This window comes from Cuculus canorus, chromosome 21, assembly GCF_017976375.1.
Source record: "Cuculus canorus isolate bCucCan1 chromosome 21, bCucCan1.pri, whole genome shotgun sequence".
NCBI classification, from domain to species: Eukaryota; Metazoa; Chordata; class Aves; order Cuculiformes; family Cuculidae; genus Cuculus; species Cuculus canorus.
The window spans coordinates 8550634-8799093 of NC_071421.1; the positions used below are offsets into that span (position 1 = coordinate 8550634).

General features: G+C 52.3%; 4 protein-coding genes and 1 long non-coding RNA gene across 13 annotated transcripts; 1 reads left to right on the forward strand and 4 right to left on the reverse strand.

The window, feature by feature from the left end:
• Positions 1-17950: 17950 nt before the first annotated feature.
• Positions 17951-160551, reverse strand: EPHB2 (EPH receptor B2). 4 transcript variants are annotated; one of them, XM_054085703.1, is made up of 16 exons: positions 160331-160551; positions 117595-117659; positions 113181-113865; positions 72162-72317; positions 70655-70990; positions 44602-44726; positions 37300-37462; positions 36240-36348; positions 35989-36053; positions 32777-32899; positions 32127-32374; positions 31231-31446; positions 27348-27497; positions 23060-23253; positions 22221-22376; positions 17951-19269 (listed from the first exon to the last, which is right to left on the reverse strand). In XM_054085703.1, the coding sequence occupies exons 1-16, from the start codon at positions 160392-160394 to the stop codon at positions 19161-19163; spliced, it is 2964 nt and encodes a 987-aa protein (XP_053941678.1). In that variant the 5' UTR covers positions 160395-160551; the 3' UTR covers positions 17951-19160. The 4 variants fall into 4 exon arrangements, with proteins under 4 accessions (XP_053941678.1, XP_053941676.1, XP_053941677.1 ...); XM_054085701.1 differs by having other exon boundaries at positions 35941-36053; XM_054085702.1 differs by having other exon boundaries at positions 35989-36056.
• A 1883-nt stretch (positions 160552-162434) lies between these two features.
• On the forward strand, positions 162435-175187 carry LOC128854269 (uncharacterized). 2 transcript variants are annotated; one of them, XR_008453266.1, is made up of 5 exons: positions 162435-169190; positions 169353-169623; positions 169736-169910; positions 171324-171448; positions 174825-175187. It is a non-coding gene; the product is annotated as an uncharacterized LOC128854269 (long non-coding RNA). The 2 variants fall into 2 exon arrangements; XR_008453265.1 differs by having other exon boundaries at positions 162435-169623.
• Positions 175188-189647: 14460 nt separating this feature from the next.
• Positions 189648-193223, reverse strand: C1QB (complement C1q B chain). 3 transcript variants are annotated; one of them, XM_054085904.1, is made up of 3 exons: positions 193098-193223; positions 191573-191732; positions 189648-190519 (listed from the first exon to the last, which is right to left on the reverse strand). In XM_054085904.1, exons 1-3 carry the CDS (start codon positions 193104-193106, stop codon positions 189945-189947), a joined length of 744 nt encoding a protein of 247 aa, XP_053941879.1. In that variant the 5' UTR covers positions 193107-193223; the 3' UTR covers positions 189648-189944. The 3 variants fall into 3 exon arrangements, with proteins under 3 accessions (XP_053941879.1, XP_053941878.1, XP_009560899.2); XM_054085903.1 differs by having other exon boundaries at positions 191573-191735; positions 193098-193208; XM_009562604.2 differs by having other exon boundaries at positions 193051-193144.
• A 1094-nt stretch (positions 193224-194317) lies between these two features.
• On the reverse strand, positions 194318-196264 carry C1QC (complement C1q C chain). Of its 2 annotated transcripts, XM_054085897.1 has the most exons (3): positions 196023-196264; positions 195369-195567; positions 194318-195133 (listed from the first exon to the last, which is right to left on the reverse strand). In XM_054085897.1, exons 2-3 carry the CDS (start codon positions 195556-195558, stop codon positions 194577-194579), a joined length of 747 nt encoding a protein of 248 aa, XP_053941872.1. In that variant the 5' UTR covers positions 195559-195567; positions 196023-196264; the 3' UTR covers positions 194318-194576. The 2 variants fall into 2 exon arrangements, with proteins under 2 accessions (XP_053941872.1, XP_009560900.2); XM_009562605.2 differs by lacking the exon at positions 196023-196264 and having other exon boundaries at positions 195369-195576.
• Positions 196265-197641: 1377 nt separating this feature from the next.
• Positions 197642-200638, reverse strand: C1QA (complement C1q A chain). 2 transcript variants are annotated; one of them, XM_009562606.2, is made up of 3 exons: positions 200481-200638; positions 198739-198910; positions 197642-198601 (listed from the first exon to the last, which is right to left on the reverse strand). In XM_009562606.2, exons 2-3 carry the CDS (start codon positions 198899-198901, stop codon positions 198033-198035), a joined length of 732 nt encoding a protein of 243 aa, XP_009560901.2. In that variant the 5' UTR covers positions 198902-198910; positions 200481-200638; the 3' UTR covers positions 197642-198032. The 2 variants fall into 2 exon arrangements, with proteins under 2 accessions (XP_009560901.2, XP_053941867.1); XM_054085892.1 differs by having other exon boundaries at positions 198739-198932; positions 200481-200594.
• Positions 200639-248460: the final 47822 nt, after the last annotated feature.

The window sequence follows — 248460 nt, forward strand, 5'->3', positions numbered from 1 at the left end:
GACTCCCTCTGACAGCCACTGACAGTTGCTCACTGTTGGATGTGCACTTACTGAGTTCTGCTTGGCAGCGGAACTGAACAATTATCCACGCACAAGCACGCATGTACCCATCTGGGGGTATGTTTGTTGCTATTAACAATATGCAATGAAGAAAGAGTTCAGAAAGGATGGAAAATAGGGAGTGCAATGATAAGATGAAACGGAACGGTCTTAAGATGAAAGAAGGATCTCAGGAAGAAATGTTTTGCTGTTCAGGTGGGGAGGCCCTGGCCCAGGTTGCCCAGAGCAGTGGTGGCTGCCCCATCCCTGGAGGGGTTCAAGGTCAGGTTGGATGAAGCTTTGAGAACCCCGATCCAGTGGGAGGTGTCCCTGCCCGTGGCAGGGGGGTGGAACTGGATGGGCTTTGAGGTCCCTTCCAACCCAACCCATTCCATGATTCTATGAAATGAGTAAAAAATCTTGCTGAGTTTGGCAAATCTTTTCAACCAGAAAGAATGAGATTTTTCTGAAGCCCATATATTTCTCCTTAGCTTCTTGCATAGATGATTGTCTGTCTGACCATTTTCTGTACACTTGTGACGTTTTCAGAAGGAAACAGAATGACGTCATGTAAACATTTAAGTTTGTAAAAGAGGAAGAAGGAAAAACATTTGGAGAGTTTGTGGAACCAAAGAAGAAGAAGAAAGTATAATTTCCAGTCTCATGAAAGTCCCCAGGGAACTCGTGTGTATGAGTATGTGTGGGTTTTGTTTTATATATTGAAAACAACAAAACACAACAGAAATAATTTCATTTTGGCTTGAGTATACTGCCTTCTTCTCCCGATTTGGTTCATTAACGATTGATTATTCATCTCCTGCTGTAAGACTCCTGACACTGCATTTATTTACCTCTCTGCAAATCTTCCCATTCAGAGCACTCAGAGCTCCATAACTTCTCATGAATAATGTACTAACCAGCACAAATGTGACATTTTCATATACATGTCCTGATCTGATTAATTGAGACCCACACCGTCCCAATGATCTATGTTCTCTCATCCTGGCAGTTTATATATATTAGATTGACCTGAAATAGCCTTTTAATTGATTTTTACTAACAAATCCAAAGAGCCACAGCTTGATATTTTACTGTGCTTTGTAGTCAGACTGGATCTTCACTCATTGCACTGCCTTCAGTACGTTGACGAATTTCTCTATCAAGACTGCAACAAAGCACATTATCTATTTATTAAAACGTCAACCGAGATACAGAATAAAGGAATAAGAGAGCAAAGTGCAAAACCACACTACTTAGAGTCTTATTAAAGTAGATGTAGGCCAACAATGGCAAAAAGAATTTTGATACACCTCAATAAAATTAATAATCATAGAATCATAGAATCATAGAATCACCAGGTTGGAAAGGACCCACTGGATCATCGAGTCCAATCATTCCTAACACTCCCTTAAACCATGTCCCTCAGCACTTCATCCACCCGTTCCTTAAACACCTCCAGGGAAGGCGACTCGACCCCCTCCCTGGGCAGCTGTTCCAGTGCCCGATGACTCTTACTGTGAAGAATTTTTTTCTCATGTCCAGCCTGAACCTTCCCTGGAGGAGCTTGAGGCCATTCCCCCTTGTCCTGTCCCCTGTCACTTGGGAGAAGAGCCCAGCGCCCTCCTCTCCACAACCTCCTTTCAGGAGCATTTAGAACTGAGAAGTGCTTAGATATGAAGAACTCCTTTGCTCTGAGGGAGGTGCAGCCTGGGCAAAGGCCACCAAGGAGGTGGGGCACCTAGCCAAAGCCATGGTCACCCTGATCTAATGTTGGGGACAGTTCTGCTGTGAGTGGAAGGTTGGACTAGAGTCACCAGAGGTTCCTTCCACCATCCCCACCGAGATTTCTAAATAACAGGATGACATGGAAAGCAGAGCAAAGATCCACCTCACTGCTGTACGGCTCTCCACTGAAGATTTCTTCTGCTCATCCATTAGCCCAGGCAGACCAAGGCATTTTCTGGCATTGATTTATGCACAGAAAGCACCACTTCCAGGGTCCTTGCAGAATTCCCCCAGAATTCTCCAGTCCCCTCAGGTGACTTTGGGGTGCTTGATAGCATCTCCATTGGAGGAACACCCCTCCAGTATCAATTCAGTCCTTGGTCCTCATTCCCATTCCTGCATGATGCTTGGGAACATATAGGGATCTGCATTCAAAATGTGCCTGGAAAGACCTAAAGAGACAAAGCTTTCATCACATTTTGCTACTAAAAGTGCATTGGAAAGGAATAACAGATCCCAAAGATATTGCAGGGTGTAAAATAGGAAATGAGGCATGTGCTTGATCCCGTCCCCGAGCAGACGAATGCAAAACCAGTGAAAATGGGTGAGCTCGCAGTGGAACCGGCCCAGCAACAAGCTGGGATGCTCATTGCATTTGGTTTGGCTACTAAATGCCCGTGCAACTGTTCTGTGAAGGATAAAAGAGCCTCGGTGAGAACAACCAAGGCCCTCACTTATTTCTCTCAGTGGCAGAGGGATGGACAGAGCAGTAAGCACAAGGTAAACAACGTGGAGCAGACCTAGAGATAAGTGGAGAAAACATGGAAATATGAGGCAAAGTGAGGCAAAACTGTGAAAAGCAAATTAAGACTCAGGGAAGATGGGAGATAAATATGCAAAGGAGGAACAGTGCAAACAATGGATAAAATACCTCAAGAAAAATGCCTCACAGTGGGCTTGTGTGGAATAATTACGGGAAGATCAACCATGACACAGGAGTCTGCAGAACGGAAAAAGTAAAGGAAAGAAAGTGGGATACCCGGCATACAAACAGTGTCCCAAAATATCAGATTTTACACATTTATGACACTCTCAATTTCCAAAACAGCAGATTATTTTTTTTTTTAGAGCCCTGACATGATATAGATATGGGAAAATCCTGGCAGAGGCACCCAAACCAACAGGAAATTGAATGGGAAGTCGACATCAATGCCTCTGTGAGTGAGCAGAGCTACAAAGACTTCCCCTGCGTTGTGCCAAGGGAGAATGCAAACTCAGAGTGAAGCAGAGAAATTAAAATTTCATGCATGCTCTAAGGCAATGTAAGACACAAATACACCAGAAAACATATTCATCGGCCAAACAACCCAGGAATTGTTGCTTACAGCAGTAAATCGAAGGAATCCTGACATGAAATCAGAGAAATAATCCATACAAAACCACAGCGGCGGAATGGGAGAGCAGACATAAAATATTCAGAGCGGATAGTACAACACATATGTGAGCAAGATTGAAATCCTTGCTGATATCCCAGGTATTGTTGCATCTTCAGAGCCAGCTCTTTCGATGTGTGTGAAGCTTCAGACCCAGCTGACTTCCCAACGTGCTTTCTTTTGCACAGACAAAACACGACCCTGCATGGTGGTGTGGAGACCTCGACCTGATAGAAACTGCTACCTCAGAAAGCGTCAATGGTCTCAGCCGTGGCCTGGGTGTAAGGAGGTGTTGGGTATCCCACTAAGCACCGTGATCTTTCCGGGGACTGTGCTTACAATATCACAAATATTAAGACATCTGAGGGTTCATTACAAGCATTGGAGATGAGAATAGACAGATCATCAGATCCTGATGTCTGGGAAGAGAAACTCAGCTGGAAGTACTGGAAAAGCGTTCAGAAGCTGAAGGCTGTTCTTCCATGTGGCTTTGATTATGAATGGTACAACTGACTCCCCAAATGGGTTCCCGGCCATTATAGAATGATAGAATGTCTTGAAGGACCCTTCCCTGAAGGATGTGGAAGAGACCCATAAGGATCGTTGAGTCCAGCTCCTGTTCCTGCACAGGACACCCCAACATTCGCACCGTGGAGCTGAGGGCACTGGCCAAACGCTTCTGGAATATTTTCAGCCTTGGCACCATGACTGCTTCCCCAGGGAGCTGTTCCAGTGCTCCACCACCCTCTGGTGGAAGAACCTTCTCCAAATGTCCAATCTAACCCTCCTTGGGCATCTTCCTTCCATTCCCTTGGGCCCTGTCTTTGGTCGCCAGTGAGAAGACCTCAGCACCTGCTCCTCCTCCTTCTCGTGTGAGGAAGCTGCAGAGCGTGATGGGGTCTCCTCTCAGTCTTCTCTTCTCAAGACTGGACAAACCAACTTTATTTGGCCACTCCTCATCCAGCTTCCCCTCTAAGCCCTCCCCAACTCCATGCCCTCTTCTAGACTCTCTCCAGCACCTTTAGATCCTTTTTATCCTCTGGCGCCCAAGCTGCCCCCAGAGCTCGAGGTGGGGCCCCTCAGTGCAGAGTGGAGTAGGACAATCCCCACCCTTGCCCGGCTGGCGATGCCATGCTGGATGCACCCAGGACACGGATGTTGCATGACTGCCAGGGCACTCTGGGCTTGTGTTCCGCTTGCCATCAGGCAGAACCCCCAGATCCCTTTCTGCAGGGCTGCTCTCCAGCCTCTTGCTCCTCGAGCTCTGTGGAACACCTCAGGTTGCTGTGTCCCAGGTGCAAAACCCAGCACTTGGCCGCCTTAAACATCACGTGACTGGTGATTGCTCAGCTCTCTAATTTTCTGATCAGGCTTCAAGCTTGGTGGAGAAGCTGAAGCCAAGTCTTCCTTCCAGCTGAGACAGGAGAGAACTTGAGGCTTTGTATCTTGAGATACCATCTAGGATGAAGGCATTTAGCGCATGCATAGTGTTGCTGCCATCCTGCCCTCCGAAGTAAGCAGACAAAGTTTGTTTGCTGTTTGTTTACCACCTAGCTTTCAAAGCAGTAAGCAGAACGGTCACTTGAGGAATGGCTGATAGAGGACAGAAACAGCATTATGCAGTAGACTCCCCTTCCCGCGTCAGGAAAGGAAAAGCTTATAGCCTGGGTAGATCAAGTTTTCACACGAGACCAATCCAACTGAGATTCCTTCTGAATGGTTTGCTCTGAAAGCAAGGAAGAAGGCTGGAAGCAGCCCAGGTTAAGCCCAGTTTGGTGTCTGGATAGCAGCATCATTCCCCTCCCCAGTGTTCCCCTACGATATTTCGCCTGTTGCTATATGAAAGACACATTGCTCTCATTTATTACTGGCTTCTTGTACATTCTACCAGATGGCACCTCTGTCCTGGTCATCAAGTAGTTATGGGCTTGAGAGCTTCTCTGAACTGTTTTCAGGTTCTTTATGGATGCAGTGCAGATGGAAGAACCCAGGTAACTAGGACCTCGCAGCACTGGGTGTTACAAAGACACTTTGGGAGAGTGGATAACCTGATCCAGAAAGTAGGGCTGGGAGGAGAAATGGGTTGCTAAGAAGCCTTTTGTTACAGTAATTGGTCATGGGAGAGCCAGGAGCAGATTGTCTGGCCCAGACTAAAGCACCAATCCGGCACCAATATTGCTGAAAACTTGGCTTACTTGGGAAGAACTGAAGGCATGCCCAAAGGAGTTTTGGGGAGCCGATGCTGGCCCCATCATTTCTTTAATAAGTTTCCAACAGAATTTGGGTCTTGCCCCAGATGGAGACATCAGTCTTCCCAAGTAAACTGAAATGACCAGGGGATGTGAGCTTTCCAGACTGCTCCTGCCCTGCTGAGACCCTGCTCTGCGCTTGGTCTGCCTGTGGGCCGAGGGTCAGTGTCTGGGTGGGTGAGCATCACCTGCACCCACTTCCATATGACTCAGAGTTATTTGATCACTCAAGGTTCCCATTTTTTAAAGTCATCCTTCTCATGTGGCTTGTGCCCCTTGCTGCTCATCGGTCCCAGACTCTCGGGAAGAGCTGTCACTGCAGGAAACAAGGCTCTTCCCCCGATCACCTTTAGGGTCTTCCAGATACTCAGTGCCAGAAGGAACGATACTGCCAAAGAAAAGACTCACCAGGCTCATTGGTTTCAGTCTGACACTTCCCATCAGTATTTCTCCTTGGCAAGACATCTCAGAACAGGGATGTGCCAATGGATTTGGCTTAACCCAAAGCTTCAGCTACACGTCCACCTCCTGCTTTCTAGATGCAGCTATACCAAAGGACATTATGACTACAAAAATATTCAGCTCAGTCACAAACAAGCAAACTTAAGATTCTCCTGGCAAATGCATGCAGAAAAGTCTTTTTCATTTGGAAAGAAAGTAGGAGAGTGTCAGAATCAGACATCATAGATCTGTGATTATGAACTAAATTATTGATATTCTTATTATGAGTCAAACTCTTCATTGCAGATGAATGTTAGATTATGACAGCTAACGGCCTATACAGTCTATTTGCTATATTATTTATATCAATCACCTAAAATACATCTCGTTCTCAACGTGCATGACTTAAAAGTCTGAAAAACCACTACAGAGAAGAATTTGTGGATAGTCATTAAAATAAGTGCATTGAGTTAATTTCCATACAACTTGCTTCTTTCCACTGATTTACAATGACGATTTCCATATGTGATTATTTTACACGTCGGGTTATCGAGGCAGTAGGATTCTCAGAGGATCAGCGTACAGTCATGGAATGGTTTATGTTGGAACGGACTTTCAAGCCTATCCAGTTCCACTCCCTGCCATAGGCTTGGACACCTCCCACTGGATCAGGGGCTCCAAGCCCCATCCAACCTGGCCTCAAACACCTCCAGGGATGGGGCAGCCTCCATTCCTCTGGGAAACCTTGTCCAGGGCCTCCCCACCCTCACAGAAAAACATTTCTTCCTAAGATCTTATCTCAATGTCCTCTCTTGCAGGTCAAAATGGTTCCCCTCGTCCTCTCCCTGCACTCCCTGATCCAGAGCCCCTCCCCAGCTTTCTTGGAGCCCCTTTCAGTACTGCAAGTGGTTCTAAGGTCTCCTCACAGCCTTCTCTTGTCCAGACTGAACAACCCCAACTCTCTCAGCCTGACCTCATACAGGAGGTCCTCCAGCCCTCAGATCATCTCCATGGCCTCCTCTGGACTCGCTCCAACAGATCCATGTTCTTCCTGTACTGAGGACTCCAGAACAGAATGCAGAGCTCCAGGTGAGGTCTCATAAGGGAGGAACAGAGGGGCAGAATCATGAGTAGATTCTCATGGTAACAGCTATGGTTTACTTCCAGCATGGGCTTCAAGCTGGGAGGCGGTTGCTCAGACACTGAATTGCCTTAAGTTTCCTTCTCCTGTTCACAATTGTTTGTCAACGCAGCAGGCAGCTGTAATGCCACGGGACTAAGAGAGCCCCTCTTGGTCCATCAGTAATGAAGAAAGAGCAGAATCATCACTGAGGTCATAAGTTCAAATGCTTTAACTTGGGCACATAAAAGTGTAGCATCTTTTTAACTAAGGAACAAGTTAATGGCAAACGGAGATATTTTGTATAATTTCCAAGTGGAGCAAATGGTTACATTTGTCAACTAATTATTCAGTCTTAAGGGGGGTTAAGTGGAGTAGCAGTCGTATCTGTTTATTGTGAAGTCCCAGGTGCTAAACAAGTTCTGAGCACGTTTTCCTCTGTCTAAGAGATCCGTATCCCCAATGTTTGCCTACCATAACATTTACACCCCGTCAGGGTTATTGGGAAGGACAAAAGCTGGCTAAAGCCTGCAGAAAAGAAAGCCAGAAGCAACTGCTTTAAATTTTACAATTCACATTTATTTTGAAAAAATGTTTTGTTAAAAATACTCCTACAAAGGCATCGGAGCAGTGGGTTTCTGTTTCCTTTATAAATACATCTGATTTATTTCTTTCTTTATTTTTCTCAGTAACATTGAAAGACATTGGACAAAGCCAGGGGAAGCCCTGGTCTGAATGGAAGACACATCCCTGTGTAACAAGGACCTGCACACGATCTCCCCATTCAAGATTAAAAAAATACGAATACTGTCATGAAAAGTGTTAACATTGTCCACAGGGCTACGGCCAGGAGCAGGAAACCAGGGCTGGGGAAGCCCCTGGAGCCCAGTTAATGTATCCTTGGGCTGATGTTAGGGGTATGACGAGATGTAGCATGGGGTGGACGCACTTGTCTTTGGGCAGTTGAAGGACGCACATCATCTCCCTATCCTATCCTATCCTCCCAGCATCTTCCAAAGCCAAGACGAGGAGGTCAAAGCACAGCAAAATCTCCTCTCCATACAAACATCCCCTATGACATAGAGAGCTCCTCCACAAACCTTCAGTGAAGGCTGACTGCTTCACACCTTGTCCTGGTGAAAAATTCCTGTGAGCAAACCACAGTAACACAGTGCCCTGACAGCAGTTTTTCCCACAGTTCTCAACCATCCTCTTCCTCACTACATTCCTGCCACCTCCCCATCTCACCTTTCAGACCTCAGCAGAAGGGTTTCTTCCCTCCAGGACCTTTTTGCTTTCTCCCTTCCATTGCTGACCTGGGCTTTAGTCTCCAAGTGAGGAAAAGCTATTCCCTGAATTCTTTTAAAATGGAAGCACAGACGGCTCTGTTTGCTCTTCAGTTCCTCAGAAGTCCATTGAGATATGGCATCTGGGGTTGCAGCACACAGCTTAACAATCTGTGCCCAGCTTACTCTGGAGCTCTTTGAGCAGAGGTGCAAGTCACCCATGTCCAACACCCCACCACCCCTCAGAGCACAGCGAGGCAAAGCAAGTGGGGATCACAGCTCTACTCAGGCCACCAGGCTCGTTTCTCCAGCAGGAACGGCTACTGCTCAGCTCTGGCTTCAACCACTTGAACACTGCCACAAGATTTAAAACAGGTCCTCAAAGCATGCCCTGGATAGACTGATTTCACAGCAGAGCAAGGAGTGACACAAAGCCTTTCCAAAGCAGTCCTAGGAATAGAAATCGTGTCCTCAGACTGATGGATATACTCATTTATCTGTGGGCAAGATGCAGGATTGGACCCTCTTCCCTGAACCATTCCATGGGAATATTGACCAAGGATCCCGACACACCTGCTCCAGTTCCATACAACTTTCTATTTCTTTATCCAGGAAGATCTGGCATGCGAGGTGGCTGATGTTTCCAGGGAGTTCCAAGAAAGGGAACCCTTTCCAAGAAAGGGAATCCTTGGTCGTGTCCAAACCATCCAGCCCTCCAATATATGGGAGGGGATGGAGAGCAAAGAAACGATGCAGACAACAGACAGCTCATGATGGAGGGCAATAAAAAAGAAAAGGGTGCAAAGTGTCTCCGACTGAGTGAAAAGTAGATGGAGAAGTCACTGGCAGAGGGCATCCAACAGAATGCTCCCTGATGCAGGGTTTGTGCTTGGACCCATGAGCGAAGGGACAGACGCAAACCCCTAGTCCCTGATTTCTGCTCCTCCAGCTCCAGCAGGAGGGTGAGGGATGTGCTGTATTGTCTGGGTTCAGGAGGGCTGTTACGAAAAGGAGAGAAGCCAAGCCACGACCTCAGCAGGAGAATCTGGATGATCCAGGAGAAGGGCCACAGCCCGGCACACTGGAGATGTGTGCACTCAGGTATTGTTCTTGCTGAAGGGGTGCTTGTCAGGCCACCCACAAACTGCACTTTTCTGATAGCCCAAACTCATGCTGCATCTCTCCAACTCCCTCCCCCTCCAGGGAGTTTTTCCTTCCACCCCTGCTCAAGGCAGGTTTTTCACTGCCCAGATCTTCTCGGTATTCGATGGGACGGGGTTGACCAGAATGGTCTGTCCACTCTGCACGCTCTCCTCAGGCTGATCCTGGGGAGGATGAGCTGAGGTGTCTCACTTCCTTTCACTGTTGAACAGCTTGGAAGAAAACTCTGGAGCCTGAAGGTCAGTACTTCTGCTCTGAGGGACCCAGCCACAACCTTACTGTGGGACTCTGAGCAAGTTTTTCCTCCAGAAGAACCATAGTATTTTGGGAACTCAGCTGCAATTCGAACTCAGCTGCTTAAGTGGGAATTGTATTCTGACTTCTTTGTGGCTGTCAGTCTTTATTCCTCTGTGCCTCAGCCCTGTGGAAAGCCTTGGCTTTCCTCGAGGACACGCGCTTCCCAGACTGTGAGGGGCTCAGATATGGTGAGAACAGACAAAGTGGTCGCTAGAACCTGGCCAAGGTGAAACCCATAGCTCTGCAACTTGGTTTCTTCACATGAGGGTTGGGTTGTGATTCTCATCAACCTAAACGGTCAGGGATCATAAACAATGGTATCAGGGATCATAAACACAGGAGCCGGGATTTTCAGCTGGAATTTTTCAAAAAAAAAAAGAGCTTATAAAGCCATCAGCTAGAAAAACATTGGTCCTCTCCCTTCCAGCTCCATCTGGAGATCAGAGCCTGGAGGGGGTGATGCAAGAAGCACAAATAGATCAAGCATTGTGTCCTTTCCCTGGTCTCCTACAGCTTATATGGGTCTGCGAGCGGCCAGGATATCACAGCCAGGAACTCCTTTTGCACCAGACAGACCATTCTTCCACATTCCAGGGCTGCTTTGCAGAGGGAAATGAATCCTTACCTGTGACAACCAGCTTTTCATTTCTGCCATCAAGGCAGCCTGAGGGAACAGGAGGATTTGGGGCTATTTTGTCTAGGTAAGTTGCCCCAGGACACAAAGAACAAATTCAGCTTCAGAACCGGGCAGCACTCACAACTGAATACCTGCCCGCGTCTTGCCCTGGAGGGCCCACACTCGGTGACTGCTTTGGGTGTCTCTAGAATTTCACTGCATGCACCCAGACCAGCCCTGAGACTTCTTTGCCCATTTTAGAAGCTTGTCCCAGGCTCCTTTCCTGCATTTTCATCCTTGAGGTATCTCTCTTGGGTCCATACGTAACCACGGACTCATCATCGTTGGTTACCCAAAGGACCAGCAGGGACTGCTCAAGCAGCTGAACCAACCTCCAATGAGGAGGGACAACAGCCTCCCTGTCAGGAATCCAACCACAGCAGATGAAGGAAAGAAGGGAAGGGCCCCCTCCTTACCCCAGCAGCCCTTTCCGTGCATCAGATTCTCTGAATCGTAAAAAAGATTTGAGGCAAGGATGCTTCCATAGAGAGCTTCCACATCCAGAGCACCACGCGCCACCGAGACAGTCTCCCTTTTTGTACCATACCTGGTGTTTGAGGCGCTGGAGACACCCTGAAGGTCTGAGCCTCTGAGATGTCATGTGTTGTGCAAGGAACTGGGGGAAGGAAGCAAGTGTTTTCCTCTGGCACAGGAAGACTTCTGGCTCCACACAGGAATCCTTCGCCAGAAAGAGGGACAAATGGAAAATCAATGGTGCTCAATAGAGTAGATTGTTTGGGCTTTAAAGAGATGTAAGATGTGTCAGTCCCAAGAATACGACAGTATAAAGGAATTGCTGCAGGAATGCTATTACACACCTCCCTCAGGAATTTGTGACCTAGAAAAAAAACTGGAAGAGGACTTTTTGTGTTGAGGAGATTATTCTTTCACAAATTTGTCCAGTCATCTTTTTAACCCATCTAGTGCTTGGTACCACCATCCTCCAGCAACGCGTCCCACCTTTCCTCTGTTGTGCTTTGTGCCAAAGGAGAATCCGCTTCACCTGCCCTAGGACTTCCACTCTGGGAAATGGTGACTGCTGCTTGGTCACCTCACTCGTGTCTTTCCTGATTTGATGGCATAAAATTTTTATCATTATGATTTACCTCTGCCAGACCAAGCATCAAAATCTATTTTTCTTTTATACATCCCATACACTTGTGGTTGTTCCTGAGGCCCATATCTATGTATCTCTTAGTTTCTGTGAATCCCTTTGAGCTGAGGAGATCTACTGGCTCACAACAACATCCTTGTGTGAAGGCTACTGAATGCTAATATTTCTTAGCTATCAGAGGCTTCTAAATAGAGAATTTCATTCTCCACCAGCAAAAACCAACCAAGGCCGTGGATTTCATAGGTTCATGGAATGGTTTGGGTTTGAAAGGACCTCAAAACCTACCCAGTTCCACCCCCTTGCCATGGCCAGTGACACCTCCCACTGGCTCAGGGGCTCCAAGCCCCATCCAACCTGGCCTGGAACCCCTCCAGGGATGGGGCAGCCACCACTGCTCTGGGCAACCTGGGTCAGGGCCTCCCCACCTGAACAGCAAAACATTTCTCCCTAAGATCTCATCTCAATCTCCTCTCTTTCAGCTGAAAACCATTCCCCCTCGTCCTATCCCTGCATTTCCTGATCAAGAACCCCTCCCCAGCTTTCCTGGAGCTTCTTTCAGTACTGGAAGCCGCTCGAAGGTCTCTCTGGAGCCTTCTCTTCTCAGCCATCTGTCTCAGGTCCATCAGGCCCTGCTCAGCTGGAGTCCAGTGCTTTTGTCAACCTCCACCTCCCAGTCTCAAAAACCCAGCTCCCCGACCACAAACTGGAGTCACCGAGTCGGGAGTGCAGGAGAAAGGTAATTTAGACAAAAAGGAGTGATTCGACTGTCTAGAAGCTTAAACCTCAGGCTGGAATCCCGGGTTTCCCCCTTGTCTCCTTGAACTCCTTCCATTGGTTTTTGCTGACACAGCTGTTTGCCTATTAAAGACTCAACAAAGTTTAATCCTTTCCTCCTAAACTTAGTAGGAATGATCAAAGAATACAGGATGACATCTGTGCATGAACTGGACCGCCCTTAGAAGGAGCAGCAGAAGCCACAGTCGAGGTAATTGAGAAATTCCTGAAATTTACTGGAATGAAAGAAGTGGAAAAGGATCAACCAAAGATTTGTTGTTCTTTTCACATGAAGGCAAAATGGATTTCCTGAAAGTAAATGAGGCATGTGAGATCCGGTCATGTGGGTGGTTTGTAAGAATGGCAATCCCGGGTCCTATGGATATCTACCAGCCCGTGGTGGAGCGAGCAGCCCAGGATCAGATGGTGGGACCGATGATGGGCTGCTGCCGCATCCCTACCAAGCACAGGGGCTGCAAAGAAATCTCTGATAGAACTGAAAAACCCCAAGAGTAACCACTGAATCAGTTGAGAATGCAGATTAAGACAAACAAAGATTTGTAGGAAAAGAGGACTTCTTGCTTCCAGGTCCAAATTTCTGCAGATCCCATCTGTCAGTGGAGCTGGTAGGAATGACAGAGGGAGAGCAATGAGGTTAATGCCAGGGAATATTGGCACAGCACAGTGAGATTTCTAGAACTACGGAAAATTGAAGCACATATGGAAGCAAACACAGACTGAAGTTGTGTCCTGGCTTTGGGAAGGGCTCGATGGTTATTAGAATCAAGGTCATCCTGGAGAAGACTAAAGACAAGGCCCAAGTGTGACTGAAGATTAAAACCCCACATGTATTCTGCACAGTAGGAAGACTCCAGTGGCTCTCAGTGATGCCAAGATGACATTGCCAATGCAGAAGAGAATGTTTTGGTGTGAACTGCTCGTGAGACAGCCAGTGGCAGAACTGCCACCAACCATGAACATGGGGCCACCAGCATCACGGGCAGATGGGACCAGTGCTCAGGTCCCAGACTAGAGCTCCAGGACAGAACGTGGTTGTGCTGGCTGCAAGCAGGTCCAACCCTGCAGCTCTGAGGGCACGGTGTTTGGCACAATTCATTGATGTAAAGGAGCGTTGATCCTAAAGCTGAAAGCACGTCAAACACCAGCTCAGTAAGAGATTGCAAAGGAAAAGGAGAGGAACACAGCAAAGAAGATAATTTTTGGGATGCCTTTAATGGCATTGGGTAACTGCCAGCAGAATAAGTTGGTACATCAGTTAGTACATCAGTTCATAGAATTTTGAAGGAAATCCTGAACCCGGTATGTGAAGAACTTGGGAGCATAGAAAATTTTTGCAGCTGGACAAGCCCTACATTAAATCAGACACACACAGAGGAAGATGAAATACCATAAAACAATAGACTATGCTAAAACAAAGGAGACAATAGTGACACTTCCAGACACTTTGGATCCAAATATTCAAGGCAGCTGCAGATTTATTATATTACCAGAGGATACAACTGTTAATGATGCAGCATAGTTCAAGCCCCGACTCCAGATTTCGTGTAAATCAGTTTGGAAAACAGAACAAGAGGTTTTCTCTACAGGGCACTGCTGATCTGCAGCCTGTGATGATCACCGGGAAAGAACCTTTCCTTTAACACCAATTCAAAGAACAGCTTGAAGGGGGCTGGAAAAAAACACTGTTAGTACAGCTAGTGCCTAATCCTGACAAGACATCCTCTCTCCTTAGCTCACGAAATGCCAGCCCAGGAGGCAACTCGTCTTAAGAAGTGGGAGAAGAGAGCAGAGTCCTGCTGCTGTGGTTGGCCAGTAGCTCCTTTGTGGCAGATCTTCCAAGCCAGAGCTACCTGAAGGTGCAGCACTGCTTCCTCCCAAGCCTGGCACAGCCTGGCACAACTTCATACGCTTCCCTGCAGTTCGTTCTCTTCTCTTTGCTGGTCCAGCGATGCTAACAAGATGACTCTGCTGTAATGACTGGCATGGAATTGTGGGGTAAAACTCTCCACATTTGAATTATAACACTAAATTACTATTGCATAACCAGCAAAGCCACATTTACCCAGGTCCCATGGAAGCCCCATGCAGGGATTACTTGGTCATGAGGATACTTTGGAGAGGAGAAGCCAGGCTGTAGTAAGCAGATTCCTGGCTGCTGAAAACCACAAATCACCATGAAGTTCATGGAAGGTAATTCTATGATTTTCTTGGGGAGGGTGTAAGATACTTTGGGAGGGGGATGCAGTTCAGAGTACTCTGTTTCTGTGTCTCCACAGCTGACAATGGTAAGTTATTCTCCACGGCAGTGCTGCATCTCCCAAGTTTGTTTTTTAATTCTACCCGGCACATCCCTGTGCTGTTAATTCCAGGTAAAGGGCTGGTGGTAACAGCTGAAAATCATAGAATCTTATCACAGAACCATAGAATCACAGAATCATGGAATGGTTTAGGTTGGAAGAGACCTCAAAGCCATCCAGTTCTACTCCACTGCCATAGGCAGGGACCCCTCCCAGTGGATCAGGGGCTCCGAGCCCCATCCAACCTGGCCTGGAACCCCTCCAGGGATGGGGCAGCCACCACTGCTCTGGGCAACCTGGGCCAGAGCCTCCCCACCTGAACAGGAAAACATTTCTCCACAAGATTTCATCTCAGTCTTCCCTCTTCCACCTGAAAACCATCCCTATCATCCTGTCCTTGCACTCCTTGATCAAGAGACCCACCCCAGCTTTCCTGCAGCCCCTTTCCATACTGGCACCTGCTCTAAGATGACTCTTTGTATTTGTTACTTTCCACTCTACCCAAGGATATTGTGCACAACTTTCAGCCGAGCATTCTGCCCAGCAATCCTACCGGCTGCCACCCCCAAACAGGGGTGACCCTCAGCAGCAGAAGGCAATGGGGATGGACGAGGAGAAGAGTGGATTTAGGAGGGAGCTCGAAAAGAGGGGAAGTATGAAATATGTTACAAGCTGCCTCAGAATCTCATTGCAATAGGTTTTCGTAAGCATTCCCACATGCACACATGCACATGCACACCAGCATATGAGTGTCAGTGTCAGTGAGTGCCTTTCCCCCTTGTTAAGGGTTCTCCCCATGGGGCCGATTTTTGCCTTTTGACTGGTATTTCTGAGCAGTACATTTGATCCCCATGAAATAAACATGCTAAAGTCACTTCAGGGACTCTGCCCTCCATTGGAGCATGCTCCAGAGGCATTTCCAACCAGCACACTTTACAGGAACTCGGTTCCTCCTGCTCCCCGGAGAGCTCGAGGGATACAGAAAATTGCAGTGTTTTATGGATCATTTCTATTTTAGGTTCCGTTCTCCATTAGTCCAACACAGTCGAATGTCACAGAGATGCCTGGTATAAACAGATGGGAACGCGCTACTTTTAGTACCAACACCATGAGATTATTCGTCAGAAGAGGAGAAAAGGATGTGTTTTCTCTGTTCTGGTTTTGGTGAGTTGTGGCACTGGGCTCGGCGTGGTCCCACCCTTCACAGTGGGTTGGGTCTGTAGGTAGATGGGTGTAAGACCAGCCGGCAAGGGAATCCAGTGCACGGAGACAAAACGCTTCCAAACGAAGAAGACCCGAAATGCCCTTCCAAGCCCTGCCTAATGACCGGCTCTGGTCATTGCTCCTCCTCGGTGACTGCCAGAACGTAAGCAATGGCAGACAACAGTCAAGAATTGTTCGAGAAGGAGAACTGAAGGGCATCGTGTGCTCCTTCCACATGGCCGCCCCACAGGAATCTTCTGGGGAGTTTTCCAGACAGACAGTTCTCCTCACAGAGCTCCCTTGTACATGAAGGAGCCGGTTGGCTGTGGCTACACAACGTGGCCCAGCACCACGCTTCCCTCACCCTGTACCGCCACCCAACAGCTACAGACATGCCTTTGGGAAAGACCGACAACAATTCCTTGTTTAAACACAGCAGCTACAAAGTGAGACGGAGAAACAGAGTGTGAGCTGCTTTCACCGCTGCTCTGCACTGCTCCAGGACATGAAGAAGCTTCTTGTTTCTCTGCGTACCCTCTGCAAGCACTTTGCCCCGTTTAGTTGACACCATTGATCTTTGCACGCTGCTCTTAAAAAGATGAGACCGTTTACTGAGCAGTAGTAGTGCTTTTTAAATGCAAGGACACTGAAAGCACCCCTTTGCCAGACAGACAGGTGAAATGGATAACAGAGCCGGTTATATCCAGGCACTGCCTGCGTGCACGAAGCCTACTGACCACTCAGCCCTCACTCGACACCGTATTCTGCCACGTAGAAGAGCCTCAGGGTGAATGTATGCGTCCGAGCGGATGCACTGTAGACGCTGAGCGTGGAATATATCTTATATATATGTTTCCGTATCCAGAACACAGCAGCTACTGATGTTCACGTGCCTACAGCTGCACGTTTGGATGCAAGAACATAGAAGTAGCGTATAAAAAAAAAAAGAAAACACAATCCTGCATGAGAGATTTCAGATCAATAGGGGCTGGAGGGAAAATTCCTCCAGTTAAGGTCCCTGCGGCTGAAGCTGTGCACCAAACACAGGGAGAGGGCAAGAGCGAAGCAGAGAAGGAACTCACTTGTAGGGAATGGTCTGCTGCCACTCCTCAGATCTGGTATGAAAGCAGAAAACACTAATCATTTTATAAATGGCCTCCTATTTTACAAGCAGTCTGGGGAGAAGATGTTGAGCCACAGAGGTCTAGACAGCTTGGGATTTTTATCCACAGCAGACACACTTCCTTGTGGATTCAGCTCCTGGAAAATACAGCAAACCAGCTCCCAACGAACATAACTTCAACACTCCACACTGCTGAAAACCAGCAGAGGACCCTACAGATGACACGGCAACAACAGAGAGGGCTTGTAAACACAAGCTATGCCAGCCATGGCCAGGAAATGCTTCACCTGCGGCCAGAGGTTGGTGGTGGGAGGCATGTTTAGAAGGATCCAGGGTGATGTGAGAACAAGTCCAGTTCTCATTTGTATCCCCCCTGCACTTGGTTGGTGGTATTTACACATAGCAAAGACCTGGGCAGGAACTAAAGTATTTATTTCAATTATTTATAAATCCACCATTCAGCTTCAACCACAACATTTTGCTTACGGAGATCTGGGCTACTCCATCAGAGTTTTTGCCTTTGCTGTCCCAGGCTCTCCTTGAGGCACCTGGCTGAGATTGAAGCTATCTCAGCACCCCCAGCGCATGGTCTGCTGACGGGACTGCGTGCCGGAAGGTCCCTTTGGTGACCCATCCCCACCCTGGCAGCTAACAAGAGTTCAGACTCTAAGAAACCCCGTGCTGCGAGCTCCTCTCAGAGCACTGGGCTCACCCTGCCTCTCTGCGGTATGTGCACAAATCTGACACTTTTGAAGCAGTCAGACACTGCCAAAGAGCTCTGCCAGCCCGCCGTGGACTCATTGTTCCTTCCCACAACCCATCCACCCTCATCCCTGCATCCCTCTAATCCCTCTGTGACGCTGCCCCCTCTGCACCAGCACCCCGAATCGAGTGAGCGGTCACTTCACCCTGGTGAACAACTGGAAATCCATCAGTGAGACATCCATTGGGCCACGGCGAGCGGCAAAATAAAAAAACCAGCAAACGGGAGGAAATGTGCATATCAAAACTTTTTCTCCTGGCATATTGTCAATAAGCTGCAATTTTTCCTTCCACAGGGAAGGGATTGAAGTTCTTGAATGATATGATGCTTGGAGATGTCATTCATCATTTCGCTTTCATTAAAAAAAAAACAAACAAAAACCAAACCCAACCAAAGAAAAATTTCCAACCCCAAACTCACAAAGTGATGGTAACAAAACAAGGGAAAAGGACAAATCTCCCAACAATGACAACCAAAAATAAAAGTACACGTCAGCATTTGTAATCAAAAACTACTACATACTGTACTCGGGAAGTCTTCTGGGCAAAGACCATTGGCATCTAGTGAGGACATCACTAAAGTCTTGTGCATATGATATGTATGAGACAATGATGCCACTGGAGGGTGGACGGACGGACCCTTAGGAAAGTGTCACTCACAAAAGTGTTCCATGACAAAAGAAAAGAAGAGATGTAAAAAGGATTGGTTCTCCCCATCCCCACCCCCCCAAGCATTACAGATTCCTTCTTATTTGTCGGAAACAGCCTCTTCTAGTCTCAGTTTATTGGGGTTTGTTTTTTTTTTTAAAAAAAAAAGTCTTCAGTTTTTGAAGAAGTCCATGGATTTCTGAGATGCACTTGGTTCCACAGCACCAAAGAGCTTCTGCTCTCTCTCCCCTTTGATTTGCTAACAGGGGCTTTCAGGAAGGACTGCTGGCTGTTCCCAGAGCTGTCACGCCGTGTGAGAGAAGTGCTTCTCGGGACCTTTCTTTGCATTCATCTTCTTGAAAAAGTCCCATTGCTCCCGAGGTGCCTGGGCCCAGCTGCCGCAGCCTTGTGCAAGAGGAGATGGAGGAAGCTGCTCTTTTCTCTTCCTTTGGAGACTCCCATTGGTCCTGGAGCCCTTTTGAAGAACGCAATTGCTTTATTAATATTTAAAAATATTTCATAGTTTGTTTTTTTGTTGTTTCTTTTTTTTTCAAAATAGTTGTCTTTTTTTTTTTTTTTTTTTTTTGTTCCCTTTTTCCATTGCTTAAATTCCAGAAGCTCTTGGCAACTTCTCATGACTGGTAACAGGACATTTCTTCCTGGTTCCATGGTCCTCAGAGCACCTGCCTGTCTGTCTGCTGTGCAGAACACACAGGAACCGGAGCTTGGACATACACAACAAAGGGGAGCAGGGCCTCGAGGAAGAGGAGGAGGAGGAGAAGACGCAGTTATCAAACCTCCACAGACTGGATTTGGTTCATCTGTGCTCTCATCACCTGGATACTGTTCAGGATTTTCTTCTGGTGTCCTGCTAAAGTGACCCCAACTCGCAGAATGTCCCTTTAGGAAGAAAAGATACAAACACTGCATAAATATCAGAAGACACTTTCTTCCAGCAGAATAAGCCCAAACAGGACCACCCCCGGAGGATGGTGTGCGGGGACCCCAGGGCTCCAAAGATCTAATCCATAAATGGAACTAATGCATGCAAACCCAGTGACACCTCTACTCTTTCTCTTTGAGTCTTCCTCTCTTATCCTCTCAACATTTGCATTTGATACCCACCTGCAGCACCCCAGAACATCGGAAGCTTCAACAGAAAGCGGGAAACCAAATACCTTGTGCTCTGCTCACTGCCTGTAAGTGAATTTGCCTCAGGATTTCCACCCTTGTACTGTTCTATTTCTCTCTATGCATGTCTGGATTCTCTTTCTCATTTTGTGACACAGTAACCTGTTTTTTCCACCCCTGGAGACATAGGAACAGGATGTATTACATCCTTGGCAGCATAAACATCCCTCCCTCTGTGCAGATGGCTGGTCTTGCTGCTTTTGCTTTGATCCGAAGAGGCCATGAACTGATAAACTTTTGCTACTTCTCCTCTTTCCTAAATCAATCTAATCTGTGCGTTGCTTCTGTTTTTCATAGGTATTAGGCAACTGGGAAAAACAAAGGTCATGTCAAGAGCTCGAGCATGGACTCTCCGTTGGTCCTATTTGTGTTCACTCCAGTTGAGTTTGCTCCTCATCTCCCCCTTGATGGACAAATCTTAGTCATGAATTCTTCTGATCAGGGAACGGATGGCACTCACGAGACTCAACCATATCCGACTATAAGGATTTTCAGCTGCCTTTGTTCTTTCCTTGAGTGTTGGGAACAGATGAAATTTTAAGAGGAAATGTGGCAAAACCCTTGGAGGTTTAGAGTGGAAGTCAATGGGCAAAGAAGGGTAAACAGGAGCGCCAAGGAAAGGTGGAGAAAATTAACATAAGAAGCACCTGAGCCGGTATTTCTGCTTTTGAGCTTACATTGGGTCTTGTCTCTTTGTTAGAACAAAAGGAGAATGAAGAAGGAAAGCAGGGCGTGGGGCTATGTCATAGAGTGACGTGTTCTGGCTGGTAGTACCTGGTTGGAGACCATCACTGGACCACGTTACAGCGCATGTCCACTGGGATCAGTGTGAGAGTGAACATTCAAGCCACGGCTTTGCTGCTGCCCAGCAAAGCAACTGGAAACCTGATAGCACACTACACAACTCCGGCACCCAGGATGGCCTCCTTCCCAGTAACTGCTTTTGTTGCTACCAGAGCTTTCCACTCCCTTCTCTGCCCCAGCCAGATGGACTGAGCTAGGGAATTTTCCTCCTAAGATGAGTTTGGCGCTTGGACTTTTGCTTTTATTCTGACCGAGGATGAAGTCGAAAGTCTTCACTTACGTCTATAAACCAGAATATGACTCTGGCTCTGTACAGCCTCATGCTTCCTAAGGTTTCTGGCCTGACTGTAGATCCTTTGGTGGCTCAAGTGGCCCAGCCAAACCAGTGAGATGCCTTTCAGGCAGGTCAGTGTTGAAACCATCCGGTTTTAGGGAAATGAAGCAGCTTTCAGTAAACATTTACATTTTGCTGGCTATGCAAATTTGAAGAAAACAATTACTTATGGCCATTCAGCTCCACTGACACAATTATCTACTTCTGCAAAGGCCAGCGAACATTAGAAGGTGGTTTCAAGGGATGTTGCAGTGTGATTTGCCAAGGAAAAAGGACTTGGAGCATCATCATCTCTATGTCCAACCAAGCACATGAGAAACATGGAAGGGAGTTTTGTCAAAATTTTGGCAAGGCTTTATTTGTCAAAACTCCCTTGGGGACATGAGCTGAGGACACCCTCATGATTGGCATGAAGCCACTCAAAGAGGGCTTGGAAAATATTGTGAGGGACATGGTAAAGAAATGGCATTTAAGGGACACTGAGAACGGCCATGAAAAATCAGACTTCATTTGCTGGGCTGCCTGGAGCACTGTTTGCTGTAATATACAACACAGCCTCAGCACCGTTGACTGGTGAAATATCCGAGTTTGGATCAAGTTCTTCTTCCATACTCTTTGGATTTTATGAACTCTCTTCCTGCTGTGTGACCACAGCCCACAGTGTGCCAAAATCATCCCCAGAGCCAGGGATTCTACCACAGATACCCTAAACCAGAACGGCCTTAGGGATGTCCTGGCAGTAGACAAGAACAAAGAGCCAGACAAAGTTGGTTTGGTTTTTTTATGTGAATGGACGCTGATCTATTGATAGAATTAAAGTCTGGAATTCAGCACCAAATCCAAAACCTCTCCTGGTTAGCAGGCACAGAGGCATGGTAGTACTCATATGTGTGGCTCTAATGTTTGGTGCTTTCCTAGGGGTTTCTAACGCAACCAACTACAGATCTTTCACTAGAGGCATCAAACCCCCAGCTACCACCAAGGGATTTCAAAACCCACTACGAATGGATTTCATCTGCCTGTTTTCTCTGAAGAACTTGCTAAGATATTTCCCCTGAGGATCATTTTGAGTGGATGCAGGATAATTCAGAACAAACTTGAAGCCACCTGGGCTTCTGGAGGGTTTTCTTAGGTAGAAAGCTCTTTGCAGGATACTTATCTCCAACACCAATAAGCCATGCATCCAAGAGGACTGTGGAGTCTAATACTGCTCTTGAGTGGCTGCAGACTTGCACGATGCCAGTCTGAAATCTTTATTTGTTTCATGTTGGGGCTGTGGGGATGGGCAGCATAGATAGCATGGAAATGAACTCTGCGTACAGAGCAACAGAGAGACACACAATCTGGAACAAGACAAGTTCTACAGAAACTGAGTAGACAAAATGTAACTCCATAAGGCAACAAATTCAATAAAAGTAAAACTCCATCACGTGAACATAAAAGCTTGTTCACTAACAACCAATTGTTGTTAAACTACTGAGACTTTTCCTTGTGCTTTGGGACCAGAAGTCTGGGCACTTACTCTACAGTCATCTGAGATACAACATCAAAGGTGGTGAAGCCAGCACTGGCAAAGCTCTCCTTGTACTGGCTCATCTTGATGGCATCCAGCCATTCATCCACAGTGTTGAAGCTGGTATAATCCGGGATTGTGCGGTCAAGTAGGGGGAGGTTCATCCTGAAACAAAGAGACGGGGAATGAGTAGAACAAACAGTGGCAAGCATGATTACTCCTGCTCCTTCCATCAGCTGGAGGGACCTGGACCAGCATGACTCATGGTGCCTGCGCTGCACCGTGTTAAGAACCACCCAGAAAGCACTCCACTCAACTGAAAGGGTTGCGTAGAGCATAGAAGTCTTTCTGGATCAGGTCATATAGGAGAGGTAGGAGTCATAAAAGACAATGGGATGCAGCTCTAAAATCCTGGCTGCGCACGGGGAAGAAGGACATTCTTATAATGAGGCCAGGGCTTTTCACAAGTTGGTGCATCCCCACCCAGGCCAGGGAAACGTCAGGCTGCTTGACAAGGCTTTATTTGCTTTCACTGTGTGTGTGATTGCACTGCAAAGGCAACCAAACCATCCAGGACCATGGGTACATGATACCAAGATGCCAGTCTAACTTTGTAGGGTTCATTGTCCAAGTCAACGAGCTGTCTCTGCTCACCAGAGATAGTCCAAGGAGAGCAGCCAGAGCGGCCCAGGTATCTTTTAATGACCTTCCTATAAAGGTCCAAGCAACACAAGCCAAGCCGCCTCTTCAGTAGCTGGCTTAGAGAAAGGATGATATCCACCAGGACACAAAGAACTGCAGATCTACAAAAAGAAGCCAAAGGACAAGAAGAAGACAGAGATACACACCCAGAGGAGAGAGGTGCCATGGCTTTCAGGCTGTTAGGATTTCGGATCATTTTATCTAAGGTGTTAACAATTTGCCCGAATTTGGGTCTGTGGTTTCGGTCCTTCTGCCAACAGTCAAGCATGAGCTGGTGCAGGGCATTAGGGCAATCCATAGGCGGTGGCAACCGATAGTCCTGCTCGATAGCATTTATCACCTGCGAGAGGAGAAAAAAAGAGATCAATATAATGGCAATAAAACTTGTTTAATTCATAATGTTCCTTTTCTTGGATCCCGAGGGTGACTGGCACGGCCAACCACACTGCAGTGGAGCCACTCTGCCGGCACTTACTGCTGCCTCTCATATCAGCCACCAATTCTTGTAGCCATGCACTCCTCCCTAATCCCAGCCCTTTGCATGTCATAGAATCATAGAATGGTTTGATTTGCAAAGAATCTTAAAGATCATCAAATTCCACCCTCCCTGCCACTTCCCACTGGATCAGGTTGCTCAAGGCTCCATCCAACCTGGCCTTGAACGCCTCCAGGGATGGGGCAGTCACAACTTCCCTGGGCAACCTGGGCCAGTGCCTCCCCACTCTAATCATGAAGAGTTTCTTCCTAATGCCCAGCGTAAATCTTCCCCTCTCCAATTTAAAACCATTCCCCCTTGTCCTATCACTCCATGCCTTTGTAAAAAGTCCCTCCCCAGCTTTCTTGTATGTCTCCTTCGGGTACTGTCTGTCACGTCCTCCTGTAAGGTGATGCCAGGTTTGCTCAGTCAATGTGCAGCTTTGCTGATGACTTCTGATGATTCACGGCCATCAATCTCCTCATCTGGGAAAAGAGAGCATCCCTGCTACCTTGACAAGCATGTATGAGCCTGCAGGTCCAGGAATGAGGAAGGTGAGTCAGAGAGATGGGTTCGCATTTTCAGATGGGTACATGGCTCAACGTAACAGCTCACTGGGAGGAGAACATCTCCTGAATTATAGACAGAGGAAAGTGCCTCTGTGTTTTCCTTCCTCCAGCAGTGCTTTCTACTCATGCCAACAACTCAACCCTTCCAGGCAACAGCAACAGTGTGCTGAGACAGCAGTCCTCTCTATGTGCAAACTGAAGCATGCAGTGAGGACCAAGACCTCGGTCAGCAGAGCCAGGCACAGGAGAACTTTGCTCCAGCACACAGAGCAGGGCTGTAGCACTCCTTCACTAAGCCACACTGCAGCTCTGTGGGCTTTGGTCTCTCCTTACTGCACCACATGACCTGGGAAAATGCCTGGTCCTGCAATGCTCAGTGGGAACAGCACATAGACAAGGGTGAGCGGATCTTCTCCCAGGCAAACACCATCTCCCTGTCACTCTGCGCCTACAGGTCCTCTCCTGGGGAATCAAGGAAGATGGAGCTGCACAGCTTCTTCCAGGGGCAGACGTTCTTTTGACAGATGATTGTGACAGGCAGGCGTCTCCCACCTTCTTGGCCTGATGGACATAGACAAGCACAGGCAATGAAAGGTGAGCAGAAAGAACGTCAGGCACGAGAAACAGCCTTGTGCATAGTAACGAAAACCGAAGTGAAGATAAAAAAAAACCAACTTGAAGATATTGCAGTAACTGAAAGCAGGGTTGGCAGCTGGAAATGACCAACTCTCCGCAGAGATGATAAAAAAGGTGAGGGAGATGGACAGAACACCCCTGAGGGATGCAGAGGAGGGACCTCGGTGTCTCTTGCTGTTCTCATCATGGCTTTGTCCAGCTATCTTGTATACTCCCAAGGACAGAAAAACTGTTTGGTGGGCTACTGCAGGGCTGTACCACTCTCCTGGGCAGGACTAGTCAGCGCGATGAATGTGTTGTGGAACAGGAAGACTGCATAGAGAAAATTGAGGCTACTGCAGTTGGGATTGGAAGAGCAGCAGGGAAGGGGCAGTAGAGATGTGACACTGGAGGCGCTGGGGGAGTAGAATGCTGCTGCTCCAAGGAAGACTAGGAGGCAGATCAATGGCAAGCAAGCCAAGGTGTGAGGTGGGGCATCTGGCAGGGTTTAGTGCTGACTGTGGCTTCAGGCAGAGGATGGATTGGGAGGGGGCTCCAGACACTCATGTGCACGGCCAAGGTGCTGGGCAGGCTGACTCAAGACTGGCACTGCTGCTGCCAAAACGTGCCGGATGGAAGAAGCCCTCCCTCCCCTTGCCCCCCTGGCTGGACATGACGGTACCTCACTGGGCCTGTGAAGGTCCAACCTGCAGCATCGCTTGTATGCTTTGTGCAGCTCTTGTCTCCCATTAAGGATCTCTCCAAAGAGGTGCATCCTGTCCTCTCTCCCAGTTCTCCGTTCCAGACGGAGGGGAGGAGACACACACGGTAAGCATGGCTAAGGAGGGTCATCAGACAAGCATCAAGAGCTTGTCTATGGCATGGTCTGAGTGGCTTCCCAACAAGCTGCTCGCCTTGCTGCCAGCAGATGCATTCCACAAGGGTGCACAGGCTGCACGCTGTCTCCTGTCCGCCCCAGGCGCTCACACCCCTGGGTCAGGAGGCTAATCTGCAGCGGATATTCCCCACACACTCATTTGCAGAGAGGACCAGCTGCAATTAAGTGGTGACAGCTTCTGGGGCACAATGCGCTACAGCATAAGGGGCGGGGGGGGGAAGAAGAGGCTGGGGAGAGGTGCCCTGCGGCCAGGCAGACGAGCGTGGTCTCTGCCATCCCCACGAGCTGAACTGGTGCTGCTGCAGCGCAGGAGTTGCAGCAGGAGAAAACACTGAGCGAAGAGGTCCAAGGAGGATGACAAGGGAGAGGAGCGCCAGCAGGCTGTGTGTACAGAGTGCCCAGGCAGCGAGAAGGGCAGGGACACCTGCCTGCAGGAAACGCTTGAAACTGCAGGGGTTAATGAAGCCTTTACAGGAAGGGAATTGTCCCTTCTGAGAGGGCCGTGCCCCTACCTCCCTTACCTTAGGCTCCAAGAACTGAAGTAATGGTTTTTCTGGGATGCCAGGGGCTGGGACAAGGCTGCAAACAGCCAAAGGTGCTGAGATATCTGCTCCAAGCATTAGTGACTCACTTGAGTAACTTTCCCACCAGGTACTAGGGAGGCAATTGTCCCACTCCGGAGAAACCTGACATGGCACATGCAGAGTTAAATTGATGTTAAAAAAAAAAAGGTCTGATTTGTAGTCTGGGAGGGAGGAGTTGCAGGAGTCAGGTGGGAGCTTGGGAGCTCCCCCTAAGGCAAAGTTTTTTCAGGATGATGGTGTTGGAGGTGGCAGTCTGAAGGCTTCCAATGGACTGCCAAGAGGCAGCTCTGAAACCAGCTAGAAGCTAGTCGCATGCAGGTTTGCAAGAGCCGGGCTTGCACCACAGGCAAAGGAGAGCCTTCTGCACACCAAGGGTCAACCCAGGAGTTTGGTGTCAGATCCTGAGTGTTTGCAAGGCCAAGATCGCATGAAGAAGGGGAGCTCTCCAGAGAGACAGTGTTAAAAGACACCTGGGACCCTTACACCAACGGAGTTTTCTGGACACCCACATGCAGCTGTAGCACCCTGCATGGCACTCATTGCCTCTGGACAGACGGACCTTAACCATCCAGATATCAGGCCAAGAGAAACAAGGAGAATGGCATTGCTATGATGAAGGTGTGGGCTGCATGGAAGCAAAGATTCATGGAAACTGCCTGAGCCCCAGGGAGTGAGGAGTGCATTGTTCCACCTGAATTAGAGAAGAGGCATAAAGTATTGTTAGGTGTGTTCTGAAATACTTTGTGATTTTGGCTTTGAGTTGTGTAAAAGTTGTGTACAAGGACATATCACAGTCCAGGCTTGCCATGGGGAAATTTGATGACCACCTAGTGGAAGATGTCCTTGACCATGGCAGAGGGGTTGGACTAGATGATCTTTGAAGGTCCCTTCCAACTCAAACCATACTATGACTCCATGACTCTATAACAGACTTTCACCGAATGCAGATGAAGATCTGCTTGCTGCTCCAGGAGCTCTCAGGTCAGTGACAACATTTAATTTTCCACTGCCTGCTCCTTTTCCTTCCGGGCATTCTCTACCACCCCTGGACATGCTCACATGCCCGACTGCAGTCAGTGTTGTGCAGTCCCAAATCTCTGCCACAACAGCATAATGGCACTAGAACAAAAGCCAAAGTTATCCTCATTACTTCTTCCAAAGCTGCTGACGTTGGACATGTCTCCCACGACAAAGAAGGCTCGGACACGCTGCATGGCTCTGGCTGTAGCCATGTTTTGGCCTTGCAATACTCCCAATTTCAATGTTTCTGCTCCTTGTTTCTTAACAACTCACATCTTGGTTGGTCATATCCCAGTAGGGCCGCTCGCCGTATGACATCACCTCCCACATGACTATTCCATAGCTCCACACATCACTGGCTGAGGTGAATTTTCGGTACTGAATTGCCTCAGGTGCCGTCCACCGTATTGGGATCTTTCCACCCTGCAGGGAACAAACAGAGAGGACAGTGACAGCGAGAGCAAGGGCAATGGAAAAAGATGAGTGTCGAAAAGATCTACTCATGATACGCTCACAAAATTATAGAAAGAAGGGACCACAGGACTGTCTTGAACATCGGATTAGGATGGCTGTGGCTTGGCCAAGTCTGGGAAACCTTCAAGGATGGGGGTTGCTCCCTTTTTCCTGGTGATTGGTCCCAGGGCTGCACCACTCGCCCAGAGAAGAAACTTATCCCGTTGTTCACCTTGAACCTCCCAATCCATGTTTTTGTCTCTTTCCCCTTATTCCATCATCTGGTACCACTGCAAAGAGTTTGGCTGTGTCTTCCTCCTGACTATCCTTCAAGTACTGCAGGTCATTTCTAGGTGTCCCCTCAGCTTCATCTTCATCACAATAAAGAACCCAGCTCCTTCATCTTCTACTGTGACCGCAACCTGCAGCAGGACTAAAGGCCCACTGTGCTAGTAAGGTCTTTTGTAGGAAAATGAATGGCTATGAATGTAGAAAAATCCAAACTGATCCCCGCTGAATCTCCCTCCATCCCCTTGCTGTCACCCAGCTATGTCCAGAGTAGAATAAAAGGAATTAGAATGCCATCCTCTTCAGCTTTCTACATCTGTACATACCTTGAAATCAGTAATATCTCATCCTCTTGAAAGTCAGAATCGGAAAATAGAATCATGGAATGGTTTGGGTTGGAACAGACCTCAAAGCCCATCCTGTTCCAACCCCTCTGCCATGGGCAGGGACACCTCCCACTGGATCAGGGGGCTCAAAGCTCCATCCAACCTGGCCTTGAACCCCTCCAGGGATGGGGCAGCCACCACTGCTCTGGGCAACCTGGGCCAGGGCTTCACCATCCTCATAGGAAAACATTTCTCTCTAAGATCTCATCTCAATTTCCCCTCTCGCAGCTGAAAGCTGTTTCCCTCATCCTCTCCCTGATTAAGACCCCCTCCCCAGGTTTTCCAGAGCCCCTTTCAGTAATGAAAGCTGCTCCAAAGTCTCCTGGGAGCTTCCTCTTCTCCAGGTTGAAAAATCCCAACTCTTCAGCCCTTGGATCATCTCCGTGGCCTCCTCTCACTCCAACAGCTCCATGTCCTTCCTGTGATGAGGACTCCAGAACTGGACACAGGGCTCCAGGTGGGGTCTCACCAGAGCAGAGCAGAGGGGCAGAATCCCCTCCCTGGTCCTGCTGGTCCCACTGCTTTGGATGCAGGCCGAGACATGGTTGGTTTTTGGGCTGTGAGCACACATTGCTGGCTAATGTGGAGCTTCTTATCCCCCAGCACCCCAAGTCGTCCTCCCAAGGGCTGCTCCCACTCCATTCTCTGCCCAGCCTGTGTTTGTGTCTGGGATTGCCCCGACCCAAGTCCTCATGTGTCAGTCTGGTTGTTGATGTACACGTGATCCGGAAGTTTTTGACCCTGCCTGTTTGTAGGGACAGACAGAGTCAACATCTTCTTTAGTACAGTGTGCTTGGTCACTGGTGGGAAATGGTGTGGACTAGACAGGCACCGGAGTCTCTGCTGGGCAATAGCAGCTTTAGAGAAGTCAAAAGGACTCTCCATATGCACAGAAGTACACAGGAGTGGTGTCCACAACACGGAGCCGTGGGGTTGGCAATGCTCTGCTTAAGCCATTGCAACCTCTCGATTTTCCACCAGGGTCTTTGGACTTGAGCCATTCACTACTCAAGGGACCTTCTGAAGGGAAAAATCTTCCCCTGTGCTGGAAAATAAGCAAAATTGTCTGTATTTTGTGGCTTTGAGATGATTAAGGAACATTATATTTTGTCAATAAATAACTACCAGGTTATTAAGGGTCTCCTAGGGCTTAATAGGACTCAGTCCCTATACATGCTACAATAATGAAAAAAAAAGAAAATGTTCCTTAATCTCTCACAGCCACAAACTGCAGACAAATGATTTTGTTTTCCACAAGAGGGGGAGACCAAGCTTTCCATACCAAACACAATGTCCTTTCCATCAGGCATACTCTTAACAGAGCTCCTGCAAACACCGGATTTAAAAAGTGGCTAAAACGAAGAAGTCGTAAAGCAGGATTTACAGACTGGGTGTCTCTCCTTGTAGGAGGTCACTTCAGTGAGACCTCCAAGCTCTCTGGTGAGCTGACCCAAAGCTTTGCTACTCTGTTGGAGAAGGAGATTTTCCTAAGGTCCAGCATGAACCTCCCAAGCCATAGCTTGTGGCTGCTGCTCACCCATGGACACAAAGTCTCAGCAATAATTACACTAAAACCCAACCACGGATCTTGCGACATATGAGGATGGTGTATTTGGAAGAGGAAGATACTGTTATTTCCAGTACTCTGTGGATGCACATATTCCATCCTTACAGATAACAGATGTGCCACTACAGTGTCCACAGTTCAAGAAGAATAAATTAGAGATAACAATGAGTAAAGTTCCAGGCACAATAAAAGCAATAGAAAACAGCAGCGAACACTGGAAGCTCCCATGTATTAAGCTTAACAAAGTTGTGGCTGCCCCATCCCTGGAGGTGCTCAAGGTCGGGCTGGATGGGGGCTTTGAGCCCCCGGATGCAGTGTGAGGTCCCTTCAAGTCCAAATGATTCCATGATTCTTTGTCTGCAAAGATAACCCTGTCCCTGATAAAGCCCTTAGTTCGGAAGCCCATGGCTTCGGACGGGCTTTGAGCTCACTTCCAACCCATATCATTCCACGAGTCTATGATTCTATGATCATGTTGTGAAAAATAAATGTTGATACTGTTTCTAAAAGCCATAGGGTGACTGAGTAAGATCAAATGGTTCATGTTTGAAGCTACACAAGTTCAGATTAGTATAAAAGTGCACAGTTTTAGGCATTTGTTAGGTATTCAGCTACTGTTGCCATCCACTAAAAGCTATACCAGACAGAATCACTGGCAGCTACTTCCGACAGATCATGCCCCATCTCTATCAACACTTACTTCCAGGAAAAAAAATTTTAGGCTATTTCTGGGGCTGAGCCTGGGGCATAACATGAAAAAGGATCACAACCTCCCAGAGAGCAGGGCAGTGGGACTGGACAGTGATGGTGAGAATCCTCAGACTGGCAGCCCTAGCAACAAATCTGTCAGTGTCAGGGCAGCATCTTGGAGGACTCACACTGTGCAGGCATCAGCCCAACTAAGGGATTTATCCGGGACAGGGTTATCTTTGCAGACAAAGAATCATGGAATCATTTGGGCTTGAAGGGACCTCAAAGCCCATCCTGTTCCACCTCCTTGCCATGAGCATGGACACCTCCCACTGGATCAGGGGCTCAAAGCCCCATCCACCTTGGCCTTGAACCCCTCCAGGGATGGGGCAGCCACCACTGCTCTGGGCAACCTGAGCCAGCACCTCCCTATCCTCACAGAAAGACATTTCTTTCGAAGATCTCATCTCAATCTGCCGTCTTTCAGCTGAAAACTGTTCCCCCTCACCCTATCCCTTTGCTTCTTGACAAACAGCCCCTCAGGTTTAGTTATCCACAGGAATGACTGCTGGGCCCACCAACACCTACTGGACTACCGGACAGGACCTTGCAAGAGAAAATCTTTGGTTCATTTCTCTGGTCTTTCCCATCTGGACCCTTCTTTCCATTGCTGACACCCTGAAAAAGTGCTCGCCACATCAAAGGCAGAAATTCCCCTTTTCCCATCTCTCTTTCTACACCCATCCCACCTCCTCCAGAGAAGCAGCTTTACCAGAGCACTGGTGTAGGTGGGATCAGAGGTGTCGTCCTCCAGAAATCGGGAGAGGCCGAAGTCGGACACTTTGCAGACCAGGTTGCTGTTCACCAGGATGTTGCGGGCTGCCAGGTCCCGGTGGACGTAGTTCATGTCAGCCAGGTACTTCATGCCTGCCGCGATGCCCCGCAGCATGCCCACCAGCTGGATCACCGTGAACTGCCCATCATTTTGCTTAGCAGAAGAGAGAGGAAGAGACCAAATGAGAGAAGCAAATTCCCAGCCTGCCATCATGAGGCAAACAGCCAGGAACCTCTTCCTATGCTGCATGTCAAGTCATAGCTATGCTACAAGGACATCAAACCAAGAAGGTGGACAGTGAAGAGCTCCCAGGGTCTGGAGGTCACCCTCACACACCCTGGGCAATATTATGACTACTGCTCTCATCCAAAGGTGGCTGATTTGCCACACCATGAACAGGAGGTTTCAAAAGGGACAATCTATTCCTGTTGAGGAAGTTACCTGCCTTCAGTGAAATATCCATTCCAAACTCAGACCTATACGTATTTAGATGGAGCAGTTTGAGGTGACATCCTGCTATGTTAAAGCAATGTCAGACTAATTCCAACCTTCCTGCCATGAGCAGAGACACCTCCCACAGAGGAAGTTCGTAAATGCCTACAGGAAGGAACAGCCTTTCACAAGCATGAGTGGGCACACACACACCAGATGACAGCCTTGGTGCCATCTCCAGCTCATTTCCTGAGCTCTGGGCTATGCAGCAGTTGTCCCAGTGGCAAGGGATGCTAGGCAGCAAAGTGCACTCTGCTACCGGCTCAGGGAAGGGAATTTCCCCCTCCAGTCCTCCTGTGGCCAACACAATCTCTGGGCTGCACGCTCCTGGGATCTCATACCCGCAAGAAGGAGTCCAGTGAGCCATTCTCCATGAACTCCGTAATGATCATGACTGGTGAACTCTTGGTCACCACTCCTTCCAGGTGGATGACATTGGGGTGGTCAAACTGCCCCATGATGCTGGCTTCGCTCAAGAAGTCCCGTCTCTGCTTCTCCGTGTAACCGGACTTCAGGGTCTTGATGGCCACGAAAATCTCCCTTTTGCCAGGCAGCTTGAGATGCCCGCTGCACACCTCACCAAACTCCCCTGTGAACAGAGGGGACAAGTACAGCTTGTTGGCCTCCCAGATCTCTGCCTTGCTCCCCAAGGAACCCTGCTCACAAGGGCTCCAGTCGTATCTGCCTACACGCCCTAAGCTGACCACCCACCATCTGCTCTGTGCTTCTTCCCTCCCTCCACACCAAAGACCTCCTTTAAGGTGGACGCATCATCGGTGAGGAGCAATGGACACTATCGGAACTCCTTGTCTCTGGCACCAGATGGGCTTGCTCCTCAAGCACTGCCCCACCTTGCTCCTCCTAGTCCAGGCTGGGTTGAGTGTAAGACCCTCCTGACACCAGTCTTCCCAGTAAAAGAAACCCTCACCAAAACCTGAGACCACAAAGGAGACCACACAGGTGTGGCCAGGCAGACGTTTGGTTCACCTACCTGCCCCAATCACCTGCTCGATTTTAACACAAGAAATATCGATTTCTTTTGCAAATTCCCTGACAGCCTCATTGGGATCTTCGTAGGTGAACGGATCAATGTAGATCTTCATCCCTGGAGTCACTGCATAAAGGTGAGGGAGAGAGTCAGGCAGGTACAAATGAAATGACCTGAGGACAGGCACCAGGAAAAGAGAAACCTGTTTGTGTGGGGGTCTTTTTGACCTCGGGTAAGTCACATTATCAAGGGATGGAGCAGACACAGCAAAGCAGTTTGAGAAAGAACATGCAGAGCCATGTTTGCACAGAACTATTAAAGCTGGATTCTAATGAATATTGGCACACAAGTCATTGCTGGGGCAGTGGAGGGCTGCAAACTGACCACAGTGGCCCACACGTCCTCTGCAGCAGGACTCAGCCTTAGCAGATCCAGTGGAAAAGGGAGAGAAGCATTTGCTCTCAGGAGATGGGGCACGGGCGCGTTACTGCCACACCGTACTCATTGTGCTGCAACACTGCAAGAGGACCACATGCAGAGACTGCAGCTCTGCCCCACTGGCCTCTTCTGCATGCTGCTTCCACTTCAACATGCCATCCCATCATAGGCGTGGAAAATGGAGGAGGAGACCTGGGCTCAGCACTCAAGACAAGGAGGTGGTGATAAACTGAGGCACACCATAGAATCATAGAGTAGTTTGGGTTGGAAGAGACCAACCCCTCTGCCATGGGCAGGGACACCTCCCACTGGATCAGGTTGCTCAAAGCCTCATCCAATCCGGCCTTGAACACCTCCACATGCTGCTCTTGGTTGTCTACATGGAGATGTAATGCACCTCTAGGTGCGTGGTCCTATGGATACAGCCACCACACCGGCTTCACTCCTGCACGGGGGTGGCTGTGACCCTTCCAGGGGCAGTGCAAGTAGGATGGACAGTCCAGCCTGCCTCCTGCTCTCCTGGATGAGGCTGGGTTCCCTCTTGGTAGCTTGAGCACTGCTGAGACAACTGTAGGGAACACTGCGGACATGGCAAAAGCTGAGCTCTTCCTGCCAGGCAGAACAGGAAACACAATAATACATGAAAGGCAGTGGCCAAGGGACCTGGTGAGGCTGATGCAACATTGCACACTACAATGGGTGGGACTACATGGGCAGGTGGGACAGCTCTTGCCTGCAGTCCTGCAGTTCTCCCTTTCCTACACTCATTTTGCTGGCTGCTGGAATGCCCCAGATTGGGTGTATGGGGAGAGTAGAGCTCACAGCTCACTAGATAAAGAGCTCAACCCGGAACCAGAGGCATGACTCACAGCTCCACATCTTGGATAGTGGTAGGATTCAGGGCAATTGTTCAATGCTCACAGGGCTCCTGGGCTTCCTGCACCGTGGCAATTTGCTCACCATAAACTGGAGCCTCTCTCCAGCAATCACTAAGCAGGGACCGTGCCTGGGATTGGCGTCTGGAGTGATAACGTGGCTAAAAGGCACCCAGGGCACAGCTCATCTGCATCCAGTGGCATCGAAGCCTGTTTTGACAGTTGTGAAGGCACAGCTATTAATGCCAGCTCAGCCTGAAGCTGTCACGTTCTGCACCAGCCCCCAGGAGAAAGTGTGAATGTGTGTTTGCACATGCAGCACGTGCTGAGAAACAACTGAGAGCTGCATTTACATAATTGTTCTGCAAGAGCATCGTTTGTCCTGGTGAGTTATAGCAACACAGCCAGCGCAGAGCTGCTGTTCAGGGCCCTGCCTGTCGGGAAAGGTTTCCCAGGTAAAAGCAATAGAGAGGCGTGTGCTGAAACATCGCTATTTTCCATTTTCTAAACATTTATTCCATTTTCTAAACAAGAGCCAAATCTGTCCAGGAAGGAGGTACAAGAAGGGCAGAAATCCTGAAGCTGCAAGTATAACTCAAGGTAAATCGCAGCTGAGATTGGAACAAGGCAGGAGTATGGGGACAGGTCTCTAGAGAGGGAGGAGAAAAGCATTTCGGAGAGCATGCAGCAAGCGGTTAGCGAGGGGAAGGAAGAGGCAGAGTGGAGCGAGGCAGAGTGTGCAGCGACCGCTGGATGCGAGGGAGGGCTTTGCAACACACGGGGATGTGGGAACAGGGAGGCTGCAAGAGAGGAGATGGTATGGATTGTATTATACACCGATATAGACAGATACAGCTGATATCCAGTAGGATTTGGGGAGCACTGGGATGGGCTTTAGCAAAGCCACCACAAGGTGTGCAGGTTCCTGCACGAGGAAAGCACTCCACAGGCTGTGGGTGTGATACAATACGTCGAATATTTTGAAACTTCACCAAGTGGAATATTTTGATTTAAGCTAAAGTACAGTTAAGTTTTGTCTAAGCAGTTGTGGGTTTTTTTTTAAAGTCAGACGAAATGTCCCTCTGACAGCATGTTTTCTTCAAAACGTTGGTTTCCAGTCCTTATTTGTTCTTTGATGACGATAACGTCCTGTGTTCAATACGATCTGTGTGGAACAGAGGTGTCTGCTTCTGTAATTGCCTCTGTTTGCAGTATTTTCTATCTTAAAGTCAAGGTCAAGCAGAAAGCTGTACCCAGCTCCAAATGAGGAGGAGTTTTGACTGTTGCAAAGTTTCGTAACATAAAATTAGACCTTGAGAAGTAACAGAATATACATTAGATTTCTGGGAAAATTTACACACATGGATGTAAGTGGGAAAAATATTCTCTAACCTGCCTTTGTCTCGTTGCATGTGATTGATGGAGATCAGTCCCTCGTGTTGCCCAGGCCTGGCAAAGGATGCTTTGCTTTCCAAAACTCCAAAACGAGTCTTAGAGAGTTCTATTTGCTGGCATTTTCAGTATCAGGTGCATCTGGACAGGGGTCTCACTGCTGCCCACAAGCTCAGGAATCAGGGTAGCAAGACACGGTGCGGTGGCACCTAGTGCACTGCAGCAGGGGGTGAAGCATGCAGAGGCGCAGTGTTGGATGTCACAGGGATTTCTAGAGCATGCACAGGCCCTGCATGGCTCGCACCAACACGAACGCTGCGAGGTAGGACAGGGCTGGAGGTCGTGGGGCAGGGATCAAGGCAGCACCAAGGTCCTCCTGCCTACACATGCCCATGCCTGCCTGGCTGGGTGGCCTGAGCCCTCCCCACACGCCACAAGGAATGAGTGAACAGAAACACAAACCGAAGAGCGAGCGGACCCCCAGGCCTGGCGGGAGGCCGCGGTACGTACTGTGGCCACTGGTATAATGCTGCAGCTTGTCGGTGTACTCGGAGTCAGCACGCTCAAAGCCCCGTCTTCTGGAAAGAAAGGGAGTCCTGAACACCTGCACAGCTCCATCAGGGCTGAGAGACCCACTACAAAAGCATCTCTTCCTCCCATCACCTCGTCATCTCCATCCTCCCTTACCCGCCACCCTCTGTCTCCAGTTGCCATCCCCTTGCACAGCTCCAGCCCTGGGTCGCGCACTCGCACCGCCCTACCTGTTGCACACAATAACGATGACGACTACAGCAATGAGGAACACCAATCCTGCTGCAGAGGAGCCAATAATGAGCGGCAGCTTCTCCTGCACACTGGTCTGGTACTCAGCTGGCATGCAAGGAAGAGGGAATGGGTTACTATGGTACGGAATGGGTCGCACTACCAAGTTCATCAAGGTCAGAGCACGGCCCTGAGTACTGACCTACGGTTCATGGCGACTGATAATGGGCTTCCTGCCATGGTTCTGGTCCAGGACACCTAGTGCTGCCCCAGGCATGGCTCAGGCTGGATGTGCCCCAGTAGGAAGGTTGGATGGAGCTATCATAGAATCACAGAATGGTTTCGGTAGGAAGGGACCTCAAAGCCCATCCAGTTCTAACCCCCTGCCATGGGCAGGGACACCTCCCACTGGATCAGGGTGCTCAAAGCCCCATCCAACCTGGCCTTGGACACCTCCAGGGATGGGGCAGCCACCACTGCTCTGGGCAATCTGGGCCAGGGACTCCCCACCGTTTCAAGGAAAACATCTCATCTCAGTGTCTCCTCTTTCAGCTGGAAACCATTCCCCCTACTCCATCCCTGCACTCCCTGATCAGGAGCCCCTCCCCAGCTTTCCTGGAGCCCCTTTCAGGACTGGAAGGCTGCTCTAAGGCATTCTTTTTGAATGTCACACAGATGCACGTTGTGCCTTGCTCCTTGGCCTCAGGGCCAGCAAACTGGCTTGGGCTGTCTTATTTAGCAGCACAGTTTCAGAAAATAGGGACCCAGGTCTGCATTTGTTGTCAGCAGCTGCGAAAATCATAGTTTTGTTCCTTCTAAATCCAAATGAGTGAACACGTCCCTGTGCCAGAAAAGCTTGGCAGAAATTGGTCTGATTATGTGATGCCCTGCATGGACCACCAAGCACCCATGCCTCTCTAAGTCTTGCCAGGTTGAATAAACACACGTGAGTTCTCAAAGCACTCTCGAGGGACTAACAGCGCTGCTGCCCCCACATATCCGTCTTGTCCAAGTTTCTCTAGATCCTGTGTCACCTTTATGCAGAAGTTGAAGACTCACCTTCTGTCATGGTCTGGAAATACATCTTGCCACTATACCGGCCGTACCCAGCCACGGTACGTGCCCGCACCTGGAAGACGTAGATGGTGCCAGCTTTGAGGTTTTGCACTGCCACAGTATTGGTGGGGCTCTTCACCGTTGTTGAATTTAATTCGCTCAGATCCTGCCAAGAAAATACAAACCTAGCATGAGAAAACAGAGTCAAGAATCAGACACTGCATTCCTGGGAGGAGGAAGCACAGGAGAGCTTGGTGGTGTGGGTGGAAGACCCCCATGGGGAGATCATGAACAAACAGGTCCTTCTTCCAAGCCTGTCTTCTGGCAGGGAGACAAAGAATGGGAGTATGGGTATCCCTGGGCTGCCCATCACCTCTCAGGAAAGGGTTCTGATGAAGGTATCATCTAGAAATGTCAAGTTGTTTCTCCAAGCCTTGGGGATGGGGATCACTACTTCCCTTGTTTGTGCCCACTTTCTCCTAGCACCATCCTCCTTCCTCACCCCTGTACCTGATTCAGTCTCAACACCTCTCTATTCGCTCTTCTCTGTCTCCCTTTGCCAGTGCTGAAGGCAAAATCCACCTGAACACAGGGTTTTGGACCTCAGGAGAAGTACTGACACCACCTCCCTGCCCAGGACCTGCCTCACAAAGGACCACAGTGAGGTTTTCCAAGCTGGGAAACTGAAGAGCAAACTTAAAACCAAGTAGGAGACTACTTTCAATTTTTTCTCCTGCCCCTTCAGTGCAGTTTTTGTAGCTGAGGACTTGGACATTCCTATCATAATGGTATAAATGGTATTGCATTTGTTTAGGTGATGGATCTACCACTGCCCTTAGTAATTATGCCCGTGGCTGAGCATCCCGAAGCACCAGCAGATGGGCCAGCATGCATACGGAAAAGCTGAGGAGGGGCTCTTCATCAGAGAGAGAGGGAATCATAGCATGAGAGGGAATGGTTTTGAGCTGAAAGAAGGGAGATCGAGATGAGATCTTAGGGAGAAATGTTCTCCTGTGAGGGTGGGGAGGCCCTGGCCCAGGTTGCCCAGAGCAGTGGTGGCTGCCCCATCCCTGGAGGGGTTCCAGGCCAGGTTGGATGGGGCTTGGAGCCCCTGATCCAGTGGGAGGTGTCCCTGCCCATGGCAGGGGTGGGACTGGATGGGCTTTAAGGCACATTCTGACCCACTCATTCCATGATTCTGTGATTAGATGATCTCTTTGCTGGTCACCGTGCAAGCGCAAGAAAACAGACTACCCCTGCACCGCTAGGGCAGCAGAGGAGTCGGAAAAGACGGTCCTGAATGTGGTGCTCCCTAGGATCAGGGCAAGGTGGCCAGGAAGTCCTGCAAGTCCATGGAAAGCAGCAATCTATGTAAATAGACAATGTTTCTGTGAAAGAGAAAGATCTTTTGAAAGCCAAGCTGTGAGGATGAGCCCCTGTAAAAGGAGACATGGGCACCAGTTTTTGAATCAGATTTTTGTGGCTCTGTTGAAAGTGCTCATCCTTTCTGGTAACTGCCTCGATCTGCAAGCCAGGCTGCCTTGCCAGGGTGGCTGGTTGGAGCAGAGCAGCAGTTGACAGCTCAAAACTTGAGTTGGCAAGTTGGCAAGGAAGGCCCTGAAGCTGTGCTTACTGCAAGCCCAGGAACTCCCACCCCACAGCCTCACCAGAAAAGTGCGATAACTTCAGGAGCAGAGGCAGGGACTGGCAGAAAGCTGTCGTCAGACACACAGTTTGTGCAATCTCATCAAGTGGGACTGAGCCTGATCAAGAGATTGGGCTTTTGTCTCAGCTGTGGTCGCTTCTCGTACCGTGTTACCACAAGATCAGATGGAAACTCTCAGTGAAGAGCCTGCTTCTTCTGCTGGGGACTCCTGAGCGACAGAGGGGATCAAAGATCAATCAGGTAGGAGGTCCCATCTTGTAATGAACCAAGGTTTCCTCACATAGAGGTGCACACTGTTGCTCTCTTGAGCTCCTCTGGTCGCCTGTAGGCACCAGTGAAACAGAGATTAATGGAGAGTCCTGCAAACCCTTTGCCTAGAGGGGGCTGTGTCCTCAGCTGGTGGATCACAGGCTGAGTCAGAGGTCGTTTTACCCACCAATAAACGATGGCGTTTGCCTTTGGAAGCTGCTGGTCTCCTTCTTTTCCTCTCTCCACATTGCTAGCAATTTCACTTTTGTGTTCATTCACTTCTGAGAGCAGCACTGGTGCCTCACTCAGTGGATCCTCTGCACGGCCAGAAGCTGTGGCACAAGCAAACATTAGAAGTCCACAAAAACCATTCACCATGAGGCTCCATAAAGTTGAATCAATGTTCTCCTCGTGTTCCTAGGACACACTGATGTTTACTCATTCAGTCATTACACTAGAGCAGAATGCCGAACGCCCTGTCATCTGCAAGGTTGATCGTTCTCATGACCTGGGTTCATTCTGTATTGCTGCTGCACGGCAGCTGGAAGATGATATCCATGGAGTTCATTTCTTCCTGTATGGAGGTTTCAATGAAGCAGGCTGCCTCACTACTGCAAAGCAGCTGAAAGACAATATTCATGGAGTTCATTTCTTCTTGTATGAAGGTTTTGATGAAGCAATGCTCTGGTCGAGGCAGCTGATGAGAGAGGGGTCTGGCAGGAATGTGTTTCTCCAAGTGTGCAGTCAAACTCAGAGGCTTGGAAACGCTGGTGGCACGTCGCTCTGCAGGGTAACGCAGAGCAGCTCTGCAAACACCTGGGAGACCTCCACTGTAAGCAGCTCTCAGGAACAGCTTTCTCTTCTAAAATCTACAACATCAGTTTTATTGATCTGGACCTGGCACTGAAGGTACCTGGGTATTGCCAGGGTGTTTGGGAATTAGACTGACAGCCGTTCAAGTCTTGAGTGCAGGTACACAGACAAGAAAGATCAAGCAAAGATAAGCACACAGCAAACTGATTGCCTTGTTTGTCTTGTCAGGCTTCAGCACTCCCTTGGACCTTTCCCAGGCAGGCTAGGAGAGAAATAGGTCAGGAAATGTTCACAGTTTTAGTGCTCAAGGGCTTGGATGAATCCTCTGAGGCCTTTGGATGGCACTGAGAACACTTTTTTTTTTAAACATCATTTGTCCAGCTGTTTGAGGGAACCTCATCCCTGCTCCTGGAGGACTTTAAATTGAATGCAATGGGCATGCTTCCAAGTTGGTATGTAGCCCAGGAAATCTGTCGCAGTCCATCTGAGGAACGTGTGCTCATGACTGAACACTCCTTTAATCCCAGACCGCAAGGAAAGAGCATTTACACATCTCCACCTTCCCTCATCAAACCTATTCTTGGCACATTGCTCAGCCACCAGCTCTCCAGCAACAGTACCTTCACTTCAAGCGCTTCTCCCCATCTGGGCTTCTCCTGCAGGTCCAGGGCACCCCAGGTGGTTTAAATTCCCAATCCAAGCCATTGCTTTTTCTCACAGGTTTGTGGATTTGTTTTTTTTTTTTCCTGCTGATTTTGGTTTCAGTTTGGAAATCCTAATTCAAAATGACGCCCTTCTTTCCTCATTGGTTTGATTTTGAATCCTCAGCTGATTCCCCTTCCCAAGAGCCAAACTTCAGTTAAACCAGAGTCTGACCAACAAAGAAAGACTTTCTTGAAACAGAGAGAGTCTGCAAAACATCCAAAGGATCTGAAAAATTACGTAGAAAACCTCAAGTTTTATCAGCCAAAAAAAAAAGCCAAAGAAAAATGTCAACACTGGCGAAGAGCTGCTCTGTGTGTCCACACCGAGGCAATCTGCTGAGGGTCCTGAAGCAAACAAAGCCACACGTACAAAACAAGTGCCAAATCATCAAGCGCAGCTGAATTCTGGCCCACATGGGATCTAGTGCAGCAGAAGGGATGCTTACATGTAGTGAAAGGGTCCTGCCAACCACCCTGAGCATGGATTTTGGGGGTCCATAGCTCCTAGCCTTTCCTGGGGAACACCACTTGTGAGAAGGATCGAGTGTGGTGGGGTAAGAGCATCTGGATGCCTCTCACAGCAAACTGAACCCCGGGCAGAAGCAGTGTGGATCTCAGGCACAGCAAGAAAAGCTATTGTAGGGCTTCCTGCAAGGTTTTCACTTAATCTTCTTATCTCACAGTTTTCCCCAGAGCTCCCTCCAAGGCTTTGGACAGCACAGGGGGAAGAGGTACCCCAACTCTTGCTCTGTCCTGGGGACAGGGGAGAAACATCAGGCAGCAGCTGTGGCTCCACACTCGGGGATGCTGGTGTCCCACACTATGGGCTGGAGAGCAGGAAAGTTCTCTGAATCAGATGAGAAGCAGTGCCTCCAGCTGTCCTTGGCATGAGCCCTGGTGACGTCCGTTTCTGGAGATGCTTTGCTCTTGTCAGAAGCTCCTGGGCACCATAAAGGCTGCATCCAGCTCTTCTCTCACCTCCACCACCAGCGGCCACAAGATGCCTCTCCTCCACCCTTTAGCTCCACCAACCAACCCATGCCCTTTCCCCAGCGTTAGTGGGAGACATCAAAGGGCTCTTGTGCCTCCTAAAACGTTTGCATCAGTGAACAAAACAGGCACAACTGATGGGCTGAACATCTTCAAACAATCACCAAATGGAGACAGTAGGGCACATCCTAAGCTGAATTATTTTGCTTAACAAGGATAGCTGGTTATTCTTCAGGTGCTGGACACTAGAGTGGGTCTCCAGTTCCCACACTCCAGGATGAATTTACTACTGAATCCTTTCCAAATAAAGACCACACTGATTTCTTCAATAAAACAAACATTGCCAGGCACCTCTTGAAGGTAGAAAAACCTGCATTAAGGAGAGGATCGCAATGAGCAGCTGATTGGCTCTAACGATATGAAAGAAAACCATGGTGTTCCCTCTGTACAGGCATTTTTAACACCACTAAGAATAGCAATGTCATAAATAAACTGTCACATGAAAACAAAAATACACCTTTGTTTCAGATATTGCGAACAGCTCTTTCTTATTAACACTGAAAGACGTATTCCAGGTTTTCTTATTTAATTTATGTCTTAATACAGAGGAGAATCCAACCAAAATGAAGAGACAAACCATTTTTTATACACAACGCACACAATGTTGTTCTTACATTTGAACTGTTTTCATGCTAATAAGATATAGTTTTCTACTGAGAAACAAAATTCCACTCAAAATAATTTAACCAGCTCCAGAGAGATTTGCTGAGCACATGGGATAGTTGGCAATGAAACTTTTAGGGAGCAAACCCTCTCCGTGCCAACTGGCAGTCGAGGGAGGACACACAGGGATGTGTCTCACACCCCATTCAAACTGCAGAGCTGATGAGAAGTGTGAGAAAAGTACAGCACATCTAAAGCTGGGCAGTTTGGGACTGTTCCCAGGGAGGAACTAAATGGCTTTCAATTGCAAAACTCAGCAAAGCAATGGAAGGACTGACATGGGATTCGGGTCTGCCAGGCCAGCGGAAGAAGGATGCGATGCCACGGCATTGCTAAGAATGCAGAGAGCTCGTGACCAAACAGTTGAAGAGTATGAAGACCTTGGCCAGTCATGGCCCCGGATGGATCAGACCTTGAATGTACAAGTGGAACTGTGCAGTAAAGGCTGCCACCAAAACCCAGAGGAGTTTGGGGAAGAGACAAATCCAGTGCCTGTAGCTCTTAGCTGTTACACTTCCTCCTTAACCTCTTTCCAAATCCTCTGAGGTTTGCTTGTTGTGGGACCAAGCTTTCACCAATGATCCAGAGATAGAGCTGCCCAGAGGGGTGGGAGATGCTCCATCTCTGGGGGTGTTCACAGCCAGGTTGGTTTGAGCTCTGAGCAACCTGATCCAGAAGAAGGTGTCCCTGCCCATGGCAGGGGGTGGAACTGGATGGGCTTTAAGGTCCCTTCCAAACCAAACCATTCTATGATTCCATGATCCCTCCCTGAGAACAACATACATCATGGTTAAGGAGGAAATAAAGACTTGCTTTTCTTCTTCGACCAATGTACCAGCAAAAAAAAATACACCAAGAGTTTTAAATACAAGGACAGAGAGTGCCTCAGCACCAGCACGTGGGGTTGCTGGCACTGTCCTCTCTGCCTGAGGAAGAGCTCCACCCGAGAGCCTGCTGCCATGGAAAGTGTTGTTGCAGTGTTGTCTGGGCAACTTCTCTCCACAAGCAGTGACAGGCAGTGTCCTAAGATTGGACAATGGGGCGAGCAGATGCTCACCTTGCAGCTGGCTGTGATGATCAGCACAACCAGCAGCTTTGCCTCTAGACAAAACTTTCCTTCATTTACAGCCTCCCCCAGAAAACAGAGGGGAGGGGGAAGAAAAAAAGACATGAAGAGAAATTAAGAAGAGAACGAACTCCCTGAGATCTTCTGCCTCTGCTTCAAGGATCCCCAGGGAAAGGAACCCTCTCGGCTTTCCAGATATGTCTTGTTACCTACTCATCCACCTCACCATGTATTCTGGGATCATTTCCAAGGGTCAAATAAATGGCTCTGATTTATGCAATATAGGTCAGGACCTATTTAACAGCTGACAAAGAAGCTCCCCCTCTCCATTCTCCCCCTGGCTCTTGGTGATGAGAAAATAGGTCACAGGCAAGCAGTGGGGGGGATTAATCATTTCTTCCAGCAACTGCTGGGAAAAATATTTTCAGTTCCATTTAATCATAAAGCTTTTTAATTAGTTAGTTTGCAATTTTTAATGTATAGTTCATATGGTCTTACGTAAGGGGGCACATTCCTGGAAGGAGAAACCTCTTGCTCCCCACATCCCCTGCGGAGCACGGATGAAGTTCATCAGCCAAGCAGAGCCTGGCAGGTCCTGAGACCAACATCAATGTTGTCCTCAGGTCTTTCAGCAGCCACCCAGCTCCAGCCCCTTGGGATGGATGTGCTGGCACAGCCCTGGATTGCAGTCCTTCCACTCATTTGGGCACGGAGGAGGTGGAAGGGGCATGTTCCTCAGGGATGAAAGAGCCAAAGCTGCAGGACCCCTTCACTTCAGCCTCCCCTGACTTCATAGTGCAATCAGCATCCTCCAGGGAAGTCTGGGACAGCTTCTCCCTGATACCACACCCGGGGAAAGGACTTCAGGCTGCTGCATACAGATGCCAAACTCGCCTGAGGTGTAAATCCTCTGAGGAACAGAATCATACAAAATCTCAAGGAGTGGACACTCAGCTAGCACGGGCCACCCTGGGACTATGTGCTTGGAGACATTCCTTCCACCCCATTCCCTACTAATACCCCAGTAAAGGGAGGTGAAAAATTAGACCCTGGAGTATGGCTACACAGCTCTCGCTGCCAAAGTCCCACAGTACCTTCTCATAGTATTGCAGCTCATAATCCAGGATGACTCCATTGGGTTGGTCAGGCTGAGACCATGAGAGGGTAATGCTGTCCACGGTGCGGCTGACCTGGTGCATGATGGACACAGCTGAAGGAGCTGGAAGAGAAAGTGAGAGAGAGGCCTCAGTCAGATGCTTGCATGGGCAGGACCCACATCTGCTGCAGGCAGGTGGGTGCATTAGTGCTTTTGATGCTACTGAATTTGCTTCCAGGACTGTAGAAGCAAATCTCTAATGGTCAGAAGATCCTGCCTTTTGCTATGTGTAGAGAGCAGTTAGGGGAGAACAAAAGATTTCCATTGTTCACTATCAGTTTGCAAGCAGAAACGGTGCAGGGTAGTGTCTCAGGCAGGAAAACTGATCATTCCCAGGCAAAATGAGCCCAAGGGTGGAGCAAACATAGCATTGTTCACTTGGAAAAAGCCCTACCAGCCCAGCAACAAGCAATTCTGCCCACTTGCCAGGGGAAATCGAGGACTCTGTGTGTGCGTGTGCATGCGCGCACGCTTGTGTGTTGTATTTTGACATTTGCATAGAGAAGCTTTATAAGGCACAGGCAGACGTAGAAAGCAAGCAGCTCCTCTCCGCCTCTCTGTGCTGGGTCTGCAAGTTGCCCACGCCAGCACAGGGAGGTGCGTGCAGCAGCCTGAGCATGCAACGCAAACCTGACCTGACATGCTGACAATGGTGAGTCTCCCGCCTTGTCTGCGTGCCCTGCAAATAGTACACCCACAGACGCCGCTTGTCCCACAGAGCACAATGGGACCTTCCAGCAGCTCCTCCGACAGCCCAGCTGTCCACCCCTTGCATTGCCTACGTGGCCTGACACACGGCCAGGTGGGAACCAAGCAGCCTCGGCTGGTGCCACGCCGTGGGAAAACTGTCTGCCAGGCACCTGTGCTGACAAGCCCACGGGGCAGGGACCGCAGTGTGGAGCTGCCACCTTTCTTAGGAAACTCGGACTGGCTCTGATCCTGCTTGCTGTAGACCAGGGCAGGTGAATAAGCAGCCTGGACTGCTTTTAATCTGTTTGGCTCAAGTACTGATAACACAGCTGCCACAGCATCGCAGGTCACAGCTGACAGCACTGTATCCTTCTGGAGGGGCCAGCACGCAGCGATGCCCGTGCTGCCTCCTCTTGGCTGCATTTGAACTCAGTGAGCCAAGCACGTGTCCTCGCCCACCCTGCACCCAGCCTGCTGACGGCACTGCCAACGCAGCCTCCACGGATGCCAGTCTGGAGGCCATCCCAGACCTCACCCAGCGGCAGCCCAGCACTGCAGAGTGCAATCTCCAGCACAGTGTTTGCCCTGGCACGCCTGCCAGTGTCAACTCCCTGCTTCAGCAGCTCCAGGGCAGGGGGGAACCCTCAGGAGTGGGAGACAATTGGAAAGTGGTAGCTAGAAAGCGTCCCCATCACTTGCATGCCAGGCCTGGTTACAAATGGATGCAGAGAGGCTTGTGCTCAGAAAGGTTTTTCCAAGGTCCAACCCTTTTAATATTCCGTGGAAAAACTCATTTGACAGCTCTGAGAAACAGCTTGGAGGAATAGCACACAAAGCAAAGCACCTCTTGCCCATCTCCAGTCTGGTTTTCTTTGGCTGGAGCAGCAACAGACACAGTTCCAGCAGACACTGTGCTACTTGGACCAGCGTGGCTGCGATGTGTTCTTCTTGCACATCACTCATGAATCACAGCTGAGCAGCTCCTCTCGAAGCACACCACTAAAAGCCAATTTCCTGATCCGTCGTCTTTGCCTCTTCACTACTGTTTTTCTGGATCCCAAGCACTGTAGCTCCCAGGAGTTCCAACATCCACGTGCCAAGAGAAGTAGGGGCGAGGTACAGGCAAAGCCAAACCTGTCACCACAAGGCTGCATCATTTCTTTTCATCTCCCTGGGCTTCCCTACCCTTGAGGGAATGTGCAATGTAGGACAAAGTGTTGACAATCCCTGGTTTTGCCCAGCATTTACTAAAACTAAAGGAGGACAAAGAATTTGCAGCCCTGGAAGTGTTCAAGGCCAGGTTGGATGGGGCTCTGAGCATCCTGATTCAGTGGGACGTGTCCCTACCTATGTCAGGGGGTTGGAACTAGATGGGCATTGAGGTCCTTTCCAACACAAACCATTCCATGATCCTAACAGTTCTAATACTAAAGCCTCACTTCATCCCAAATACGAACCCCTCCATCGTTTCTGGTTAAGCCAACCTTCACTACCCACCAGTCTGAAACTGTCTGTACCATTTCAGCCCTTCCCTTGTTCTGTGGCACACAGTGCTGCTCCCCTCCCACCTTAAAGTCCCAGTCCTACTGCTTCAGGGCCCACATTTACAACCCCCTGGGATCAATTTCTCATGCTGATGTTAAGGCACAGGTATCATTTCAGGAGCCTGTTAGCTCTTGCCACAGCTTGCTGCTTCCTCATTGACATGGATTTCACAGGACATCTGCAACCTCCAAGACAAACATTTCTCTCTCTGTAGAGAAATGCCTTGGAAGGAAGATGTGATAAAATTACTGATGGCTCTGCAGCAGGGATTAGGACTGGAGGGAGATGAATTTGCAGCCCGTGTTCTCTCTGGCATATCTGAGCTGCACACACTCTGAGAACTGACCCAGCCTATTCCAAGACAGAAGCCACACGCACCTGTCCCACCACAAAACCAGGATGTGGCAACATCCCACAATTCAGACACAGGTTCAATGGGCAGCGTTGCAGCTGGAGAAGCTCCTCAACTCCAGCCCCTTCTGGGTATGAGCAGGGACCCTGGAATGCCCTACTTCCACTTCCATTCGCTGCATGCCAACCTGGGAGCGCACAGCTTCTACAAGGCATCTCCTAGAATCCTAGAACCATTGAGGTTGAAAAGACCTCTAACCTCATTCAGTCCAACTGTCAGCCCAACCCCATCACACCAATGAAACCGTGTCCCCGAGTGCCATGGCCACACCATTTTTGAACCCTCCAGGGTTAGAGACTCCACCAGTGCCCTGGGCAGCCTCCGCCAGGGCTTCACCACTCGTTCAGTGAAGAAACACTTCCTGATGTCTAATCTAAACCTCTCCTGGCTCAACTTGAGGCCATTCCCTCTCATCCCATCCATTGTTACTTAGGAGAAGAGAGCAGCACCCACTTCACCACAACCTTTCCGGGAGCTACAGAGAGCGCTGAGGTTCCCCGCTCCTGCTCTCCAGCCCACATTGGAGAAGCTACAAAAGACAACGGCTGGAGCGGTGTGTGTGAATAATTGGTGCTCAGCCACGGCTGAGGCAGCTGCATGCTTGGTGAACCTGCCCTCATCCGGCTAAGAGAAAAGAACCAAACGTATGAGGTGGGGATCATCTGATGAGCCTTAATGAGGCAACTACCTGCACGTTGAGTAGGAGGCAGATGAGATGAATGACTACAGCAACCTCAGCACCTCTCCTAGACCTGGGGCAAAGGAGTGTCTCTGGATGGGCAGGAACTTCTGCTGTCGTGTCTTCTCAAGAGCTGCTCTGATTATCACACACATCAGAGAAACGCATGGTAAAAAAAAGGGGAGGATCAGAAGTGATCTCTGGAGGTTTCTAGTCCAACTGGCCTGCAGTCCGATGCCTTTCCTCAGGACTTCATCCAGTTAAGAGGTGAATATGGCCAAGGATGGAGCTCCCCCCAGGCCCTCTGAGCACCTGTCCTCAGCTGCTGCTCTTGGAGGGAAGAAGTTTTTCCTCAAGTCTGATTAGAACTTCCCTCATTGTACCTTGTGGCCATCACTGCTGTCCTCTTAATGTGCACCTCTGAGAAGAATGTGGCTTTGTCTTTTCCTTGAACTCCATTTTGAAGTGGAAAACTGTAGCTAGATGACTCCTCCTCTCCAGGCTGGCTCAATCCAGCTCTCTCAGATATCCTCTTATATCTTGTGCTCCAGCCCCCGGTCCATCCTAGTGCTCCTCCTGCTGGATCTGCTCCAGTTTGCTGATGTTTCTGTAGCACTGCGGAGCCCCAAAGCAGACACAGGATCTCAGATTCTGCCTCGCGAGTGCCGAGAAGATGGGAACAATCATTATCCTCAAGTTTTTGCCAGTGCTCTTGATAATGGAGTACAACACACTCTGAGGCTACAAAACATGATCCTGGTCACACACCTTCAACACAGGTGAGGGCAGAGAGAGACTCTTAACTCTGAATCAGGGATGGGCTGGGACTGGATGACTTAGTCTGAAACCGGTTTAGTGGAGGAAGCCAGACCTCAGAGTGACTTTCTGAAGCCTAAGCAGAAGCAAAAGCTTAGAGCTCAATAGAATCACAAATGCTAAGGCAGGTGGAATCTGTGTCTTAGCAGAGGAAGGACATGGATCTGCTGGAGCAAGTTTGGAGGAGGACACGGAGATGATCCTGGAGCACCTCCCATATGAGGACAGGCTGTGGGAGTTGGGTTGTTCAGCCTGGAGAAGAGAAGGCTGTGGGGAGACCTTAGAGCAGCTTCCAGGGCTGAAAGGGGCTCCAGGAAAGCTGGGGAAGGGCTCTGGATCAGAGAGTGCAGGGATAGGATGAGGGGAAATGGGTCTTGGGTGAAAGAGGGGAGATTGAGATGAGCTCTTAAGGAAAATCGTTTTCCTGCAAGGGTGGGGAGGCCCTGGCCCAGGTTGCCCAGAGCAGTGGTGGCTGCCCCATACCTGGAGGTGTTCAAGGCCAGGTTGGATGGGGCTTTGAGACCCTTGATCCAGTGGGACGTGTTCCTGCCCATGGCAAGCGTGTTGGAATTGGATGGGCTTTGAGGTCCCTTCCCATCCAAACCATTCCATAACTGTATGAAACAGGTCTTTCACAGTCAGCTGCAAAGGTAGTAAAGACCCATGAGTTTCTGACTCTTCACCACTTCTAAGGCAGGAAGGTCCAGTTTGCAGTGATCACATGGAAGAACTCATCCAAATGCACTTTATCCCTCTGCACTGCCATTTTCAACCTGGAAAACAAGGCTTGTTGTCCTGTTTCATTTTCACCCCCTGCCTGTCTTTGTCAAACCATGCTGAGTGCTCGCAGGGGCAGAGGCTGTGTGCGTGGTCCCCCCGCAGCGTTTAAAGGATGTAACCTACCAGCTAAAAAGGAAGGAAATGAAAACAGTTGAAGTGAACACAAAGAGCGTCCAACCTGGGACAGTGCTGCTCGGTGATGCCCTCATCACGAGGTGATCTTCAGTGCTGACAGGAGAATCAAACGCTTTGTGACCAGATGGAATTAGGATGCAGAAAGAGCTTTTCTGCCACAGGACACAGTGAAGCGACAAACACAACAGAAAAGACTGGGAGAGATGGATGCTCTCTGCCACGTGATGGGCTCAGCTGAGCAATGATGGGAAGAGTCTCCAAATATCTAAGCTGACTTTCCTGCACTGTTTTTTCTGAAGAAGCCATGCATGGGTTCCCTCTATTGAGCTTCAAAGTATTTCAAGGCAAAGATTTAATGAAGTGAAAATATGACCAAAATAATAACAATTTTAAAGGTCCTTGTTCTTCCAGGCTGCTTTGTGCCAAGCCCTTTTCAGGACCATCCAGAGCTGAGCTGTTAACATTCAAGATCAACCCAAAGCATTGAGCCCTGTGGGATCGCTCACCTCATTCCATGAACTGTGACTCCTCTTTATTCCCTTGTGATCCAAGAAACGGAGCTTTAGGGATCACTTACACATTAGAAAAAAAAAAAACCCCAATATTTTTGTCATTTCCAGGTTGGAAATGGTCACTTGAATCAGTGAGAATCACCCAAAGGCACAAACTGCCCAGTGGCAGACCCACTCCTGGCTGTTGGCTGGTCTGGTTGTCCCTCAGTCATGGAAGGCATTTGAATTACTCTACATGGGGCCAGGGGGGAGGGATCTGCCCTGTGACACAGAAAGAAGATCGGATTCAGAGCTTTCCAGCTCTCAGACACCTTGAGATGTGACCCCCAGGAGCGCGTAAGCAGAATGCGTATCCTGATGCCATCTCCAGGTGCAGCAATGATGCACCAAATAAATGCAGCTTCATTTCTACAAACATACTTTTCATAACAGAAGCCCTTAAGCCCCACGTCACTGGAAGCAAAATGAATCATTTGAGTCCCTGAGAGGCACTTTTCTCCATCCTTTTTATCTGGGATGGCCTCAGATTCTTCAAATTCCTCTTAGTGGAGTCCTGTGGCTTTTTCAAATTGCTGGAGAAACAAGCCAAGCCAAACCCACCACTGGAGTATAAAACAAGCTTAATGAAAAGCCAGCGATGTAAAAGGCTGATGACCTGTCCCCTGCTGCAAAAAAAAATCTGCAGCGCTCATGGAGGGGAGGCAGCCAGCAGCTAACGTGTGGTGATGACTCTGGGGCAGAAGCGCGGGAGGGATGCAAAGGATGCTTCCATGGTCATCATCCCAAGCCTCCACTGAGCCACACAACACTGACCACAGCCAGACCGTTGTCTGGGCTGAGGCCTGGGGCTTCGGCACTTTGCCTCAACCCCCCAGAGGCTGAGCAGGCTCCCCTGGCTCAGGGACAGATCGACACTGCTGGAGCTCAACTACTGGAAACACATGGAAAGTATGGGACTCAAGATGTGTCCCATACTCCGGTCTTGCCAGCAGAGCTGCGTACCCGTAATACCCCTGAAGGACACAGCTACAACCACCAAGTTTTGCCAAGGCTGTAATGACAGCTAAAACAACAGTGTCCTCCCAACCACGCTGACTCAATGTCCAAAGGTGAACAGAGCCAGGAAAGAAGTTCCCAAATCCCAGTACACAATGTATTACAGGGTCGGATCTGGATGATCTTTATGGTCCTTTCCAACCCAAACCATTCTATGATTCTATGATCTTACATCCTGCTTCACTGACTGTCTCCCAGGAAAACTCAACACCTACTGGAGTGGAAACATAATGTCACAATGGGGTTTGGCAAGAGAAGCACCAGAGCCCCAAGGCTTTTCAGCAACACAGAGGAGAAGACTTCACACATCCTTCAAAGTTTAACTTCCCAGTGTCAAGGTGGATCTGAAAGACACCCTGAACAAATGCTCCAATTTAGCAAAAGGACAACGGGTAAGGAAAGGCATCCTGTTGTCTTCTGGCTGCGCTTTGTACCATGCCGTGGACTAAATCTATAACCATGGTGCTTCGGCCTCTCCCAGGTCAATGTTTCTGGCCCAGGGAATCAGCTTAGGTCCCTTATTCATGTGCAACTGAAGCTTAAGGGAGGGTAATGGGAAAGGGATGAACCAAGAGGCTCAGGTGCCTCCACACCAAGCACAGAGCAGAGCTGTGAAGGCTGACAGGTGAGAAACTGATCTGCTGATTGAGCCCTCTTCTCCCACTGTACAATTCAGTTCCAAACAGCACCAAATTCCAGAAGTGCTGGTGGGATGGGACCCCTGGATATTCTGGTCCAACCCATCTGTCACACAGTGATCCACAACACTGGATTGGGGAGCTTTGTTAGCTGAATCTTTAAACCTCCAAGGCTGAGGCTACTCTGGTCATTTAGTGCCCTTTAGACTTTTTTTTTAATCAGATCAAGAAATAAAATGACAATTTTCGTTCATAAAGCACAGTCTTTCTCTGCCGGATTACTGTAAATGAGCCCCATGACATCCTGCCTCCCAGTCACTCCACATTCAGCATTCTAAAAAGCAGATTTTCCAAAGAGAAAAAGTAAAAAAAACCAAAATCCAAACAACCAAAACACCAAAAAGAGACCAAATGGTTTGAACACTGATTATGAAACTGAAGTCATAGAATCAGAAAATCATGGAATGGTTTGGGTTGGAAGGGACCTCAAAGCCAACCCAGTCCCACCCCCTGCCATGTGCAGGGACACCTCCCACTGGATCAGGGGCTCCAAGCCCCATCCAACCTGGCCTGGAACCCCTCCAGGGATGGGGCAGCCACCACTGCTCTGGGCAACCTGGGCCAGGGCCTCCCCACCTGAACAGCAAAACATTTCTCCCTAAGATCTCATCTCAATCTCCCTTCTTTTCAGCTGAAAACCGTTCCCTCCATCCTATCCCTGCATTCCCTGATCCAGAGCCCCTCCCCAGCTTTCCTGGAGCCCCTTTCCATACTGGAAGCTGCTCTAAGGTCTCCCCACCACCTTCTCTTCTCCAGGCTGAACAACCCAAACTCTCTCAACCTGTCCTCATACGGGAAGTGCTTCAGCCCTTGGATCATCTCCGTGGCCTCCTCTGGACTCGCTCCAACACATCTATGTCCTTCTTGTGTTGAGGACTCCAGAACTAAACATGATTTGTTTAGGAAAATGATCCTACTTTAACCTACTTGTGACTGTGAATATCTCTTTAAGGTTTGAATCGTTGCCTGAACACGTGTCCAGGTTTTCCTTTGATGGAACTGCTCCATGAAGGTGCTGTGACAAGAACGGCAAGGAACCAGCGTGCTCCATGCTCACCATTCTCAAGGAGTGGTTAAGCAGTCTCTGCAAAGAGAAATTGAAACCCCAGGTGCCTCAGATCCATCACAGCAAAGGCAACTTAACCACTGCTGATCCCTCCACAAGAGCTTTTGGATTCTTTCACTAAAGGTTTCCGTGATCCTAGATATGGACAAAGGGGAACGTTGGTAGCACTGCTCAGCCCCAGGCTTGTTGCAGTCGGTATTTTACTTCCATATTGATCAGTTCTTTCTTTTTGCCTTGGCTGCTGAAAATGATAAAAAAGATTGAGGGGAAGAAGAAAAGAAAGAAAGAATTTGGAGTTTTCCAGGAGAAACAGGCACTTTGTAGTGGCAGCGATCCCTGCATGAAGGTCACTCCAACCACAGAATTCAGCGCGGGCACAGGTTGGTTGTGCAGAAAATTGGGAAAAGCTCCTGTAACAGGCAGGTATGCACATCTGCACGCTTTTGGCGACAGAACCTGGCAGGTTCTGATAGGTTTGTGATTGACCAATAGCCGATAGGTTTGTGATTGACCCTGTGCATGTGTTACACCAGACACGTCCCGTTTTCTTTGAGGGCTGCACAATTTACAATGAGTCCAACACTCCTCTCAGGAGGTTTCCTCATGGTTCCTTACTCTGCTCTAAAATGCATGTTTTATTTTTCAGGTTGAAACTTAATGGATGGCAGATTCCCACTGCTGGACGCTCCTTGGTTTTGCAGTGGAATTAAGGAGGAGTCTGGAAACAGAGTTTCATCTTCCTGAAAGAACTAGAAATCAAGAAAATATTTCCTTTTCATCTTCTTTTCAATTATCTACGTACACTGAGTTTCTTGAGTGCTTCACAGAACCACCAGCCCACAGATCAATCTGATGACCCCATTCTGAACCTTTTCCAATTTTTCGTTAACCTACTTTTCAAATAAAAACCTCAAACCTGACCTCAGTAGCCAGTGTCACTCTTAACTACAGAAGCAGCATCCACCTCCTCGCTCAGGCTGGATATTTCTTAGAATCACAGAATCATTGAGGTTGTAAAAGCCCTCTCAGCTCATCCAGTCCAACCTTCAGCCTAACCCTACTGTGCATGCCAAACCACGTCCCCAACTGCTACAGCCACGTGTGCTTTGAACCCCTCCAGGTATGGAGACACCACTCCAACCGGGAGTGGGATGAGAGATCCTCAATGCATCCAAAATTAGTGTAATTGATGAAACTGCTCTGCAAAGCTTAGGGCAACACATCATGATAAAATCAACAAAAAGCAAGATTGCCTTGACTAATTAGAAGTGTTCTTGGGAAGCTCACATGCTTCCCTCTGCAGGCAAGCTCCACAACACCAGCTTTTCCCAATATGGCTGAACAAGACCAAATGTCCTCAGGACATCTGCAGGCACTTTTTTATTAAAGAAGCAAGAGCTTCTCTCAGTGAGCTGTTACCTTTCTCTCAACCCTGATTTTTCAGTTTCAGGGTCAACTCCCTCCTCTCCCACCTCTACATTTTCATTACTCAGAAATGAAGAACGAAGACATTCGAATGTGTCAGTTCAACAAGGCCAAGTACGAGGTCCTGCACCTGGGTCAGAGCAATTCCAAGTACAAAACCAGTCTAGATGGAGAATGGATTGGGAGCAGCCCTGAGAAGAAGGACTTGGGGTGCTGGACGATCAGAAGATCAATATGAGACAGCAACATGTGCTTGCACCCCAGAAACCAACCGTGTCCTGGGCTGCATCTGAAGCAGCATGACCAGCACGGCCAGGGAGGGGATTCTGCTCCTCTGCTCCACTTTGATGAGACCCCACCTGCAGCCCTGCGTCCATTTCTAGAGTCCTCAGCACAGGAAGGACATGGAGCTGTTGGACTAAGTCCAGAGGAGACCACGGAGATGATCCGAGGGCTGGAGCACCTCCCATATGAGGACAGGCTGAGAGAGCTGGGAGTTGCCCAGCCTGGAGAAGGCTATGCAGAGACCATAGAACAGTTTCCATTACTAAAAGGGGCTCCAGGAAAGCTGAGGAGGAGCTCTTGGTCAGAGAGAGCAGGGACAGCATGAGAGGGAATGGTTTTCAGCTGAAAGAGGGGAGATTGAGATGAGATCTTAGGGAGAAATGTTTTGCTGTGAGGGTGGGGAGGCCCTGGCCCAGGGTGCCCAGAGCAGTGGGGGCTGCCCCATCCCTGAAGGTGTTTAAGGCCAGGTTGGATGGGGCTTGGAGCCCCTGATCCAGTGGGCAGTGTCCCTACCCCATGGCACGGAGTGGAACTGGATGGCTTTTTGAGGTCCCTTCCAATCCAAACCATTCCATAATTCCATGATTCTATGACTCAGTCAACAGGAGAACACACAGGCATCTTCCTTTTAAATACTGAGCACCATAACCTGTTATCCTGTGACCCAGCCTGGTCCCTCACACGTGCTGGTTCACCCCATCCCATGGGGCCCAGCAGGGCTACAAGCATTATATTTCTAAAAAGCTTTGAGAGCAGAGGCCAATTTTCTGCGTGAAGTCCTGACTCTTGGACCAGCACAACTGACAGGGGCTGCTGCCCACTGATGTGATGCCATGAAACAAGTCCACCTCCGCCAAACAATATCCACACCACTTCAGGGCCACCTCAGAGCCTCCAGAGCCGCAGTGCTGCTGTGAGGCTATGGAAGGCCACACTACACAGGATGGGAAGCTTGACTGCTGCTCTAAAGGGAATAAAATCAGACAAGACACTACTAGCAGCCAGAGCAGTACTCCAGGGAGCAGCTCAGGGTCTCAGACTCCCAAGGCAGCATCTTGGAATCATAGAATGGTTTGAGTTGGAAGGCACCTTAAAGATCATCTAATTCCAATCCCCTGCCATGGGCAGGGACACCTCCCACTGGATCAGGTTGCTCAAAGCCCCATCCAACCTGGCCTGGAACACCACTAGGGATGGGGCAGCCACAACTTCTCTGGGCAACCTGGGCCAGGGCCTCCCCACCCTCATTGTGAAGAATTTCCTCTTTACGCCTAGTCTAAATCTTCCCCTCTCAGATTTTTGGCCATTCCCCCTTATCCTATCCCTCCAAGCTTTTGTAAAAAGATCTTCCTCCAGACTCCGTGGTCATTCCAGGAGCGTGTTTGGTAGGGCTGTGCAGCTCCAGCTTCTGGAGCACCTGCTGGGGAACACAGGGATCTTTCCACAGCTTCTCTTTCAAGATCTTTACACCGATTCGAAACGCCACCGGTCGCAATCTCTTCCCATTTTGCAGTTTGCCCCCTGTCTCCTTCACCTGCAGGTCTCAGCCTGCCAGTGGAGCAGCCTATGTGATCCTGGTGTAATCAAAGCATCTCCATGCCTCTGCTGGCTTAGCTGCCAGGGTCAGGTTACAGGCAGCAAACCCTCTATCTCTGATCACTCTAATGCCACTAACCCATGTCATGTCAGACAGAGTCAACATTTGCTCTGGAAAACACTCACGGCCAAGCGAGAGCAAAGCCAGCCCAGCGCTGGCCTCTCCTCAGCCGCTCTTTGAAATCACTCAGGGGAAAAAAGGAGTCGAACAGCTGGGACTTTTCCAGCATCTCCTTGGAGCCCTCCTGACAGATCTCAGTCCCCGAAGTGTCAGGTTACGGGACGGGAACTGCTTTTATTATAGAAGGGTCAGCAGGGAATTCTGGCATTTTCAATTACCCGCACACCGAAGCAGCCGTGATCCAGGGTCAGGATTAACCGTGTGACCCCTGGCTGAAGACAGAGTAGCAGGGAAATGCACCATGATGCTACAAGGCACCAGCTAGTCCAGAGGCCACGGGACAGGGCAGTAAATCGGGAGATGGAGGGGGGGAAACTGCTGACAAAGAATCTGTCAGACAATACTCGAACTTTGCCCTGCAAAACAAGAGACTTGGGAAACCTCAAGGTACGTAGGCAAGCTTCTCTCCCAGGGATTTAACCTCACTGGAAGATCCAGGTAGCTCCAACACCTGGGAATTAGGTGGGGAACAGGATGCACTGTGGGACCACAGTGGCGGCATTCCCCAGCACAGGGCTCCCAGGAGGTTCCAGGGCTCCTTCTGTGCTTCGCATCCTGCCCGCCACCAGCAGCTCCCTCCAGCACGGCTGAAGGGTGAAGCCGTGCAGCGATGAGGATGGCACTGCGATCAGTCACAGAGCAAGGGCTTCCCCAACCTCGAAGCCACAGGGCCTGGAGGCATCTAAGTTGGGATCAAACAGTGTCTGAAATGGCAGGAGCACTCTGTGCCTCCATGCAAGGCTGCAGCCGGTGAAACAGGCACATGATGCTCCAGGAGCTCTGGATTTCATGCGTGGGCAGAGCGCAAAGCCAGGAGGACTCACCCTGCACTTCCCACAGCCCTGGAGGCTTTGTGCCAGCATCTCACTCAAGGGATGCTTGATCCACACCCGCCCTCCCTCTGCGCCCCACGGCATCCCTGTCCCACTCAGTCCCCAGCAGATGACTGTCACTGTGCAATGGTCCAGCTCTCCCCACTCCAGGTTCCATCTCTGACATGAAGGCCCCAGTTCTTCATTCTCCTACTAATCCTCGAAGTCCAAAGGCATGTATGGATCTAAATGAAAATTGGTTTCTTTGCTTAAAATCTCATTTTTTTTGCAGCTAACACTCTCTCCTGCCATTTAAGCATCCCAGGCATTCATGCCCCCTCCAGAGGCCCTCCTGGATGAAGGATTTGAACTTGGGATGCCTTCCACCTACTTGAGCACTGAAAGCCTTGCAGTAAGGAATACATGGATGAGGAAGTAAGGGAAGCTTTTTCTGACCTGTTCTCAATGGCGACCCTGGTGACCCCCTGCTCTGCATGGAAGGTTGGGTTGAAGCCCTCCAGAAACCCCTCCACCAGCATTTCTCTCTGTGGGACTCTCTCCCGGTAAAAGGGTTCACTAGTGCCTGGACTATTAAATTCACCCAGTTTCTCTTCCAGTGCCCACCCCTGTCCACCCCTAAAAGAACAGGATGAGAGAGCTGGGGTTGTTCAGCCTGGAGAAACCTTAGAGCAGCTTCCAGGAAAGAAAGGGGCTCCGGGAAAGAAAGGGACAGTCTTTTTAGCAGACCCTGTTGTGACAAAACAAGTAGTAATGGTTTTAAACTAAGGGAGGGGAGATTTAGACTGGATACTAGGAAGAATTTTTTTTACCATGAGGTTGCCCAGGGAGGCAGTGGAGGCTCCATCCCTCGAATATTTCAATGCCAGGTCGGAAGGGGCTCGGATCAGGTTGGAGCAACCTGATCCGGTTAAAGACGTCCCTGCCCATGACAGGAGGGTTGGACTGGATGACCTGTAAAGGTCCCTTCCAATCCAAAGCACTCTGTGATTCTCTGATGGCATGTTCAGCAGCCATATGCTTTTGAAATCCATTACCTCCAGCGGGAGCAGAGGGAAGCAATGCAACATTACAGGGATGACAGTCTGAAGGCTCTTTTAAAAACCCCAAAAGCTGCAGGGCTGGGATGCTCACTGGACTCACTACAGGTCGAGAAGAGTGGTACTGCGCAGTCTGGGAGGCTTTTGTTCCTGAGGTTTCTGGCAAGGTGGCCCCAGCAGGCTGGTACCCACACTGTTTGTCTGTGTCGAGTGCCTGGAAAGCTTCCCAGCGGGCCCAGTCTCCGGCCCCTTGAGTTTGTAACTACAAACACTGGAAAATCTCAAAACACAGTAATGCAGTCCAAAGCGGCCCTGGCTCCAGCCCCGCTGGAATCAACGACGGCTTTGGTGTAGGTTACAGCCTTTAAAACAGTTCCTAATGCCACAAGCCCAGCGCCCGGGCCAAGGCAGATGAAGGCTTTCAGCTGCCTTTATGCTCTTTGTTTCATTGATTTTCAGCCTTCATTTGCAGGCGGCCTCCCTGCCCGCCTCTGCTGAGGGCAGCACTTTGTTCTCAGCAATGAGAGGAGGTGCTCCAGAGGATTCTGGCTTCCCATCACGCTGCCCGCTGGAGCGTGGTTGGGGGTTCTCAGTTCCAAGGTTATCCCTGGACAACCCCATCTCCTGGTCCCCTCTCTACACAAAACCCTCCTCTACTCCAGATCAAGGGAATGCCATCAGCACAAGAATGGCAGAAAGCAGGGACCCAGGCAGGAGCCACCCCTCCTTCCCACCAATCTACCCCTAGATTTTCAATAAACTTGTAATTTCACAGACACTGCGCATTCACTGCAAACAGAGCTGTTCTTGGGTACGTTCTGATTTGGAAAAGTCAAACACGGAAAGCTTAGACAGGAGAAATATTTCTTGTGAGAATGGTGCCTGCTGCAGAGCAGCCCTTGGACCAACTGAGTCGGGCAAATTCGAGACTCAGCTCGGTCCCTTGCTCTTCCATGGCACATCAATTGTATCGGAGTTACATCAAAAGAAGCATGACCAGTATGGCAAGGGAAGGGATTCTGCCCCTCTGCTCCACTCTGCTGAGACCCCACCTGGAGCCCTGCATCCAGTTCTGGAGTCTCCAGCAAAGAAAGGACGTGAATCTCCAGAGGACTGTATGAGGACAGGCTAAGACAGTTGGGGTTGTTCAGCCTGGAGAAGAGGACACTCCAAAGAGACCTTACTGTGATCTTTCACCACTGGAAGGAGGCTTATAAGAAAGATGGCTTTGAAAAAAAAATTTAGCCTGCAGCAATAGAACAAGGGGAAACGGTTTTAAACTAAAAGAGGGGAGATCAAGATGAAATCCTAGGGAGAACTGGTTTGCTGTGAGGGTGGGGAGGCTCTGGCCCAGGTTGCCCTGAGAAATGGAGGCTGCCCCATCCCTGGAGGTGTTCAAGACCAGGTCAGATGGGGCTTTGAGCCCTTGATTCAGCAGGAGGTGTCCCTGCCCGTGGCAGGGGGGTTGGACTGATCCCTTCCAACCAAAACCATTTGATGATTCTATGACTCTACAGGCTGGCCTCCCTAGGAATCTTGGAAATATCAAGAGTTATTCTTGGAAAAAAAAAATTCTGGGCATTTACTGCACATTTACAATGCAGTGACCTCCATGCTGTGGTGAGACAGGCACGGTGAGGATCCTCCTGTCTGAACCGAGTCAGCCACAGACTTCTCATTTTAGAGACAGATAGAAGGGACTACTACATCATGGAGACTCTGAGCTGGACCAAAGGACAACCGGCCAGCCAGCTGCATTAACCCGATTTCCTACAACCATCTATTATGGTCCACATCAATGCACCACTGAGCAGCATCAGTGTCTGCTCAGCTGTTCAAGCACCGCAACCCTGAACTGGCTTCCCCTGTGCCGGCAGCCTTGCCTACCTGTCTCCAGCATCTCCACCTGCTTGAGTGATGGCACTCAGCACCTTGCGCACAAGCAGGGCAATTAGCACTGTGGGCTGTGTTTGCCAAGTACAGCATGAAAGATAAATCACCCCTCCTGAACACGTAAGCAAAAGGTGAACTCCTGAGCCACTCTGCCAGCTCCCAGCACTCACACACGGCGGGGACGGCAGCATTGTTGGGAGAGGGGGAGGTACTGGTTCACCAGAAGGGACTTTCCACCCCATCCATCATGGATGGGCTTTTGTTTGCTGCCCAAAGGCAGCTCCAGATGCTTTGGAACAGGTTTCTGAAGCCCCAGGCAGGTGCAGAAAAATGATTCTTAGACTCACGGAGTAATTTATGCAACAGGGAAGCCTGGGAGCCAGCAGGTGGAGAAACCCATAGAGCTGGTAGTGGGCAGAGAAGAGCATCTGCTAGGAGAGCTCTAGCAGCGCAGCCCATACCTTGCCCTGCCAACATCCCCCCAGCTGCCCACCATAGGAGTGGGAAGAGGAGTCCTGAAGAGCCAGCAGCTGGCAAAGCTCCTGCCATCTGGGAGCCCTGGCTGCGGATGGTCTCGCGTGGGCAGAGGAGAAGGGCATGGAAGGGTCCCTCCTGGGCACTCACCAGCGGCTGCTGCAAGCTGGGGATATGCAGTGAAGGTAATTGGCTGGGCCACCAAGTAGGAGGAGGAGAGCAGCATATGTCAAGCTGCATCAGGTTTTGGTGGACATGACCCTGTGTCCTGGGCAGTCAAGGTGAAGGGGGGAGCTAAGGATGAAGGAAAGAGGAGAAAGGCTGCAGGGCCAGGATAGTTGTGGGGGCTGCTGCAGATGATTCTGTGGATCTGTGGAGAGTAAGCTCTGGCTCTTAATGCTGGATAACAGAAGCAGCCATGGGGATGTCAAGGTTTCAGGAGGTTTTGGAGCCCCGGAGCAGGCCAAATTGTCACAGAAACACATCCAATGAAGACCTCAAAGAAGAAACCTTGAATTTATGGGTCCTTCATAGCAGTCCTACAGTAGGTCACCTGTACTGCTGCTTGCATTAGCACACAGGCACAGAGGCTTCTATCTCAGCTCCTCCACGTGGGAGATCGCTCCAAGGGCTCAGAAAATTTCTGATTTTCCACCTAATGCTATCACCAGCCACTCTGTTCCATCTGCTCTGGTCCTTCTGCTTTAATAGCTCTTCTCCCTTCCTGGTGCATCTCCAGTCCAGCACGTCATTACAGGCAGCAAATAAATCCCCTTCCTCAAGGCTGAACACACAGAGCCTTTTTGGTCTCCTCTCTGTAACATGAGTTCTCCTGTGTCCTGCTCACCCTATCAGCCCTTCTCTCTACCTGCTACCAGCACAGTTCAGCTCTCTTGAATGCGGGTAACTAGGTGTGCCCGTTATGACTGTCCAAAGGTCCACCCAAGCTTTGTTCCATGGCAGTGAGACTTCTCTGCAGCTAGTGAACATACTTGGCCTGATTACAGCCTCATCTTCCATGTGTGGGTTTTCCACAAGGTTTTATACTGGAGGGTTGTTCCCTCCCCATGGTCTGCCACCAGGTCCTCAGCTGCCTCCAACCTCCTCAGCTGTGGTTTCGTTGCTCGGCCCCCAACGCACAGCCTCACTGTTTCCATTTTTGATTTTCACCCTGATTCTATTAGTCCATCTCTCAGGTGGAAGTATCACAGTCCTCCTCTGCCCTATTAATGTTTGTGTCAGTTCTTTGCACAAGAAATACCCTACCAGATTTCGAAAGACCAAGAAGTATGAGAGCACTTCTCATGGATCTCAGCGAGCCACCTCAGCTAAGCCTATTCCATTCCATTCCATTGGTCATGCTCTTCCATTCAGGCAGTTCCTGGACAGACTTTCAGCTTCACTATTAGTTTTCCAAATCAAATGGCTCTCCAGACTGTCACAGTCTATTGCATTTCCTTAGAAAATCAGTGATCTCATTCAAAAAAAAAAAAAAGCAAGAACTAGCTACACAGTCTCGTGTGCAAGGACATGACGGGGCCTCTGTCTCTTAATGTCTCAAGTCAAGGCTGGTTGCCTTTCTGAAAGATGCTTCAGCCAAAGACAAGAGTGAACATGAGCATAAATGATATGCAGGATGATCTAAGACATCTCTTGGCTTAAACCTTTGAATCTTGGTATAAGAAAGAGCAACAACCATGAATTGTAGCCTGGAGGTTAATGTTGGACATTGGGAAAAGTTTCCTCACAACAGTTTTGTACGGCAGTACTGCAAAGGGCTCCAGGAGAGCTGGGGAGGGGCTCCTGATCAGGGAGTGCAGGGATAGGATGAGGGGGAATGGTTTTCAGCTGAAAGAGGGGAGACTGAGATGAGATCTTAGGGAGAAATGTTTTGCTGTTCAGGTGGGGAGGCCCTGGCCCAGGTTGCCCAGAGCAGTGGTGGCTGCCCCATCCCTGGAGGGGTTCCAGGCCAGGTTGGATGGGGCTCGGAGCACCCTGATCCAGTGGGAGGGGTCCCTGCCCATGGCAGGGGGTTAGAACTGGATGGGCTTTGAGGTCCCTTCCAACCCACATCATTCCATGATTCTATGATAAAAGTTTGCTGGTACTTGGAATGTGAGGAGACCTCTACCTTTGGGCGTTACCAATTATTATCTCCCCAAAGCCATGGGTGCCCTGCTGTAGAGCTGTCCTGCTATGGATGGGAAGCTGAATGAGGGATCCCAGATGCTGGGATGTTCCAGTCTCCCGCCTTTTATTTTTATACTGGTAGGCAACAAGAAACAGACTTATTCATAGCCTTCAAGGGCTGGAAAGATCACTTCAGTTCTTTGAGGTGATTTCTGCGCACATTTTTCCAGGTTGTTATTTCATGGTCAGGGAAATCTCTTCCAAATATTTCTTGACTGTGGCCAGCTCAGGGCCAGGCTGGGAGCAGCACAAGAGACAAGAGGAGATGCCATGACTCACATTGCTTGTGTCCAGAGGAGTGCAGGACACTGCTGAGCATCCCTCTGAAGAAGGAAGCCAGCCAGATCTTCTGATTCAAAATGAAAATCAGAAGATAAAAGCAAAAAAAAAAAAAGCAAAGTCTGATGTGCCCCAGGCCATACAGTTCTCCTTGCCTTGTCTGCAAACAGCAGACTGGATGGCCCAGAAATGCCACCCCCTACAACCTTAGATCTTCACAACTCCGCTACCCTGGCTGCTCTCCTCTCTCTCCTCCTCTGGCCTCTCCATGCTCCCTGCTGCAATTAGCAGTGAAGCTCATGGACCACAGCTACAAGGGATATTGTTTTGGTTGAAGGTGAGGGAAAAATTCTCCCTTCTGATGCTTAACAGTTCCCGGGATCTGTCTTGCTTGTGCTTCATCAATCCTAGCCGAATTCCCCAGACTTTGCCGAAGGACCAGACTAGCCTCAGCCCAGCCACACGACACTCAGGGCAGAGCAGAGCCACAGCCACCATACTTTGGTCCACTGAAACCTTCAGCTGTCCTTGAGCCCACTCTGAGGCACTTTGGAGTCTTGCCAGGAGAGCCCTGTCCAGAAGACACAGCCTAGCGAAGATGCAAGCACACAGGCTGTGACAACCACCATGAAGCAGAAGCTCAAACCCTGATGACATCTGGCGTAAACCTGGTGCCGAGGTGTGAGCTGCACATATCCTCAGCCAAAGGAGCCACACCACGAAATACTGCTGTCAAATGGCACTCAGAATGCAAGGTCCTATACTTAGGTCAGGACAACCCTCAGTTTCAACACACGTTGGGGGACAACGTGATTAAGAGCAGCCCTGAGGAGAAGGACTTGGGGTGCTGGGGGAGGTGAAGCTCAACATGAGCTGGCAAAGAGGGCTCACAGCCCAGAAACCAACCGTGTCCTGGGCTGCATCCAAAGCAGTGGGACCAGCAGGGCCAGGGAGGGGATTCTGCCCCTCTGCTTCACTCTGGTGAGACCACACCTGGAGCCCTGCATCCAGTTCTGGAGTTCTCAGCACAGGAAGGACATGGAGCTGTTGGAGTGAGTCCAGAGGAGGCCACAGAGACGATCCGAGGGCTGGAGGACCTCCCGTGTGAGGACAGGCTGAGAGAACTTGGGTTGTCGAGCCTGGAGATGAGAAGGCTCCAGGGAGACCTTAGAGCAGCTTCCAGCGCTGAAAGTGGCTCCAGGAAAGACAAGGACAGACTTTTTAACAAGGCCTGTTGTGACAGGACAAGGAGTAACGGTTTTAAACTAAGGGAGGGAGATTTAGATTGGATACTAAGAAGAAATACTTCCCAATGAGGGTGGTGAGGTCCTGGCCCGAGTTGCTCAGCGAGGCAGTGGATGCTCCATCCCTGGAAACATCCAAGGCCAGGTTGAATGGAGCCCTGAGCAACCTGGTCTGGTTAAAGATGTCCCTTCTCCTGCAGTGGAGTTGGACTGGATGGCCTATAAAGGTCCCTTCCAACCCAAAGCATTCTGTGGTTCTCTGATGGCACATTCAGCAGCCACTCGCTTTTGAAATCCACCACCTTGAGCAGGAGCTGAGGGAAGCAGTGCGACATCACAGCACCAGGGCATCAACCTATAATTCTAGGAAATAATCCTAACAGATTATCTGAATCCATAGGGAGGGGAAAAAAAAAACGTGCCGGAAAAGTGGGCTGCTGTGAATGCTGCTCCTGATGGGTTTATCAGGGAAGTTTCCCCTGTCACACGCTGGCCGACATCCACACAGCATTAGCTGTTCATGGCTCGTTTTGGCTCTGTTTGCAGTCAAGAGCCTCTGACATCAGAGTTAATCCTCCCTTCTTATCCTGTGTGGCATGAGAGTACCTGAAAAAAGGGACACATTCCTAAAAATCTGGAAGTTCTCTTTCTCCCGTCACTGGGAGGTCTTGAACTTGCCTCTGGATGCTTCAGACTCCAGGGCTTTTTCCTCCTTCCTCAGATCACAGAAGCCCCAGTCTGTTACTATAGAATCATAGAATGGTCTGAGTTGAAAGGCACCTTAAAGATCATCTAATTCCAAGCCCCTGCCATGGGCACGAACGTGTCCCACTGGATCCAGTTGCTCAAAGCCCCATCCAGCCTGGTCTTGAACACCTCCAGGGATGGGGCAGGCATCACTTCTCAGAGAAACTTGGGCCTGGGCCACCGCCCTTACGGTGAAGAATTTCTTCCTAATGTCTAGTCTAAATCTTCTCCTCTCCAATTTAAAGCCATTCCTCCTTGTCCTATCACTCCATGCCTTCGTAAAAAGTCCCTCCCCAGCTTTCCTGGAGCTTCTTTCAGCACTGGAAGCTGCTCTAAGGTCTTCCAGCAGCCTTCTCTTCTCCAGGCTGAACAACCCCAACTCTCTCATCCTGCCCTCACACGGGAGGTGCTCCAGCCCTCAGATCATCTTTGTCGCACTAGTTACAAGGGGTTACCCTTCCCATGGCCGTCATCTACGCCATCCCTGCCCCAGGAACTACTTCCCTCAGCACCCTTCCCTGGGCACTCACTTGCAAATCCATGCAGCACTAAGACTCCTCACCCTTGCTTGATCCCACCCAAAGAATGTCACAAATCAGCAAGCAAGGGCTGTATGTTGTCACCAACAAGAGGGTTGAGACCTGGCGCGGCTTTCAGTTAGTCAAATGTCATTATCCTGAGTGCTGGGCCACGCTCAGCTCCTAGATTCCTAGCTTCCCTCCTGCACCTTTGCTCTTGGGATGCTGGCATAGCTCTTGACCACCCTCTTGGCACCAACCTTTTGCTGTGGTACTGCTGAGAAAAGGCTTTTGGTGGCACCCGGTCTCTGTGTGATGGGGCTTCTTTCCCTTGGCCACATCATGGTCTCTTAAGACAGGAGTGGCTGTCTCGGGTGGGGAGGCCTGGATATTCCTCTTTGCAGACCTGCTGAGCTCTGGGAGACAGGAGCCGCTCAGCTGCTCAACTTGATCTTGTTGTACTCCATCCCATCGGCCTCAGCCCACGGATTCAGCCTGCCTAGGTCCCTCTGCAGAGCCTTCCTGCTCTCCAGCCGATCAACACTTCCACCCAGCTTAGTGTCATTTGCAAACGGACTGAGGATACGGTGAATCCCTTTGCTCTGATAATTGACACAAAGACGGGAAAACAGTACTGGCCCCAACATTGAGCCTTGGGGACCACCATGCAACAAGGGGCACAAGCCATAATTGGGGTGAAATGAAGAAATAGCTTTCACAGGAGAGTGAGGAACCTGTCCTGAGACAGGTTCGCAGAGGTGTTTTCCGAGGCTTGTCTAGAAAAAGCCACAGCAGGCCTACTCAGGGCTGGAGCACCTCTATTATGAGGACAGGCTGAGAGAGTTGGGGCTGTTCAGCCTGGAGAAGAGAAGGCTCCAGCAAGACCTTAGAGCAACTTCCAGTACTGAAAGGAGCTCCAGGAAGGCTGGGGAGGGGCTCTGGAACAGGGAGTGCAGGGAGAGCATGAGAGGGAAGGGTTTTGAGCTGAAAGAGGGGAGACTGAGATGAGATCTTAGGGAGAAATGTTTTGCTGTGCGGGTGGGGAGGCCCTCAGGTTGCCCAGAGCAGTGGTGGCTGCCCCATCCCTGGAGGGGTTCAAGGCCAGGTTGGATGGGGCTTGGAGCAACCTGATCCAGTGGGAAATGCCCCTGCCCATGGCAGGGGGTTGGAACTGGATGGGCTTTGAGGTCCCTTCCAACCAAAACCATCCCATGATTCTGTGATTCTCCTTGTGCTGACAGAACCGCTGCAACTGGGAGGAGGAATCAGAGACACCAGATGCCCCTTCCACAAATCCAGATGGGACCCTTGGTCCACATCAGGCTCAGCAGCAGGACTTGTGGAAGCAGCTCTTGTCAAACTGTCCTGATTTTGTTCCTGAACTCAGGAGTTCAACAGAGTGCGCAGAGTTAGAGCGTGTGAGACACTGAGCTCAGCATCATAATCATCTGTAACACATAAAGTTAGTTTTAAAAAGGCTGGGGGACCCACACTTCATCCAGCAGAGTGGAGACAGCACCTCTCCTTAAAACTGTAAGAGATCTAGGAGATCTCTGGCCAATCGTTCCTAAAGTGTCAAAAATGGCAGTGCTGGGAATGACAGCTTCTGTGCAGAGTGATGATCACGGCCTGATGGCTGAGCCCACGAAAGCACTTATATGGTTGTGCTTGGGTCTGGAAACCAAAATCATAGCATCACAGAATCATGGAACGGTTTGAGCCCACTGGATCAGGGGCTCCAAGCCCCATCCAACCTGGCTTGGAACCCCTCCAGAGATGGGGCAGCCACCACTGCTCTGGGCAGCCTGGGCCAGGGCCTCCCCACCTGAACAGCAAAACATTTCTCCCTAAGATCTCATCTCAATCACCCTTCTTTCGGCTCAAAACCTTTCCCCCTCATCCCGTCCCTGCACTCCCTGATCAAGGGCCCCTCCCCATGTTTTCTGGTGCCCCTTTCAGTACTGGAAGCTGCTCTAAGGTCTCCCTGGAGACTTCTCTTCTCCAGACTGGACAAACCCAACCCTCTCAGCATGTCCTCGTACAGGAGGTGCTTCAGCCCTCTGAAAATTCAGGTCTTGCTTGCAGAACAGGAGACTGCATGGAGGGGGATGGCATCCAAAGGGACCAAGACAGAAGTCAGCAGGGAGCTAAGAGCTGTCCACATGGCTGTGAGGGAGCACTTCACCCTTGGATGTGTAATGGGAAGAGCGAGACCGGCGAGGAAAGCAGCAGCAGATCTGCCCTTAGGTACAATATCTAGCTCAAAGAACTATGATGAAAAACATAGTTCCCCAAAAAAGAGCTGAGGGAAGATCCACATTCTGGAAAGCCACCTCTTAGCAAGAAAGAATGATCCAGCTTGGCTTAGTTACTTCTTGTTTTATCTTGAGAGGTGCTACCCACCACGGGTGCCAACATGAGGAGCAATGTCCTGCTACTACAATGCGACAGCAAAATAAGTTATGTTTGTGTAAAGGCCAATGTTAGTGAAATCCAGACCTCAATGGAGCTGGATAATAACCGCAGCCATCTTACTCTGGGAGAAAAAGGTGGTGAATAGCACGTCATCTTCTTGGATGTCAGATTTGCTGTTGGGACAATGGTCACCATATCACCACAAACCACAGTGCCACCGCTCCAGCCACATTCAGCCCCTGCCCTCTGGCTGCACTATGGTGAGCATTCCCTTGTTCTCTCACAGCAGCTTTTTCCCAGGGTGCTGAAGAATTTGAAGGCTAAAGATGCTGCTGGTGATGTGGCATCATCTCTCCTCAGTCCCTAAGGCACCAAACACAGGTGGTCCCACAACAGTGTGGGTGAACCAGGGTGATTTTGCCTGAGGTTCCTGAAGGGCAGCATAGCGGGCGCTTTGCAGGAAGGACAGGAGCACAAGCCCATCATGCACTTGGTCCTCTGCTCTGCCTGAGATGGAGCCCCAGCTGGCAGCTCAGATCAGAGCTTATCTCTTCCCTCCCTCCCCACACTCTCTTCTCCCTACAACACCTTCCATTCTTGTGTCCCAGCTCTGCATTTGTGCCTGCAGCTTCTGTTACCAAGTGCTAATGATCTACATCAAGGCTGCCAGGCGGTGCTGACTGTAAGCAGAAGAATTCAGAGTCTCTAATTACAGAAGAATTAGCAAGCAGACAGTTACTGTTTAGCGCTAATGAATAGATACATTAAGAGAGACATCACACAGGCTGAGAAGTGTGAGCCCTGATAATAAAGGAGCATCAAACAAAGCAAACACAAGGAGGAGGATCCAGGGTGCTGAAAAGGATTTGCCTGCAACTCAGGTCTCTGCTTTTGCTAAGGCGCAAGTAGCAACATGAAGGTAACGAGTGCTTCATATAACTGCAAAGTGCAAAATCTGAGCATTAAATAACTCATCTATAGCTCAGGACCGTGGTCAGGATGGGGAGAGCCCCTTCCCAGCCCCAGGTAGCATCACACCCACCTTGGATGTGGTTCACAGCCACAGAATCATAGAATAGGTTGGGTTGGAAGGGATCTTAATGATCATCCAGTTCTAACCTCCTGCAACAGGTCACTGTCCCATACCAGTTCCTCTCTCCTTATCATGTGCAGATGTGTTCCTGCTCACAGTCAAACCACGGTCCAATGCTACATTAAATCTGTCTTCAGTGCTTCTGATACATCAAATGCCGTAACCCCCCAGTTCCTGAGCTAACTTAAGATCAGAGGTCGCTCCGCTGGTTTGTGTGCAATCCAGACATGTTTGAAGGTGACCTCTGTCTTGGTGCTCTGCATACCCAGCCAAGCGATGTCCACCTGTATCCCTGCTGCTTTGCCCTGGGTCAAACCCTCCGTGGCCCCTGCAGCCACCACACAACACAGGCTCCAGGCACTTCAGGGGAAATGCAATCATCCGTGACTGCCAAATTCAGTCTTGAAGGTCAAATAGTGCCCAGGGCAGCACAGGGGTTGTTCACACAACCCCACACATTTGCACTCAGAGGGACCACAGAAACTCGCTTGCTCCCACACGTTTGTGCCTTATTGGCGTGTTTCCACTGTGCAATCAGATTAAGCAAAGCCCCAGCCTGTGCTCCAGCTCCAGATGGCTTCCAGGTGGGCTGGGGAGAGCAGGCTCTGCCTGGCAGCTCTGCGGGGCATCCTGCCACCAGCACGGCTGCTGCTGGGGGGCCACCCTAACCAGTCCCTTCCCTGGACAAAGCCACCCTGCATAGTGGCGCAACCCTCTAGGCCAGTGCCGAGCTGGAGAATCCCAATGAAATCCATCCAGCTCTGTTGCTTGGTCTTCTTCACCAAGATGACTCTGCAGAGGCACAGGACCTGGGCCAGACTGCAGACAGTCATCTCATCTATTCATCTCCCAGTTGCTCTTCTGTGCAGCTTTCCTTTGCTTTCACAGTCCAGCCTGGCTTCCTCTGCAATGGGAGCTGAGATTGTAACTCATGTCGTAATGCTGGAGTTGATCTTCCCCTCCCTGCTCAGGATGCAGAGCTGCAGCCAATGGCATGGGCAACCAGAGCTCTGGGGCAAGAACCTCAGGAACGGTGCCAAGGTGACCAGAGAGGAAGGCTGAGATACCAGGACATGTGACATGAGCTGTTCAACTATGGTGACAAGATGGGCAGCTCTACCGCGGGGCATGCACGAGCTTTGCACTTCGCTTTGCGCCTTGACACTTCAACACCCGAGGCTTGGGATTCATGGAGGAATGACCAGGCCCATGCACTCTGGTCATCACCAGTGTAATGGAGCAAAGGACACCAAGGCCACATCACCCCACCTCTTCTCCCCTTCATGCCCTGCTCACCACACAGGGTTTTGTCCAGGTCAAGCAGTCCTGCTTGATCAGGAGATCTCTGCCCACCACCTCCCCTTCCCGGAGAGACACCGATCCGCATCTTACCAGCCTGGTTGGTGGTGATGTTCACCGATGCAAACTGCGGAGAGAAGGGGCTCTGGTCGGTGACACCATTCACCGCCTGGATCTCGAAGGTGTACTGGGTGTGGGCCAGCAGGTCGCTGATGTAGATGCGAGGCTCTGTCAGGCCCAGCTGGCGCGGGGCGAACTGCACGTTGTCCCCGCAGCGTGTGCACGCCCCACGGCCAGAGCCGCAGCTCTTGCAGATGATGTTGTACACCAGGTCCTCCCGACCCCCTGAGTCTCGTGGTGGGGTCCACTCCAGCATCAGAGAGGTCTCGTTCACACTGGATATGACAGCCTGGGGAGCAGATGGGATGGCTGTAAAGGGAATAGACAGAAAGGTGTAAGAGCCAGACCCCTGCTCATCGCTCCAGGACCAGCTGTCTGTCCTGCACCCAGCCTTTTCTCCATCCCCAACAGCACCCAGCAGCAGGGCAGAGAAACATGGCAGCCAAAGGCTGGAATCACAGGGTCTCAGAATCATGGAATTGTTTGGGCTGGAAGGGACCTCAAAGCCGATCCAGTTCCACACCCCTGACAGGGACACCTCCCACTGGATCAGGGGCTCAAAGCCCCATCCAACCTGGCCTTGAACACCTCCAGGGATGGTGCAGCCACCACTGCTCTGGGCAACCTGGGCCAGGGCCTCCCCACCCTCACAGCAAAACATTTCTCCCTAAGATCTCAATCTCCCCTCTTGCAGCTCAAAATCATTCCCCTCATCCTCTCCCTGCACTCCCTGATCCAGAGCCTCTCCCCAGCTTTCCTGGAGCCCCTTTCAGTACTGGAAGCTGCTCTAAGGTTTCCCTGGAGCCTTCTCTTCTCCAGGATGAACAACCGCAAGTGTCTCAGCGTGTCGTTGTACAAGAGATGCTCCAGCCCTCGGATCATCTCTGTGGCCTCCTCTGGACTCATTCCAACAGCTCCATGTCCTTCCTGTGCTGAGGACTCCAGAACTGGATGCAGGGCTCCAGGTGGGGTCTCACCAGAGCAGAGCAGAGGGCCAGAATCCCTTCCCTGGCCTGTCCGGTCTCACTGCTCTGGATGCAGACCAGGACATGGTTAGCTTTCTGGGCTGCAAAAAAAGCTGTCTTCTTAACCTTGGCGAATTTGAATACATGCTATCCCGGGTAAAGTTGACCAATTATTTTTTGTAGCCCTCCTGATTCCAGGCCTTTGCACTAATCTCCTGTGTGCCAACACCGAAGTACAGCCCAGGGTGAAGACATCCCTCTGCACAGAACAGCACAAAGCAACCCAAACTTCCGCTGTATTGCATATGCCATGTTTGCAAGTGCAGACAGGCACAAAGTAAGAAAGCCCTGGGCCTGCAAAGCTCCTCTGAACGAGGTGCTCTGAGCCCCCACAACTCCTCCAAAATCCCACTGAGGCAGATGCCTTCATTCAGCACCTGTGGGAGCTTGGACTGATGCGTGTCTCCTTTCCCAGTCACTTGTGGCCCCTCCCCAGTTGCCCTGACCCCACATACTGGTGCATGGCATGTTGACAGGATCAGCATCTGCCCGGTAATATCCATTTCGGCACACGCAGTTCGTGGCCCCTTCGGAAGTTGTCCGGCTGTTAATAGGGCAGTGGACACATCCTTCATCCCCTTGGCTTGCCTTGAACGTCCCCAGTGGGCAGCCTGAAAGAGAACCAAGAGCAGTGGTAAGCGGTGAGCACGGGGATGGGGTTGCCAGAAAACCCTGTGGGGCTTTGCAAGGTCTAAAGCCAAAATCTGACAATTGGAAGTAAAGAAAGTGGAGAACTATCTGCTTTGAAGGCACTGTGAAGGCAGGCGCTGACGGGATGGGGGACGCGCAGGCATTTCTTCCCCCAGTACCAGCCAAGAGTGCAGAAGTGGGTCCACTCAGGGCATCTCAGGACTTCATCCACCACTGCGTAACAAGTGAGTGGCTTTACCGGGTGAGCACAAAGGTCTATGGCCATCTGACTCCTTCCCCCCATGGTGAACACCCAAGGAGCAGCACACGAGCCAAGCACGCGCATTTCCCACAGCACCTTCTAACTCCTCAAAAACACACAACTCAGAGAGTTTCCAAGAGGCTGAGTCCCTGCAGTGAACATACCTTGCGAGATGTGTCTTCCACCAAGTTACCCAGTCATTTTTTTAGAAGAAGCAAATGTTCCGCATCCATTTTATAGTATTATAGACTGTCCTGAGTGGGAAGAGAATCTTTGTGTCAGCCACAGCCATGACATCGGCTCTGGAAGTGGATAACCCTGAGAAAAGCAGTACAGGGCTCTGCAGAAAGGCTTTGGAGAGCTCTTACAGCCAAACAAGCTCAGTTGTTGGGCTGTCTGTGCAGCCAGTTCTAGATCATAGAACCATAGAAGGTCCTGAGCTGGAAGGGACCCACAAGGCTCATCGAATCCAACTCCTGTCCCTGCTCAGGACACCCCAATATTCACGCCGTGGGGCTGAGGGCACTGGCCAAACACTTTTAGAATATTGTCAGGCTTGGTGCCATGAAGGCTTCCTTGGGGAGCTGTTCCAGTGCTCCACCACCCTCTATGGGAAGAAGCTTCTCCAAACGTCCAACCTAACCCTTCCCTGGCATCTTCCTTCCATTCTCTCCCGTCAGAGAGAAGAGCTCAGCACCTACTCCTCCCCGTGTGAGGAAGCTGCAGAGCGAGATGACCTTGGTGTGGAACACAGCATTAACAGATACAGCACAGGTGACTAAAAACACCACTGCAAAACTTGAAACGCCAGAAAATCCTTGCCAAGCCAGGGGATCACCAAAGCAAAAGCTCAGCTGGACACATTTACTGGTATGGCTCTCAGAGGTTTCCCCTCTCCGCTGCTGGTGACTCCTTGTGCAGCACCAAGAAGCCAGGGGTTGCAGGTGGGATCTGCCCTGCAATGAGTTAAACAAAGTTCTCCTTCAGTTTGCTGCCAAGGCTTTCAGGAATGAGGCAGATCAGAGAAACAGCCTGGAAGAAACATATGCTCGGGGCTGCTGCAAGCGTGAGTTGAGAAGTGTCTGTTTTCTCCTTTGAAAAAAAAGGAAAAGAGTGGGTTGGGGGTTTTTTGTTGTTTTTTCTTTTTTTCCTCCAGTTTTTATCTCCCTTCCTTCATAATTATCTTGAGTTTTCAATGAAAAAATTTCAACTGAAAAATACGATCAGCCTTCCTGCTTGTCCCTCCTGCCTCCTACAGTCAAAGGAACCGCTGAAAAACTGGCTTTTCTCCTCATGTTCCCAGATCTTTCCACCCTCTCCGATCACCCACGCATTTGACTCCAGTTCTGACCCTGTTCCCAGAACGTGCCTGGGTACAAACCCCTCACAGGGGGTGTGAAGCTGTTGCGAGAGGTGATGGTTGTGTCGTTACAACTCACTTCTCTGTCACAGAGAAGCGATGATGGCTCTGTAGCTGAAATGATAACAAGGTCATAGAATCATGGAATGGTTTTGGATGGAAGGGACCTCAAAGCCCATCCAGTTCCACCCCCTGCCATGGGCAGGGACCCCTCCCACTGGATCAGGGGCTCCAAGCCCCATCCAACCTGGCCTGGAACCCCTCCAGGGATGGGGCAGCCACCACTGCTCTGGGCACCCTGGGCCAGGGCCTCCCCACCTGAACAGGAGAACATTTCTCCCTAAGATCTCATCTCAATCTCCCGTCTTTCAGCTCAAAAGTGTTCCCCTCATCCTCTCCCTGCACTCCCTGATCAAGAGCCCCTCTCCAGCTTTCCTGGAGCCCCTTTCAGCCCTGGAAGCTGCTCTAAGGTTTCCCTGGAGCCTTCTCTTCTCCAGGCTGAACAACCCCAACCCCAATTTCTCCCTAAGATCTCATCTCAATCTCCCTTCTTTCAGCTCAAAACTCTTCTCTCTCGTTCTCTCCCTGCACTGAAACCCAGTAAGACCAACACACAAAACTGCTCTTGTCTGACATCCAGGTGAAATACAGGATGGTTTGATCAGAACCATTTTGAGATATGGGCTTCCTTCACCTTCTCAAAGCTTATTTTAAACACCACAACTTTCCTATAAGGCTTTTTCTCCATCAAGTTAGAGATCCATCCAAAAATGTGCCTATGCTGCTGAGATTTAGTGATTTGGCCCCCGGAGACACAAACCAGCCCCCCGGTTTGGCGTGGCCCTGGCTGGCGGCTGCAGGGAACCCGTCTGTGTGCTTTGCTCTTAGAGCAGCGCAAGAACTGCGGGGTGAATGATTGTTCACCAACAATCCCAAGCCAGGATGCTACAATTCTTCACAGGTGATGTCAAAACATGGCCAGAAGTTTGGGCATCCTTCTTCTTCCTTAGGAGGTCCCCTACACCGTTGTGGGATAAAACAGTCCTGGAAAATCTGAACTTCTCCAAAGAGAAATGCTCTGAAATCACGCTGAAAGACAGGAAAGACTGAAATTTGATGCAAGCCCTGTTTTATTGAGGTTTTTTTTTTCTCAAGTAATGACAACCTCCAGAAATAAAATAAACTGACATTGTGTTCTGAACTGGTTTTTTTCCCTCTGGGTCTTCCTCTGGTTGAGAAAACAGCTTTCCTCTGGAATCCACCCAATTTCTTGTTTCTAGAGTAAACAGCAAAGCAAAACTGCGATCTTCGCACACAGTTAAACCCCTCCTGTTTGCACAGCGGGGATGTCCTCACCTCTTGCTGGAATACAGGATGACACCCCAGATTTTCACCCTGGGTGGTGATAGCAGCTTTGGGACACGCTGCTTCCCCCCAGGCTCGCAACGAGGGCAGGGGCAGAACATCCCTGGGAAGTCCCGCTTGGAAAGAGGGAATCGAAACAGTGAATGCCCAGAAATCTCTACTTTATCTGAGCATACATAAGGAAGAATTTCTTCACCATGAGGGTGGTGAGGCACCGGAACAGGTTGCCCAGGGAAGTTGTGGCTGCCCCATCCCTGGAGGTGTTCAAGGCCAGGTTGGATGGGCTTTGGGCAGCCTGAGCCAGTGGGGAGGTGTCCCTGCCCATGGCAGAGGGGTTGGAACTGGATGATCTTTAAGGTCCCTTCCAATCCAAACTTTTCTATGATACTATTAGGATTCTATGATCCCAGGAGGGCAATCACTGCGGCAGCAGCTGTGGCCCCACCGCTGAAGCAGGGGCGGTTCACAGCTTCCCACGCAGTAGGTTCCTGTAGCTCCAGCACCAACCGGAGGATGCTAATAGGGGTTAGCAAGAAACACGTGGACTTTTAATTGCCTCACTGGTGCACATAGGCATGGATGGCTGCCTTGCTAGGGTACAGCTCGGAGACAGCAGCACTCTTTGAGTACAGGCTGTAGCTCTCCCAAACAAGAGTGGAAACACTTGAGCAGTGCTGGGTGTCTTTGTTTCCCATTCACCCATCCCCAGGGCATGGGTCGTGCCCGGGAATGCACATGCTTTGTCCACGGAGGGGTCTTGCCCTCCCCTGCAGGAGGACCACACCACGGAGCTGGGAAGGACGGCCACTTCTGCAGCATCTGCTCCTGGAGGCAGCGTAGGCAGGAGGCTTTCAGCCCTCCTTCCCCGGGGCAGCTCAGCAAAGAAAAGCATCCCTGAAGGACAATTCTTTGGTCAAACACACAGGGGGAATGCCACCGGGCACCAGCGCCTGCTGTGCAGAAGAACCAACCAGCTCTGAATTTATCCCTTATTCCTTTCATCAACCATGCCTTTCTTCTTATGAGAAGAGGTGGGTGCTGAAATGACATTGTTATTCTTCCTCATTCCATCCCTTGTGTCCTGAACATTCATTCTTGCTCTGCATGCAGATGGATCTCTCTTTGTCTCACCTGCAAAAGCTTCCCATTCTCTACTTGTTGCTGTTCCCAAGCCCTCACACGATGGTGTCTGTCACCTTAGTGAAAGACTCACCTCGGGATGACCCAAAGGAGCAGTGGTGCCACTGCCTTTGGGTCTGCTTACACTTCCATCTTGGCCTTTCCAGCCTGGGAATTTTAGTACTGGAAGGAAGAGCACTCAGCCCTGGCTTGCGAAGTTGTGTTGCAGGAGGTGGTGGTAACACCCAAGCCTCTTGGACTCGGCATTGGAGCTGGCTGTAAGAGAGAATTTTGGACCTCTGGGTGCCAGCTCTCTGCACTCAGCCTTCCTGGGGCTGCACAGGTTCTCCAGTTTGCCTCCTGATAAATTTAATTAGCAGCCTATACTGCCTACACTTGAGATAAGCAATTAATCCCATTGTCAGGTGCTGTCACTGCCACCGACTCTGACAGCATTTGGAGAGTAGGGATGGAAACACAGACAGGAAAACAGGGTTAAATGAGATTAACTGAAGGGGAACGTGGAGCTCAGCTGCCTTCGGAGATGTGGATTAAAGAGTTGTCAATAAAGGAAGAAGAAGTTGCAACGCACATGTTCCTGCTTAACTCAGAAGCAGACAGCACGAGCTTCCAAAAGCATTCTCTGGTTGCAGCAGCATTCTGACAGGTCCCTGTGCCACTGACTGGACCAATGTCCTTCACCTCATCAGCAACACAGAGATCAACTGGGGCACAACAGCTCCCTGTCACTCAGACACCACTGCTCCAGCTTCATAGCTCGAGGCACCAGAGCTCCAAAGCCACAGACCCATCACCAGCGCTCCCCGGAGGTGCTCCTCAAGCCACCTCACCTGCCTTCCAGCTTCAGCCTAGAGCTCCTTCAGACACAGCTCTCCTGGAAGTGCCCCAGCAAGGGCACCCACGCTGCACTCTGCCTGTATGCACCTCCACGCTTTCTGCTTACTTTAAGAGGTTACATCTTAGCCGCGCCATCAGCTGCCATCTCACTTGGTCCACGGGCAGGAGCAGAGAGGCAGCACAGTGGGGTGACTGGTCCTTGGCATTGCGGTGTCACAGAGGATTGGAGAAGGCAGGGCAGAGTGATGCCCACTTTCGGGAGCTCCCAAAAAGAACAAACTGGAAAATCCTGCAAGGGACAAATTGTCCCTGACCGTCTAGTGTCCTTCCAGTACCTGAAGAGGCCACAAGAAAGCTGGAGAGGGTCTTTTTACAAGGGCCTGGAGTGATGGGATGAGGAGGAATGGCTTTAAATTGGAAGGGGAAAGATTTAGACATTAGGAAGAAATTCTTCATGATGAGGGTGGGCAGGCCATGGCTCAGGTTGCCCAGAGAAATGATATCTGCCCCATCCCTGGAGGTGTTCAAAGCCAGGTTGGATGGAGCTTGGAGCACCCTGATCCAGTAGGAGGTCTCCCTGCCCCGGAGCACCGTGATCTGGTGGGAGGGCTCCCTGCCCATGGCAGGGGGGTAGATCTGGATGGGCTTTAAGGTCCCTTCCAACTCAACCCATTCCATGATTCTGGCCAGGCTGTCCTCAGCCCAGCCCAAACAAGCTCTGAATACAACCGCCCGGGCCAGGTGTTCAGCCCTTTGGAAATCATGGGACAAACCAATAGTGGTCATCACACAGCGACTCTGCAGCACAGCCTGAGCCAATGTGGGGCAGTTACAGCCTCACACTCTCCTGCAAGAGCATCACCAGGACAACCTCAGCATCCTCACCCAGGCCCTCACAGCAATCTCCCGGTGCTCACACACCAGCAGCCGGGCTAAGCCCTCACCTGGGAGAGGCTTCATGCCGGGGGCTGCTGAAGGTCATTCCCCCGCCAGCGCTGCTCAGGAGCTCCAGCATCTGCTAAGGCCGCAGCACCTGCAGGCATGCACACCTGCGAATCCCCCCCTGCGCCGCCTGCTCTGGGCGGCACATCCATCAGCAGCGATGGGATTCGGCTGTCAGGGAGAAACGCCTGGAATTCCTTACCTGCCTAGCCAGCCTGGTTCAGCCTCCCTAAGAAATCAGGGGCTCTTAAAGAGAAATGGAAAGTTTTCTGTACGTGCCTGAGCACGGAGGCTGGGGTGCTGCCAGCATTCTCAGAGTATGGACAGCAAGGAGCCATGATCATTGAATCACAGAATCACTGAGGTTGAGAAGACCTCTCAGCTCATCCAGTCCAACCATCAGCCCATGCCCACCATGCCTGCTATACCATGTCCCCAGGTGCCACGGCCACATGCTTTATGAACCCCTCCAGGGATGGACACTCCACCACTGCCCTGGGCAACCTCTGCCACAGCTTCACCACTCTCTCAGTGAAGAAATTTTCTCTAATATCCAATCTAAACCTGCCCTGGCACAACTTGAGGCCATTCCTCTCGTCCCATCCCTTGTTACTTCAGAGGGGACCAGCACCCACCTCACCACAACCTGCTTTCTGGGAGCTGCCAGCTCCAGAAAGGCTCCTCTCAGCCTCCTTTTCTCCAAACTAAACAGCCCCAAGTCTCTCAGCCACTCCCAGAACCCCTGGGCTCCAGACCCTGCTCCAGCTCTGTTCCCTTCTCTGGATGCACTCCAGGACCTCAATGTCCTTCTTGAAGTGAGGGGCCAAAAACTGAACCCAGGATTCAAGTGTGGCATCACCAGTGCTGAGTCCAGGGGGACGATCCCTTTCCTGCTCCTGCTGGCCACCCCATGGCTGATCCGAGTCAGGATGCTGTTGGGTGTTCTTGGCCACCTGGGCCATTGCTGGCTCACGTTCAGCTGCTATCAACCAGTACCCCCTAGTTCTTCTCCTTCAAAAGGACCGTTTATCCGCAAAAGGAACCCCAGGTCTTTTTCCTAATCCAGCATTTCTCCTGCTAGAACCTTTGAGTGGACGGCTGAAGGGAGAGGACTTCCCTGTCCAACGGGGACCCAGACCCGTATGCTCACCACACAATGTAGACCACAGGTGACTGCAGCCCTGAAGGCACAGCTCCCAGCTCACTTCCAGAGGGCAGCACCCCAGGATGAAAACAGATGGTGAGTTTACAGGTCAGGGGTCCAGCTCCGGTGGCAGCAGATACTTTGGACCTCTGTGCTCCTGCAGACCCCTGAGGAGCACTTTAAACTCCAAGACCAAGCTCAACAGCCCGGTGCTCTCCTGAAGGATGACATCCACCGGTCTAGGAGCAATCTCAGTCCGAGCTCACCAGTGATGGGGACGCTGCCAGCACCCGTGCAGTTTCAGCCGTCAACCCTTGTCTCCGTGGCTCGGCACGCACAGAAGGACTTAGAGCTTCAGAAGGTGGAAAAGGCCATTGCCCCAGAGCCCTGGGAGGCTTGCGTGGAGTAATGCCAGCCTGTCGGCCGAGCCATGAGGTTATTGCCGTGTGGTTATGTGCAAGCAGATACCAACCATCATGCACTCCTCATTCATCCTCTTGTTTTCTGCTGGTGTAGAGGACAGACTGATGGGTTTTCCAGCCTCAACTGAAACACTGCAGGGTTGTTTTTTTTTTTGCCTTTGCTTCAGATTCCTTACAATATAGTATTTTATTTTATTTTGATATTTAAAACGTTCTCCCCCAGCCGCAGCACAGCCTGTCCTAACTGCTGTAAACACTGCGTCTTGAAAGAGCTCGCATTTAAACCCCAAGCCAGCTTTCTCCAAGTGGTCTCCAGAAGAATTTAGGACTCTCACATTTTCTTACTTTGTTTGGTCTTGTTTAAATGTTTCCCAAAGCTTCTGCCTGGGAGAGCTTTGCCTCTGGAGCGCAGTATGTTAACCATTACGGGCACGGCTCCCAGCCTTTTAACACAGGGCAGGACACAAACCAAGCAAGCAGGGACATCAAAGTTGTACTGATGGAAACCCCCTAATCCTATAAACCCTTCCTGCTTTAATTGGTGTTAAAACAAAGATAATCTTATCACAGCCCTATAAAAGAAGGGATAGGATGTACTCTCTAAAAGCCTCTCTAAAAGCCCTCATAAACTCGACAAACATTCCATGTTTCGAGCTGGAGGAGAACAACTTTAATCCTAAAGGGAAGATGAAAGTAAAAAGAGAGCTTTTCCTGGACAAGGGCCCTTCAAGTGGATGATCTCCCAAGCCCTCTTAGTCCCGGTGCAAATCCAGTGTCACTTCTCCAGCACCATGGGACTGCTGGAGGCAGGAATGCACATGCATCCAACAATAGCTCAGAGCCATGGGGGACCAGAGCAGCCAGGGACCTCGGTGTCTGCACATCTCCAGGTGTCAGCAGAGCCAGGGTCAGGCGCCCAAGTGGACTTGTGCCTCCACTTCCAGAAACTCCAAGTGCATTTGTGGCTGCTCAATGTTTTCGTTTGTGAGTCGCCTCTCTCTGCCCACCTCCCTTATCCCAGAAGTCAGAAAAGCAAGTTTCAGGGCCGGGGGTGTAGAGTGAGATCGAGTCCCTGAAAGACATTCCTGTCTGACCCAGGAGTCCCAGCTCCACAGTTAGCAAGTAGACGTGTGGGCTGCATTATTCCCACGTTCCTCTGCCTTGACTTCCCACAGGATGAGGACCAGCATGTGGACCACTGCCCTCCCACCCCATAGTCTCCTCTCCATCTCCCCGAGGCACCTACAGACCCTCTCTAGGTGCAGCTCCCAGGGGAGCCTTTCCCAGGGCAGAAGCTGCTTTTCCAGGTGAAGGTTGGGATGGCCAGGAAAACTTGGAATGGGCATGCTTAATCATCACATTTTAATGCTGCTTAGAACCCAGTTTAGACAAGTTTAAAGCACTCCAGCTGGTGAAGTGCCAGCAGCCGCTTTCCAGATGACAGCATTGTTCTTTGTCAGTGCTGGGTGCTGAGTGGAGCTGGCATGAGGGCTGATTAAAAACAGTTTGTTACGGTGGTTTAAATCACTGGGGCTGTAGCTGCACAGTAACTCTCCTGCTCAGCCTGCAACGAGCAAAGAAGCTCCATGTGGGCAGGGAGATTACACACTGCCCAGGGCAGCTGCACACTGTCCACCTCCACTTTCCAAACTGCCCTGCAGTCTGCTTACATAGGAAGGGAAAAGCCAAGGAGAACCAGCCTGCCTCCAAAACAAGCTCTCAAGTCCTCTGGCATTTGTGAGATCTCCATGGAGCACAGTTTGGGGCTCAGAAGATGCTGGAAGAACCCCAAGGGATGGGGCCACAGGGACGGCAGGGGGCTGGAACACATGGTGGGTGAGGAGAGGCTGAGGGTCAGAAGTGAGCCTGGAGAAAAGAAGGCAAAGGGGAGACTTTAGTGCTGCCTTCAGCAACTGAACAAGAGGGTGTAAAGAAGATGGAGCCAGGCTCTCAGATGCAGAAAAAGGTTTAAGGTGGCACAGGGAGAAGTCCAGCATGACACAAGGAGAACATCTCTCACCACGAGGAAGGTCAAATACTGGAAGAAGGGCTCAGAAATGCTGAAGGATCTACACCCTTGGAGACAGCCAAATCCTCTGCCAAGGGACTGAATCATTCTGATCACCCTAGTAGCCCTTGCCAACAGAGCTACACCTTCTCAAGTTTCTGGATGCCCAGCCTGACCCCTGCGTGATGGACCACTGCTTCCTGGCTGTGGGGTACAAGCACAGCAAAGAGGGTAGCAGGGTTACACAAACACAATGCTATCCTGAAGGCAAAACAGAGCCATTTGCCCCAGAAAGACAAAGGTCAAGTAGTTGTTTATAGGAAAAACCTCACTTTTTTACTTAGCTTAAATTAATGAACTTGGCTAAATCACAGAAGAAAGCGACAGTTCCCTTCCCCAAAGCAGAGTCTCCTGGAGCTGTCACCATGCACACCTCACAGAGCACAGTGCCAGGCTGTGACTCCAGCTCCCTTCCCGAAGTCCATCTGTTCCTGCCACCTCTGATTCCCTCACGTCTGAACAGGTACACTTTAGGCCACCAAATGTCTTCGAGACATTGTCTTCGTGGAGCGATGGGCTTTGAAACGCTGGGTTTTGAGCCTGCAAAGGCAATGGCAAGAAGAAACCAAAATTGCTGCGCCTCCAGGCAGCTGTGCGCCAAAAAGCCAGGCTCCTGTGAAACTCCCTGTTCCAGAGGAGAGCAGGATAGAGTCACAGAATCATGGAATGGTTTCAGTTGGAAGGGACCTTAATGCCCATCTAGTTCCAACCCCCTGCCCTGGGCATGGACACCTCCCACTGGATCAGGTTGATAGAATCAGAATGGTTTGGGATGTACAGAGAGCCTCTGAGAATTCCATCACTGCAGCAGCAATATCAGCTTTAAGCTGAGGATTGAGAAGGAAAGATTTAGACCTGCACAGCTGACCATGAGCCACGCATCACCCCCTGAGACAGAGCCAGAACTTCAGCGTCTGCCACCACACCCATCCTCATCCATATGATCCGTCTGTCTGTCTGCAGCATTACTCAGGAGCAGTCAGTGTGCTATCCCAGCACTGCTGAGGAAATCAAACACACAAAGTATTAGAATCAGACAGACTCATGATGGAGAGATAAGAAGTTTTTTTAAGCACAGAACCATAGAATCATGAAATGGTTTCGGTTGGAAGGGACCTCAAAGCCTATCCAGTTCCACCCTCTGCCATGGGCAGGGACACCTCCCACCTCCCACTGGATCAGGGGCTCCAAGCCCCATCCAACCTGGCCTTGAACCCCTCCAGGGATGGGGCGGCCACCACTGCTCTGGGCAACCTGGGCCAGGACCTCCTCATCCTCACAGTAAAATATTTCTCCCTAAGATCTCATCTCAATCTCCCCTCTTCCAGCTCAAAATTGTTCTCCCTCCTCTTATTTCTGCACTCCTTCACCAAGAGCCCCTCCTCAGCTTTCCTGGAGCCCCTTTCAGTACTGGAAGCTGCTCTAAGGTCTTCCCAGACCCTTTTCTTCTCCAGGCTCAACAACCTCAACCCTCTCAGCCTGTCCTCGTACGGCAGGAGCTCCAGCCCTTAGATCATCTCCATGGCCTCCTCTGGACTCGCTCCAACAGATCCATGTCCTGCCTGTGGAAGTATGACAACCTGAATGCTAGTGATTTTGGAAATGGCTGCACTAAAAACATTTGAACAACTCCCTCTCCACCCTCCCCAGCCCCTAAGCTCTCGTGTGTGTGCACATGTGCTCTGGATATTTCCAAGTACATATTCACATGCCAGTTTTCCCCCCCAAGAAGGACAGCTAGGATGTGGGAGTGTGCTGTGCTGCGTGTGCTGTGCGCACATGGGCAATCACTGAGGGAATCCTCAGCAGGGGAGAGGGAAGCAGGAAGAGCAACAAAAGCAAGGCATTAAAACCGCTCTAGAAGAGCTCATCTTTCCCATATTTGCTAGATTTTTTTGGAAAATGTGGATAGTTGTGTGGTATGGTCATCACTTGCTGGCTTTCCCACCACGTTCAGAGGTCCTGCATGCCCAGGATCTGGATTTGGCTGCTGCACATTCACAGCCTCCTCTGGGGTAAACATGTCCTGCGACATCACCAAGCCAGAGGTACCAAGGTGCATCACCAAGGGTACGGTAAGACCTTAACCTGACTCTGCTACGGCTTCACTGCAGACATGGTCAGCCTTTCTTTCTAGTGACACAAGCCAGGAGAGCAGTCAAAGCACAAAGGTATAAGGAAGGAAACCCCAGCTCTGTATGGAGCACATATATTCTGCAGAGAGATCAGGGAACACAATGTAGGGTGGTAAAATAACGTATGAGTAAAGAAAACTACCAAACTCTCTCCAAGCACAGGTCTGACCACCCTGACACTGAGAAACAGCCGCGTGGCCACGCCAAGATGATGATGTGATGGGGATGGGCATGGAAGGAGAGTTACAGTCAGGATTTTATATGTTATTTCCAGGAAATCTTTTGTAAAGTCTCTGTATTTTGCGCAATTGTAATGACTTCTGCAATGTGTGGATGAATAAACACCCAGGAGCAATTCCAGCAGCAGCATTCCCTCTCCAGTCACGGCATCAGTTTGGCAGTGGTGTTTGTAAAGTGTCAAAGGCTGTGAGGGATCACTCTCAGAAGGAGAAGGTTGAACCTTGGGTCCCCTGACTCTCATTTCCCTGATAACTTTCTCTGAAAAGATGATCTGCTGAGGAAAAGGCAGAAGCAAAGAATTATCCGTCCAGATCCATCCAGAGCTGTGCGGTATGACAGGACCTGAGAGCCAGGCACTGTCAGAAAACGGAGGGGAAGAGGGAACTTGCAGCAGCTCATAATTCCCCTTGTCTGGGCAGGGTTTGCCTGCATCCATCAAACTGCACCTTCTACACCTGAAAGCTTTCTTCCACTGGGTTTCGTTCTTCCATACTCCCAGACTGTCATACTCCCACTGGAAAGTAGAGAGGCTTTGGAAAGGTGTCGCAAGTGACCTGAGACAGGACAAATGTGAGGTTACTCAGACACAAGGTTGGAGAAGTTTGGCAGGTTTCAGCTGCATGAAAGTTCAACTCAGTTCCTGCCTGCGTGCATTTAAAATGAACTCTCAGTAAATCAGGGGTCATCACCAGCTTCCAGGACCTAATGGGGGCTCCAGGAAAGCCGGGGAGGAGCTCTTAATCAGGGAGTGCAGTGACAGGACAAGAGGGGGATGGTTTTCAGCTGAAAGAGGGGAGATTGAGATGACATCTTAGGGAGAAATGTTTTGCTGTTCAGGTGGGGAGGCCCTGGCCCAGGTTGCCCAGAGCAGTGGTGGCTGCCCCATCCCTGGAGGGGTTCAAGGCCAGGTTGGATGGGGCTTGGAGCCCCTGATCCAGTGGGAGGGGTCCCTGCCCATGGCAGGGGGTGGGACTGGATGGCCTTTGAGGTCCCTTCCAACCGAAACCATTCCATGATTCTGTGATTCTATGACTCATTCAACAGGAGAACACACAGACATCTTCCTTTTAGATACTGAGCAAGATAACCTGTCACCCTGTGACCCAGCCCAGTCCTTCACACGTGCTGGTTCATCCCATCCCACGGAATCCAGCAGGGCTACAGAGAGGTTGGAACTGGATGGGCTTTACTGTCCATTCTGACCCAATCCATTCCATGATTCTGTGATTACCAGCAATAGGATTGAAACCACAAATGCAAGAGAAGAGAAGCTGTAGTGAAGACAAGTGCCTGTCCCCAAAATATGGTAAAACTCTCCATTTTAACACAGAAGGAAAGGAGTGTGTAACACACAGTGATGTGATGCACGCACGGAGGATTGTTTCATAACCAACACTTCCTTAAAATTTTCCATTCTCCCCAAAAGTAGGAAGAAAACAAGCCATCAACTCCCAGCGCCAGGCTGTGTTAGATAACTTGTACCCAAGAGCTTTCAGAGGCAGCCAAAGCAAATTGCGACGCAAGTGCTGGTGTTTGTGAAGTGAGACGCTGTGGGACCATGCCAGGGGACACACTGATAACACTGCGGCATGTGAGCTGCAAAGGGAAGAGATGCTTGGCTTTCTTGGCCATAATGATGGCACCACTGCCATGGGTGAAGAACGGAACAAGTGACATCAGAAAAAGTCCCCTGACATATTTTCGTTGTGTTGTGGGGTTTCATTGGGTCACTGATCACTTTGCAGAGTGGGATGAGAGATCCTTGGCGTGCTGGGGAGGTTTAGCATCCTCCCAGCCCCGTCCTGCAAAAAGTGCTCCTCAGCAGCGTTTGTCACATGGAAGAAAACAGGTCGAACAGGAGAAGTTACTGCAAAGATCAGGCTGAGTGGGATGGGCCGGCATGAAGATGCAGAAACGGATCAGTGAGATACTCAGATGGAGAAGGCAGAAAGTGCCGAACACACTGGGTCAGAATTGGATGGGGTATGCGAACAGTGCACAGACAGCAGAGTACAACAACCAACATCCTTGTTGCTCAGCAGCCGTATAAAAAACAGTGTGTTCTGGTAGCCAGGAGGGCAACCACGTCCTGGGTGCACCCAGCACGGCATCGCCAGCCAGGTGAGAGAGGGGATTGTCCTTCTCTGCTCCGCACTGGGATGGCCCCACTTGGAGCATTGGGGGCAGCTTTGGGCACCACAGGATAAAAGGAATCTAAAGGTGCTGGAGAGCATCCAGAGGAGGGCACAGAGTTGGGGAAGGGTTTAGAGGGGAGATGTGTGAGGAGCGTCTGAATTCACTAGGTCTGTCCAGCCTGGAGAAGAGGAGACTGAGGAGAGACCTCATCGTGCTCTGCAGCTTCCTCATATGGGGAGGAGGAGGAGTAGGTGCTGAGCTCTTCTCTCTGATGGGAGAGAATGGAAGGAAGATGCCAATGGGAGGGTTAGGTTGGATGTTTGGAGAAGCTTCTTCCCATAGAGGGTGGTGGAGCACTGGAACAGCTCCCCAAGGAAGCCTTCATGGCACCAAGCCCGACAATATTCTAGAAGTGTTTGGCCAGTGCCCTCAGCCCCACGGCGTGAATATTGGGGTGTCCTGAGCAGAGACAGGAGTTGGATTCGATGAGCCTTGTGGGTCCCTTCCAGCTCAGGACCTTCTATGGTTCTATGATCTAGAATTGGCCGCACAGACAGCCCAACAACTGAGCTCATTTGGCTGCAAGAGCTCTCCAAAGCCCTTCTGCAGGGCTCTTCACTGCGTTTTTCAAGGTTATACGTTCCCGAAGCCGACGGCACGGCTGTGGTTGACACAAGGATTCCCTCCACCTGCTGAGGAAATGCAGAAAGCAGCCACGCATGCCTAGGTGGGGAGCAGCTGCGTTATTGGGAGCAGGGGCCACAGTCAGAGAAACGTTTTCTTCAAAGCATGAGGCGCCTGGAGCAGTTTCAGCCAGGGCTGGGAGTGGGACAGATGGCAGAGCCCCGCTAATCCAGACCGGCCAGCCAAGCCCAGGACTGCACAGCTCCCTGGGACTCTGCCAAGCCGAACTCCCACTTTAAAGGCTCCACTTGCTCTTACAGATTAACACAGCCTCCAAGAAGGTCCCGCTGGGAGACTCTTGGGTTTGAGAAGATTTGTGCCCTGCCTGATGAAGGATACATATAGGGGAAAGCAGAGCAGGGAGCCTGGGGTGCGCATCCCAGCCCGCTCTGGTGGTAATCCTTACTCATGGAGAGCAAAACCCCAACCATCCCTACCCTGACAGCTCCACCCTTCATCCTAGCAGGGCACAGCCTGCAGCATTAACAAGGAATTCGTACTGAGGCCACATGAGCAAAACTCCAGCTGCCATCCTCCTCAAGGGGGGCTCTATGTCTTCTCCTCTTTCCCACTCCCTTTTTGCTCTATCTGTGATACACAACCCATCGAAGGGCAAGGGCACACTCGCTGAGGCTTGGAAGACAGAGCTCTGCTTGGCAGGAGAAGGACCAGAAGATCCTCTTATGCAAACAGCAGCTCTGTCAGGACTAAATGTCCTCCTCACAGCTCCTCTAGGACACAGGCTCTTCCTGCCTGGGGATTTCTCCTCCTCCTCTCTCGCTGAGGTACCTCTCCCAGATGGTTTTGCTCCTGCGATGTCATTTGCTCCCATGAGAAACCATTGTTAATTATCCCTCTCCAGCTTGTTCTCCATCCAGCCTCCCACGTAAGGGTCTCAGCAGCTCTCACACTCCTCACAGCAGGATGTGCAGCCCGTTCTTCGCCCAGGCCAGTCCCCAGCTCTCTGGATCCTGGCTGGTCCAACAAATGGAGCAGGGGATGCCCCTGCGGGAAGGAGAGACCAGAAAGGGAATGAGGAGGGAAGTGTTCAGTAGCTGCTCTGCAACAGGAGCTCCTGGTACAGAAAGGACATCTGTTGGAGCAAGTCCAGAGGAGACCACGGAGGGCCGGAGCACCTCCCACAGAGGACAGGCTGAGACAGTTGGGGTTGTTCAGCCTGGAGAAGAGAAGGCTGCGGCGAGAACTTAGAGCAGCTTCCAGTACTGAAAGGGGCTCCAGGAAAGCTGCGGAGGGGCTCTGGATCAGGGGTGTAATAAGGACAGGATGAGGGGGAATGGCTTTCAGCTGAAAGAGTGGAGATTGAGATGAGAGATTAGGGAGAAATGTTTTCCTGTGCGGGTGGGGAGGCCCTGGCCCAGGTTGCCCAGAGCAGTGGTGGCTGCCCTATTCCTGGAGGGGTTCAAGGCCAGGTTGGATGGGGCTTGGCGCCCCTGAGCCAGTGGAGCATGTCCTTGCCCATCGCAGGGGTGTGGAACTGGATGGGCTTTGAGGTCCCTTCCAACCCAAACCATTCCATGATTCTATGACTCTATGCTAAATGCCCAAAGCCAAATGAACAGGTATCCAGTAGCACAAGGGCCATGGGCCCTCCAAACCTGTTGCCCAAGCAAGGAGCACTCCCCAGTTTTTTCCGTTCCTGTCTCCAGAAGACCTTGCACAAAGCAGCCCTTCCCCACCAGAGCAGGTGCATAGATTCATAGAATGGTTTGAGTTGGAGGGGACCTTCACCTAATTCCTATGCCCCTGCCACATGCAGGGGCACCTCCCACTGGATTAGGCGGCTCAAGGCCCCATCCAACCTGGCCTTGGAACACTTCCAGGGATGGGGCAGCCACAACTTCCCTGGGCAACCTGGGCCAGGGCCTCACCACCCTCACTGCGAAGAATTTCCTCCTTATGTCTAGTCTAAATCTTTCCATCTCCAATTTAAAGCCATTCCCCCTCATCCTGTCACTCCATGCCTTTGTAAAACGTTCCTCCCCAGCTTTCTTGTAGGCCTCACTCAGGTACTGGAAGGTCGCTATAAGATCTCCTCGGATCCTTTTCTTCTCCAGGCTCAACAATCCCAACTCTTTCATCCTGGCCTCATACAGGAGGTTCTCCAGCCCTCACATCAGCTCCGTGGCCTCCTCTGGACCCATTCCAACAGTTCTAAGTTCTTCTTATGTTGAGGATCCCAGAAATGGACACGCGACTCCAGGTGGGGTCTCACCAGAGTGGAGCAGAGGGGGAGAATCTCCTCCCTCACCCTGCCGGCCACGCTGCTTCGGATGCAGCCCAGGACATGGTTGGCTTCTGGGCTGTGAACAGGTGTTGCCGGCTCATGTTGAGCTTCTCGTCCATCAGCACCTCAAGTCCTTCTCTGCAGGGCTGCTCTCAATCACGTCATCCTATTTTGAAACCATGGGCAGCGTCATGTGTTCCTTCCACATCAGAAGAGGGACGGGATGGCAGCTCACAGGCTGCAAAGTGTGGCTGATGCAGTTGAAGCAGCAGCTTGGAAGAGCATGGGGACAGCACCCGACCTGACCCTCAGCTTGTCCGGGGCCTCATGTCCAGCCAACACAGCCTGTCCGGGTGGTGGGAATGAGCCTGGTGCTGTGCAGGGGTGGTTCTTCACCTCCGAGAAAAGAACAAGCAGCCGGTGCAGAGCAGCCATGGCTTCTTGCCTGTGCTGGGGAGCCTGGTTAGGGTCCCACTGCCCCACCAGTCCATCCCAGTACAGACAGTGTGGTGGTACTGGAGTGCGGATGTGCACAGAATGGCTCTCGGTGGTCTAGAGCCGAAAATTAAATTAAAACCGCAACAGGGACAGTTAATTAAAGCAGATTAGTGCGAGACTAATTAGGGACACTGACACCGCAACCATCAAGCCCTGTGATGTTAATTAGCTGTTCATTAATGTCAGCTCCCTGTTCAGCACAGAAATAAGAACTGCCTATCTCCTGGGCTTCATGTGCAGAAAAGCACACAGCACCACCCATCTGCCTCCTCCAAGGGCACCCCCACCAGCCTTGGCACCGCCCAGAAGAGACACTGGCACCACCACTGCCAGCAAGATCCTCGCCACCACCACCAGCAAGAACATCATCACCATCATCAAGACCCTTACCGCCACCACCACCAGCGAGAACCTCATCACTACCAACAGCAAGACCCTCACCACCACCAACAGCAAGAACCTCACCACCACCATCAAAACCCTTACCACCACCACCAGTGAGAACCTCATCACTACCAACAGCAAGACCCTCACCACCACCAACAGTAAGAACCTCACCACCACCACCACCACCAGTGAGAGACGCTCATCACCACCAGGGAGCCCACAGAGGCTACAGGGAGCATTTATGGAGGCTGTAGGGAGCATAAAATAATTGTATGGAGACAAACGGGCTGTAGGGTCACACAGACTGTAGGGAGCACACAGGGGGCTGTGCGGAGCACATATGGGTTGTATGGAGTACACACCGGCTGCAGAGACTACACACGGGGCTGTGTGTAGAAGCACACAGCAGCTGTGAGGAGCACACACCGGCTCTACCGACTGTGCGTGGGGCTGTGGGTGTCACACACGGTGCTCTAGGGAGCACATATGCATTGCAATGAGCACACACACAAGCTGTAGGGAGCACACACGGGTTGTAGGGAGAACACACGGGTTGTAGGGAGCACACACAGGTTGCAGGGAGCACACACGGGTTACGGGGAGCACACGGGTTGTAGGGAGCACACACAGGTTGTAGGGAGCACACACGGGTTGCAGGGAGCACATAGAGGTTACAGGGAGCACACACGGGTTACGGGGAGCACACACGGGTTGTAGGGAGCACACGCGGGTTGCAGGGAGAACACACGGGTTACGGGGAGAACACACGGGCTGCAAGGAGTACACACGGGTTGTAGGGAGCACACATGGGTTACGGGGAGCACACACTGGCTGTATGAACCCCACACAGGGTTATATGAGCACATGGGCTGTGGGAAGCACAGAGGGGGCTGCAGGGCACACAAGGGCTGCAGGGACACCCACCAGGTAGAGGGAGAGGTCGTAGGAAGCACACGGGAGCTGTAGGAAACAGGCAGGGGCTGTATATTCCACAGACAGAGCTGTAAGGAGCACAGACAAGTGTGTGGAGAGCACACATGGGGAATATGGAGCACACACAAGGGTACAGGGCAAAGAAAAGAGGTGCAGGGTACACTCAGATGCTACAGGGAGCACACATAGAATGGTTTGGGTTGGAATGGACCTCAAAGCCTATACAGTTCCATCCCTCTGCCATGGGCAGGGACACCTCCCACGGGATCAGGGGCTCCAAGCCCCATCCAAACTGGCCTTGAACACCTCCAGGGATGGGGCAGCCACCACTGCTCTGGGCAACCTGGGCCAGGGCCTCCCCACTATCACTGGAGAACATTTCTCCCTAAGATCTCATCTCAATCTCCCCTCTTCCAGGGGGAACTGCTGGGCTGCAGGGAGCACACTAAGGCTGTCTGGAGCACAAATGGACTGCACGGAGGAAACGCCAGTCGTAGGGAGAACAGATGGGGGCTACAGGGATTCCCATCTGCAGCTCTCGGCTGGTCCCACTCAGGATTGTGGTCTGAGACGCTGGTGTGGTTCACAGCCCCACCTTGATCCTCAGACACCGCTGACACACAGCCCACTGCAAGCCCTGCCACCATGTGGGTCCAGCCAACCACAGGACCTGCCCACCCCACACATCTGCCAGTGGGGCCCTGGGAATAGACAGCCCTGTGTTCTGTGATGGACATGGTGGCAAGTGCTGAGCCCTCACCCAAAGGAAATGCTCCTGCCACAGAGCATCTCCCAAATGCATCACAGCTGCTTGGCTGAACTAGCCAAAAAAAATCCATGCACGCTCCTTAAACACAGCCACACCTTCCAACACACCAGCCTGCACCAGTTCCCTCCAGGACCAAACTGCATTGTCACAACCAACCCTGGAAAACCAGCACGGATGCTCACACCTTCTCCTCTATCCTGTATCCTCCTCCAGCGCTGCACAAGCCTCTTTGTACGGACACATCCATCGCCTTTAGCCACCTCTGAAGAAAAAAAGTGTTTTGTGTCTGTTGCAAACTGGTGACGGGTGGGAGCTAAGCAAGGACATCCTAATGGGAAGCAATCACACGCCATCGCTTCTCCTCCCCCAGAGCATATTTAGAGCTTTCAGAAGGAAACAAAACTTGTTTATCTTAATGCTAATCAATTTATAGCAATCAAAATAAAACCCATTAGGAGCCATTCCCCATCCGAGTTTCAAAGAGGCTGCTGACCCCAGGAGGCTGTGAGCTGATTGATTAGAAATTTCTGACACTAATGTGTGTCTTCGAAGGGTCCAGTGTGGCTTTAATTTCTCTCTCCTGAGACACTGATCATGTGTTAACATCTGTCAGCCCCTTCCTGCACTTAGGGGAGGGGAAATTCATGAGCGTACAGAGTTGCAAGGCACAGCTGGGGAGAAAGCAGCATTTACTGGCTTAAACAGCTTCCAGGAATCCCTTGGGGCAAATCATTTGCATGATCTTTTTCTCCTTGGGCAAAAAAAAAAAGCTGGAGTGCACCAAGAAATACAAAGCACTGACGACGAATGGAGGCAGCAGGTGGGGCGGTCAGAGCTCAGGGCTGGGATTTCAGCCTTCACATCCCACCACCCCTGACTCCTCTCATCCCTGGGAAGCACCCTCCCTCCTCCACGCCAGGGTAACAGCAGAGAACAAATGGCAAAGAAATAGAGAGGAAAGATGATTTTTATTTGCAGTTGGAGACAGATGGAGGGAGGAGCCTTCATCCTTCAAGATGGAGCACGCTTGGTCCATCAGTCTTTTGTAACACAGTGAAGACTACAGCTGCCTCCAGCTGAGAAACCACAAGTCCCTGCACAAGGTCTTGCGCGGGGACAGGAGCTGCACATGCAGACCCAGCAGGAAACGCTGCCCTGAGGACATCCCCCTGGTCAGCACACACCCATGGGCTGGAGCAGGACAAACACCAGGCAAGAAAGTGAATTTTTTGGCAGAGAGGTTGAAAGGATTGACCCAGTGATGGGGGGATTCTACCCATCTGCTGCCTCACTTCTTTGTCGGACACAAGGGTGGCCACGCGTGTACGCAAATGTGGTTACACTAAGGGTGTACGCGTGGTCCCAGGCGTCTGCATGGGGGCAATCAATGAGAAAGCACCACGGGAGCAGCGCAATCCCTCGTGTGCTCCACTGTACAAAGAAAAGGAGCGGAGAAGGGGTGGGAGGAGAGAGGGGGAATCTGTGCAAGGAGGGTGCAGCAAAGAGCAGCAGGCAGCAGGCATCCAGCTGCCTCTACCACCCCCTGCAGCTTGCCCTCCCTCTGCCCACTTCCCAAGCGGGATCAATCAACTCTTACTTTCAGCAGATTAAAACAACTAATCTAGTTAATGAAAGCAAATCAGCCAAAACGAGCGGCTCTCCCCTGCAGCAGGGTAGGGGGTCACCAGGAGCGCAGGTCTCCACCCCTGCCCACCGCCTGAAGCTCCCAACGAGGATGCTGAGCTGCTGTTGCTGCAGCAGCCCGGCATGCAAGGCTGGACCTTTCACCTCCCCAGTGGGCGTGCACGGGGAACAAGAGCGTGAGGATGCACCTGGGACTCGGCAGGAGCCTTTGGCCTCTGCCTCCACCTCATCCAGGAGGCAATAAGCCAGGTTCATCCCACCAGCTCCAGGGCTGGCTGGTGCACAGCAACTTGGGAGGGAATGGGAAGCAGACTGCAGCTCGAGGGGGACGCTAAGGATGTTTCAGGGTGCTTCAGGGGATGTTGTGGCCTTGTCTTGGGGCAATGCATTATGGACAGCACATCCAAAGGATGCTGCACCGAAGACTTGCTCTCTATCCTTCAGGCCCTGCTGCAACTCGGGAAGCAGAGGAAAAGAAGCTACTGACACAGGAGGGACAAACCACTGCCTACCAAACTGCTGGACTCAGCCATTGCACAGTTTTCACATCCCTTTGAAGAGCTCCCTTCTTCTCTACCAGTATCCCCACCTCAGCAGCCCAGTGCCCACAGCTCCGGCATCCAATGCCTGCGGTGTTGGCTGCAGGAGGGACGGGAAGGGAGGCATGGGAAGAGCTGCTGGCAACACCTGCACAACAGTTCCCTGGTGGTGCTGGGCTGATGCTGCCCAGTGCTCTCCTGGCCTCTGCTGGGTCTGCTCAGACCACCTATCCCGGCTGCTCCGACTGCAGCCTTGCTCAGGTTTGGGGGCTCTGGACCCAGGGTCCGGTGCTCCATCCAGGTGACCTGTCCAAGCCCAATGGCTGGTCCTCGGCTGAAGCCCAATGCCCAGCAACGAACCATCTTGGTTTATGTACTCCAAAACGTAAAGCAGCCCCTCTGTCTCACCAGTTAATCACTTAAAAACCCATGTCTGGTTGTTTTTAACTCGTCTACCTTCAGTTTCAACCTATTATTTTTTCTGTCAGATAAAAAAGTCTTTTAGAGGTTGATGTTTCCTCTTAGTAATCATCTCGTCTCTTCATTTTCTTTTTGAGAAGCCATTGAACTCCTCCAGTCCCTCTGGAAGGGCATTTGCCAACCACCTGGTTGGTGTAGCTCTGCAGGACTCTCCAGATTGATTTTTCATATCCTTCTCAAACCATGGAGATGGAGGGGGGTGACTGTCACAGCCTATACCAGCTGGGTGTCCTCACACAGGACCCCACTTCTCTTGCCTAGGTCTGCTCATGTGGAGGCATTTTTCTGACCTCAGTATATGGGACAGACAAATTTTTCTCCACATGGGATGTGGCTTAGCACGACGTCCCAGACCTCCTCGCTTCCCACTCATGGTTTCTCAGACTTTCTCAGCAGAGATTTTCAGCTCCCTGCATTGCAGCAGGTTTGGCTCTGAGCTCTGCTGACCCACAGCAGGGTCTCCTGTCCCCTCGCATGCCACACCACCACCTGAATGACGCATTTAGACCTCAAGCTGACTTCAGCACCAAACAAAGGTTTCTCTTTCCATCTCCAGCGCAGAGGTGGTGCTCAGGTCAAGCTGGCTGCATGGTCCTGGCACATGATTTTTCCTGGCATCTCAAGAGGGCTGGTGAGAAGAGACCTCTGGGGTTTCCAAGCCAGTGTTTGGCTCTCCGGCTGGCTCTGCCCAGCACCAAAATAAGGGCAGTCCCAGCTGTGTGCAGCCAAGCCTTGGAAAGCCCCAAGGATGGTGATAATCAGTCTCTCTCAAGAACTGTGTCAGCTTTACTGAAGTTTCTGAGTCTCTCAAGGTGCAGCTTGTGGCTGCTGTCCCTTAGGATCACAGAATTGTTGAGGTTAGAAAAGACCTCTAAGCTCATCCAGTCCAACCATCAGGTCAACACCACGGCACCTACTAAACCATGTCCCTACATGACTAAACCATGTCACCAAGTCATGTCCCTTCCTACATGACCTGGCACCGCTGATGGGGGCTTGGCTCCACCTCTTTAATTGCCCGGTCCAGCGCTGTAGCTGTGCTCACATCTCTTATTGGGTTCTTCTCACCAAGTTCTCCCCATCTCACTGAAATCTCTTCGTGCCACACTCCAGTCAAGGGCTGGCATCCCAGTGAGTCAAAGCTCCACTCCTCCACCATTCTGCACAGCACATGGTACAATCCTCCTCCACTGGCTGCTCAGACATTGGGAAAGACCCTCCTGAGACAAGACGTAAAGTGGCTCTGTTACCTAACTGAGGTTGGAGAAACCACAGTGAGATCAGGAACGCAGCTAGGCACGTCCGAAAAACCACCATGCAGACAGAAAATCCCAGCAATGTGACCTGATTCCTAGTGGCATCCAGAATCCAGGCCCACCGAGGGTGACCAAGTGCTGCATAATGCAGGAGTAACATCCCTGCGAACGCACATAATCATGCAGATGCTGAGGATGTCGATCATCACGGTGCCACCCTGAGCACCCACCTGCAGGCTGGAGGCAGGGGGGATGAGTGACATGGTGTGGCCTCCTGACGTCCCCAGATTAGCCGGGTTTACTAGCACGAACGCCACTTGCCAAGAGTGACAGGAAGATCTCAGGGTGCTGAGTGACTGCTCGATACCACGCTAAATGAAATTCAGTGGCGACAAAAGGAAACCTAATGCACTTGGGGGGAAAAGAGCCCTAATTATACAAACACAATGACGGGCACTAAATTAGCTATTAACATGCAGGGAGGAGATCTCAGCAGTGCTAGAGATAATTCTCTGAAAACAGCAGTTCAAAGCTCATCCATCATCAAAAAACAGAGGAAATGTAAGGAATTATTAAGGAAGAAACTCAGCACAGAACAGGAATGAATACCTCTGCATGGAGCTTGGTTGGAACGGTGTTGGCAGTGATGGTTACTCAGCCAAGGTCAGGAGGGAGATGATAAAAATGATTAGGGATACAGAGCAGCTTCCACACAATCAACTTTGGACCTTCCATTTGCAAAGAGACCCCTTAAAGCCACCAGGAACATAGGAGAGGAATGGGAATAGATTGCCTGCAATTCCTTACGGCACACAAGGACATATTTTTTTAGCATGGTGCTTAATAAATGGAATAATAATGGAATAATAACAGGATACTACTCTATAAGGCACAGTGGCACTGAAAATATGAGCACCACATCAGAGGAGAGGAGGAACTAGCGCTCGATCCATCCCTCTTTTCTACTGCTGTCTGACCAGTACAGACACTTGCAAACCAGTAAGGAGCAGAGTGGTTCTGGAAAGGTAATGTTTTCCATCACACAAGTACTCATGTTCAGCACATGGGAAACTCTTGGATGCCTTCTGAATGTATTTCTGCGTCTGCCTGGACCAGCTACCATGAGCTGCAGATGGCAAGTTCTCAGGGGACATCACTTGGAAGATGTCTGCTTCTCAAGCACATTCCAACCCCAATAGCTTTTGCTGAGCCAAGTGGGCACCACCAAAAGATGAAAGAGAAGCTGGAGAGGCTGGGAGCACCTTGATCTACTGAGCTGTCTGCGGGCTTGGGCTGAGGACAGTCACCATCTCCCGTGAGAGCAGAAGGATCCACAACATGATGTTGCACTAAGAACTCTGGGCGTGTCCCTGCAGCTCCAGCATCCCATGTTGTTGCGCTGAGAAGCATGGGCTGTATTCCTGCAGCTCCAGCATTCCCAGACGTGAATGCTGCAGCCCCAGGATCTCTGAAGCCCTGCTCTTCGTCCTTGCCATTGGTGTCTGAGCCTTCCCAGCCACCATTTGTGCTGAATCTGCAACACAGCGCCTGCGTGTGCATTTAAACCTGTTCTCAGAGGCTGCTCCAACTCTTCCGCTGACCTCCAAGAGCCTTCTGTGGAATAAGAAACCATCCCAAAACAAATCACAGATGTCCACAGGGAGGCTGTTTGAAGGGAAAGAGCTTCTGGGCTTCCCATTTGAGGGGTACGTTACCCTTCATGCTCAGCCCAGTGATTAGTGCTCGCCAGTGAATTGAAGCTGCAAAATGAATTTAAGAAGACAGAGTAGTGTCAGGCTGTGAGTAGCTCAAAAAGTATCTCAGCTCCCCTGAGCCTGAAGTCTGAGCACTTATCATTCCAATTTAACAACCAAACGCTTCCAAGGCAGGTGGTGGCGTGCCCGCTCGCCTCTCCCGGCCTGACCCCTCCCCGAGGAGACCATTAGCACCTGAAAATGGAGAAGCCATGGCCTTGGCCGCAGCATCTGGAGTTGGCTGTGGCGCTGCAGAGCAAGGCTGGATCCATCCGAGAGCCAGGGCTACGAGACAGCTTCACGGGCCTCCGCTACGCCAGGGCTTGTATTTTTGGAAACAGCATCCCAGAGGGCTGCAGTGGATGCTGCTTGTTCTCGCGCCAGCCCTGACTGTTTTGGAAAGTTTGGTTAAGCTCCATTTGGCTGTCTCTGAGTTATTCAAGCACAGAAAATGAGGGGGGCAGGGGGGGTGTGATTGGTTACAGGAGGTTTCAGATTTTTTTTGACCACGATTCGGTCGAGAAAGCACAGATTTGGCCTGGCTGGGGCCTCTTTACACCAGGATGCAGGCACAGCGGTCACAGCGAAGTCGGCAAAGCTTGATAGAGAGACGTGTCCTGAGCTATGCAACTGGTGCATGAGCCACCTTCTCTGCAGCCCAAACGCATCCCCTACCATCCACCCTCACTTTGATTCCTTTCACACCTCCGGCAAAGCTGCTCCAACACGCGCTGCTTCCCCATGCAGAAGGTCCTGCCAGACACAAAGAAGCAGGGATGCTCCAGGCTGCCCTGCAGGGCCAGCACTGCACCTCGAAACACCCCAGGATGCCCTCTCCTGCTCAGCCACTCACCAGCCAGAACGCTGATCATAAAGAAACCTCTGTGCATCTCCAGGGAAGCGGGACTCAGAGAGGGGCACAAAGACTCCCGCAGCTGCGTGTTTGCAAACAACCCATCTGAGCTGTGAAGAGGGGCTGAAAGCAGTAATTGTCTTTAATTAAAGGAGGTTGGAGGCATCTCAAGCTTTGACAAAAGACATTTCCAGTCTGCTAGCAGCTCCAGCACTCATCACTGCTGCAGCCGCAACACGGCCAGCAGGTTCAAAACAGGGCGCGTGACAGCGCGGACACGGACACGCCAGCCCACGGAGCAGCTGCTGCAGAGCCAGGGCAACGCTCGACATCCACACTGGGACCTGCCCACCATGCATGGTGTTTCCTCTAGCACGCATCACACCCGATCCACAGGGACCTCACACACAGCCTCTGCTTGCTCAACATCTTTAATGATTTGGGGTGCATTTGGCTCTCTGCTCCGCTGCAGGGGCCAAAGTGGGGATTCACCCTGTGTTTCTGGGAGCTTCCAGCTACAAGGCAGATATTGAGCAGCTGGAAGTGTGGGTCACTGCCCAACAGATCCATCCAGTCCCAACCCCACCTCGCAATGGATCTTGTTGATCACAGACCCATCAAGCCTGGCACAAGAACCACGTGCTAAGAAGTCCACGGGGGATCAAGCAAGGCAGCTCACAGCCTTGCGCTTTGCACCACATCGGAACCAGATGTACCAGTGCCGGGTCCCAGCAGGTCTCTGAAGGCATCCCAGCCTCCTGCTCAACCTGGCTGTGTCTCCGCCAAGGGCTGTAACCTCCACTCTGGCTGGGGTCTCGCTCCTGCGCTCCTCTGCCCTCCCTCACCCTCTCCTGCAGCAGCGCCCGCACTCTGCGGAGCCTCCCCAGGATACTCAGAGGGGATGCACGCAGGCAGAGGCTACAGACCAAGGGCGCTACTGCTGCAGCTTCTCCTAAGCTAATTAATTAATGGTGCTTGCTAACAAGCTATCTGGGCTGGCGTGGAGCTCTGTTACGATGCTGCATGCATGCAAGCTCACGTCAGGCCAAGCAGCCCTCACAACAGCAGGAGCAGTTGTCATGCTGGACACCCGTATGTATGGATGCTGCCCGCCGAGCCACTGACCAGCGCTGGCCCGGGCGTGGAGACACGCTCGGAGTTCCAGGGAAACAGCAAGTGAGCTCAGGGCACGGAAATATCCTCCTTTCCTCCTCTCCTTTGCACGCACAGATGAAGGACCCCAGGGAGAGCGTGTTGCCCATTGCACACTCCTTCTTCCCTCCCACCCACATTTGCTTTTGGCCTTTCCAGCGCATCGGTGTGCAGGAAATCATGGCTCCGGTTTCCATGGAAACCTCAGCACTGGGAGGGGGTGAGGGGTGGTAAACGCATGAACCACAGTCAGGCAGCAGCAAGCTTTGTCCTGCTACCCCATCCCGCTCAGGAACCAAAGCCTTTCTGGAGTCCTCAGCACAGGAAGGACATGGAGCTGTTGGAGCAAATCCAGAAGAGGCCATGGAGATGATCCGAGGGCTGGAGCATGAGGATAGGCTGAAAGAGTTGAGATTGTTCAGCCTGGGGCTGCTCCGGGGAAAACTCAGAGCAGCTTCCAGTACTGAAAGGGGTTCCAGGAAAGCTAGGGAGGGGCTCTTCATCACGGATAAGATGAGGGGGAATGGTTTTGAGCTGAAAGAGGGGAGATTGAGACGAGAGCTTAGGGAGAAATGTTTTCCTATGAAGGTGGGGAGGCCCTGGAACAGGTTGCTCATAGACTGCTGGCTGCCCCATCCCTGGAGGTGTTGAAGGCCAGGTTGGATGGGGCTTGGAGCCCCTGATGCAATGGGAAGCGTCCTTGCCCATAGCAGGGCTGTTGAATTGGGTGGGCTTTTTTTTTTTTCCCCAACCCAAACCATTCCATGATTTCTATGATTCTATGACTCACAGCCAGAGAAGCTTCTTGTTCACCCCTCCCTGCTGTTCGCCCCAAAGATGGATTAAAAATTGCTTTCATTTTCCACTGCGTGCAGCCCGCAGCGTGCTTCCCAGTGCGGGGTACAGCAAGCGATGCGCTGGCTGTAATTTTCAGTCACCTTCATAAGTACAATGTTTACGCTGTTCCTGTCACCTCTGTCAGCTCCGACATTGATCAAAGCAATAATGTCGTTCTACTCTGAGTTTACACCCTGGGAGTGGATCCGTGGCACCGACTGAAGAATAAGAGACGGGGTAACTGTTGGAGGAAAAAATAAACTCTAGGTTTCTCAAGCTCCTTCTTCCAGCTGCAAATCCTGCCCTTAGGACCTGCTAAAGGGAATGGGAATGGCAGCGGGCACTGCTTCTCCCTGGTTACTGCTTAATGCTGCAGGTTCTGCTTCCCAAAGAGGATTTAGGAAGCCAGAAGAACTTCACCATGCCCACTGTTTCCTTGTGTTGCCACCCGGAGTAGGGTTGATTTGCAAACAGAGTGACAAACCCAAGCGCATGGATCTTCAGGAGAGTCTATAATTAGAACTAGTCTATTTTTTTCTGCTTCTGGAAAGGTTTTTGCTGTCTGGCACAGATGGAAGCGATCCCAGTTTGTTTTTGTTTCTCTTGAATTAGAGTGTGGCTGCTCTTTCCAGGATTTCCCAGGCAAAAATATCCACATTGGGACTTGCCCACCATGCACAGTGGTTCCTCTAGGACACATCACGCCTGATCCACAGGCACCTCACAAACAGCCTCTGCATGCCGGACATCTCTCCTGATTTAGGATGGATTTGGCTCTCTGCCTCTCTGCAGGGCCACAGTGGGGGTGTGCCCTGTGTCAGGGCTGATCTTCTGGAGCAGATACAGTTCATCTGGAAGTGTGGGTCAGATGTGGCCCACAGATCCATCCAGTCACAAATCATGGGCAGGGACACCTCCCACAGGATCAGGGGCTCCAGGACCCATCCAACCTGGCCTTGAACACATCCAGGGATGGGGCAGCCACCACTGCTCTGGGCAACCTGGGCCAGAGCCTCCCCATCCTCACAGCAAAATATTTCTCCCTAAGATTTCATCTCAATCTCCCCTCTTGCAGCTCAAAATTGTTCCACCTCCTCTTATCTCTGCACTCCTTGACCAAGAGCCCCTCCCCAGCTTTCCTGGAGCCCCTTTCAGTACTGGAAGCTGCTCTAAGGGCTCCCCGCAGCCTTCTCTTCTCCAGGCTGAACCCCAACTCTCTCAGCCTGGCCTCATACGGGAGGTCCTCCAGCCTTTGCAACATCTTCATGGCCTCCTCTGGACTCACTCCAACAGATCCATGTCCTTCCTGTGATGAGGACTCCAGAAATGGACGCAGGGCTCCAGGTGTGGTCTCACCAGAGTGAAGCAGAGGGGCAGAATCCCCTCCTTGGTCCTGCTGGTCCCACTGCTCTGGATGCAGCTCAGGACATGGTTGGCTTCTGGGCTGCAAGCACACATCGCCAGCTTATGTTGAGCTTCTCATCCCCCAGCACCCCAAGTCATTCTCCTCAGGGCTGCTCCCAATCCATTCTCCACCCAGCCTGTGTTTGTGCTCGGGATTGCCCCGACCCAGATGCAGGACCTTGCCCTTGGCCTTGTTGAACTCCATAGGATTGGCAGAGCCTCACCTCTCCAGCGTGTCCAGGTCCCTCTGGATGACATTCCCCAAATGTTTCTTCTAATCCTGCTTTGCCCGCTTTTACTCTGTTTCACTCATAAAGGCCGTGTGTACACACCGAAAGGCCCTAAATTCATTTATTTCCTGTGTTATTCCTTAAAAATCACCGGTTTAGGGCCTGATGCCCAGCGATGCCCCTTGATGCTCCACACACGTGGCAACTTCAGGCAGCAGCGCCGAGCACCAGCCCGCAGCTGTTTGCTCCTCACGCCAGGAGGATGCAGATGCTGTGCTCAGGATCAGGTCTCCTGAAGAGCAGGGAGGAAGGTGGAATGGTGTGATGGAAACCACCTGCCGACGTCTGAGGGCAAACATGGCCCTGAAGCTGCACAGCCCCTACCTGCAGAAAGCCTCCTGGAGAGGCAATGCCGTAAAAAGGCAGATAGCGTGCATTTAATGGAGTCTGCAGTTTGCTCTTTGACAAATATTATCTGTTACTACACCACGATCTTTTCAAAAGCCATCCGGGATGGGAGAAATGCCATTTGGAACAAAGCATTCGTGTTTCTCTACGTTATGGGCTCCACTTCAGGCTGTGCTTTAATTCTTCCTAATCTTGAGGGTTTGGGCATTTTGATAGTTGGAAAAGAATGAAGCTTTCCTGACGGGGCTGTCATTGTTCCCTCAGCCCCTGGCTCCTGTAGCAGCTGCAGGTGGAACAGCCAATGCTGCTCCTCCGGGGATCAGAATGATATGAAAGGAAATTGCTAACTTTGGGTGCAGACTTCACAATTGTCTGCTCAAACACCGGGTCCCGCGAGCTCTGAGAGCGACAGCAGTCAGAAAGTGCAGACAGACTTTGCAAGCCTGAGCTTGTCATCCTCAAAATCTGTCAGCACCTCAAGACTGACGCACCAGACACTCCCTCAAAATGCATTTTTAATTTGCCCCATAAGCCATGGGAGTTATTTCAAGTCATCGCCCACCTAACCCATGGGCCTCCAGTGGGACCGTCACCTCGTGGTCCAGGCATGGCCATCACCTTCCTGACTGCCATCCCTGTGGCACTCAGTGCCGGGTATTGAGGGTGAACCGGCATGGGAGTTCATCAGAGAATCATAGAACGCTTTGAGTTGGAAGGGACATTTACGGGTCATCCAGTCCAACCCCCTGTAGAAGCAGGGACTTCTTTAAACAGATCAGATTGCTCAGAGCCCCATCCAACCTGGCCATGGAGGTTTCCAGGGATGGGGCATTCATTGCCCCTGGGCAACCTGGGCTAGTGCCTCACCACCCTACTTGCAAAGTATTTCTTTCTAAGATCCAGTCTAAATCTCCCCTCCTTTAGTTTGAAACCATCACTCCTTGTCCTGCCACAACAGGTCTTGCTAAAAAGTCCGGCTTTCCTGGAGGCCCTTTCAGTACTGGAAGCTGCTCTAAGGTCTCCCCGCAGCCTTCTCTTCTCCAGACTGAACAACCCCAACTCTCTCAGCCTGTCCTTGTACGGCAGGTGCTCCAGCCCTTGATCATCTCCATGGCCTCCTCTGGAGTCATGATCCATGTCCTTCCTGTGCTGAGAACTCCAGACATGGACACATGGACAGGGAAGCCTCCCAATGACTCAGGAGGCTCCAAGCCCCATCCAACCTGGCCTGGAACCCCTCCAGGGATGGGGCAGCCACCACTGCTCTGGGCAACCTGGGCCAGGGCCTCCCCACCTGAACAGCAAAACATTTCTCCCTAAGATCTCATCTCAATCTCCCCCTCTTTCAGCTCAAAACCATTCCCCCTCATCCTATCCCTGCACTCCCTAATCCAGAGCCCCTCCCCAGCTTTCAGTACCGGAAGCTGCTCGAAGGTCTCCCCGCAGCCTTCTCCAAGTACCAGAGAGTGGTTTCACCACATGGAAGGTCTCCTTCAAAAATGTGAAAATGTTGTATATTTTCCTCAGACAAACCTAATTCCAAATTGTTTGAAGTTTGATCTGTGTAAACACAGACATGCGTGAGCAATGAAACGCTCCGATTCCATTTCCTAACCTTTATGACCTATGTAAGGAGGAAATTCTTCATGATGAGGGTGGGGAGGCCCTGGCCCAGGTTGCCCAGAGCAGTGGTGGCTGCCCCATCCCTGGAGGGGTTCAAGGCCAGGCTGGATGGGGCTTGGAGCCCCTGATCCAGTGGGAGGTGTCCCTGCCCATGACAGGGGGTGGGACTGGATGGGCTTTGAGGTCCCTTCCAACGCAAACCATTCTATGATTCTTTATGGGAACTTTTATATATAATTTCTTGTGCTGTGCTGTGTTTCTGTGGCATATGGGGAACAATAAAGCGTTTCCCTGGAGTTAATTAAGCTAATGCCGACTCCTAGATTAATTTTTCTGTATGATTTTCACCTTGTTTCATGAAAATAAAATAACTGCTGTCATAAAATGCTCGTCTGGCATCAGACTAACTTGAATACAGTGGCTTTCTCTGCAGAGAATTGTCTGAGGGTATTTCCCAAAATTCGATGTTCAGAAGAATCTCTTCGGTTATGTCTGAGTTACAGAAAAATCTCAAATGAAAAACAAATCATCAAAAGCAGGATTAGCTTCAACTTTCTGCAGGTTATATAGAATGAAGAATATTCTCCTCCTGCCCCATAAATCACAGAATGGTTTGGGTTGGAAGGAGCCTCAAAGCCCATCCAGTTCCACCCTCTGCCATGGGCAGGGACACCTCCCACTGGATCAGGGGCTCCAAGCCCCATCCAACCTGGCCTGGAACCCCTCCAGGGATGGGGCAGCCACCACTGCTCTGGGCAACCTGGGCCAGGGCCTCCCCACTATCACAGCAAAACATTTCCTCACCCCGTGGATCTCTGAGTGCTTTGATTTAAAGGAAAAACTAACATGAAAAAAACACATTCCCTTCATTTTAGAGCTATAATGAGTTAAAATCCTGGAAGTCTGGGCCTGGATCCCAGCCTCATTCCAGTTCCTATTCATGTTTACCACTTTTCTTAGAATAAAAAAAAAAAGCCACCCGGGAGGCCGATGGAGGAGAGAGAGGAAAATTAGGAATCAGTGCTGCTCTCTGGCCAACGGCCGGCGGTGCGGATGCTGCCAGACATGCTGTTCCCCCCTCACATGGGTGTAGCAAGCCCAGGAATGTGGTATTTGATCCAAAATACTGTTTCATCTGTAAAATTAAGTCAGGGAGAGATTTTTCTTATCGGTACAGATGTCAGCTCTGTGAGAGCCCCCGTGTTCCCATGGGTCTCCTGTCCCTGCACCGTGGGTGCATCCGTGCGTGGAGAGCATTGGAGGGGACATCACGCTTTCTCCAGTGGAGATCCTCAGGGTCTGATCTCCCCCACCTCCTCCCATCTTCACGCTGATTTCAGACCAACGAAATGCCAGGGGGGAGTAAGTCCCAGAGTTGGAGGAGAGCAGAGACCTTGCCCTCAGCTTTGCTGCGGTGACCTTGAGCAGGGACAAAAATGGACTCAGGCAAAGGGACACCAAAGCACCAGCTCTGGCAAACAGCTGCAATGCAGAACAGGAAAGGGACAACTCTCCATGGCCAACTCTCCATTGCGGCCAGCTCTGCAGGACAACTCTACAGGGCTACTCGGCATGGGGACAACTCTGCATGAGAAGGCCAAGCATCTGGCAGCGAGTGGTCCAGCAGATGCCTCTGGTCTCCTCACCCAGCATACATCAAGCTCTGCAAATCCCTTGAACACCAGCAGCCAGGGACTCAAGGGGTCCCTGCAGAGGGTCAGCCGTGTAGAGGTGTCCCACAGAGAGTTGGCTGAGAAGAGTTGGCCATGGAGAGTTCACCACGGAGAGTTGGCCTAGACTCCTTTCCTACGCCTTCACAACAGGGCTTGGGAGAGTTCTGCAACACTCCTGCTGTTCAAAAACCACACTCATGTCCTGCAAAACCTCATTTCCCTGCCTTTCATTATAAAGAAGAGGCTGTTGTGGAAGGTCTTAGACCATACCTTGCCTTGAAAGTAAAATTCCTCATTTCCTTTGCTGGCTTTTGGCCACAAAGGTCTGGTCCCTCAGAAGCAGCATTTCCTACTTTGAGGCAGGTTGTCCATCTTCCTCCTTCAGCAGTAGACGTCTTGCCCCATCCCTGAACCACCTGTGACCCTCCTTGCGAGGCCAGCATCTCTTAGGGCTTTGGACCACCAGGAAAAAATGCCTCAACTCCCTATTTGACCCCTCCTTGCTCTGTCAGGCTCCCCCTGGTCCTACTCCAACTTCCAGACAGCCAAATCCAACCCAGGAATGTGCAGAGAACTGGCTGGCATCTCCTCTGACTCCAGGGTGCACTAAGCAGGCTTGGAGTGGTTAATACTGAGCAGCTGCAATCCCACCACATCCCTAATTCACAACATGGAGAGGTCAGCAAGAAGCAGGAGGGAGAAGAATCAAAACAGTGGAAAAAAAGACGCTGTATTCTTACTTCCCAGACAGAGAGGGGAGGAGAGGGAGAACCCCAAAGAGCAGTACCCACAATGACATCAAGCCACGGCCGGCTGGGAGCATTCAAATTGTCAACAACCCTGTAGAAAAGGCAGACAAATTCCTGTTTTGTACTTGGGAAGAAGCCAGATGATGTAATCATCTTATAAGATGATGGTGAAATACTTTCCATTCCAGCAGTAACTCAAGATGTTAAATAGCAGCTACTCAAGTTAAACATTGTTAAATCAGTGTGTCAGGATAGCTTTTACCTAAGGCTTTTTAAAGAGATGGTTGATGAATCTGTGGGCAGTTAATGTTCACTTTCCACACGCTATGGAGTTGTAGGAGGGTTGAGAGATGGAGGAAAAAGCCGTTTGTGAAATGAGGCAGTCCTGGCTATTTTAGGCCTGCCTCTGCAATATCAGTACCAGCAAATTCAAGGTGCACCTTGAATCTGGGGTTCGGGTTTGGACCACTCATTCCAAGAAGGACATTGAGGGGCCAGAGAGGGGAACCGAGTGGGGAAGGGTCTGGAGAACAAGGGCTATGAGATGGCAGCTGAAGGAACTAGGATTCTTCAGCCTGGAGAAAAGGAGGCTGAGGAAAGACCTCATCACTGTTTATAACTGCCTAAAAAGAGGTTGTGGTCAGATGGGTGCTGGGCTCTTCTCCCCAGTAACAAGTGACAGGATGAGAGGAAACGGCCTCAGGTTGTGCCAGGGGAGGTTCAGATTGGGCATCAAGAAAAAATTCTTCACTGAAAGGGTTCTTGGGCACTGGCAGAGGCTGCCCGGGGAGGTGGTGGAGTCCCCATTCCTGTAGGCGTTTAAAAGATGGGCAGGTGAAGTGCTCAGGGTGGTTCAGTAGTAGGCAGGTACGGTTGGACTCAACGATCTCAAAGGTCTTTTCAAAGCAAACAATTCCGTGTTTCTATGAAATACAGATGTGCCGGATAGGAGATTCGGTCAGCAAAGGATGAAAGGAAGGCAGCGATAGCAGTGCCAACCTATGGACATTTACGGAAAGCAGATCCAGGCAAATTGGCCTCATGTGGTGTTTGGATGCAAGTACAAGATTGGCTGGGAGAGGTAACAGTGCTAGCGCGAGGCACCCACCCTTCTGCACAGCATTTCCCCCCATAAGACAGGATATTTTGACTCAGAAATTCCAGAGTCCGCAGACACTCCAGGACAGATTCAACACATTAAATCTTGGCGAGCGGATATCACAACGGTCTGAGATCCCAGCAGGGAATGCGCAGAGCATGGGTCCATTCCTACTCAAGCCAACAAATTTGGTTTGTGCCTTTGAGCTATTTAACATTTTATCAGCGACCCAGGAGAAAGACCAAAGCATTCCAAATGAAATTAGCTGCTGACATGGTTGTAGCGGGGTAAATACTGGAGGTGATGGGTTCCTGATACTCAGTGATCCGGATCCTCAGGGAGCTGGGCACAAGTGCTGCGGTACAAACACTTCTGTACAGAGACAAGGATGCCAGCCATGGTGGTGATGAGCTCCCAGCCCACCGGGAAGGATAAGAATCCCATAAAAGCATGTAGTGCAACACCAGTGCCAAAATAGTGGAAGCAAATGGGAGACGTAGGAAGAGGGAAATCTCAGCATTCCCTCTGGCACTGAGCTGCTTGCTGGGAGCATCCTGTAGGTGAGACAGAGGATTTGCCAACACAAAGGCTAAACCAGTGCCAACGACGGTGAAGAGCCAAAAAAAGCTGGCCAAAAGCCTTGCCGGGGAACTGGGGGCCAAGGATTACTCTTAAATGGGCACACGACAGGCAGGGGTGTGGGGATGGACAAAGCTCATCGAGATCCAAGCGCCAGGCGCAGTCAGGGGTAAGAAGGCAGTAGCAACCGCTGGAAGTATTTAACGGGCAGTTCTCCATCTCTGGAAACATTTACATCACCATTGGCTGCATCTGCTCCGGCTCAACCAAGAATGCTTCCTGTAAGAACTTAATTACCCAGAGGGCCTTACAATTTATTGGCTGGGTCCAGCACTATCAGAGAAGGCCCAGATCTGAACGAGACATAGAGCCATAAATAGCCTCTAATCTTCAAAACATCCCATACTTACGGATGTGACTGTCAGACAGCTGGGATGTACCCTTCTCCTGCACATCAGGAGTCTGCTCGCCCCTTCAAGCCCTTCGCACATGCTTGTGTCACCTCTGAAACCCAAACTGGGACGAAGCCCCACTGCTTCCCACACCTTGGTGTTGGAGCTCTGGGTCCTTGACGCACGTGTACATGCACACCGCTGTCTCAGCCCTCATATCCTCAGCACACGGCGGCACAAATCTGCTCCACTGGACCTCAAAATAACGTGTAAGCACAGGAAAGGGAGCCCATCATGGAGCCCACTTGTAGAACACACATCTGCAAGGGCACAAATCTACTCAAACCTGGCAGCCAGCCTCAACGGGGACACCAAAGGTACCACCCTGTGACAGCAATAACTCCAGAAGTCATACGTCTCCCTTCAGAGCTGTCCTTGGGCTGGGTCATCGCTGCAGCCAACCTGGGAGCATCCAGCTGGTTGGTAGTGGAAACAGGCTGTGGTGCTGGTGGGGCTGGACAGGACTGCCCAAGGAGGTGGTGGCGTCCCCATCCCTGGAGGCATTTAAAAGACCAGTAGATGAAGTGCTGAGGGATATGATTTAGTAGTGGACAGGTATGGTTTGAATTGATGATCTCAAAGATCTTTTTCAACCTAGCAATTCTATGTTTCAATGATCCTCTCTGTCTCTGACCCCAGGGAGGAGCAGGAGGAAGGCAATGTAGGCTCCTCTTCTGCCTCCTCTTCATGGTGGGACACAATGTTGACCCTTCAGGCTCTCCACAGCAGTGACTCAACTCCACATTTTGCTGGAGAAGACAGGTAACAGCCTGGATCTTCTACAGACCACCTAAGTGATTGCATTACTCCTCTTCCCAGCAGATTCCCAGCTCCTCTCCTCCAACACTCCCTGTGACCCCAAGGGATGATGCCACACGACTCTGATCACACAAGACTGTCCCCACCAGCTTCTGCAGGACAAAACCATCCCTCGTTATCATGGCAAGGCCAGGACTCCTTATACTCGGTGCTGTACAAGTGCATCAGAGAAGAGCCCACCCACCGACAATGCAGTGCTCGGACACACGGGAGAAGCCTCCAGAGATGGAGAACAGTTGGAGACGGACGCAGGGTTCAACGAGGAGGACCAGCAGCCAGCGGCTGCCACCTCTGAGCAGGCAGACGTCCTTGCAGGCACCGTTCGTCTGCCATCCAACCCAAACAGAGTGAGCAGGCAGCACAATAGCTCTGCCTCCGCCGTTGCAGATGGAGAGCCAATGAATCCAGGAGGCAGAGAGAGAAATGCACTCCCTGTGCTGCATGGGAGGGACGGGCGGGGGCGAGGGGGGAGGCGGCAGACAAAGAACAGGGAAACGGAGAGAAAAAACGCAGGCAGGGAGCAGGAGAAGGTGAAGCATGGGAGGATGGGACTGGGGGTGCGTGCACGGAGCCCCTCGCCTGTGGAAAGGAGCCAGGGAGCGAGAGGAGGAGCGGAGCGATGAGGAGCAGGCAGGCAGCCCCTCACAGGGCCCTGTGGGATCGGCAAGTAAGGCCCAACAAAATGAAAATCTCTTAACCACACAGAATTGTTAACTGCCCCCAAATCCTTTTGTGCTGGGGCTGCAAGCTTAGAAGAGCTTAAGCTGTCAGAGGCATGAACTTCCTCCATAAATATCCCTCGCGGACGCTGCCGCGAGCCGGCTCGCACTGTCTGAGCCAGAGGAAAAGCCTAGCAGAGAAAATGAGCAACTCCTTTGGCTCCTTGCAGTCCATCGCTTGGGATGTCCTCCACGGGGACACCTTGGCAGGGCAGGCCCAGCGATGTCCCCATGCTCCCCACCACATCCTGTCTGGATGACCAACCCGCGTGAGAGCTCTTCTCCCGCAAAGCCATCTCAGGTTTGCTTTTGTTTGACTTCTGGAAAGGGGCCCAGATTCCCTTCCACCCCTGGAAAGCGGAGGAGACCGCATGGACGAGTGGGTGCCCAAACTGCACATCCGGGACACGCCGTGATGCAGAACGGCATCGCACAGGTCCTTCCCGAGAGGGGCTGGAGAGGAGAGGGGTTCCTCTGCCCGACTGAGTGGGGTCGAGCAGCCTCTTCCCCAGTGGGGAGGGGAGGGGAGGAAAGAAAGGAAAGGAAAGGAAAGGAAAGGAAAGGAAAGGAAAGGAAAGGAAAGGAAAGGAAAGGAAAGGAAAGGAAAGGAAAGGAAAGGAAAGGAAAGGAAAGGAAAGGAAAGGAAAGGAAAGGAAAGGAAAGGAAAGGAAAGGAAAGGAAAGGAAAGGAAAGGAAAGGAAAGGAAAGGAAAGGAAAGGAAAGGAAAGGAAAGGAAAGGAAAGGAAAGGAAAGGAAAGGAAAGGAAAGGAAAGGAAAGGAAAGGAAAGGAAAGGAAAGGAAAGGAAAGGAAAGGAAAGGAAAGGAAAGGAAAGGAGGGAAGATGGAAAAGAGAAAAGAGGAGAGGGAAAGAGAAAAGAGGAGAGGGAAAGAGAAAAGTGGGGAGGGAAAGGGGAAGTGGAAGGGGAAGGGAAAGGGAAAGGGAAAGGGAAAGGGAAAGGGAAAGGGAAAGGGAAAGGGAAAACAGTCCCCAGCAAGCCGCCCCATGGAGCCAGCGGGCTTCCAGCCACCGTGTGATTAACGACAGTGGGGAGTGTGGGGCCAGGCACACAGAAACAGCTGCTGAGGTACCAGACCTCCCAAAATCCTGCTGCAGTACAGACAAAGAGGAGATGCAGCCTCTCCCTCCTGCCCGCTCCCTCTACCTTGTCCCCAGCTCCTGCCCACTCTGCCTTCCCTCCCAGCCCCGCAGGCTGCATGGACAGGACTCTGCATCAGGAGGTCCTGGGAGCAAAGGCACTGTCCCTGGGCTGGGCTGGCAGCAGGACCGGGAAACCCTGAGAAATCCCAGCTGCATCAGAGCAGCACGCTGCCGGCTCTGCTTGGGGGGGAAAAAAAAAACCAAAAAAAAACCCGCTGAGATGGAAAAGCTGACATCAATAATTTTGGCTTTCTGGTGTTGCGAGGAATGCTTCACTTGGGTGTCGTAAAACACTCGTCTTCCCTTTGAGGCTGGGATCAGCCAGGCTCCCTTTCCATATTGTGTAGCAGCAGTACTTTCTCGCTGTTCCCATCCCCAGCACTAACCCTGCTACAGCTGGAGGATGCCTGATCAGTCCAGGCTTGGTGGAAAGAGATGTTCAGTGGTTCGCTGAGGATCAGCTCAAAGCACAGATACTAAATGACACCCCCAGCACATGAGGATGCTCCATGCAGAAGATGCATCCCTCTCCAAGGGAACTACCCAATCTGCAGTCCCAACCGCACACAGGCAACTGTTCCCCAATCCCTCTCCAGTGTGTCCATCTCCCCATGACCACCACATTCTCCATGCTTGCTTGGTGCCAACCAGCCACCCGCAGCTCCTCCCCTGTGCTCTGCAATGCCCACCGACATCAACAACTGACCTCAGAGAAACCTCAGGTCTGCTCAGAGCGCATCAACACTGCCAGAACTGTCATGGGACACTGATGCTCAGCCAGGACAGGAGGGAGATTTCATTTACCAAATGCTGTGATTTGCTCAGTGTGCAGTACAGCCACAGGTGCCCACTACACATGCAGCTCTCAGGTTCTAATCTCTCTCCCGATAACCCCAGCTGGTCCTTTCTCTCCCTCCCCAAGCACTTTCCTTTTCCTGTGCATGATGGAGATGGGTTTGGGCACGGTGCTTTCAGGGAGAGTGGCACAGAGCCTCTCGCTTGCCCAGGGCACACTTTGCTGTAGGACCATGCTGGCTTTACGGTGCTCAGCTGAGCTAAGTAGGCAACATCTACAGGCGCAGGAGAACATCTACAGGGCAGGAAAACATCTACAGGAGCAGGATAACTTCTACAGGGGCAGTAGAGCATCTATAGGACAGGAAAACATCTACAGGACAGGAGAACGCTTACAGAGCAGGAGAAATCTACGGCAGCATTAGAACATTTATAGGACAGGAGATCTCTGGCTGCTGAGGGAGCTTAGCAGGTTGAGGCTGGAGAGATAAACCTGGCCCTGAGCAGCCAGTGACCATGAGCCACCCCGGGCCGTTTACACCTCACCAGGACAATGCTGCAGACAATTTGCTCCTTCCACTACATCACCTCTGGGTGCCTGAACTCCTATTCCCCAAATCCTAGCAGCATTTCAGCCCATGCCAAGGCACAACCAAAGTGAAAATGGCCCCAGAATTGAGAGAGGATTGCAAACTGGTGGCACACACCACAGCTACACACACACATATGTCCCTCCAAGACCTGGAGAGGCTGAAGGGACCAGCAACAAGCTGGCATCCCTGGACCCGGTGGCTTTTAGGACCCAGAGATAACACAAAGCCTCTGCAACGGGTGGATGAGCCCAGGACACAAACTGAGATGCTGGGGAAGAAGTCAGCATGCACACATACACCCTCCTCCCATGTCCCCATGTGTTGCTCTCACACCCATGCCCAAGAAGGTCAATCCCAGGCAGCTCATGCAGATCCCAGCTGCAAATCCGGACCCCTACACCAGCACAACCCACCGGCAGTGAGGTACACGTGAGGAGCAAGACCGAAGGCAAGCGATTACCTCTGCAGACGGTCCCATTTTCCACCGACTCGTAGCCCGCCCTGCACATGCAGCGGCCGATGGGCACCAGCCACTCGCCATCTCCGTTGCAGTACAGCTTGATCGGCACGTCCACCTCCTCTGCATTGGTGATGCACGTCCCCCGGGCTGCCACCAGTGAGGTGCTTTCCGCTCCTGAGAGGGTTTCTTGGAAGACAGCCCCGTTCTGGATTACACGGGGACACTTGCGGTAGAAGACACGGACAGCAATCAAGGACATGCAGCCTCCATAGTCCTGGAAGGCCAGGTAGAAACCATTCTTGGAGACAGGCCCAAAACTGCGCACCTCGGTGTTGATCTTCATCACACGTCCACCTAGGTCCACCTGCGAGAAGCTCTCATCGGCAGCAATCGTGTCCACCTTCATCCAAGGATTCTCCATCCAGTTAGGAAAAGTCTTGGTGGCAGAGTCGAAGTCTGACTCGAAATAGTAAAGGTTAAAAGTCTCCTTACAGGAGCCTGGAACGTTAGGGATGCTGCTGCAGTCACGCACAGAAAATTTCATCTCCACATGGATGCGGTGCGCTCCTCGCCTCCGGATGTACTTGGTCCGGAGCCAGTTGTTCTGGCTGGATTCAAAGACGTTGCACACCTGGTAGGTGCGAATGGTGTTCATGTTCTCGTCGTACCCACTCACCTCTTCCCACTGCAGACGGGACACAGAAAATCAAGAGGAGGAACCGAATTGACATTCCCCATAAGCCCCACCTCCTCCCAACCCCACTGTGTGCGCAGCCCCAGCTGCCCCACACCATGCCCACCCCATCACGCCCTGGCGCAGCCCCAGTGCCACCCTTTGTGCCCCGTACCTCCACACCTCTCGGTTCTGCTCCGTCAGGGTTTGACCCACACCGCGGGCCAGGCTGGCTCCGCACCGTGTGCCTTACACACTCAGCACAGCTTGCTCCATGCCCAGGTAAAGCATTCCTGCTGGGAGCCATGGCACAGTGGGGGATGTCCCTCTTTGGCAGGTAGGGATGTCTTTAGCAGGGGCTCTCTTCACTGGACGGCAGAGCCTCCTCGCAGCATAACACAACACCTTCAGCAGATGCGTTCCCACCAGTGCCACCATTGTTATCGACGTGGCGAACAGGACCCACGTTCTCAGGAACGCATAACACGGCCATAAAATCTCCTCATTGGCAGTGGCCTCTCTCCGGGGTAGGTTGATGGGAGCCTGGCTGACCCCACTGTGTCCCCAGAAAGGGAGATGCTGGACTAAATCAAGCAGGCAGCCCTCACCCCTGCCCCTTCCAGGGCCAACGTGCCTCAGGGTCTCACCTGTAGGTGTGCACAGGACCCGATCCAAGCTGTCTCAGACTCGAGCCGTGAGATGTCCTGCAAGCTGTCTACCATCCCTCCCAGCAAGACTGCTCGGAGCTGACACAGTCCCCGTCCCTGGGGAAGCCTCGGCTCAGCTTCCCCCAGCTGACTGCCAGCTCTGGAGGAGTGTCCTCTGAGCTTGGGGCTGCTGTGACACCTCCTGGCCCTGGCCCTCCCTGCCGGTTCCTCAAGCTGCTTGGTTTGTTTTTTCCCAAATCCTTCAACGCTTGCTTTTGGCTTCATCCTTTGTAGGATGGTGAGACACCAGGGCAGGTGATGTACCAGGCAAGGGCAGAGCAACAGCCTGGAACTGCTCACCACTCCAGGGAAGGGTCTTAGCGGGAGGAGAACCTTTCATTTGGCTCATCAGAGCATCTTTCCCAGCCCAGACCTTTCAGGAGGGCAGATCTCCTCATGCTGCCCTGCCCCCTCATGATGCTGTCAGGAGGGACCGGGGTCCAGGCAGCATGTGACACAGTCCCAGCCAGCTGGAACAGCTTCTCATCAACTTGTTTATAAACCTGCTCAAGTGGAAGCCAAGCTGTTTCTCACGGATGCGAAATCCCTGCATGTGGGATTGTGACACCCAGAGCAGAGCAGCAACACAACCTGGAGCCAGCACCAGTGCCAGGTCTGGGGTCCACAAGCAAAACCACAGCTCTCCCAACCCCTCAACCTACAAATAGCCTCACAAAGGCAGCCAGGACTGCAGAGGGAGGCTCGCAAGATGGGCCACAGATTGCTCCTTACACATCAAGGCTAACAGCCCAACAGAAGGCTGTCACAGAAGATCCCCAAACAGCTCCAACCACTTCTGATTGGCAGTGGCTGCAAATCTGCTGCCATCGCTGGAGGAGGAGGAAAGCATCCTTGTAAAGCGCAGTGGGAGCATTTGCTTTATCTTCCAGAAATAAAATCAATGTGGTAGCAGAAAATTGCAGGATCTCCCCGTTTTTTAGAGCACCACTGGAAAGGGGGGTAAAGGAATCAAGGACAAGGCACAGAGAGGCAATACCTTCCCCTGCCCTGCCTCTCTCTAGCCTGGACCACTCCTGACAGCCACTCCACCACCGCGTGACAGCCACCAGCCCCTGCCCTGGCCCCATCCACACCACACGGCCCCAGGGAGGGCTCAGGGCACAAGAAGAGCTCAGCATCAGCCAGGGAGGAGCAGGAGGAGGGAAAGCTTCTCCAGGTTGGGGATGAACAGTAGATGGTGGTGGCTGGGCAAAAGGAGACCTAGCAGTGCATGGGAGCTCTGTAGCCTGGGGGAAAGCAACTGGTTGGGCTTTCAGCTTGCTAAGTATCACCAGTGAGGTGATAAACAGGAAAAACACCCAGCAGGTTTTGTCCTCCAGGAGATGCTGGCTGCACCTCGCTGAAGCCAAGCCAGCCCTGGGTAGGATGTCCTACCAGTGGGAGAAGCTGTGAAGGTACCGCAGCATCAGCACCCGTGACAGGCGCATGATACGTGCCACATCCACCCCAAGGACCTACCCCGAGCTGGGATGGGAGATGAGACCCCCAGTAATGGCTGGGGCTGCAGTGGACTTTCCAGACGAGCATCTGCATCTCAGTGGGGCCAGGGGAGCTGGGAACAGTGTGGGGCCAGGCTCAGGATGCCCAGCTCCCTCCCACATCACTGCTGCAGCAAGCGGGGGGGCTCCTAAATTCCCTTTTCTCAGCTGGCAGAGAAAGTCACCCCTGTGCACCAGCCCCTGCGCTTCCTCGATACTTAATTAGAAGCCTCTCCCTTTCTCCTCGCTCTCTAATTAACATGCCGGGAGCTCAAAAGAAGAAGGCAGCACAATAATATGGGGAGACGGCTTCCAGCCGGCCTCGGCCTCATTACTGCAGGGCTGGGGAGCGGGGAGCAAGGCGTGCTTTACATATGGAAACACCGCAAACAAGAAAGGCTGGGCGAGGAGAGAAAAAGACTTGACCTCTGCTCCCACCCATTGTGCACCCGTCATCCCCCTTCGGCGGCCAGATCGGCGCTGGCGGTGCAGCCAGGCTCGCAGGCAGGCGCGGGGCTTTCTCATGGTGATGGGGGGCCAGTGGCAGCAGCACCCGCACCCCAGCGCAGCGGGGTGGCTGCGCTGCTCAGAAGCCAGGTTTAATCTCCCCAGTAGAGGATTTGATTGGCTGTTTCCTTTCTTCTGTCAAGTCAGCTCAGGGAGGGGGCCTGGAGTGAGTGTCACAGTCTTCATCACCCACAGAGGTGTGGATGGAGGGCAGGATGCAGCTGAGCTTTGCGCACGGGGACAGGAGGCATCTCCAGGCTTTGGCCAGGCTGGATTGCATCACCTGAGCCCCAAGGGAGCAGGTCGGGGGTGTTGGGCACTGAGGCTCCATGCTGTTGCCCAACACGGCAGCCAGAGTAGGGCAGGATGCTCTGAAGCACCTTTGAAGCACTTTGCAGGGCATGGAGGTGGCTGAGGCCACTGGTTTTGTGTCATGAGTGGAAGAATGCACAAAGGCACTTCCTTGTCTAAGCTCTTCTTTAGAGGAGCTTGATGTAGGTGGTCTTGGGACCAGTAAAGTGGAGAAAGAGTCACTGCTAAGTCAGCAATTTACCCCCCATGAGATGCCAGGGATGCTGGACTGTCATTTCAAGACCTGATCAAATGGCTGCTGTGGGTGAACAACGCCCTCACTCCTTCCTGCTGCAAGTGACGAGCAATGGGATACAAGTGAGCTTCTGGGGACAAACAATAATGGCTTGGCATTCCACTTCTCCCTCTCCATGATTTCGAACTGGTTGCAAGCCAGCTTTGTAGAGAGCATGATTCCACCAAGACCACGCTGGCCTGATGCTGTAGGGTGTGAATTACACTTCTCCAGCACTGGGATAGTTTTTGGAAGCATCATCTCCTAGAACACCACTGGAAACCTCAACTGTCATCCTCCTTTGTGCTCTTCCCACTAGACTCTTCCACATGGCACTTTGCTTCACCGGGTGACTTGTGTTGAGCCAACCCACCTATGCTGATGTGCAGCAGGAGACCCCAGACTGGGCTCTGGAACCCTGTAAAGCATCAGGATAACTCACCCCTGAGGGAGGATGCACTGTCCAGCCCAGCTCTGCCGTTGCCGTTGTGGAGTCCATCAGCGTCTCTGCAGAAGGAAGGTGAAACATGGAGTCAGTGGCCACCCGGGCAATGGTGAAGTGGAAAGAGATGGAGAAGAACTAGTCCCGGACTGCAGCCATCCAGCCCAGCCTGCACCAAGCCCTCTTGTCTGCTCTGAGCCAGGGAGCAGCCCAGCATCAGTCCCTCCACACATTTGCTTCCCCATCCATTGCCCATTGCTTCCTGTACATGAAGGCACGGGCTTTTCTACCCACCAGCACAGCTGGGCTTCCCTTCTCAAGTTCTGGAACCAGGCTAACAGCCTTGGAGCAGCTCTGCTGCTGCAGACAAGGAGCCCAGCCAGAGTGAGATTCTTCCAGCCCCTTCCAGTTTCTTTTGCAAAAACAGGATAATATTTTCTTAGCACTTCTCCTGGTAGGCAGAGTCCCTGGTGAGGTGATGGCACATGGGATGGAACAGCACTTTTAGTACTAAAAAATTAAACCAAATGTTATAGCTGGTTTTCCAGGCGATTTGGACTGAAATAAGTCAAGTGATGCTACCGCCAGTCAGCGCAGAGACATTGCTTGTTACTGAGGAGAAGAGACCACCTCACCACAACCTCCTTTCCAGGCGCTGCAGAGAGTGATGAGGTCTCCCCTCAGCCTCCTCTTCTCCAGGCTAAACAGCCCCAGGGCCCTCAGCCACTCCCAGAACCCCTGGGCTCCCGACCCTTCACTATCTCTGCTGTCCTCCTCTGGACACGCTCCAGCACCTCAATGCCCTTCTTGGAGTGAGAAGCCCAAAAATGTACCCAGGATTTGAGGTGCGACCTCACCAGAACCAAGTCCAGGGGGGACGATGCCTTTCCTGCTCCTGCTGCCACCCCATGGCTGATCCAAGCCAGGATACTGCTGGTCTTCTTGGCCACCTGGGACATTGCCGGCTCATGTTCAGCCATTGTTGACCAGTACCCCTAGGGCTTTTTCCCCGAGACAGCTTTCCAGCCACTCTTCCCCAAGCCAGGAGAGTTGCCTGGAGTTGTTGTGATCCAAGTGCAGGACTCAGCACTTGGCCTTGTTGAACCTCATCCTGTTGGTCTCAGCCCATGGATTCAGCCTGTTCAGGTCCCTATGCAGAGCCTTCTTGCCCTCCAGTAGATCAACACTCCCTCACAGTTTGGTATCAACCGAACTGATTGAGGGAGCACTCAATCCCCTCATCCGTGGATAAAGATGTTACAACAAACCTGGCCCCAACACGGAGCCCCAGGGACACCAGTTGTGACCGGTCTCCAACTGGATTTAGCTCCATTCACCTCAACTCTCTGGGCTTGCCCATCCAGCCAGTTTTTCACGCAGTGAAGAGCGTGCCTGTCCAAGCCATGAGCGACAACCTACTGAATGGTGCGAGTTCCCATGGCCACAACAGGGATGGAGAGTTCCTGGCTGTAACCAAGCCCTATGATTGCTCTTCATCACCAAAACACCATGCATCCTGCCACTGTCCCCCAAAACCATCTCCACTTTCACTACATTGAACAAAACCGAAAGACAAAAGGTTCAACCTTGAGCAGAGCCTCTTTCGAGAGGGAAGGCTGCAGCGACGGCTGTTGTTGAGGCTGTCCAACAGTACACATGAGCTCCCCTTTTCCCATCAGCAACCCAGAAAGCACCTCGGCACAGATATGCTCCTTGCACCTACTGCTGCCAATAAATCATCTCCAGATTGGGGGCTGGTCGTTACTCCTGGTTAGAGCCAGCAGTTTCCAGCCCACAGGAAACCAGGATTTCAAAATCTGGGTTTATTCCAAGACTAAAAAGCAAAAAATAGTTCTTTTTCAGATTTTCCCACTTGGAAGAATTCTGGAAAACAGTGCGTCCAGAAACGTTGTCATTCAGATTTATGAAATTCCTTGTTCAACTTAATATTTGTTTAGATAGCTCCTTAATGGTGTTTATTTTATCGTAGTATCTGGCTTTTTCATTAAAACACCAGTGGTACTTTGAGCTGAAAGGAAAACACCATTTTTCGCCCAGTGCGAGCAAGAAACTGCGTTACTGTGAAAAAAAAACTTAACTTTCTTACAAAACGATCAATGACAGCAGCGCATGGCAAGGGTGTTGCTGGAAGTGACTGTAGCCCAAAACAATCCTAGAACCATGGAATGGTTTGGGTTGGAAGGGACCTCAAAGCCCATCCAGTTCCAAACCCTGCCACGGGCAGGGACACCTCCCGCTGGATCAGGGGCTCCAAGCCCCATCCAACCTGGCCTGGAACCCCTCCAGGGATAGGGCAGCCACCACTGCTCTGAGCGACCTGGGCCAGGGCCTCCCCATCCTCGCAGGAAAACATTTCTTCCCAAGATATCATCTCAATCTCCCCTCTTTCAGCTCAAAACCCTGCGCCCTTGCCCTGTCACTGCACTCCCTGATCAAGAGCCCCTCCCCAGCTATAAACAATGGACTCTTAAAACCATTATAAGTAATTCCCCAGATAAAAATGATATTTTCAAGCATTTAACATTTTTAAAGCCTTTAATTCAATGACAGCTCAGTGCGACAGTAAAGCTGTGCCCAGTGCGTTACCCCAGAGTCCACAGCCCACGCCTCCACCCTCATTCTCAGCTGAAGGTTGCACAATCTCTTGGCACTCTGCATCTGCTGGCCCAAGAACAGCTTGTTTTGACACAAAACGAGTAGAAATTTGCAGGCTTTAAGCATGTTTTTCCAATGTTCAATTTTCTTCTCATAAAATATCATCCCCCCTTAATTTTGGTCTGACTTCCCACCACTGAGCTGCCAACGATCTCACTCCTTTGACTTCTACAAAAGCCCTGCTTCTCCAAACCTCCTTTCCCTCTTGTGGTGCCTAATGGTCATAGAATCATAGAATGGTTTGAGTTGGAAAGGACTTCAAAGATCATCTAATCCCAACCCCCTGCCATGGGCAGGGACACCTCCCACTGGATCAGGGGGCTCAAAGCCCCATCCAACCTGGCCCTGAACACTTCCAGGGATGGGGCAGCCACAACTTCCCTGGGCAACCTGGGCCAGGGCCTCATCACCCTCATTGTGAAGAATTTCCTCCTTATGTCTTAGTCTAAATCTTCTCCTCTCCAATTTAAAGCCATTCCCTCTCATCCTATCACTCCGTGCCTTCATAAAAAGTCTCTCCCCATCCTTCCTGTAGCCCTCTTCATGTACTGGAAGGTTGCTAAAAGATCTGCTTGGAGCCTTCTCTTCTCCAGGCTCAACAACTCCAACTCTTTCAGCCTGGCCTCACACTGGAGGTGCTTTAGCCCTCGGATCATCCATGTGGCGTCCTCTGGACCTGTTCCTACATCTCTATCTCCTTATGTTAAGGACTCCAGAACTGGACACAATACTGAGGAATAGGCATAAATAAATAATCTCCAAGATAACTAAATGAGCCGTGCTTCCTTATTCTTCCACTTTGCACAGATTCCTTTCTTTGGAGATTCCTGGTTATCAACCTTCTCTGAGTTGGGTGCCCTCAAGCCCAGGGCCCCCATTGCACACAGCTGTAACACCCTTTGCACACCATTTTGCACAGCTTTTCTACCAAACTGGTGCCCTGTCTGAAGTCCAAGTCCATGTAGAGGTGGGTTGGCATGTCAGCACTTACCAGTAGTAACCTGAACTACAGCAAATTGTGAATAACCAGACTCCGTGAATCAGAGCGAACCTGGTTAATAGCACCGACTGCAAAAGTGGATGTGAAGCCAGGCTGGGTTACAATGGTGGTGGGTTTGCTCCATCTCCTATTGACTTCAAAATCTCAAAGAGCTATCAGCCACAGAGTTATCTCGCCCATATACCTGGTCAGCAGCATCCTTCACGCTCCACCTGAGGTCAAGGAGGCCACTTGAAGTCCTCCAGGGAGGACTGCTGTCTCATCGCTGAAAAGTTTCTTACTACCAGGGAAAGGAAGCACATCAATGCATTTCTCCAGCAAACAAAATCTGAAGCGACATCCAGCTAATCAACACATCCCTCATCTGCCGGCGCTTCTCCCTGCCTCTCTGCCAGGCTCAGACCTGCTCAGATCTTCACAGCAAGAGGCGGCAGTGGGCAGAGTGCAGTGGGACAAAGGGCCCATGAAGATGCAGCTGCTCTGACATCCCACCCTGCACAGGTTGGCACAGAGTCCAAACTAGCAACCAATACACAGGGAGGGTTTAAGAAAGTGAGACAAGATCTCACCACCCCCCTCAGCCAGGCAAGAGACAGGCTGAGGTTCTCCCAGGGGCTTTCTCCTTCAGCTGGATTGGTTTGTAACACTGCAGGGGGACAGTGGAAGCTCCGCAAAGAAGAGTTTGCAAGACGATTGATTGTGGTCTGCAAGGACCAATACCAGGAGAAAGTAGCACCAAACAACTTCTCAGCCATGAGGGAAATCGCAGCAACAGCTTTGTCTGGGATCTGAACCTAATAAGACCTTGCATGGTCTCCTTCCCCATCCTGGGTGAGCCAGGAGCTGGAGAAGCATGTCTTGCTGGAGAACACACTGGGCAGGAAGTCTCTTTGGCTCCTGCTGGCCAGCAAGGTATGATTCTCCCTCTGTACTCGGCACTGGTGAGACCGCAGCTTGAGTACTGTGTTCAGTTCTGGACCCCTCACCACAAGAAGGATGTTGAGGCTCTGGAGCGTGTCCAGAGAAGAGCAATGAAGCTGGTGAGGGGGCTGGAGAACGTCTGACGAGGAGCGGCTGAGAGAGCTGGGGGTGTTTAGCCTGGAGAAGAGGAGGCTGAGGGGAGACCTCATTACTCTCTACAACTACCTGAAAGGAGGTTGTGGAGAGGAGGGAGCTGGGCTCTTCTCCCAAGTGACAGAGGACAGGACAAGGGGGAATGGCCTGAAGCTCCGCCAGGGGAGGGTCAGGTTGGATATCAGAAAAAAATTCTTCACAGAAAGAGTCATCGGGCACTGGAACAGCTGCCCAGGGAGGGGGTGGAGTCACCTTCCCTGGAGGTGTTTAAGGAACGGGTGGATGAAGTGCTGAGGGACATGGTTTAGGGAGTGTTAGGAATGGTTGGACTCGATGATCCAGTGGGTCCTTTCCAACCTGGTGACTCTATGATTCTATGATTTCTATGATAACTGAGGAGACATGGACATCTCGAAATGGCTGTGTGCCTCCAGGTACAGAGCTCTGCTACAGGTGCAGCGCTGAGGAGAGGAGAGGAGAGGAGAGGAGAGGAGAGGAGAGGAGAGGAGAGGAGAGGAGAGGAGAGGAGAGGAGAGGAGAGGAGAGGAGAGGAGAGGAGAGGAGAGGAGAGGAGAGAGAAGGTGCCTGCACTGACCAGTAAACTGTGACAGCTTTGCTCACTGTCACAGCCGATGCTTTCACAGTGCCATGCGGTGGGTTCGGCCACGCCAAATAAAAGGGTGAGGGGCTGGTGCCTTAGCAGCCCCACGGAGACCCCCTGGCATCGAGGACAGAGCAATGATGGTGCCAAGACAGAGCAGAGCCATGTGGCATCGGCAGGGGTGGGTGTCTGGCCCCTGGCCCATCTCTGGTTGCTGGCAATAGCTGCAGCTCAGCAAAATGCTCTCTCCAGAGTAGCATTTTCTCCACATTGCTGTTTGTGTTCTCCCCTCCCGTGTGTTTATCTGCAGATTCACATGCTACCCATGGCATTATAAATAAATCTGCAGCTGCTTGAAACCAGCAGACGCAACTCTGGCCAGCTTCCCACCAGAAACCGCGCTGCTCCCCATGGGACGGATAGCAGATAAGTGCCTGTCCTTTTCACTTTAAAGATGCTTTCAATAAGGAACTTTCTGCCAGTGCTGGGGCCAGTCGCTGGCTCTGCTTCTCGCTATGAGGGCACACAGGGCTCCAGCTCAAGCACTTGGCATCTAAAGATGTGTCATTGCCACCACGCCACCACCTCCAGATGCTCAGCAGCTACGCTAAGACGTGGTGAAGCCGTGGTGCCAAGGACCTGAGTAGGGGCTCCTATGCTCCTGCATGGTCTGCTCGTCACTCAGCCACAGGTGACACGAGTGCACTCTCAGCAAGTTTGCTGATGACACCAAGCTGAGTAGTGCAGTTTTTCACACCGGAAGGATGGGATGTAATCCAGAGGGACCTGGACAAGCTGGAGAAGTGAGCCTGTGTGAACCTCATGAGGTACAACAAGGCCAAAGGCTGACTACAGCCCTGGGTCAGGGCAATCCACGGTTTCAATAGTGGGTGTGGGATAATGTGATGGAGAGCAGCCCTGAGGAGAAGCACTTGGGGTGTCAACTGATGAGAAGCTCAACATGAGCCGGCAATGCTTGCTCACAGCCCAGAAACCAACCATGTCCTGGGCTGCATCCAAAGCAGTGTGACCAGCAGGGCCATGGAAGAGATCCTGGTCTGCTCTGGTGAGACCCCACCTGGAACCGTGTCCAATTCTGGAGTCCTCAACACAAGAAGGATATGAAACTGTTGGAGCAGGTCCAGAGGACGCCACAAAGATGATGCAAGGGCTGGAGCAGCTCCCGTACGAGGCCAGGCTGAGAGAGTTGGGGTTGTTCAGCCTGGAGAAGAGAAGGCTCCGAGGAGATCTTTTAGCGACCTTCCAGTACGTGAAGGGGCTACAGGAAAGATGGGGAGAGACTTTTCACAAAGGCATGGAACGATAGGATGAGAGGGAATGGCTTCAAATTGGAGAGGGGAAGATTTAGACTGGACATAAGGAGGAAATTCTTCACAATGAGGGTGGTGAGGCCTGGCCCAGGTTGCCCAGGGAAGTTGTGGCTGCCCCATCCCTGGAAGTGTTCAAGGTCAGCCTGATCTAGTGGAAGGTTGTATCCATGCAGGAGGGTTGGAATTAGATGATCTTTAAGGTTTCTTCCAACTCAAACCATTCTATGATCATGCTGGGTGCTGGTGGTGATAAGAGGACACCAACATGGGATGACCAGGGCTGGGGATTGAGAGTGACAGGACCGAGGGACAGTGCGGCTGGAGAGGCGGGGGATTAACCAAAGAGCAGTGCATGCTGCAGACACACTTCTCTGTGTCCAGAAAAATAAATTCTATGGAGTTCTGCCAATTTAGAGCATCTGGCCCCGAGTTTCACAGAAGTCCTGGCAAATCCTTCACATTCACAGGCTCCAAACCCATCCAGATAAAGAAACAGCTGGACAAATAAATAGCCCCACAGATAGCTGGAGCCTCCACCCTCATTTTTCCACCCACAACCTTTTCCCTTCCCATTTCACTTCTCACACCAGCTCCTCCCTCCGGTTAGGAAACTTGCCAGCATTTAATCCCAGCACAATATTATTAACACAGGGAGTGAGTTTCTGGGTTGCCCCAGGATCACATCAGCCAGGGCAAAGCAGATGAGAAGGCACACAAACCTCTCCAACGGGAAAAGTCATCCCAAAGCAGACACGGGAGAGCGACTGTGCCTTGTCACCATCTCCTAGATGTGGTCTGGAAGCCCACCTGACGCCCCTCACCACATCAGTCCCAGCAGAAAGGCTGCTGCAGAGCGGGCTCAGTGACGGAGGCCAGCCGGGTGGAGCAAGACCTGGATCTGCACCGGAGACACCACCACTTGGGACAAACTCCTCCGCACATGCACATCTGCTCCTGAAACCGTGTTTCCAGCCAGGCTTCAGGCACAGCCCCTGCATCCCTGTGCCAGGGGTGGGGTGGCTAATGAGAAACCCGTCTGCCTCCCACCTCAAGGAGTCCTTGCTGCAGATCTATTTACCCTTCCAGAAGTTGAAAGGCCCCTCTCTGCCTCCTGCGCTTTACTGGAGTCTTATTATAATATTTTTGCCAGCAAGAGCCGAGAGGGGCTGAGCAAACCCAGTGGCCCTTCTCCGCAGCCCCAAGTTTTGCTTTGCCTGGCTGGTGGCCAGCGGAACAAACTGAAACCCAATCCCCCCCCAGCCAACCCGCTGGCGCGGGAACAGCACACGGCATTGTGAGCTGGTGGCTACAGGATATTTTGGATACTTCACTCAGGGATCCACTTAAACTCCAAGAGAGAGAGTGATTGATAGAGAGTGAGAAGAAGCAGTTGACTGAGCTGGGATGGGGATGCCAGAATCCTGCCCTACGCCTACAGCCCCCAAGGTCACCCCAAGGGCAGCCGCATTGGGTCCTACCAGTGATTCCAGTGCTGCAAGAAACCCATCAGACAAGTACTTGATTTTCCAACCCATTTCCCTCAAAAATTAGGACTAGCCAAACTCGGAGACCTAGGATAACGCGTCCAGTATCTCCATCATCCAGAGTGACTCAGACCTGCTAGCCGGCCTCTGAGCTGACGACAGTCTTTGTGGCTATCAAGGCATGGAGGGCAGAGGTCTGACCCCAGAGATACTGCACAGTGCTGGCAAGGAACCGATGTCACCACTTCTGGGGAGCCATGGAGCCTTCTTGGCCCCTCAGTTCAGCACGAGGCACCCAAGTCCTCCTGGAAGCCCTGTGAAGCGGCAGCCAGCACTGGAGCCAGCGCTGGAGCAGGGGACAGTGCTGGAAGCTGGTAGGGCTGAGCAGTGACACCTTCAGCCATCTATCGGGTGATGTTCAGCTTCTTGTGACACTTGGAGACAGCACTTGCCTTTCTCTGATCCCCCTTCACTGAGCTGTCCTCTGCAACAAAGCCAGGGCTGCTGTGCAGGAGTGGGGTCACTGACGCCCTTGGCTCCCAGCCCTTCCTAGATGGGGAAATAAGGGAAGCTGGGCTTAGAGCAGGGCTGTGCCTGGCTGTTGGGCACACAGCGCACCCGCGGGCGAGCCAGGAGCCTGGGCTGAGCAGGACCCAGCTCCCCAGCTCCCTTCCCGGCCCCTCTTCTCCCTCCTTGGAACCATCAGCTGCCGCAGGCATTGTCCTGTACAGTGCTGGAAAGCTCATACCCCAAAAGGCTCAAATCCCAAGTCAGCATCCCCAGGAGTCCTGCATTCAGCCAAGCACGTGTCATCCTTTCTAAGCACCTATCTGACCACCCGCCTGTCCAGGGCACTGCCAGGCACATGAGTGCTAAGCATCACCCCTCTCGGCTCACTGGCTGAGAGAGATACGGCTCAGCATGGGCTCTCGGCAGAGAGAAGCCAGGTTTGAGAACTCAGATTTTGTCATCTTTCATCCTCGGGCCTCTGATGAAGAAACAGGTTAGGCTGGATGTGAAGGAGAACAACGCTTTATCCAGCTGCCACATCAGCCCCAGTTGCCACCACAGGTGCCTCCTCTCTGGCCTCAGCTTCCCAACATGCTCTGCCCCAGAGATCAGCAGAAACATGATAACCTCAGCAGATACCTTGGGAAGCTGCTCCAGCAGCACCGGGACCTGCGGTCCTTGCTGGCAGCATCTGTCCCAAAAGGAGCTGAGACTTGTAGGTGGTCTGAGTTCAGTCAAGGGCAGGCTGCCGGGGAGACACAATGCAGATGCTCAATGCCAGCAAGCAGGGGCCCTCCGGCTGTTGCCAGGAATGTGGTAGCCACACAGAAGACACAGATGCAGCTGTTTAAGAGCCACTGCGACTGTCAGCGCCAGTGACTCGGTCCCTACAGTGGCCCTGACCCCATCCTCTGCAACACACCTTGCGGGAGGGCATCCCAGGGTTACGCAAGTGTTGTCCTCACCCGCACCCAGCCTTATCCATCCCATCAGGACCGCCAAGCTAAGATTAAATTCCCCACTGAGCCATCTTCCAGGAGGAGGAAGCAGAGTCATATCCCTCCCAACAGTTTAAGGTCCCTCTTCCTATCCAGGGGTGTCAGGGGTACTCCAGGAGGTTGGAGATCCCATGTCCACAAGCTCCTTCTGCGGATGCTTCAGCCCCAGAGCAGCCAGCAGCACGTGCTGCCCTGGTCCCTGTTAGCGCGGCACAGTACCATATGGGGCAGAGCCCATGGCACAGATGGACACACGGCTGTCACCGCTGGAGCCCAAGTACTGAGCCAGTGCCATCGGTGTGCAGCGGTGGATGCCACATACAGCTCCTAGCTGCAGCACTAGGAGAAAGAGTCACTTTATACCACAATAAACTGCTCTCACCACCATGCTCTGGGGCTGTCTGGTAGAAAACAGAATGCCCAGGGTGCAGGGCTGCACTGCCGCGTCCTCTCCAATCCCCCAGGTACACTCTACCATATCCTAGACCTAGCATCCTCTATCCCCAGACCCACTCTTCTGTATCCCCAGGTAGAGAAGGCAAGGTGACCTCAGGAGATCTGGGATGCAGCAGGAAGCCCACAGGCTGCAGAGCATCACCGGGTAAGGATGTGCTTGTTCTTGCACAACACTCATCCCTTCACCCCATTGCTCGATGGGACGAGTGCTGAGGGGACCAGGAGGAGGGACACAAGCCCAGGGCACTGGGGTTTTGGCCAGCTCTGCTCCCTTTCCCCCGGGACCAATGCCACCAGCCACCCCCACCTGGGGCAGGGATGGTGTGTGCAGCGAGACGAGTCCCACCTCCCAGCACCACTGGCACTAAATGAGGTTTTGTCACCCTGCATGGTGGTGTGGGCTGCAAGCAACTTGTTCCCAGCAGGCTCTGGAGCCCTGCTCAGCATCCCAATCGAGCTATCCTTAATGGGCTTCCATTTTAATTTGCTTTTATTGGAAAACACAGATGGTGACCCTCCCTTCCCCCCCTGCCCGAGCATATACAGGGTAATAACATTTACAGGGGAAAGATATTATCTCCAATCACAGCCAAAACTCCAGCAAAAGCCCCACCACCATGCAGAGACGTGCAGCTGCCGCGCACAGCCCTGCGCCTGGCTCGTAAAGGCAGGGCCACACAGAGACATCAGCATGGCAGGGACAAGAGGAGGCAGGACCAGCGTCAAGGGAAGGAGAATTAAAGACCAGGAGCCACCAAGCGAGTCAGGCACACTGACTTGGTTAACTTCTGCCACGAGTCGGTCTCTGCAAAGCAACACAGAGCCCAGAGCGGAGGATGCCCAGGGCTGATGCCCAAGGCTGTGCTGGTGGAACTGCCCGGAGCCAGCCTCAGCCTGACAGCTGCTCCGAGCATCCCTGCCTCCAGCCAGCGCCCCGCAATAAGGTTGTGGCACAGCTCAGGGAGGTGACAGCAGCAAAGGCGCAGGCAGGGACAGGCTGGCACTGTGGCATAGGCAGTCAGACCAGCGTAGCACCAGCGGGGCGGGGAGTCCTCCAGCAACGAGCATCAAGAAGCCCTCGACTGGCGCCTGAACTCTGGTGCTTGTGGCTGATCCCACTCCTCTGGCAGTGCCAGTGCTGCAGCCGGAGCCTTGGACCCCCTTTCACACCATGAAACACATAAACACATTCACACATCCTTGAATGTGTTTAAAAGACAGGGAGATGAAGCAGCCAGGGATTGTGGGTCCCCCAGGTTCTTGATGCAGCCCTTGCAGATGAGCACAGCTCTGCTGAGGTGCAGACCCAAGTCATACCTGAGATTTCAGCCCTAGAGGGGCTTCTCTCTCTCCTGACGGTTCCACAGCCCATCTCCTACCTGCTTTGGGGAGGGTCTTTCACAGAATCAGTAAAGTCTTTTCTAAAAGCGCTCTCAGCTCATCCAATCCAACTGTCAAGCCAACCCCACCGTGCCTGCTAAACTCTGTTTTGCAGTTTAGCAGTGGTAGATGAAGCAGTAGTGGACAGGTATGGTTGGACCAAATAATCTCAAAGGTCTTTTCCAGTCAAGCAATTCTATGATCACCAACCCTTCTGGTGTCTCCGAGGATTCGCTTGCAGTCACACCAGGAACACAAACCCCAAGCTCCCTCCTGGACTCTCTGGTGCAGAGGACGCCTCCGCTGAGCCAGCAGCTGCAGGCAGGGGGTATTTTTAGTGAGCTGCAAACATTTCCTCCCTTGGGAAAACACCACCTTCAATACCTCACGGCAGAGATGGCTTCTTCCTTCCCAGGGAATTCATTACACACTAATACGACCTCCCAGCAGGCTGAACCAAGATAATGTAATGCCAGCAGATACTGAGAGGCTCCTGCTCGCGCAAGGGATATGCTCCATCCATCCATCCATCCATCCATCCATCACAGCAGGAGTTGGCTGGCTGCCCTCCGTCAGGAAGGCTGGATCCATGGGCCAAGGCCATCTAAGACTCAACAAGGCCAAGTGCTGTACTTGGGTGACAACAACCCCATGGGACTGGAAAGTTGAGAAGGACCCAGGGGTGCTGGTCGATGGCAGCTTAACACGAGCCAGCAGTGGCCCAGGTGGCCAAGGCCAACAGCATCCTGGCTTGGATCAGCCATGGGGTGGCCAACAAGAGCAGGGCAGGGATTTTCTCCTTGCATTTGGCACTGCTGAAGCTGTATCTTGAATCCTGGGCTCAGTTTAGAGCGCCTCACTCCAAGAAGGTCACTGAGGTGCTGGAGCACGTCCAGAGGAGGACAACAGAAATAGCGAAGGATCTGGAGCCCAGGGGTTCTGGGATTGGCTGAGGGCCCTGGGGCTGTTTAGCCTGGAGAAAGGGAGGCTGAGGGGAGACCTCATCGCTCCCTGCAGCCCCTGGAAACGAGGTTGTGGTGAGGTGGGTGCTGGTCTCCTCTCCCCAGTAACAAGGATGAGAGGAAATGCCCTCAAGTTCCACCAAGGGAGGTTTAGATTGGGTATCAGGAAAGATGCTTTTACTGAGAGAGCAGTGAAGTCGTGGCAGAGGCTGCCCAGGGCAGTGGTGGAGCCTCCATCCCTAGTGGGGTTCAAAAAACATGCAGACACGGCACTTGCGGACACAGTTTAGCTGGCACGGTGGGGTTGGCTTGACAGTTGGATTGGATGAGCTGAGAGGGCTTTCAGAAAAGACTTTACCGATTCTGTGAAAGACCCTCCCCAAAGCAGGTAGGAGATGGGCTGTGGAACCGTCAGGAGAGAGAGAAGCTCCTCTAGGGCTGAAATCTCAGGTATGACTTGGGTCTGCACCTCAGCAGTGCTGCCCTCATCTGCATCAAGAACCTGGGGGACCGGCAATCAGTGTGGGACTGGGAACATCCACACTGGCACAGGTCTGCAAGTCTGCAGAGCAGCCAAGAGAATGCAGGAGGAGCTTCTGAACCAGCCGTGCTGCTCATGGGCTGGAGGAGAGCCCACACCAGGGTTCAGGCTGCTGCTGGGATGGGGTCCTGGAGAGTCCAGCACTTCTGAGGACTCATTTCCATCACAAAACTTATACGATCATAGAACAAACCTCATGTTTCAGCTGAACAGGAGTGCAGCAATGAACTGAGAAGCAGTCACAGGTACAGGCAACCAGCATCTGGTTACCCGTAAGTTGCTGAGATTTTTGCACCCACCAAAAAGAAACAACACCCAGAGGTGAAAAAGGGGCAATTTCCACAAGTTGAAAGGGATTATTAGCAAAAATTGATTAGGGGGAAAATGTAAACAAAACCAAAGAAGAGTAATTACAGCCAAATGGCTCTGCCAAAACTTCATAAACCTACGATTAGAAAAGAAGGCATCGTTAGCTAAAAATTATCTTGGCTTTGAATAAAAGAAAAAAAAATGAGTAAAAATAAACATATTGTATAAATTAAAAGTGGGGGAAGCTGGCAGCAGTGAATTAGCCAGTGTGAGATGCAGACGGTTTTGAAAGGCTGTATCGATGCAAAACTGACTGCAGCAGAAAGGGAAGAGAGGAATTCTTAAACACACCAAAAGCAAACACAGCCAGAGCTGGGGAAAAGGCGACTCACGGAGACGCTTGAGGGTGAAGTCAAAGGCAGCAAAGGTACTCCAACACAGCAGGCAAAACCAAGGGCAAAGCAAGGCAGGAGAAGCAGACATGGTGCCTCCAGGCGGGGACTGAAGGGACCAGGGGGTGCCAGACACACCTGAGACCCCTCACCACAGCACCCCACTGCCCTGGGTCATGGTAGCAACTCTGAAGTTGTCTCCTGACAGCAGCATCCCCAAGACAACTCTCTGCTCTCCTGCGAGTGGTCAGCAGAGCCCCTACACAGCTGCAGGGGAGGACAGCCCCAGGACGAAGAGCTCTCCTCTCCCCTGGCAACACTTCTTGCCAGGCACGGATGCTGCAGCCCGAGGACAGGGAATGAGCTCATAGCATCCCACTGGATTGGTGGAAAGAAGTTCAGGGTCTTGGTTCAACGCCCACCAGGAGAGATTGGGACAGCCAGGGCTTTGCCCAGCTGAGCCTGGGAGAGCTCCAGGGATGGAGATCTGCTGGCTGCAAAGACATGCAGAAGATATCCAGCTCCTCAGCGAGCTCTTCCCGGAGCAGGAGGATGCCCAAAGCACGTGGTCCAGGGGCTGCCATGGTGGCTCTACAGATACCACTACAGGATCCATCCTGGCCCCTGGGCCATGAACTGATGACCAAACACCAGGAGAAGAAACAACCCATCAGCTCTGTGAAGCCCACAGCAGTGACCCAGACAACACAGCTAACATCTCAGCAGGAGTCAAACCAGAGAGATCGCACGGGTGTCACCTGGGATACAGGACAACACGGCGAGTAACGGGGAGGGCAGATTTGGGAAACCTTAGAGCAGCTTCCAGTACAGAAATGGGCCCCAAGAAAGCTGGGGAGGGGCTCTTGATCAGGGAGTGGAGGGATAGGATGAGGGGAATGGTTTTCAGCTGAAAAAGGGGAGATAGGCTGCATCCCTGCTCCCTCCCTACATGCAAATCCACCCTGCCAAGAAGAGAGAGGTCCTGCATCACCTCCAAGCGTGAAAGGATGCACAGACTTCTCCGGCTTTGCAGGGCTTAGGGCTTGCTGTCTCAGCCTCATAAAAATACTACACCATCAAAATTTAGCGTACAGGGTGACTGAGGGGCTCCCTGAGAGCCTGCTCAGCCTTGACACGGGAAATCAGGTGAGTGCAGGGAATGCCCCATCCCCCAAACTCTCTACTCAGCATGAAGCAGCCCTTATAAATCAACGTCTGCAGGAGGGAAACACGTGAGGGAGCAGCAAGTTCATCCTCCCCTTGCCGCTGCACTCTTGATGATCCTTGAATCCCACCAGTGTGATGGAAAGGGATCTCAGGAGGTCTCCAGTCCCATCCTCTGCACAGGGAAAGGACCTTGATCTATGGGATGTGCTTGAGCACCCAGGGATGCATCCATATCCCTCTAAGAACTAAAAGACGACACAGTCCTTCTCCCATTTCCCGACACTATGCTCAGTCCTCTGCTGTCACAGCATCCCTCTCCTCGCCCAGAGGTCTCGCTGCCACCACGCAAGAGCCTGGCCCAGCATACAACCATGACTGCTGAGCCATGGGAAACCACCAGCATCCTCACCACCGTCAGCAGCGCTGGAGCAGATGGGCTGCTGGCTCTGAGATGCCCAGGGAACTTCTGGCAGGCACTACTGGGCCAACAGTAGCCATACAGATGCCCTCAAGACTAAACCTGCCTGCCAGGCAGAGCACAAGCTTTCACGCACAGCTTCACACACGGTCACCATGACTCCTCAGAGCACGGGGACCACAGCATGCCCTGAAAAGTTTCACAAGCTGCCAGTGCCACGGAGAGCCAAGAGGCTGCAGTGCCACTGCAGCCCAGATGTGACCCTCTGGATGCCTCTCCCCACAGCAGAGGATGAGCACAGCCCAGAGCTTGGCAGCAGCACTGCTCCTCCGAGCCGGGAAGAGGGGGCAAACACAGCCCACAGGACCCCTGCAGGTGCAGAGCCTGCCCACAGGAGCAGTGTTTGATGCCTCTCACCACAGAATCATGGAATGGTTTGGGTTGGAAGGGACCTCAAAGCCCTTTCAGTTCCAACCCCATGCCATGGGCAGGGACACCTCCCACTGGATCAGGTTGCTCCAAGCCCCATCCAACCTGGATTTCAACACCCCCAGGGATGGGGCAGCCACCATTTTTCTGCGCAACGTGGGCCAGGGCCTCCCCACCCTCATCATGAAGAATTCCTTCTTAACGTCCAATCTAAATCTTCTCCCTTCCAATTTAAAGCCATTCCCTCATGTCCTATCACTCCAGGCCCTCATAAAGAGCCCTCCCCAGCTTTCCTGGGGCCCCTTTCCATACTGGGAGCTGCTCTACGGTCTCCTCAGAGTCTTCTCATCTCCAGGCTCGACAACCCCAGTTCTTTCAGCCTGTCCTCATATGGGAGGTGCTCCAGCCCTCGGATCATCTCCGTGGCCTCCTCTGGACTCGCTCCAACAGCTCCATGTCCTTCCTGTGCTGAGAACTCCAGAACTGGACACAGGGCTCCAGATGGGGTCTCACCAGAGTGAAGCAGAGGGGCACAATCCCCTCCCTCGCCCTGCTGGTCCCACTGCTTTGGATACAGCCCAGGACACGGTTGGTTTCTGGGCTGTGAGCCTCCTTTGCTGGCTCATGTTGAGCTTCACCTCCCCCAGCACCCCAAGTCCTTCTCCTCAGGGCTGCTCTCAATCACGTTGTCCCTCAGCCTGTATCAAAACTGTGGATTGCCCTGACCCAGCTGTAGGACCTCACACTTGGCCTTGTTGAACCTCATGAGGTTCACACACCCCACCTCTCCATCTTGCCCAGGTCCTTCTGTTTGCCGTCCAGTCCTTCTGGCACAACAACTGTCCCACTCAGTTTGGTGTCATCTGCAAACTTCCTGAGGGTGCACTGGATCTCACTGTCTTTATCATCAATGGAAACATTAAACAGCACTGGTCCTCCCCAAAACCCATATCCCAGTGGGAAGTGACATGGAGGACCAGCAGGTCCTGGCCTTGCCAGGAGCACATCTGCATACATCACAGCCCAGCAGTCCAGGCAGTGGAAAACACCTCCTTGGAGTGAAAAACACCTCCTTGGAATGAAAAACACCTTCTCGAAGGAGCCTATCCCAACGCAGAGGATGCAGCACTCCCTGTCTCTTGCTTCGTCCTGCCCGGAGAACTTGGTGAGGATTTATAAATGAACACAAAACCTTGGCTGAGCCTTTGTTTACTCCTCCTGGAGAAATTAATTCACTCTCCATGCAGTTCTGACTCACAGGATTTGGATTTAAAGAATTTGGGAAAACCTTAAAGCTGCTCCAAGGAAACTCCACCATTCCCAGTGTCAGGCCAAGCAGCGACAGCCTGGCCTCGCCAGCTCTGCACATACACTTGTCCCCATGCCACGATGTTCCCAGGCTGGGATTGATCCCCAGGAAGATCCCACCTGCTTGCAAAAGCAAAAGCCAGGAGAGTTTGCAAGGAACAAAACCCTGCATCAGGGAGGAGGGTTGAAAGAAGTCACGGAAGCATGGGAAAGGCAGGGGACAGGAGGGAGCATCCCTGCAGAGCCCAGATACGCCAGCGAGGGAGTGACGGCTGCTGACACCCAGCTGGTTTCCTGCGACGGGCGAGGGAAGCAAGCGGACGACTCAATATGAGTGATAAAGCAAGCTTCAACTTTATTCAAAATCAGCCCGGATTATATACCCTAACATTCAAAAGATGCTTTGTGCTTTGTGCTTTATGCTTTATGCCTTAATGCTTTGTTACAACTTATACATGATTAGTTACTTAAAACTATTTGCTCTTTGTTAATTCATTATTGATTCATTGTCCGTTGTTAATTCATTATTACTATATTGCTACTTCGAGTTTCATGTATCTTCTTGCAGGTATGTTACAGTTACAGCACTGAATACATTATTAGTTACTTAAACTATTTGCTCTTTATTAATTCATTGTCTTTTGTTAATTCATTATTGATTCATTGTCCTTTGTTAATTCATTATTACTATTGCTACTTTGAGTTGTATCTTTCTTGCAGGTATGTTACAGTTACAGCACTAAATAGTTACTTAAAACTATTTGCTCTTTATTGATTCATTGTCCTTTGTTAATTCATTATTACTATACTGCTACTTCGAGTTTCATGTATCTTCTTGCAGGTATGTTACAGTTACAGCTGAGCTCAGTGCTCCATCCTGTTTCCTTGGGAAAGACTCACTTGTCCTTCAAAAGTTTCTTCTTAGAAATTCCTTCTTGTATGCCTTCTTGTTCTTTCAGTCCCTATCTACACTCAGAGTTTAACAAGGTTTCCACTTACACAATACGTGTCTCACAAAGCCTTTCTATTGAATCATGTCCTTGTTCACTTAACCATTCCTCAATCCATTTTTCAACATTCTCATGTCCTTTTTCACTTAACCATTTCCCAACAGTTTCCAGTGTGGAGAAGCTGGGCAGTGCAGTTATCTCTCAGAACTTCTTCCATTTAGATACAATGGATTTGCCCAACAGTATCACTTACATGAAAAAGCCCCAAAATATTGCATTGCAGAGGCATGGGTGACAGGGGGGAGCCCCCAGATAGCTCAGATACCACCAGACACGAGGGGTCCTCTGTGGTGGCACCTGGGATGGGGTATGTGGTGCCATGCCCAGGAGCAGAGCCCTCACCCATGGCTGCTGCGGGGATGGTGCAAAGCTCAGGGACGCTCACTCAGCGCTTGGGGCGGCGCTTGCCTTGGACCTCCCTAAGAAAAAAATAGATGCAACTATTTTCAGCTGAAAGAGGGGAGATTGAGATGAGATATTAGGGAGAAATATTTTGCTGAGAGGGTGGGGAGGCTCTGGCCCCGGTTGTCCAAAGAAGTGGTGGCTGCCCCATCCTTGGAGGTGTTCAAGGCCAGGTGGGATGGGGCTTGGAGCACCCTGATCCAGTGGGACGTGTCTCATGGCAGGAGGGTTGGAACTGGATGAGCTTTAACATCCCTTCCAACCCAAACTATTCCATGATTCTGTGATTCCATGATTCAAAACCCAAATGGACGAACCAAACGGCTTTGACCCCTTCTTGCTGCAGGGCACGGGACAGCGAAGCCCCCCAGGCACCAACAGCCCCACCAGCCTGGGGCAGCCGAGTGCTGTGGCCAGCGCTGCCTGAAGTGGGGCTGGTTGTCAGGGACATGGCAGCACCACAAAGATAGGCAAACAAAGGACACTTCACAGCTCCATCGATCGGGAGGTCAGATGGGTGAAGCGTGAACATCTGGTCAGACACTGACCAGTGCCAGTCAACTTCCCTGGGTTATTTAGTCAAGGGCGAGTCTTTCAGAAGGAAACATCCAATATCGCTGTTAGATTTTCCAGGATGGAAAACCTTCCCCCTCACCTCCCGGTTTGAACCTATGGGACCTTGAGCAGCACAGGGTGAGCGCCAGCCGACACTGCAGCCCTGATGGATGCAGTTGGGAGATGCCCACATGTAGCAAGGTAACTGTGGTCAGCAGCTCGTGACCAGGCATCTTTGCATTTATGATCATATCCCTCAAAACTGAAGCTTCTGCAAGATGTGTCTTCATAGAATCACAGAATGGTTTGGGTTGGAAAGGACCTCAAAGCCCATCCAGTTCCCCCATGGCAGAGACACCTCCCACTGGATCAGGTAGCTCAAAGCTCCAGCCAACCTTGTCTTCAACACCTCCAGGGATGGTGCAGTCAACCACTTCTCTGGGTAACCTGGGCCAGGGCCTCCCCACACTCTCAGGAAGACATTTGTTCCTAAGATTTCATCTCGATCTCCCCTCTTTCAGCTGGAAATGGTTCCCTTCATCCTCTTTCTGCACTCCCTGATCAAGAGCCCCTCCCAGCTTTCATGCCAGCAGGGAGAGATTTGCTCCGTGTTACCCACGGAAGAAGGGTTGAGCAAACCTGGATGCACTCCTGCATCAGGCAGTTGGACCACGAGGACATTGGCATCCACCGCAGCCGAAGGCAGGCTCGCATGCTTCTAAGGCAGCAAACAACTTGTCCCGGCTGCGCGGCCGCCCCTCAGCCCAGCACGTGCCCGAGGCCGGCGGGAGACAGCAGGGTTTTAGCTGGAGGAAAGAGACCTGGGGGTCAAAACCAGTTTATGAGAAATCAGTCACCTTTGATCTACAGATTACAGGCAACAGCGAATCGACGACAACCCTGGGTGAGCTGCTGCACAGTTAATTAGACACGTTATTAAAAACATGCTCCTCTACCAGCCTGAATTAGTCCGGCTTCCAAGCCACAGAGTCCTGCCCTTCTAAATTAAACAGACCTTCACAATTAACAGCCCTTCCTCCGGGCCAACACCAGCAGACAAGGCAGAAGACACTCCTTGATCTGCTGGAGAAAGCAAACAGCGGGCAGGTTTCCCACACCTTGAGTCAGAACCAAAGCTGCTTTATTTTGATTTTGATTCTCCTTTGGTTGCAGACACCAGGAACAGACCCGGCATCCAAGCCCCAGAACCACAGGGAAAGGAGCAACTGGGATATTCTTGGCCCACTGAGCGAGGACCAGATCAGCCCTTTCACTGCAGGGAAATGCATTTCAAAGGTGTCTTCATGGCCTGAGATTTCCTCTCAGCATCTCCTGCCCCATGGCTGTGGACCAGATGCACCAGGGCTGTACTCAGACCCCCTTTTATTCCCCTGATGCACCCAATTGTCCCAGCTATAACCAACCCATCCTCTCCCACCTTTATGACCCTCCCCACACTGACCCTGGCTGCAGACAGGGATCTCACTAGTGATGCTGCCCCACAAGTGCTGGTGACCCACTCAGACCCTTCTCCTGCGATCAGGCAATTTTACACCCCTTCAGAACATGCCTGTAAACCCATTTCTTGCTCAAGCACCACGAGACTCCCCCTTCCTCACTCCTAACACTGCTGAATTGCAAGCAAATGGCTTGAAACTCCCGGCTACCTCTGGAGCTGCTCTTAGAGGGACTCACCTGTGCCACAGTTTGAAAGCACCATGTGCTGCCCACGTGCTTTTCTCCACGTGTAGTGCACATCTCTGTGCTCTTCCCTATCATTAAGGCCACTTTGAGCAAGAGGCAATGGGCCCAGGGGTAGCTTTATGTTCCAGGATAAAGCAAAGCAAGTCTTGCTGCTGCTCTATTCCCCCAAAAGCCACATCTCCACCCCACATCCCTACCAGCAGAGCCAAGAATGGACAATCCCCCTTGAAGAGCATTGCTGGGAGCTTGTTTTTTTCATAGACGCATAGAATCATGGCATGGTTTTGGTTGGAAGGGACCTCAAAGCCCATCCAGTTTCACATCCCCTGCCATGGACTGGGACACCTCCCACTGGATCAGGGGGCTCAAAGAACCATCCAACCTGGCCTTCAACACCTCCAGGGATGGGGCAGCCACCACTGCGCTGGGCACCCTGGGCCAGGGCCTCCCCACCCTCACAGGAAAACATTTCTCCCTAAGATCTCATCTCAATCTCTCCTCTTTCAGCTCAAAACCATCCCCTCTCGTCCTCTCCCTACACTCCCTGATCAAAAGCCCCTTCCCAGCTTTCCTGGAGCCCCTTTCACTACTAAAAGCTGCTCTAAGGTCCTTCCTTGGTACCCTTCCTTGGTACGCATCCTCCATGGGGGTTCATGCCTGTTTCATCATGCAAGAGCCAACCCACCTGCCCCTGAGTCTTGCGGGGACCACGCACGCTGGCTGTGGAACCCAGTGCTCCCAATCCCAACCTCCTGCCAGCTGGCAACCCTGCGCCTTGCTTCCCGAGGCTTTTATGAGAAGCACACAGTCACGAAACATTGGAAGTGGAATCCATTACACAGCATTTAGTTCGTATCATTTGTATTTCACAGCCAGTAATCTCTCTGATTTCACAGAGAAACGGCTATTAAAATTCCTGCTGCGGCTGATGGAAAGGAACCAGTGCATCAGGTGGGAGTGGCCACCAGGGTCACTGAGGGGATGGAGGGAGCATACCCAGGTACAGGATGGACATGCTCTCACCTCTGGACATCCTTAGAGCAGGAAGGACCTCCGAGCAGTTTCCAGTAGTGAAAGGGGCTCCAGGAAAGCTGGGGAGGGGCTCTGGATCAGGGAGTGCAGGGAGAGGATGAGAGGGGATGGGTTTGAGCTGAAAGAGGGGAGATTGAGATGAGATCTTAGGGAGAAATGTTTTGCTGTGAGGTTGAGGAGGCCCTTAGGTTGCCAAGGGTGGACGGGGCTTTGAGCCTTAGTACCTGAAAGGGGTCTACAAGAAAGCTGGGGAGCGACTGTTCATAAAGGCTTGTAGTGATAGGACCAGGAGCAATGGGTATAAACTGGAGAGAGGCAAATTTAGACTAGACATAAGGAAGAATTTATTCACCATGAGAGTGGGGAGGCCCTGGAACAGGTTGCCCAAGGAAGTTCTGGATGCCCCATCCCTGGAGGTGTTCAAGGCCAGGTTGGATGGGACCTTGGGCAGCCTGAGCCAGTGGGATGTCCCTGCCCATGGCAGGGGGTTGGAACTAGGTGATCTTTAAGGTCCCTTCCAACCCAAACTATTCTATGACTCTATGAACCTTCGCAGCCACAGCCTCTCCCGTTTCACCCTCCCCCTGCAAGAAGCTGTCGGCGCACAGTAAGAGACAGTTCTGCTATCCACAAATAATTCTCCCCCATCTGACTCAGGCGCTTCCTGAAGCTGGGATAGCAGAGAACCATGGAATAGTTTAGGTTCAAGAGATGTCAAAGCCCATTCAGTTCCACTCCCGTGCCGTCAGGAGGGACACCTCCTAGTGGATCACGTTGCTCAAAGCTCCACCCACCCTGGCCTTGAACATCTTCAGGTATGCAGCAGTCACCACCTCTCTGGCCCACCTGGGCCAGGGCCTCCCCACCCTCACAGCAAAACATTTCTCCCTAAGACCTCATCCCAATCTCCCCTCCTTCAGTTCAATACCGTTCCTCCTTAGGTCTCCCTGGTCTAACACCACGCTCATCGACCTGAGTGACTCTTCGTGCCTTGGCATCCATCCTGCACATTTAGAGGCTTACCCACATATCAGTGGATGCTGAAAGGTCTCTTCTTTCCTTGATCAGCAGCAAAGCATCAAATCAGCAGAGCCTTCACAGCCCCAAACCAATACAAATACCTGCAAATCCCTAGCAGGACCATCTTTTCAAGTGAAAGATGGTTTTGCCAGGGCAGCGGATCCCGATTCCTGCTCACGAAGGGTGTCTGTCATCATTGCATGTCCTCTCAAATCTAGCCATCAGTGGTCTTTCTTCAGTCCTAAACCATCCCATTCAACTCATCTGACCCTGTACCTAACCTGAGGCTGAGGCAATCTTCAACTGCCCTCTCTATTTCAGCATTAACTCTGCCCAGGGCTCCTGTTGAAGAGGATGATGAGAGCCAGGAAGAGGTGATTGCAGAGTAACCAGCATGCCTCAACCAAGCTGTCGCAGAAGACCCTGCTCTCACCTCCCCAAACCATGATTCCTCGAGCTCCCAGCTTGTCTACTAAGAAGAGGACCCAACCACGCCATCACTGGCACATCAACCCACCTCAGCTGGGACTGGGACTACGCTACACTGTAAGCTCATCACAGGGTGGTTAAGCTGAAAATGATGCTGGAGAAGACATCTCAGTTTGCATCAGTTCAGCTGAGCCACTATTGTACCAACATAAACCAGAAACCCGCTCTGGATATTAAATAGTCCAATGCCACACATGATGGAGAGCCAACACATGATGGACACAGAACCAACGAACCAGCTCTCACCACCAGAGTTCTGCTTCTCGCTCTGCCTGCTGGTGCCTTGTACCTGTCAATATTTGTCACCGTGACGCTGTTTCACACCCTGCGATTGGTGCAGTCCGGTTTGTTACATAATTCTAATGCATAAAGTGCATTAAAGACCTGGAGCTCTACAATTTCAGATTTCATGATGACACAGAACGAGGGCAAAACCACTAGACTAGAAGCAAGTAATTGCCCCAGCGCCGACAGTCACAGCCTGTGACCAAAGGGAGGATGAGCCAGACCTGGAATGCTCCAAACACATTTATTTCCCAAATCTCAGAAAATTCACAAGCAGAGTCAATCCAGGAAAAGGAGTTAAAAGTACAAATGAAAATCAGAGGGGTTTGAGCCTCAGTGATCTCTGAAGGTGCCTTCCAACCCCACCCATTCCATGACTCCGCGACTCAAGGAAAAACAATTTATTTTTTTTTTAAAGGCAATTTGACAATCAGGGAAGACAACTTCATAGAACTATGGAATTGCAGAATGGTTTGGGTTGGAATGGACATCAAAGTTCATCCAATTCCAACCCCCTGCTATGGGAAGGGACACCTCTCATTGGATGAGGTTGCTCCAAGCCCCATCCAACCTAACCTTGAACCCCTCCAGGGATGGGGCAGCCACCACTGCTCTGGGCAACCTGGGCCAGGGCCTCCCCACCCTCACAGCAAAATATTTCTCCCTCAAATGTCATCTCAGTCTCCCCTCTTTCCGCTTAAAAACCCCAGGACAGCCATTAACACCAGACTAGAAGAAAACCACAAGAAAGCCCTGGTTCCAGAACTGGTCAATCTTTGCACAAATCCCTGGGCAGCACAGCAAACCCAGGTAGCTCTTTCCAGCCCCACGTTTCCAGAGAGCATCGCCATCCCCTTTGCCAAGGTGGGGAGCAGAGATGAGGCCAGAAGTACTCTGGAAGGCAGGAAAAGACTTCAAAAAGATCTTTCTTACTTGCAGCAGTAGCCTGAGGAAAAGCTGGTGCAGATCCACAAGCCTCACCAGCCAGTGGAGATAATGAGACGGTGGACAACTTCTGAGTGAGAAGTATCCGAGCTCATAATACTTTAGGGACTGGGATGGGGAAAACTAAGAAAATCAGATGCATTCTACAGTGAGAGAATCAACACTTGAAGAATCAGCAAGCAAGACCCCATGAGGGGATGCCTGAGAGAGGAAGAAAGTTGGTAAGTCCTTGAGAACACTAACAAAAAGCATCTCAGTGCAGAAGGATCACGTTCAGGAGATGCACCAGGATTACAACACAGTGAAATGGGAGGCATCCAAGGTCTTGCTCAGCCTGAAATCACTTCTGGGAAAATAATGAAAACGCTGATGTAATTCAAATCATAAAGAATTAAAGACCAGGAGTATAATTAGCACCAGTCAACAGCTTCTACAGGAAACCGCTCTTGTCAAACAAATCTGATTTCATTCTTCACTGAGATTACAACTGCAATTGGTGAGAGGAATCGTGTACAAAGCAGGAGGCTTTCTGCCTTCTGAAACCAGGAGGTGTGACGGCAGCTCAGGGAGCAGAGCCGCCTGGGCCAGAGGTGGCCAAGCGCTGCCTGGCCCATGGCCCCGTGGCCCCGAAAACACGCGCAGGGGATGAAGGGCTGATTCACTGGTGGGTTCCAAGTAGCAGCTCCTAGCGCTGGACAAGCTCAGGGTGGGTGACTGGAGTGAGGCAGCCATGTACGACCTCCTGAAGAAGCACGAGGAGCAGCAAAATCAGGAGATGACCTGGATACTGGAAAAGAGGGAGCAGAGGAGCCAGGAGGTGCATGGGGTCAAGCAGGGAGGACTTACCCTGCAGACACATCGAAAGAGATCTGCTTGTTTGAAAATATCCAGTGTCTACATGTGTCCAGGCCACACCCTGTTGGGGAACATCAACCTTTTGCTCCATCTCCCCTCCATAACAGAAATGAATTTGTGCTCGAATTTATGTGTGCAGTGCTTATGCTTAGAGATTTAGCACCTCCTGAGCCTCTCTCTTACCTCCTGTTGTTCTTGACACCTGCTTCTCCCTGCCTCTTCTCCTATGTCCCCAGTCACCTCTGCACTTCCTTCAAAGGACATCGCTGAAATCAGCTGTTCCATCACTGCATCTCCCTTTTCCTGGCTGCCTGGCATCTCCCTAAGATCAACCCTCCACATGGGGTTACCCTTCTTTCCACCACGGAAAGAGCACAGCAGGTATACACAGAAGCAATCCTACTTGGAAGGCACGTAGGATCTTTCAGCAAGGATGGCTGAACGACTTCAGTGATGTGCTGAAAATCTAGACAATGCCTCTGTCCTCGAAACGCAAACCAGTGTGTTGTGCGTTTATTCACATTTCGGCACTGGTGAGACCACACCTCGAATACTGTGTTCAGTTCTGGGCCCCTCACCACAAGAAGGATGTTGAGGCTCTGGAGTGTGTCCAGAGAAGAGCAACGAAGCTGGTGAAGGGCTGGAGAACAAGTCTGATGAGGAGCGGCTGAGAGAGCTGGGGGTGTTTAGCCTGGAGAAGAGGAGGCTGAGGGGAGACCTTATTGCTCTCTACAACTGCCTGAAAGGAGGTTGTGGAGAGGAGGGAGCTGGGCTCTTCTCCCAAGTGACAGGGGACAGGACAAGAGGGAATGGCCTGAAGCTCCGTCAGGGGAGGTTCAGGTTGGATATCAGAAAAAAATTCTTCACAGTAAGTCATCGGGCACTGGAACAGCTGCCCAGGGAGGGGGTGGAGTCGCCTTCCCTGGAGGTGTTTAAGGAACGGGTGGATGAAGTGCTGAGGGACATGGTTTAGGGAGTGTTAGGAATGGTTGGACTCGATGATCCAGTGGGTCCTTTCCAAACTTGTGACTCTGTGATTCTGTGATAGATGGAATGACTTATTAGAAGACCTACTCATCTCTTGGGCACACACTTGAACTACATCTGAAGCATCTACATGTTATATTACCACACTAATTTTTGTGACTGAACCATTCTGACAACTCTCCTCATTTCCGTGGCCTCCTCTGGACTCATTCCAACAGATCCATATCCTTCTCAGGCTGAGGGCTCCAGAACTGGAGCAGCACAGTCAAATTAGAGGATCCCAGGAGGTGGAGTTGTTCCAAGTGGACATGGTTTCCTGGGTCAACACCTGCTTGAGCCAAGTGGAGATGTTTGGATGTCCTCATCCTGAAGGCTGGCTCCTGGGAAGAGAGCTCCATCATGCTGGGCCCATGATGTCTACTCCAGCAATAGAGTGGCAGCCTTGTACATACAGTGAGGACACACAACTCTGCTTATCTCAGTTCAGTGCGGTTGGCTCAAAGTCAAGTGAGAAATACAGCTGTGGGATTTATCTGGTGTCTTAAGAGGCGGTGGAAGGGCCTGTGCTGTCTTGAGGCTGCTTCTAGCAGAGAAGGACTTTTAAGTTGGCTACTCAGAGGACATCTTTGCAAGACCAGTTGCATCTCCTGCACCTCGCTTCTAGCGGATCCTGGAGGTGGCTGTCTTTTGCCCAGCTCTAGGCTGCTCGGGGGTCAATAATCCCCAGGGATCAGCCACTGCTGAGTGCTCTCAAGGCAGTGAGGCCAGCTGGAGAGGGGCTTGCCAGTCTTTAATGCTTGGAATAGTTTTGCCGCTTGCATTTGTAGGGCTCCGGCGGGGATGAGACTTACTGGTCTCCATGGTTTTATGTGCCATGGGACTGTGCCAGCAGTTTAATCACAGCTGAACCCTCATATAGCCGTGTAAAAAATGTTGTAGTTGGGATTAGGTTACCCATCCTTCCTATAAAAGACTCTATAAACAGTCCATCAAGTGCAGGCGCTCGTTCCTCCGCTGGCTGGGAGCTCCTTTGCTCTTAATGGCTCTGGCATTGGCTTTGACTAAGTCTTCAGGAAGGGGGAGGGACGACACGGGGATACTGCTTGAAAAGAGCCCCCCAAGGAAGGCGTTTCTGCTTGCATTAGCGGGGAACACAACGGGGCTGGCTTGGCAGAGGCAGTGTTGGATGTCAGAGGATCTGGCTGGGCAGGCAGGGGGTGAGAGGCAGCCAGGAAGAGCCCAGAAGGCGCTGACAACAGCAGCTGCTCTCTCCCCACTGCTGAGGGGTTTTGCTATAGGGATCTGCCGTTTAACGGGGTGCTGGAGAGTCTTCCCTAACTTGGAGAGAGCAAGGACCTAGGAAACCACTTCTCCCGCCTCCCAGTACGTCTCAGCCCAGTCTTCTCTCTGCTGCAGCCTGAGTGAGTTCCTAAAAACTGCTGAAAATCCTAAAAAATCAGGCTGGGCACCAATCAGTCTCTTTCTTACAAGGAGTGCACTTCCATCTCCACTGAGGGCGGGATTCTGCCGCTCTGCTCCACTCTGGTGAGACCCCACTGGAGCCCTGTGTCCAGTCCTGGAGTCCTCAGCACAGGAAGGACATGGAGCTGTTGGAGCGAGTCCAGAAGAGGCTTGGAGCAATCTCATCCAGTGGGAGGTGTCTGTGCCCATGGCAGGGGGAGTTAGAATTGGATGGGCTTTGAGATCCCTTCCAATCCAAACCATTCCATGATTGCAAGATTTGGATGGAGAGAGATTGGCAGAGTAGGTGGCTCCAAGTGCAGGCTTGGCACACAGTCACATCAAACCTACGCTGGAGGACAGGCTTGTGGAGCAAAGCAAAGGCCCCTGCTTGAGACCCTCAGCCCAGCTGGAAAAGGGAAAACAGCGGGGGATGAAGGGGGTGGAGGGAGTGGAGGTGCAGGAGCCCACTCTGCTTCAACATTAGCAGGGCCTCCCTCAGCAAGGCTGGTAGGTGGGATTGCTTTAGGCAGCTTGAACACGATGGTTGTTTCATTTTATTGTTCTGGAACTGGAACAGAACCAAGGCTTTCCTTCTTTTTTTTTTTTTTTTTTTTTGGCTTTGTTGACTTAATCACTGAATAGTTTGGATTAGAAGGGACCTTAAAGCCCATCCAGTTCCACACCCCTACCATGGGCAGGGACACCTTCCACTGGATCAGGGTGCTCAAAGCCCCATCCAACCCAGCCTTGAACCCCTCCAGGGATGGGGCAGCCACCACTGCTCTGGGCACCCTGGGCCAGGGCCTCCCCACCCTCATAGGAAAACATTTCTCCCTAAGATCTCATCTCAATTTCCCCTCTTGCAGCTGAAAACCATCCCCCATCATCCTATCCCTGCACTCCCTGATCAAGTGTCCCTCTGCAGCTTTCCTGGAGCCCCTTTCTGTACTGGAAGCTGCTCTAAGGTCCCTCCACTCCCTTCTCCAGGCTGAACAACACCAACTCTCTCAGCCTGTCCTCACACAGGAGGTGCTCCAGCCCTCGGATCATCAACATGGGCTCCTCTAGACCCACTCCAACAGCTCCACATCCTTCCTGTGCTGAGGACTCCAGAACTGGATGCAGGGCTCCAGGTGGGGTGGTGGGGTTGTCACCAGAGCAAAGCAGAGCAGCAGAGTCTCCTCCCAGGCTCTGCTGGTCCCACTACTTTAGATGCAGCCCAGGACATGGTTGGTTTCTGGGCTGCGAGCACACATTACCAGCTCATGTTGAGCTTCACCTCCCCCAGCACCCCAAGTCCTTCTCCCCAATCTATTCTCTCCAGCCTATGTTTATCCTGAGTTTGCCCCAACCCTTGCACTTGGCCTTTCGGAACTCCATGAGGTTCACACAGTCCCACCAGCCCAGCCTGCCCAGGTCCCTCTGGATCCATCCCCTCTCTCCAGTGTGTTGACTGTGTCACACAGCTTGGTGCCATCAGCAAGCTTGCTAAGGGTGCCCTCAATCCCATAGTCCATGCTTGCGACAAAGATGTTAAACAACACAGGTGCCAACACCAACCCCTGTGGAACGCCACTCATCCCATCTCCACTTATCCATCAATTTTTCTGGCTGCCCTCACCATAATCCCTGGCACAATGGGGCCACCCCACACCCACTCTGGGAAGGCTCCCAATGCTCCCAACGATCCCAGGGACACACAAGATGGCCTTTCAGAATTAAAGCTCTGGAGCACAAGAAGCCACCATTGACTTCAAATCCTTCTTCTGCATCAAATAAAATATGCCCACACACCAGAAACCCTGCACGGAACATCCCTAGGCGCAGCAGCCAGGAGAGGGACGTGTCCCTCAGAGCACAGCTGGGCTCTTCATGTGGGATGGGACAGTGCCAGCAGGTTTATTACAGCCCTGTGCACGCGTACAGCATATTCCTGCCACTGAAGAAGGCAAGGAGACCCCACAGCGCTTTGGGATGCTGTCACCTGAGCACGTGCACCCATGGGGTTCTTTTTCCATCACACGCACCGCAGACCCTGATGCACTGTGCACAGGGTGTTGGGCACCTAGATGGAACCACAACAGAGTGGGTGTGCTGCCATGGCTTGATGAGCTGTGGGTACCCTTGAAGACCCACAGCAAGACCAAGCCCTTCTCCACGCCTCTGGCCACCAGGGCTGGTGGGTGACACACCCAGAGCTGACCTGGCAAACCCCAGCTTTTCCCCTCTGTAGCCCACACACTGAGGACCTCCCAAACTTGCAGTAAAATGCTGGGTCAGCTTTCCAAGGGCTCAGCACCCACAAGTGGGAGCTCAGGTCATATTTAGGGCCACCCAAATTACAGGGCAAGGCTTCTCCTTGAGGGTGACCTGCTTCACTACCCCAGGCACAAGGCCACGTGGGCAGCCCCTGCCACCCTGTCCGGCTCCACGGGTCCCTCCTGTCAGTCCTCAAACGTGCCACTCCCAAACCTACCACAGCTCCAGGCAGTGCCCCTTCCGTATCCCTTCCTTTTCGGGCCAAAATTCAAGCTGCTTTTTTTGCAGCCCCACCTTTTCTGACAAAAAGACACGAAGAAACAGGGAGCGGCAAAGAAGCTCTGCAGGAGCCAGCGTGCAGGGGTTGAACTTCACCTGCAGCCCTGCAGATAAGCAAGGAGGGACTTGTGCCACGCTAAGGGATGAAAGCAAACTCCAGGAAGAGCTGGGTCACTCAGCTTTTGGCAGGTGCCCACACACACACACCGTGAGCCATGCCCCACCAGGATGGGGACAACCTCAGAGAAACCAGCCTGGATGCACTCCCCAGCAAAGCCTTCCCTGCATGCATCCGCATCTCCTGGCTATCCCGCGGCTCGCCAGAAACTAGAGGAGCTCAGGAAACCTCAACCCAAGGAGGAACATCAGCAACCTCATGGAGTGGCACAAGGTTTTGCCAAAGCCGGAGACAGAGACCAGATGCCAAATTAGCGCAGCTGCCAGGAAATTCAGCATTTCCAGAGGATCCTTCTCTCTCAAAAGCTGCTGCTCTCCAGCCAGAGCAGGTGTCAGTCACAGCAGATCTCATGGCAGCTCTTCAGGCTGAAGGCACGAGAGTTTGACATCGGACCAAAAAGAAAAAGCATTGTTAGCAACTTCTCTGCTCTCCATCTCGCCTATAGCCTTGGAAAGAGTAAGGTGACAAGCCAAAAGGAGGAGCAAGCCAGGTGTCTCAGCGCTGGCTCCATGCAGCAGCACAGCCATCCCAAGCCCGCATCTCCCTATCCCCAGGCGATGCTCAGAGCAGCTCTGCTCCTCCCTGTGACAGAGCTACATCACTGCCCGTCACTCACCACTGCACACGGACTCAACAGAGCACCCACCTGCCCCAGGAAGGCTCCACCCCACCCCACACCAGCCTCATCACACCTACCACCTTGCTCGCTGTCTGCTGTCGGGAGTTTGACACCAAGCACCACACAGAGCCTGTTCAACACCTCCCACCAGCCAGGCAGCAACCCCTCCTAATGCTGCCAACATCCTAATTAGCATCTTTCCTGCACCTGCCTTGCTCCCAACTGCTCTGCATCTGCCTAAGTGCTCTCTGAGGTTCCCCAAAAGGCGAGCAGGCAAAAAGGGGTAAGTTCCAGAGCCTCGGCACCCCATCCCCTCCAGGCTCCACAGGCTCTTCCAGCTCGTGCCAGCGCCCTGCTGCTCTGCTGTGTGTCTGCTGTCAAGGGATTTCCACACAGCATCACGCACACTTCTGTGGTTTTCCTTTCCGAGCCTCCAGAGAGGATGGGAGAAGCCTTGTGATGCCGGTCACCCTCTGCAAGGCAGGTAAAAGGAGAGCCAGGGAATGCATTTGCCCAGCTTGGAAATCAACCCTGGTGGGGCTGCTCTGCTCTGCCTGCCCTGACCCCCACCCTCGCTGCCACAGCATTGCACCCTGTGCCAAGCAGGAGCAAGCTCAAGGCGACAGACGGCTCCAATCCACACTCCAACACTAGGCAATGAACACCCCACCACTATGCCCAAGCACCGGGTGGCTCTCTACTCCTCTGGGAATGACAACATCAACCTTTACACCAGAGCAGCCAGGAAGCCGCATGCCCGCTCGCTCTGGACACACAGATGCTCTCAGTGGACAGGCAGGCAGCTCTCGCAGCCTGGGATGTGCATACAAAGGCTGGGGACGAGCACACAAACGGGTGCACAGCCACCTGCAGCAACCTTGGAGCCGTCATGTGGGGATCGTGCAGGAAGAGAGCCACAAGAAATGCCTCCCCCAAAGCTGGCACGCTGCAATTAACCCCCTGCAGCCCGGCCAGCCCCCTCTCAGCAGGCAGCACGCTCCAGCCCATGCACTCGTTCCATTTCAGCCACGCCACCCCCAGTTCATGTATTTCTCCTGCTCGCTTTGTCCCCTGACACCAGGCAGGCTTAAAAAGTAAAAACGAGGCAAAGATTTATTAAGTGAGACTCACCGCAAAGGTTTCCGAGTTGCAGTTGTGCAGCCTGGAAACAGGATTACAAGCAAAGCAAATCACGGAACACGGCCGTAACCTCTGCCCGGCAAGAGGTGACCCCTTACATGCCCCAGCCCACCTCACACCCAAGGGCGCAGCAAGCACCGACTGCAGTGGCTCCTGGCCAGCTCGCAGCCACTCACCAACACTCCAGCCTCTGCGAAGTTGTCTCAAACCTCCCCTCTGCTGCACTCAACACAGTCCTGATCTGCAACAGACTTTCTACCATACCTCACCTCAAACCAGCCACACATGTAGTTAGTTGTAGTCCAGAGCACTCCTAGTCTGTATTGAAGACCACAAATAGCTTCTTCGGACACATCCTCACAATAGGTGGGGGATATGGGATCTTTATATCATCCCCAGGTATGTCCTAGGACCAAGTCCTCCTCTGGGGTCAGACTGGTGGGTCCCATCACTCGTACCCTCAAACACCAGCCCTACAAAAAGCTGAACTTGCCAACAAAGAGATGCATCTCGCAAGCGGAAGGCTTGAAGCCAAACTCACAGAGGCAGCACCTTGTCCATGCCTGGGAAGAATGAACTGCAGAGTCAGTGGCAGGGAAGGATGCTGCCAGCTCCTTCCAGGAGTACTAGCCATGGCTACTGGTCCATGTTTGGAGGGAGCAGAGAACACTAAACGCAGGCAGGTGCAGGTTCTGGTAGGACACACACACCAGTCTCTGGGGTGAAAGCAACCACACACCTGGAGGCATCTGAACAGCCTGTTCCTGCCCAGTTTGACCTCAGACACATCATGCCCAACCCTCTGGTCTCAGCAAGAAGCGCAAGCCAAAGTACTTGGGTTCACTGGGCACCCCACAGCAATGAGTAGCCTCCTGGGAGGCTCAGAAAAAAAAGAATCTCCTCTGGAGACTGAAGAGCATCCCTTTTCCCTGCTCCAAGACAGAGCGCTGCAATCAACCCTCTCTTGCTCCGGGAGACTTCGTGACAGGGAGGACCCGCACTGCCACACGACTCTTCGTGGGATGCTTTTCACCCACAACCCCTGTGCACCAAGGCTGCAGAGGATGGAGATGTTTCTGTCTCCTGCATCCCTCTGCAGGATTGTTGAGTTGTCCAGGCTCACAGAGAGTCCCCGTTTTACCCTCCTCACCCTCAGTGTCTCTCCTCCTCCTCAGCAGCAGAGCGGTGATGCATCAGCCCCCCAGCAAGGGTTCCTGCAAACCTTGGTGTGGATGTGCAACCAGAGCTCACCAAAGCCCCATACGCTCTGGGGACATGTTTTGGGAGATGAGGTGACATTTCCCATGGACAGGGACTTATTCAGCCCATGGCCGGGACCCCAAATAAGCACTGAGATGCTCGTCTTGAGATAACATCGTCTGGGACATGGCTTGTCCTATAATCCACTGGAGATCAGGTGTCCCTGTCACCTACAGAGCCTGGGTGCGAGCAGAAAGAACCGAGCCCCTCATGGCCAGCCCAACCACCTCCCCCTCCTCTCCCACGCCAGGGTCTTGCAGCCAGCCCGGCTGCTGAGCACATTGTTCCCTTTGTCTGCCCTTCGGAGCATGAGCTCACCCAGCTCACGGCGTCCCCTCCACAGGGAGGTTCACACGCTCGGCTGCCCCCACCACCTCCCAACCCGCTCAGCCGGCGAGCGAGGGGCCATGCGCCTCCCCTCAATCCAGATGAACCCTGGGGCGAGGGCAGCTCCTCTCCTCCCCAGCCAGATGTCCTCACCCTCTGGAACGCTGAACAGAGCACAGGTGAGCTCCAGCAGGCAATTCTCAGGGGACCTCCATCTGATCCGGCCACAACCATGAGCGTGTGTCTGGCTGGCTGGCGTTGCCACACCCAGAAGGTGCACCACCATGGCCAAGGCGATGAGCACCCAGAGCGATGTGACCAGCCTCTACTTTGCCTCAGAAGCTGCAGACGGTCTTGAAAGTTGGGAGCTGGGCAGCAACGGGGCCCCTACTGAACATGGGCATCCAGCATTGGATCTAGGAGAAGATGCCTTTCCCTTTGGGAATGACCTCAGATACACACCTGCCAAAGGAGGCTGAGCTAAAGGGATCTCCGTTTCCCACTCACTGGGAGGATCAGAGAACACTTTGGGTTGGAAAGGACCTTTACAGGTGGTCCAGCCCAACCCCCTGCAGGAACAGGGACACCTTTAACCAGATAGGGTTGCTCAGAGCCCCATGCAACCTGGCCTTGAACGTTTCCAGTGACGGGCCTCCACTGCCTCTCTGGGCAACCTAGTGCCTCCCCACCCTCATTGTAAAGAATTTCTTTCTAACATCCAGTCTAAATCTCCCCTCCCTGAGTTTAAAACCATTATTCCTTGCTCGGCGATGCTCGAGGAAAAGATGCAGATAGCACCTCCCTTTCTGCAGCCCCCCACTAAGAGCTTCCTGCCCAGCACACTCCTGCCTCCACCCTCCATCGCTTCTGGCTTTAAACCCACTGCTTGAAAACTCAAGGGTAAGTGAAAAAATATCAAATAATGACCCGTGCCCCCCTTGTTGCCCTCTCCTCCGCACCTCCCATGGTCCCACGCATCCCTGTGCCCCCACCCCACCTTCCCTGCAGCCCCCATCCCTGCATCTCTCCTGTACACCCATCTCTGCCCTCCTTTCCCAGCTATTCCCGTTTGGAGCTGATGCTTTCAAAGAGCCATCCACAATGACTTTAAGATCTCTTTCTTAAAATGCTAATAAGTAATTTAAAGACTGCCACAGTGCAGGCATGGGTTTAGGGTAATTTCTTTCCCTGTGTATCCTTTTTCATTCATCACTGACTACATTTAATCTGCCACTTTATAGCCTGGTTATCCAGTGTCATGAGATCCTTTTACAATATTTTAAAGACAACTGTTGTTTTTATCGTCCTGAATAATTCGCTATAATCTGCAAAGTTTCTCGCCTGCAAGTTCCCACCCCTTCTCCGTGCAGTTATGAATACGCCGCGCAGCACGAGCCTCACGCTGACCCCCATCTAGGGGGAAAACTGACTCTTTGTTTCCCCCTCTTTAAGCAGATTTGAATCCATAAGAGAGTCCTTCCTTTAAAATTACTGCTCTGGAGTCTCCTGGATCACCCAGGGAGCTCTTTGTAAAGGATGCTCGTCCCATTTGCTCTCGTCAAATATTCATTTTATCAATTCCTTTTCAAACAGAAGCTCCTCTGCTAATGCTCCAGGGCGGCCTCTCAGCCGAAACCCCTTTGGCCTTTTGGGGGGATACTGATGTTTTTCCTCATCTCCCCATCGTGGTTGGGTTAAACCAACCAACTCTCACTTGTGGAGGGGGGAAATTGGGCCAATAACACACTTCCTCTCACTAATGATTTTCCAAACCGCTCTCAGCCATACATGGTTTATGGTCACCATGCCAGACTTTCTGATTTTTTTTCTATTCTCTCCTTTTCAACACCATTTTCATTTCCAGAAGAGCAGCTTCTGCCTCCGGTGACTCCTGCAATTGGCCATTTAATAAAGAGTTTTTTTGAAAAATAAAGAAACAAAACTCCCATGTTAAATGACCACATGCATTTTTTTTTTTTTTTCCTGAGCTTTGACATCATTTCATAGAATCACGGAAACATAAAGGTTGGGAAAAGCCTCTCAGCTCATCCAGTCCAACTGTCAGCCCAACCCCATCGTGCCTGCTAAACCGTGTCCCCAAGTGCTACGACCACACGTGTTTTGACACCCTGCAGGGATGGAGACTCCCCCACTGCCCTGGGCAGCCTCTGCCAGGGCTTCACCACTCTCAGTGGAGAAATGTTTCCCAACATCCAACCTGAACCTCCCCTGCTGCAACTTGAGGCCATTTCCTCTCATCCTATCACTTGTTACTGAGGAGAAGAGACCAGCGCCCACCACACCACCACGTCCTTTCAGGGAGCTGCAGAGAGCAATAATTTCCTACACCACATGCAAGTATTTCACTATTTTCACTGCTCTCTTTAGACTGCTGATCATTTTACAGATGTGGTGGTCTGTCTCAAGGAGAGGTAAGGTGGAAAGAACATCGTTTCTTAGACTGATAAAGCTTCACAAACTTTGGGAGCTCAACAGCCCCTTCTCATACCCACCAGGAGACTGAAACTGCTCCCACAAAGCGGGCCCCACACCTCACCCGGCACAGAATCATGGAATGGTTTGGGTTGGAAGAGACCTCAAAGCCCACCCAGTTCCAACCCCATGCCATGGGCAGGAACACCTCCCGCTGGATCAGGGGCTCCAAGCCCCATCCAACCTGGCCATGAACCCTCCAGGAATGGGGCAGCCACCACTGCTCTGGGCAACCTGGGCCAGGGCCTCCCCACCCTCAGCGTGAAGAATTCCTTCTTAATGTCCAATCTAAATCTTCTGCCTTCCAATTTAAAGCCATTCCCCCATGCCCTATCACTCCATGCCCTGGTAAAGAGCCCTCCCCAGCTTTCCTGGAGCCCCTTTCAGTACTGGAAGCTGCTCTAAGGTCTCCCCACAGCCTTCTCTTCTCCAGGCTGAACAACCCCAATTCCCTCACCCTGTCCTCGTACTGGAGATGCTCCAGCCCTCAGATCATACTCGTAGCCTCCTCTGGACCTGTTCAAACAATTCCACAATGCTCAGGTCTGAATCAAGGGATACTCCTTTCCAAAAAGCAGTGATTATTCATAGTCTATAATTTCAGAATAACCTCCCTATGTGACAGGTACAGAGACACGGACCATCCACAATTATAGTTATGTTCTCTGCCCTCGCGGCCCATTCCATCTCCTTTAACGTTTGCCCATCGGTGCCACGAGCCAGGTCAGAGGAGTAGCAGAGACCTACTGCTTCATCCCCGAGCACAGAAAGTCAGAGAGGTGGACGGCACAGTGTGATCCTCACTTACTGCTTGGCCTTCATCCTGCTTTGCTCAAGGTGGTCAAGGCGGGGACATCCCACACAGCGTCCCCAGTGCCTGCACCCCTGCACAAACTGCCACCCAGCCAGCATTTTCCCAAAACACCCAAGACAGTGGAATCACTATATCCCCCCTGCAACCCTCCGCGACTCCTCTCCTTCTTCACCCCCTCCACACTGCTGTCTCCCTACCCACCTCCAACATCCCTGGATACCAGCCAGGGCAGAGCCCCCTCCCAATCCCTCCAAGCGCTGCCTCTCCCTCCAACCCGCGTCACACGTCAGCGCTTTATCGCGGGAGGCCCCGCCGTTACCCACTTATCTAACAGCTGAACTTTTGCCTCCGAGCATCTCCCCGCTACCCCCATCCCGACACAGGCCAACAGGCAGCCACGCTTCACTCTGATGTCTCTGCAAACCAGAAACCAGGTTTTGGAGGGTTTGGAAAGCAGAATGGGGGTCTTTTTTGGGTTAAAAAAAAAAAAGGAGTTTCTGTGGGATAGGAACCCTGCACCCACTTCCTGGACAGACCCATGCAGGAGCACTGATCTCAGCAGCGTTGCTCTGTCGGGAGCGGGCAAATGTTGGGGCAGGAGCAGTAGCCTCAGACTCGCGTTTCTCACAGCTCTGGCTGCACTCGCCCCAAAGCACTCGGGCTTTGGGAAGAATCTCCGAGTGCAATATTTACCCACCTTCTCAGGCAGGTTGCACAGCCCCGCTGTGCCCACCCCTCTTTACAGCTCGCTCAGGTATGTGCACACAAAGGCAGATCCTCAGCCCGGCTGCAAAGGGGACCATCGCTTCCACCCTTGGGGACTGCCTCAAGGCACAGTCACACCCCTTGGCACCCCCAGATCCCACTGCAGGGTGTCCAAGAAGCTGGGGACATCAGTGACCATGCCAGCCCTCAGCCCTCATCTCCTACAGCCCTGTCCCACCTCCAGCATCCGCTTCCTCAGCTTTTGTCACCCAGAGAAGCTGGCAATACAGCAGTGCCCAGGAGTATCTGCTGTGCCCACCTGGGAAAACCAGAGAAGCAGAGCTGAAACAGCACCCATTTGGCCTCCAAGAGGCATTTTGTCTCCTGGCCTCTGCGCCCGGTGATTCACAGGGTCAGCAGTGCAAGGAATGCATCTTGTCAAAAATTAACCCAGGACACGGGGCCAAGGAGGGGAGGCAGCAGCAAGGGGGTGGCGGCGCAAGGCTGACCCCAAACCACAGTTTCTGCTCAACACCCTTCTCCCGTTTGTCTGAAATTTGCTTTCAGCATGGACTGCAGATCTGGAGTCCAAACCCACTGAGTGAATGGTCTCCTCAACAGCTCCCATGCTTCTCCCTGGATCTCCTGCTTCACTGCATCCTCCAAGTACACTGGGCTCTCACCAGGCAGCTCTTACGGTCCTGGCACATCCCACGCCCGCGCTGCCACCCTGGAGCACCAAGGTCAAAGCAGCTGCCCTGGTGTGACCTGTAACCCCCCAGAGATGCCTACAGGCTTCTGCCACTGAGACCACAAAGTTGGACATAATGAAGCACAGACCGAGCCCTGCGTCTGCCGACATCCCTCAACGCCGGCCCCGGCCCGGAGAAGGCTACGGAGGGGCAGCAGAGCGGCACAAACATGCGTGCAGAGATGGTACTGTATTTTAACACGAAAATGTTATACATAAGAATACAATAGTCTGAGCATTATGTACATATGTGTAATGTAATCAATGCATAATGGATATTGTGCACATTTTAATCCAGTATGAACTACGGAGGAGCACAAAGGTCCTGTCTCCAGCTTGCTTGGAAGATGGACATGGGTGTTCACGTCCAGCACCTCAGCCATGTCCACCCCATCCAGCACCACAGCCCTCACAGCCCTGCATCCCTCTCCAAGCCCAACATCAGGCTCAGGACCGCAACCACCCAATACAGAAGGATGCTTAACACCAAGTCCCCTCATCCGTCCGTGATGCTGCTTCTCAGCAGAACGCGCACCAGGTGATCCCCTTCACCCACCAATGCCCGACTGCCGCCTCCGCACCATTGGCTCCTGCGCCCTCGCAGATACCACGACTGTCCCAGTTCTCCTCTCGCAGTTTTTAGCACGGGACTGGCACGCCTCCAGCCACAGGAAACCTGCCAGCGCCACAAGGTTTATGAAAAGTTAACTCCAGCGGGATTAGGAGCCTTCAGGTTCTTTATCCCTCCTTGCACGTGACGGAGCCAGGCTGTTGATATTAAAACCCCAGAGTGCCCTTCCCAGCTCTCCCAAAACAGCCGGGAAGCATCAGACCTCCAGAGCCACACGCAGCGCACGCCAGCGGGAATACAAAGCGGAGCCGTTAGTGACAGCGACCCATCACCAACCGGTGTGGATCCAGCCCCTTTCTGGGCTCCTTTGTTCTTGACTTTCTGGATGGGTTTTTTGTTGGGTTTTTTTTTCTTTTTTTTTTTGGTAAAAAACACACAAAACCACTTTCCGTTTCTCCGCCTGAACTTTCCCAGCCAAAGCCACAATGCCTTGCGACCGCCTCATCAGCCGCCCGCAATTCCCAACCTCTGCTTTCTGTACGTTGTCATCCACCTCCCTGGTTTCCATATTGATTTATGGTTTACGTTCCTTTCACATTTCCTTTTAACAGAGCTGGTTTTAACCAAACAGCCTTCCCTTGCAAGCCCAGGACGCGCTTTCTCCTGGACAGTGAGTAATCAACTTCCAATTTTCATCCACACTCCTGTTTATATTTCCTTCCCTATCGGCTTTGTTTCTAATTAAGGTTTGTTAAATGTGAGCGAATATATAGCATACAGAGAAACAGAGAGCATGTAGATAAATAAACACCCCACACACACGCGCACTGACTAAGGCTGCGCTTTCAACCACGGATCCCAAAGCACTTTGTCATGTTCATTAACAAAACCTCGTGGCTCCCTTGGGAAAAAGGTTTGTATTATTTTACGCCTTGTAATTAGGAAAACTGAGGCACAGAGGAGACGAGTGAAATTACCGGCGTTGCAGCAAAGCTCTGTAGCAGAGCTGAAAACAGGACGCGAGAGGCAGGATCCCCGGACAAATAACCAGAATGCATTTTTCCCCTGAACGAGTCTTTTTTTTTCCCTTCCATTTTGGCCCTGGGAATTTCCCAGAGGTGGTGATGGCAGCATAGAGGGCATTGCCACCACAGAGGTTGCAGTGAGGTCCAGTCACCACCTCCCTGACTGGTGGGTCCATGTGCCTTCAGAAATGGGGCCCAGAGCACCCGGAGATGCAGATGGACACCATAACCAAGCATCCCAGGGAGTGTCAGGAACGGGCAGCTCTCAAAGAGGAGGAAGGAGCAAAGGTGCACCCGGGAAGCGGTCCCACTCACACTTTTTCCTCGCCAGCTCTCCAGAAGCGTTTTCAAGAAGGGGAAGGCTGGGACCCGGTCACTGGCTGCCACACGCACACACAAGGCAGGAGGCAACAGCGGGGATGCGGGGGGAACCCCAACGAATTCGAATCAACGCGTTCAGCCCTGGATGGGATGGTTGCTGGAAGCATGGCGCAGCGACGCCATCAGCCACCTCCTCAGGAGTGTCCCCATCCATGGAGAAGCACAACTTTCAGCGACCATCTTGGATGGGTAAAGCTCCCCGCCATCACCGGCCTCTCCCTCGTCCCCAGACATGCATTCCCCATCCCTTGGGACGAGCCCAGGTGCTCAGGCATCCAAGCACCCGCGACTCCTGCCATGGCGCTGGGGAGGTCGCTCACGTCTACAAGCAAGCGCACAAGAGCCCTGGGAGCTGGTCACCGACCCCTGGCCGCTCCCGTGGTTATGAGGGAAGGGCAGAGCGAGGCGGGGGTTTCACGCCATCCCTCTACAAGCTGCCTAGCTGCATCCCCCGCCGTAGGCAGCAGGGTTGGCTCCGCATGGCCAAGCCCACTTGGGCCCTGCCGGCCAAGCACAAACCCCACTGTAAGCATCAACACCAACGGCTGATCTGGCCCGAGGTCCCACATGGACACGTATGCTTCCACAAACACGCTCATCACCCCAACCTCCCGCTAATTAAAACCATACCGGGCTCATTTGAATAGCATAGCTGGCTAGCGCTCTCCGCTGCAACGTAAATAGTCCTATTTATGCCAAACTCCATATTGTAAATATCACGATGTATAGCTGGCCAACCCATGAGTCATCTCCCAAAACTCTAACTTAATAAATGGTGCCTCATCCATGTTCCAGACAAACACAAGCCATGTAGCTCCCACCACCTCCACGCCCAAGGCCAGCGGTAGCCACTTAGCTTGTCCACTCGCCTGGTGATGCCACCCAGCGCCTCGCCGGCTTGGACACGGCCCCTCACCAGCTCGGACGTGGCCTTCCCACCACGGGCAGGACTCCATGAAGCACATTGTACTGGGATGAACCATTTTTTGGCCTGACATCCTGCTCTCACCCCTGCCCAGCCCGGTTCTCTGGCACTTCCCAGGTTGCCCGTGCAGCAGGCGGGCTGAAGGCAGGCAGAGATGGATGAAACAGGCTTGGGAGCAGGAAGATGGGTCCCGTCTTGCCCAGACTCCATGCACAGACTCCACCACTGCCTCCCCGCATGTGTCTCCCCACCTGCCGCCCAGCTCTGCTTTGTCTGAGCATCAGGGGGACCCTGGGGGGAGCCCAGCTCCAACTGGGGATGCAAGGAAAGCCTCGCCACCCGTGGGGAGCTAACCATGAGCTCCAGCGTGCAGCAAGGCCTGGGCAAGCAGAGCCCCAAAGCCTCCCCAGCAGCGGGTCTGGCGCGGGGGAGCCCCAGCATCCCTGGGGGAGAGGCTGGTACCCAGCCCGGTGAGGGCAGGGATGCCCAACTCTGAGAGGGGAGGCGATGGAGGTGGGTGAGCGGGATGAGGATGGGCGAGTAGACAGACACACAGACACACGAGGGACCCCAGCCCCGGGCTCCAGCATTCTCCTTCGGCAGCGCTTCCCCCAAACTTCGCCTCCCTCCTGCACTGTGAGGAGGTACAGCCGGGAGAGGGGGGGACAGACAGACGGATGGGGCAGACAGAAACACGTTGCCACCCCCTAAAATGAAGAGGGAAAAGGTGAAGCACAGGGCACCTCGAGCATCCCCGGGGGGACGCTGGTACCCAGGAGGAGGAGGAGGCCCGGGGATGCCCATCTCCGGGAGGGGTGGAGGGAGAGGGGCAAGGATGGGTGGGTGAGCGGGATGAGGATGGGTGAGGACACACACACACGTCCGCACAGGACACACGAGGAGCCCCGCGCCCCGGCACCCGCAGCCGGGCAGCTCTTCCCCCTAACTCGGTCCCCCCGGGGGGGGACAGACGGACGGATGGACAGACAAAAACACGGTGCCACCCCCTAAAAAAAAGGAGGAAAAGGCGAAGGGGCCTCGCCCTGCCCCGAACGCCCCAAAGGCCCGAGCGAGCAGCGCCCCAAAGCCTCTCCGGCACCGGGGGAGCCCGAGCATCGCCGGGGAACGCCGGTAAACGTTGGTGGGGGTTGCGGATGGGGGGGGGGGATGCAGCCGCACCCCCTAAAGCCAGTGCGGGAGCGGCGGGGGGTGGCGGAGCCCCTACCTTCGCGGGCGGCGATCAGCGGCAGCAGGGCGAGCGGCAGGCAGCAGAGCCACCGCGGCGCCATGGTGCGGGCTCAGCGCGGGCCGCGCTCCATGGGGGCGGCGGGCGCCGAGCGGAGCCGAGCGCAGCCGAGCGCAGCCGAGCCCCTCGCTGGGGCCGGCGCGGCCGCGGGCACCGAGCGCTCGGCCGGCCCCGCCGCCGCCGACAGGGGAGGAGCCGCCCCGCCCCGACCGGGGGGGAGAGGCCTGGGGGGAGCGATGGGAGCGGCGGGGGGCGAGGCGAGGGGGGAGCGGCGGGGGGCGAGGCTTTCGGGGGGCGGGGGAAGAGGGGGGCGAGGTTTGGGGGGGCAGGGGAGGGGGATAGGGGGACCAGCGGAGCACTGGGGGGTGGGGGGTGTGCAAGGAGTGTGGTTTGGGGGCCAGTGGAGCACCTGGGAGTGGGGGGTCTGCAATGAGCGAGGTTTGGGGGGGCAGGGGAGGGGGATAGGGGGGACCAATGGAGCACTGGGGGGTGGGGGGTGTGCAAGGAGTGAGGTTTGGGGGGGCAGGGGTGAGGGGATAGGGGGGACCAGTGGAGCACCGGGGGGTGGTGGGCAGCAGGGGGTCTGCAGTGAGCGAGGTTTAGGGGGACAGCAGAGGGGAATGGGGGGACCAGTGGAGCACCGAGGGGTGGGGGGGTCTGTAAGAGGCGAGGTTTGGGGGGGACCAGTGGAGCACCTGGGAGTGGTGGGTCTGCAAGGAGCGAGGTTTGGGGGGGCAGGGGAGGGGGGATGGGGGACCAGTGAAGCACTGGGGAGTGGGGGGTGTGCAAGGAGTGAGGTTTGGGGGAGCAGGAGAGGGGGATAGGGGGGACCAGTGGAGCACCTGGGGGTGGTGGGCAGCAGGGGGTCTGTAAGGAGAGAGGTTTGGGGGGACAGGGGAGGGGGGATGGGGGGCCAGTGGAGCACTGGGGAGTGGGGGGTGTGCAAGGAGTGAGGTTTGGGGGGACAGGGCAGGGGTGGGGGGATAGGGGGGCCAGTGGAGCACCGAGGGGTCTGTAAGGAGCGAGGTTTGGGGGGCAGGGGAGGGGGGTAGGGGGACCAGTGGAGCACCTGGGGGGTGGTGGGCAGCAGGGGGTCTGTAATGAGCGAGGTTTGGGGGGACAGAGATGGGGGATGGGGGGACCAGTGGAGCACTGGGGGGTGGGGGCCCTGCAAGGAGTGAGGTTTGGGGGAGCAGGGGAGGGGGATAGGGGGGGACCAGTGGAGCACCTGGGGATGAGGGGTGTGCAAGGAGCGAGGTTTGAGGGGGACAGGGGAGGGGATGGGGGGACCAGTGGAGCACCGAGGGGTGGGGGCCCTGCAAGGAGAGAGGTTTGGGGGAGCAGGGGAGGGGGATAGGGGGGACCAGTGGAGCACCGAGGGGTGGTGGGCAGCAGGGGGTCTGCAATGAGCGAGGTTTGGGGGGCCGGGGAGGGGAATGGGGGGACCAGTGGAGCACCTGGGAGTGGGGGATTCTGCAAGGAGCGAGGTTTGGGGGGGGCAGGGAAGGGGGTTAGGGGGGACCAGTGGAGCACCGGGGGCCTGCAGGGAGCACGGTTTGGGAGGGGCAGGGGGCGAGTGGGATGAGCGGGATGGGGGGCCGAGGGGGCGGGGGTGCAGCCGGTGGAGAGGGGAGTGAGTTGCCGGGGGGGGGAGGGCGACAAGGGGCGAGGTTTGGGGGGAGGGGGCGGTGGGACAGGCGATGGGGGGCACGGGGGGGGCGTGATGAGGAGGCCGATAGACGCGATGGGGAGGGGCGGGGGGGGGGGGGCGATGAGGGAGTCGAGGGGGACGCGATGGGGAGGGGGCGCCGCGATGGGGGGCGAGGGGGAGGCACCGCGGTGGGGGCGGGCGGGGGTCGAATGGGGGGGTCAGAGGGGCGCCGAGATGGGAGGAGGGGGGCGGGGGGTGGCGGCGGGTCCCCCCCGCGCTGCGATGGTTTCTCCCGGAGCTGTCGCTCATGCGGAGAAAGCCGTGATTTCCACCCAAATCCGCCCGGCCGGGGCGGGGGTCCCGGGAGCCCGAACCCCCCCCGGAGGGGACAGAAGGCACAAAGGCGCCGGCACAGGCGGTGCTTCGGCCCCGCGGAGCCACCCCGGGAGCGCCCGAAGCGGAGATGCTGCGATTCCTCCGTGTGAGGGTCCTGCAGTCCCCAGGAGCGTTGGGTCCCGCTCTCCCTTGGACCAGGAGTCTCACAATTCCCGGGAGCAGTGTGTCCCGCAATCCCCAGGAGCAGGGGATCCCGCAATTCCTGGATTGGGGGATCCCACAATTCCTGGAAGCAGGGGTTCCCGCTCTCCCTTGGACCAAGAGTCTCACAATTTCCAGGAGCAAGGGTCCTGCAATCTCCAGGAGCAGGGGATCCCGCAATTCCTGGGAGCAGGGGTTCCCGCTCTCCCTTGGACTAGGAGTCTCACAATTCCCAGGAGCAAGGGATCCTGCAATTCCTGGATGTGGAGGATCCTGCAATTCCTGGGACTAGGGATTCCCAGTCTTCCTTGGACCAGGAGTCTCACAATTCCCGGGAGCTGTGTGTCCCGCAATCCCCAGGAGCAAGGGATCCTGCAATTCCTGGGAGCAGGGATTCCCACTCTCCCTTGGACCAAGAGTCTCACAATTTCCAGGAGCAAGGGTCCTGCAATCTCCAGGAGCAGAGGATCCTGCAATTCCTGGATGTGGAGGATCCTGCAAGTCCTGGGATTAGGGATTCCCGCTCTCCCTTGGACCAGGAGTCTCACAATTCCCAGCAGCGGGAGTCCTGTTCTCCCTTAGACGAGGAGTCTCACAATTCCCAGGAGCAGTGTGTCCCGCAATCCCCCGGTGCCAGGGTCTCGCAATTCCTGGATGTGGGGGATCCTGCAATTCCTGCGACTAGGGAGTCCTGCTCTCCCTTGGACCAAGAGTCCCACAATTGCCAGGAGCAAGGGTCCCACGTGCCCCGGGAGTAGGGGTTTCACACAATTCCCAGGAGCAAGGATCCCACAATCTCCAGGAGCAGGGGATCCCGCAATTCCTGGATGTGGGGGATCCTGCAATTCCTGGGAGCAGGAGTTCCTGTTCTCCCTTGGACCAAGAGTCTCACAATTCCCAGGAGCAAGGGTCCCACGTGCCCCAGGAGTAGGGGGTTCACACAATTCCCAGGAGTGGGGGATCCCACAATCCCCGGGAGCAGTGGGTCCCGGAATCCCTGGGAGGAGGGTATCCTGCAATTGTCGGGTGCAGAGATCCCACAGTTCCCAGGAGCAGGGGGTCCCGCATGCCCCGTGCGAGACAGTTGGGAGACGCTTATAGCCCCATCCCCTCCGGATGGGTTCAAGCATCTTCACCGAAAGGATTCTTGGGCACTGGAAGAGGCCACACAAGTGTGGGAGGGTCTCCATCTCTGGAGGTATTTAAAGAATGAGGTACTCATGGATGGTTCGGTAGGGGATAAGTATGTTTGGACTCCATGATCTCAAAGGTCTTTGCCAACCCAGTGATTTTATAAGCAGGGCTTCCCCAGAAGTCCCAAGCTGAGATCCTGCTCCACCTCTCCTCACACCGCCCAGCAAACCCAGCTTCACCTGCAGCCTTGGGAGCGAATCCATCCTTTGGGCACTTCATGAGCCAAACGTTCTTCAGGACATGGTTAACCGTTGCTAGGACTATTTGCTGCAGGAGGTTTTCTCTGTCTCCACTGTGACCATCCCCTCCTCGCCCAATCCAGGCTGGTGGCGTCCACCTTGAACCCCACAGTGCCCCTCCATTCACCTCTCATGGCTCTGCCCTTATCTCTTCTGGCAGTGAGTGGGGTCAAATGCGTCCTGCAGACAGCATGCGTGTGTCCTGGAGGATCTTCTCAGGGAAGGTCACACCCAGCGAATGGAGCTGTGCAAGGTTCATAAGCCAAAAGCTGAAGAGCCCCTGGAGTGCAGGATGGATCCCTGCTCCTCAACCCACCAAGTGCCAAACACTTAAAAACCAATCTTGGCTCACTGTGCTCTTTCTCTTTGCTGCACCTGCGGCTTAAACATCTCAGGTTCCCTGACCTGACCCATTGCAAGTAACTCATGTCTTGCCAACTACAGCTGTATTTGGAGGAGATCAAAAGGTCCCTCAGCGTTGGCTGAATGTATGAGCCAAATCATGGAACCATAGAATGGTTTGGGTTGGAAAGGACCTTAAAGCCCATCCAGTTCCAACCCCTCTGCCATGGGCAGGGACACCTTCCACTGGATCAAGTTGCTCAAAGCCTCATCCAACCTGTCTTTGGACACCTCTAAACTCAGTGTGGCCAACTGCAGCCTCTGATCCCCTCCAGGAGCTCCTGTCGCTGCAGGTGGCATTGGTCATCCAGTTGCCCCCACTCACATTCAGTGCAGGAGCTTCTGGGGAATCCTGTGTCCTGGCTCTGTAGCGTGTGGTGAAGATTTTGTCTGTAGTGTCTCATTAGGGTTTATGGCACAACAACCCCGTGCAGCGCTCCAGGATGAGTGGCTGGAAAGCTGGAGTGGAGGAGTGGCTGGGAAAGGACCTGGGGGTGTTGGTTGACAGTGGCTGAGTGTGAGCCAGAAGTGATCCAGCTGGCCAAGAAGGCCAACAGCATCCTGGCTTGGACCAGAAACAGCGTGGCCAGCAGGACCAGGGAAGCATTCTGCTCCTGCGCTCGATGTTTGTGAGGCTGCACGTCGAATCCTGGGTTCAGTTTTGGGCCCTTCACTACAAGAAGGACATTGAAATACTGGAGCACATCCAGAGGAGAATGGAGCTGAGGAAGGGTCTGGAGAACAAGTCTTATGAGAGGTGGCTGAGGGAACTGAGTTTGGTTAGCCTGGAGAAGAGGAGGCTGAGGGGAGACCTCATCGTTCACTACAACTGCCTGAAAGGAGGTTGTAGCGAGGTGGGTGTCAGTCTCTTCTCCCAAGTGACAGGTGATGGGACAAGAGGAAATGTGCCAGGGGAGGTTTAGACTGGACGTTATGAAAACTTCTTCCCTGAAAGGGTTTTCAAGCACTGGCCGAGGCTGCCCAGGGAAGTGGTGGAGTCCCCATCCCTGGAGGCGTTTAAAAGATGGGCAGATGAGGTGCTTAGGAGTATGATTTAGTAGTGGACAGGTACAGTTGGGCTTGATGATCTCAAAGATCTTTTCCAACCTAGCGATTCGGTGATTCTATGGAGAGTGTTCAGAGCCAGGGACAGCCAGTGGTCTCGCTGCTCCTGCCTCCAGATGTGATCCTCCACAGGACAAGGAGCCCACCATCCCCAGGAGTTACCTCCTGTCCCACTGCTCTCCCTTTCCCAGGCTCTGTAATGGTCCCCTCGCTCCCCTGGAGCACCCAGCATTTCCCGTCAGAAGTTAGAAAGCACTCACCATTTCCAAACTTCTCCAACTCCCGTTTCAGTCCTTCCAGATCCCAGGGCTGCTGCTGTGTCCTGCAACCTAGACAGGTACATCCCACTTCTCCAAAGTGACAGTCAGGAGCAAGCAGCAGCCATATCTCTTTGCCAGTGGCCAACCAGACCCTCAGGATCTTCTTGCAGCCCTCAGGGCTGCACTGCCAGGCACAGTGTGAATTTTGTCCGGAGAAAACTGTTACTGGAGACCTTCTTCAGCTTCTTTGGGCACCCCTTTAGTCTGTTGCTGCTGGAGTAGGGACCATTTACCATGCAAACTTATTGTCTGACCACTGCAGGAACTTTGAAGCTCTTACGTACTCCTTGGAGTCTCATTTCTCCCGTGAAGATGCTCTTCAGAGTCAGTCATGAATTATGAGCTCTGGTCCCACCTCATGCTCCCAGGAAGGGCTTTCTTTGACTGTTGTGTTCTTCTACATCCATAGGAAGGCCTGCCAAAGCCTCACAGCTACCCTCACACACTTGCTGTTGCCAGCGCGGAGGGTGCCACCAGCTTCCAGCCTCCACCTTCTGTTCTGAAGCCCACAAACTTCTCTGGTCGCCAAGCCAGCATCTCCAAATGCCACAAAGCACCACCACAAGTGATGTGAGATCTCCTTCAATATCCTTCTCTGCACCTTCCTCTTGTTCTGCACCAGTATCTGTGGCCTCCTAGCCGGTGGAGGATGGCCAAGGACCAAGGAGCACTGTACCTCCTCACCTCCCCAGCCAGCCACCATGTTTTTAGCTGTTGCTCTCCTTGCTGCCGTCTGGTGACAAGTGGCCACAGTACTGTGCCAGGTGGACTTGGCCACCATTGGGCATTGGGTCTGACCTCTGGAAGCAAGGTGTACTGGTTTGATCAGTAATAGCTGCCCACATCCCACCCTTGGGCAGTGCTGTCCTAGGATGCTCCAACCCTGTTGCAGAGAGCATTAGGTAAAGCCTTGGCTGGGAAAAGCAGCAGCACCGGCGTTACAAAACGGGACAGATGCCACTCCAACTGCACCTACGTGTTGGTTGACATCAAAAGATGATTCCCAGGCAGTCAGAGCCAAGAGAGATGACATCTGGGGGACATTAACAATGGGTTTGATGGTGACACAGTTAATGCAGCAGTTCCAGGTTCAGGAAGAACAGGTTTCATTTGCACACGAAGCCCTTGCCTCATCACACCTGGAGGAGGTGGCTTCCTCTCACTCTCTGCAAGGTTGAAGAGGTGCAGCAGCCACAAAAGGAGACACAAAGGGAAGCAGCCTGAACGAAACAGCGTCACACACAGACTCAAGCCTTGATGCAGCGGTCTCAGAGCCAGGAGTGAGAGAGCATCACCCAAGGAGGATCCAGGAGGAGCTTTTTGTTCTTAAAGTCCATGGAAGCTCCATCCCCTGGAGCCACCTGGTAAAGCTCAATCCCCCAGTTGAGGGCAGTCACTTTTGGATGGAAGGGATGAGTCCCTTGATGGCACCTGGAGCACTAAATCTGCCTGCAAAGAGCAGGCAGCAGCCGGACGGGGGCTGCGCAGAGATGCCCTGTGGGAAACTGGCACCCTTGCTCCCATCTCTGCATGCGAAAGGAAAGCTTTTCAGCTCCTGGCTGAATCCCTCAGGCTCCAAGGAGCCTCGTGCTTCCAGGGGCAGGTTGGGAGGAGGAAATAACGAGCATATTTTTACAGAAACCGGAGTCTCCCTGCAGCAGCAAATCCCGTAAACGCAAAACCCAAGTGAAAAGCAGCTTCAGCTGTTCTGGCTCTGGCTGTGACGGGCTTGGCCCCGGGCCAATGACTTAATTCTGCCTATTAACTAATAGTATAGCATTGTCGGCACAGATTCATTGCTAAACTTATGTTTTTAAGATATCACTTATCATTTAAACACTTAATTCTTGATCCCTGAACATGTACAGGCACCATGTAGCCCTGCAGCCATGCTGCAGATAACCAAAGCCACCACGGGCTGAAGAGGCCAGGCAGTGTTTAACCCTTTTCCCCCTCTTTGTCTGCATGATAAAGTGTCTTGGGTAGCACTTTCCAAAGGAGACCAGGCCCTGCTGTTCAGGGACCGCTTATTGTCATCTGCTTACTGGTCCTGAGCTCATTAGAGATCATAGAATCATAGAATAGTTTGGGTTGGAAGGGACCTTAAAGATCATCTAATTCCAACTCCCTGCCATGGGTAGGAACATCCCACTGGATCAGGCTGCCCAAGGCCCATCCAACCTGGCCTTGAACACCTCCAGCCATGGGACATCCACAACCTCCCTGGACCTGTTCCAGTGTCTCACCACTCTCATAGTGAAGAAATTCTTCCTAATGTCCAGTCTAAATCTATCCTTCTCCAGTTTATACCCATTCCCCCTGGTCCTATCCCCACAAGCCTTTATGAATAGTCCCTCTCCAGCTTTCCTGTAGCTCCTTCAGGTACTGGAAGGTCACTATAAGATCTCCTCTGAGCCTTCTCTTCTCCAGGGTGAACAACCCCAATTCTCTCAGCCTGTCCTCGTAGGGAAGGTGCTCCAGCCCTCGGATCATCTACAAGAGAGGAATAAAGAGGCAGAATCACTTTCTTCGCTCTGCTGGCCACGCTGCTTTGGATGCAGCCCAGGACACTGTTGGCCTTCTGGGCTGCAAGCACACATTGCCGGCTCATGTCGAGCTTCTCATCGGCCAGCATCCCAAGTCCTTCTCTGCAGGGCAGCTCTCAATCACATCATCCCCCATCGTGTACTGAAATCGAGGATTGCCCCAACCCAGGTGCAGGACCTTACACTTGGCCTTGTTGAACCTCATGAGGTTCTCACAGCCCCACTTCTCCAGCCTGTTCAGATCCCTCTGGATGACATCCCGTCCTTTCAGTGTGGCAACTACACCAACAGCTTGGTGTCATCCGCAAACTTGCTGAGGGTGCACTCGATATTGCTGTCTATATCATTGATAAAGATATTGAACAGCACCGGACCCAGTACAGACCCCTGAGGGATGCCACATTTTACAGATCTCCATCTGGACTTCAAGCCATTGACCACTACTCTCTGAATATGACCATCCAACGAGTTTTTTATCCACCTTACCATCTACCCATCAAATCTATATCTCTCCAATTTAGAGAGAAGGATGTTGTGGGGGTCCATGAGGGGCTTTACAGCAGTCCAGATAGATCACATCCGTTGGTTTACCCGTGTCCACTGCTGTGGTTACCCCACCATAGAAAGCCACCAAGTTGGTCATGCAGGTCTTGCCCCTGGTGAAGCCGTGCTGGCTGCCATTCATCACCTCCTTGTCCTCCATGTGCTTTAGCACAGCTTCTAGGAGGATCTGTTCCATGATCTTCCCAGGCACAGAGGTGAGGCTGACAGGTCGCTAAAAAAAATATATATATATAAATTGCAGGGGTCAACACACCTGGAGTGCAAGGGATGAGCCTCACCCTGGGAAAACCACCTGGCTGGTTATGGTGTCTCCCCTGCCAGGTAAGGATGGAGGAACTGTTCCCAGTTCTGGGGTTTCCTGACCTCTGTGAAGGGTGTGTGATCTGCAGGACACCCATGGATATGTGCGATTGCAGTCTGTCACCGAGAATGACCTCCCTCTGTCCTTCTTTGCCTTTCACCGTCACCTCAAATGCTCTGCAGTCTGGTGGAGAAACAGGTCTGGTCCTTCCAGAGGAAGATTGGGAGCAGCGGGTGCTGCACAGCACAAGATCCTCAGTCCCTGATCTGAACGAAGTAAACAGACGTTACTCCGCAACCTCAGCCCTCTCCCCGATCCCACCCTCTCATCCAGAGCAGACCAACATCTTTACCGGTTGTACTGGTCTCCAGCCATCAACCACAGAATCACCCACCACCTCCCCACCCACTGGGGATGCTGTGGTGAGGTTTCTCCACGCAGAGTTAAACCAAGGTAAGGCTTTTCCATCCTTTTAGGTTTTGTAAGGGTACCTGGCCCGGGATGGCTCGTGCTGAAACGTGATACTGGGGAGCCCTCCTTGCTCAACCCGTTTGGCTTGTTGCAGGATCCTGCCCAGGGGAAGCTAATGGAGGATTCTGCAGCTCCCGCTCTCCTTCAGCTCCTTCCTCCGGCATTTCTGAGCTCACCTACTGCAAAGCGAGATATTCCTGCAGTGAGAGATTCATGCACATTACCAACCCTGACGCAAGCAGGGATGAGACAGAGCAGAAAGGAGGAAGGTAAGAGGATGGCACAGGTCAGCCACACATTGCCCTGTGCTGGGAACCTCAGGAACTCAGCAGAGTCTCCAGGAAAGCTTCAGGCAAGTATTTAAACTTTTTTTTTTGGGGAGGCAAGGGTGGCTACAGAGAGGAACAAGGAGTGGAAGGTGGCTAGATTTCTGTTTGAAGCCATCAGCTAAATTAGGAAGCAAAAGTCAAATGGTCGATTGCATTAAAAATTTGAAGAGTATCGCACTCCTAAAATAAATGAAACTTTTGAATGGTATCCATGGGAACTAATTAAAGAGAAGAGGCACTTTTGAAGCATTTAAAATAGATTTAGAACTGTAGAATTGGGCAGAAAATTTGGGGTGTTTTCGTCAACAGCTAATTTGATGCCAGCTTATGATGGCAGTAAGAGAGGAACTCAGGCAGGTAAACCTGAGATCATAGAATCATTTGGGTTGGACGGGACCTTAAAGTTCATCCAGTTCCACACCCCTGCCACAAGCAGGGACAACTCCCTCTGGATCAAGGGGCTCAAAACCCCATCCAGCCTGGCCTTGAGCACCTCTAGGGATGGGGCCAGTAAACCTTAGATGAGACACTGCAGACGTTACCCAGTTGCAGGTGTGCACCAACTGGCTGTAGAGTTAGAAGAAACTTTGGGAAAAGTTCATAAAGGTGTCTCCTTCAGGGCTGCAAACATGTCAGGTCTTCTTGAAGAAGCTGATGTCATAAATAAGCAGGACATTGTGGAAAGAAAAAAAGCCTAAACAAAGAGAAGGCCAAATTAAATAAAGGTGTATAAATAACAAAGAACTCACAATAAGATCTTAGGAAGGAGTGTTTTCCTGAGGGTGCAGTGGCCCTGGCCCAGGCTGCCCAGAGCAGTGGTGGCTGCCCCATCCCTGGAGGTGTTGAAGGCCAGGTTGGATGGGGCTTGGAGCCCCTGATCCAGTGGGAGGTGTCTCTGCCCATGGCAGGGCCATGGAAGGAATGAGCTTTAAGGTCCACTCCAACCCAAACCATTCTGTGATTCTATGATTTCCCAGAACGTAGAGAAAAGCACCCATCAAGAATACAACCTATTACTCTACATTTTTAAGAAATACATAAGTAAAAAAAAAGATTTTGATCGATCCCACAGAATGGGGGCCGTGATTCCCAAATGCTCTTGCTATCTTACATGTGTAAATCTAATCCTGAGGGCTTCAAAGCCACGAGACATGGCTGGCAGAAGGTGGGGTTTGTATTCTGCAAAATATTTTCATTTTACACCTTGATTATTCCACAACTGGCCAGAAACAGCAATGTTAGAGGATAAAATTGCTCTGTAGGCAACCTCTGATGAAAACCTGCCAGGCATCGCTTACTGACAGAGGTAATGATATGAAAGGATGCACGGTTTAATTGCTGTCATTTTTAAAGGTTGGTAAAAGAAAAGGCTGTGACCCATGCTGGTTTGTGGCAGCGCATCTGCAATCCGGAATCTTCTGGAAAATAGTTTTAAAGTTGTTCCAAGGAAGCTAGAGAAGCTGCAGAGTCAAACTCAGGTATGTGTTTAATACTATAAAATTACAGTGTGTCCTCCCTGAAACTGAGAATGCTGAAATGGCATTTAATAGGAAACTGGGGAGAAAATGACCTGTTTCTTGTCAACATTGGTGTTAAAAATAGGAGTTTTGCAAATGCTTATGAACGCTATGAAAAATGGAACGTTATCTGTTGTGTTCAAGGCACTCATAAGCAAAATGCTCAGGTGCCCTGAGGTGATGTGTGTTTAGAAGAAGGCAAATATTGGATCAAAGGTGATGGCGTGTGGTCATAGTGCTCTTTTCTCCTAAGAAGTGATTATGACAACAAGGCAGACGGAGAGGAGGCAGCCACATCTTCTGCCACAGCAAGGATAGCAAAGAGACAGGTTGTTCAGGTCTTTCCAAAGGGAAACGATCTAAGGGAGATGTGATGATGTGGAGAAAGCGGAATGGCGTGCAAACAAACCCCTCCAAGGTCTGGAGATAAAAGGTCAGGAGTCAGTGTGGATGATGCTGCATGTTATGTGTCAGGTAGGGCACAATTTCTCTTTGGGTGTGGGAATATCTTCTCTGTTAAGGCTTTGGCTAAAATGTGACTGAGCTGGGCCAAGTCCTGCAAAGCGCGAGCACTGCTGGGTGCTGGCAAGCGCGTGCACAAGAGCTTTATGCCGTTATTTATTTACTTACCTTTTTTTTTTATATTGAAGATTCATGAAGGTAATAAAACCTGGCACCAAGTTATCCTCTCTGCCCAGGAGCAGCTGGGGGGTGAACAGAGAGTTGGGGTTGTTCAGCCTGGAGAAGAAAAGGCTGTGGGAAGACCTTAGAGCAGCTTCCAGTACTGAAAGGGGCTCCAGGAAAGCTGCGGAGGGGTGTTTTACACCTCATGGAGTGCTAGGATGAGGGAGAATAGCTTTAAATTGGAAGGGCGAAGATTTAGATTAAACATTAGAGAAAAACTCTTCACCACGAGGGTGAGGAGGCCCTGGCCCAGGTTGCCCCATCCCTGGAGGTGGTCAGGGCCAGGATGGGTGAGGCTTTGAGCAGCCTGATCCAGTGGGAGTTGGAACTGGATGGGCTTTAAGGTCCCTTCCAACCCAAACCGTTGTGTGATTCTATGATTAAAACCCTTCCTGGTCCTCCGGGAGCAGTCTAGGATGCTGGAGGGGAGCAGCAGATACTGTGAGGGGACCATGAGTGCTCCATCTCCAGCAGGCACAGTCCTCACAGAGGTTTCCAGCCTTGGGATGGGGAGGCAGGAACGTGTCAGGCTGGCTCTGTGCTGAGTGCATTGCTCAGCAGGCAAACTAGAGAGGAAATAAATCAGCCCCTGATTTACCTGGGAGGACAGATACTTCTTCTCAACTGGTTTTTAATTTGGAGCCAATTTTCCAGGACCAGCTGTTCAGATGTCTTTGGATAAATGATCTGTGCTGCTCTTCAGTCAAACAGGATTTTCCACCTTTTCAGACTAGGAAAACTGTGCTTTGTAAGGAAATGTTCTGGCTAATGAGGTGCTAAGTATAGAGAGGAAGCAAGTACTGGAGGGCAGATCCAGCTGCTGGTAAAAGCGACAAAGGGCACCGAAATGGTGCTCAGCTTCCAGGGACAATGTCAGACCAAGAAACTGTTCTCGGGGCAGGATCAGGAAAGAGCTACGAAATACAACCACGAAACTATGACTTCCAGCTACATTATGTGCTGCATCTGTTCCCTTTCCTCGGGCCAAGGAGGAGGCTGATGACAAGGGGCATGCTTGGAGCAGACACCAGCAGTGGCTTTTAGCTTGCAGAGCACACCAAGGGACCTACTGGCGACAGCCCCCAGAGCCCTGAGATACCACAGCTGCTGAAGATATGGCCCCAGAAGATGTAATGGGTTGTGTCAGAGAGGTTTAGCACAGGTATCTGTTCCTCATGGAGAAAAAACACTATTTGGGCTTGAGACACTTACCGTGCTTTGTCATCAACCAGAGCCTGCAGAGCTGCCGAGGCACAGCTTCAGGGTTGGCCTTGAAGCCAAATTTGTTGTCTGCGCACTTTATTTGCCTTTGGAGCAAGCCTAAAACCCAGCTGCACCCGCTTTGTCCCTCAACAGTGGAGGGCCCAGACATGTCCATGTTTTAATGGGGTGTTAGGAATGGTTGGACTCGATGATCCAGTGGGTCCTTTCCAACCTGGTGATTCTATGATTCTATGATCTGTCCCTTCTGCATTGCAGCAGCAGTGCCTGGTGGCCTCTGTGCAGGACAGGCAGCCCAGGAGCAGCAGGGCTTGACACTGCGCAAGGACAGAGCAGATGCACAGCAAGGGGAATGCAGATACAACACACAGGGTTTCCCAGAAGTGTGCTCTTCAGAACACTTACACGTGACAGAATCAAAAATTCACAAAGCTGTGTTCTGAAAGAGACTTCCCTAGTCTTACGCTATGGACACAGGCTCAGCTGACACATCAGATGGACATCAAGGTTGGGGAGAAAGACCGTGAGGAGGCTGAAGAAGACCAGATGGAGCAGAGCAGTGTGAATCATAGAATTGTGGAATGATTTGGAAGCGACCTTAAAGCTTCCACCTCCCTGCCATGGGCAGGGACACCTCCCACTGGATCAGGGTGCTCCAAGCCCCATCCAACCTGGCCTTCAACACCTCCAAGGATGAGCCAGCCATGGGTTCTCTGGGCAACCTGGGCCAGGGTCTCCTCACCCTCACCGGAAAATATTTCTCATAAGGATCTCCCCTCAATCTCCCCTCTGTCAGCTGACAACCATTCCCTCTCATCCTATCCCTGCACTCTCTGATTGAGGGCCCCTCCCCAGCTTTCCTGGACAGTACTGGAAGCTGCTCTAAGGTCTCCCCGCAGCCTTCTCTTCTCCAGGCTGAACAACCCCATCTCTCTCAGCCTACAAATGCAATATTGGGACACAGGGATGTCTTAGCATGGGATCCAAACATGTGGATGGAGGATGTAGGAGAAACACAACAGGTTCTCTCAGATCAACAGCCTTTGGCAGATGTCGTGCTGCCTGGACATCGCTGAGTGATGCTGAGAGGTCTACAGTACCCTTGAGGCAGATGTTAGGATGTTGCAAGCTCCAAAACTTGCTCAAGGGCAGCAGCAATGTAAGGAAACCTGGGGGTGCAGGAAATCCCCTGGAGGGTTTCCAGGACTTGGCCAAATGCAGCTAGCTATGTCTGCCCCGATGTGGTGTTGGTGACAGCCCTGATGCAGGTGAGAGGCTGGACCAGAGCCCCACAGAAGTTCCCACCACCGCTCTGGGATTTATGTGCAGCTGGTGGGCTCACCTTTTCTGGGACACAGATGCTGGGTTTGCATCAAGAAAGGGAACAGCTATTCTTGCGATGCCTGAACGTATTGCTGTCCCACTGTTGCAGGTGAGACAAGACCTTTCCTCTGAACAGCAGGGATGTGAGAGCTGGGAGAGAAGTTCCAGCAGAAGGACCCTCATGGCCGTCGCAGCACCGGAGAGCACTTGGCATTGGTTGAGAGAAGTAACTGCTGGATGAAGCCCTCGGAATAACATAAAACTGGCTGAGAGCCAGCGTTCCTTAAAAATAAGAACACACTTCGCTAGAAAAGCTGTGCCTGGAGCTGAGCTCCTGCATCCTTAGGTGCCTCACTGACAGGAGTCGGCATCCTTCGGGAGTCGAGCCGTGTTATCTGGCAAAGGGGGATTACGCTGTGAAAACTGCTTGTTGGGGATTGTGTAGGAACAGGATACGCTCGGCTGGTTGACAGGAAGCAATAAAGTAATTTGAAGGAGACTGGGAGAGAGTGTGTGAGTTCCTGCGTCTGTGTTAAATCACAGCGCTAGATAAGCAAACAGCACAGCCCCGGAGCAGGCAGGAGCGCTGCCAAGAGGGACTTGGCCGGTGCCAGAAGTCTCCAGGAGCTACTGCGGGTCCAGCTCAAACGCAGCATGGAAAACAGCGGGATTGGAATGACAACTCTCTCAGCTCCTGCGCAGGGCGCTGGGCTTGCAGCAGGCAGGTTGGTGGTGTTACTCCTCACCCCAGCTCTGCGCACGGGCATGAGTGGAGAGAGTATCACTCAGCAGAGAGTGTGATGCTTACTTGCAGGAGCTCAGCCCAGTGGACGTCCAAGGGCTCTGGGAAAGAGCTGCTCCTCCTGGTAGACCCAGACCTGCAGGAGGATGGGGAGGAGAGCCAGGATGAGAAATCCATGCAAGGGCAAGAAAGACAAGCGCTGCTGAGTGAAGGGCAAGCCAGAGACTGCCTGCAACACTGAGGGGAGCGACGGGGGCTGTCAAAAAACATCAGGCACTTCGCATTCAGCTACTGGCACAGGTTTAAGCCCCCTGCTCAGATCCTGCCGGGGGGAAGAGGTGCTGCCATGTGGGTGTCAGCAAGCACAGCATCTGGCACACCAGCCCCTGCCCAGCCTCCCTCAGCCTGCTGGAAGCAAAGACAGCAAGGAATTAGCAGTGTTTTTTACTCTCGTAGAGGCTTTGCTGTCCTTCAGCAGTGATGTTTGCAGGCCTGATGCCATCCCAGATCCTTTCTGTCAGGGATTTGCTGTTACACGCTGTGTGGCTGCCCAAGGAGCTTGGTGCCACGGGATATGAGCTCCACAGGACCCACAACAGTGTGTCTGCGCTTGGCAGAGGCTGCAGACACTCAAAGTCCTCTCTGCAGAATAACAGAAGTAAAAAAAACCCACCCATGCTGCCTTCCACCAAAGGCAAAAACCTCAGCCCTGGCTCTTGATGAGTGATGAACCTATTTGTTAAGGTCTCCTTCCTGTTGATGCACAGGAAACTTCCCTTGGCAATGGATTATGCTGAAATTCTACCTCGCACTGAAGCATCTAAACCTTCTTACAGAGGGTGTCCTGGTGCACAGAGCACTGGGCCAGCATGCATTAGGCTCTCCTGCATCTGACCACCTGGTTCTCCAGGGGATGAACGTCTGTAAAGTACTCACTGTAGCTCTGCCCTGAGAAGAGGAGGCTGAGGGGAGACCTTATTACTCTCTACAACTACCTGAAAGGAGGCTGTGGAGAGGAGGGAGCTGGGCTCTTCTCCCAAGGGACAGGGGACAGGACAAGGGGGAATGGCCTGAAGCTCCGCCAGGGGAGGGTCAGGTTGGATATCAGAAAAAAATTCTTCACAGAAAGAGTCATCGGGCACTGGAACAGCTGCCCAGGGAGGGGGTCGAGTCACCTTCCCTGGAGGTGTTTAAGGAACGGGTGGATGAAGTGCTGAGGGACATGGTTTAGGGAGTGTTAGGAATGGTTGGACTCGATGATCCAATGGGTCTTTTCCAACCTGGTGACTCTGTGATTCTGTGATTCTGTGAAGCTGAGGGCATCATGCAGGTAAACATCTACAAGGACTGCAAAATCAACCCCTAACTAGACTTCTCATGAGCATATTGGTGGCATTTTGTAGGGCATCACAAGTTCTCTCTGCTGAGGAGGCAGTGGTGAATGGGCCAAAGGTGGTAGTTTACCGGAGGCAGAAGTGGTTTGTCAGACATAGTGAGGAGGGCCATGTCCACAGGTTCGTCTTCTTCAATTTCAACATTCCCTCCCTGATCAACACTTGTTGCACTGGTCCAGCAGACAGTCAGCGCCTTCACACAAACCAGGCCTGACATGGATCTATTGGAGCAAATCCAGAGGAGGCCACAGAGATGATCCGAGGGCTGGAGGACCTCCTGTGTGAGAACAGGTTGAGAGAGTTGGGGTTGTTCAACCTAGAGAGGAGAAGGCTGCGGGGAGACCTTAGAGCAGCTTCCAGTTTGGAAAGGGGCTCCAGGAAAGCTGGGGAGGGGCTGTGGATCAGGGTGTGCAGGGAGAGGATGAAGGGAGCGGATTTCAGCTGCAGGAGGGGAGAGTGAGATGAGATCTCAGGAAGAAATGTTTTGCTGTGAGGGTGGGGAGGCCCTGGCCCAGGCTGCCCAGAGCAGTGGTGGCTGCCCCATCCCTGGAGGGGTTCAAGGCCAGGTTGGATGGGGCTTGGAGCCCCTGGTCCAGTGGAGCGTGTCCCTGCCCGTGGCAGGGGTGTGGAACTGGATGGGCTTTGAGGTCCCTTCCAACCCAAACCATTCCATGATTCTATGTTTTGTGAGCCTCTGGGATGATGTGGCCCCTGCCTGTGGAGCTGCCTCAGCCTGAGCCTAAGTTTTGAGGATTCAGAGATTTTTCCCTGGTGTTCAGTGACCTCTGTTAGCTCTTGTTCTCAAAGCAGAGCTCCCCACCAAGAGCTGCCAAGCACCACGCAGACCAGCGAGACAAGGCGGTCTGCCTAAATGTACTTGAGTTTAAGGCACGTACGGTGTCAGCAGGTGGGATGGAGAAAGTCTCTCCTGTGCTCGTTAGGGGATCATAGAATCATAGAATTGCTAGGTTGGAAAAGACCTTTGAGATCATCAAGCCTTGCCATACCTGACTACTACTAAATCATATTCCTATGCACCTCATCTGCCCATCTTTTAAACACCTCCATGGATGCGGACCCCACCACCTCCCTGGGCTTCCTCGGCCAGTGCTTGATAATTCTTTCAGTGAAGAAATTTTTGCTAATGTCCAGTCTAAACCTCCCCTGGTGCTACTTGAGGCCATTCCGTCTCATCCTATCCCTATCTCCTATCACTTGGGAAAAGAGACCAACACCTGCCTTGCTGCAACCTCCTTTCAGGCAGTGATAGACAGTGCTGAGCCTCAGCCTCCTCTTCTCCAGGCTAAACAAACCCAGTTCCCTCAACCACTCCTTGGAAGATTTGTTCTCCAGCCCCTTCACTATTTTTGTTCCCTTCCCTGGATGCGCTCCAGCCCCTCAATATCTTTCTTGTAGTGAGGGACTCAAAAATGAACCGAGGATTGGAGGTGGGACTTCACCAGTGCTGAGTACAGGGCCACAATCCCTTCCTTGCTCCTGCTGGACACGCTGTTTCTGATCCAAGCCAGGATGCTTTTGGCCTTCTTGGCCACCTGAGCCACTGCTGGCTCACGTTAAGCCAATGTCAGCCAACACTCCCGGCTCCTTCTCTGCCAGGCAGCTTGCCAGCCACTCAGGAGTAGTGGTTGTAAATACAGAAGGAAGCCCAGGAGCTGGAAGGCAGCAGTGGGGCAGGAGGGAAGTGGGGATGGTGGCCAATGCTGACCTGTCTTGAACCCTCATGAACTGCCTGAGAGGGACATTAGCACAACCCAACATGTGGTTTATGCACATGGAGGGCTCTGAAGGATCTTGCTGGCACTTAAGAAGCAACTGCACAGCAATGAGCTCTGTCCTCCTCAGTCCAGCAGCAGAGTTCTCCACTCACATGAGCTTCCTGAGCTTCAGCAGAGCCACGGGCTTGCAGAACCCTGGCAGGGCAGCAGAGGTGGTGGAGGCTTTCCCTCCCTGCTCATCCCCTGTGACTCTTGGTTCAATGGACATTTATCTGCTAAGTCTCTCATCTTTGCTGAGAGCTGGAAAAGAGAAAACACCTCCTTTATCTATCTGCAGCTCTTAGTGACCTTGCTATGGTTGAATGCATCGGTTAGAGCACACATCTCCATGGAAGAGAGCAGAATGGGGTGTGTGCAAGGCAGGAGAAACAGCAGCCAGCTCTTGGAGAGGGGATGCTTGGCTTTGTTGTGGGAGAGTGTTCTTCCACACCAGCTCCTCTGCAGGAGGAATGAAATGCATGGGAAGCTAACCTGAAGTGAAACAGCTTTTGTATTTCTCATCTTTAGGGGCTTTTGGGGCGCCTGTAGGAAGCAAGGAGGTCTGGGACTACAGATAGGGATGTACAGTCTTTGCTGGCTTTGTGTAGCCTTGCAAAGCGTAGATTCAGATGCAGGAAAGGGAACTGCCCAGGGCTGAGTCAGCTCCTCTCTCGGAGAGTAAGGGCAGGGGAACAAGCCAAGAGGTGGGTACCCATGGCGGTCTAACCTCTCCCCTTGGATGTGAGGTGTTGTCATGCACTGAGACAGCAGCTGCAGCCTTGGAGTGGAAAGCAGGGCTGCCACCTTCTCCTGTGATGGGTCACAGCACAGGGGAGCCCTCAGGGTTGATAGACTGCAAAGAGATGGGTGGGCACCTTCCAAGGGTCATGTTTGGGGTGTGGGGAGGAGGCACAGCACATGGAGCTGAGGGTTTGGCTCTGACTTCACTCACATGACTTCACTCGTCCCATTGCACTGACGCTGGATGTTCTTGTGCCCCTCCTTCCTCCCACGCACTTCACATCATTTTTGGAATAGCCAGGTAGGACAAAAGCAATTTGTTCTCTTGCCTGTGGAAGAACTGCTCCAGGTGGCTTTTCCAAATGCACTGAGGCCACAGCTCAAAGTTATCCGATGGTCACGTTCAGCAGCTAAACTGAGCCTGCCCAGGAGCCTTTCTCACAGACTTTTCCTTCTAGAAGGGGGAACATAGAACCATAGAATCATAGAATCACCAGGTTGGAAAGGACCCACTGGATCATGGAGTCCAACCATTCCTAACACTCCCTTAAACCATGTCCCTAAGCACTTCATCAACCTATTCCTTAACACCTCCAGGGAAAGTGACTTGACGGATGGACCAGCCTGTGCTGGTGAACCTGCTGGCTAGCTAGATGGGCATACAGATAGTCCCCAGAGTTGGAGACATGTCACCACAAGCTCAGGTTATGTGTTGTATAGCTGTTCTTATTAGTGTCACTCAGCAGACTGGTGCGGGTGGTCTGTGATGCCCTCCAGAGAGGCTATTTATCCTTCCCCATCCCATCTCATTCAGTCTGTCTCTGTGTCTCACAGTCTCACCCTGGAGACTCTCACCTGGCTACACACAGACCATCTGACCTTCATCGCCGGCTTGGCACCAGGAGTTACCCGACCTGCTCAGGAGTCTCACCTCACACTGCAGAAATGACTCATGCATGTGGTACAGAACAACATCCTGCAGATAATGGACATGGCCATTGCTGTCCACCTCTGGTCACAGGGCTTTGGAGCTCCCCAGATGGGAAATAGCTGCCACTCCTGTGCTCTTTCTTCAGCCATGTCCTTGAAAGCCTCATGGACTGATGGGACTACCGAAAGCAGCCACATCCCAGCTCCGGCCCCATGCCTGCTCATGTCTTTCTGCTCCACTGCCTCCCAAAGAGACTGACACAGCCAAGAGATGTTCTCCCAGTGCATGACCCAACTGCAGCACAGCAGAATTGGAAGGGCTCCTGGAGCACTGGCTCCAGGCCACTGGAGAGGAAGGACCACTCCCTGGACTGGACTGGTGCCAGACTAGAAAGAGACACAAGCTGCCTTAGCTGCAGTAATTAAATCCTCAGCCCATATGAGAGAGAACATCACGTCTTCCTCACTCTCTGCATGCTGTTGCAGTGTGTGTAAGTCTCTGGCACCACAAGACAAGCACATCAGTTGTCCCCAGGAGAGGTGGAATGTGTAGACTGGGCTTAGGTTGCTCGGGCTCTATTCCTCGCTGTGTCCAAACCTAAGCAGGACTCCCACTTCTTCTCAAATCGCTTTCCAAAAGCACCCGCAGGAGCCTAAACTTTCTGATCTGCTTACACTGCGGAGTGGCTGCCCTGAACCTGAGGAAGGAGAGAGAGAATTCCTGGTGCAGGATGACCCTGTTTAGACACAGTCTCGTACTCACCGATGCAGAATGCAAAGAGAGTTGAGGCTGCAGGATGGACAGGAAAAAGAAGAGGCTTAGTACAAACTCACGGGAGACAGGATGTTTGCAGTCTTGCAGCACTTAGAAGTGGTAATCAATATGTGTTATTTACTGAGCCACCTTGCTTCTAGAGAGGGATGGGTGGTTTCCTCAGAGGAGAGTAAAAGCATCCTTGGCTTTCCCCTGTATTGGGAGGAAATCCCGTTATCACAAAATCATAGAATCATGGAGTGGTTTGAGTTGGAAGGGACCTTAAAGCCCACCCAGTGCCACCCGCCTGCCATGGGCAGGGACACTTCCCACTGAACCAGGCTGCTCAAACCCCATCCAACCTGGCCTTGAACACCTCTAGGGGTGGGCAGCCACCTCTTCTCTGGGCAACCTGGGCCAGGGTCTCTCCACCCTCATTGTGAAGTATTTCCTCCTTATGTCTAGTGTAAATCTTACCCTCTCCAATTTATAGTCTTTCTTGGTCTAGTTTTGCTTGGTCTCTGTAATAGCTGAAACCCCTTGTGAACCGAAGACCTGCCTTGACAGACACAGGAACTTCCTTCCCTTGCGTGAGTACCTTGCTCTAGGATCTGGAAGATGCTGCCCCGTGGCCCCACGCACAGTTCCTCTGGTCCTGAACAACTACTGGCTTCGAAGAAGAGTCAGGCAACTGCTCGCACTCAGAAGGTAGGAAGGCAGCTAGGATGCCATCCTTCCAATCTCATCCACATGAAATAGGCCCTTGCTCTGGCTTTTGAACACTGTGTGTTGCCGAATGCCTGTGAGCCTGCTTGAAGCCCTCCGAGTCTCCCCAGTCGCTCGAGCACTGTGTGGCAGAGTGCTGATGCCCCAGCGTGGCTCACCTTGCGTGGGACCAAGCACCATCACAAGCACATTGGCTTCCCAGGGGGCCAGGTCACATCATAGAATCACCAGGTTGGAAAGGACCCACTGGATCATCGCATCCACCCTCTTGCAGCCCCACCAGTTCCCAGCAAGTCCCCACCAGTCAAGGCACCATTAAACTCGTGGAGGTTATTCCTCTGTGCCCAGGGTGCCAGCATCCCTCTTCTACCCAGAGGCACCAGGTTGTCACCCATCCTTCCTCGCTCCCCCAGCTCCCGCCTCATCCCTGGGGGCCAAAGGGGTTCCAGCACTCACACAGCCGCTGCCAAAGCTGCCTCTCCCTAAGCAAACCCTCTCCCCACAGCTTCGGCAGAGCTGCATTTACCGCCAGGCTCTGCACCGGCGTGGCACAGCCTTTCTTCTTTTTCATCCCTTTTTCACTTCCTGAATGCGCTTTGCTTGCTTTGGTGGCGCAGGGGCAGGGAGAACCCCTCTCCCCCCGTCGCTCCCAGGGATCCTCCCGGCAGATGGGGCCGGGATATGAATGTGCACACAGCGAAGGCCCTAAGAGGATTTGCTGGCTCCCCTTTCATTGCGAGCTTTTGTGTGCTGCTCCGCTGCGGTGGGACGCCCCCGAGTCCTCCCCCGGCTTCTCTCTCTTCCACTCCAGAAGAAAAGAAAATGCCTATAAAGGCCTTGTTTGTCCGACTTGTTTGAGGGGACCAGATTGCTGTAGGTGCCGCGGGTCCTGGTGTGACAGCGTCGCCCTTTGAGAAAGGGTGACGTGGGGCTCCCTCCTGGGAGGGTCCAAGCGAGCGTCTTAGACAGGCGCTGGGAAAAAAAAAAAAGGTTTCAGTTGCATTTCAATGTCCATTGAACCCTGAATCCGTGATGATGGTTTGTGCCGAGGCTCTGCAAACAAAGCCAGTGAGGCAAAGGCTGGGAAGATGGGCAGCGGTGGGAGGAGGACCTGCCAGCCCCTCCAAACCCCAGCCTGGAGGGCTGAGTGAGGCCTGTGGTGTTGCTTTTTCTATGACATCTAGTGGTAAAGCCAGGCAAGAAGGAAAAATGGCTGGGTTTTCCTCTCCCGCTGTGGCATTTGGCCCTTTGTATGGTGGCAGCCAGGCCTGGTTGGGAGGGAAGCGAAGCCAGGATGCACGCTGGCCTCAGCATCCCAGGGATGTCAACAGCCCCTCCCAAATTTGTGCCTGCCCTTGTGCCGAGCCTACTCTTCTCAGGGCATACATAGGGCCCCGAAGGGTCTTTTTAGGCTGGAGATGGAAGCACACCCCTCTCACCCTTCTACACGTCCCCCCGTTTGCCTGCCAGCTGCTCGGTGCAGCTCCAGCACAGATATGTCGGGCAACATGGCCAGTCGAGCGCGGCGCACGCACCGTGTCTTGCAGAGCAGCTGAAGGTTTGCGGCAGCCACAGTCGAAGTGGCTGCGCACCACAAAACGTGGCTGTAAGGATGCTCGCAAGGCTTGAGCTGAGGTAGCGTCTGAGCTGGCACAGGGCTGGCTGGGACAGAACGGTGGCCCAGGCTGCTCACCCTTCAACCAAATTATGTTACAGGGGTCAGTGAAAGCTTTACTACCTAAGCAGAGACCGGCAAATCCACTCCAGGGAGCACACGCTGCGGAAGTTAATCATTAATATCCCTGCTACAGGGTTTCAGTGCAATTTTCGCCTGCCTGCACACCAGAGCATCCACAGTGCTGGACCATGAGCTGCCAAAAGCTGATGAACGTCATCTCAAAAGGGACCACCAAGCTAAATCCTCCTTTGCACATCCTGTCTCCAGCAGCAGATCACCTTGCCTCAGCGAACAGGGCATGCAGGGAGGACGTGGCTGTGGATGCATTAGAGCGTGAGGACTTCAGGACCACGGTGACCGTGGAACAAAGGGACCAGAGCTAAGGGTGAAGGAGGGTATTTTGGAGGCCCTGCACAAAGTCAGAGCAGCTGTGCTTCTTGGACGCTTAAGAAAGAAAGGTTGACAGCATCCACTTTTTAATGCTGGAAGGGAAACAAAAAAAGAACCCTAAAACCCCCCAGAATAACACAAGCTGCCTTTGAGAAGTAAATACATTGAATCCAAAATCCTGAACACCGAAATGTGTTAATAATAAATGTGTGATGCTTTCGTCCGCCTGGGTTCAGGGCACTCACGCTCTGGTAGAGGTCCTTGGGGTTGTGAATGCACAATGTTCAGACACATCCAATCTTACTGTAATGCATTTTACTAGGGGGAAAAGGAAACAAGCAAAAAGGCTGAAAATGGAGACAGAACCACACAAAACCCTAATGGGAGCTGGAGGTCTATTAAGAAACCTGCCTGAGGGAGGAGGACAAGCCTCATGGATAACCCATAGCCCACCTATTCCTTCTCACTCATGCTCTGCATCTTCCCCTGAGATCCCAGCCGGACAAACAACCAGAGCATCTGTCTCCATTGTCTTTTGGGACAATCGGTGGTGGCTGCATGGTGGGCTACGAAGGCAGAAGGTTGCCACTCCATTCGACAGACTGATCTGGCATTTGTTTTTCCTTTAAAAAGGCTTTTATTTCCCCTATTTCTCTGCTCAGTGAGGACACAAATCCTCCTCCAAATCAAAACAAAATGGATACAAGATGCTGCATAGCAAAACACTGCTTGGCCTGTAGCCTTAGCTTCTAGGACGTGCTTTGCAGCAAGCATGAGGGACAAGAGTGATGGAAGTGGTGACCAAAGGACTGAAGATCTGCCAAGACTTACCATGAGCCTGGAGGCAGAGCCAGAACAGTTGTGATAGATCCACATGGATGGTAGAAAGAGTGAAGATCTGCTCCTGGCTACCCAGACTGCCCCAGGAGACAGCGGGACTGGGAAGCGTCAGCTGATCCATGCCTGTCTCCAAGGACACTTCTACATGCAGGGCCAGCACCCAGGGTAGGGAGGAAGCACCCAGAGTGGCCCTTGCTCTCCCTCAGCATCCCAAGGGACCGTGCTCCACTGCAGGCAACTGATGGCACTGGCAGGACCAGGCAGAGCTCAGATCTCATTTGGATGATAGGGGTTTCTCCTCCATCATCCCAATGCCTGGTGCTACGTAAAGCCAAGGAGCCAGAACTCTCTACAAACCCCTCATATTCCCAGAGCCTGACTTTCAGCCCAGCCTCATGGGCATCCCCGGGCTACAGGGCTGGGTCCATGATGTGGCATCAGTCGCATAGCAGAGCACACCAGGCTGTGGAGTCCACGGCAGGTGAGCAGCTCTAGCCCAGCACTGCTGGCAGGAGCCCCTTGCGCAAGGATGTGTAGGGCTGTCCAGCCTCCTCCTGGCTCGTCTGGAAGCGCCACTGATGACCTGCTGCTGTTCTCGTCTCCTTGGTGACTGCATATGCCAGCATCGCTAGACAAAAGCTCTCCTGGCACATAATGGGAACAGAAGGGAGCAGTGGGCAGAGGCATTCAGCTCTTGGGGGCTGCTTTCCGAGCGCTCACCCTGGGGCTCCAGCTCCCGCTCTTTCTGAGGCAGCCAGGACTGCAGACTCGCAGATAATCCACATTCAAAACCAGATGGGTATTTCAGGTATGTGTCCATGTGCATTGCACACATTTCCCTGGAGACCCTTCTGCAGCGCAGCAGCCCTTGGAGGCGGCACACGCAATGTCTCGCTGTGCCATGGGCTCTGAGCTGTCTTACTTGATTCTTTTTTTTTCCCCTCTGTGTGTAAATGCAGGATTGAGGGTAGTGGGAGGCTGCTGAGGGCAATCCTGGGCTCTCCTACCCCGGTACCAACTGCTCATCCTGCTCTGCTCTCGTGCTGCGTGCTGGAACCGCTCTGTGCTCTTGGTGGGGTTTGTGTGGTTTGCATTTGGTGTGTGCGCCTCCTACGTGCCCTGTGTATTAATTCACATGAGACTGACTCACGGTATGGGAGGCACATGGCTACATATGTGACAAGGATGGGGCTTGGGGCTCGTCTCAGCCTCACACAGGCTGAGATCACAGCTCATCTTCCCAGCGGGTACCGCAAAACAGGGGCTGAAACTTTCCAGTGAATACCAGGGTCTGGAACACAGCAGGATTTGTTCCTCCCTGTGGGGAAACTGAGGCATTGAGAGGAGTCCCTGTTTTGTTCCCAGTCACTCCCAGGAGCCAATACTGGAAGAAAAAAAAAAGTCTGTCTTTCCCTTGTCTTGCAAAACACTGACACCCCCTGCAGAGCAGGGCTTTGTGGGGCTCTCCCAGGCTCATGCCGTTACATCGCCAGCGATGGTTCTGGGGTTTTGCCAACAGCCTGGTCCCACGAAGAATCACAGAACGGTTTGGGTTGGAAGGGACCTCAAAGACCATCCAGTTCCATCCCCTGCCACAGGCAGGGACACCTACCCCTGGATGCAGTTGCTCAAAACCTCATCCAACCTGGCCTTGAAACCTCCCATATCTCCAGGAGAGCGCTCAGTCCCACTTCTCTGGACCACGAGGGAGCTCACATGCGTGGTGGGTGGGGGCCAAACCTGAGCTTGTTGGGATGCCTCTCCTGAGGGGTTAAGGATGCCCTGGGACAGGCAGGACCAAGCTGTGCTCCTTCCAGATGCCTCCATCCCCTTCTGCTGCAGCTCCACCAAAGGTGGAGATCAGAGGAGACGCTGCTCGGCTGTGGGTGGCAGGAGGGCATGAGGCAGCGGGAAGCAGAGCGGAAGGAGACAGGCCCGACGTCGAGGCGATCTGTGCCTGGAGCTGAACACAATCTAGGCTCCCCATCCCTGTGCATCACCATGGAAACCTCAGCCCTTCACCCTGCTCCATCTCGCCAGGTTTTGAGCCAGAGATGCCATCACTGACCCACAACCTGGCGAGTGCGAGCAGGGTGCCCACCCTGGGGGAGACGCGGCACTGTCCCCCAGGGGCTGTAAGAGCTGCAGGGGGGTAAGAAGTCGAGGCATTGCCACCACCTTGCCTTCAGGGTTAGGGTTGCTGGAGCATCTCCGTCCCTGGCAGCAGCCCTGGTTCCTCCGTCCCCCTGGGCTTGCGTGGGGTGCCCTGGCGCGGTGTGTGGCAGCAGCAGCATCGCAGCACCCCAGCACCCGCCCCGCTGCGCCTTCGCCTCCTGCACAGCCTTCCCAGCACCAGTGCCCTGAATGCTCCATTTGAAGCTAATTCTGGCTGAAATCTGGTTTGCTTTCCAACGTTGCTGCTTTAAATTGGAGAGGTTGACCTTGTAGCAGGAGGTGACACGCAGATGCACATCAGCCGCCCGTCAGAGCGGGCGCGGGGGCTGGGGGCTGCGGAGCCGCCTCAGGGACAGGCCAACTATTTTATGAGTAATTTAATATCTGGAGCACAGACTTTTCATTCCCAGAGATCTGCTGGGGAAAGAAAGAGCCTTTCTGCAGCCCTGCAAAGGCTGTTCCTCATAAGGAGGCAGAGCAGAAAAAGAAAGGTCTAGGACTTAACCCCTTGGTGGCCAGCCCAGAGCAGAGCCTCTGCAGCTCCCAGTCCCTGCAGAGGAGCCAGGAAAAGCAGGAAATTCTCTGTGCAGGGAATTTGCAGTGGGAGACTGGTGGGTCTGTGTTGCTCTAGGGGAAAGGAAGCAATTACTCTTCCCCTTCAAATTTAAATCCAAACCTGGATCCGGAGGGACTTGGACAGGATGGAGAGGTGAGGGTGTGCAAACCTCAGGGAGTTCAACAAAGTCAAGGGCAAGGTCCTGCACTTGGATCAGGGCAATCCCAGCACAAATCCAGGCCGAGTGGACAATGGATTGGGAGCAACCCTGAGGAGAAGGACTTGAGGTGCTCAAGGATGAGGAACTCAGCGTGAGCTGGCAACACACACTCACAGCCCAAAAACTAACCATGTTCTGGGCGCATCCAGAGCAGTGGGACCAGCAGGGCCAGGGAGGGGATTCTGCCCCTCTGCTCCACTCTGGTGAGACCCCAACTGGAGTCTTGCATCCCGTTCTGGAGTCCTCATCACAGGAAGGACATGGAGCTGTTGGAGAGACTCCAGAGGAGGCCATGGAGATGATGCGAGGGCTGGAGCACCTCCCGTATGAAGATAGGCTGAGAAAATTGGACTTGTTCAGCCTGGAGAAGAGAAGGCTGTGGAAAGACCTTAGAGCAGCTTCCAGTATGAAAAGGGGCTGCAGGAAAGCTGGGGAGGGGCTCCAGCAGGGACAGGATGAGGTGGAATGGTTTTGAGCTGAAAGAGGGGAGATTGAGATGAGATCTTAGGGAGAAATGTTTCGCTGTGAGGGTGGGGAGGCCCTGGCCCAGGCTGCCCAGAGCAGTGGTGGCTGCCCCATCCCTGGGGGGGTTCAAGGCCAGATTGGACGGGGCTTTGAGCCCTCTGATCCGGTGGGAGGTGTCCCTGCCCATGGTGGGGTGGGTGGACTTTGATGTCCCTTCTGACCCAAACCATTCTGTGATGCTATCCTGCTCTTTTCCTCCACCTGCCTTGTTGACCTATTGTGATCTGGGATGCTGTGTCTCCAGCTGCGAAATGGCCTGAGCACTGCAGCTGCATTTTAGAACACTCCAGTGCTCCTGCACAAAGAGAGCTTAGGGATGCCACACCGCCCACCTCAGGCTCGATTTTCTGGTAGGAGGTAGAGGTCCAGGGACATGGGGTGGCTGCACTCACAGCTTTTGCTGGGGGAAGGACCAAGCAGTGAGACAGCAAGGACAAAGCATCAACGCAGAGCTGCAAGAGACAGCACCAATCCTGCCCGAATGCCACGTCCCTTAGGGACAAGTCAGGGCTGAGCCTCCTCCTCCCACCCGGTTCCTCAAGCTTTGCCCTCTCAGCCGGTGGCCAAGGATGCTCTGGCTGGCGAGGTGAAGGCTGGTCCGGTCTCCAGTGCCATCTGCCGGCAAATCAGTCCCCACAGGTGCTGGAGCCTCCAAAGTGGCCAGGTAGGGCTGGGGGGCAGCATCCTGCGCTGGGGACAGGGAGACCTGGGCAGACCAGAGCTGAGGGGACCCCAACCAGCTTCAGAGTCCCACAGCTCAGCAATGATGCTTCATAAAAGCCAACCTATATTCCCTCCTCCTCCTCCACTTCATCTTAAGCCCCTTCACCCAGTCCTTTTGGAGCCCCAGGGCCCCACAAGAGCTCCCCTGAACACCCTGTGCACACCCTCACAGCCCCACAGCTCCTGGTGCCTCCTGGATGCTGAGGTTGGGGATGAAGGCAAACACCCACCTGAGCGCAAGTTGGTTTTTCATCTGTCCTGGGGACAGGGATATCTTTGGCGTGCTCAGCTCCTATTCATCTGGAAGTCCTTGGATCTCTGTGGTGTTGGCCTGGCAAGTGCTGGTTCTCTTCTGGGGCTATAGGGCCACTCAGGCTCCTGCTCAGCTGCACCAAGGTGACCATGGATCCCACACCTCTTCCATTGTAGCATCAAGCTACGTACATCCATCCCCATCAACACCTGGCTCATCTTGACGCAAGAAGCTTCTTTGAGAAGCTTCTTCTTTGAGAAGCTTCTGTGGGTATTCTTGTCACCACCTGCCCCCAGAAGTGTCTAAGAGAGGTTGGTGTCGCCAGATTCCACCATCCTCTAGGCTCTCCAGTACAGCACCATCTCCAGCATCTCCTGATCTACCACCAGCACCCAGTGGCCTGTTTTCCCACTATGATGTTGTAGAGACCACTCTTCCTCTCTGTGCTTTCCTAACCCTGAGCTGGGACTTTCTTTGGGTGGCTATGGAAGAAGACACTCAGTATGGGCTGCACTGCATTTATTGAGTGGCTTTGCTCAGCACTAATGAGATACTAACGAGTCTAGGCTGGACCCAGGGGCGAGGAAGGTAATGCCTGGGGATCTGAGCATTGTTTGGGGGCAAAGAGGGAAATCCTAGGCAGGAAGAAACCAGCAGCACAAGGACCTCTCATTTAATGGGCAAGTGCTCTAACAACGGCCTTAGAGCACTCAATGTGGAGCAAAGAGACCTTTTCGGGGTAGTCCTCTGCCCTGCAGGGGCCAAAAGGCAGCAAGGGAAGGTCTATAGAGAGACTCTGTCAGTGGCCTAAGCCTCGGGGAAGATGAGGAAGCCAGAGAAGATGCTGTCAGACCCTTCAATCCCCATCAAGGAGTTCTTCTCTGTTGGCTCCAGCCAGACAGACTCATTTGCTGCCAGCTGGAGGACCACGCCGCCTGTGGTGACCTGGTAGCTGTTCTGCACGTAGTCGCAGAAGGTCACCACCTTCTCACCCCTGCTGCCCCCCCGGCCCTTCTTCACACTGAGGCACAGGTTGCCCCTGGAGGTGACATGGTAGGTGAAGTAGTAGATGCCCGGGACCTGGCAGATGAAGCGGCCATACCGGTTCTCATAGTGGCCCTTCTCGTTGGTGATGATGCGGTCGAAGCGGATGGGCTGCTCCCGGCGTGGGTATGAGCTGATGGTCCTGGAAGCTGAGAAGGCAGACTTGACAGTGGCCTTGTAGTCCCCAGCATCCCCCTGAGGGCCAGGGAGTCCCGCAAGACCTGGTAATCCTGGTGAACCTGGGAGACCCCAGGGCCCGACCTTCCCAGGGTGCCCTGGTTCTCCTTGGTCTCCCTTATCCCCTCTGTCTCCTTCATGCTCCACCTCACCAGGGGGACCTAAAAAGTAGGAGAAACCATAGTTGTAGTCACAGTTGAGACCCACGGGTCTGCAAAGAGGGACTGGGAAGGAAACCGCCGGTACCTGTGCCTGGGTATGGGACAGCAGAGATCCCTGCCCACCCGCAGACGTGGCCACCCTTGCTCTCATGCACTCTCCCTTCCCAGGTTCATTGAGGTGCTCTGGTCTGTCCACTCGCTTCTATCCCCAAGCACAACCCCCACCTGAGAACACCCTAAAGGGACTGGTAGAAAATGGATTGCTTCCCAGAACCATGTGCTTTGCAGTGCCTGATACTGCATCTTGGTTGGGGTAATCCCTGGTATCCATACAGGCTGGCTATGAAGGAACTGAGAGCAGCCCTGCTGAGAAGAACTTGAGAGTACTCCAGGGTGAAAGGTGGGACAGGAACTGGCGACGTGCTCACAGCCCAGACAGCCAACTGTGTCCTGGATTGCATCCAAAGCAGTGGGACCAGCAGGGCCGGGGAGGGGATTCTGTTCCTCTACTCCACTCTGGTGGGACCCCATCTGGAGCCCTGTGTCCAGTTCTGGAGTCCTCAGCACAGTGAGGACATAGGACTGTTGGAGTGAGGCAAGAGGAGGCTGTGGAGACAGTCAAGGCCTGGAGCATCTCCCGTACAAGGACAGGGTGAAAGAGATTGAGTTGTTCTGCCTGGAGAAGAGAAAGCTCTGAGGAGATCTTAAAACAGCTTTCCAGTACTGAAGAGGGCTCCAGGAAAGCTGGGGAGGAGTTCTTGATCAGGGAGTGCAGGGAGAGAATGAGTGGAACAGTTTTCAGCTGAACAAGGAGAGATTGAGATGAGATCTTAGGGAGAAATGTTTTGCTGTGAAAGTGGGGAGACCTTTGCCCAGGTTTCCCACAGCAGTGGTCACTGCCCTATTCTCGGAGGCTTTGAGCCTCCTGATCCAGTGACAGCGGTGTAGAACTGGATGGGCTTTGGGGTCCCTTCCTACCCAAAACATTCCATGATTTTCCTCCTGTCCCTATTCACATAATGACATTGTTGCCACCTTGAACCTCCTTCTTACCTTGCTCGCCTTTTAGGCCTTTCTCCCCATCTCTGCCGTTGCTGCCAGGACGTCCTGGTGACCCTGGGATTCCTGGGATGGCGCTGTAGGTCTCGCAGAGTGTGGCACTTGCAAGCTGCCGTCCAGCCAGGCAGATCAGCATCGCCCACAGGATCTGCATCTGCTAGAGCACAGAAGGATGTGGAGGGACTTGCCTTGGGCAGTGTGAGGGATGGAGAAGGTGCTCTGTGTTGCTCTGGACCATGACTTGGGGAGGGACTTTTTACAAAGGCATGTAGTAATAAGACTAGGCTATAAATTGGAGAGAAGAAGATTTAGACTGGACATCAGGAGGAAATTCTTCACCATGAGGGTGGCGAGACACTGGCTCATGTTGCCCAGAGCAGTGGTGGCTGTCCCATCCCTGGAAGTGTTGAAGGCAAGGCTGGATGGGGCCTTGTGTAGCCTGATCCAGTGGGAGGTGTCCCTGCCCATGGAACTGGATGGGCTTTGATGCCCCTTGCAACTCAAACCATTCCACCATTCCACGATTACGATTCTATGATTCTATGATTCTATGATTCTATGATTCTATGATTCTATGATTAGAAACACTCCCAGATAACGTTGACAGGGAGGGGGAACCTCCTGCTGCAGAGTCAAACCTGCACACCCGATGGCCTTGAGGGGACCAGCCCCTTTGGATATGGGCTTGTTGGTCTCTTCCCACCCTCAAATTATCCATTTAGGAGTGCCCAGAGCTTCAGCCCCAGGAAAGTCCAGCAACAAGTCAGTCTGTCCCGGAGGTCTGATGTCCACCCTGGCTGTGCTGTTGCCACCGACATGTGCTGCAGGCCCCTGCTGCCTGAGAGAAAAAATTCTCCATCCCATCCTGGCAACACAACTACTGGGACAGCAGTCTGGACTTCCAGTCCTTGGGGTTCCAACTTCCTTCTGCCCTCCTTGCACCCCACAAATGGATGCTTTCCCAGAACCATGTGCCTTGCACTGCCTGGGCTCGATTGGAGCTCCTTCCCCCAACTCCTGGTGAAGGTGCACGCAAGGGAAGAACTGGGCATTCGAAGACTGTATCTGGACCTCACATCACCTCAACCACACTCTCTGGCATCAGGTGGACTTCCCCAGCACTGAAACTCAGTGGGAGAAAAGGCCAATGGTCCCCCAGCCACAGCAGCCCAGTTTCAGGTACAGGTACAAGAACTGCTCCACAGACTCCAGTACAGGTCCAGGCAGATGATGAGAGCATCTCACAGCAGGAGAATACCCCCAGGGCACCTTCCAGACTGATGCTCTGTCCTTGATCATCCCTCTGGGCTTTTGCCATCTCTCTTTTTTCTCTCACTCCTCCCCCAGCTGTGACAGGAGGGATCCCCAGCCCAGCAGCCCCCTTCTTCTCCTGCCCCAAGCCACAGTGAAGTACCAGGGAAGCAGAGAGTGACTGTCACCCTGGTGCCACAAGGTTCTGCTCATGCTCCTACCTGCAGGGGAGAGCTGGGCCTCAGCCTGGCCGACAGCTTGTGCCTACCTTGAACATCTGGCTGCACAAACCAGGAGATGGAGCAAGGCACACCAGCGTCCTGCTTGGAAATGACCCTGGAGGAAGCAGAATTTTACTGCAAGGGTTGTTGTGAAAGGATCTGGGTCACATCCCTTTTTCATTTTTAGCTCTTCAGCAGCGCTTTCATATCCACCACAAATATTGTCAGCTCAGCAGGATGTGCACTCCCAAACAGCACCATGGCATCCCTCAACTCTGGCCCCAGGGAGCAGAGCAATGTCCACTCTGCCTTGCCAGGTCCCCGGGTCCTGCTCGGCTGTGCTTGCTCTGGAGAACACTCTGGAGAATGTGAGCTCCAGACAAGTTTGGGGTGAACACCTCAGGACTGCAGAAACGTGCCTGCACTTAAGTAGCATCTCTCAGGATTTTTCAGATGGCCCATCTCTGTTGGGATGTACCAGCGGGCTCAGAGCATGCTGCAGGGTCTCAGCATCCATCACCTTGAATCTGCCTCCTAGGCTCTCCCAAATATTGTGGAAGGGAAGTGATTTCTCCTTGTGGTAAAAACATTTCCAGCCCTGTTTTCTGCTGATGCCATGCAGAGGTGAATCCCAGGAAGGTCAGGAGACCTCTTTTTCCACTCTGCAATGTGTGCCACCAGGAGGACTCTCCATTGAGTTTTGATGTAGCCCTCACAGCTGTTATCTCCTTTGGTATAGCTCTGAGAAGCCTGTGCTTCCCCTGCTCCATCCCTGGTGGGACTGGGACCCCGGGGGTGTCTATGAGTTTTGATGCATGGCCACCTTCCCCCCAACTCAATTGCATCCACTTGGATGGGAAGGGGAATATTAGAGCCCCTGCTTGGAGAAGTCTTGTTCCCCTCTAGGTGAGATCTGTGTACACGGACATGGGGACCATCTCCTTCCTGCAAATTGGTGCAACTGGGAGTTATACCCCACCAAGCAAAGCCAGGGGGTGAGTGGTGTGTGATGCTCACTGGTACTGGGCTCATCCAAGCCAGAGAGGACTCGGGGACATTTTGATGCCACACAGTCACCCAGGTCTTGTGCATACACACACACACGTGCGTGCACACCACACCCACCCAGCCATGCGTGGTCTCCACCTGCAGAAAGGCAAATCATGGAGGAAAAAAGATGCTAGTCCAGGTGCATCAGGGAAGGTTTTATTGATGCTTTCCACAGCTGGGTCATGGGAAATGTGTGACTGCTTGGCAGTGTGTGGGCTTGGCACTATCACTCCTGGTGCAAATGCATCCAGATGTGCCTGTTTCCCCCACTGAGCATCTGTCTGCACTCAGTCCCCAGGCCAGGGACCAAGCTGTGACCCAGGCCAAGGGGTTGTGTCTGATGGTGGGTGCCAACCCCTGGCTGGGGCTTCCTACCCAGCAGAGAAACCTGGGGCATCAGTGACAGCCTGGCAGTGAGCAGCAGCATTTGCATGGACGGGAGAAGAGGTTGGAATGGGCTGGGTTGTGGTGCTCCTCTAGTCTGGAAAGAGCAGGAATCCTGAGAAGATGCTGTCGGAGTTGCCGATGCCCACCATACCATTGTAGTCATTCACTGCCAGCCAGACCTCGTCCCCAGTGCTCAGGTGAAGGAGGATCCCACCCGAGCTGACCTGCATGGTGTTGGTTTTGTGGTCGCAGAAGCTAGCCATCTTTCTCTCGTTCTTGTAGAGGATGACACAGAGGTTGGCCGTCTGTGAGGAGTGGAAGACAAAGTAGTAGAGGCCGGGAAGCTGGCAGGTGAACTTGCCTGTGGTGGTGTTGTAATCATGGTTGGTGTTAGTGATGACGTGGTTGAACACCACGGGGGTGTCCTTCATGGGGTGCTCGCTGGTCTGCCTTGTCACTGAAAATGCTGACTGGTGCGTCTGCTTGTAGATGCCTGGCATCCCTGGCTCTCCATCCAAACCCATAATCCCAGGGATTCCAGGGGAACCAGGGAGGCCAACTCGGCCAGTCTTGCCTGGCGGGCCAGGAATGCCTGGTTCTCCTTTCATGCCCTTGGGTCCTTGTGTTGCAGGAGTGGCCGGGATCCCTGTGGGGTGGTGAGGGGTGAAAGGGAGTCAGCATCAATGGCAGGATGGAGAAAGAGGCTCCTCCAGCCCCTTCCCTTAGGCAGAAGAAGGTTGTTGCCTCTCTCCAGCAACCTTTCCTCCTGCCCTGTCCACAGAGGATGATTTCCACAGCCTGTAAACCAAGGCAAACTGGCCATGGAGAACTTAATGGCCCAACTTCAGTAGCGTTCATCGTTTCCTTCCTTCCTCACTCACCTGGCTCGCCTTTAGATCCCTTCAGTCCATCCCTGCCGTCCTTGCCCGGCATGCCCGGCATACCCGGCATGCCTGGCAGGCCTGGAGTCCCATAGCAGCTGTGAGGAGGATCTCCGGTTATAGCAGATACCAGATTCAGGAGCAGGAGGATGAGGGACAGATGGAGGTGCCCCCAGAACCTCTTCCCCATTTTGGTCGTCTGGAGCATGGAAAAAGAAAGAAAATGATAAGGTGAGGGGCCGTGGCATGGTGGCTGCCAGGAGTAGGGCACAGGAGATGCTGTGCTGTGGGGCTGACTGCACCAGAAGAGTGTGGTACCCATGGCCAGCTGGCCAGCCCCAAGATCTCCCAGTCCAGAATCCAGAACATCATGCAGAAGCTGCTGCAAACCCTTACACTGTGCTGCACTGAGGCTGCAGCTCCCTGCTCCGAGCTTATCTCCCCCCTCCTCCAGCAGCAGCCCGTCTTTCCTTTCCATCAAGATCATACCTCTCATCAACTGGGCATCTCCCAGGACAGTCTCTGGCCAGGCGAACAGCCTGGAAGTGCCTCTGTCTCCTTCTCCTACTCCTCACATAGCCCAGCACCGTTGCCGTGCTGCTGGACCCCCAATCCCATGCAACCCCCCACCATGGACCCTGCAGTACCTCTTACCTCTCCTGTGCTGCTGAGCTCTCTGTTGCCACTGCTGGCTACCACAGCCTGGCGTGCGTGACTCTCCGGGACACCCTCCCAGAGAAAGTCACACGGTTAGGAAAGGGCCCTTTGGGACACAGAGCCTCGCTGGCCCCCAGTCAGGTTTCACATCCTCCTGCAAGATTATTTGCTTTGAGCAAGCACTTTCCCGGCTGCCCAGTGAGATCTGTGCTTGTGCCCCCGCAGCTGCCGGGGCTGGAAGGGCAGAAGGAGGATGAGTCTCTTCCAACAGATATACCACAAGCCCTCCAACCGCTGTGAGGACTCTGTGAGTTGTCTGCCTTTTACCCATCCTCATGTGGTTTCTGAGCAGCAGGAGGGTGAGTGGATGGGGAGCGGAGCTTCAGGCCTCCTTCCTGGAGCCAGAGCTGCCTGTGCAAGGAAGGGCTGGTGCAAGGTCATAGATGGGATCTGCTGTACCTCTAGGCAATGGGACTGAGGATGTTTCTCCTTCAGAGTATCCGATCTACAGCCTGGCTGTCCAGTCTGCCACTTGCACTGTGATCCACCAGTTCTGCCGAGTGCTGGGCTCGCTGAGGTCCCACCATCCCTGCTCAGGGTGCTCATCACCTGGTCTGGTTTGAGCTGAAGTAGAACCATTTTTCTGACTTCAGCTCGTCTGAGAAATTTCATTTTCTGGAAGTTCCCTCATGTCCAGGTGGAACTTCCCATGCTCCGGTTTGTGCCCAGTCTCCCTTGTCCTGGCACTGGGCACCGCTAAGCACAGTCCAGCCCCACCTCCTGCCCCCCTGACTAATGCTGGATATGGATCAGCATTGATGGGATCTCCTTTCAGCCTGCTCTTCTCCATGCTGGACAGTCTTAGGTCCCAACCTCTCATCCTAAGACAGATGTCCCTGTTCCTTCTTGCTGAAAGTCTGGAGGACCACAGCTGCCTTTCCCCTTCCTGGGCAAGTTTGTGTACCAACAGAGGACCTTGTGGGTGAGGTGCTGCTGGTATTTGCCCTTTGACAGAACAGTGAGCTTGGGCTCGTCAGAGAAAGGACACACATGAGCCAGTCCCAGAGATCCCCCGTTCCTCCCTCTAAGAGGAGGCTGAGGGGAGACCTTATTGCTCTCTACAACTACCTGAAAGGAGGTTGTGGAGAGGAGGGAGCTGGGCTCTTCTCCCAAGTGACAGAGGACAGGACAAGAGGGAATGGCCTGAAGCTCCGCCAGGGAAGGGTCAGGCTGGATATCAGAAAAAAAAAGAGTCACTGGGCACTGGAACAGCTGCCCAGGGAGGGGGTCGAGTCACCTTCCCTGGAGGTGTTTAAGGAACGGGTTGATGGAGTGCTTAGGGACATGGTTTAAGGGAGTGTTAGGAATGGTTGGACTCGATGATCCAGGGGGTCCTTTCCAACCTGGTGATTCTATGATTCTCTGATTCTAAGTGCCAGCTCTGCTCATACATTCATGTCCCTCCTGTCCTTCTACTCTTGCAGCTGGGGTCTGTGTACGGCCACAGGTGAGCTGGGATCTCTTCTCTCCCTGGGCAGATTGGAAGGGTCCCAGGCCATTGATGGTTTGAGGAAGACGTGTGAATAGGAAAGAAAACCCAAGCGGCTGTCATGGAAGAAGAGTTTATTTATCCTGATGGGGAAGATGTGCGATGCAGTGGTGGCCCTGCAACAGAACAGTGTTTGCAAGGGTTAGTGCAGCAGAAGCAGTGGCACACAGTTATCTCCCACTCACAAGCAAAGAGCCCCAACTGGTGAATGACCCCAGTATCAACTCGTCCCCTCTGGTGTGGGGTCTGAGTGCCCAGAAGCTGCTGGGGCCAGGGTGAAGGCTCACTGCAGGGCCACTTTGGGACACTGGTGGAAGCACGGGATCCAGCTGGCGGCTAAGTTTGGGGTTCTCCCAGTTTGCTGCGATAGAAGACTAGTCCACATACTCATGAGTTGAAAACACATGCAGATACATAGAGCAAGGCTTTGGTGCTGAGCAGGTCCAGATTGACCATCATCAGTCCATCTGCGGGAACAGCATGAAGCCGCTGAAGACGCTATCTGCCTCGGAGCCACTGTAAACAGCGCTGCCCTTGGCAGGATTCGTGCTCACGGAGACCCGGTCACCCACGGCCAGGCTGAGCACACTGCTGCCTGAGTTCACCTGCAGCAAATTGCGGCTGTTATTGTCGCAGAAGCTGACCACGTGCTCCTCGTTCTTGGTGATGCTCAGGCAGAGGTCCCCGCTGGAGATCACTTGGTAGGCGAAGTAGTAGAGCCCAGGGACGCGGCAGGTGAACTCCCCTGTCTGGGGACTGTAGGAACTCTCCTGGTTGGTGATGATGTTGTCGAACACCACTGTGTTGCCCTTGGATGGTGGGGACCTCCGCGAGGCGGAGAAGGCAGGCCGTGGCTGATCCAGGATATTGCCAGCTTTCCCCTTGGCCCCTTTCTTCCCTGGTGGACCTGGGACTCCAGGGAGGCCTGGGATGCCAGGGTAGCCCCGGTTCCCTGGGATGCCAGGAAGCCCTGGTTCACCTGCTTCTCCTTTGGGTCCCTTGATGCCTGTCCTATGTGTGGATTTCCCTGGGGAGAGGTGATGAGGTGGATCAGTTCAGGCATATCTAGTGTCTCCTAAGCTGCTCCCACAGCCCACAATGCTCCCATCATGAGGCTTGAGGCTCCCAGGCCACCTACACCACGCATTCCTTACTCCCCCTTACCTGGTTCTCCTGTGTCACCCTTCTGCCCTGGTCTCCCATCAAGGCCAGGGACTCCCGGGAAGCCATCCTTGCCGTCAGGTGCCCGACATACGCCATCATCCAGCAGGGCCGTGCCCAGCACTGCTGCCAGGGTGCTGGTCACCAGCCATAGCCCGGGGTGCATCCTGCCTTCCTGCAAGCACAGGGGTGGGGAACTGGGGATGGAGGAAAGCACACAGCAAACACACGGAGGCACCTTGGACATGCAAGCATAAACACATGTTCTTGTCCAAACCTGTGGACACGTGGAACGCAGATACAACCATGTGCTCAGGCACACGTGCATGGACAGATCTACAATGCCACCCATGTGTTGTCCAATGGAGGCAGCCAGACATCATGAGCGATGGTGAAAGTGAATTCACTGAATGCTGTCAGGACTATTCCAGTGCATGATTTGAAATCATCAATTTTACTAAAAACCTCTGCCGTGTGTCCATGGCAGGGCTGTGGGACTGGAGAGCTCAGCGCACGCAGTATCATAGTCTCATAGTATAGTTTGGGTTGGAAGGGACCTTAAAGATCATCTAGTTCCAACTCCCTTGCCATAGGCAGGGACATCCCACTGGATCAGGCTGTCCAAGGCCTCATCCAACTTGGTCTTGAATACCTCCAGGGATGGGGCAGCCACAACCTCCCTGGGCAAGTTCCAGTGTTTCTTTCCAGTGTCTCAACACTCTCATAGTGAAGAAATTCTTCCTAATGTCGAGTCTAAATCTGCCCCTCTCCAGTTTATACCCATTCCCCCTGGTCCTATCCCCACAAGCCTTTACGAATAGCTCCTCTCCAGCTTTCCTGTAGCCCCTTCAGGTACTGGAAGGTCACTATAAGATCTCCTCTGAGCCTTCTCTTCTCCAAGGTGAACAGACCCAACCCTCTCAGCCTGTCCTTGCAGGGAAGGTACTCCAGCCCTCTGATCATCTTTGTAGCCCCCTCTGGACCCGTTCCAACAGCTCCATATCCTTCTTATGTTAAGGATTCTGGAATTGGACACAGTATTCCAGATGAGGTCTCACAAGAGAGGAATAGAGGGGCAGAATCCCCTCCCTCGCCCTGCTGGCCACGCTGCTTTGGATGCAGCCCAGGATACGATTGGCCTTCTGGGCTGTGAGCACACATTGCCAGTTCATGTCAAGCTTCTCACTGACCAGCACCCCAAGTCCTTCTCTGCAGGGCTGCTCTCAAGCACATCATCCCCCATCATGTACTGATGTACAGCAGAAACTTTTTGGTGCATTTCCTGGGGATGGGTGGTCACACATCGGATGCATGCAGACGATGCCTGTTCCAGTGCTGGGGAGGTAAGCCCTGATGCATGGGGCAGGGAGTCCCATGGGATGGAGAGCACCAGTGAGGAGTGCAAAGAGACACAACAGAGGAGGAATGAACAGGAAAGGGATAAAGGGATCTAGATCCCAGGCACGAGGGATCTAGATCTCGAGCACACAGAGCTGAGGGAGAGAAGGACTGTCCTGAACATCCAAAACCTGGGGTACTCGGCCTGGGACAAGCCTGAAGAGCCCAGTAATATCCATAACCACATGGAGTAAGGAGAGATTCCTGTAGGTCCCATCATCTTCTCCCCCTCTTCCTACTTTAAACCCTTGTGAAGGGAGGAAGTGGAGAAAGAGTGGGACAGGCAGCAAGGACTGGAGAGCGGTGGCGGAGGAGGCAAGTGTCCCTAGCTGTTTGGGGAGACTTACCTCCTTGCTGTGGGAGAAGACAGACCAGTCCGAGCAGCAGATCTGTTTGCCGGAAGCTCTTGCCTGAGAACAGGGAGGAAGAGGAGCAGGGTGGGGGAGATGTGCTTGCGTGCAGGGTAGTTTGCCTGGTTGTAGAAGAGAAGGTCCAAGTTTCGCTTTCTGATGAGAGAGAAATTGGTTCCCCTTCCCACGCTTGACCCTGGTCAAGCTGGGAACAGCTTGGTCAGCAGAAGAGCAGGACTGCGGGGTTCCCAGCCTGGCCCAGCAGCACAGTCCCCACAGCAAGGACTGCAAGGGACTGGGCACAAAGCCACACGACGGTGTAGGACATGCCACAGCTCTGGCACTGCAGCAGGGCAGGGGTGATGGGATCCCTGGGTGACGTGGCCATCCGAGGGATGCTTGGCAGGGATCACTCCTGACGGCTCCAAGTCTGGTCAATGGGCAGTGTGTGGCTGTCACTAGTGCCCAGGCTTGTCCCTGCTGCTGCTGGGGGCTGACCCCTCCAGATGCCCACCTTGGCTCCACACCCTGACAGAGCAGGGCTCCAGCAGAGGATTGTGGCTCAGGAGAGCTTCAAACATCCTTGATGAGGCCTCTCCTTCCCACAGCCCTCATTTCACTGGTTTATGGACCTGCAGAGCAGGAGAGGAGGGAGGTCTCTGGCACTCAGGTTGCTCCCAGTCCCTTTCGAATGGTTGTGCCTCACATCGGTCAGACCTGGACAAGCTCGGGAACTGGGAGTGGTCTGACCCAGACCTGCAAAATCAAAAAGCCAAAGCCTCACACCCAAAATCAAAAAGCCAAAGCCTCACACCCACCAGGGAAGGTCCCTGGGTCATTCAGCTCTGCCACAAAAGAGCCCTCAGATGCCACCAGTGCCCAAGCACCATCAGGCAGCAGAGGGATGAGAAGTGCTGCAAAGACTATCTCTGGGACCCTGGGCTCCAGCCAGGCCACCCCAAGGGGGAATGCAGTGGGCGAGTGGCTAGGAGAGGCTTTCTGGTCCGCATCCACCTGGATTCTCCTTTCAGGAGCCCTGTGGCAGGAGAAGGCAGTGTTGGCATCCCCAAAGCAAATACAGCAGCAGCTGGTGCTCAGGGGATGGTGTTCAAGGAAAGAGAACGGTGTGCAGGCCCAGGATCAGGGTGGTCCCACGGCCAGGGAAGGCTGGCAGCCCCTCTGTTCTGCTCACCCATGACCTCCACTGTTCCCAGGGAAGTACTGTGGCACTGTGTCCAAAACAGCTGGAAAAAGGAACAACCAGTGTGAAATCAAAAATTATCCCTGGAGACCCTCGCCAGACAAAACTTCACTCATCAGTGAATCTCCATTAATGAGTGCCTTTGGAGAGATCTGTCACTGAGCTGGTCTTTAATTCATTGAAGATATGCCCTCTTAATGCAATATAATACACATTTTTAATCAAAATGTCACCCTTTAATGAATCAGATGCCCAGAACAGATGAAATTTTATTCTATCAGCAGAGATATTTTATCAACCAGACCTGCAATTGTGTCAAGAGAAGATGACAGGTGAGTTTGCAAAGACCTGCCTTCCAAAAAACGGTGCTTCTGGACACTAATTGTATTTCTGCCCTATTGCCCTTTCTTAATATACAGCGAAAACAAGACCACTCCATCATTTCATCTAGGCTTGGCTGATGGCTGTGCATCCTGATGCTTCTGCGTCCCTTGTCTCCATTTAAATGCTGAATTACAGGGAGCTGGTAATGGGTTTCCAGCACCTCCTGGAAGCTGGTGTTGGTCCAGGTAACAACTCCTCAGTGTCCCTGAGATCCCTGAGCAGGGCTTAGCCCCATGTGCTTGACTTTGAGTGTTCCTGTGTTCAAGCCAAGCCTTCCGCCCGCATCTCCCGAGCATCCCCTGGTACACAGCCGGGACACGCATGGCTCTGCCCAGTCTGTTAGTTCTCACACGACTGTTACCAGTGGGATTGTACTGCGCTCTTCTTGGTGCGGAGAGCATGAGAAAGAGAGGCAGTGAGCAGCTGGGGCCAGACTCTGCCATTTTGGGGTGCTGTGATTCATTTGTTCAATGGTAGAAAAGCTGGACCCCTCGCAGTGATGGTCAGAGACCTCACCCATGACTGGATGCACTGTGTGGGACCCCATTTGCTGGAACAGCCTCTCCAAATCCTGGTGAAAAAGTGGCTTCCTAGCAACTGCAGGTCTGGATGATGATGATGAGGCAATTGTTGATGGGTCTTCTTAAACACCGTGCTTATTCTCTCGTAGTAATGATCAGACCATTGCCTTTACAAGCTGTTACTGTTAACTTGTTGAACACTGCTAATCATTTGTTACCTTTCTTCTCATGATAGAATCCTAGAATGCTTTGAATTGGAAGGGACCTTAACGTCCATCTAATTCCAACCCCCATGCCATGGGCAGGGACACCTCCTACTGGCTCAGGCTGCCCAAGGCCCCATCCAACCTGGCCTTGAACACCTGCAGAGATGAGGCATCCACAGCTTCTCTGGGTAACCTGGGCCAGCGCCTCAACACCCTCATCGTGAAGAATTTCCCCCTTATCTCTAGTCTAACTCTTCCCCTCTCCAGTTTACATCCATTGCCTCCTGTCCTATCCCCACAAGCCTTTGTAAACAGCCCCTCCACAGCTTTCCTGTAGCCCCTTCAGGTACTGGAAGGTCACTATAAGGTCTTCTTGGAGCCTTCTCTTCTCCAGGCTGAACAAGCCCAACTCTCTCAGCCTGTCCTGGTATGGGAGGTTCTCCAGCCCTTGGATCATCTCTGTAGCTCTCCTCTGGACCCGTTCCAACAGCTCCATATCCTTCTTATGTTGAAGATTCCAGAACTGGACACAGTACTCCACATGAGGTCTCACAAGAGAGGAATAGAAGGGCAGAATCACCCCCTCACCCTGCTGGCCACACTTCATAGCTTAAAAGTATCAAATAAAACTTAATTTCAGGGAGTATTCGAGGGTTTGGGCTGTTCCTCTGACCACGCTTTGCCCTCGGCAGCCTGTGGTGGATCAGCCCCTCACGGGCATCGCACACCTGCAGCCCAGAGGCTCCTGCAGAGCACCCCCCCAACCCGCTCCCCCTCCTCCTCCTTCCCCCCCCAGCGGGGGCTCTGCCCGCAGCGAGGGGATCGGCCACCAGGTGGCAGTGCTGCCTCAGCCGTGCGGGTGTCCCCTCCGGTGGGGACTGTCGCCGTCCTCCAAAGGCAGAGGGACGGAGAGACCCTGGGACCGCCGTGCCCCCAGAGGTCACACGCCATAGGATCATAGGATCACCACGTTGGAAAAGATCTCTTGGGTCATCGAGTCCAACCATTCCTATCTGTCACTAAACCATGTCTCTGAGCACCTCATCTACCTGTCTGTTAAATACCTCCAGGGATGGGGACTCCACCCCCTCCCTGGGCAGCTGTTCCAGTGCCCGATGGCCCTTTCTGTGAAAATCTTTTTCTGATTTCCAGCCTGACCCTCCCCTGACGGAGCTTCAGGCCATCCCCCCTTGTCCTGTCCCCTGTCACTTGGGAGAAGAGCCCAGCTCCCTCCTCTCCACAACCTCCTTTCAGGCAGTTGTAGAGAGTAATAAGGTCTCCCCTCAGCCTCCTCTTCTCAAGGCTAAACACCCCCAGCTCTCTCAGCCGCTCCTCGTCAGACGTTCTCCAGCCCCTCAGCAGCTTCGTTGCTCTTCTCTGGACACTCCAGAGCCTCAACATCCTTCTTGTGGTGAGGGGTCCAGAACTGAACACAGGATTTGAGGTGCCGTCTCACCAGTGCCGATTCCAGGGACAGAATCACCTCCCTGGACCTGCTGGCCACACTGTTTCTGATACAATCCAAGATGCCTTGGCTTCTTGGCCACCTGGGCACACTGCTGGCTTGTGCTTGGTCACTATCAATCAACACCCCCAGGTCCTTCTCTTCCGTGCAGCTCTCCAGCCACTCTTCCCCCAGTCTGTAGCACTGCATAGGGTTGTTGTGCCCCAAGTGCAGGACCCGGCATTTGGCCTTGTTGAACCTCATCCCATTGGTCTCAGCCCAGCAGTCCAGCCTGTTCAGGTCCCTTTGCAGAGTCTCCCTACCCTCCAGCAGATCCACACTTCCTCTCTGCTTAAATGTTGTCTGCAAACTTGTCCAGCCACAAGCTCATGGGCATCCCTGCCTCAGCATGGAGCAACCTTACGTCAGGAGCCAGAAGAACCCATCTGCCTCTACAAATGTCTCAGTGAGGCCACAAACACTCTCCTCCCAAGCTGGGAGCAGCTTGGCACCCTCCAAGACCAGGGGAAAGTGTTTCCTCAGTGAGGACCAAGTCGAGATGGAAGGTGTGAGGGGTTGTGAAGCCCTGGAAGGTTGCCCCTGCTGATATGGGTCCAGCAGAATCCCGGTAGCAGAACCACCAGCATGATCCAGCATGGAGAAGGGTCAAGGATGATGGAGGGGAACCCCAGAAGAAATAAAAAAGGGCCAAGCCCAAGGCAGAAGGGAAGGTGAGTGGATGGTGGAGTAGTCAGAGGGTATAGGTGCTCTGCAGAGACCCAGACAGCACCGAAACCAGCCTTAAAGAGAACAACCCGGGCCCTTGAGAAACCTGACCACACTGGTGAGCATCTACATGTGGGAACAGGTCCAGAGGAGGCTATAAAGATGATCTGAGAGCTGGAGCACCTCCCGTATGAGAACAGGCTTAGAGAGTTGGGATTGTTCAGCCTGGAGAAGAGAAGAGAAGGCTCTGAGGAGACCTCGGAGCAGCTTTCATTAAGGAAGGGGGCTCCAGAAAACCTGGGGTGGGACTTTTTATAAAGGCATGGAGTGCTAGGAAGAGAGGAATGGCTTTAAATTAGAGACTATCAGACACGGACTAGGCATTAGGAGGAAATGGTTCACAAGGCTGCTGAGGCCCTGGCCCAGGTTGCCAAGGGAAGTTGTGGATGCCACATCCCTGGAGGTGTTCAAGGCCAGGTTGGATGGGGCTTTGAGCCCCCTGATCCAGTGAGAGGTGTCCCTGCCCATGGCAGGGGGGTTGGAATTAGGTTATCTTTAAGGTCCCTTCCAGCTCAACTATCCTACGATTCTGTGATTCTAATTATGGTCCCATGGGACAGGTTGATCCTATGACAGATGCTTGCACAGAGCAGGTACGAGGAGGAAAAGCAGGTATGGGGTTTAAAAGCCAGGATTTCATGCTCCAGGCCATGCTCACCAACTCCTGGCATTGCTGCACATCCCGGTTGGCTCATGGGGGGAGGAGAGATAGATGAGTGCTGAACAGCCCTGGACCCCACTGGGAAAGCTTGTCCCATCCCTCCTCCTCTTGTTCTCTGTTAAGGATGCCAGGGCTTGTCATTATTCCACATCTATTGGTTAATTTGGCTGATTGTTTCCCATTCTTTAATGTGTCTGTTATTTATTTATTCGCTTGTGTAAGGAGCGGGTCTGGATTGATCACTTTGCCATGCAAATGAGCTGCTGTAGTGCTTGTCACTGAAATTTGTAGATTGGGAGAGTTTGCAATCAAACACAGCCAGAATCTAAATTACAACATTTCAGGCAATAATAGCAGGGAGAATACAGGAAGGCTGTGTCATAAATAAGATGGGATCAGAGCAGCGTGCCCAGAGCGATGATGACAACACGCCAGGAGCCCTGAGGCGTGCAACAGGAGGCCCTGCGCCTGGCAGGGCTGGAGCTGCTCAGCACCTGGTTACCTCAGGGCAGACAGAGAAAGCAAAAAGCTTTGGAGGCGTGACAGGATCCAGCCCCTGTCTGAGGGCTGCTCGCACCCAGATTTGGGGAGGGCTGGTTGACCCAGCAAGGTGAAAAGTATGCAGACACAGGACTCTGGGCTGCGAGGAGCATCTGGCCCGCTGTACAGGATACTGATTTTCTTGCCATCATAGAATCATAGAACCATTAGGTTGGAAAAGGCCTTTGAGGATCAACTCCAACCGTACCTATCCACTACTAAATCATATCCCCAAACACCTCATCTACCCATGTTTAAAACACCTCCAGGGATGGTGACTCCACCACCTCCCTCAGCAGCCTCTGCCCAGTGCTTCATAAACCTTTCCGTGAACAATGTTTTACTAATGCCCAACCTAAACACCTACCTCTGTACAACCTCCTTTTAGGAAGTTGTAGAGAACAAGATCTTCCCTCAGTCTTCTCCACGCGAAACAATCCCAGTTCCCTCAGCCACTCCTTGTAAGACTTGTTCTCCAGCCCCTTAATCATGGATCGTGTTTGGCTTTATTCCACCCCGCAGGGCTTCATCAGAAGTCAACAGAGGCATCTAGGATGGAGTTCTGTCCATGTCAAGGTCAGCAGGAGAGATCACTCAAGATAAGTAAAAGAGATCAAAGCCATTGGGCTATGATCCTATCTGTGGTTCGCTCACACTCAGCCTGGTGTCCACCACTCCCCCTCCCAACCCTTTCCCTACGCCAGCAGCGAGTCTCCAGCCTGTTCACCGTATGTGCAGAAGGTGTTGGTTCTTGTAGCCCAAGAGGACAGAGTCAACAGCTTCTCCTGAACATCCTCAAGGATTTAAAAAAATGGTATGAAAACTGCAACACAACTGAAAAAAGACAAATCTTAGTCCTCCCTTCTTTACCTCTTGGCTTTATGGTATGGGCTCAGGAGACAACTCTCTGAGAGACACCCCAGACAGCATGAGATTCCCTTCTAAATACAAATGGATAGTTATAATTGAGGGGTGGGGGTAGGGAGGGACAAGGTCCTCTTCTTTGGGCTGTGTGTTTTGACTCCTTAGATGTGAGTATGCTAGGTTTGCATTCTTTGGGGCCATGAGGCCATGGCAAGACCATCATGAATCCCTCCACCAAACAGGGACGTGCTCATGCCCGTGGGGTGAGGAATGCTGCACACCCGTTTGTAGTGATGCTGTGCTTTCCACTGGGCTGCAATGAACCTTCCTGCACCCCACAACCCCGGTGCCTGGTCACATCCCTGTAGCTGCCAGAGCAGGTGTTGCCCTTCCCAGGCTGCTTACCATGCCATGATCTGGTTTCCCTGACAGAACACCTCAAAAAATGGAGTGGAAGTTTCCTGCAGGTGAGCGTTAGTGCTAACTGGGTCAGTGGCAGCTGGAGGTCTGTGCTGGCTGGAGACGATTACAACTTACTGCTATTACAACTCACTTTCCACAGTGGCTTCTCTGGGAACTCAGCTTCCCTCTGACTGACCTTGGCTGATGGATCGATCTGAAGTTACAAACTCGCTTCTCACATCCGCTCAATTTAGAGGGTGTCTGATTGCTTCTTCCGAGGCTTTGATTGCCTTTGCTTCTGGCCAGCGGGACCCGGTGGGCGCCTCCCAGGCACTTCTAGCCAACCTCTGGCTTAGCAGATTTGCCAAGGACTGTCCCACCACGCTGCAGCGACGCTGTGCAGAGCTGGGCCCAGGGTGTTTAAGCCAGGGATGTATTCAGCCTGTGGTGGCTGCAGAACACAATAATGCCTCCTTATCTCTTCTGGCTGGTGCTGGAGCTCTTTGACAGCAAAGCCTTGGTTTTGGTAGCTCTCCAGGCAGGCAGAGGGCAGCAGCACCCGTATCTGCAGCACTTTTGTTGTCCACACATGCGTAGCATCTTCTCAAGTGCTTTCGTTAGCCTGACAGTTCATTACTCTCCGTGGGCAGATCCGAATCTCTCTGCTTCTGCTCTGCTCCCCCTGAGTTTACCCTCTTCTTCTCAGTTACGTCCATTGCTTTCCAACCAGCACACACATCCTTCCCAGCTCACGCGGGCACTTTTCCACTTGCAGCGGCGTTAACTGCTCAGGATCCCCTCACAGCTGAAGTTCTCTCTCTCCTTTCTACAGGTGGAGGTCAAACCCATGTCCTTGCTGCCAACTCAAAAGCAAATCGACCAATATCTAGGAGGCAATTGCAGTCCTTGATGAGTCTCTGTGTGGGGGCAATCATGCGGCAGCCCTGGCACTGACTCGCTGGCCTGGAAGTTGTTCTTCACTCAGACTCCTAATCTTAGAGCTGCTCTGAAGGATGGGAAGACTCCTGGCTTCCAATTAATTACAGAGTTGCCTGCAAATGATGCAATTTACTGTCAGTGTATCTGCTTTATTGCACTGTGGAGAAGGTTGTTCAGCGATGCTATTTTCTCAAACACCCTAGTGAGTAGCCATAAAGCATGTCCTGAAACTCATCTCCAAACACCAAAGCCAAGCGGAAGTTTGCACCGGGAGGCAGAGGAGGACTGTGGTGCTGTGCCTTGTGCCTGTCACCAGAGATGTTCACCCAGGAGGTCCCTGGGGAACCATAGAATCATAGAATCACCAGGTTGGAAAGGACCCATTGGATCATCAAGTCCAACCGTTCCTATCACTCCTTTAAACCATGTCCCTCAGCACTTCATCCACCCGTTCCTTGAACACCTCCAGGGAAGGTGACTCGACCCCCTCCCTGGGCAGCTGTTCCAGTGCCCGATGAATCTTTCCGTGAAGATTTTTTTCCTGATATCCAGCCTGACCCTCCCCTGGTGGAGCTTCAGGCCGTTCCCCCTTGTCCTGTCTTCAGTCTCTTGGGAGAAGAGCCCAACACCCTCCTCTCCACAACCTCCTTTCAGGCAGTTGTAGAGAGCAATAAGGTCTCCCCTCAGCCTCCTCTTCTCCAGGCTAAACACCCCCAGCTCTCTCAGCCGCTCCTCGTCAGACGTTCTCCAGCCCCTCACCAGCTTCGTTGCTCTTCTCTGGACACACTCCAGAGCCTCAACATCCTTCTTGTGGTGAGGGGCCCAGAACTGAACACAGTACTCAAGGTGCGGTCTCACCAGTGCTGAGTCCAGGGACAGAATCACCTCCCTGGACCTGCTGGCCACACCATTTCTGGTACAATCCAAGATGCCATTGGCCTTCTTGTCCACCTGGGCACACTGCTGGCAGCAGGGGAGCAAACGCAGCGTGGTGGAGTGTGGCTGCCTGTAGCCAGCAGGTCTTCTGGATCTGGTGAACACAGATGTCCTAACGTAAGGACAAGCACAAGCTGGCACATGCAGGACCCTACGACTGGTCTTCACGTGGCATTTTGAATTACACAGATTGGGTGTTTTTATTTTCAGTGCAGAGTCATCCCATAATGGGGTACATTTGTCCACCTTAGTCTTCCTAAAGAGGTTTCAGGAGCCTCAGGATGGGAAGATCAGGCAGCAGGACTTCTAGGTAGCTCTAATCCTTCCAGTAATCCCTGTGATTTTCAAATAAATTTCTTCGGGGAAGCCAAATGCAGCCTCTCGTTTGCCACAGCAGAGCAAGACTAGTAGGTTGTATCTCCCATCCTCAGTCCTGAGTGGAACACACCTTCCTAATCCCTTAAAAGCCCTTACTTGTGGGACCATGCCTCTGTCTCAAGTGTAACCTACCCTGCTCTGGCGTAGCTTCTCTTGGGGAGGGCCACATCCCTGCCCATGGACCCAGGCTGATGTGCCTCACTGAGACTTAACGGGGGATTTTACTCAGCCCTTCCAATTGTCTCACTCACTAATTAATGACCTGGATTCAGTTTTGGAATGCGCACTTAGATAAACTGCGAAAGCGCATTTCATTAATCTTAATTAATGATTTAAATACTGAGAAGCTTCTGCTAACACCCCGTGATTGATGGCAGCGCACTGTCTGTGTCACTGTGCTTTGGACCCTCAGCATCTTTGCCTGTACAGTAGGGATGTGGGCACGGACCCTCCCAGCTTCCCTCTTTCCTGCTGCTTTCAGATCCAGGCTGGCTGCTAAACTCTGGAAGGGCTTAGCAAGGTGCTTGATCAGAAAGTGACTGAGTGACAGTTCATAGCTTGTGCTAGACAGGCTGTCTTCCCTGAATTCAAACTCTGAGTGTCTCTGTGCGTGCAGCCATGGCAGCGGTGCACGCCAGTAGCTCAGGCTGATGGAAAACTGGCTTTACAGACTCCTGAAGGAAAGAGCTGGGTAAACTGGGCAAGGAATTGCCCTAGAGACCCCCACAAAGCACTGCCCACACTCCCTGGGTAGCCATGGGGTGCAAAGGGTGTTCAGTGCCATCCCACTGCACAAAGAACATTTGCCAGTGCTGAGATGGTGAGGACAGCCCTTCCATCAGGCGCTCACATGCAGCTGCACAATTGCTGATGAGATCATGAATTAGGTGGGGGAAAGGACTCTCCTGCACTGTCAGAAACCTGCTGCTGAGTCTCACCTTGGGGATGGCACCAGCATTCACCCTGGACCTGCATTCTGCATGCTGGAAAACCTCTGCTGGAAGTGTTCCCTCCCACACTCCTGGCTCCTGGTGGGGTTTGGTGCAGAGGTATCTGTCTGTCACATTTAAACATGAGAGCACATGATAAAAGCTCACCTGCACACCCACAGAGGAGCACAAAGGAACAATGACAGGAGAAGGAGCCCAAACAATACCCTGGTGCTACTCCTGACTCATCAAAGCAGAACAATCAGCTGATGAAAGGCTCCACAAGCCCAGAGGAGCAGAAGGATCCACAGTGACAGGTGGGAATCCAGTTTACAGCCTCCTGAAGAACAACCACCTTGTCCAGGCCCTTCCCAGGGCTGTCCCAGCAGAGCCATCAGCCCCAAGGTTGAGACGTGAAACTCATCACTATGAGGCTTTGGGAGCAGCTCCCCAGGCCACTTTTTGGACCAAGGGAATTAATACACAGGAGCGTGAGGCTCAGCATGTGATGCAGGGGCTGAGCTTTTTTTTGGATTTATTATGGACAAACTGTGTGTCTGAGCCAAACTGATGGGGGGATCCACATTGCACACAGGGGTGTGTTTGTGTATATAGGGAAAAGGTATATATTCTTACTGTGGACCTCCATCCTGCTCAGCCAGAGAGCAGGATGAGGCCATTGGTGCTGTCAATGTTTGCGTGGCATCCCTGTAACCACAGCAAACACATGTGCAGGTGATTCCAATGCTGATGCCTGGTCTCTTCATCATTAAATTATCTGCTTCAGCATTTACTGTTAGTGGGAGACCTGTTATGCTGGATCCAGTGTCTGAGAGAGGTGAGGCTTCTGCAGCTCCCTTCAGCAGCGAGGCTGAAGCTGTGTGTGTCCCCAGCAGGCACACACGTGCACAGCACACCTACTCTTCATATAAGCCTGTAGAGCTGTGCAGCTACAGACGTTGCTGCCCACACGGATTCCAGACCCGGGATCCCTGCTGCCCCTGCCTGCTGCATCTGCTGAATATCCAGATAGGGAGAGAGAAATCCCTTTTTTTTGTGGAGAGAAGACCAGGAAACTGTGCCTATGATGTTGTTCTTCCAGGAGATGCACATCCCCCTGCTCCTCTGGGATCTCGCCGACGGAGAGCGTGACACGCAAAGCCTGTCTTTCAGCATCCCCGTTACTCAGTGGTTTGGAGAGGTGAGAGACTGCTGTCTGCAGCCCTGCAGGGAGAGCTGCTTGGCTTTCCAGGGAGACCTGACTCCTCAAGAGCAGAACCATTGTTCTCTCTCTGGCCAGCCTCTTCTATCATTGGAGAATCAGGGATATTCTCTTTCATCCAGGTTGTCTGATAACAGTTTTTTTTAAAGCCTCACTTCCTCAAATAATGACATAAAACTTAAAACTCAGTTTCCACCTACAACAAATAGGTTTTTGCCCATCTGGTGATGAAAGGGCCCCCAGACCTTATCAAAAGCCTGCTGGCAGTTTGGATATCAAAAGCTGAGGATGACGACCCAAAATTAATAATGGTTTTTAAGCCAGGCCTGATGTGGAGGGCTCGAATCAGCTTGGAGCAGAGCAAGGGGGCAGCAGCACCTGCGGGGTGACACCGAGGAGCAGTTCTAAATTTCGGTGTGAGTCAGAGACACAGATCATCTCTGTCACTTGGGGTGGCATTATTTCCCTGTGCCTCAGAGGTCCAGACGTGTGCTGGGCAGCAGCAATGACCTCTTATCTGCCTGTGCACCTGAGGCTGAGCCTGGAGAGTGTTCTCTTGTGCTGCACGGCAGGTCTTGGGGCTGCAGAGCTGCCAGCCTGTCCCTGGGGTTGCACTACATCTCCTCACTCTTTATTAAACATCACGCTTTGCTTTGGATGCTGCTTCATTTCTAATCAAACCTGTTTCCTGATGGTCGCCTCCAAGCTCCCGGGCTCTACTGCTGAGGGCTCCTGTGGTTCTGGCATCATCAAAGCAGGGTTTCTCCTGTGCCTGTCTGCCTCATAGTACCCACAGCAGAGCTGAGACTTTCTCATTCAGCAATAAAGAGGGAGTAAAACAGATGGGAACCACCAGCAGGACTTCCAGCTCAAGGGAAAGTTGGCAGGACGGCAAGCTGTAAAGAATCACTCCAGGGTTTCCATCTTAACCAGATACCTCCCTCCTCATGAGTGCAGGTACTAAATTTGTGGCAGTGGATTTCACTGTGCCCTCAGATGGCTCAGCCATGCTGCCCAGGCGGTGTCTGAGCCCTGCTGGGACACCGTGGGCCTGTATAGGCATGAGCAGATCTGCAGCTGACTGCCACCAGTCGTGGGGTGGAGGAGCTTAGAGGTCTCTATTTTGCTCTCTTTAGAACCTCCTGGAGCCCTGCATCCAGCTCTGGAGCTGTCGGCACAGGAAGGACATGGAGCTGTTGGAGCGAGTCCAGAGGAGGCCATGGAGATGATCTGAGGGCTGGAGAACCTCCTGTAGGAGGACAGGCTGAGAGAGTTGAGGTTGTTCAGCCTGGAGAAGAGAAGGCTATGCAGAGAGATTAGAGCAGCTTCCAGGACTGAAAGGGGCTCCAGGAAAGCTGGGGAGGGGCTCTTGATGAAGGAGTGCAGGGAAAGGACAAGGGGCAATGGTTTCCAGCTGCAGGAGGGGATATTGCGGTGAGATCTTAGGGAGAAATGTTTTGCTGTGAGGGTGGGGAGGCCCTGGCCCAGGTTGCCCAGAGCAGTGGTGGCTGCCCCATCCCTGGAGGGGTTCCAGGCCAGGTTGGATGGGGCTTGGAGCCCCCTGATTCAGTGGGAGGTGTCCCTGCCCATGGCAGGGGTTTGTAACTGGATGGGCTTGAAGGTTCTTTTCCAACCCAAACCATTCCATGATTCAAAATGGTCCTTCTGGGATGCCCTGTATGAGTGCAAACTCTCACTCGAGTTTCCTAAAACAAGACTGGAAGGAGGAGCTGTTGCTGTCTGGTTGTTCTCAGGGGGCTGTTATTTGGATCAGACTGAAGACAGATAAATAATCTGCATGCAAAGTGCTTTGCTCATGCCCAGCTGGCTCACATGACAGCTACAGGAATCAGGGAGCCGGGGAAGGTTTATTATACCTGGGATTATAGAAGTGTCTGACAACTGCTTACTGTAAGCCGTCCAGAAGTAAAGGATGCTCTGCATTTTGATGAGAGCCCTGCGTGAGTGAGCAGCAGCAGAGCCAGGGAAAGGCACTGCTGGGACTTGCTTTCCTTGTGGACCTGAGGGCTTGACAGCATCACGAGGGTGGTCTGCAGGCTGTGCTGGAAAGACAGGGAGAATGCAGGAGGTCGCTGGAGGATGACGACGGTGCCTTGCACACCTCCCAGCTGGGAAGTGCTCTTCTGGAGACACCGTTTGGACACACGGTTGACATAGCCATGTCCACTCTCTGCACCTGGCGCATAAGCACTGAGGGATGTGGCTGTGGCCCCTTTTTGGGCTCTCCCACACCCTCTCTGTGACCCTGCACTTCTCTGTCTCAGTCTGGAGATGAGAAGGCTACAGGGAGACCTTAGAGCAGCTTCCAGCACTGAAAGGGGCTCCAGGAAAGCCAGGGAGGGGTTCTTGATCAGGGAGTGCAGGGGTAGGATGAGAAGGGATGGGTTTGACCTGAGAGAAGAGTGATTGAAATGAGATTTTAGGAGGAAATGTTTTGCTGTGAGTGTGGTGAGGCCCTGGCCCAGGTTGCCCAGAGAAGTGGTGCATCTCTGTGCAGCAACCCTGCTGTGACAGCTGCAGATGCATCCTCTGTGCTGACAACAGACAGGGAGAGGATGCAGCTCCAGCTGGGTGGAGGAGCTGGAAATAGCTTTTTTTGAGAACCATTTTTAGCAGTTAATTTGGAGTTGTGTTTTGCCAGCAAAACTTCCGCATGCTGTCTATCTCTCTTAGCAGAAGGCTGTTATTATTGAGAAATGAAGCAGTCTTTACGCAGTTCTACAGCAGCACAGAGCCAGTCATGCAGCAGGAGGGATGCAAGCAAGCACAGAGAGCAGCTTCAAAGTGCCATTATTAATTCACGCTCACATTCATTGTAATAAGACCTTGAATCATGGCAAATTCAGCTGGTGTTAACCATTTGGCTCAAGCAAAGGGCTCTCCAGAGGAAGAGGCTCGTGCAGAGGAGCCCACCGGCTTAGCAAGTGCAGCTCTAGGCTTGCTCAGCTGAGCAAGAGTGGAGTAGTACTGGTTTGACTGGTTCCCTGGCAGCGTTCGTGGCTTTGCTTGTCGTCAGCACCCTCACAGCACACAGACACTTTCCAGTTAGTGGGCATGGATGTGAAGTTATCTCAGTCCTATAGACTGAGATGGTTGTGGCTGTGGACCTTCACTGGATGCCTCAGATCCTCTCTTCCAGCCTTCAAGCCTCCCTCAGCTCTCACTGCAGAGACTACACCAGAGGCAGAGTTGTCTTTTTGGCAAGAAAGGGGTTATTGAGCGCAGCAATGCAGCAGCCCCTCATCCTGTGGAGGCTGCCTGGAGATTTGCACTCCCTACGAAATGTGATCCCTGCTACCCAGTTTGCAGGGCAGCACTGTTCAGCCCAGTGGTTTGTGGGGAAAGACAGACAGGTCCTGGTCCTGCGCTGAGTTCAGAACATTTGTGCCTTGACCGAGGGATTAAAAGACACTGGTAATTTGAAAAGCAGCTTTTGAAAGAGTTTTAAGCTTAAATCCCCCCCTCTCAGTGTGCTAGGAGGACTGGTCCTGATAGCCAGGAGAAGGAGCATAGACTGCAGTGGCAAGAGCTGCCTGCGGAGCACTTGTACGCGCAGCACACATGCATGCAGATTGCAGCAGGCACCGTAATGCATGGCCCGGGGGCAGGGTGTGTGCAGGCACAGGCAGACACAGAGGGAATCAAGCACAGCAGCTCCACACGTGAGCAGTTTTCAGGCTTTGGAAACACAGGCGCTGTTGTTCACACCTGCTCACAGGGTGCTGCTCACACACCTTTGGCTCAGGACACAGCAGAGGACGCTGCATGCATGTGCACAGGGTGTGGGCGCGCAGGTACTGGAACACAGAATCATGGAATGGTTTGTGTTGGAAGGGACATCAAAGCCCATCCAGTTCCAACCCCATGCCATAGGCAGGGACACTTCCCAGTGGATCAGGGGGCTCCAATCCCCATCCAACCTGGCGTTGAACCCCTCCAGGGATGGGGCAGCCACCACTGCTCTGGGTAACCTATTCCAGGGCCTCCCCATCCTCACAGCAAAACATTTCCCCCTAAGATCTCATCTCAATCTCCCCTCCTGCAGCTGAAAACTGTCCCTGGTCCTCTCCCTGCACTCCTTGATAAAAAGCCCCTCCCCAGCTTTCCATACTGGAAGCTGCTTTAATCTCTCCTTGCAGCTTTCGCTTCTCCAGGCTGAACAACCCCAAATCTCTCATCCTGTCCTTGCCTGTCCTTGTACAGGAGGTGCTTCAGCCGTCAGATCATCTCCATGGCCTCCTCTGGACTCACTCCAACAGATCCATGTCCTTCCTGTGCTGAGAACTCAAGAACTTCTGGGTGGGATCTCACCAGAGCAGAGCAGAGGGGCAGAATCCACTCCCTGGCCCTGCTGGTCGAACTGCTTTGGATGCAGCCCAGGATACTGTTGATGCCTGGGCTGCGAGCACACATTGTTGGTTCATGCAGAGCTTCTCATCCACCACCGTGGCAGGATCTCTGGCACACGGACACACGTGGGTGGATGAAGATGCTATATAAATCCAGGTACAGCAAGGACTGGCACGCACTCCCATGCATGCATCCACCACATTGCATCTTTCTTTAAGGCTTATAACTCAAAATAAGGCATTTCTTTTTAAAGAAAAAAGTGTTATGGCAGGGGAAAACATGCCTGTGACACAGTCGGTGTGTTTGGCACAGGTATTTCTGCAGCTGACCCCCAGCTCCTCGTCCTGACTGATTTCCAGCCACTCTGCCAACAGGACAGGCTGAGGAGAACGTGTCTTGATGGCTGCTGACAAGTCTTGGAGAGAAAATTTAATGGCAGTCCCAGGAGCTGGAAGCGTTTCTTGCCTGCTGCTGGGTCAGGATTAGTGATAGTGGCAGCAGGGTGTTCTTGCCCACCCTCTCCAGGCCAGCTGTGGAGGACATCTGTGCACACTTTGCTCGGTTTGCCTGGGGTATTAACCTAGCGCTGCGGATGACCTGTCTGCTGTCCCATCCGCAGCAGCAATATCAGCATCACAAATGCAATAGGAGCAGTTTCTGGAAGGAGGTTTTCCAAACGAACGGTGCCTGACAGGACCAGGAACGATGATCCGACCAGAGCTGTCACAGGGGAGGGACAGGACAGCCCCACCAGGAGAAGATGGATGCAGTTTAGGAAGAGGGGAGGAGAAGAAGGAGTCCCTGACTGTTCAAACCTGCAGTCCAGGGACACGATGGGTTGGGAGCAAGCACAGGTCCTCCCCTCCTTTTGAGCTGGGCACAGGCTCGCCCAGTCGGGGATGGTAAATCCTTCTGAAAGCACTAGCAGAGCAGAATATTTGCATTGTTTTTCTGGCCTTTTCTGATGTACTAATGAAGTGCTTTGAGGCATAGCAGGAGCAAATATGCTTCCTCAGCACAACTACTCGGGGCAATGCCTGTGACAGGCAGCCTGCTCCGCGTGCTTAGTTATTAAGATACATTATTTACAGACAGACAGAGAGAAAGCAAGACGTGCGCTCAGTACTGACCGGTGTGACGCTGCACCCTGGCTAAGGTGGGGTCATTTCAGAAATATGCATTTTAACAAGGCCAGGGGCAAAGTCAGACATCAAAGGCTGAGGAGGGTAGGTCACGCTCCTCTGATGGGGCTGCACGCTGGAAAGGAATGCCCTTCAAAGAGGATTGCAGGTGGCTTGTGCGAGCAAGGGAAGCCGAGGAGGATATGACCTCCCTGTCCGTGTGTTCAAGCCCTTGCAAAGGTATAATGTGGCCTCTGCCTCTCAAAGCACCGAGGTGTTCGTGGTGTGGGACAGTGAGGTGATGCCCATGTTGGGGTGCTGTGTGCAGAGTTGCTGGTGAAGGTCAGGTGTGACTGACTCTGTAAGGGAAGGCAAAGACAAACTCTGCAGACCTGAGCCAATGCCTTGCATCTCCCAAGGTGTCACTCAGACAGCAGGTCCACAGAGGTGTGACCTGAGCCCCACTGCCCCAGCACAGTCCCATCATCACCATCACTTTGTCCCACCCAGCACAGTCCCATCATCACCATCACTTTGTCCCACAACACAACCAGAGCATTTCCATGTAAGGCAAAGTGTCGAGAAAATCTTGCCTTACAGTCAGAAGAAACAGTCATGAGGACCAGGAGCCAAATAGTGCCCAGGGAATCAAACACACAATGCAAATACATATATACCTTACTTTAAATACATTTGCTCATACTGTATGCCTGTCACCCACTGCCACACGTGGATATGAGCTCCTGCTCCCACCACTCTTGTTCCACCTTAACGACTCAGCCTCCCTCTCCGAGAGTGGACGGGATGGGTGAAGGGAGGCAGGAGCAAGGGCAAGGAATGAAGGCAGGTGACAGTATCACCTGATCCCCATGGCCAGATGGATGCAGGGATGCAGAGCAACTCCTTCTTAATCCTTTATCGTCCCTGTGCATGTGGCGGCTGCGTGCTGTGCGGGATAGAAGAGAAACTATCTATGTGGCCATTTAAGCATGGAGCCAGCTTGGAGTATCAGGATGGCCACCTCAAGGGGGATGTGGGTGATGCTGACCAGTGGTTGTGAAGCTCTCACTTGACTTGAACATCGGCTTGAGACACCTGGAGATGCAAGTATTTGTTTGTCTAGAGATGCTTCGCTGTGGTGGAGTCCTTCTTCTGATGCCAAGGTGGTTCTATGTCCCTTCCCTCATGCAGCATCCATGTGTTGGTCACTCCTTTTTCAGATCTCAGTTTCTCTCTGCACAAATTCTCAGAGGTCCAGGTCTTGCTGTAGAGTGAGGTGGCAAAGCTCTGCTGCTGCACAAGTGCAGGCTTTCATGGTGAGCTAATTCCAGAGTCACTAATTTAATGATGATTAATGACAGGTACACCACCCTTTCCTTCCTCCTTTTATCGATCGGGGGAAAAAAAATGGAGCAGAGCCGGAGATTAATTAATTCTCTCAAGTGGAGGGGAAAGTAATCAGACTGAAATCAGATTGAATTTAGGACTGATGGGCGAGCAGGAGGATGTGCTGCATGACACGTAAATGAGAGATGCCCCAGCCCTCATTGGGTCCAGAGGGATGCTGCTGCCGAGTAGATTCCTCAGGAAGGGCTGGCAAAAGTGTTTGTAAATGCAGCAGGCAGGGCTGCAAGGGACATGGCATCCAGGCTGGCCCTGTGAGGATACTGGCAACTCAGTGCAAAGCTTGGCATTCGCTTAAGCAGGGTTCTCAGGGCTCACTGCTGCTCTGTCTCAGCTTCCACTCCAATGCTGTGTTTCTCTTTGCTACAGATTTCGTTGCAGCATCACCGGAACTGGTTCAATGCTGCTGCAGAAAGTTACATCCTGCAAATCTCGGTGACTGTAGTTTGGTTTTGTCCCTGTTTTTCATGGCTTCTTCACCTGGGAATCCCAGTGCAGGGCTAATCAAGGCTGGGGGGGGTTAAGCTGCCAGGTATCGAAAGGCATTAAACCCATTCATCTTCCAAGAACATCTATTTCACCTTGAGAAAACATCTCCTCCCCTCTTTGACTGCAAATTGGTTCACTAGCAGGGCAGAACTGAGTCTGAGAGCTCCCTGAGGCTCAGGGCTGCAGCAATCTCCCAAGTATTTAAGCGTGACTAATTGGCTTGTGCATACCATACCAGGGATTTAAAACCTGTATCCTATTCAAGTCCTGGTCAGGCCCACAACTGCTTAATTTCTAATCGCATGCACGCTCAGCCATCAGCAAGTGAGGTCTTCCAGAGTGCCTTTCCCTTCGTGGCTCAGCACAATGTCGCCTCATATTAAGAATGGGACCATGAGTCCTAAACCTGTGACCTCAGTGAAGCAGTCAGTGGTACCGTGTCAAAATCTTTTGACGTGATGCTTCAAAAAAGAACCTTAAAGAAACTGAGCTGTTGTGAATACATGCAAATAAACAGTCATTTTTCATTACAAAGAGAGGTTACCAACCGAGTCCATTCTGGGATGTGAGCAATCAACAGGACCAGAGAAAGTTTTCTGATGACACAAAAATGTCCAGTTTGGTCAAGGCTGCCTGGGTCAGGTCAGGTCAACATGAGCCAATCCCTGCTCAGATGGGCTACATCAGAAAAAGCTCACACAAAACATCAAGGAAAGTCGTCATTCCCTCTATCCAGCAAAGAGCCCCAAGAGAGCCCTGTGCCCAGTTTTGGCCACACTACTGCATGAGAGATGCAAAGTCCAATGGAGGCCAGCAAGATGGCCAGGAGCTGGAGCACAGGACATGGAAAAAGTGAGCAAAGAATTACATCTGCTCAACCTCAGGAAAGGAGAGATGAGTAAGACCCAAATGCGTCTTTCACTGCCTTGAGTGGAGGTTCTAAAGGAGGCAGAGCCAGAGGGAAAGAAAAGGACACAAGGACAGCATTCAGTTTGATGGGACATCATTGAAATGTTCTTTCCTATAAAAGTGATGAAGCCTGTGGGTCCCTTCCAGTTCAGGACATTCCTTGATTCTATGGTTCTCTGCTCTCCTCCAAGTGTTGCTGCCCTAGGGCTTGGCATGGGAGCTTTGATCCAGCTCAGAGGGAGGATGAGTTCACCATTTCTTGTTACTAGTCAAGAGTGGGGAGTGCCCTGCCCGGCACGGAGGACACAGGGAGGGCAAGCCATCTCTCCCTGTGCTTCTGCAGCGGTGCTGATTCGTGATAAAAGTTTAATAAACTAAAAGACACAGTTTCCACTCCATTGGTAATTAACTTCTGCTGCTGTGTTCCCTCCTAATTGTCTCTATTACTTCAGATAAAATGGGAATCAATTGAAACCAAAGTCTGGAGGCTGCGAAAGCCACAATTAATTAATTATCTCTCTCCTGTGTGCATCCTTCATCTGCTCGCAATGAAACAAGACTGGCTGATCCTCACAGAGGTCCTGGGCCATCCGTGGCTGGAAGCCTCCTGGGAGGATTTTGCAGTGGGCTGAGCAGTGCATCTCAGAGCAGAGAAGACAAATGGACCATCCTTACTGTGCCACTGCATCCCTTCCAGGTGTTTGCCTCTTCAGGCTGAATTCCACAATGGACCACTTTTCCAGGGTGGTGGCTGTGTGTCCTTAGGCTCTGCACTTCGTGTTGCCACATGAGCACTAGGAAACACCTGGAAGGAAACAGTGCTGACACATCTACATTCACTGTTTTAATGTGACACTGTTTTAATGTGCTCCACGACACGTGGACTGAACCCCTTGCTGCCAGTCCTTGCAGGGAGCTGATCTCTGGATCATCTTTAAAGTCTGGAGCAACCAAGATGGTGCCTACCACAAAATGTCCTGCTGCGAGCAAGGCCAGCAGCAGGTCAGATCTACAACCTGCATGGAACCAACCTGGTGGCCACGCTTCTGTGTCCTGTGTCTGTCAAGGCTCTCCCAGGGGGTGGCCTTGGTGCCAGCCTGCCATTGATGGTGAACACTTGGTACGGATTTGTATTCACACACAGCAGTATTGGGAGAACATCACTCCTTCCTCACACATCACAGAACCATAGAATCATGGAATGGTTTGGTTTGGAAGGGACCTCAAAGCCCATCCAATTCCTCCCCCTGCCATGGGCAGGGACCCCTCCCACTGGATCAAGGGGCTCAAAGCTCCATCCAGCTTGGCTTTGAACCCCTCCAGGGATGGAGCAGCCACCACTGCTCTGGTGGCTGTGTTCCCTCAACCTGGGCCAGGGCCTCCCCACTCTCACAGCGAAACATTTCTCCCTAAGATCTCATCTCAATCTCCCCTCTTTCAGCTCAAACTGTCCCCTCTCATCCTGTCTCTGCACTCCCTGATCAACAGCCTCTCCCCAGCTTTCCTAGAACCCCTTTCAACACTGGAAGCTGCTCTAAGGTCTCCTGGAGCAGGCTTCTCTTCTCCAGGCTGAACAAACCCATCTCTCTCAGCCTGTTCTTGTATGGGAAGTGCTCCAGCCCTAAAACTGTCTCCTTGGCCTCCTCTGGAACTCTCTCCAACAGCTCCATGCCCTTCTGAGTACTCCAGAACAGGACGCAGGGCTCCAGGTGGGATCTCACCAGAGTGGAGCAGAGGGGCTGAATCCCCTCCCTTTTCCTGCTTGTCCCACTGTTTTGGATGCAGCCCAGGACAAGGTTGAAGGTGAAAACAACTTACAGAAGAGCTAAGTAATGGACACTGTCCATCAGCATGTGTCCAGTCACAAACAGATGGTGGGTCTTTCTGACCATCCCCAGATTCCAAGTGATCCATCCGGCTAATTCATTGAAGGCTGAAATTTTTCTTCCCCTGCAGTAGCAGATGTTGTCTTGTTTGCAGTGATCCAAGTGAACCTGGGTATCTCTCTATGTTTTGAAACTCCTGTGGTTCAGGACGTACTGACAAGATCTGCAGGAGGGGTTATGGCTGGTTCCTTACCCTGACATCCCATCTATATTCTCCTTGCAGAACTGCTCTCTGCAGTTTTGATATAATTTGCTGGAATTCGGGTGCTGCTAAATTGAGAATTTAAAACGAAACGCTCAGGTGAGCTGTGCTGAATTTCAACACGTCCCCCACTGTGTGCCTCAGCTCCCTCTCAGGACTTTTCCATCAGAAGCCCTTGCAGGACAAGGCTGACACAAAGCTGCTTTCAAACAGCTCCGCAACACTGTGGTGGGACTCTTCCCTGAACAGCAACTCCATGCCTTGACCATACCCATGGATGAGGGGAGAATTGTCACCAGACAGGAGTTCCCTGAGTTCTAGCAGTCTCCATGGGCAAAATCCATGGTCATGTCCTGTGCTTGTTGCAGACCCTTTGAGATAAAGCGAGTCTTTGGGTCGCCCTAACCACATCATTTTCCCTTGGTGAGGTTCCCCCAGCAGTATCAAGCTGATCCTTTCTAGTCTTGTGTGCTTTTTTTGTTGCTAATGAAAAGGTGGGATGCAAACAGGAGTTGGCTGGAGATTCAGCGTGTCCAGCAAGTTCCTTTAGAGCTTTATCATTTTCAGCATCTTGAACTGCAGAAGCTACCCCTAAGGACAGGGGCTGCAGGCCACCATACACCATCTGTGACTTGTCCCATATTGTTGTCCACCTCTTCATCCCCGATTGCTTCATAGAGGCCCTGTAAAGTCATCCTTTGACCCCTGAAGTTCCTACTCCAAAAAACCTACCCTGTCAGAAGAAAATAACGTAGCTGGACCAGTGGGTCAACGAGGGACTGGAGCCCCTGAGCCATGTCAGTAACCACGGTGGTTGGCTCCAAAGCACCTGCCCTGCATGTTCCCAAGGCAAAGACAGGTATCTTTATAGTGCTAGACAGGTATCAAGGAAGAGAACTGACAGCAGGCAATCTCTCTGGGGAAGAATCCAGATCATCCTAGAAGAGTGTGGACAAAATGTAAAGTTCAGAGGGAAAACAATAGCATCTCTGCCTTTCTGGCTGTAGTTCTCAGGTGTGGTGACAAGAGGTGTCAAGCCAGGCTTAACTTGTACATTATTCCTGTTCTTTCAGCGCTCCTGGAGGGAAGGGAACCAAGAGACTGAGTTGTGAGCGGTAAAAAATATCTTAAGGAGAAATTTTGTCGCTGGCTCTGCAGGTGGTCAGCGGGACCGGACACAGAGCTGCTCGCAGGTGGCAATGTCCCAACCTTTCCCGTCTCTCTAGGGGACGCTGCTGTTTTGTCTGCGTGAGGACTCATGATGCAGACCTGCGTTTTCACATTAGCCTCACTCCTCTCTCGACCTTTTGCTATGATGTTAACCTCAAGCCTCTTTGTCCCCTTCTCCTTGCTTGGGAAACCGTTCCCTTTTGTGTGTTTATGAATCTCTTAATTTCCCGTGTCACCACGGTCACAGGCTGTTTATGCAGATTTGATCTGCTAACAGAATTGTCACCGAAATTGGATAATCCCTTTCCATATTTAAAAGATCATGGTCTCCTTTCTCGACCCTCGTTGCGTCGGGCCAAGGGATCTGTGCTCCTCCACTCCCCAGATCCTCCCAGAACTGCTGGCAACCACCGGAGCCGGAGATAATGATGGAAGTAAGATCTTAACACCGCCTTGTACGTCACTCTCTCTGCTGCAAATGCTCTGTCTGGCGCATTGTGCGCCTGCATTAGCCACAGACTATTGGGAATCAAATTAGATTAGAGGAAAAAAGAGATATCAACTCCCCTTGATCTCGGAGGTTTGAGCCCAATTGTTTGTGACGAAGATCTGCACTAAGCCTGATTTGAGAGGCACATACAATTTGCCTGGAGTGAAACAAATTAATGGAAAAGCCTCTCAAATGAGGTAAATCCATTTTGGGGTCTTGGTCATGCTTGTTAGTCCGTAACTGCTTCTGCTATCTTCCACTATGATAAACCACGCTTTTAGGGCAGCACTGGGCTACATCGCAAAAATCTAAACATTTAAGTAGGATTTAATAAGTTTTAAAACTCCTGCATTGCCATCAGCTTTTCCTTAAGCTGCAGAAATGCTGTTTTAAACATCGTACAACAGCATTGCGAGGTTTTAAAAGGCTGCTACTTTTAAACTGCAAAGTGAACCAGTTTCTTGTAAACAAAAAGAAAGTAGCGTCCAAATGCAGAAAACAGAAATGGGCTTTAAGGTCCTCAGTCCCCGGCCCAGGTTGCCCAAGGAAGTGGTGGCTGCCCCATCCCTGGAGGTGTTCAAGGCCAGGTTGGATGGGGCATGGAGCCCCTGATCCAGTGGGAGGGGTCCCTGCCCATGGCAGAGGGCGGAACTGGATGGGCTTTGAGGTCCTTTCCAATCCAAACCATTCCATGATTCTATGAGTCTATGATCTCTCATAGCTGATGATGTGTTGAAAGAGGACAGGAGGGGCACAGAGCTCCACAGAAGAATACAATGAAACCTTTGCAGTGGTGTTTTGCACATCCATGAACATGGAGGCACCCACGTCACGAGGGCGGTTCCAGGAGATAAACCTGAGGAGTTGCCCCAAAGAGAGTTTCTGGAGGAGGTGTTGGAGCAAAGCAGTGCCTGAAAAGTCACAAACAGCCAGAACTACAGGAGACACAGATGAAACTTCCAGAAAAAATCAGATCAGGCTGCAAACTTCAATGTGTAACAAATCATAGAATCATGGAATTGTTGAGGTTAGAAGGGACCTCTATGCTCATGCAGTCCAACTATCAGCCCAACCCCACCGTGCCTGCTAAACCATGGCCCAAAGTGCCACAGCCACACATTTTTTGACTCCTCCAGGGCTGGAGACTCCACCAATGCCCTGGGCAGCCTCTGCCAGGGCTTCACCACTCTTTCAATAAAGGAATTTTTCCTAATATCCAGTCTAAACCTCCTCTGGTGCAATTTGAGGCCATTTTATCTCGTCCTATCGCTTGTTACTTAGGAGAAGAGCCCAGAACCTACCGCACCACAACCTTCTTTCCAGGAGACACAGAGAGCGATGAGGTCTCCCCTCAGCAACATCTCCAGACTAAACAGCCCCCACTGGTGTGGAGAGTGACAGATGTGACACCAATCCACACAAAAATCCTTGTGGTCATCTGGACAGCCGATGCTCAGAGGGTCTGAATGCCATACCAAGCAACAGGGACAAACTACAGTGAGGAACAGGCTTAACAGACACCTGGATAAACACAATTTATTGATAAAGTGTCCTAAGACTTTCTGCACTGAGGAGCCAGGTCTCTCAGAGCTTGGAGAGATCTTTGAAAAGGTCAAAAAGGACATGCAGAAGGATGATATGGTCACCATCATGTACTTGGATCTCAGAAGGCTGTGCCTAAGGGCACTCAGCAAAGGTGCTGAGGTGCCATGGTGCGGTCCTGTGGACTGAAAAGCAGCTTGAAGGAGAGAAACCAGAAGCTAGAAAGAGATATTTGGTTTTCATCGTGGTGGAAGAGGTCATTGTGACAGGCTCAGGGATGTAGTCGGAGTCTAAGGCTTGTTGGCATGTTTGTAACAACCAGAAAAGATGGTGAAAGCTGAGACAGCACTGCAAATCCATTCAAAATGTTCAAATCTGAAAGTGAACATGAAAAACTGCAAAAAAATTAAAAATGATGACTGCCTGGGAGATCAAATGGCACCCTTAGGCCTTGCCAAAAGACGAAAAGGATCCAGATAGAAAAGGAACCTGAGCTGTACACCATGATGGGCTGAAATTAGAAACAACCACACAAATGATCTTGCACCCACATGGGGCTCCGTGATAGCACCCTGAAATGATGTTCAGCAGCTACAAGAAAGATAAATTTAGGAGTTGGACTCAATGACCATTGTGGGTCCCTTCCAGCTCAGGTCTTTCTCTGACACTGATTCTGAAATTTAATAATAAAAGTATTGAGAACAACACAGAAACTATAGCCAGAAACCAGCCATGTCCTGGGCTGCATCCAAAGCACTGGGACCAGCAGGGCCAGGGAGAGGATTCTGCCCCTCTGCTTCACTCTGGTGAGACCCCACCTGGAGCCCTGTGTTCAGTTCTGGAGTCCTCAGCACAGGAAGGACATGGATCTGTTGGAGTGAGTCCAGAGGAGGCCACGGAGATGATCTGAGGGCTGGAGGACCTCCTGTATGAGGACAGGCTGAGAGAGTTGGGGTCGTTCAATCTGGAGAACAGAAATGTCTGGGGAGACCTTAGAGCAGCTTCCAGTGCTGAAAGGGGATCCAGGAAAGCTGGAGAGGGGCTCTTGATCAGGGAGGGCAGGGAGAGGACAAGGAAACAGTTTTTATATTGCTGGCCGATGAAGACTGGATTTTGGAATCTCAAATCCTTTTTTTTCCTGTTTCAGTGCTCTAAATGGATTCCATCCAGGGGCCTTCGGTGTTCTTCTCTCTTCTCCACTACCCAGCCAGCATCTCTCACCACTCTCACTGTGCTGGCGCGTGGAGTCCTGGAGAGTGACAGGGCTGCCGACCTGCCTGGGGATGCCACGGCATCCCTTGAGGACCCGAGTCCATGGAGCTTAGTGCTCTCTTAAACAAAAGCGATTACTTTTCACAGCTGAAAACCCTCTCCACTTCATTTCATTTTCCAAAAAAAAATTGCTGATAAAGCCACAAACTCCACCAGGAGAAAGCTACCTTGACAGTCAGCCGTACTCACTCTTTTCCTGAGCAATCCCCCCAGGTGTCTGGCAGAGCAGAGCTGTGTTTCCCCTGGCACAAACATCTCCAGCCTAGAAGATGCTGTGGCTCTGTCTATGGGGAGCGGACACCTGGTCCCACCTTGATGACATTGTCCCTCTGTGCTGGGGAACTGCGGCTGCACCCAGCGCTGTGCTGACAGCGACAAGGAAACCTCGGCAGCAAAGCCAGGGTTGTTTGTTCACAAATACACGAACAGCCTCCTGTTTTGCAAAGGAGCTGAGCAGGGGGTGGGAGGTGGGAGGACTTGAAAAGCAAATGAACTTATGTTTTATGCTTTTTAAGATGTCTAACAGAGTACAAAAGTTCATCTTTAATAGGAGGGCAACACAGAGTGCTTAGAGCTGCGGTTTGACACAGATACAGAGCTCAAATGCCTTTGAAGTATCTTCTGATTTCTCATTCTGCCTGAAGTAACTTTAGATTTATGCAGCAGATGGGAAATAGTCCCTCGTTACGTGGCTCTCTACTCCAGCGCTGACTCCAAGATAAGGCAGCCTCATTGCATCTGCACGCCTTAGAAGAGCTCGTAGACAGCGCTTTAGTCTTCAGGGGCCAGAGCTGGTAGTTTGCATATTTTTTTTCTGTTTTCCTCTAAAATTAGGCTTGATAAGTCCAACATGTTGTGAGCATCTTCAAAGGAGAACGAGGGGGAGAAAAGTTTGTCTGCATAGTAGAGGTGATTCATTTCAATTCGTTTGAAAACAGCTTTGTGTGTTTGGGGGGTATGAGCTAGCAGAAAAGCGACAGGGAACGGCCTTGCCGTGACCCCAGCCTCAAACACACCAACTTTGAAGAAGTTCGTAAAAAAAAGCTTTCCTGCAACTCTCACAACTGCAACCCACACCCTCGACCACTGCCAGGACCCTCCGGGAGGCAGCGGGATGCGGGATGCTCCCAGAGGGGGATGCACGGAGAGGTCAGCGTGTGCTGCACGTGCGGTGCTGGGGATGGTGCGGGCAACCAGAGAAGAGGATGTTTTCAGCTTCGATGAGCCATGTTCCTGGCTGCCAGCAGGCAGAGCCACCCTGCACGCAGGGGCTACTCGCACGGTATTGTGCACTGAACAGTGCCAAAAGACAGTGCCTGGAACCCTGCATCCAGTTCTGGATTCCTCAGCACAGGAAGGATATAGAGCTGTTGGAGTAAGTCCAGAGGGGGCTACAGAGATGATCTGAGGGCTGGAGCACCTCATGTACGAGGACAGGATGAGAGGGTTGGAGTTGTTTCGTCTGGAGAATAGAAGGCTGCAGGGAGAAATTAGAGCAGCTTCCAGTACTGAAAAGGGCTCCAGGAAAGCTGGGAAGGGGCTCTTGATCGGGGAGTGCAGGGATAGGAGAACACAGAATGGGTTTCAGCCACAGGAGGGGAGATTGAGATGAGATCTTATGGAGAAATGTTCTGCTGTGAAGGTGAGGAGGCCCTGGCCCAGGTTGCCCAGAGCAGTGGTGGCTGCCCCATCCCTGGAGGGGTTCAAGGCCAGGTTGGATGGGGCTTGGAGCCCCTGATCCAGTGGGAGGTGTTCCTGCCTGTGGCGGGGGGTGGGACTGGATGGCTTTGATTTCCCTTCCAACCCAAATTGTTCCATGATTCCACAGTTCTATGAAAATCCAGCTTTCTTGTCTCCAGGGGTAAGTGGGGAGAAGCTGATGTACCTCAGCCTTGTGAGCTTGATTTCTTCCCCTGGACTCACCACCAGCCAGTGTTCCCTCCAGAGGCTCCGACCCTCCCAGCCCCACATCTCTTCCTCACAAGGTGAGACAAAGCCCCTGCGTCTGCTTTTCTCACCTGTTTGAGCTCAGCCCCTGCAATGTTTTTGGGCACTGAAGTGCTCCCTGTTTCACCCAATATAGCCAGAACAAGGCTAAATCCTGACCATGGGTCCCAGCAAAGCACAAGCCAGCCTGACTCAGGGTGTACCCCCAACTCCCAGGTGGTCATTGCTTCCAGGAATGGTTTGGGCAACTCCTGTGCTTCCTCAGGGTTTGAACAGGATGATGGCTGACAGGTGCAGAAAGGACAGAGCGACGCTGCCGTGTCAGTTGTCACCAGGAAATCTTATATATTGTATTGCAAATTAACTGAAGTAATTGAGGTTGTGCAAACACAATTTATCCTGGCAAGATTTGCAGCTGTGTCTGAATTGGCTTTGTTTTCAGCTTTGAAGTTTTCCCCACTGACCAGATGCTAAGGGTTGTGTTATTTACCCTCCCGCAGAAAGGTATCATTTTACAGGCTGCCTGGAATTTCTCTTTCATAAAAACATAGAATCATAGAATAGCTTGGGTGAGAAGGAACCTTAAAGCCCATCCATCTCCAACCCCCTGCCATGGGCAGGGACACCTCCCACTGGATCAGGGGCTCCAAGCTCCATCCAACCTGGCCTGGAACCCATCCAGGGATGGGGCAGCCACCACTGCTCTGGGCAACCTGGGCCGGTGTCTCATCACCCTTACAGGAAAACATTTCTCCCTAAAACCTCATCTCAATCTCCTCTCTTTCACCTCAAAATCGTTCCTCCTCATCCTATCCGGGCACTCCCTGATCAAGAGCGACCCCCCAGCTTTTCTGTAGGCAAGCCCTTTCTTGCAGATTTCCCTGGAACAGTGTTCTGGAGCATTGCTCTGCTCAGGATCTGCCCAGGGACTTTAGAAGCCTCCTAGACCCTTGCTCTTGCAAGCACTCATCCAGGCAGGTGAGCCCTGCTTCTGCGATGGAGCCCCAGGAGCTGCTCAGCCTGGCCAGCCTCTAATCTCACAGGGCTCAGATACCACCCCAAAAGGCAACTGCGGATGTTTGGGAGGAGGTCGCCTGGCACTGCTCCTCCAAAGCATCCGTTTGGTAATCCCTGTCCTGGGCTGCCCTGGGAGAACTTTGTCCATGAGGTGCTTGGCTGCATGCCCTGGAACACAGGAGAGCCACCTTGCCTTATCACTGCTGCCCTCACCTTCTACCCTTGTACCTCCCACCAGGTTGCTGCTCAGCCCCGGTACCTGACAGGCATCCCTGAAATCGCTCATGTGAGCGGTGAGTGGATGGAGGGGGGCTCAAATTATTGAAACCATCCTTCTTCTCAGCCCATCTTCTGCGATGTTTATGTCTCACGCTTTGTTTCTGATGTTGGGAGCAAGCTGATAGCCACGGCATTAATAACTTGTTTGTACAATAATTGCTGCTTAAGATAAATGATTCATAAAGTCCTCCATGGTCCTGGAAATGGTGTAAACAGAGAAAGCAGCTGGAGGGAAGAAGCAAGATGCTAATGAAGGACCACTGTGGGCGAGTAAATGGATGAAGATTGGGGAGGAGAGGGATTAATCCAGCCCCAATGCTGGAGAGCATCCCGCTCCAGTGCTCACGTGCAGCACAAGGGCAGCGCCTGAGCTGTGCAGCCAAGTCCTGAAATAAGAGATCTGCAAAAGAGTCACCAGAAACCAAGAAAAACAGGAAGGATATGAGTGCTAGAGCCAGGAGAGAGCACGAGCAGCTCTGAGATCTTGGGAATAACAAAGGAGGCAGAGGGGTTAGGGCTGGACAGCAAGGCCTGAGTAGGGTCATTGAATCACAGAATCATGGAACGGTTTGGGTGAGAAGGGAACTTGAAGCCCATCCAGTTTCAACCCCCTGCCATGGGCAGGGACACTTCCCACTGGATTGGGGGTGCAAATCCCCATCCAACCTGGTCTTGAACACCTCCAGGGATGGGGCAGCCACCACTACTCTGGGTAACCTGGGCCAGGGCCCCCCCACCCTCATTGGAAAACATTTCTTCCTAAGATCTCATCTCAATCTCCCCTCTTTCAGCTGAAAACCATGCCCCTTCACCCTCTCCCAGCACTCTCTGATCAAGAGCCCTCCCAGAGGGGGTGGAACTTCATGAGCTTTAAGGTTCCTTCTGACCCAAACCATTCCATGATTCTATGAAATTTGGAGGACACTGATATGCGCTAAGGATCTCCCACAACCCCCATCAGCCTTGACACAGACAGCACCTGTGGAGAGGAAGAAGGCTTCCTCTGCTACTGTTCTCTTCTTTTCCTAAGAAAACAGAGGCTACAGGGAAGAGCAAACCAGGATGTGGGATTGTTCAGCCTCTCATTGAAATTAAAAGAGCTGAAACTAGTCACCCATAAGGATAGAGGCAGAAATATGTTCATTTACTGTCTACAAATTAACTGAAGAAGGGCTGCAGCGCCCATTGCTCAGCTGCTGGGTGTTGAGGGAAATGCAATGCAATGTCAGTGTCACGATGTCTTTTTAAGGCAAATTCCTGTTGAAAGCAGAAGAGAACACCTGAGAAGAGCAGCTAGCAGGTGAGGCAGAAGGATTCTCCAGAGGGTGCCATGAAGCTGGCAAGGGGTTAAAAGGGGAAGTTGGGTGAGGAGTGGCCAAAGACACTTGGTCTGTCCAACCTGGAGGAGATTGAGTGGCGATCTCATTGTACTCTGCAGCTTCCACACAAGGGGAGAAGGAGCAGGCGCAGAGCTCTTCTCTCTGGCAACCAATGATAGGACCTGAGAGATGGCAGGAAGATGCCATGGGAGGGTTAGGTTGGACATCAGGAGAAGGTTCTTCCTCCAGAGGGTGGTGGAGCACTGAAACAGCTCCCCAGGAAAGCAGTCACAGCACCAAGCCTGACAATATTCCAGAATTGTTTGGCCAAGGCCCTCAGTCCCATGGTGTGAGTGTTGGGGTGTCACTGTGGAAGGATCCCTGGAGGGTGTGACTAAGGTGCTGGACCTGAACACAATCAAAAACCCACCTCAGTTCTCACCCCACTCCAGGCCAGCCCAGTGGCTGTGTAACTGGGTGCAGAGGAAATATGTCGGAAGCACCTTGAGTAAGACGACAAGCTCATTGGGACACTCAGATCAGTGACACTGGAGAGCAAACCTGACTTTGTGCAGCTAAGGACCTTTCCCACCTTGAGCTTCTCATGTGGTCGGCATGGCTTTGGTCTGCATCCCAATAGGAGACCACATGCACATCGCTGCAGAATCTTCTGATTGCATCGCATCCAGGAAACTTTCAGCCTCCAAACTTTCGTGCCATGACCCTTGGTAGAGCAGCTGGTACCTCCTCCTTCCCAGAAAGAAGCCCTTGAAAGGAGCTGAAGCCCTGCTGAGTAAGCAGTGAGGGTGACACCGTGTACTTAGTCCTGTGCTGCTGAAGTCCACCAGCCTGCTCGGAAATGCAAGCAGGGTTGAGAAGCCAAGGTACTTCTTGATTGCAAAGAAGGTCTTGCAAGCCTGACCAGGGTCTGAAGATTGCATGAAATGTGAGAACAGAAGTCACTTAAAGCCTTTCAGACTGATTCCCATTTTTAAGGGCTCCTGCTGTTGGGTGAGCAAGTTCTCGTGAGCTCCAAGGCAGAGGACTGGAGCAGTTCCCATATGAGGACAGGCTGGGAGAGTTGAGGTTGTTCAGCCTGGAGAAGAAAAGGCCATAGTGAGACCTTAGAGCAGCTTCCAGTATGGAAAGGGCTCCAGGAAAGCTAGGAAGGGGCTGTTGATCAGGGAGTGCAAGTATATGACGAGGGGGAACAGTTCTCAGATGAAAGAGGGGAGGTTGAGATGACATCTTAGGGAGAAATGTTTTGCTGTGAGGGTGGGGAGGCCCTGGCCCAGGGTGCCCAGAGCAGTGGTGGCTGCCCCATCCCTGGAGGGGTTCCAGGCCCGGTTGGATGGGGCTTTGAGACCCCTGATCCAGTGAGAGGGGTCCCTGCCCATGGCAAGGGGATGGAACTGGGTGGGCTTTGAAGTCCCTTCCAACACAAACCATTCTATGATTCTCTGAAGCGTGGGCCTCTGCCCCTGAACTGTGCCGGGACCTGGGGCAAAGTTGTTTTGTTTTGGGGTGCTCTGGCCCATGCCCAGCTGAACGTGCAGGCCTCCAAGAATATGAGTGCTCACTGCAGGCTGCATCCCCCTGCCACCAGCAGCCCTCTATGCCACCAGATGTGTTAGTAGGAGAGGACAAGAGACAGCAGCAGCCTCACCACTGCCAGTATCCCTGTGGAAAGGTCAGGCATCCCAGTCCCAGCCTCTCCCAGCCCCCTCTAGCCTAGGGTAAAGGTGGGAGCCTGCTGCGGGGGGTCTGGTGCAGGCAGGCATGGAAGGACCTTCAAGTTCATTTGCCTGATGTAAAAGCTTCTTTTGAAGGACTGCAGATGATGCTGAGCTGGAGGAGCATCCATTCCCTGGGAACCTGAAAGCCTACAGGGACCCTGAAAGCTGGGTGCTCAGGCAGCCACCAGGGTTTTGCCCAAGGAGAAGAGACTAAGCATCATGCCTAGTGCTGTCTCTGCTGAACCCCAGAAGCCATGGGACAAATGAAGAAAATGACAGACTAGAGGGAAATTAATAGAGCAGAAAATTTGAAATGATGTGGAAATAATTCCCCCAGCTTAAGGAGAGCTCCTTGGATGCTTAATTTCAGAACGCCACTGTTTTCGTGCGGCTAAATTACAGTATCAAAGAAAGGGGCCCTGAATGGATCCTACGGGACATGGGGACGTTTCCATGCATGTGGTCAGCTTCCCCATCTGGAACAAGGAAGGGCTGGGATGACCGTAGTTTGCCAAAGGGCTGGGGGAGAGCGGTGGTGGTGTCTGTCTTGGCAAAGCCAGTGTGCTGCTTGTTGTCTTCGTGAGGATTTGTCCCTTTAACTCTTCATCCCTAATTTTGGGCCATCCGGAAGCAAGTGGGAGGGAGGACAACTGGTGATGGGGGTCTGTGAGGCGTCTGCTGGCTGGGGGTTTCTGTCCCATAGGCTGTGCCAAGCAAAGAGGCTGAGGCACAGCCAGGCTTGGGATCTGGGAGGGATCAGGAGGGATGAGGAGAGCAGCCACAATGGGAAGCGAGAATTGGGACCGTCCTGTTCCCTGGAAATCTCCTGAACCTGCTCGCTGTGTGGGGTCTGGTCCCAGCCGCAGGGATGCTGCAGGGATGCTCCCCTGGCCCTGGCATTTCCTTTCCCTGCAGAGCAGTGCCACCACTTGCAGCTCTAAAAGTAAATGCCAGATCCTGAGGAGCATAAATGGCGTGAGCTCCAGAGACCCAGCTCTGCCCTGAGCCAGGACCAGTAGGACTGAGATAAAATCCTCTCCCTGGGCACATTCTCCCTTCAGGGATGTGAGACCTCTTGGAAAGAAGCCACTGAGAGCAGAGACAGCGGCACGCAGGGGGCAAAACACACCTCCATGCATCCAAGCCCTGCCGACGGATCCCCTACCCAGGGCTTGGTGGTAGCCCAGGGGCACGGTCTGCTGGCAGGGGTCAGGAAAGTGAGGTACAGAAGATGTTCTCGCAGATGCTGGATATATGGTGGGAAGTCTCCAAGGAGCCCCTGGCAGACAGAAATCAGTTTCTTTCCTGACAAAAGAAGTTTTTCAAGGTGTCCTTTAGGCTTCACAGCGCACAAGCGAGATTGATCTGTGCTCGGCCCCCCAGAGAAAATCACCAGGCTGTATTTTCTCTTTCCTCAGACATAAATGGGCAGGAGCTGCCCACCCCTCCCCGCCAGCAGAGCAGGAGGGTGGCCGGCAGGGCCAGCGTGGCTCCAGAGCAGCCCTGCCGCAGGCACCAGAGCCATATCCAGCCCTGCCCCAAAGTGAGGGGTTGATTTTCCCCTCTCCCAGGCTGCTCGAGAGCACCAGACGTGCGAGAGGCATGGGAGAAACACAGCCTTGGGGTGAGGGCAGAGGAGCAGGGGTATCCCATCCAGAGGTGCTGCCCCAGATTACCCCAGGGAGAGGACTGGGCAGAGGGAAAGCAGCCTTTTGCTGCTGAAGACCTGTGCATGCTCCAGTGCACACCATGCATGCGTGACCACGCAGCCCTGCAGCCCTGATGGGCCATTCCCAGTTTGGAAACTGGGTTGGCAGCTCCTGTGCTCCAGGGCACTGGGCATCCAGGCAGGGCTGGATGAAAAATTTCACGGATCACAGGCATGCTGTAAAAAGCCCTGTCTGGTGTGAGTGATGCTGGAAGGAATGCATGGCCTCTGTCCTCTTTCTGCTGAGGCAAACCACTCCTGGAGTCCTTGTTAATCAAGCTGAGGGGAGGTTTCAGCCTTCCTGGGAAATACTCAGGCTTCCCCAGGCTGCATCCGCAGCCCAGTCAAGCTCTGCCTGCCCTAGTTTTGTCCTGCTCACCGTTAAGCACTGGCAGAGCTGCCTGTTCCCCAAGCACAGGCAGCTTGGCACAAGCCAGGGAAATTTCCCTTGTATTACAGCAGATGGAGTCCAAAGCCTGGTGTCCGGGAGAAGAGGAGTGCACCCACCGTCCTCTACATCTCAGCAGACAGCCCAGTGGACCATGCCAGGGCACAGGACATCTCTGGCCTGGGGATGATCCTTCTGCATAACTTCAGGGTCAACATTCTGCTCTGACAGCCTTGACGTGGGCAGCCGGAGGTCTCTGTAGCCATCCTATCGCACAAATCTGAGCAGCATCGGATAGTGCTTCCTCCTTGGTTAGGATATTCCCAGTTCAAAAAGAAACCTGAATTTTCCACCTGGACTGGACGCTCCAGAGCATCTCCTGTGCTTGGGTGGCCACAACTGGTGCTGCCTCATGGATGTTGCGCCTGTCCTTCCTCTCCAGTGCTTGTAGCATCTAGTGATGGTCTGCTGTCAGAACAGCTTACGCTGCCCCTGAAGGCCCCCATCCCTCTTTCCTGCAGCTTTGAGACCCAGATGAGAGTTCTCGGGGAGACCCATTGTGCTTGGCCGGCACAACAGGAGATGAACTGCACCACTGACAAATGCATAGAGGGAAAAAAAAAATGTATTGAACCCTCTCTGCATATAAATGGCCTCAAACTGAAATGCAAAAGCTCAGAGAAATGGCCCAGGATTTAGGAACACCTGAAGGTGCTGTCACCATCCCATGGTAGGCACAGTGTATAGTCACCCCTCAGGCTGGGGACAGCGGAATGGGTGAGGGACCAGGAGGAGCTGCAGGGTAAACCGAGACCCTCAAGGACAGGGCACCGTAACCAGGGCAGGAAGGGCACCAAGGAAGCTTGCAGTGCCAGGCTTGGCCCACAGGAGTGTCAACCACTGTCTGCTGGAGTTGGGAGAACACTGAGACACAGGAGCCAAGAATGATAAATTCAATTTGAAAACAAAGCCTCTTAGCCACACGGTGCTGGTGGAGTGGCTCATCACTTGCTATGGCTGGGACACGGCTTGTCCTGTGTCTCCCACCAGTGACTCTGCCGCAGTGAATGTTGTAGGGGCGAAACCATCCCCATCTCCATCAAGGCTTCACCAATGGACTGACTGAGAAGGCTCAGAGGAGATCTTATAGTGACCTTCCAGTACCTGAAGAGGTCCTACAGGAAAGCTGGAGAGGGGCTGTTCATAAAGTCTTGTGGGAATAGGATGAGGGGGGAAGGCTTTAAACTGGAGAGGGGCAGATTTAGACTGGACATTAGGAAGAATTTATTCACTATGAGAGTGGTGAGACACTGGAACTTGCCCAGGGAGGTTGTGGATGCCCCATCCTTGGAGGTGTTCAAGACCAGGTTGGATGAGGTGTTGGGCAGCCTGATCCAGTGGGATGTCCCTGCCCACGGCAGGGAATTGGAACTAGATAATCTTTAACGGACCTTCCAACCCAAACTGTTCTATGACTCTGTGATTCTATGATTCTATAACTGTGACAGGCCAGCAGGGAGTGGAGAGTCAGAGGAAAGCAGAGCAAGGAGAGTGGTCCATTCCCCTGGCCTCTGACAAGCACGGGTCCCTCACACTTCCAAAGCAGTACCTGGTGGCTTCAGTTCCATGGCTGGGACAAGGACAAGCCTGGGGAGTTGCAAGGGAGAGCATGTGTGTCAGAGAAATCCCTGGCCGCTCACTGTGTTGTGCCAACAATAGCGTGTAAAGCGCTGTCTGCATGAGAGGAATCGCGTGTCAAGTGCTCCCCGGGGCCGCGGTATCGCTGCTTGCCTGCCTCCATCCCCACTCTCCCTGCGCGGGAGGCAAAGACAGAGCGGCAGAGAGCGTCTGGAAGCATCATCCCGGCAGGCAGCCCTCCTGCTGGGCAAGGAGGCAGCAAAGGCTGCTGCCAGGGAAGGGCTGCATCCCCAGTGCTGCTCCCAAACACAGATGCCCCAGGGCAGCAGAGGTGATGGGATCCAGGGGTAAGAACTGGGTCAGCCCTTCGGAGGCTGGAGCGCTGAAATCAGTGCATTTAGGTTGCTTTACAGCATCTCAACTCTTGGTCCGTCATTACTCCGTGTATTTCAGTGGACTGGCTTACACCTGTCATGCGTTGGAGGTTGTTCCTGCTCCAACACGTTGCCTTTACTTGGAGAGAGGGCAGAAAAGCATGGAAACCCTTGTGCCGTTGGCAAGGACCAGGGCAGGCATGAAGTGTAAGCCACTCGCATTACTGATGCCAAGAGGTTTTCACAGGATCATTGTGGTTGGAAAAGACCTCTAAGCTCATCCAGTCCAACCATCAGCCCAGCCCCACTGTGACTGCTAAACCACATCCCCAAGTGCCACAAACACACGATTTTTTAACCCCTCCAGGGGTGGAGAGTCCACCACTGCCCTGAGCAGCCTCTGCCACTGTTTCACCACTCTGTCAGTAAAGAAATGTTTCTTGATATCCTGTCTAAACCTCCCTGGCACAACTTGAGGCCATTTCCTCTCATTCTAATTGCTTGTTCCTTGGGAGGAGAGCCAAGCACTCACCTCAGCCTCCTCTTCTCCAGACTAAGCAGCCTCAGGGCCCTCAGCCGCTCCCAAAATCTCTGGGTTCCAGACCCTTCCCCAGCTCCATTCCCTTCTCCAGATGCACTCCAGACCCTTTAATGTCCTTCTTGTAGTGAGGGGCCCAAGACTGACCCCAGGATTCAAGATGTGGCCTCAGCAGAGCCAAGGACAGGGGGACAATCTCTGTCCTATTCGTGGTGTACCCACACGTGGGCAGGCAGGAAAATCTGCTCCAGCTCTTGTATTGCAGGTGTAGAAGGGCAATGAGTCTCTGCATGGAGACAGAGGTGGTAGCGTGTGGCTATTACTGAAATCCACGTGTAAGAAAAGGACAGAGCTTTTCCCAGAGCAAAACAACATCAGAGAGGATGAACCAGGTTATTCTAGCAGGGAAAGAGTGAAACCAGACAGCCCAGAGAGTCTCATTTGCCAGGGCTATCACGAAATGAGGTGCAGCCAAAGATTTTGGCTGGAAGAGCTCTGTGGAGGTCCACAGCCCAGCTCCAAGTACAGCTGACTTCAAAGTCAGATCAGGTTGCCTTTGGCTAACTAAGAGCTGAAAGTCTTCATAGATGGAGATATTTTTTTGTCCCCTGCCAGTACTGCTTGGGCAATTTTATGCGTATGCCTGATTAACAGCACAGATGCCATTCAGGGATGTAAAAGGCAGAGGGAAAGTTGCCAGCTGTAAAATTACCCAACCTTTTCCAGATACTCAAGCACTTAGTTCTGTGCAAAGTTCTGGTGCCTTTGATGCCTCCTGCAGCCGCTCACGTGGGGAAGAAACAATCAAGTTCCTGCCAAGCGTAAGGAACTGTGTGTGTGTATGGACCCAGGGAGGAATGACTTTTCTTGCACAAAGAAAGCTGAGGCAAGTTGGGATCCACAAAGTTTTAAAGCCAATGGCACACAGCCTTCAACGTTACCTTACAGAAACACAGGGAGAGAGAGAGAGAGACAGACAGATGCACTACGATCTTTGCTGTGTCCCCTTCTCCATGCCCCACAGAGCAGCTCTGGGGAAGCCTGTTAGCGATCACATTGTCCCAGATAACTGAAAAATTTGAGCAGTAGGAACGTCCTTGCTAGGTACAATTAACTGCCTGAAATAGCCCAGATGAATTCTCAGGAGCCAGGCTTATTCTGTAAGTCTGGTCATTAGGAAAATCACCAAGATCTTGCTGAAGAGAGAGCATTTATCAGCCTGTTGGACAGCTAACCCCGTGTCTCCAGAGCAGAAGCTGCATCCTTCATGCAAAGGGATGCCTGGCTGCACATCTTGACCCATAGCCTCCACATCAGGCAGGGTCTGACATCTCTTCCCTTAGTGTCTGGCCATAGCCGGCTCCATGGCATCATGGAAACAACTCCACCGTCAGCATCGGAAGCACAGCGGTGAACGCCAGCCTAGAAAAAGGGAGAAAGTCAGATGTTAGAAGCAGTGGCAAGAGCAGGCTGCAGGCAGCGAGGCTCGCTCCAGAGTGGCAGGAGGTGGCAGGGGACAGCGGAGGGCAGGGACAGGGACAGAAGGGAGGGAGTGGATGGCCAGCAGGCAGGAGCAGCAGATAGGAGCAGTGGTGGGCAGCGGGTGGTTAATCAGCCGTCTGCTTCCGTGACTGAGCTTGGGCATTTGCAGCAAAGAGCTACAGAGAGGAGAAAGCCTCTCGCTCATGAAAGAAACATCAGTGCTAATCGAATCAGAGTCCAGCCCAGCAGCACGCGACAAGCCACGGTGGCTCATTCATATTTCATGCTTTGCTCCATTTCAGCGAGATAAAGCCCGATGCAAAATGTGGGCAAGCCCTGCCTGGAGTGGGTGGGAGCACAGGAGCACGGGAGAAGAGCAGGAGAGAGGAGAACCAAGAGCTGAGCTGTGCATGGGCTGGGGCTGGGGTGCAGGAGCAGGGCTGAGCCTTGGCAGCGGATCAGTGGTGTCTCAGGGAAGCTTCAAGTCAGAGCTCACCTGCTTTCAGGTTCTGCCCTCTGAAGGTCAGCAAAGCAGTGGGGTGCATGGGGCTTTACTCCACCTGTATTGTGGGGCTGCACCTTGAATACTGTATTCAGTGTTGGTCCCCTCACTCCAAGAAGGCCATCGAGATGCTGGAGCGCACCCAGAAAAGGGAACGGAACTGGGGAAGGGTCTGGAGCTCAGGGGTCCTGGGAGCAGCTGGGGGAACTGGGTTTGTTTAGCCTGGAGGCTGAGAGGACCTTGGTTCTCCCCTCTCCTGCTTTTCTCCTGGGCTCCCACCCACACCAGGCAGGGCTTGCCCACATTTCTGGTGGAGGTACTACTGGTGCTAACTCAGAGCAACCTCTGGGTGTCTGCAGGACGCTCTATCCATCTCATCACACTTCCCTCCCTGCCTGGCTTCCACTCCTCCCTCTGATCCCAGCTCAGAGATTCACATACAGTCAGGTGGCAGCTGGTGTGTCCTGACTTCCATGAAGCTGCCGCCAGCTTTCCTGACGCTCCTGACCATGCTCCTGGAGAGCATAGGCTGCCTGCTGTGGTGAGACCTGTGATGCAGAGTCCAGGAGCAGAGGGCAGGCAGGTGCCAGTGAAAGATCTGGGGGCTCATGCCCCCCGCTGCAGGCAACAAACCCTGCTGGCTCCCCAGGACGCCCTGCACCGCACCTGCTGTCAACCAGAAGCCATCTCCTGAGCTCCCCAAACTTTCATCGTAAACTGGTGAGACACTTCAGCATTAAGTGAAGAGGTCTGAAGGTGTCCCTCGGCAGCTCTCCCAGCCCTGTGGAGCCAACCCTGTGTCACGCATGGAAGACACCTCCTCCCCTAAGCAAACCTGTCCCATCCCAGGCAGATGTGGATGCAGGGACATGGCTCATCCAGGCTGAGGAGCAACCAAGCCAGGCAGAAGCAGAGCAATGCCACCATGGAGGAAGAGTAAAGGAGGGACTGCGAGCAGCAGTCACTGAGGCTGGAGCTGGCCAAGGATTGCCACAAGGCTGTGACACCCTTCTCCCTCCTCCCAGAGCAACAGAAGATGTGAAAGTGTTCTGGGCAAATGACCGAAAGGATTGACACTGATTGAACCCTACCGGCTCCAGGTCTCCTGCAGGACAGGGCTGTGAGGCAGCATTCCCCACCACTCAGCTTGTGTGGCCATGTATGGCAGCAGGTCTTGTGGTGAGATCTGGGCACAAGGAGACCTCTGGACACGGGAAACACATGTAGCTATGGCAGCAAGGGCCTCACACGAGGGCAAACCCTGCCTCCTGCAAGTGACCATGACAGGACTTAACTGCCTTGACCCCCACAAGGTACGGGTTTGCATGTCCACCTCCACTCACAAGGGAAGGTACTGCAGCAACAACAGTGAAAAAGAAAGGTTGGGCCAAGCAAGAGAAATCGCTAGCGATTTCCTGCACAGCACTTCCAGATGAAGCCTTGCCTGCCTCCTCTCACCATCAAGTCTGTAAACTCTTGGGATGTCTGCCTGGGTCTGCTCTCCTGCCCAACGCTCCAGCCCCAGCACCTACACAAAAACACAGGCTCCATGAGAGACAGGCGCTTGGCAGAAGTGAGAGCTTGGGCGGTCATCGCAAATGCCTCCCTTGAACACTGAAAATGTGAATCACGGAATGGTTTGAGTTGGAAGGGACTCAACATCCCACTGGATTATGGGGCTCCAAGCCTCATCCAACCTGGCCTTGAACCCCTCCAGGGATGGAGCAGCAACCACCGCACTGGGCAACCTGGGCCAGGGCCTCCACAACCTCACAGCAAAACATTTCTCCCTAAAATCTCATCTCAATCTCCTTTCTTTCAGCTGAAAACCATTCCTCCTTGTCCTATCCCTGCACTCCCTGGAAACATCCATAAAAAACTGGAGAATCTCACCCAGCTGTAGTTTGGGCTCTTGGAAACCAGTCCCAGGTGCCTTCATCCCTCAGCTGGGCAGGGGAGAGAAAATGTAATGAAAGGCTCGTGGGTTGAGATGAGGACGGGGAGATCCCTCACCGGTTGCCATCATGGGCAAACCAGAGTCAGCTGGGGAAATTAGTGTAATTTACTACTAATCAAATCAGAGGAGGATAATAAGAACTAAACCCATCCCACTGCCCTTCTCTTCTTCCCAGGCCCAACTTTACTCCCAACTTCTCTACCTTCTCTCCCCACCAGCAGCACTGGGGAATGGGGATTGCAGGCAGTCCATCGCACATTGTCTCTACCAGTCCTTCTTCCTCAGCGGGAGGACAGCTCACCCTCTTCCCCCACTCCAGTGTGGGGTCCCTCCCATGGAGACAGTTGTCCGTGAACTTCTCCAACGTGAGTCCTTCCCATGGGCTGCACTTCTTCATGAACTTCTCCAGTGTGGGTCCCATCTATGGGATACAGATCTTCAGGAACGAACTGCTCTGACATGGGTCTCGCAGGGTTGTAAGTCCTGCCATAAAACCTGCCCCAGCATGGGGTCCTCTCTCCGTGGGACCACAGGTCCTGCCAGATCCCTACTCCAGAGCGAGGTTCTCACAGACTTGCAACCTTTGTAGGGCATCCACGTGCTCTTCTGTTAACCTCCACAGGCTGCAGGAGGATCTCTGCTGCGCTGTGATCCTCCATGGGCTGTGGGGGCACAGCCTACCTCACCATGTTCTTCACCATGGGCTGCAAGGGAATCTCCACTCTGGCACCTGGAATACCTCCTGCCCCTCCTTCTTCCCTGACCTTGGTTCAGAGTAGGTTCTCTCCCATATTCGCACTCCTCTCTCTGGCTGGAGTTGCAGTTGTGCTGTGTTTTTTCCCCCTTCTTAAAGACGTTATCCCAGAGGCACTACCACCATTGTTGATGGACTTTACCTTGGCCGGTGGTGTGTCTGTCTTGGAGCTGGCTGACTTTGGCTCTGTGGGACACAGGGGAGGTTTCTAGGAGCCACACTCCAGCCGCCCACTACCCAAACCTTGCCAGTCCATCAGTGGTGAGAGCAGTCCTTGGAGACAATCAAACTGAAGGTGCTGCTTTGCAAGGGCAGAGAGTTGGGTCCGGTGCTGTCAGCACCGATGCCAGAGGGCATTCAAAGCACAGGGAGCTCCCCACAGCCCACAACTACCATTGCTTAACCCAGCCACGTCCATCTGTCCATCCCATCCTCCCAAAGGTGGGCGTCTTTGACAGGCATGCTGCAGAGAGAAAACAAGAACCCAGCTCCCCCCAGCTCAGAGCCCCAGGATGCACGTGCAGAGAATGTCAAAGAGATTGCATCTCTGCTCCTTCCAGAAAGGAGCTCTGTGTTGCCACCTTCTTGCAGACAACACATTTTCCCCATCACAGCTGTCCTCCCCGGGCACTGCCTTGCTTAAAGAGGTGAAACCTGGTGTAACCCGCAGTTCTGAGCATCGTGAGATCCCCTCACCGCCAAGGATGCTCCACCACCCTGCCCATTGCCCCAGCAGGAAGGCGAGGGAGAGGTGGGGGGATGCTTCTGGAGGTGCTGAAAGAGACAATGTGAGGAGAGCAGAGGACAAGGGTAAAGTATGGAAAACCCGAGCACCTGAGCTACAAGTGGTCTCGGGGGCACTTTCCTTCAGGACGATGTCTCAAGGCTCATTGCAAGCTTGAAGCAAAGCTTTGCCTACAGGGAGCTGTGACAGGTCCCTGTTTCATGCCTTCTTGTGGACATACATAGACACAAGCTGAGGCTGCCACCGTCTTGTCTGCGGGGGCACTGCTACATCACACGCTTTTTCTCCGGATGTCATCTCTTTCCATAAAGCCTGTGGAAACACGAGCTCCTCAGTGCGTACTGTCCCTTGTCGTGTTTTGCTGAAACTCCTGTTCCAGGAGGGGGATGGACAGGACAGGTATAGGCTGAGGGGGGTGCTGCCTGGGACTGCGTCCCTGAGCCCTTGCTGGTGAGAGGTGAAAGGCCTGGGAATGTCTTGGAAAAGGGTTTCATAACATTTATTGAGGAATTCTGCTGCTCAGAGCTGTTTCACTGCCTGAGAATTTCACAGGATCCAGCAGGGCTGGTGGAAGGGACTGCATCTTGTCCAGCATCGTATTCACGGTGGGGGCAGCAAGCGTCACAGATCGGGTTGTCCCATAGCACCGTGTTGCCCCAGACTCCTCCAAGATGCGGTATGTTCTTGCTCTGCATGGCTGGGGTCCTGCCAGCCTCTCCTGATGGCAGGATGTTCTCCTACATCTCCATCCACCAGCTCCAGGGGCTCTCTGAACAGGTAACTCTGGGCCACTGCAGACGAAGATGTCTGATGGCATCTGCTCGGATGCAGTGTGGGCAGTGGCTCATGGTCAGGAGGGCTGAGATCTGAGTTCCTGGCTCAGACATAGGAGTAAGAGTCTGAAAGAGCAAGGGAAACTGAGGCAGGGAACAGCACTGAGGAAGCTAACGCTTCACTTCAGACTGGATGTGTCTCATCTGCGTTCAGGTTTGGGCCTCTCACTACAAGAAAGACGTTGAGGTCTTGGAACACATCCAGAGAAGAGCAATGAAGCTGGGGAAGGGTCTGGAGAACAGGAGGGAAGTCTTACGAGGAACAGCTGAGAGAACTGTGTTTGTTTAACCTACAGAAAAGGAGGCTGAGGAGAGACCTCATCATTGTCTACAACTGCCTGAAAGGAGGTGGTAGCGAGGTGGATGTTTGTCTCTTCTCCCAAGTGACAGGCGATGGGATGAGAGGGAATGGCCTCAAGTTGCACCAGAACAGGTTCAGATTGGTCATTAGGAAGATTTCTTCACAAAAAGGGTTCTCGGGCACTGTCAGAGGCTGCCCAGGGAGGTGGTGGAGTCCCTATCCCTGGAGGCATTTAAAAGACGGGTGGGTGAGGTGCTTAGGGGTATGATTTAGTAGTAGACAGGTACAGTTGGACTCGATGATCTAAAAGGCCTTTTCCAAGCTAGCAGTTCTATGATTCTATGATTCCCAGCAAAAACTCAGTGGGACTGTGCAGGGAACCACAAGCCATGGTTGTGGCTGTCCCTTAAGTATCAGGGGGTGATAGTGAACTAGCCAGAAGCAAATTGAAATCCAAGTGCCTGGAAAAGTGAGGATGCAGGGAGGAAGGTCAGATATCAATAGGAGTGACTGGTGGGGTATTTGCACAGCAAGAAAATGCCCAGAGATGTGCCTGTGGCCAGAGAAGGGGCCACACATCAGCAAGTCCCGTCTTGCTTTCATCTCCAGCCAAAGCTGCAAAAAATTTCCTCAATGATTCTTTTCTTTGCAAAGCTAATCCTGAAGAAGAAATTGCTTCTCGTTATGGAAAGCCCTTTTCCACACCGAGCATGGCTCACCCAGGGCTCCTATTTGAGCTCTGACAGACTCAGACCTACCTTGGCTCCCCTGTGCCCTCAGCTCATCCCAGTTCCTCCTCCTGCCTCAGCTCTTCCCTGGTCTCTCAGCTACATCGTGGTTCACCCAAATCTCTTCCAGTCACATTCCATTCCCTGCTGCTGTCTCCTCCATTCTCTTGAAGGGCCCTGCGTCTTGCACAAGATGCTCCTGCAGGATACTAGCGCGTCAGCGATGGGAGAGCATTGACAGAGCTGGTAGAACTCTCCTCTACTCTGGAGCCACTGGAGTCAAGGAGGCTGTTGCTCTGCTCCCTGAGTCCCTGCAGCACCCAGAGATTCCCAGCTTCCCAGGTTCTCGCCTCCCTGCACCCAAGCACAGAGTCACATCAAAGAGCACAGCCTTTTGTTTAGGTTCTGTTTGAAGTTGGATGCTAATTTTTGGTATGCATGTAGCGGTGTTGGGCTCATGCACCTTCACAGAATAAACGCTCGTTGAGTCGCTCTTAAATGATTGGAGACCTCCGATTTTAATCTTTTATTCATCATCTTCTTCCACCTCAGACACCAAAAAAACCCATGTAAATTCAAAACCTGCGAGAATTGAAAATTTCATAAGTGCTACTGACCCTTCGCTGGCAGCTGTGAATGTGAGAGAAATAAAGGAATTGTAATGAGGAACTTCATGTTTTTGATAACAGGTTTAGTGGAGCCCAGCAACAAATGGGGTTTCAGCCCTTCTTGTTGTGTGTCTGTGCGGGATGGGGGCAGAAAGGTGTGAGCCTGTAGCTCCTGCCTCTCCATCACCTCCTGCCTCTTCAAAACCTCCTGCATCTCCACCCCTTCTCCTCTCCACTGAGAGGTCGGAGTTTACGCGGTGCCCTTGGAGTCTGTCCTTAGGGACACGTTGGTCCCTAAGCTCTTGCCTCACCAAAGCAAGTCCACCCAAACCTCTTCTACCACCCCATCGAGGCATGAAGACCACCGCTCCCTATCATCTGCACCCTAGACCCTCAACTCTCCTCCTTAATTCTAGTTTTCACCCTCTCTGTTTGGGAAGGACATGTTATCAGCTGCTACCTACTGGATGCCAGCCCAGCCGCACTCCCTGTTCCCACTGTCCGCTCTCTACAAGGGCCTCTTTTCTGGCCAACTTTGTGGGAAGAAACAGAGCGGGTCCAGAGGAGGCTACGGAGCACCTCATGTATGAGAACAGGCTGAGAGTTGAGGTTGTTCCACCTGGAGAAGAGAAGGCTGCAGGGAGACCTTAGAGCAGCTTCCAGTGCTGAAAGGGGCTCCAGGAAAGCTGGGGAGGGGCTCTGGATCAGGGAATATAGGGATAGGACAAGAGGGGGATGGTTTTCAGCTCAAAGAGGGGAGAATGAGATGAGATCTTAGGGAGAAATATTTTCTTGTGAGTGTGGGGAGGCCCTGACCCACATTGCCCATAGAACTGGTGGCTGCCCCATCCCTGGAGGTGTTCAAGGCCAGGTTGGATGGGGTTTGAGCACCTTGATCCAGTGGGAGGTGTCCCTTCCCATCGCAGGGAAGTGGAATTAGATGGGCTTCGAGATTCCTTACAACCCAAACCATTCTGTATTTCCATCATTCTAGAAAGATGGGAAGAGATAGAAGGAATTGAAACAAATGATGAGTATTAAAACTGTACAAGTGAAAGACTCTGGGGTCGCAAAGACATCAGTGAGTGCCTGGGAAAAATTTCACTTGCTTCCACTATCAGCAAAATGAAAATCTCTGGTGCTCTGTGGCTGGAGCCTTCATCAACGAGTGCAAATATCTTTACTCTTTTCCCAAGTGCAGTTTATTTTAACTTCCAAGCACAAGCAGTGCACTGCATAAGGGCAGTTTTGCTGGCTTTGCCCACAGAAATCTTTCTGGCACTTGCAGGTGGTCTGCAATTCCCTTCTGGAAGGACCGGCACAAGCAGGAAGTGCAGCAACGGCGCCTGGGATTTTCCGACACACGACTGCTGTTGAGTTTTCACCTAGGATATCTGAAAGGCTCTGTTTGTCTGAACGTTGTGGGTGTTTCTCAGCCTGCTCAGGTGTAATTCTGTCGCGGCTGATGGATGAGGGACCCAAAAACTGCCAACAGCGCAGATTGCCAAGGATCCTGCTCATGTGCTGCCTGGCAAAACTGCACATCCCAGGCCACTGCTGTGGTGGTGAGGTGGGTCTCAGGTCCCTGGGGAGCTGGGCTGTGAATGTCCGGGGATCTCCTGGCACTTCCTGCTGAGTGAGATGCTTTAGGTTGCATCCATGGACCATCAGAACCACTCTGCTTGCAACGGTGGGATATGTGTCAATAACTGGAGGTAAGTTGGGCTGATCAGTCCAGATTCCTTTTTACACCCAATGGAGAGAGGAAGGCACCTTCACAAGGCAGGGAATGAAGCGCCATTCGTTTCTTTCTTTTCCTACTCAAGGCAACAGATGACTGCTCAGGGGGAGACCTCATAATCCAAGAGACCTGCTCTGAAACCTGTCCCATATTCCCAGCCCCTGCGGCAGAAGACAGGGTTACTGCAGTCCTGACTCATCCCTCCCCAAGCCCAGCTTGCTTGAGGTCGGAAGACCCTGCCCTGCTTGCAGAGCAGGCACGTCTGTCAAAATGTTCATTCTGGGATGTACTGTGCTGCTATCTCCCTCCCTGATGGTGGTTTCCAAGATGAGACCTATGGGATACTTCAAAACCCGTGCAGAATTTAACCCACAACCCTTCCAAGGGTTAAACCAGTACCTGTGGATGATGTTTCTATCTCATGTCAGGTTATCTGGAGTAATTTGCTTGGACGCGATGCTAAATGACTGTGCTAAAAGCAGAGAGAGAAAGAGGTTTGGGAATACAGCTTTCCTTGGCAGACTAAGCTGGTATGTGATCAGACAGAAATCAGATCAGTAAATAGAAAGCAGAGTTCACCATCTGTTAACACCATCCACGGAGCACATCTGACCCCCTGCAACCTGCAGAAAGTTGGCACGAAGTAAGCATGGGTGCAGAGCTAAGACGGGTGGCTCCATGCAGGGCTCTGCAGGTGCTCTGCAAGTCCAGACTGCCACCTCCAGGCACACAAAGCTCACAGAGCCTCACTTGCTAACGACACAGCCAAATCTGGCCTGGACAGCTGTAGAGGAAATTATTTGGAGTTGACTTATTGGTAGCTTGGGATAATATTGGGTGTGACTATAAAAGAAAAGCTATTTTACCGGGGCAAGGCTGTCTCTCCACAGTGGAATGAAAGTCTTTTGGAGGGCACTTAAGAAGATATGAAAATCCTGAGGTCTATTTTGAAAAAAGAAGGTGTTGTTTGCTGTCATACATAAGCCAGAGGTTCCATCACCTCTCCTCAGATGGAAGAGCTTGCCTCTTGATCAGCCTCTTCCCCTGCACGGGTTCCCTAAGTCCTGTCCACACAGGGGTTGCTACAGTGCCAGTTCCTCTCTCTGCCATCAG

Bases quoted from the DNA above. Each gene is read 5' to 3' on its own strand.
- C1QB (XM_054085903.1), bottom strand. The intron at 190,520-191,572 runs GTAAGAAGGAGG...CCTACTTTTTAG, and splicing joins AGGCCTAAAAGGCGAGCAAG to GTCCCCCTGGTGAGGTGGAG.
- EPHB2 (XM_054085699.1), bottom strand. From the start codon at position 160,394: ATGGCGCCGCGGTGGCTCTGCTGCCTGCCGCTCGCCCTGCTGCCGCTG. The intron at 36,057-36,239 runs GTAGGGCGGTGC...CTTTCTTTCCAG, and splicing joins ATCGTTATTGTGTGCAACAG to AAGACGGGGCTTTGAGCGTG. The intron at 19,270-22,220 runs GTAAGTGCCCAG...TTCTTCCTAAAG, and splicing joins GTATCTCAGATGACTGTAGA to GGACATTCTGCGAGTTGGGG.
- C1QA (XM_009562606.2), bottom strand. From the start codon at position 198,901: ATGCACCCCGGGCTATGGCTGGTGACCAGCACCCTGGCAGCAGTGCTG. The intron at 198,602-198,738 runs GTAAGGGGGAGT...ACCTCTCCCCAG, and splicing joins GGGTGACACAGGAGAACCAG to GGAAATCCACACATAGGACA.
- C1QC (XM_009562605.2), bottom strand. From the start codon at position 195,576: ATGCTCCAGACGACCAAAATGGGGAAGAGGTTCTGGGGGCACCTCCAT. The intron at 195,134-195,368 runs GTGAGTGAGGAA...ACCACCCCACAG, and splicing joins GGGATCTAAAGGCGAGCCAG to GGATCCCGGCCACTCCTGCA.